Source organism: Pectinophora gossypiella, chromosome 27 (assembly GCF_024362695.1).
Source record: "Pectinophora gossypiella chromosome 27, ilPecGoss1.1, whole genome shotgun sequence".
NCBI lineage: Eukaryota > Metazoa > Arthropoda > Insecta > Lepidoptera > Gelechiidae > Pectinophora > Pectinophora gossypiella.
Genome location: NC_065430.1, coordinates 3,496,195 through 3,712,338, shown reverse-complemented (window position 1 = coordinate 3,712,338; position 216,144 = coordinate 3,496,195). Strand labels below are relative to the sequence as shown.

The 216,144-nt window shown below is 39.9% G+C and overlaps 10 protein-coding genes and 1 long non-coding RNA gene across 20 annotated transcripts; 6 read left to right on the top strand and 5 right to left on the bottom strand.

Moving 5' to 3' along the window:
* Positions 1–16,657: 16,657 nt before the first annotated feature.
* LOC126378965 (protein phosphatase 1 regulatory subunit 3C) lies at positions 16,658–45,614 on the bottom strand. The gene is made up of 4 exons (XM_050027518.1): positions 45,306–45,614; positions 42,907–42,948; positions 35,012–35,100; positions 16,658–22,533 (listed from the first exon to the last, which is right to left on the bottom strand). Exon 4 carries the CDS (start codon positions 22,530–22,532, stop codon positions 21,672–21,674), a length of 861 nt encoding a protein of 286 aa, XP_049883475.1. The 5' UTR covers position 22,533; positions 35,012–35,100; positions 42,907–42,948; positions 45,306–45,614; the 3' UTR covers positions 16,658–21,671.
* Positions 45,615–46,645: 1,031 nt separating this feature from the next.
* Positions 46,646–66,038, top strand: LOC126378737 (serine/arginine repetitive matrix protein 1-like). The gene is made up of 13 exons (XM_050027118.1): positions 46,646–46,745; positions 47,065–47,197; positions 51,304–51,404; positions 52,247–52,367; positions 54,975–55,061; positions 56,672–56,869; positions 57,025–57,151; positions 58,499–58,614; positions 59,232–59,340; positions 59,976–60,214; positions 60,917–61,072; positions 62,831–62,955; positions 65,764–66,038. The coding sequence occupies exons 3-13, from the start codon at positions 51,305–51,307 to the stop codon at positions 66,006–66,008; spliced, it is 1,623 nt and encodes a 540-aa protein (XP_049883075.1). The 5' UTR covers positions 46,646–46,745; positions 47,065–47,197; position 51,304; the 3' UTR covers positions 66,009–66,038.
* An 11,181-nt stretch (positions 66,039–77,219) lies between these two features.
* LOC126378970 (THAP domain-containing protein 1-like) lies at positions 77,220–81,880 on the top strand. Of its 9 annotated transcripts, XM_050027525.1 has the most exons (8): positions 77,220–77,507; positions 77,716–77,914; positions 78,109–78,156; positions 78,669–78,716; positions 79,708–79,755; positions 80,313–80,405; positions 80,507–80,599; positions 80,759–81,880. In XM_050027525.1, the coding sequence occupies exons 1-8, from the start codon at positions 77,431–77,433 to the stop codon at positions 80,978–80,980; spliced, it is 828 nt and encodes a 275-aa protein (XP_049883482.1). In that variant the 5' UTR covers positions 77,220–77,430; the 3' UTR covers positions 80,981–81,880. The 9 variants fall into 9 exon arrangements, with proteins under 9 accessions (XP_049883482.1, XP_049883484.1, XP_049883485.1 ...); XM_050027527.1 differs by lacking the exon at positions 78,109–78,156; XM_050027528.1 differs by lacking the exon at positions 78,669–78,716.
* Positions 81,881–85,374: 3,494 nt separating this feature from the next.
* LOC126378736 (uncharacterized) lies at positions 85,375–110,167 on the top strand. Its single transcript, XM_050027117.1, has 15 exons — positions 85,375–85,597; positions 87,300–87,393; positions 88,603–88,700; positions 89,941–90,004; positions 90,768–90,883; positions 92,102–92,192; positions 98,598–98,634; positions 99,429–99,609; positions 100,970–101,136; positions 103,445–103,665; positions 106,035–106,213; positions 106,820–107,106; positions 108,187–108,387; positions 109,647–109,762; positions 110,086–110,167. The coding sequence occupies exons 1-15, from the start codon at positions 85,384–85,386 to the stop codon at positions 110,165–110,167; spliced, it is 2,148 nt and encodes a 715-aa protein (XP_049883074.1). The 5' UTR covers positions 85,375–85,383.
* A 9,849-nt stretch (positions 110,168–120,016) lies between these two features.
* LOC126378944 (P protein-like) lies at positions 120,017–128,798 on the top strand. Its single transcript, XM_050027493.1, has 8 exons — positions 120,017–120,121; positions 121,251–121,383; positions 122,247–122,410; positions 124,502–124,607; positions 125,612–125,754; positions 125,852–125,959; positions 127,135–127,276; positions 128,550–128,798. The coding sequence occupies exons 1-8, from the start codon at positions 120,020–120,022 to the stop codon at positions 128,711–128,713; spliced, it is 1,062 nt and encodes a 353-aa protein (XP_049883450.1). The 5' UTR covers positions 120,017–120,019; the 3' UTR covers positions 128,714–128,798.
* Positions 128,799–135,796: 6,998 nt separating this feature from the next.
* On the bottom strand, positions 135,797–147,335 carry LOC126378735 (P protein-like). The gene is made up of 8 exons (XM_050027116.1): positions 147,072–147,335; positions 143,113–143,228; positions 141,567–141,714; positions 140,640–140,772; positions 139,934–140,097; positions 137,780–137,885; positions 137,041–137,183; positions 135,797–135,913 (listed from the first exon to the last, which is right to left on the bottom strand). Exons 1-8 carry the CDS (start codon positions 147,333–147,335, stop codon positions 135,797–135,799), a joined length of 1,191 nt encoding a protein of 396 aa, XP_049883073.1.
* Positions 147,336–148,030: 695 nt separating this feature from the next.
* Positions 148,031–159,130, bottom strand: LOC126378734 (uncharacterized). The gene is made up of 8 exons (XM_050027115.1): positions 159,127–159,130; positions 158,161–158,251; positions 156,496–156,532; positions 155,398–155,575; positions 154,061–154,227; positions 152,272–152,435; positions 150,729–150,907; positions 148,031–148,350 (listed from the first exon to the last, which is right to left on the bottom strand). Exons 1-8 carry the CDS (start codon positions 159,128–159,130, stop codon positions 148,031–148,033), a joined length of 1,140 nt encoding a protein of 379 aa, XP_049883072.1.
* A 409-nt stretch (positions 159,131–159,539) lies between these two features.
* Positions 159,540–165,017, bottom strand: LOC126379050 (uncharacterized). The gene is made up of 4 exons (XR_007568229.1): positions 164,719–165,017; positions 162,481–162,614; positions 161,856–161,922; positions 159,540–159,661 (listed from the first exon to the last, which is right to left on the bottom strand). It is a non-coding gene; the product is annotated as an uncharacterized LOC126379050 (long non-coding RNA).
* Positions 165,018–165,505: 488 nt separating this feature from the next.
* Positions 165,506–175,919, top strand: LOC126378966 (phospholipid phosphatase 5-like). 2 transcript variants are annotated; one of them, XM_050027520.1, is made up of 7 exons: positions 165,506–165,673; positions 167,123–167,309; positions 168,489–168,558; positions 169,570–169,698; positions 170,337–170,504; positions 171,509–171,654; positions 174,407–175,919. In XM_050027520.1, the coding sequence occupies exons 1-7, from the start codon at positions 165,597–165,599 to the stop codon at positions 174,458–174,460; spliced, it is 831 nt and encodes a 276-aa protein (XP_049883477.1). In that variant the 5' UTR covers positions 165,506–165,596; the 3' UTR covers positions 174,461–175,919. The 2 variants fall into 2 exon arrangements, with proteins under 2 accessions (XP_049883477.1, XP_049883476.1); XM_050027519.1 differs by having other exon boundaries at positions 171,509–175,919.
* A 6,794-nt stretch (positions 175,920–182,713) lies between these two features.
* On the bottom strand, positions 182,714–186,144 carry LOC126378906 (putative Dol-P-Glc:Glc(2)Man(9)GlcNAc(2)-PP-Dol alpha-1,2-glucosyltransferase). The gene is made up of 2 exons (XM_050027411.1): positions 185,994–186,144; positions 182,714–185,806 (listed from the first exon to the last, which is right to left on the bottom strand). Exon 2 carries the CDS (start codon positions 185,792–185,794, stop codon positions 184,355–184,357), a length of 1,440 nt encoding a protein of 479 aa, XP_049883368.1. The 5' UTR covers positions 185,795–185,806; positions 185,994–186,144; the 3' UTR covers positions 182,714–184,354.
* Positions 186,145–186,732: 588 nt separating this feature from the next.
* LOC126378805 (uncharacterized) lies at positions 186,733–206,960 on the top strand. Its single transcript, XM_050027203.1, has 14 exons — positions 186,733–187,011; positions 187,806–187,965; positions 189,002–190,277; positions 192,004–192,205; positions 192,916–193,034; positions 194,097–194,227; positions 194,837–194,944; positions 196,252–196,369; positions 197,416–197,554; positions 199,272–199,431; positions 200,057–200,159; positions 201,505–201,624; positions 202,764–202,975; positions 204,126–206,960. Exons 1-14 carry the CDS (start codon positions 186,851–186,853, stop codon positions 205,596–205,598), a joined length of 4,482 nt encoding a protein of 1,493 aa, XP_049883160.1. The 5' UTR covers positions 186,733–186,850; the 3' UTR covers positions 205,599–206,960.
* Positions 206,961–216,144: the final 9,184 nt, after the last annotated feature.

The following is a 216,144-nucleotide window of genomic DNA, read 5'->3' as shown; positions in this document are numbered from 1 at the left end:
GTGAATCTATCCGGGTACGCCTGGGTAATATATGTATATAACCCTATTAGATCATAACATTCAAACATAAAAACCGCATGCAAATTCATTCCGTGGTTTTCGAGAAAAGGCTCTATTTGGCCTATTGGAAACTTTCCAACTGGTCAAATCATTTACTTTTTACTAAACGTCAAAACACGAAATTACTAAGAAACTTGTATGAAAAAGCAACGCTTGTATTTTGTCACGTTTTTCTGTGACGTCATAGAAAAACGACAAGATATCGCACTTATGATTAAATTTTTCTTTATTAATTCATAAATAAATATAAAAAAGAGAATTTCATAATTTATCTTTGACCTAAGAAACTACAAAGGACAGTACCCAATATACAAAGTATATTTCCAGGCAGAGTTCTCTAAATAAGAGTGATCCAAATTCAAATGTCAAACAACATGTGCCCACGTAATGGGGATATTTCTTATTATCACGTAGGTTTTGTACAGCGCCATGCTGGGCACCCTCAGGCCTGTTATCTTAAACGTTGTACCGGGTGAGAGCCTTCAGCGCTCCCCATTTGTCCGGCCAAGTAGTTAATGCCATCTGCGGCAAACCTACAATAAGTCACGTCAAAAAAAAAATGTACAGCGCCATCTATATTAGTCCCTCTCAAAAGCTCAGAATTATATCGTTATATCTTTAAAATTGTATCCGTTAATACTTTATTTTCCTTAATTGTTTAAATAAATAATAAAGTAATATTATATATATGTTTTTTTATATTAAATAAATTGAAAAACAAGAAAAACTATACTTAATCTTTATAATAAATTATTAATTATTAATCAAATCTTTTAGATTTGAAAAACAAATAGTGAGATTTTTCATAATTAAATAAAAAATAAATGTTAAAATTTAGAATCTAGTTGTTTAGTGTGTGTTAAATATTATATTACTTATATTGTCACGAGTTGAATTTATATATTACAATAAATATATAAATAAAATTACAATAAATATTATTAATAGACAATTTTATACTTACTGTGAACTACATTCTTATTGTAAAACGCTCTGTGTAACTTTAAATGCCGTTTACGCTTTTTCTATGTTTATTTATATATATATATATATTTACACATAAATGATAAAGCATAATAAATATTTTTTCAATAATTTTATGCGCATTTACAATTGTATTTTTTTTTTTAAATAAAGTCGCGCACACCAAGCTGTATGATCTTTGAATGGTGTTGAGTTCATTCAAAACAAATCTAAAATCTAAGAAGTTAATGTTTTTTAAGTCAGGATCGAAGCAAATGGAATAAGTGTCCGTTAATAAGTGTCCGTTAACCCCTGTTAATCCGGAGGTCGCGGGTTCGAATCCCGGTGGGGACAAATCACAAAAATCACTTTGTGATCCCTAGTTTAGTTAGAATATTATAGACTGATCACCAGATTGTCCAAAAATAAGATGATCCGTGCTTCGGAAGGCACGTTAAGCCTTTAGTCCCGGTTACTACTTACTGATGTAAGTAAGTAGTCGTTACATGAGCCAAGTCAGGGGTCTTTGGCGGCTCAATAGTAACCCTGACACCAGGGTTGATGGGGTTGGTAATTCACCTCACAACCCACACGATAGAAGACCCCAGTGGGAAAGAGGCGGGAGTTCATGTATGTGTCATAGATACTTACACATATAAGTACATAAGATGACGCTTATTTCCTACTGGGGTAGGCAGAGACCGCGGAATTCCATTTACTACGATCCGACCTTACTCCAATCGAGTTATTGTTTTAAGAGCATTTTATGTCTTTATGGTTAAAAACCAAATCTCACCTAGTTATGATTTTAAATCATATTTTAAAGAGGACACGCTTGATAATAAATATAAATAACTTTTATAAAAAATAATCTCATAGCTTTATAAGAAAAATGGTTCAAGAATTCAAACAACAGTGTTGATTCCTGTACACACCATCTAATTTTATTTTAAGTTATACCTGTCATTTTCTTATCCGCCGAAAACGAAAGGGACGGTTAATGGACTGGCATAAAATTTATGGAACGCACGTCAATTTTAAACAAATTTAAAAAACCGTAATTTTTTTATACTGGTCAATAACCGAATTAATGACTTACGTAAATTAGTATCACTTGACACATATATGAAAATCATTAAAATAAGTAAATGGAAAGAAGAAAGTTCAAAATTGCCTTGCAAATGTTAAAGACATTACAGTAGTTGTGGGTAAATTAATTTTTACACAATGGCAATACAGAGTGAGATGACGTCAGCGCGGCTAACCTTGAAATGTTAGCTGTCACTTTTGAGCATACCTGGTTTTAACCATGGTATAAGAAAATCCTAGGTCTACCCCTTCCTCTCTTCCCTTCAATTTTTCCTTCTATAATGTTTGTTATAAATGAATCGTGTCGTATCAGGTGGCCAATCATATTTCCTCTCCGTTTCTCTATAGTCTTCAATATGGTTATCTTTTCTTCAACTCTTTCCAGCACTTTTTCATTTGATCTCCATCCTTCGCCAACACCACATCTCAAACGCTTCCAACCTCTCTCTGTCTCTCTGTGTCATAGTCCACGTTTCACTTCCATAGAGTGCAATGCTCCAAATAACATATAACATTTATGAAACAAATAAAAGAGAAGGTGCAGGTCGTGTCGTATCGGGAGGTGAAGGTTTTGGCGGGAAGAAGAGAGGAATGGCGGTTACTCCACCGACAAGAGCGCAGCTCTTAAATAGACAGAGATAAGAAAATCATGGTATAGAAAGGTTACCGTCGTGTCTTATAGGGAAGTCAAGGAATTGGCCTTTGATAGACTGGAATGGAAAATGCTACACCGACAAGAGCGTGGCTCTTAAATTGATGATGATAAGAAAATCAGGTATGCTCAAAAGTGACAGCTAACATTTCAAGGTTAGCCCAGCTGACGTCATCCCACCCTGCGTTGCCATTTCGAAAAAAAAATAAATTACCCACGACCAATGTTCATATATTTACTTTTGCAGGAAGTTTTGAACTTTTAGTAAAAGATTTACTTACAGTTTTAATGATTTTTAGGGACTTTCCAATCGACGTTCCCCAAACACACGATAGATGGCGTTATTCACTTTTAACGTGATAATTACCTATTTTCTCATTGCTAGGGGTAAATAATTATTCAAAAATGTAATGTAATTTATAAAACATATTGTTGCTTGATATTTGGATCACATTATGTATAGAATGATGTTGCTACCTTTATTGCTTCTCTTTATTTTGATCAGAATAATAATAGTAGGAAGTTGTAATTGTACAGTCATGAGTACTCATGAGCAATATCATGTACCCACTTTAGAACCCTGTCGCACTATCATATTTGACATTTAATGAGACTTACGGTTTAATTTGTCAAAAAAGTTAATGTGACATGGTATCAAAGTGTATGCATATTAATGCTCGTGACCGTACCTTGGTGTAATAAAAAGGCTCATCATTTATACCCAAAAACATATAAGATGCATATCATGGTACTAATTCCTGTAAATACCATCTAATTTTATTTTAAGTTATATCTGTCATTTTCTTATCCGCCGAAAAGGAAAGGGACGGGTAATCGACAAGCATAAAATTTATGGAACACACGTCAATTTTAAGCACAAATCTAAACCAACCGTCTAAAAATTTTACATCCGTTAATAACCCGTCACAGTTAAGTAGACAGCACGTCAAACGGATTGCATACCAGCGACGTACCGTTTGATTCGCCCGGGTTATTCATACATTTACTCATTCTTCCTAAAATTAAGAGCTGTGAATCATCCGTCCCTTTCCTTTTCGACGGATATGAAAATGACAGGTATAACTTAAAATAAAATTAGGCGGTGTCTGCAGGAATCGGGGCCAATATATCATGAAATTAGAAGTTTAAACTAAGAAAAAACTTAACAACGCCTTCTATCGTGTTTTTGGGGAACGCTGATTGAAAGTCCTTCATTAGACCTGTCTAAGTACGTAAGCTAGTGTTGTGACGTTATGAGCATAGTGATGTATCAGTTCATGTTGGGTCGATCGATTCTTATCTAACATTTATATTTTTAATTAAAAAATAAAGTTTCGCGTGTCCGAAACGAGCCATAACAGAGCTTAATTCCTGAAAAATGTAATGAATAATTCCTTTTAGTGGCCTCCTAAGAGATAAGTTAATACTAGATGATGAACGCTATGTATCGGACTATCAACTTAACGCTATATCCATTTCGGGGTAGGCAGAAAACATGAAAAAAATTAAAATAAATAAATAATTTTTTGACCATTTCGACCATTTTATTGAACTGATTTGCTTGTTTTTTTGTCTACATTCTGTTTCTATTGGTAGTTTTTCATCCAATAAAATCTCTTATTATGAAGAAATTTTTACTACACTACATTTGATTTACTGCCGGCTCTCTGCCTACCCCGGAAAGGACGATACATAATGCTCATCTCCAGTTACTTAGCTTTATATTTAACTATAGCAATTAAGTAAAATTAGCAAAATATTTATGTTATAGCTGACTATGGAATAAATCTTTATTTTCTGTGTTGTTCTAAGATTTTTAAATGTGATTAAGTATATACTTATATTTATATTGTATGTTTAGTTGGCAGATGTTTCTATACATATATTATATTTTACATGGAAATACATTTTATTTTAATGTGATTTTTCGAGTTTTATTTAATAACTAATCCCTTCTACAACTAAACTTGACGTCAACGACAACAATGAACCAATGCATCTAGAGAGTAATAATTTAAAATAATAATAGTTAATAAATTAATTATTAATTAAATTATTTATTAATTGTTATTAATAATTTATAATTTAAAATATATAATAAATTTCAGACTACGTTTCTCTAAAATAATATAGGTGGCGCTGTACTGATTTTTCTTCGATTAACCTTTTAATTTTATAGATATATTATGCATCTTTCATCTTTGTTTTTGGATATAAATGATGACCCTTTTTATTACACCAATTACATCTTCCACCCATTATTATTCTGATCAAAATAAAGACAAGCAATATAGATAGCAACATAATTCTATACGTAATGTGATCCAAATATCAAGCAACAGTAATTTTTATATATGCATCTGGCATTAAATTTAGCACTGGAAGAGCGGAGTTTTTCCTGACACAGGCAATTTGTTGCTTAAAAGGAAACTCCAATAAACTAATGTACGACTGAATTTATAAATATACATTTTTGATTTGATTTTTTTATTAAAGTATATTTTTGAATAATTATGTAAGTAAGCGAGAAATGAGAAAATAGGTAATTATCACGTTAAATCTCTGCAACACCATTTATATATTTTTTTTTTTTTGGGAACGTCTCTTGGAAAGTCAATCAATCAACCAACAATACTTTATTGCACAACGACATATACAAAGGACATAAACATACGAATAAAAACATAAGTACAATAGGCGGCCTTATTGCTAAATAGCAATTTCTGCCAGGCAACCTTAGGGTGAAAGAAGTTAATGCATTGGAGCACGGACTGGTGCAATAAACATAATATATAATGACACGAACAAAAATAAAAAGAAATAAAATAAGAAAATAGTACCTAATAATAAAATAATAAATAATATATATATAAAGAAAGTCCTTCTTTGGGATATGTTCGTGCGCTCATGTTATGTTATTAATTAAGCAATTATTATACATATAACAGCCTCCGTGGTCCAGTGGTTGAGCGTTGGGCTCACGATCCGGAGATCCCGGGTTCGAAATCCGGTGGGGACAAATCACAAAAATCACTGTGATCTCTAGTTTGGTTAGGACATTACAGGCTGATCACCTGATTGTCCGAAAGTAAGATGATCCGTGCTTCGGAAGGCACGTGAAGCCGTTAGTCCCGGTTACTACTTACTGATGTAAGTACGTAGTCGTTCCGTGAGTCATGTCAGGGGCCTTTGGCGGCTCAGTAATAACCTTGACCCACACGAAAAGAAGCAAAAGCAATTATTATCAGTTTCATTGAAGCGTTACTAAAATAATATTAAGTATATCGTACGAGAAATTTTATCAATAACGCATTATTATTTATATTTATTGGTTTTTTCACCTAAGATAGACCTCAAGGTCGTAAGAACAAGATAGGCTGCAGTAAAAAAAATATTTTGACGAATTTTATTATCTTTTTGTATTTGCAAACATATTTATGCAAGTAGGTACTTTTATCACAGAATGAAGAATAATACTATGTATAGAACGGTAACTCTTCTTCGCCCCGCACTAATCATACTTGAAGTTTTCGGATAAGTATTTAAAAAAAAATCCGATTAGTATTCGGCGAATACTATTCGCATAAAAAAATATATATTTCTTCTTTAATTTCAAATTTCCGCGCGAAAACGGTACATCTATCGCAAGATAAACTAAGTATTCACTCCTCACCGAGCATTCTGTTAGACTAACGTGATAGGTGGCAATAACTACTTGGCCGGACAAATGGAGAGCGCTGAAGGCTCTCCCGGCACAACGTTTAAGACAACAGGCCTGAGGGTGCCCAGTTGGGCGCGAACCTCGGCTCAGGGCGTCGTCTGAGAGGGAAAATAATTGAAAGAATTAATCGAACCTCGATGGTCGATAGCGATAAGCGCTGATTGAGGGAAATTGTCGACCACGCCGGCGGGTCAGTATCGAGGTCCTCAAGTGTTTGGTGTCGCGAGCTGATTGGCCGCCTCTATGGCTAGAGTATCGGGTCGTCGGGATCGTACATTACGTCCTTTGGGTCGGGTAATACATACATACTCAGTAATAAAAATAAAATACTCACCAACGCCAGCGTGCACGACGGATCCATCCACGTCTCAGCTCTGGACTGCTGTACAGCAACATATTTTCTGAAATAAAGAAAGGAAATAGGTAAACATGGGTGGCCTCCGTCTTCCGAATACATTCCGCTTAGGGACGGTACTGAAAAGTATCGGCGTCCGAAAGACGTAATATACGATCCCGACGACCCTATTACTCTAGCCATAGAGGCAGCCAATCAGCTCGCGACACCAAACACTTCAGGACCCCGATACCGACCCCGCCGGCGTGGTCGACGATTTCCCTCATTCAGCGCTTATCGCTATCGACCCACTAGGGTCGATTAATTCTTTCAAATAGGTATTTATCCTCTCAGACGACGCCCTGAGCCGAGGTTCGCGCCCAACTGGGCACCCTCAGGCCTGTTGTCTTAAACGTTGTATCGGATGAGACCCTTCAGCGCTCCCCATTTGTCCGGCGAAGTAGTTAATGCCATCTGCGGCAAATCTACAATAAGTCACGTCAAAAAAAATAAATGGCGGCCTCCGTGGTCCAGTTGTTTGAGCGTTGGGCTCACAATCCGGAGGCCCCGGGTTCAAATCCCGGTGGGGACACATCAAGAAAATCACTTTGTGATCCCTAGTTTGGTTATAGAACATTACAGGCTGATCACCTGATTGTCCGAAAGTATGATGAACCATGCTTCGGAAGTCACGTTTAGCCGTTGGTCCCAGTTACTACTTACTGATGTAAGTTAGTAGACATGAGCCATGTCAGGGGCCTTTGGCGGCTCAATATTAACCCTGACAACAGGGTTGATGGGATTGGTAGTCCACTTCACAACCCACACGATAGAAGTAAACATGGGTGGCGATTCCAGTACACACCATCTAATTGGGAGGAATTGAGAGTGGAATTATTTGTCGTCTTCTGTATTTCCGAATGCATTTAACCCGGGTGCTTTCAAGGCTAGAGTGAACAGGCACCTTCTGAGCTCGCTCCATCTTACGCCTTGTCAATGCCTTCGGGCTAGTCTGGGGCCAAGAGCAAACCCATCAAAGATAAAAAAATATATTTTAAGTTATACCTATCATTTTTTATCCGCCGAAAAGAAAAGGGACGGGTAATCGACAGACATAAAATTCATGGAACACACGTCAATTTTAGGCAGAAATAAAACCCTCCCAAAATTTTATATTGGCCAATAACCCGACAGAATTGAGATGACAGCTCGCGTCAAACGTGTTACATATCAGCAAGATTCCATTTCGTGATCTGACGTTTAGTAAAAAGTAACTGATTTGACTAATTGGAAACTAGCCTATTCCTGTAGACTCCATCTAATTTTATTTTAAGTTATACCCGTCCTTTTCTTATCCGCCGAAAAGAAAAGGGACAGACGATTGACAACTGTTAATTTTAAAATGAATGAGTGAATGAATAAATAAATAATCCGGGCGAATTAAATAATCCAATCACTCATTCATTCTAAAATTAACATTTATCCGTCCCTTTCCTTGTCGGCGGATAAGAAAATGACGGGTATAACTTAAAATAAAATTAAGTCTGGTAAGGTCTACCGCTGAACCGTGATAGCCCAGTTGGAATAACTTTTGACTCTCATTATGTCGTAGGTTGGAATCCCAGCACGGGCCTTAACCAATGATTATATAATTTGTTTTCGAATTCATCTTTGGATTATAAATTATGATTATAACGTGCTCAGCGATAAGGAAAACAGCGTGAGGAAAATCACATTCACTAGAAATGCGTTTCAGAGGTATGTGACCTAACTTGTATTGGGTTGGTTTTCTTTTCGCGATTTTAATAAAGAAAAATGTAATAATAAGTATGAAGTTTTGTCACTTTTGTCTATGAGGTTGCTTTTTCATACAAATTCCATACTAATTTCGTGTTTTGACGTTTAGTAAAAAGCAACTGATTTGACTGGTTGGAAGCTACGCTATTGATACTGTGAATTGTATATATTTTCCTTATTTTCCAATCTATGTTTAACCTGTCACGTGTAGTTCTTGTTATTTTAAAGCTATCGCAAGACTATTGTAAGCTTAACTGCTTTCAAGATAACCTCATTATCTTAAAATTACTATAAATGTAAAGTAGATTTACCATAATAAGTTTATCGACACGCGTTACGTACACACACCCGACTTGGTTCTCAATCGGGATGGCCCCGGGTTTGAATCCCGGTGGAGACATATCACAAAAACCACTTTGTGATCCCTAGTTTGGTCAAGACATTACAAACTGATCACCCGATTGTCCGACAGTAAAATGATCAATGCTTCGGAAGGCACGTTAAGCCGTTGGTTCCTGTTACTACTTACTGAAGTATGTAGTAGTTATAAGAGTCATGTCAAAGGCCTTAGGCGGCTCAGTAATAATAATGACACCAGGGTTGATGAGGTTGGTAATCCACCTCACAACCCACACGATAAGAAGAAAAATTTATCTTAACTGCAGTGTTCACTGATACAGTTGGCTCGACCATTATAGACGGTACGGCTCACCTATCACGTTGGTCTAACAGAAAGCTAGGTGATATGTAGGTACTTAGTTCATCTTGCGATGGATGTACCTCTGACTACCCCTATTGGGATATAGTCGTGAGCTTATGTAAATGTAATATCTCACCAAAGGGTTAGGCAGAGATGTATACACGATAATTTTGTCCGACCAAGTAGTTTATAAGTCATCAAAAAAAGCCTAAGAAAGGATCTCCCCTCAATCAACCGGAGGGGGTATGGAGCATACTCTACCGCTGCTCCACTGCGGGTTGCTGGAGGTGTTAGGGCTAATAGTCCGGGACCAACGGCATAACATGCCTTCCGAAGCACGGATTTTTTCAGATAATCAGGCCATTTAATCTGCAATGTCCAAGCCAAACAAAGTAGTCATACAAAATAATTTCGCTTTTGTCCCCATTGGGAATCGAACCTGGACCTCCAGATCGTGAGCCCAACGCTCTAACCACTAGACCATGGAGGCTGTTAACAGATACAAATACAATGATGGCTGCGTTTTCAAAGTGACTTACGGTAGATTTGCCGCAAATGTCATTAACTACTTGGCCGGACAAATGGGGAGCGCTGCGAGCTCTTTCCCGGTAATGAGACTGCCCTGACCTGACCTTAGATAAAGAATAAATAACTGTGCTAAATTGAGTGTGGATAATTAAGTATAATAATAAATGAGATAAATACTGGAGCCGATTCAGAGAAATACCTAAATTTATTTTAAGTTTTAAATACCTGTCACTTTTTAGGGTTCCGTGATACCGTTCCGTTATACACAGTTTTCTTAGGAATTACTGTAGATTCAAAACTTCAATGGGGCCCACATATTGTATCACTAGCGGGCAAGCTAAGTTCAGCAGCACATGCCGTCAGAAGGATCCGACAACTCACAGATGTACCCACTGCTAGACTTGTCTACTTCAGCTACTTCCACAGCATAATGTCTTACGGTATTTTGCTGTGGGGTCGAGCCGCTGATGTAGAAACTATTTTCATCATTCAAAAAAGAGCAGTTCGCGCTATTTATAAGCTGCGTTGTCGGGACTCTTTAAGGGAGCTGTTTAAAGAAATAAATATACTGACGGTCGCAAGTCAATATATATATTATGAAAACATTATGTATGTACGTAAAAACTTATCTCTCCTTCCGAGAAACTGTGAAAGGCATACTTACAATACAAGAAATAAACAAAAAATTGCTATTCAAAATTCTAGATTAAGTAAATTAAATTCATCTTTTTTGGGGTTATGTATACGTTTTTACAATAAAATACCAGATAATATTTTAAATTTGTCAGAAAATAAATTTAAAGCTCACGTGAAGCTTACTTTATGTAAAAAAGCTTATTATAAGATTAATGACTACCTAAATGATAAAAATGTCTGGTATTGAATGTGTTCCTCTAGTTATTAAATAACTTGTAATGTATATCCTCATTGGTTTTTAAAAGATGTGTTGCTGTTGCAGTTTCTTGTCATTTCTTCTCCTCAGCCATAACACCTTGCGAAATGACGTAAATTCAAAAATGTTACATTGACCTTCAACAAGTTTATCCATGATAATTACGTTGAATAAATGATTCTGATTTCTGATTTCTGATACTACTACCTAATAGTTAAGTTAGTAGGGATCCAGTCCCATGGGGTATAACGTAGAACCCTCGCCCAGGGATACAGGTGAAGACCTCAACGGTTGCAGAGTCAGAAATGGGAGCCATCGGTACGGCAATGCAGGACGGAAGGGGCAAATCACAGGGACTGTAACCTGGAACCTGACAGAGGGCAGCAGTAACTGTCAGTGCTATGCAGAGGCGGAGGACAGGAGTCTTACGGTTTTGAAATAGACTCTGGGCGCCCACTCGCGTCAGACAGTACTGCGGGGCGGAAGGCAAGAGGGAAACCACTGCCCTATTTTTCCCTAAAAAAGTAGCGTGGAGAATGCTACACCGACAAGAGCGTGGCTCTTAAATTAGTCATGAGTAAAAGAAGATTCGAACCCATGACTACGTCTACTACGTCCTTTGTTTTACTACGTCTTTCGGGCACTGATATCAGAAATCAGAATCATTTATTCAACGTAATTATCATGGATAAACTTGTTGAAGGTCAATGTAACATTTTTGAATTTACGTCATTTCGCAAGGTGTTATGGCTGAGGAGAAGAAATGACAAGAAACTGCAACAGCAACACATCTTTTAAACGAGGGTATACATTACAAGTTATTTAATAACTATAGAATCACATTCAATACTAGACATTTTTATCATTTAGGTAGTCATTAATCTTATAATAAGCTTTTTAACATAAACAAAGCTTCACATGAGCTTTAAATTTATTTTCTGACAAAACTAAAATATTATCTTGTATTTTATTGTAAATAATACATTACCCCAAAAAAGATGAATTTGTTTTACTCAATCTAGAATTTGAATAGCAATTTTATTTTTATTCCTTGTATTGTAAGTATGCCTTTCACAGTTTCCCGGAAGAAGAGATACATTTTTGCGTACATACATAATGTTTTTATAACTATATTGACTTGTCGATATTATTCCGTACCGTCCCTAAATGGGATAATAGACACTCCATATTATAACAGATAACTAATTAAGTATACTGAACATGTACACATCCCGTTCACGTGAAGATTATCTGAGGTTATCGACTAACAAACATACATTATTTGTGTACATCATCGTTTTAACTTAACGGCCTCTGTGGTCCAGTGGTTGAGCGTTGGACTCACGATCATGGCCCCGGGTTCGAATCCCGGTGGGGACATACCACAAAAATCACTTTGTGAGCCCTAGTTTGGTTAGGAAATTACAGGCTGATCACCTGATTGTCCGAAGGTAAGATGATCCGTGCTTTGGAAGGCACGTTAAGCCGTTGGTCCCGGTTATTATTTACATTTATTCATTACACAAGTCGTGTTAGGGGCGTTTGGCGGCTCAATATCAAGATAGCAACCCTGACACCAGGGCTCTTCTTCTTATCGTGTGGGTTGTGAGGTGGAATACCAACCTCATCAACCCTGGTGTCAGTTGCTATTGAACCGCCAAAAACCCCTGACACGACTCATGTGACGACTACGTACTTATATCAGTAAATAGTAACCGGGATCAACGACTTAACGTGCCTTCCGCAGCACGGATCATCTTACTTTCGGTCAACCAGGTGATCAGCCTGTAATGTCCTAACCAAACTAGGGATCACAAAGTGGTGTTTGTGATATGTCCCCACCGGGATTTGAACCCGGGGCCTCCGGATCGTGAGCCCAACGCTCAACCACTGGACCACGGAGGCCGTTACATCAGGGTTGAGGTCGGTTATCGGCCTCACAATGAGAAAAAAAATGGGGGTAGGCACAGGAACATCATCGCGTAATAAAAAAACTACCTACCCAGGTTTCATACAGAAAAAATATAAAAAGCCAAACTGTTTAAAAAAGGAATTTAAATATAGAAGAATCTTACCTTCTTGTATTATGTACGATCTTCATATCCAGCGCTTGCATTCGCCACCTGTAAATTAAAAAAAAAATAAGTATATGCAATACCGTCTTAATTATAAAGGCACACGAGGGCGGCCCATTATGAAAGGGGGCCATTCTCAGGGGAGCCCCATCCTCAGGGGGCCGCTAATTTCTCCTACACATTTATTCTCACTTTACCAGCCCAATACAGGTTAGGTCACATACCTCCGAAAAGCATTTCTCGGGAATGTGGGTTTCCTCACGATGTTTTTACTTCGCCACTGAGCACCTGATAATTATTTATGATCCAAACTTGAATTCGAAAAACGATTTCGAAAATCATAGATTTAGGCCTGTGCTGGATTCGAACCTGCGACCTTACAGTGAGAGTCAAGCGTTCTTCCAACTGAGCTACCACGACTAATGATTAATGACAATATTATTACATACATACATATTTAAGCACATAATTAAGATCACGCCTATTTCCCGTTGGGGTAGGTAGAGACCATGGAATACAACTTACTACGCTTCGGACACACCACTTTCTGAATATTATATTATTTTATTTATTAAGGAAACAAACAGCTTACACAATAGATTCTAAAAGATTTAAACTTATAATTAAACACATTAAGCCAAAGCAGTTTCCACCGAATAGGTAAGTATTAATAGTAGAAAACTGTTAGTATAGTTAGCTGTGTTTACGTAATGGCCTCAAATTCTAGTGTAATAATTCTAGTGTGGTAATTCTAGTGCGGCATCTGAGTAACAATATACCTAATGGACCCTAGTTTGGTTAGGACATTACTGGCTGATCACCAGATTGTCCAAAAGTAAGATGATCCGTGCTTCGGAAGGCACGTTAAGCCGTTGGTCCCGGTTACTGCTTACGGCCTTTGGCGGCTCAATAGTAACACTGACACCAGGGTTGATGGGGTTGGTAATCCACCTCGCAACCCACACGATAGATGGAGAGACTTATGCATAGGTTAACCTACTTTGTATTTTTTACGGTAGAATGATGAACAATATTCCTAATGGGGGTAGTCAAAGGTACATCATCGCAAAAGTATCTACCTACCCGTGTTTCACAGAGAATACATATTAAAAAACTGTTAAAAGGAAATAAATATGTAGAATCTTTCTTACCTTCTTACATTATGTACGATCCTTGTCTCTGCGCTTGCGCTCGCCACCTGTGGCAATAAATAAAAAGAATATAAGTACATGCATCTTTAATCTACGGGCACATGGGGGGCTCGTGCCCCGGGCCATCCTCAGAGGGGGCTATCCTTAACGGATGGGGCCATCCTCAGGGGGATCCCATCCTCAGGGCGGGGAGCATTATCAGGGGGCCCGAAAGGACCTACTCCACTAAGGTGTAATTCACTGTATTTAGGGAAAGGGCCCCAGCATAGTTTAAGACGGCCCTAAGTAAGTCATCATCATCATCAGCCGTACGACGCCCACTGCCTATGCCCTAAGTAAGTATTTGCTCAAAACTAGTTTTCTAATGGGGGTAGTCAGAGAAACATTGTCATATAATGAAATATCTATCTAACTACCCGCTTTTCACAGAGAATAAAAAAACTTTTTTAAAGAAACTGAAATACTTAATGTAGAATCTTACCTTCTTGCAATATGTACGATCCTTGTCTGTAGTGGGCGCCTGTTCTCACTACTTGGCCGGCCACGTGGTCCATTAGGAACGACACAGTCCCAGAAGTTACAAAGTTCAAATCACACTACGCCACTTTTGTTTATAATAATCCATTATTTTCTTCACTCGCGTAAAGTATTTTCAGAGAAATACATTTTGTTTTAGGCAGACCGTCTTGCCTTCACGACCGCCGAAGTTACTGTGAAGAAAATGTAGCGGCTACATCCCCTTTGCTGTTTTTTTTTTTAAACTTATGGCCTGTCAAAATTAAAAAATATATATTTTTTTTAAATTTATGGCTTGTTGCTGTATGGTCCCATCATTCAGTGTTGCCTGTTAATAGACTGTCGATAGTTAAAAAAAAACAATAGCATCGATATAGATAGGCTATCGACGGTTTTAATACTATTGATAGTATAGTATTGTATTGCTTCTGACTGTTGCAAGGACTGTCGATACTATTGCTTCTAACTATTGCAAGGACTGTCGATACTATTGCTGAAGACTATCGCAAGGACTGTCGATACTATTGCTTCTGACTATTGCAAGGACTGTCGATACTATTACTTTTGAATATTGTAAGGACTGTCGATACTATTGTTTCTGACTATTGCAAGGACTATCGATACCTTCGATAGTATTAATAGTTTTTTTTTCTTTTGCCCATTTGTGGGTCAGGCTAAGATCATAAGACCATGCTTAATAGTTTTGAGATATCGATAGTGACTCTAATAACGATAGATCTTGCAATTGTCAGCAGCTTTGTGACGATATTGGTGCTAATTCCTGTAAATACCATCTAATTTTATTTTAAGTTATATCTGTCACTTTCTTATCCGCCGAAAAGGAAAGGGACGGGTAATCGACAAGCATAAAATTTATGGAACACACGTCAATTTTAAGCACAAATCTAAACCAACCGTCTAAAAATTTTACGTCAGTCAATAACCCGACACATTAATTTACTCATTCTTCCTAAAATTAAGAGCTGTGAATCATCCGTCCCTTTCCTTTTCGACGGATATGAAAATGACGGATATAACTTAAAATAAAATTAGGCGGTGTCTGCAGGAATCGGGGCCAATATTGATATAAATGAGTTATCGATAATATAGACGTTTTTCAAGGTCAACTAATAGTTGGGTAACAGTACTGTTAGATACCGCTAGAGGCGCCACAATCGCCGCAGCAAAGATCCTGGTTTGTGATTGGATGGAGCGTATAGGTGCTTTCTCAAGTACTCTGCTATTGGTCGAAACAGACTAGCACCCTAGTCAAATGAGATACTCTTTACGAAACGTCAAAACGAAAATTTTCCATTGAATTTGTATGGAAATACAGTTCTATTCTCTCTTCTCGCTCATTTTAATTCGTAATTCAAATTATAAATATATAAAATGAGATTAATATATTTATTGTGTGAAACTTGTGTTACTTGTGTAACAGGGTGTTACACGGTAACGAATACTGAGGGGGATGATTCGGAGTTAATATCAAGTAGAATTTTCCGAAAGAATTTTGCGAAATGCAACCCCTAAGTTTATATGAAACGCGAACGAAATCGCGAATGACAGCTAGTGCTCGGAAAAGGAAAGAAATCGTGGCCTCAATTCCTGCAGACACCTCCTAATTTTATTTTAAGTTATACCCGTAATTTTCTTATACGCCGAAAAGATAAGGGACGGATGATTGACAACAGACTGTTCATTTTAAAATGAATGTACCCGGACGAATAAAATAGACCTCTCGCTGATATGCAACCCGTTTGACGTGTGCTGTCATCTTAATTCTATCGGGTTATTAGCGAATATAAGAAATTACTTTTTTTAAATTTCTGCCTAAAATTGACATGTGTTCCATAAATGTTATGCCTGTCGATTACCCGTCCCTTTCCTTTTCGGCGGATAAGACAGTGACAGGTATAGCTTAAAATAAAATTGGATGGTGTGGCCGACTCCACAAATTTCATATATTTATTTACTTACAGTCATTTTTATAGCGCAAAATTTTCACTCTTTCGAATATGTCATTCATTTAGAAATATAAAAATTCTAACAGTTCTTCAGTTCGTTCCTTTGGAGAAAAATGTATTTTTATTTCGACGGACCTATTATCCCATAGTGTCCACAGGAATCAGCCCCGTAACTTACTAAAGAAATATTTAAATTAAATTAAAACTCATCATGTTTCTAAATCATAACATTTTTATTGAAATTAATGTTAATTAAATTACATTATACAAATAATCAGTTCTTTCATTTTATACACAAAAATAAAAAGAAAAACATAATGTACAACCCCCATTTAAACTTTAAGAAAATACATTTAATTTACAAAAAATATATGCTCATTCATTATCTATAAATTACTTACATACATCAATCATTTTTCTTATATAAAAAAATGGAATTATAAAAAATCTAGCCGATTGAAAAAATATAATTACAAAAACATAATATTACACAAACATTTTTGTTTTAAACAAAAACGTTGTATATACTTACGTCTTACTTACGATTAAAAAATCAGTAAAATACTTTTTTAATTATTCTAATGACAATTAAAAAAATGTTTACTTGAAAAATATTATTTTATTTCTAGATAGGACATTTATATACTCTTCTATGTCCTTATATCTCTTTTAAGTCGACCTTACATTAAGAAAAAGTTTGGGAATATTTTTTCATTTCTATTTTTAAAACTTATATAATATGGATGGACATAAACATTATAATAATCACCTACATAGGCGTGTGTTCCACTTACATATTTCTACAGTAAATATTAAAAAATATATCAATATCATAACAATTAATTATAAGCAAAAAAGTGAATTCGGGATCATCCGTATTCGACTCCTAACTAATTACATAAATATGGTCATTTCTTCAATATTTCATTGGTGACTAACAAAATTACCTTAAGCTGCCATTATTGTGTACATTTGGCAGATATTCATCACAAAAGTGACATTTATCCCTTTTTAATGGCTAAGCCTGGAATAATATAACGTAGGCATTATTTGGCACTTAACAAAATTTTCATTTAGTATGTAAGTAAGTATTTTTATTACCTAAAAAGTATTTACGAATGACAAAATTTAATTATTATCAAGATTCTAGAAAATATATAATAATATTTATCAAATGAATAAATTCGAGGGGAACATGTATGACTAGAAAAAGGCGAATATAAATTCTGTAATTCGTAAATTACTTTTTCATTATTTAAATTATTTTTTATAAGTATTAATTTAATTTCAATCATTTCGAATAAAATTATTACATTTTCATCTTGCTATTTCATTTTTAATAATTATTTTTAATATAATATTTGTTTTATATTTATAACTATTTAACATCATTTTAGAATTACGATTCCATGTAAGTATATTGATTTTCAATTAAAAAACTTTAATTATAAACTCTTTTACACATAAAAAAATCTAATTATGATTCAAAATAGTATTCAACATTGGCCCAACTAGGCAGTTAAAAATGTAGTCATTATAAATACCCATTTACTCTTTCCATTAAAATTTCCCCATTATTTATATCATCATAAGCATTTACGTACAATCATGAGCAATATCATGTACCCATTTTAGAACCCTGTCGCACTATCATATTTGACATTTAATGAGACTTACAGTTAAATTGGTCAAAAATTTAATGTGACATGGTTTCAAAGTGTATACATATCAGTAGTCGACCGTACAAGTATGTGTCATTGGCTTGTTTTATGACTTTTGTATGGATGTAATGTAATTTGTATGGATACTTGCATCATACACATTCAGGTTTAAAATATAGTCCACGGAAGACCGCAGCTGCGGCGCTACCGTCATTATTATGATTATGGATAAATACTAGAAGCTCCAATGTAGGTTTAAGTGTTCCTAAATTTTGTCAGTTCTCCATACTGTTCAGCTAAGGCGACCCCGCCGACCCCTAAATAACCTAACCCACCATTGAAAAAGACTGCCATAAATAAACCACCTACGTTATCCTCTAGTGTCATATCCACACGATGTTTATCCGAACTAAAAATAAAATAATTGAATAAGTTCCAAGGAATTCCATCGTGCCACACCATTTTCTAAATACATCTTGGCTTTCCTCCATAGATACGTCATTACGACGCAGTTCCAATGACGTATACAGCCATTGTGATGTAAGCGACTGCAGCTAAGGGGGTGGACAAAACACACCTTAAAATCGGACAAATCCTGTGCGTTTAGTGAAGTTATAGTTATGGCTTGTGTAACGTAGACCGCAATGACGTATTTGACATGTTTACGGTTTTTGTTTTTGACGTGACTTATTGTAGATATGCCGCAGATGGCATTAACTACTTGGCCGGACAAATGGGGAGCGCTGAAGGCTCTCACCCGGTACAACGTTTAAGACAACAGGCCTGAGGGTGCCCAGTTGGGCGCGAACCTCGGCTCAGGGCGTCGTCTAGGCGGAAAAATATGTGAAGGAATTAATCGACCCTAGTGGGTCGATAGCGATAAGCGCTGATTGAGGGGATGTTTAATGCTAATGGGGTGGGTAGCACACACTGTATTTTTTGACGTAATATACAGGCTGTTAGTGACATGATAACGAATACTGAGGAGGATGATTCCGAGTTAATTTCAAGTGGATTTTTCCGTCGCAAAATTCATGTTTTTTTTTAGTTTTTTAAATTATTTTCAATTCTATACTTTTGCGTTGGTAAATTCCACTCGATACTAACTCAGAATAATGAGCTGAATCTACCCCCTGAGTAATAGTAACGAATACTGAGGGGATGATTCTGAGTTAATTTCAAGTGGAATTTTCCGTCGCAATTCATTATATTTTTGTTTTTTTAAATTATTTTCAATTCTATACTTTTGCTTTGGTAAACTCCACTTGATACTAACTCAGAATAATGAGCTGAATCATCCCCCTGAGTACTAGTTACGATGTCACTTACACCGGTACAAGTACATACAAGTACAGTCATGAGCAATATCATGTACCCACTTTAGAACCCTGTCGCACTATCATATTTGACATTTAATGAGGCTTGCGGTTTAATTTGTCAAAAATGATAATGTGAAATGGTTTCAAAGTGTATACATATTAGTACTCGTGACCGTACGTATGACACTAACACTAAAACCCTGTATTTTTTACTTTTTTCAACTCATATTTAACCATAAAAGATATAGACAACTGATAAAAAAATATGCACACAATAATTTAAGCATTTATTGATTTGAATATAAAACATATGTTTCTCAATAAATGCGTATTACTGATTAGTTTGCTCAGAAATACAGGGTGTTAGTGACATCGTAACGAAAACTTTGAGGGATGATTCAGCTGATTATTCTGAGTTAATATCAAGTGGAATTTTCCATTGCAAAAGTATAGAATTGAAAATAATTTAAAAAAACTAAAAAAATAACATGAATTTTGCGGCGGAAAATTCCACTTGATATTAACTCAGAATCATGGTCTGAATCATCCCTCTGAGTATTCGTTACGATGTCACTAACACCCAGTATATTATTTATGACAGCCAACACGTTATAGACATTTATTTTGCTAATCTTCACGCCACGTCCTTTACAGGGTGCACTAAACACCTCGTTTTACGCAGACACTACATTGACGTTATCGTACACGTGCATCTGCGTGTGACGTCTGACGCAATACGATTGGAGACTAAAGTAAGACCGAGGGGGTGAGGTAAACCTAGCTCGGCTCTGGTGGGGAGCGGAGAGTTGCCGTTATTCCTTATTCAATGGCGCCGAGAAAATCTCTTGACATTTATAATTCTTATATACGTTTGTATGTTACTAAATTCCTAAACGACTAGACTGATTTTGATGAGTTTTGGGGCTAAGGTTTAGAATTAAAATTGAACCTGGCCGCTAGCGCGATTCGACAGATCCATAGAATCACGCCTGTATCCCCAAAGGGGTCGGCAGAGGTACATAGTATTACATCTACTGCAGCTTTGGCCTTAGCCAATCAGGTTTAGTATTTAATGGCCACGATTCCTGCAGACACCTAATTTTATTTTAAATTATACCTGTCATTTTCTTATTAAAAAGAAAGGGACGATTGATCGACAACTGTTAATTTTAAAATGAAAGAATAACCCGGGTGAATGAAATAGCCATCTCGTTCATATGCAATCCGTTTGACGTGTGCTGTCAACTTAATTGTGTCGGTTTAGTGGCCAATATAAAACTTTGCCTAAATCGAAGCGTGTTCCATAAATTTTATGCTTGTCGATTACCCGTCCCTTTCCTTTTCGGCGGATAAGAAAATGACAGATATAACTTAAAGTAAAATTAGATGGTATTTACAGGAATTAGCACCAATAACCAATTAAAAATAAGAAATATAACATGTTCACACTGGTCAGACGATGGCGTGATAACCAAATACAGAAATCATGACATTGCCAGTCGACCTCATAAAACAAGACAAGCTTTCAACTTTTTAAATGTTTATTTTTGTCTTAAACACCTACACAGCACGATAGTACATTTATGCGCAAACTAATTTTATCTATATTGTGTGCATATTTTTGTTGAAATGTTTATTATAGTTGAGTCGTATTCGTTGATAACAAATGTTCATACACAGATGTGTATGGTCACGAGCATTAATATGTATACACTTTGGTACCATGTCACATTAACTTTTTTGACAAATTGAACTGTAAGTCTCACTAAATGTCAAATATGTTAGTGCGACAGAGTCCTAAAGTAGGTACATTATATTGCTCATGACTGTACCTATAAGACATTTTAATTAGGATATTTCTTTTTAAAATTGTTCTTTCTTGTACTCTGGTCTTACCTGCCTAAAGGTTATGTAACAAAGCTCTTTTCACATAAGTTTTGCGCCTCTTAACCACCGAAACCATTTCTGAGAACAACGCACTACCGTTCATACGACAATGAAAAATTTCCATCTTCATTAATATAAATTAAACTATTTATTTAAATTTATGCAAGAACTTACCATCAGACCAAAAATTTCAAATCAGGTACTAATTCGAGCACAGCATTTAACACCTGGAATCCGGGCGAATCCAATTCAGAGGAATCTTCAAATTCAAATTCAAGAATTTTAAAATTCAAATTCAAGAACTTTCAAATTCAAATTCAAGAATTATCAAATTCAAATTCAAGAATTCCAAATTCCGTTCACCAGTAGGGAGTGTTGCCGTTGAGGTCTGCGCGAGCTGTCCAGGAGTTGCCATACTTTATCCTCGCGCAGGAGACAGCTGGGGCCTTTCTGACTGATGATTTTTCCACCGTGTAGTTGCTCCCGTTGTTGCTATCCCAATGCTCCTCCCCTTTGCATCGGAAGCAGACGCAGAAGTCCAGCCTTCTGGAATGTATTGGGAGCTGGATTCTGAACCCGAATGTATCGTACAGCGACTGACCGTTACTGCCCAAAGGACCTGATTCCACAAACGCGCAGTACGTATCCTCACTTGTACTCCAGCCATCAGAAGACGCTCTGACGAAGACCTCCTTGGAAAAGTCCAAGTTTTTCACTTTAACCGTACCATCTAAAGCACCTTCACTGTGTTTCACTATCACATTCTCCAAGGCAACACATTCCTCTGTTATTCTCCTGCGAAACTCCAAATAATCCGATGCTGGTTGCACGAAACGGCATTCCCAAAGGTCTACCACCGGTTGGGGCGGTGGTTTCCGCTCTAATGGTGGGCTGGCGACGATTTTCAAAGCCCAGTAAGGAGGCACGTGGGACGGTTCAGTCATGAACCTCACTTGCTCCAGCGCGTAGCCTTTGTCGTCAGCGAAGACAACATGCTTCCTTTTCTTATCGTCTCCCTTTATGCAGGATCGAGGGGCGGACTTCAAAGTTAGTTGCACAGGTTTCAATGTAGCCAGACACGGGGCTGAGTATCCTCTGGATGTAAGCTTGGTCGGTCTTCTGATTGTCGGCGTGTGCGTGTAGTCCGACAGGAACCCGGCCGGCGGACTGTGCCCGTAGAACATTGGTTCCGATGACAACATGTCGATCGCAGCACACATTCTGCAACGAAACACACGTGCGTTCACTTCGAGAGCTGGACAAGAACTAAACAGAATTTATCGCTCCGACGCCTTTTATAGACGGCGCAGGCGCCACGCGCTGATATGAATAAATGTAGGGCGACAATGAAGTTTATTTGCGTTTGGATTTTTGTTTAATTGGGACTGCGACGTTCATATTATAGGTCATGGACGGGAGTGCAAATAAATTTTACGATTTTAAGAAATTTTTTTATGGAATTTCGCGAATGTTCTCAAACGGTTTTTATGACATGTGTAAATGTCGTTGTTAATAATGTTATTTTCAGTTTACGAATAAGAAAGTAGCGACCTATTTTTGTTTCAATGAAGGAGGAAAGTTTTTGAAAGTGTTAAATTTATTTTCGTTGAATGAGGAAAATTTGTTTTTAAAAACAGTCATTCATCTTCTTCTTCTATCGTGTGGGTTGTGAGGTGGAGTACCAACCTCATCAACTCTGGTGTCAGGGTTATTATAAAGCCGCCAAAGGCCCCTGACATGGCTCATATAACAACTACTTACTTACATCAGTAAGTAGCAACTGGGACCAACGGCTTAACGTACCTTCCGAAGCACGGAATCATCTTACTTTTTCAGACAATTAGGTGATTCAAGCCTGATAAGTCCCTACCAAACTTAGGACAGTCTCACCATAGCTGTTGACAACGGCTTAACGTACCCTCCGAAGCACGGAATCATCTTACTTTTTTTTTAAATCGGGTGATTTAAGACTAAAAAGTCCTTACCAAAGAAAGGAGAGTCTCACAAAGTGATTTTGACAATGCATTTATAATATAAGTGTGTATAATAAACTCAAACATATCTATATTCAATACATATATTTGTTATATTTTGAATTTTGTTTCTCCAACTAACATAGGATATGTATAGTAGACGACAGGTCGACATGGCAATTCTCTAGTGACGTGACGTTTTCAATATCGATATATTTTTATTATGTATGTAACAAAATGTGAATAAAATAATACCACGTTTTCATTTAAGTTAATATTTATTTATCTGAATCATCTAACGTTAATTTTATTTCTAAAACATTATTCTTAGTTTTCAATAATATGTAAAAAAATAAAATATGTAAAATATGTATATGTAAAATATACTTGCTATATTTATAATTTTGATTGACCATAAATATTTAGATTAGATTTCTTTTAAATCTATTGTTTTTCTTTTGTGTTAATGTTAATTTCTAATTCAATAAATTATGTGAGCGAGATTATAATCGATAAACGCGGTCGATACGGACTCGTGCGACACTAAGACTAAGACGCCGCGGGGACTGTGCGGGTGTGCGGGGCGACCCCGCCTCCGCGGCTCACCTCATGCCCCGATTGCCATGTCGACCTGTCGTCAACAGTAGTTAATTGTTACTAACTAATACGGATTTGAGGAGCTCGGTGGCGCAGCGGTTAGTGCGCTCGGTCTGCGATTGTTGAAGTAAAGCAACTTTCGCAAAGGCCGGTCATAGGATGGGCCGGACAAAAAAAAAGTTTTCATCTCGAGCTCCTCCGTGCTTCGGAAGGAACGTTAAGCCGTTGGTCCCGGCTGCATTAGCAGTCGTTAATAACCACCAATCCGCACTGGGCCCGCGTGGTGGTTTAAGGCCCGATCTCCCTATCCATCCATAGGGTAGGCCCGTGCTCCAGCAGTGGGGACGTTAATGGGCTGATGACGAACTAATACGGACCCATAGTGTGTAATAAATGATTGAATTGAATAGGTAACATAGTTACACTTTGAATCGTATTTTTTACATAAGTAAATATTATATTTCTTCGCCTCATCCGCCTAAAACTACTGCAGCTTCTCAACCTGTACAGCCGAGGAAAAGTAGCTACAAGAACTTCAGCACAGGGCCCTATGCATTCTTAAAAAAAAAAAGTATGGATAGGACTGTCCACAAACAGTCGCGCGCATACCCGCCCTACACAGCACGCTGTAGATCAGTGTATGTGCGCAGGCGCTTCGAGCGTGATCGCCCCGGCTGTCGACTGATTGTTTTTATTTGCGCATGTGTGAGTTAATGGCGTGAATGGCGCGTGGTTGTGTGGTGTGGTATTTTGGCGGCTGGTGGGATTATGTATGGTCAGGGAAATCACGCTATGGGGTAAAAATAGGTATCGCGGCCGTTGGGCTCGCGATTGGAGGTCCCGGGTTCGAATCCGTTTGGTTAGGTCATTACAGGCTGATCACCTGATTGACCGAAAGATGATCCGTGCTTCGGAAGGCGAGTTAAGCTGTTGGTCCCGGTTACTACTTACTGATGAAAGTACGTAGTCGTTACACGAGTCATGTCGGGGACCTTTGGCGGCTCAATAGAAACCTTGACACTAGGGTTGATGAGGTTTGGTAATCCACCTCATTGATTGCGGATAATTTTTTTTTTAATTATTCTCGTTTCTTTACTCCACTAACTAGTAGATTTCAGCTCGCTGCGGGTCTTATCACTTTCAGACCACGTTCTGAGCATGCATGACAAGTGTCATTTTTTTTTATACCGGGTGAGAGGGTTCTTGCAATAATTGAGAGAAGATAGGAATTTGAACTCGCGACTCTTAAGATCATCATCGTTTAAAAAAAGAAGTCACTGTCTGGTTTTCAAAGGCAAATAAAGAGTATTTCTATTAATTTAAATAGTCTAGGCTATGGCATTATGCTGAGGTGGAACCGTTTCGGCATACATTCATAACTGTATTATTTTATGTTAATTATGTTAAAACAATAAGTATGTCGAATAAATATTTTTCTTTCCTTCTTTCTTTCTTCTATCCATTTTTGTCTATCAAGGGCCATTTCTTTCACTTCCTTATAAGACACGACGTTCGCCTTTTCTTTAACCTTCCCCTTCGTCTCTTTCCTCATACATCACACATCACACCAAACATCATAGAAGGGAAGTTATAAGGAACTCTTAAGCTAACCTAACAAATGCCACAAAAAAAAATCAGCAGAAATCAGAATCATTTATTCAACGTAGTTATCATGGATAAACTTGTTGAAGGTCAATGTAACATTTTTGAATTTACGTCATTTCGCAAGGTGTTATGGCTGAGGAGAAGAAATGACAAGAAACTGCAACAGCAACACATCTTTTAAAAACCAATGAGAATATACATTACAAGTTATTTAATAACTAGAGGAACACATTCAATACCAGACATTTTTATCATTTAGGTAGTCATTAAGCTTTTTTTTAATAAGCTTTTTTACATAAAGTAAGCTTCACATGAGCTTTAAATTTATTTTCTGACAAATTTAAAATATTATCTGGTATTTTATTGTAAAAACGTATACATAACCCCAAAAAAGATGAATTTAATTTACTTAATCTAGAATTTTGAATAGCAATTTTATGTTTATTTCTTGTATTGTAAGTATGCCTTTCACAGTTTCTCGGAAGGAGAGATACATTTTTACGTACATACATAATGTTTTCATATATATATTGACTTGCGACCGTCAGTATATTTATTTCTTTAAACATATAAACAATAGGAAAGGTAAAATACTCGTATTACTAATGTGAAAAACCTTAGAACAAAAGGAAAATTATACAGTGGTCTAGCGAAGTTGAAACGTCAAACAAAAGACGTGATGACGCATTTATGCGTTTCATGATTGCTTCTCTTGCTTCCTACACATTCTTCAATCGCTTCATACACGCACGCCGGTTTAGAGTAGATCGCACTGAACCTTTTCTAAGGGCATCTCCAATTTGGTGAATCTACAAAGACCAAAAGTTCAGTTATTGAACCCAGCGAAAACAGTGGGGAAAATATGAACCATTTTTTTTACCGTTGATGGGTTTGCCTTGGCCCCGGACTTTCCCGAAGGTATTGACGAGGCCTAAGATGGTGCCACCAGAAGGTACCTTTTCACTCTGACCTTGAAAGCACCCGGGTTATATGCATTAGTTGTCATAATTAATATAAAATTAAAATTAATCGCTTTAAGCGATAACGTCGCCATTTGCCATGTACTTAGGTAAGAGACTTTTTGTAATTATTTCTTTTTATTTTGGTGCAATAAAGTGTATTTGTATTGTATTAATATACAATATAAAATGTATGTTTTTGTAGGTGTTTTTGGTCTATTACAGAAACGACATGTAACCAGGAGGTCTTAAGTGCAACCAGTTAATTTATTACTTTGCAAGAAACTGATTGGACTTTTGTAGCTTATCGTACGTCCTTCTAGGTCTTCCTCAGCCAGCCCTACCACCAACCTTCGCTTTGTATACCGCTTTCGTAATCCTATTACATTTTTTAAAATTGACTTCTGTCTCACCTGATGGTAAGTGACGATGTGGTCTAGGGGGATCACGCTTACCCAGCAAATGGTGTTAATTCCTGTAAATACCATCTAATTTTATTTTAAGTTATATCTGTCATTTTCTTATCCGCCGAAAAGGAAAGGGACGGGTAATCGACAAGCATAAAATTTATGGAATACACGTCAATTTTAAGCACAAATCTAAACCAAGCGTCTAAAAATTTTACATCCGTCAATAACCCGACACAGTTAAGTAGACAGCACGTCAAACGGATTGCATACCAGGGACGTACCTTTTGATTCGCCCGGGTTATTCATTCATTTACTCATTCTTCCTAAAATTAAGAGCTGTGAATCATCTGTCCCTTTCCTTTTCGACGGATATGAAAATGACGGATATAACTTAAAATAAAATTAGGCGGTGTCTGCAGGAATCGGGGCCAATGCCTATTCATACTTATCTTAACACAGACATCATAATCACCCTAGCGTTTTCACAGGGTACGTAGGTTCAGTTTTTACAGAGGCGACTGCCTGTCTGGCCTTCCAACCCGCGAAGGGAAAACCAACCCAATACAGAATAGGTAACTGGAACCTGACAGAGGGCAGCAGTAACTGTCAGTACTATTCAGAGGCTACTGAGTAGCTGTTGGTCCCGGTTACTACTTACTGATGTAAGTAAGTAGTCGTTACATGAGCCATGTCAGGGGCCTTTGGCGGCTCAATAGCAACCCTGACACCAGGGTTGATAATCCAGCTCACAACCCACACGATAGAAGAAGACTGAAATAGACTACTCTGGGCGCCATCAAACTCGCGTCAGACAGAGTACTGCGGGGTGGAAGGCAAGAGCGAAACCATTGCCCTATTTTTCCCTAAAACAGTAGCATGGAGAATGCTACACCGACAAGAGCGTGGCTCTTAAATCAATGATGATGACATGTTAGGTGACATACCTCCGAAACGCATTTCTCGGGAATGTGGGTTTCTTCACGATGTTTTCCTTCACAGCTGAGCACGTAAACGTGTATTTGAAACTCAACGGTTTAGGCCCGTATTGGGATTCAAACCTGCGACCTCACAGTGAGAGATAGCGTTCTTCCAACTGAGCTATCACGGCTCGGCTATATAGGCTGTTTACACGTTAAAAATAACCTCACCGACCTTACCCAAAGTTGAATCAATGTCAAAATCAAATGAAGGCAGTCCACTTATCTGACATGTTTAAAACTTCGATAATTATTTTATAGGAAACGAAAAATAAGCGTAAATCCAGTTCCGTGTTCACTATCACGCCCATATTCCCTATTGAGTCGGACACAGACACAACACGTACAAACATCTCTACTATTTTCCACAAGGGATTGCGTGGGCTGGCGATGATTATTTTGCATGGGCTGTGAAATGGTTTATTTAAGCCGCCAAAGGCCCCTGACATGGCTAATGTAACGACTAAGTACTTACATCAGTAAGTTACTACTAACGGCGTCCGTGGTCCACTGGATGAGCGCTGGGCTCACGATCCGGAGGTCCCGGGTTCGAATCCCGGTGGGGACATATCACAAAAATCACTTTGTGATCCCTAGTTTGGTTAAGACATTACAGGCCGATCACCTGATTGTACAAAAGTAAGATGATCCATGCTTAGCGCTTATTATCTCTCACGTCTGTCTGGCGTGATATTCACATTCAAATATTATGCCTATCTCTATATCTGATATTGTCTGGTTTATATCTACGTAATCCAAGTGGTAACTGCGTTTTTATCATATTGTCTGGCGGGTAGCGATAAGCATGAACCGCCTTAAATATGCATCTTCTCTCGTGTGGGGTTATGAGGTTAGTGGCCGCTAAACACCCCTCCCGACGACCCGATTACTCTAGCCATAGAGGCAGCCAATCAGCCCGCGACACCAAACACTTCCTGATACTATTAAAAATGAAACCAACGAAAATTGTTTCATAAAATAACTAAAGCTGCTACTTATCACTAAAAGCTATTACACAGTTAATGAGTATATAAATGATAAATTAAAATGAATATTCTTAATAACATTTTATAAATCAAATTATTGTAAACATATAAAACAATACTTCAAATATAAGTGCAATAATATTGTTAAAATATAGTATGATAAATATAAATTATATCACTGACTAATAATTAAGTATGTTCGGGCGGTTCGATAGTAACCCTGACACCAGGGTTGATGGGGTTGGTAATCCACCTCACAACCCACACTATAGAAGAAGAAACTAAAGTCACTATGGTCAGGACTACACACTGACTTGCCTCTCAAAGGGAGCAGCGGTTCGAATCCCTGTACCGGACTTGCTCCATCATCATCAGCCCACTAACGTCCCCACTGCTGGGGCACGGGCCTTCCCTATGGATGGATAGGGAGATCGGGCCTTAAACCATCACGCGGGCCCAGTGCGGATTGATGGTTATTAACGACTGCTAATGCAGCCGGGAAGCACGGAGGAGCTCGAGATAAAAACTTTTTTTTTGTGGTCACCCATCCTATGACCGGCCTTTGCGAAAGTTGCTTAACCTCAACAATCGCAGACCGAGCGCGTTTACCGCTGCGCCACCGAGCTCCGCAACTTGCTCCAATGAGTCACTAATTTATTTTAAGTGCAGTTAGACGGCGATACGGCCTATCATGTTGGTCTAACAAAAAGCTTGGTGTAGGTGGCTCTGACTACCCCAATTAGGACATAGTCGTGAGCAATGTAATGACGCAGCTTCACGCACAAAAATACAGTCTAGTATCTATCTAGTCCTTATCAGTTCGCAATTGTATTAAACATTATCATGGAAAGCTAGGGTTACCATCTCTAAAATTTGGAAAACAGGACAAGACGCGTGAAATCCCGGATTTATTCCGAAAACCGGACATGTCAACAAATCTTTTAAACATATTCAATGTAATAAAAAACAGTTGAAAATGTCATAATTTTTTTAATATTTTTTGGGGTTCAGCTGAAAATCAGCGTTGTGGCACTCCCTCAATGTAGGAGTGTCACAACATCTTGCTGAGCTGACGTCCCTTTTTAGAGATAAGGTTTAAATTCATTGTTGACATTCAGAATTTGCCTTTCAACTGTTTTAAGACAGTAGTTAAACAAAAACTTTACAAAAAAGGTTACTATAAAGTTAGTGATTATTTAGAAGATATGAATGCATGGGATTAACTGTCTGAGAACTGATATTAGGCAGCTAAATTACTCAATTGTATACCAATATTTTATGTTTCGACTTTAAGGCCCTGTGCCGAGGTTTTTGGATTTTAAGGCCCTGTGCCGAGGTTTTTCTTGCAGCTTCTTTTCCCCGGCTATACAGGTTGTGAGAAGCTGCAGTAGTTTTAGGCGGATAAGACGTTCGTTATGTAAAATTGACGATTCAAAGTGTAACTATGTTACCTACTGAATAAAGATATTTTTGAATTTTGTTTTGTTCATTTTTCTATTGTGTGTACCACCTACTTGTTTCTAAAATAAATGTTTCTCTTTCTTTCTTTCTTTAAATCACCTTTTTTATTCATTCATTATTTTAACAAAACAGAATCATATCGAACCTTAACCTTATGGTTGTCTGGAAGAAATCGCTTTAAGCGATAAGGCCGCCATTTGCCATTTAGTTAAAGAGTGTTATTGTAATTATTTCTTTTTATTTTGGTGCATGAAGCGATCGATGAATGTGGAGGAAGCAAGAGAAGTGTGTCAGGATCGAAGCAAATGGAATTCTATAGTCTCTGCTTACCCCGGTGGGAAATTGGCGTGAGTTTATGTATGTATGTATGTATTTTGGTGCAATAAAGTGTATTTGTATTGTATTGTAATCATATTACAATTTGTTACAAATTGTTTTGATCGTGGTATACGTGTCTCGCGGGCGGCCCAATTATTTTTTTTAGTTACTTATATACATACATACATAAACTCACGCCCGTTATCCCTAATGGGGTGGGCAGAGCCACAAGTAATCAAAGACAACTTGCAGCCACTGTTGATACGATGTCGTAAGCTGGATATGATGAACCTTATGGTGATAAGGGATCAGCCTATCGCCCATAACAATAGTCCATCATGTTAGAGGACACAATCCCTCTGTCGGTTGGTTGTCGGTAGTTACTTATATATTTTTTTAAATCCCGGTTTGCAAATGAAACCTTCCCCGGACGCTCCCCGGATGCCTCCTAAACTAGGACAAATCCGGGGAAACCCGGACGGATGGCAACCCTATGCTTTTTGATAGATAACGCTTTAGGAATAATGTCATTGACCTGTTATCTCGCAAACCAAAAATATTCAATGCCAAGGACATAGTGTAGTCACTTAGTAACTCCCAGCTGAGATTAGTAGAAAGGTCACATAACATAAACAGCCTATATACGTCCCACAGCTGGGCACAGGCCTCCCCTCAATCAACCGGAGGGGGTATGGAGCATACTCCACAACGCTGCTCCACTGCGGGTTCTGGCTTCGGAGGCTTTTATTATTGCGTTTTGGGCGCTCTGCCTCAGTGTGGCGCGCTGGATGGAATGGATGGAATTAGCTCGTGTTGTTTTTTGTTATTTTTAGATTATTTGATTTGATAATTATGTTGAATAAATTATCTGATGACCTAATATGTTGAATAAATGTATCTGATGACCTAAAGATGGATGTACAAAATGAAAGAAAATATAATAGTCTTAAGTGCATATCCGCTAGAGAACAGACAGTGACTTGAATGAGGCAAAAACCTAAATGTTCGCGTTTTGAAAGTATTTTACGTCATTTAATACACGCTCCATTGGTGGTGGAGTTGTTAGGTGAAAAAATATAGTAATTATACTTATTAGAGACATGTACAGTCGAATAGATAATCTGTAACAGTTTTAAGAGGTGCCTAAAAGGTGAACGCCAGGACCGCCTATGTATTATTATCTTTATAAAATACAGGATGTTGGTACCAAATGGAATTTTCCGTCATCACTACATAGTATAAAACAAAGTCGCTTTTTCTGTCCCTATATCCTTACGTGCGCTTAAATCTTTAAAACTACGCAACGGATTTTGATGCGGTTTTTTTTTAATAGATAGAGTGATTCAAGAGGAAGGTTTATATGTATAATACCGTCCATTAAATAGGGGAAAAACACTGTTATTTGTGAGGTTTTTAATGTGATGTCGTAAATAATTTTCGCTCGAGCGAATCCGGGGCGGGTCGCTAGTTAATATTAACTCAGAATCATGGTGTGAATCATCCCCCTCAGTATTCGTTACGGTGTCGCTCACACTCTGTATATGCATACATTTTGTACGCTAATTTTCCGGGATCAATCCCGAAGCATAATATGACGAGATCCCATTCGGGATTGACGGGATTGGGCGAATCTCCTTGAGTTATACTTTTTGTTTTGATTAGGCTGATTTCTTAAGAAAACATAATTATTTAGTTAGTAATACTGTTTTCTTTCAAAAAATATTTTGTTTTAGTTAACCTCACTATCACAAACAAGCAGTTTTCAACGCTTTCAGCCATGCTAACTCACATTTTTTATGAACTAGACGAGATCCCGAAAATCTCGGGATCCCGCGGGATTGATATTCCCAATCCCGCCGGGTCTCGAATTTGCGATCTCGAGGCGGGATTGCATCTAATCAACTCTGCCTACCCCTTCTGGGATACAGGCGTGATGCTGTACACTGTTTACCCGTCTGACTGTACATAATTTTTGCATCACCCAGTCAGTTCTGCATGCTCCACAATCGCGTGACTTCAACTTTCAACATAAACATTTAACGATAACAAAAAGTGATTGTACCTCCTTTTTAGTTAATTTCATTAACTTATGTAAAGCAATATGAGTCACTAAAGTCTCTACTTAACGGCCTCCGAACCCTGGTGCCAGGGTTATTACTGAGCCGCCAAAGGCCCCTGACATGGCTCATGTAACGACTACTCACTTACATCAGTAATACCCGGGAGCAACGGCTTAACGTGTCTTACTTTCGGACAATCAGGTGATCAGCCTGTAATGTCTTAACCAAACTAGGGATGACAAAGTGATTTCGACAATGTCCCCATCGGGAATCGAACCCGGACCTCCAGATCGTGAGCCTAACGCTCTAACCACTAGACCACGGAGGCTGTTAGACCACAGAGGCTGTTAAAAATAAATTACCCACGACCAATGGTTTTATATTTACTTTGCAAGGAAATTTTGAACTTTTAGTAAAAGATTTACTTACAGTTTTTATGATTTTTATATATGTGACAAGTAATAGGTAAGACGAGGAGCTCGGTGGCGCAGCGGTAAACGCGCTCGGTCTGCGATTGTTGAAGTTAAGCAACTTTCGTAAAGGCCGGTCATAGGATGGGTGACCACAAAAAAAAAGTTTTCATCTCGAGCTCCTCCGTGCTTCGGAAGGCACGTTAAGCCGTTGGTCCCGGCTGCATTAGCAGTCGTTAATAACCATCAATCCGCACTGGGCCTGCGTGATGGTTTAAGGCCCGATCTCCCTATCCATCTATAGGGAAGGCCCGTGCCCCAGCAGTGGGGACGTTAATGGGCTGATGATGATGAATAGGTAAGAGAGGAAGGGGTATACCTAGGAGAACATTTATGAAACAAATAAAAGAGATTGAGGTTGATTGAGGGGAGGCCTGTGCCCAGCAGTGGGACGTATATAGACAGTTTATGTTATGTTTATGTATAAAAGAGAAGGTGCAGGTCGTGTCGTATCAGGAGGTGAAGGTTTTGACGGGAAGAAGGGAGGAATGGCGATTACTCCACCGACCAAAAGCGCAGCTCTTAAATAAAGAGAGAGATATATAACTTAAAGTAAAATTAGGTGTCTGCAGGAATCGAGGCCAATGATTCACTTATCAAATTCATATTTACATTTACTGCTTTAAGGATGCAACTTTGCAAGTTATTTCTGTTATCAATAAAGTACTCATTGGTGTAAAATTAGAGCGACCGATACGTTGTTTTGACGTTAGATAATGGACACGTGAAGCACGTGATTTTCTAGAAAAGTTTGTTTTTGTTGATCCGAAACTGGCTGCGACTCGGTTTCTGAGTGTGACTGCGAATGTCAACATACAGGGTATAAGCATCGTTGTCAGATAGTGTTGCCGCTCGATAGCGTCCTATCGATAGTTTTCGATCGAACTATCGATAGTTTACCAAAAAACGATAGTATCGATAATTAATATCGATAGTATCGATAGCTCTTTTTTGGCGATACTATTGATAAGCAACGATAGTATCGATAGTTAAAAGGTGAAAAACTATCGATAGTATCGATAGCTTGCGCAATATCGAAGAGCGATACTATCGATAGTATTGATAGTTTTTTTTTTCAACTATCGATACTATCGATAGTATCGATACTATCGTTGCTTATCAATAGTATCGCCAAAAAAGAGCTATCGATACTATCGATGGTATCGATAGGCCTATCGGTTGGGCAGATGATTTTGGCTGTTTACTATCGATAGTAAAACTATCGATTTTTCGGCAACACTATTGCCAGACGTCCCGATTTTGGCGGGACGTACCGATTTTGAAATCAAAATTTAATGTCCCGCACGGGACCGGCTCAGTCCCGCTTTTCAGGAATAACTGGACCGTGCGTGCAACGTACTGAGAAAGCGCGGGCAGATGGCACAGACAAGCGTGGACTGGAAATTTTGATTTTGATTTCAGTTTTTTTTTTTATTCAGAAGACGAATAAGACTCAACTATTTAACAACGAGGTAAATCTGATTAAAAACATCATATTTTTATTAAAATACGTTTTCTATGGATACTTTTACTATCTATTGTCACGTAAACGTAATTTGAACTGAAATTAAAAGATAAATATTCAAAAAGTTTTTATTATATACGTTTTTTTTACTATGTCGCGCTTTCGACGAAAGAATCCCGCTTTTTTCACTCAAAAAGTACCAAAATCCCGATTTGGCAAAAAAAATAAATTCAGGCAACGCTGGGTATTAGTGTCATTGTAAGGAATACTCAGGGGTCTGATTCAGACCATGATTCTGAGTTGATATCAAGTGGAAATTTTCGTCGCAAAATTCATGATTACTTTTGTTATCGTCGACCACGCCGGCGTGATCGGTATCGAGGTTCTGACCTAGTATAAAATACATGAACTTCCTCACCTTAAATGTTGTAGTGTCGATGTGGATATATAAGCCTTGTATTTCTTATCTTCATAGTAAAGTATACTTGTTTATACTATAATGAAGATCTGAAACAAAAAAAAAACAATTATAAAAAAAAGAAAAAAAAAACAGTATATACTAACTAAAAGATACTAACGGCCTCCGTGGTCCAGTGGTTGAGCGTTGGACTCACGATCCGGAGGCCCCGGGTTCGAAACCCGGTGGGGACATATCACAAAAATAACTTTGTGATCCCTACTTTGGTTAGGACATTACAGGCTGATCACCAGATTGTCCGAAAGTAAGATCCGTGCTTGGGAAGGCACGTTAAGCCGTTAGTCCCGGTTACTGCTTACTGACGTAAGTAAGTAGTCGTTACATGAGCTTTGTCAGGGGCCTTTGGCGGCTAAATAATAACCCTGACACCAGATTTGATAGTTGGTAATTCAACTCACAACCCACACTATAAGAAGACTCTTGTTGAGCATTTTTCTGGCCCATAACTACTTCTTTCAATACCTCGTGCGGCTGCCACGTAGGTGTAATCGTCACGTGCATCAAAACGAGGCCTATCCGTCTGTTTGAACGAGGCACTGTTCCCTGTCGGTTGCTTACCCCTAGTTTATCAATGTGGTACATGATATTATATAAGGCGGCGGTGACCTTTTAAGGTCACTGATTTTGAAGGTTTACTTTATAAAATTGGTATAAAAGTAATATTTTTGATTTTGGATAAGTGACCTTGACCTTTAAGGTCAATGACCTCCCAAGGTCATCTAAGTTTACCCGTGGTTTCCCCTCACCCTAATACGCCCACATCCCCCCGGATCCCGAATGTTACCTACATAACGCAATATAACATAACACAACATAACATAACATAAAAAGCCTATCGTAAGTCATGTCAGGGGCCTGTAGCGGCTCAATAGTAAACCTGACACCAGGGCTGGTGAGGCTGATATTCCACCTCGCAACCCACACTATAAGAAGACTCCTATTGAACATTTTGTTGGCCCATAACGTCTTCCAATACCTCGTGCGGCTGCCACGTGGGTGTAATCGTCACGTGCATCAAAACGAGGCCTATCCGTCTGTTTGAACGAGGCACTGTTCCCTGTTCCCTGTCGGTTGTTTACTCTAGTTTATCAATGTGGTACATGACCTTACCTCTTGGCCTGGCTTTTATTCCCTACCTACATAACATAACACAATATAACATAACACAACATAACATAACACTGTAATGTAGGTAGTTTTAAATGGTTTCTTTATTATAATTATTTTGCAGGGTAAATTGTAAACTCTCTATCGTAATGAAGCGCTAGCTGGGAATAGACGTTTTTATCTAGCTCCAGACATATCAAACACAACATAACATAAACAGCCTATCATAAGTCATGTAGCCTTTTGATGAGGTTGGTAATCTATCTCACAACCTACACGATAGAAGAACCTATCTATATACGTCCGACTGCTGGGTACATCATCATCACCAGCCCATTAACGTCCCCACTGCTGGGGCACGGGCCTTCCCTATGGATGGATAGGGAGATCGGGCCTTAAACCACCACGCGGGCCCAGTGCGGATTGGTGGTTATTAACGACTGCTAATGCAGCCGGGACCAACGACTTAACGTGCCTTCCGAAACACGGAGGAGCTCGAGATGAACTTTTTTTTCTGTGGTCACCCATTCTATGACCGGCCTTTGCGAAAGTCGCTTAACTTCAACAATCGCAGCTCCTCAACACAGTTGGCTGGGTACATGCCTCCCCTTAATCGATCGGATGCCGGGGTGCAGAGCATACTCCACCACGCTGTTCTACTGCGGTGGAGCGGGTTGGTGGCAGTGTTTATTTTTACGGACCCGACCAACTTAACGTGCCCTCCGAAGCCCGGAATCATCTTACTTTCGGACAATCAGGTGATCAGCCTGTAATGTCCTAACCAAACTAGGGACCAAGAGTAAGACGTTCCGTGTTTCGGAAGGCACGTTAAGCGGTCGCTCCCGGTTACTACTTACTTAAGTAAGTACGACGTCACATGGGCCATGTTAAGATCTTGCACTACATTTGGATTAAATAAATTAAAACCAAGAAGAGCTTACATGGAACAAATTAAAGACAAGGCGAACGTCGTGTCTTTTAAAGAGGTTAAAGAATTGGCCTTCGATAGACAAGAATGGAGAATGCTACACAGACAAGAGCGTGGCTCTGAAATTGATGATCATGATGTGCCCCGTTTTACACAGACACTACACATTGACGTCATCGTACACGCGCATCTGTGTGTGACATCTGACGCCATACGATTGAAGACTAAACTAAGACCGAGGGGGTGAGGTAAACCTAGCTCAGCCGCCGGTGGGGAGCGGAGAGTCGCCGTTCTATACGTAGTACTTATTCTATGCCAGAATTGTAAAAACACGTGCTCTTATTCAATGCAATTGAGTGCAATGGTTGTATAAAAGAGTTACAAATTAGATTTAACGACTCCCACGTGGAAGCCGTTTATGTGTTGATAGACAGATAGATATAACTCGAAATATAGTAGTAATATTATCATCTCCTTAGGGATTATTAGGGGGGGGGGGGGGGTTTACCTCACTTGAATCGTATGGGCGTCACACGTAGAGGATTCGATCCCGGGATCCCGGTCATATTTTAGTCCCGAAATTTTCGGGATTGAATTTAACGAATCCCGGAATTTTCGGGATTATTTATTTTTCAGATAAGTCAATAAAATGTGCGTGTTACGAATGTGTAAACGTGTGTAAACTATCCGCTTCTCGTCGTGTAAGTATTGACAGATTTTTTTGACACCAGGTAACTCTGACACCAGGGTTGATGGGGTTGGTAATTCACCTCACAACCCTAGATAGAAGAAGATTCTTTATTCTAAGCCTCGACATTGTCGTCTAATGTCTGTTTTACTTTAAACAGTAGCTGTTACATACATACATAATTACAAACTGACCGCAATATGGACTAAGGTTTCATTGTTCCTCCTTCGTTAGATAAGCAAGGTCTGCTGACCACAAATGTCTGGTCTGGCGCTAAGAAAACTCTCTTCATACATATATACATACATAAACACACGCATATTTCCCGCCGGTGGAAACAGACTATGGAATCCCATTTGCTTCGATCCTGACACACTTCTCTTGCTTCCTCAACATTCATCAATCGCTTCATACACGCACGCCGGTTCAGAGTAGATCGTATTTAACCTTTTCTAAGGACATCTCCAATTTGGTCAGGGGCCTTTGGCGGCTCAATAGTAACTCTGACACCAGGGTTGATGGGGTTGGTAATCCACCTTACAACCCACACGATACAAGAAGAAGAACTTTCCTCTTCTGTCCTTAATAACTCTCAATATTTCCCTTACTCCCCTTACTCTTACTAGCACTTCCTCATTAGTAACCCTTTCTGTCCAATTTATTCTTTCCAGCCTCTTCTAACACCACATTTCAAAGGCCTCGAGTCTCTCTCTGTCTTTCTGTGTCAGTGTCCAAATCATACATCATCACTAATTTAAGAGCCACGCTCTTGTCGGTGTAGCATTCTCCATTCTTGTCTATCAAAGGCCAATTCTTCACTTCCTTATAAGACACGACGTTCGCCTTCTCTTTAATCTGTTCCATGTAAGCTCTTCTTGGTCTTCCCCTTCCTCTCTTTCCTTGTAGCTTCCCTTCTATGATGTTTTGAATGAAATCGTCGTGTCTTATTAAGTGTCCAATCATCCTTGTCCTCAATAACTCTTAATATTTGCCTCTTTTCCCTTACTCTTACTAGCACTTCCTCATTAATAACTCTTTCAGTCCAACATATTCTTTCCAGCCTCCTCTAACACCACATTTCAAAGGCCTCGAGTCTCTCTCTGTCTTTCTGTGTTAGTGTCCAAATCACACGTAATCGATAAAAACATAAGTAACACATAAACGTAACTTGCCAAATCAAATAGCTAACGATCTAAATTTAAATCTGTGAGACACGCTACGAGCGCATGGGCGACACGCGTAGCGCATGCGTATACGACGATAAGTGCGAAAGGGGAATGTTCCCAAAGTGGAAATGTACCGTTGTAAAACTGTAACGGCGCAGCGGTAAACGCGCTCGGTCTGCGATTGTTGAAGTAAAGCAACTTTCGCAGAGGCCGGTCATAGGATGGGTGACCACAAAAAAAAAAAAGTTTTCATCTCAAGCTCCTCCGTGCTTCGGAAGGCACGTTAAGCCGTTGGTCCCGGCTGCATTAGCAGTCGTTAATAACCACCAATCCGCATTGGGCCCGCGTGGTGGCTTAAGGCCCGATCTCCCTATCCATCCATAGGGTAGGCCCGTGCCCCAGCAGTGGGGACGTTAATGGGCTGGTGATGGTGATGATGACCGTTGTTAAAACTCTTTAATAACGGCCTCTGTCCTGTGGTTGAGCGTTAGGCTTACGATCCGGAGGTCCCGGGTTCGAATCCCGGTGGGGAAATATCACAAAAAATACTAAATTATTTACCCCCCTCGGTCTTACTTTAGTCTTCAATCGTAAGAGCATCAGATGTCACACACAGATGCGCGTGTACGATAACGTCAATGTGTAGTGTCTGTGTAAAACGAGGGTCATTATGATCATCAATTTAAGAGCCACGCTCTTGTCTGTGCAGCATTCTCCACTCTTGTTTATCAAATGACAATTATTTGACTTCTTTAAAAGACACGACACTCTTCTTGGTTTTAATTTATTTAATCCAAATCGGGTTGCAAGCTCTTAACATGGCCCATGTGACGACTACGTACTTACTTAAGTAGTAACAGGGACCGACTGCCTAACGTGCCTTCCGAAACACGGATCATCTTAAGTCTTGGTCAATCCCTAGTTTGGATAGGACATTACAGGCTGATCACCTGATTGTCCGAAAATAAGAGATAAGTAAGATTTCGCATGTTTTTTTTTTTTTTTTGACGTGACTTATTGGGCGCCATCCCTCTTGCGTCAGACAGAGTACTGCGGGGCGGAAGGCAAGAGGGAAACCACTGCCCTATTTTTCCCTAAAAAAGTAGCATGGAGAATGCTGCACCGACAAGAGCGTGGCTCTTAAATTGATGATGACTACTTATTGTAGATTTGCCGCAGATGGCATTAACTACTTGTCTCTCACCCGGTAGCTGATTCAGTAATCTGCATCTTTAATGTTTATCTTTGACCTTGGAATCATCCATATTGTTTGTTCTTTAATCTTTTGTTATTGTATGTTTATTATTTTTTATTAAAGTAAACTACCCTGGATAAATTAAAATGGAAGTAGTAAGTAATTTAAGTTACAGGCCACATTGTTGTTAATTATAATTAATTAAGGAAACTATAGGTCTAAACTAATTACCATAATGTAATACTTTCATGTAAATGACCGTTTGTTTCTTAATATACATAAATATACATAAATAAATAGCTGAAGGCTCTCACCCGGTAACCTGTTTAGTGCACGGAATGTTCCCAAAGTGGGAAAATTCTCGTGAACGGCGCGACTTACATTTATTCACACGACAGACGTCGCGCGCCGGCGCAGTTACGATTAGTTGTAAGTACTTAGTAGCGCCGTGGAAAAAAACCAAGATTTTTTTTTTATCTGTCTAGGTGGATTCTAATTCGAATAGGGTATTTGACCGGGTCAAAGATAAATTATAAAATGCTAATCTAGTATTTTTTTTTCTATCTTTTCTTCGTGTGGGTTGTGAGGTGGATTACCAACCTCAGCAACTGAGCCGCAAAGGCCCCTGACATGGCTCATGTAACGATTACTCACTTACATCAGTAAGTAGTAACCGGGACCAACGGCTTAACGTGCCTTCGAGCAGGTGCTAACGAGGAGCTCGAGATGAAAACTTTTTTTTTGTGGTCACCCATCCTATGGCCGGCCTTGGCGAAAGTTGCTTAATTAAACGGTATTTTTATGTTTTTCTTTTGCCAATGAACGCACAAGTTGTCCTTTAACAAACCTGTCGGTCAGGTTCCAACACTATGGAGAATTTTGGCATCACGCATCGCTCTCATGATTGCATATTGTGCCTTTTTGAAATGTCGCATTCTGTATGAAAATATAACGAAGCTGCTGCTTTTTTTGACGTGACTTATTGTAGATTTGCCGCATGGCATTAACTACTTGGCCGGACAAATGGGGATGGGGAGCGCTGAAGGCTCTCGGGATCCGAAACTGTCAAAACTTCGAACGTGGGTTTCTTTACGATGTTTTCACAACTGAGCGCGTGCTCACCACTATGTGTCTATCGGCTATACAGGTTGTGAGAAGCTGCAGTAGTTTTAGGCGGATGAGACGTTCGTTATGTAAAAATTGACGATTCAAAGTGTAACTATGTTACCTACTGAATAAAGATATTTTTGAATTTGAATTTGTCTATCACGTGATAAACATTTTTAATCCAAACATGAATTCGAGAACACATTCAAAATCACTGGTTTAGGTCCGTGCTGGGATTGCAATAAAAACATATTATATTTTTGTTCTTCTTTCTTTTTTATCTCGGTTCAATGACCGTAATTGTTTATTTTTTTCATTTTAATTGCTTATTAAATTCAATTACTCGCCGATTGTAATTATTAAAACAATAAGTTACAGATAACAAAATGTGAAAATAGCTTTGGTAGGTACCTAAATGAGAGTAAAAACTAGAAGCTCAAATATAGGCGGCAGTACTGTTGAATATTCCTGAATTCTGTTTTTTTTTTGACGTGACTTATTGTAGATTTGCCGCAGATTGCATTAACTACTTGGCCGGACAAATGGGGAGCGCTGAAGGCTCTCACCCGGTACAACGTTTAAGACAACAGGCCTGAGGGTGCCCAGTTGGGCGCGAACCTCGGCTCAGGGCGTCGTCTGAGAGGAAAAATCACTCGGCACAAGTCGCGGCGTGAACGACGCTGGTATTATGTGGACCCTGTTGGGTGACCCACGAACGTCGTGTTTCATAAAATATATTCGTTAATAGTGTACATAGATTATACAGGGTGTCAGTGATATCGTAACGAAAACTTTGAGGGATGGTTCAGACCATGATTCTGAGTTGGTATCAAGTAGAATGTTCAATCGCAAAAGTATAGACTTGAAAATAAATTAAGAAACTAAAAAAAAAAACACGAATTTTGCGACGGAAAATTCCACTTGATATTAACTCAGATTCATGGCCTGAATCATCCCCCTCTGTATTCGTTACGATTTCACCAACACCCTGTATAATACCTTATGTTATGTTATACTAAATGAATTTATGACTCACAATTTCAACACGTGTTGGTTTCATGATCCATATACTGCGTGTAGATCTATATATTTATAGTATACTATGTGATATGACGTAGTAGAACGTAGAATATGCGCACGAGTTTCATTACTAGTAGTTTCCTAGGTTGGCCAAATTGGAGATGTCCTTAGAAAAGGTTTAGTACGATCTACTCTGAACCGGCGTGCGTGTATGACGCGATTGATGAATGTGGAGGAAGGAAAATAGGCGTGATATTTATGTATGTATGTCTGCAGAACTTAAAAGCCTCTGTGGTTTAAAGGTTAAAGCGTTAAGCTCACAATCTGGCCCAGGTTCCCAGCAGTGGGACCTTTCCTACGGTATGAAAGACGGGAGAGTTATAGGGACTGTGACCTGGAACCTGACAGAGGGCAGCAGTAACTGTCAGTATTATTCATAGGCGGAGGACAGGAGGCCTAGTATGGCTTTGTAATAGACTACTCTGGGCGCCATCCCACTCGCGTCAGACAGAGTACTGCGGGGAAGGCAAGAGGGAAACCACTGCCCTTTTTTTTCTAAAAAGTAGCATGGAGAATGCTACACCGACAAAAGCGTGGCTCTTAAATTAGTGATAAAGCACTTACCTATTAATGACGCTTAGCGCGTACTAGAAGTTGTAAGTAATTCTGCAAAGAAAAAAAAACAGTCAATAACAAAATCGTAGTATCATGGGTTCGCCTTCCCTATGGATGGATAGGGAGATCAGGCCTTAAACCACCACGCGGGCCCAGTGCGGATTGATGGTTATTAACGACTGCTAATGCAGCCGGGACCAACGGCTTAACGTGCCTTCCGAAGCAGGGAGGAGCTCGAAATGAAAACTTTTATTTTGCGGTCGCCCATCCCATGAGCGGCCTTTGCGAAAGTTGCTTGACTTCAACAATCGCAGACCGAGCGAGTTTACCGCTGCGCCACCGAGCTCCTCAAGTAGTATTATATCCGTAGCAAAATGTAATGTTTTTTTTTTGTGTTTTTATTTCCATACTTTTGCGACCGGAAATTCTACTTGATAATAATAATAATAATAATTTATTTATTAAAGACAACACAGATCCATTTATTTGTTAGTACAACAACAAGAGATAAGACATAAGAGATAAGTATCAACTCAGAACCATAGTCTGAATCACCCCTCAGTATTCGTTACGATCGCGATTTGACTAACACGCTGTACGTATATGCTTGTATATAGCTTGACATGCTATAGATATCGTCAACAAACGTGTTGGTAATTGAATACATTTCTATTACTTCTCGTGTTATTGCATCGATCAACCACAGATCATATAATATGATCTGGTATGTGGACAAGTCCAAGGTAAACAAATACATACATAAACTCACGCCCGTCACGCCTAATGGGGTGGGCAGACCCACAAGTACTCAAGACAATTATACGAAGTCCTAGGGTAATTGTTTCTTCTTCTATCGTGTGGGTTATGAGGTGGATTACCAACGCGAAACGTTTAGTGCGGATTGGTGGTAGGAAGGTAAGAATGAAATACCCTATATCCACAACATAAGAATGAAATACCCGCCGACGCGCGACGCCTAGGTAGTTGTCCGTAGATGTTTTTTTTTTTTTTGTTTTGGTTTTCCCCGAAGGGTAAGGCAAAGGGAAGTATGCCCATACAGCCATGTCTGACGTATTTTTTTTCTTGATGATTAATGAAATGATGAAAGGTGATGATGATGAAACCTAAGCCCCCACCCTCGGAGTAGACTCCTACTCCGAACCCCAAACGAATTAACTCAAAAGTCCGCATAAACTTTTGAGTTATGAAGCGGCTTCCCGGCACGAAGCGAAAATAGGCAGATACACTGTGTTTATTGAATACTCCAATATAATAACACTCGCGAATGTCTTCCGACTAACTTAATGCGATCATTAACCACAAAACACCACTTCGTATTAATTATTTAGATTACTCAATGAAGAAAGCAACTGTCCCGTTCCCGTTTCCCGCCGAAAAGCCTGTCCGTAGATGGAAGGGAGTTCAATATATTTTTTTTCATTGGTTTCCCGAAGGGCATGGCAAAGGGAACTATGCCCATACAGCCATGTCATGTATTTTTTTTTCTTGATGATGTATAATGAAATGATGAAGGGTGATGACGATGAATGATGAATCCTAAGCCACCACCCTCGGAGCAGACTCTACTCCGAACCCCAAACGAATTAACTCAAAAGTCCGCATAAACTTTCGAGTTATAAAGCGGCTTGTTGGCACGAAGTGAGAATAGATAGGTAGGTATGTACTCTTTGTTTATTGAATATTCCGATATAATAACACTGTCGCGAATATTTTCCGACTAATTTAATGCGATCATTAACCACAAAACACCACTTCGTATTAATTATTTAGATTATTCAATGAAGAAAGGGTTAGGGTATCGTAAAAGGGGTCCCAACACTTAGAAAAATTTCACTTCAATTTTGTATGAACCATCGAATTTTCGAGTGAAATTACTATGGAAGTTGGTCTTGTAAAATTTTCAAAAGTTGATTCTATATAGGGTCGCAAAAAGGGTCCGAGACTATAATTTTGATCGATTTTGTATGAGCCACGGACATAGCCGATTTTTTTTTGGAAAAGTAGTACTTAGTAGTAGTTTTTTTTTTTTTTATTTTATTATAGGTATGCGGAAGAGGTGGGTTAGGGGGTCTTTTTTTACATTGGTGGTAGGTATAAGATATAGTAGGTACATTGTGACACCCTGATAGGGCACAGCAACTTAAGAATTATGTTCTCGACAACCCACACGAAAGAATAACAGAGGGCGCTGAACCGTTATTTAAAAAGCGGGTAGGTTATTTAAATACCTACCTATTGGTAAGACTTCAGTCCTCTACCTATATGATAGGGATAATCTCGAAAACTACTGGACGAATCTGCTCACGCTTTTTGCTGTTAAGTTCTGCATTTGTCTCGGAAAACTGTAATGGGTCGATTCACTAGTTAATTAAAATCAAAACACATACCTTCAATAACACTTCGGGATTATCTTCAATACTAGAGTTTCTTCTGGTTCAAGGGTTATCGCCACATAAACGCGTGTTTCTTAATTATCTTGCACACAAACAGAACGACCATATCTTAGACACAATATTTATGTTTCTCTTATCTGTTCGTGTTTATTTTATACACGTAGAAACTATGAAGCTGTACGATTATATATATCTTACGTCTAAAGATTATGTGAATGATTAAATGAAGATTATTTTCAATAATATTAACTAAAACTAACGTAAACTTAAAATTAAGTGCCAGTAACACAATCACCCACTTTAAAAAATGTTACTGCACTATTTTTTTTATTCTATGTTGTCAGGGTTGCTAGACTTGTATTTTGGAATACCCCCATTTCATTTAAAAAACGGGTTTAATTCGGTTAGCAATGTGAAGTGATAGATTTAAATTACAATATCTTAAAATAACAATAGCAATATTTTCTGCTAACAAAAAATAATGGTACCGTTATTTTTCACGATACCGATATTTTTAAATGAATGCGACAAATGTTTTAGAACTGGCGAACTTGCGTATTAAGTTAGAGAACTAACAACACGTCGCGATTAGATCATACCGTTTTTTTCGGTACCGAAAATAATTTCTATTTAGTACTTTAAATAAAGGCATCGGACCGGAGCTGTGTTGTTTAAATATCTATGTCTGTTAAATATCTGGCTGAATTGACCATACTTTTCTTTTCGTTCTTCTTTGCTAAACTTCCATAACAAGTTATCTATTTTTCCCCAAAACTACGAAAAATCCTGCAATTTGGCAACCCTAAATGTTGCCATATTTTTTAGATAAATTCAGCGAATTTTTCTTACTTATCTAACAAAAAGATTATAATTACGTATATCTTTTGAGTGACTTTTCTTCTGGTTGTTCTTTTTAAGTTGTTTCTTTCATTTACTTTCCTTGTCGAGAATTTCAAACTGGTAAGCTCCCAGTATTGGACACTTAAAGATATATATTTCGTTTCACTTTTTTGTTTTTTTTACAAAAACAGTAGAAATCTTTTTAAAATGGCAACACAGTAATTCTTTGCGTTTAGTTTCTAATTTGTAGTAGAACTAAAAATAATATAAATTTGTTGATAAAATATTTTATATTATATACAAAAATCATCATATAATTTATTACTTAGTAATGAATTTACATTTTTATGATAAAATGTGTAATTACTACAAAATAACATTGCAAATTTCACAACATAAACATTTTTTGTTTTAATCTAATATGCGAGTTTAACAACATCGAAACGCAAAGTGAAAGGAATAAAAATTGATTGCTTTGCAGCAAAAGAAAATGGCCGACGGTTCGTCGAGAAAGGTGTGTCGCTGTTTTTAGCGAGATTTCACCATCGATTTACCGTGGAACTTCAGTGAAAAAGTTTTGGTGTTATCCTACTGGTTCGTAACTTTGTTTTGTGTTAATTAAGGTGGATTTAGTATGTTTGATGTTCAGCTTTCATCGCTCCGTCGGAGGATGCAGTTACACTGGACAGGCAAGATGAAGACAGGAACAACACAAAGGAATGTCGTCGTGGAAGCCGAAGAGGTGACCCGTGAGAGTCGTGTCTGGCCCGCCCCGTGAGGCCCCGCGTTCGCGTGAGCCCGAAAGCTGCATGTAGGCCTTTCGTGGGCCCTTTCGGTCGCATTATACGCGTGGCACCGCACTGCCTTCGCCCGCGCGCCGCTTTCGTGATGTTAAAAGTCGGTTGTCTTGCAGCGGCGCCGCCGGGATTCGCGTCGCAGTCGTCGCGGCCGGGCTCTGCCCTCGGGCGCCCTCGGGCTTCGCCCCTCGCGTCTCGCGCCGCGTTTGGAGCCCTCGCTCCTTCCGATCCGCTATCGAAGCCCTAGAGGTAAGCTCACGAACAATTTTGTAGGCAGGTGAGTGGCTGCTGGATTGGAATAACTGTAGTCGGCCATTTTGAGAAAGTATAAATAGATTTTAAGTTTAGAATTGGATCATGACTAATTATTGCTAGCTATCACGGGATAATTTTTGTTATAGAAATGTCATTCAGCATAATCATTTAGCATAAGTTGACTTTCGAAATAAACAATATTACTCAGCTTTAATAGAGAACAAATTATTTTCTGTCATTATATGACTCATACACTATGTACAAGGTTTAGAACGAGTGAAACTAATATAAATATTTCTATGATGGATGCCACAATACAAACTTGTATACAGAACAAACAGACAACAAATTTGTTTTTTAACAATACACAAACACTTAACTTGAATATGTGTGTGTGTGTGTGTGTTTGAGTGTGCTGGACTAAAAGAACCTACACTTGCACTTGTTTCTCTAAAAAACAAAAGTTATAGGATTTTTTTATATGATTAGGCATGGGACTACAATCTATACAGCTTTTAGGTCAATTTCATAACAAAAATCCAAGTCAAATTTATTTATTCGATGTAGGTATGTTGTATGCACCTACTTCTCGCCTGCTAGGTATGTTTTATGTCCCATTTTTCCCCAACCGCGTAGTGGACTCATGGAACAAGCTTCCAGAGTCAGTGATCATTGCACCATCAGTGAACTCATTTAAGAATAGACTTGACGAACATTATAAAAAACAAAAACCCAAGTGCAGTATGTACACGCATCAGCTTGTGCTGCTAGTGTACTTCATCATCATCATCATCAGCCGTATGACGCCCACTGCTGGGCATAGGCCTCCCCCAAGTGTACTTAATAAATAATAATAATATAGGGGGTGATCCAATTGACATTAACCGGCAATTTGACAATGTTTATATTTGATAATAACTTGGGATACTACTTGGATTTATTTATTATTTTTGTAGATCTCCATTTCTATTTAAAATAGTCCTCTTCTGATCATCTTACCCTGTAGGGCTCAAATAACTGATTTCCATTCCTCAGTCTTTTGCCACTAGCTTGCTCCCATGACATGAGAGTTTTTAATTCCTGGTCAACCGAGCGTTGCCAGGTCTCTTTGGGCCGCCCTCTTTTGCGTTATCCACGTGCACACCAAGTCAGAGCTCGTCTGGATTGGCCCTGTGTGCGTCAAGCTAGCGACCTCAAAAAAAATGGGCACGAAATAATTATTTGACCATACCAAAAATTAGTACTCTTATTGAAAAAAATAGTACCTGTTGTAAAAAAATTAGTACCATCACGGTTCTGGATTTATAGCCATGTTTTATTGCACTTGCTAGCTTGACGGTGAGCGAAATTTGGCGAGAGTTAACGACAAGGCCTTTCGCTTTGATTTAAACGCCAAATGGGATTTTTGGTATGGTCAAATTATTTTTTCGTGCCCTTTTTTGTTTTGAGGCCACTAGCTTGACGCACACATTGGCCCTAATGTCTACTAGTGCTGAAAATTTACATCAAACACAATTTATTTTACGTCACTTATCCACTCAACGAAACTGCTTATAGTCTAGAGGACTGATTGTAGTTTAAACCAAGAAAAAAAAAACACAATTTATCTATATTATCTTTTCTATTCGCAGCTATGCATTGTAGTGCAAATATGTAATTTATTACTAAATCTTTAATTCCCTCTTGTCATTAATTTTTCTCTCATTTTGGGTGTTTTATGGTTGAAAGAGTCATTAATATCATTGGATTGTATTGTCACAGCTTAATGTAAGTATGTTGTTTCACTTCTGGTATTTTAAGACGTACGTTTGTCTGTCGTTGAGAGTTATAGACGGGATAAACTAACAAGGGTTTTGTGTTCTGTGCAGGGGCTGATATTTGTACCTAAACTTGATAAATTAGATGGATTCCACTCATAGCACCTGCATAAATAGCACTTGTGTAAATAGCACCCTACCTGAGCAAATACTACAAAATCAAAAAAAAAGTTTATAGCACCAAAATAAAAAAAATTATTACAAAAAGAATCTTAATATTTCACCTCATATTCCTTTTCTTATTAGACTCTTTTTATTTTTATTTTTTTAATTATTTTTTATTTCTTTTTGTTTTTTTTTCTTCCTGATAATATTCTTAGCAGGTGCTCAAATTCGAATATTATATTTCGGAAACTAGTGGACTATTTTCTAATATTAGAATGGAATAGAAATTGTTCTTTTTATGACAGAATACCACACACAAAAACGAGACATTATCATCTAAAGTATATATTTTCGAGTGTAACTTAAAGGCAAGCGGTTTAAAATAAGGCCCCCAGATTAAAAAAAAACATTCAAAAATATTTATTATTCAAAATTGTCTTAGAAAGTTAGCGATTTTTGAACGTCAAAAAATTAAATTACATATTATGTAACTAGCTGTAATACTACTACCACATCGGAATCTGTAACGCTGATGGAAAGACGTGGCCAGAAAACCTCCCAGCACAGCACAGGGCCCTAGTCCTACTGTTTCATGTTTTCCTTTCTTTACTTTTTTTTTTTTAAATCCAGTTTGTATTACATAATTTATAGACTTAAATACAATGGTATTCCAGATTTTCTAGAATGTGCTATTTATGTAGGTACTACTTTGTCAGATTGTACCTTTTTTGGAATAAATAAATAAAAAAAAAAAGATGCTCTCAAGATGCTCTGACTGGAATACATCACAAATTAAGCTATAAAAGCATGGAAGCGGCTTAGTAAAACAATTTATTTGTATGATAATAATTCCAGATTACAATAACACTAGGCTAAATGTGTTCTACACCTTTTTTGCCACTACTTGAAGGTCTAGAGAACCTACAAACAATAAAAAATATTTTAAACCCTTATTTTCTTCAGGTTTACTCTGGGTCTGAAGCTATTGACAACTTCCTATTTAAATGTTCTTTTTCAAAAAGTTTTATAAAGGATTATGAAATATATTATAAAATACAGAAACTTAGTAAATACTTTTGTATGGGAATGTATATTTATTTAATCAATAATTTAAAGAAAATACATTATTAGTTTACCTCTTGTCGCACAAATAAAATGAAGCCTCAAAATCTAAATATATAAAAGGAGAAACTGACTGACTGACATATCAACGCACAGCCTAAACGGCTAAACGTAGGCACTTGAAATTTGGAAGGGACGTAGCTTAGGTACCATAGAGGTGCACTAAGAAAGGAATTCCCGGAATTCCCACGGGAACGGGAATTAGCAGGAAAATCCTTTTGTATGAAAAATCTAAACCGCTTAAGTTAGACGCTTGAAATTTGGCATGCTAAGGTACCCACCTTAGTTAACTTAAAGCTTAGTTGCAACAGGATATTGCAAAATTCCCACGGAAACGGGAGTTAGCGGGAAGAATCATTTGTATGAAAAAATCTAAACTGCATAAGTTAGATGCTTGAAATTTGATATGCACTTCCAGACACACAAAGATCTCTCTTTTATAACACGCCACGCGGACGAAGTCGCGGGCAAAAGCAAGTTAATAATAAATGAGAAAAAGACTAATTTATTTACCTTTTACATTGAATCCGCTACACCTACGCCATCTAGGTAACGGATAGGAATTAGACTCAGGGATGTTGCGGATGTATTTTTTCGCATCCGCAGATGAGGATGCGGATGCCGATTTTAAGAGGCTCACATGATGCCCATGCGGATCTGAACAAAAAATCAAATGTTGGTTTAGTAGGGTAAAAATAAACCTAGTCATATTTATCCCTTCTCTCTCTATTTAAGAGCTGCGCTCTTGTCGGTGGAGTAATCGCCATTCCTCTCTTCTTCCCGCCAAAACCTTCACCTCCCGATGCGACACGACCTGCACCTTCTCTTTTTTTGTTTCATAAATGTTATCCTAGGTCTACCCCTTCCTTTCTTCCCTTCAATTTTTCCTTCTATAATGTTTGTTATAAATGAATATCGTGTCGTATCAGTTGGCCAAACATATTTTATCCCTTCATTTAATTATAAATAAATTAGACTAGGTTCCCTACAGCTTTAATGTCTATTGCGTCTGGAAGTGTCTGTTTTACGAGTTTAAGCATAACTTTATGGTTACAGGATGTCTTCCCGTCGTAACGGGTCCGTCTCCAGAGCGGCTGAGGCGGCCTCCAAGAGCCGCCTACACATGGACCGGAACCCTCAACATGCGCGGATAACTGGTACGTACTTATAGCGATAAGCGCTGAATGAGGGAAATCGTCGACCACGCCGGCGGTCGATTAATCCTTTCAAATATTCTTCCTCTCAGACGACGCCCCGAGCCGAGGTCCGCGCCCAACTGGGCACCCTCAGGCCTGTTGTCTTAAACGTTGTACCGGGTGAGAGCCTTCAGCGCTCCCCATTTGTCCGGCCAAGTAGTTCTCATCTGCGGCAAAGCTAAACGCCCAAGAAATTGTGGATGGATTGTGTATAAAAGGATTAATGTCTCTTCTTCTATTGTGTGGATTGGTGTCAGGGTTTTTATTGAGACGCCAAAGGCCCCTGACATGGCTCATGTAACGACTACGTACTTACATCAGTAAGTAGTAACCGGGACCAACATCACGTTACAAGGCACGTTACCAAAGGGGAAGACCAAGAAAAGCTTACATGAAACAGATCAAAGAGGTCTTCTTCTTATCGTGTGGGTTGTGAGGTGGAATAACAGGCTTACAACCCTGCTGTCAGGGTTACTATTGAGCCGCCAAAGGCCCCTGACATGGCTCATGTAACGATTACTCACTTACGTCAGTAATACCCGGGACCAACGGCTTAACGTGCCTTCCGAAGCACGAATCATCATACTTTTGGACAATCAGGTGATCAGCCTGCAATGTCCTAACCAAACTAGGGATCACGAAGTGATTTTCGTGCAATGTCGTATATAGGCTGTTTATGTTATGTTGCTAATATTTGCGGTGTCTTGAAGCCGTATAACAATCGAGCTTCTGCCTTCTATACCAATGCAATCCAAAGATATAACCATTTTTTTTTTAATTATTTTTCGTTTTTCAACCCGCAGACCCATCAAACCCCGCCGGACGACGCAAGGAGATAGACAACGTAATGAAGCGGGCTAGACAGGCGTCCCCAGGCAGCTGGGACCGTAAGCTGCTCGAAGTTGAGGAGAAGGACCCTGGCAGGTGAGAGACCAGTCCAGTCCATAACCTCACGATTATATCCCAATGAAGCTCTTTCCAGGCTGTGTTCCCCAAAAAAAATACAGGGTATTAGTGACATCGTAACGAATACTGAGGGGGGTGATTCAGACCACGATTCTGAGTTAATTATTATTTTGTTTGTCATTTCCATATCCCGGGACTATGGAATCCCGGACTTTTGGAAGGCGTGCGTGGGGCCGAAGCCAACACGTAGAGGCCCCTTAAGACAATTTAATTATTATTAATAGCCCTGGATGTCCCACTGCAGGGCAAAGGCCTCTTCCCTTCTTCCACTCCTCCCTGTCCCCAGCTTGCTCGTGCCACCGTTTCGAAAAGCGGTCTAACTCGTCGCGCCATCTTTTGTGACCTTCCCCTACGTCTGACAGCACTTGCAGGAACCCACTCTGTAGCTTTTTTGGTCCAGAGGTCATCGGGCATTCGGGCAACATGTCCAGCCCAGTCCCATTTCAAGCAGCCTTTTTCGGATCCGATCGATCAATTTAACACCAAGGATGCTGCGTTCCATACCTCTCTGTATAATATCAAGTGGAATTTTCCGTCGAAAAATTCCTGTTTTTAAATTGTTTTGAATTCCATACTTTTGCGATGGAAAATTCCACTTGGTAACTCAGAATCTGAATCATCCCTCTCAGTATTCGGTACGGTGTCACTAACACCCGATATTAGCGGTTTACGGCCATTTGAAACTAAAGTAAGACCGGGCGGGGGTGAGGTTTTCGCCCGGTACCAAGAGAGGCGGAGTTACAGTTCTATCGCCAAACAACCGTATTGTAATCGAACATGGTGTTGGCATCACCAACACGCGCGCGCATGCGCGATACAACAAAAGGCAATGCCAGGAGCGCCGCGCGCGGCCCCCCCGCCCACTTCTGGACCGACTCCGCCGCCGGCGCACGCGCTTGTCAATTAATTCGTCATACTACTTAAGTAATTAATTCGCTGTAACTTTTAAATCATCATCAGCCCATTAACGTCTTCACTGCTGGGGCACGGGCCTTCCCTATATATAATGGCAGACCGAGCGCGTTTACCGCTGCGCCACCGAGCTCCTCATCAGGGGATAAATATAACACTATGTTTTTGCAGTTAAACGCTTCGCAAAATACAACCAAAACAATGTTTGTTTACTCGAATAGTATGGGGGACTGTCAAAATTTAAGAACACTCAACAGTAGCGACACCTTTTGGGAGAAATAGGCAGTTTTTATCCTCATTTGAAAACGAAACGTTTCGGGCAGTGACTGTACAAGCGAAAAGACGCCATCTGTCGGGAGAAATTGTCCCTACGCCTTCCCAGTCGTTTGTGCCCGAACGCGCGAATCTTTTTAAGGGTGTTGGTACTACGGAAGACCTTCCATATTGATATTGAACAGCAAAGGAAATGTACTGAAGACAAGGCAGCATGGTCTTATGATCTTAGCTTACCTGACCCTCAAATGGGCAAAAGGGGAAAAAAAATTAAGGGTGTTGACACTTTAGGTCGGCGACAATAGATGGCGTAAGTGTAGCCATGCCATTCGGTCATCGAAATTAATATTTTTGTCATAGATAAACTAAGCTGAATGAGTTCTACACCTTTGCCACTACTTGAAGGTCTAAAGAAACTACAAACAATAAAAAATATTTTAAATCCTTCCTATTTTCTTCAGGTTTACTCTGGGTCTGAAGTTACAATACAAATACACTTTATTGCACCAAAATAAAAAGAAATAATGCCATAAAGACTCATAAATGAAGAAGTTATTGTCAACTTCCTAAAATGTTATTTTTATTACTTATTATTAATAGCCTCCGTGGTCTAATGTTTAGAGCGTTAGGCTCACGATCTGGAGGTCCGGGTTAAATTCCCGATGGGGACATGGTCGAAATCACTTTGTGAGACTGTCCTTTGTTTGGTATGGACTTTTCAGGCTTGAATCACCTGATTGTCTGAAAAAGTAAGATGATTCCGTGCTTCGGAGGGCACGTTAAGCTATTGGTCCCGGCTATTAGCCGTAAAAACACCTTCACCAACCTGCAGTGGAGCAGCGTGGTGGAGTATGCTCCATATCCCCTCCGGCTGATTGAGGGGAGGCCTGTGCCCAGCAGTGGGACGTATATGGGTGAATCTCAAAATTTCAAGTTTGGTGGCGAAATTTCATATTATTTTTTCGTGAAAAATTGGGTTCCGACATGAAAAAGATCCAAAAGGATCCTCGGTTCCGACATGAAAAAGGAATTTTTCAATTCCCAATTTTCCCAATTTCCCCAATTTTTCACGAAAAAAATAGGCAGTTTATTTATTACTTAGTAACTACATATAAAAAAAGATTTGTAAAAGTTTATTTGTGACAAAAAGAGGATGTAACTGCAGACCCAGAGTAAACCTGAGGAAAATAGGAAGGATTTATATTATTTTTTATTGTTTGTAGGTTCTCTAGACCTTCAAGTAGTGGCAAAAGTGGTGTAGAGCTCATTTAGTTTAGTTTATCTATGACAAAAATAATAATTTCGATCACCGCTACACTAACGCCATCTAGTGTTGCTGAGCGAGAGTTTCAAAGTTGTAAGTTCGAGTGTTCTCAACAGATGGCGTCATACGGGCTATAAACAGATGTATCTGGAGAAATCGCGGTCCCCCTCCCCGCGGCGCTCGCGCACCCCGCGACGATCTAGGTAAGACACCCAAGCGGGGTAGACAGAATTTGTACAATTGAGATCCGACGATAGAATATGCCAATTTGTCCTAAGAGTTGGCTTACTGCATACGACCACGGTTATCATCTATAGAACACTATTCGGAAGAACTTCAGAGAAATATACCTATTGAACAGTGTTGAAATATCTGGAGTCTCATATCCCTGATAATATCGCGGTAAGAACCCGGTTTTATGTGTTTTAATCAGAAATCAGAACCATTTATTCAACGTAATTATCATGGATAAACTTGTTGAAGGTCAATGTAACATTTTTGAATTTACATAAGTTCGCAAGGTGTTATGGCTGAGGAGAAGAAATGACAAGAAACTGCAACAGCAACACATCTTTTAGAAACCAATGGTACACATTACAAGTTATTTTATAACTAGAGGAACACATTCAATACCAGACATTTTTATCGTTTAGGTAATCATTAATCTTATAATAAGCTTTTTTACATAAAGTAAGCTTCACGTGATCTTTAATTTTATTTTCTGACTAATTTAAAATATTATCTGGTATTTTATTGTAAAACCGTATACATAACCCCAAAAAGAACAATTTAATTTATATAATCTAGAATTTTGAATAGCAATTTTATTTTTATTCCTTGTATTGTAAGTTAATTATGGTACTCACCGCGTAAACCTCAAACAATGTTTAGAAAAGTGGTCCAAAGGTGTTCTACCAATTGGGCTACTGTAGCTCCTACTAAAAATAGTCCACTAAATATATAAATAGCCTATATACGTCCCACTGCTGGGCACAGGCCTCCTCTCAATCAACCGGAGAGGGTATGGAGCATACTCCACCACGCTGCTCCAATGCGGGTTGGTGAAGGTGTTTTTACGGCTAATAGCCGGGACCAACGGCTTAACGTGCCCTCCGAAGCACGGAATCTGTCCACTAAATATTGAGTAATAAATACCAAATCGCAGTCGAAAGTATGTTGACAGTAAAAAGTTATGGCTAAATGAAAAAAAAAACGTTTTCAACCTTCATCATGACTAAGAGCCACGCTCTTGTCGGTGTAGCATTCTCCAATCTTGTTTATCAAAGGCCTCCGTGGTCCAGTGGTTGAGCGTTGGGCTCACAATCTGGAGGCCCCGGGTTCGATTCCCGGTGGGGACATATCACAAAAATCACTTTGTGATCCCTAGTTTGGTTAGGACATTACAGGCTGGTCACCTGATTGTCCAAAAGTATGATGATTCGTGCTTCGGAAGGCACGTGAATCCGTTGGTCCCGGTTACTACTTACTGATGTAAGTGAGTAATCGTTACATGAGCCACGTCAGGGGCCTTTGGCGGCTCAATAATAACCCTGACACCAGGGTTGATGAGGTTGGTAATCCACCTCACAACCCACACGATAAGAAGAAGATCTTCTCTTTGATCTGTTCCATGTAAGTTCTTCTTGGTCTTCCCTTTTGTATGGGAATATGTTTTCTCACATTAATAACTGATTCGGGCTCGTTTGATTTGTCTGTTTGCTGATGTTATGTTATATTAAAATTCTAATTCTTACTGATCTACGAGAATCTGCGGGCAAAATTAATTACTTACATTTTTTTTTCTTCATTTCAGAACACCTCTAGCACGTCGTTCGCCGCTAGGTCGCCGCTCGCGTTCACCGCTTGTCCGGCGTTCACGTTCACCAATTGTCCGCCGCTCGCGGACACCGCTCGGCCGGCGGTCGCGGTCTCCCGTGACCCGCCGCTCCAGGTCCCCCGGACGCAGGGAGTCGCGGTCCCCGCGCCGGAGCCCTAGGCGGAGCCCTGTCAGGTGAGAGAATTACATTAACCTGTAGACTGGTGTTGTCCAATAATCGACTGTACATCGATTAAAAATTGATTACTTTCTAAGCTCCTAAATAATGTAAATATCAATATCGATACTATCGATAAATAGTCATTAACACTATACCCGTCGCTGCGCAGGCGCACCCCCCCGCGGCGCGCGCGCCCCCGCTCCCCGCCGCCGCGCCGCGCCGCCAGCCCGCGCGCGCGCCCCCGCGCCCCGCCCCGCGCCGCGCCGCGCCCGCCCTCGCCGCCGCCGCCCCACCGGGTGAGACACATCACGTCTATTTACTACGATCCTAACACACCACTTTCGCTTCTTCCATTCTCATCACATCAAAAACTCAAACACAATCAATAAATGTAATAAATATTATATCTGATCCATCTTGTTCAGGCGGTGAATATGGAGATATGAATCATATTTTCTCCACCTGTCCCTTAAATGACCATTCCAGTTTTATTACCCAATTGCTCCATATCCGAGTTCCACTCCCTACTTCTATTTCTTGTTTACTTCATTTAAATTGTGCTATTGTATATAGAACTATCGCCTTATATATTGATAAAAAACAATATTAAGTTATAAAAATATGTATTTGTAAATAACATGTATATACCTAACTAGAATATCCCAAATTCCAATCCTGTTTCCCTTCATTTTATTACCGTATTTCCTTACTATATCCACGTTTCCCTAACTTTAACTTCTTGTATTTGGCTGAATGCGTAACGAAGCCATTAAAAAAACATGTAACTCAATAAATAAACAACCATACCACGTATAGAATGGCAACTGCCCGAGATAAAATAAACTTTTTTTTTTTTTTTTATTTTTTTTTATTTGCTATTTTAAATATTTCGTGTGTGCGTTGACTTCTGATGTGATGTCATTATAATGTATATATATGTAATCCGTGTCTGTGGTGTCCTAAATAATAAATGTTTCTTTCTTTCTTTAGATAGATTTATGTTGACAGCACACGTCAATGGTTTGCACACCAGCGAGATACCTTTTGGATTCGCCCGGGTTATCCATTCATTGACTCGTTCTTTCTAAAATTAAGAGCTGTCAATCATCCGACGCTTTCTTTTTCGGCGGATAAGAAAATGACAGCTTTATAATAAAATTAAATGGCGTCTGCAGGAATTGGCACCAATACTCTTTTTATTTAAGAGTTGCGCTCTTGTCGGTAGAGTAATCGCCATTACTCCATAGATAGGGCGTGTAGAACGGTGGTTGCCCCAATCGCCTTCCGTTCCGCAGCACACCGACCAATTTCTCAATCGGTGATGTTCTAGCTAGAGCCCTACCAGAATCCATTTCCTCGGCCTCCAACCAGTACTGATACTTTGAAGTAGCGGCGCCTACTCGCTACGTCACAAGTTCGTCATAGAACCTAAGTAGCATTTTATAGGTTAGCCCGTCCCAGTGAGCTACCCACTACGTTCTGCTAATCCTGTCGCTGTTTGGTCGGGGACTGCTTATTTTTATATTCGCAGCTAACCATCATATCTGATGGCCGTTCCACTATCCGCCACCTGTGGACCCCGTAGATGGCCTACAGCTCAGCCTACTACACCTAAACCTATCTAAATAAATAAATTATTCCAGTCTTCCGGTTCGGGGTCGTCAGTGAGCAGCTGTTCAGACGAGTCATGTTCCGTGTGCTCGGCCAAGAACAAGAAGGGCCCGCCGCCGCCGCCCAAAGGAGTTGTCGTTAAACCCAGGTGAGAAAAAAAACGACCTAAAAAATGTATCCGTGCTTCGGAAGGCACGTTGAGCCGTTGAGCGTATTAGGCAGCTGAATTAGTTAATTGTCATCATCATCATCATCATCAGCCGTATGACGCCCACTGCTGGGCATAGGCCTAGTTAATTGTATTTATGTTTATTTATTTTTTTAAAGAACGTCCAGGGCCCTGTGCTGAGGTTTTTCTTGTAGCTTATTCTCCCCGGCTATACAGGTTGTGAGAAGCTGCAGTAGTTTTAGGCGGATGAGACGTTCGTTATGTAAAAATTGACGATTCAAAGTGTAACTATGTTACCTACTGAATAAAGATATTTTTATTAAAGTTATTAATAAAGTTTATTAAAGGAAAGTGTATTTATTATTATTATTATTATTTTTTATATGTACAAGTATTCCCATGCTGCACTATCCCGCTATATAACATATATTCAATATCTCCTATACTTAAAGGTTGCCTGGAAGAGATTGCTACTTAGCAATAAGGCCGCCTATTGTACTAATTCTATTTTTCTTTTGTTTTGTATTTTGGTTTTTCCTGTTTGTGCAATAAAGTATTTGTTATGTTATGTTATGAATGTCGTATGGTGTGCGCAGGGCCGCGTCGGGCTCCCCCGCGCGGGCGCGGCCGCCCGCCCGCGCCGTGCAGCCCACCCGCGAGCTGCTCAAGGCCAGGGACGCCAGCAAGAGGACCCGCGAGGAGAAGGTCAGCTATTTATTTCTTACTATTTTTATTTTTTACTATTTTAAAAAAAGAAAAAGATTCAAAGATTCGAGATTTTTTTTGATTCGAATTCAAAGTTTATTATAGGAATTTATTGTAGAAATAGGTATTGTTTTCATATGTCGCAATAGGCGTGTACCTGTAATGACTATGTGTATTGTATACTTTAGTAAATAAATAAATAAATATTTTATTTTTAAAATTTGTTGTTAAATTGGTAACTACAATTTTATTTTCTTACAATATTAACCCGCCAAATTGTTACGTTTGATGGCGAGACGCGCTTGTCTAATAAACATATTTCTAGTCACCTAAAAAAATAATAATAATGATAATAAAATAGAAAAAAAAATTGCAGTATCTTTTGGTACAGAGTTTATACTGGGTTCGGAGCCACCTTTTAAGCATAGGTATGCTTGTATTAGGTGACTCCGTTCTTCCATAACATTGTTCGTAAATTGTACCTTACACTAATAATAATTGACAGAAAATAGAAACAACAACAAACAATCAAGATAACTTACAATATATAAGGTCCAAGAAACCCATCGCTCAGCTTAGATGCCATTCTGCATAGTTCGAACATAACGTATTGATGTTAATGTGGGATGTGGCAGGTGCTGGAGTGGCAGCGGTCTCAGCTGGCGGTGAGCCGCGCGGCCGCGCCCATCCCCGCGGCGCACATCAAGCGCGAGGGCGAGCGCCGCCCCCCTGCGCCCCCCGTCGGCGCCTCCGCCCCCGCGGGCGCCCGGCGCCGCGCGCCCCCAAGGGGCGTGTCCCCCGCCGCCATCGCCGCCGCGCTGGCCGCCAGCGGCAGCGACTCCGAGAGCGAGGCCAGCGACCACCCGCCGCCCAGGTCAGCCGACACACATACAAGTATACATCATCACCACCAGCCCATTAACGTCCCCACTGCTGGGGCACGGGCCTTCCCTATGGATGGATAGGGAGATCGGACATTAAACCACCACGCGGGCCCAGTGCGGATTGACGGTTATTAACGACTGCTAATGCAGCCGGGACCAACGGCTTAACGTGCCTTCCGAAGCGCGGAGGAGCTCGAGATGAAAACTTTTTTTGTGGTCACCCATCCTATGGCCGGCCTTTGCGAAAGTTGCTTAACTTCAACAATCGCAGACCGAGCGCGTTTAGCGCTGCGCCACCCACCTCCTTAACATGCATACATAAACAGCCTATATACGTCCCACTGTTGGGCACAGGCCTCCCCTCAATCAACAGGAGGGAGTATGGAGCATACACCACGCTGCTCCACTGCGGGTTGGTGGTGTTTTAGCTGGGACCAACGGCTTAAAGTGCCTTCCGAAGCACGGAATCATCTTACTTTTTCGGACAATCAGGTAATTCAAGCCTGAAAAGTCCTTACCAACCAAAGGACAGTATCACAAAGTGATTTCGACAATCTCCCCATCGGAAATCGGACACGGACCTCCAGATCGTGAGCCTAACGCTCTAACCACTAGACCTGGGAGCTGTTTTTTTTTGTATTGTATTGTATTGTATTTTTGTATTGTATTGTGTTTCTGTATTGTATTAAAAGACTCACCCTGTCGGAGCGGTTCGGCAAGATGGCGCAGTGGTCGGCGGCGCGCTCCGCCCGGCTGGAGAATATGCGCATCACGCGGCGGGACTCCGCCCTCCATGTGCACATCTCGTCCGCGGAGCCCGGCGCCGCCGCCCCGCCGCCTGCCAACGAGTGAGTCATTATGTTCCATGATATTATCAAATCAAATAATACTTTGTTTGTTTCCTTTTGTTGGTTGCCTGGAAGAAATTGCTCTAGAGCAATAAGGCCGCCCAAATTGTACTGTATTCATGTGTTATGTCTGATTGTTGAAATTTTAGTTCTGTGCAATAAAGTATATTTGATTTGATTTGATTTATTGCACACAACATACAAAACAAATTTACATAAACGAATGATAGATACAGTACAATCTGGCGGGCTTTTTGCTAAGCAGCAATATTATCCGGATTAACAAAATTCAAAAATATTTATTTTTCAAAATTGGCTTACAAAGTTAGCGCTTTTTGAACGTCAAAAAGTTATATTACATATTATGTAACTGCTGTAAAACTACTACCAAATCGGAATCTGTAACGCTGAGGGAAAGACGTGGCTAGAAAACCTCCCAGCACAGGGCCCTAGTCCTACTGTTTCATGTTTTCCTGTTTTTTTTTTTAAACTGTCTGAGAACTGATATTGGTGCTAAATCCTATAAACACCATCTAATTTTATATTAAGTTATATCTCTCATTTTCTTATCCGCCGAAAAGGAAAGGGACGGGTAATCGACAAGCATAAAATTTATGGAACACACGTCAATTTTAAGCACAAATCTAAACCAACCGTCTAAAAATTTTACACTGGCCAATAACCCGACAGAGTTACGTTGACAGCACACGTCAAACGGTTTGCATACCAGCGAGATACCTTTTCGATTCGCCCGAGTTATTCATTCATTTACTCATTCTTCCTAAAATTAAGAGCTGTCAATCATCCGTCCCTTTCCTTTTCGGTGTAAGAAAATGACAGGTATAACTTAATGTAAAATTAGGAGGTATCTGCAGAAATCGGGGCCATTTGGCAGCTAAATTACTCAATTGCATTAACTATATTTTATGTTTATTTTTAAAGAACGTCTAGGGCCCTGTGCCGAGGTTTATCTTGCAGCTTCTTTTCCCAGGCTATACAGGTTGTGAGAAGCTGCACTAGTTTTAGGCTGATGAGACGTTCGTCGACTGCTGAATACTGAGAGGGATGATTCAGCTCATTATTCTGAGTTAGGAGTTAATATCAAGTGGAATTTTCCATCGCAAAAGTATATACATACATACATACATAAACTCACGCCCGTAATCCCTAGTGGGGTGGGCAGAGCCACAAGTAATCAAAGACAACTTGTAGCCACTGTTGATACGATGTCGTAAGCTGGATATGATGAACCTTATGGTGATAAGGGATCAGCCTATCGCCCATAACATTAGTCCATCATGTTAGAGGACACAATCCCTCTGTCGGTTTTTACGACATGCCCGGGAAGACAAGCAGCTGAACGTTTTCTATGTTTTTTATTTGCTCCCAGAACAGCATAGAAGCAAAAGTATATAAAACCCAGAAAAAACATAAATTTTGCGACCTAATATTCCACTTGATATCAACTCGAAATCATGGTCTGAACCATCCCCCTCAGTGTTCGTTACGGTGTCACTAACACCTATCTCGCGACGATCGGTCCCGCGCTGCCCGCATCCAGCGGCTTCCCGCGACCTTCACCAGATCGTCGGTCCACCTTGTAGCGGGCCTACCCACTGAGCGTCGTCCGACACGTGGTCGCCACTCCAGAACCTTTCCGCCCCATCGGCCATCGGTTCTCCTCGCTATGTGTCCTGCCCACTGCCACTTCAGCATACTATAGCAAGATGTATCTAACATGTATTGTTGTATTCGCAGCGAGTTGGAGGAGGCCCCGGTGGGTAGCTACCCCGAGGAGCTGCTGGCCGTTGCGCCGGCCGGGCTGTCCTGGGACGACGTTCGCGTGCGCTACGATTACTACAAGAAGAGGGGCTACCTCAGAGGTACGTTACACTAACTACATTGCACAAACAAACAACCCACACGCGCAACTGTGTGTGTGGCGTCTGAGGGCTGCCAACAGGGCAAAGATTGTATGGTCAAATCAAATCAAATCAAATATACTTTATTGCACAGAACTAAAATTTCAACAATCAGACATAACACATGAATACAGTACAATTTGGGCGGCCTTATTGCTCTAGAGCAATTTCTTCCAGGCAACCAACAAAAGGAAACAAACATTTACAACTTGGATGCGGGATGGTGCTACAAAAAATAAATAAATAAATACCTAAAAGTAAAACTAAAGTTAATATAATAAATATTCTATACTATACGTACATATATTAATAAATACTCAATTTAATTAATCCATATATACTAAAAATATACCTAACCATAATCTAAAGAAAACTATAAAAATAAAAATATGTATGGTCTGTTCGCCGTTGATGTAAGTTTCACCAACCATACACACACACTTGATTGATGATGAATCTTGATAGAAACACTCACTGATTTCACGATGTATTTAAGACTTTATATTATTAAATATTTTTGAAGAAATTAATCGACTATTCGTATTTTTATTACACAACATAGCATGAATTCCTCCTACATTAACAATATGGCCAAACGTTGATTGTTATATCATAAAACTTTGACGTTTCAACGATATGGTCAACTTAAGTTGGCCATTTCATGAAAAATTACCATTTCATTAAATGGTCGAACACATCATGAAAATCATAATCAAATAAAAAAAATAATGTAGTAAGGTGGGGGTTGAGCGGGCAGAGAAGGGAAACGACAAGTGACGTGGACGAGTTTATTCCGGTACAAACGTACGAATTACAGAGTGCGGAGAGAGGATCGTGTCTACACGTTACGGTCTTTCAACGAAAGTAGGCCCCTCGAAGAAGCGCAACTTCGTATGCCAACCGTATGGAGTAGGCGCGATATAGGTGGCGTTCAAATCTAGTTCCACAGAGGCGGAAGCTAGATCTTGCAGCTATCCCTAATCGGAATACAGAAGCATTGGTTTTCTCAAATACTTATATGTTGGCGGTGACAACATCGTTACCGCGTTCTAATTTTCCCTGTGGCGCCATCTGTTGTCGAATAGTGGAACTAAACTGCCTTCTGTTACAACTCTCCCCCTCTGCCTATGCCGTCGACCCGACAAATAAGGCAGGACTGTGGTTGAGTAATTTCGTTCTGGTTTAGTGAGCAGACTGCTTGCGTACTCAACTGGTTGTTCCTGTTCGCCCTCCCCCTGGATTCTTCTTGGTTTAGGATCTGTTCCACTGCAGTCGCAGCCTTCAAAAGCTGATCAAAGTTTTTAACACTTGACCGCAGGATTTTGTCGCGGATGTTCGTGTTCAGCAAACAGTAAATGATATTGAGCTGTGTATGCTCCGGATGCCCAGGCGCTGGTAGTTGGGAGAAGAGGAAACGCTTCTGTCGCACAAATTCTGCCGTAGAAACTCCAGGTTCTTGCTTCTTCTGCGTAATGTCCATATAAACTAACCATTCCTCTCTTTTAGGTGCAAAGTTGTCACGCAGGAGAGTTTGAAAGTCATCCCAGGTATGGACTTGCTTGTGTACACCTTGCCACCATATTCCAGCTTCTTCCTTAAGGAGCAAAGGCAGCTCTTCCAGGGCAATCGTGTCAGGCATGTTCTCATTGCGCTTGAAAATGTTGACCGCTGTTAAAAGGCCTCGACCAACTCAGGACTCGGACGACCGTCATAAGTACAAGTGCAGTTCGTGAAGGAGCCTCTCGTAGCTGGTGCAGGGGAAGGAGATACCCTATTCAATAATTGGGCAAATTGCTCACTCGTCAACATCACTGGCTTGTCTGACATGTTCGGTTTGTAGATACGACCCGATCGCGTGGAACCCGGTAATTCGATAGTATCTTCGAATTTGTCGTTGTCTTCCTTGTCACTCATTAACCCGTAGTGCCGCGGCGTGAGGTCTGCAGGAGCTGTAGCTTCGTACTGACTGGCCACGAGTTGAGCGCCAATGTAGTAAGGTGCGGGTTGAGCGGGCAGAGAAGGGAAACGACAAAGTGACGTGGACGAGTTTATTCCGGTACAAACGTACGAATTACAGAGTGCGGAGAGAGGATCGTGTCTACACGTTACGGTCTTTCAACGAAAGTAGGCCGCAAGATGAAGCGCAACTTCGTTTGCCAACCGTATGGAGTAGGCGCGATATAGGTGGCGTTCAAATCTAGTTCCACAGAGGCGGAAGCTAGATCTTGCAGCTATCCCTAATCGGAATACAGAAGCATTGGTTTTCTCAAATACTTATATGTTGGCGGTGACAACATCGTTACCGCGTTCTAATTTTCCCTGTGGCGCCATCTGTTGTCGAATAGTGGAACTAAACTGCCTTCTGTTACAATAACTATTATTATTATTTACTATTTCTTTTTTTTTTGATGAAATGATCAATTTTACGTAATTAAAGCACATAATAACGGGTTCTTACCGCGTTTAAATGGGGATATGAGACTCCCGATATTTCGACACTCCAATCTCACCAGTCATCCCGTGATCATGGCACTTGCAACAGTGTCGAAATATCGGGAGTCTCATATCCCTGCTTTAAACGCGGTAAGAACCCGTTATTATGTGTTTTAATTATGATAATAACCGCGTAAATTTAAAACAATGTATGATCAATTTTACGATCTGGCCTCGACATGGATAGCGCGTTCTAATAGACTACTAAAGCCATCCAGTGGCGTGCCTCGCGAACTTTTTTATATAGTTGTTACAAAATCTCTTTTTCTCCCTCAGGCCTGACTCTTAGCGACTACGTGAAGTGGGAGGACTGGTGGTACAAGTACCAGGAGTGGCTGAAGAGGGAACGGGCGTACGAGCGCTGGGCGGAGGGCGAGGTCGGTTCCGTAAGTGGTCCCTCTTGTATCATCATCATCATCAGCCCATATATTCAATATTTTTTGCCATACGCAATCCTCTATCGTGTGGGTTGTGAGGTGGAGTACCAACCTCATCACACCTGGTGTCAGGGTTACTATTGAGCCACCAAATGCCCCTGACATGGCTCATGTAACGACTACTTACTTACATCAGTAATTTGTAACCGGGACCAACGGCTTAACGTGCCCTCTGAAGCACGGATCGTCTTATTTTCGGACAATCTGATGATCAGCCAGTTAATGTCCTAACCAAACTAGGGGACCACAAAGTAATTTTTGTGATATGTCTCCACCGGGAATCGAAGCCGGGACCTGCGGATCGTGAGCCCAACGCTCAACCACTGGACCACAAGAGGGTAAGTACTAATGATACAAGAGGGAGGAGCTCGGTGGCGCAGCGGTAAACGCGCTCGGTCTGCGGTTGTTGAAGTTAAGCAACTTTCGCAACAAAAAAAAGTTTCCATCTCGAGCTCCTCCGTGCTTCGGAGGGCACGTTAAGCCGTTGGTCCCGGCTGCATTAGCAGTCGTTAATAACCACCAATCCGCACTGGGCCCGCGTGGTGGTTTAAGGCCCGATCTCCCTATCCATCCATAGGGAAGGCCCGTGCCCCAGCAGTGGGGACGTTAATGGGATGATGAAACTTAACGAATATTCCTTACTGTCGCAGGTGCGCCGCGAGCGTCGCCGTCGCGGCGGGCGGCACCGGCGCAGCTGAGGGGGCGCCGCCCCCGCTGCCGTCCTCGCCGTGGACCTGGCTGCGGGGGCGCCGCGACTCTAAGTTGTGGCACCTCCATGACTCTACGCCGTGCGCTGTGAGTATAAAGATAACTTCAAATTAGTGTTGCCGAAAAATCGATAGTTTTACTATCGATAGTAAACAGCCAAAATCATCTACCCAATCGATAGGCCTATCGATAGTATCGATAGCTTGCTCAATATCGAAGAGCGATACTATCGATAGTTTTTCATCTTTTAACTATCGATAGTATCGATACTATCGTTGCTTATCAATAGTATCGCCAAAAATGAGCTATCGATACTATAGTATCGATAGTATCGATACTATCGATTAATTATCGATACTATCGTTTTTTGGTAAACTATCGATAGTTCGATCGAAAACTATCGATATGGCGCTATCGATCGGCAACACTACTTCAAATCTCTCATTTTAGTCGTCTACATAATACACTTCTCATCAAAAAAATCGAAACACTTCCGTTTTCATTGTTTCTGTCCGAATTTAACACAAAAAAGAATTCATACGATGAAAAAAAATACATAAATGTATAGCTGGCAGTTTGGCCATTACAGTAATAAGCGAAAATTCTAAATTCAAAATTAGAATTTCATTTGTTTATCTAATAAACGAAATGAATCACTGTTTTGAGACAAATGTGTGTTTAGGGTTGGAGTACATTTAGCGTTTAAAAACTAAAAATTGGCGCCTATCCTTAAACTTTTTGTTTTTTATTTCAATACTGTGACTTTGGGACGTCTGAAAAAAGGTTTTTTTTTCTAAAACGTATGGATACTTCGCCCACAGAAGCCGCCCAAGTTGTGGCATTGCTGGATTCTGGCCTTAGTCAGCGTGTTGTGGCTGCAAGACTGCATCTAAGCCTGTCATCTGTTCATAGAGTCTATAAACGTTATCGGGAGACTGGTTTGTTCACGCGCCGTTCAGGATCTGGCAGGAATCGGGTCACTTCTGAGCGAGATGATCGATTTATTGTAACAACTTCTTTAAGAAATCGACGCCTTAACGCTTTTCAACTGCAGCAGCGGCTTCGTGTTGTACGAAGGGTGGCTGTAAGTGACTCTACAATTAGAAGAAGGTTGAAGGATCGTGGACTGGTACCGCATAAGCCAGCAAATGGGCCGAAATTAACTGCAGACCATCGAAGAGCGCGCCTTAACTTTGCACGTGAGCACCTAAATTGGTCATACCTACAGTGGAGCAAAGTTCTCTTTTCTGATGAGTGTAAAATTATGCTGTATGGTAACGACGGAAGGAACAAGGTCTACAGAAGAGACGGAGAACGCTATGCACAATGCTGCATTGAAGAAAAGGTCAGCTATGGTGGCGGTTCTGTAGGTATGACCAATTTAGGTGCTCACGTGCAAAGTTAAGGCGCGCTCTTCGATGGTCTGCAGTTAATTTCGGCCCATTTGCTGGCTTATGCGGTACCAGTCCACGATCCTTCAACCTTCTTCTAATTGTAGAGTCACTTACAGCCACCCTTCGTACAACACGAAGCCGCTGCTGCAGTTGAAAAGCGTTAAGGCGTCGATTTCTTAAAGAAGTTGTTACAATAAATCGATCATCTCGCTCAGAAGTGACCCGATTCCTGCCAGATCCTGAACGGCGCGTGAACAAACCAGTCTCCCGATAACGTTTATAGACTCTATGAACAGATGACAGGCTTAGATGCAGTCTTGCAGCCACAACACGCTGACTAAGGCCAGAATCCAGCAATGCCACAACTTGGGCGGCTTCTGTGGGCGAAGTATCCATACGTTTTAGAAAAAAAAACCTTTTTTCAGACGTCCCAAAGTCACAGTATTGAAATAAAAAACAAAAAGTTTAAGGATAGGCGCCAATTTTTAGTTTTTAAACGCTAAATGTACTCCAACCCTGAACACACATTTGTCTCAAAACAGTGATTCATTTCGTTTATAAGATAAACAAATGAAATTCTAATTTTGAATTTAGAATTTTCGCTTATTACTGTAATGGCCAAACTGCCAGCTATACATTTATGTATTTTTTTTCATCGTATGAATTCTTTTTTGTGTTAAATTCGGACAGAAACAATGAAAACGGAAGTGTTTCGATTTTTTTGATGAGAAGTGTATAATGACATTTGCACACCAACATTGTTATGGCGAAACATGTATTGTATCCCTCTAATACCCACTTGTCACCTTATTCACCATGTTTGACGCAAATAAAGTTTCTATTCATGGTTTATACTGCAATATTGAAACCAATCTGGCTCTATGGAATCGCCCTATGGTCTACCGCCAGCAAATCCAATATACTAAGTCTGCAGAGGGTTCAGAACAATATCTTGAAGACTATATACGCGGCGCCCTGGTTTATTCGAAACTCGGAGGTACATCAATACCTAGACATGCCAACGATCACAGATGAAATTGAAAAGTGCAACAAAAGGCATAAGGAACGGTTGAGTAACCATCCAAATCCCTTAGCAACTATGCTGTTGGAAGCTAGCAACAGGGTGAAGAGGCTCAAAAGGAAGGATGTTCTTGGGCGCTGAGTACTATGGAAGATGGTGGCATTGGTTGCTTTACTTCTAACTAATCAATTCACACACCAAATCTGATTAAAGTCTTGCGACTGATTGCAGATATTTAAAGGAAAAAAAAATCTATTCTCAGTGATTTAACATTTCAAAAAAATATAGGTGCATATTTCTGTGTCTGCTGGAACCAGTTCCAAAATTAAGACGTGGCCTAAAGGTCTATGTAACCAGGCCAAAAAATTCTAAAAAATAAATAAATGCAAATACACTTGATGCTCACTCTGACACGTTTTAGCTTGACAGTTACTTATGCAGGGTGTTAGTGACATCGTAACGAAAACTTTTTTGGTTGATTCAGACTATGATTCTGAGTTGCCATCAAGTGGTTTTCCGTCGCAAAAGTATGGAACTGAAAATAATTAAAAAAAAAACAAAACAAAAGATATCATAAAATTTCCGACTGAAAATTCCACTTGCTATCAACTCAGAATCATAGTCTGAATCATGCCTCAAAGTTTTCGTTACGATGTCACTAACATCCATACCTACTTGTATCAAGTGGAATTTTAAATCGCAAAGTATACAATTTAAAATTATTATAAAAAAAAAACTAATAAAAAAAAAACATGAATTTTGCGACGGAAAATTAACTCAGAATCATGGCTTGAATCATCCCTCAAAGTTTTCGTTACGATGTCACTTACACACGGTATGTATTTATAAAATTGTTCTTTTGTTCACAGGTACTCCGGCGCAACTCAGAAAATCGGTTGAAAAGTCATTTTACCAGACCTAAGTGATTGTGAAGTGGTTTAGTTGTAGTTTTGTGAATCTCAGAGAAATTGTAGACGGAACTTGCCATGCGCACGCGTTTTGCTTTTCGGAAGTTATCCCGTTTTTCACAGGGTCCGCTTACCTAACCTGATGATTTGACAGGTCCGGGTTTTTACAGAAGCGACTGCCTGTCTGACCTTCCAACCCGCGAAGGGAAAACCAGCCCAATAAAGGTTGGCTGGTGGCAATTAATTGAAAGGAATCGTGGTTTTTTTTTTAACAAAAACCAATACGGCATAATCACGACGTAATTTGACCGTTGTAAAAGGATTAAAGTATGAAGAAAAGTGGCAGATAAAATGTAGTGAAGTTGGTTCTCGTGTATAATTTCTCTCGAGGTTTTTTGCCAATACTTTTTCGGTTATCGAAGCCTTGGCCGTAAGTTTTGTGTTGACTTGTAAAATAACTTTATCAAATTACATAATTTCACTTTACCCAATAGGGTAGTCAAAGGTACATCCATCGCAAGATGAACTAAGTACCCACGCCTCACCGAGCTTTCTTGTTAGACTTGATAGGTGGTGAGCCGTATCGCCGTCTATAATTACTATAGCCCTGTGGAACACCGGCTTGCTTCTCAAACGGGGAGCACCGGTTCGAACCCCGGAATTGCACCAATGAGTTATTAATTCTTAAGCCTAGGTTACACAGTGCGAGCTAACATGCGAGCTGACCGAGTCAGTTATTGAGGTGCAGTTACTACGCACGTGTGACCGCATCATACGAGTTACTGCCATGTGCGAGTGGGACAGTTGCTCGCGTTCGAGTTACTTCAACATTTTTTGTTTTTACTCGCTACTTGCCTCCCCCCACCACACTCGCACGCCCCTCGGTCGTCAACTCGCAAGATTTTGCGAAATGACTTCTTGTTTGGGCGACATGATACAAACGAATTCTACCAGTACACTGGTATAGTAGCTGTCTTCTGCGACGCCAGCAGTTTGCATAGTGTGACCGTGCGAGGCGAGTCGAGCTACTGTCGTACGAGTGTGTGCCTGTGTAGGCACAGTAGCTGTCTATTGTCACATCAGCTGCTCGCACTGTGTAACCTAACCTGAGCAGTTTTCACTAACACAGTTGTCTCGACCTACTGATGTTACAATTTGAAAAGCTTCTGAAAGAGAAAGAACTCTAACTTCTATTTTGTTGTGCCCGAAAGGGTCTACGATGTTAAACTCATATGTAACCTACAAACTTGTATACCATCATAGTATGCAAATAAAGAATATTGAATATATATTGACCACTATATCAGATAACAATTGAATCTATCAACGGTGTTTTTTATCGTAAAACGTTAGTCATACTTAAATGTATTAGAATTAATAAATAGTAAAAAGTATAAAACGAAGACAAAATTAGTGTTCCTGATTCCAGTACGGTCACGAGCATTAATATGTATACACTTTGGTACCATGTCACATTAACTTTTTGACAAATTGAACTGTAAGTCTCACTAAATGTCAAATATGTTAGTGCGACAGAGTCCTAAGATGGGTACATTATCTAACTATAAAATTTTATTTTAAATTTTACCCGTCATTTTCTTATCCGCCGAAAAGGAAAAGGACCGATGATTGATAACTGTTAATTTTGAATGCATAACCCGGGCGAATAAAAAAGGGTATCTCGCTGGTATGCAATTCTGTCGGGTTATTGGCCAATATGAAATTTTGAAGGGTTTAAATTTCTGCATAAAACATGTGATTAAACATTATCCGTCCCTTTCCTTTTTGGCGGATGAGAAAATGACGTGTATTGGTGAATATCAAAATGTGTCAAGTTTGGTGGCGAACTGTCATATAATTTTTTCGTGAAAAATTGGGAATTGAAAAATTCCTTTTTCATGTCGGAACCGAGGATCCTTTTGGATCTTTTTCATGTCGGAACCCAATTTTTCACGAAAAAATAATATGAAATTTCGCCACCAAACTTGAAATTTTGAGATTCACCCGTATAAATAACTTAAGAGGATTAAAAACTGCCTATTTCCCCCCTCAGGTATCGCTGCTGTTGAGTTTTCTTAAATTTCGACAATTCCCCATGCTATTTGAGTAAACAAACATATTGTTTCGGTTATATTTTTACACTATAACCCTTTGCGCAGCGTTTAACTGCAGAATCATAGTGTTATATTTACTCCCTAAAGATCGGAAAGAAGAAAACTTCGGTAAACTTATTTTCAATCAAAACTGCCTGTTTTCCAACTGGCTGCTTTTGTGTTTCGTAACTCATCCTTCAGACGAGATACACTCCACGTTGCTTCACATTTTTCAAGCAATTTAACAAGAATTTTAGCTGGACAGTATGGAGAACTGTCAACATCTAGGAACATCTAGGCTGCCGCCTACATTTGAGCTTGTAGTTTTTATCCTCATTAGGGGCAAGTCACAGGGACTGTAACCTGGAACCTGACTGAGGGCAGCAGCAACTGTCAGTACTATTCAGAGGCGGACAAGAGTCCTAGTACGGCTTTGTAATAGACTACTCTGGGCGCCATCCCACTTGCGTCAGACAGAGTACTGCGGAAGGCAAGAGGGAAACCACTGCCCTATTTTTCCCTAAAAAGTAGCATTAATGCTACACCGACAAGAGCGTGGCTCTTAAATTGATGATGATGATTTGGTGGTGCGTATCAAGCAAGGGCCACTGTCTTCGTTTTGTAAAAAGGCGGTAATAAGTTTATAATATACGTATTCTTAGTAATAAATGTTATTTATAAGACGTGGCGTGCAATTCGAGCCTCTCCCTGCTTCGGAGAGCCAGAAATGTCATTATTTAAGCACGGTGAAAGGTTGAATAGAAACATACCTGTCATCACTTCATTGCACTTTCCTACGCTTCTATCCTTTTCTGTTACTCGGTACCGCCATGTGTTAGAGCGAGAGAGCGACCGCGCGCGGCGGTGTCGAAGAGGCGATAGCGTGCTTACGTGCGTGTAGGCATGCTTATACACTATAGCGTGCTGCCAGATGTTAGCATGCTATAGCGTGCTAGAGCGTTATGCTAACAACATTTCACAGCACACCAAATAAAATTGTTGTTCAAAATTCTAGATTAAGTAAATTAAATTCATCTTTTTTGGGGTTATGTATACGTTTTTACAATAAAATACCAGATAATATTTTAAATTTGTCAGAGAATAAATTTAAAGCTCACGTGAAGCTTACTTTATGTAAAAAAGCTTATTATAAGATTAATGATTACCTAAATGATAAACATGTCTGGTATTAAATGTGTTCCTCTAGTTATTAAATAACTTGTAATGTACCCTCATTGATTTAAAAGATGTGTTGCTGTTGCAGTTTCTTGTCATTTCTTCTCCTCAGCCATAACACCTTGCGAATTGACGTAAATTCAAAATGTTACATTGACCTTCAACAAGTTTATCCATTATAATTATGTTGAATAAATGATTCTGATTCTCTATTATAGCATGCTATTATAACGCTATAACTTGCTAACAACATTTGGCAGCACACTAATCACATCTGCCACGTTATAATATAATACCAACCCTAACTGAAAGCAAGACAAAATAGTCTTGATGTAAAGATAATTCTTAATTAGCTGTTAGATTAATATTTAATTTTGATAGTTAAAAGGTCATTTGAAAATGTAATCATGTAGCGTACAAGATATTATGTGGAAATAAAATTTTATTTATACAAAATGTGAAACTGAGTTTTTTTACCCCCTGACTTGTAAGTGCGAGGGAGACAGATAATCCGCGCGGTCCTCCCTACTCCTTAGCTAACGACCATATAAGACTAAAGTAAGACCCAGGGGGTGAGGTTGGCGCGCTATACGAATTGGTGCGGGACGAAGATTCACTGTTATAACCCTTATGCGGGACTGGACAGATTCTGAATTCGACAGGTTAGTAGTTTGGGCAGATTCTTGGATTCGACAGACTAGCTATACGGTAGAAGTACAGTTATTAAAAAAAACAGTAGTGGAAATTCACGACTATATCCGAATTGGGGTAGTCAGAGTGTACGTCTGTACATCCATCGCAATATGAACTAAGTACCCACTCAACGAGCCAACTAGTCGAATCATGGGGGTTATGACCACATCGAAGCAATTCATCTAAGAAAGCAATATTGCTTTTTGACATTTGTTTGCATTGCGCACTTACTTTCATATATATGCGCAAATGTCAAATTGCAATATTGCTTTCTTAGATGAATTGCTTCGATGTGGCCATTTTAACCCCCCTAGTTACTTTTTTTTTTACTAAACGTCAAAAGACTAAATTACTATGGAGTTTGTATGAAAAAGCAACCTGTGAAGTCAGAAAAACGTGATAAAATGTCGGACTTATTATATTTTTCTATATTAAAATTCATAAATAAGTTAAATAGAAAAAAAGAAAATGTTTTTTGTCAGTTTGGATAGGTATTATAATATACCGGGTGTTAGTGACATCGTAACGAATACTGAAAGGGATGATTCAGACCATGATTCTGAGTTAATATCTAGTGGAATTTTCCGTCGCAAAATTCATGAAATTTTGAGTTTTGTTTTTAATTATTTTCAATTCCATATTGTGCTTTTAGCTGCATAGAACCCAAATTTCAATAAAAAAAACAATAATGACAAATTATCGAAAATTTTCGATGTAATGGAGACAACAGCTGTTCGAACGGGTCAACGGCCACACGCACCGCGCCGCGCGCCCCGCTCCGCACGCCCCGCTCCGCGCGCCCCGCGCCGCACGCCGGCGGCGCGGCGGTGCGCGGCGGCGGCGCGGCGGCGGCGCGGCCTACAAAGTAGGCACTACGAACCGATCCTATTTCTTTCTCTGTCTATCGTAAATTATAAATTTATTTTATTCTTATTCTTAAATGGACGGATAATCAACAGGCATAAAATTTATGGAATACACGTCAATTTTATGCAGAAATCTAAAACAACCGACAGAATTAAGTTACCAGCGAGATACCTTTTTGATTCGACCGGGTTATTCATTCATTTACTCATAGGAATCAGGGCCATTATCTACCTAAAACAGTTGAAACAGTAAATAATTGTATTCTTTGTTGTCATTAGAATAACTAACAACCAACTAACACAACCACCACAGATTAGGTAATTAGTTACCTACTATGTCAACCATCCACCAACTTAGTATGTAAGTACCTACGCAAAACCTCGCTACACAAAAATCGAAAATAAATAAATAAATAAATCTTTTAGATCAATACCCATTATTGTTACAAAGCAAGACCTATCGGTACTATCGCTAGTATCGATCTAAATGTACTATCACTACTTTCGATAGTTTAGACAATTTTCAAGTTCAACAATTGATAATCTACCTATCGATAGTTCGGCAACTCCGCCGCGTAGGCAATGTCGGCATGTTCAAAGAAAAAAATTGTCCGAGTGAAGTGATCTTATTTTTCTTGTTACATGTTGGTACCGTACCGAGGTACTAAGTACTAAGTTATTCGTAGTTTAAAATCTCATTGTTAAATCATCAGTAAAGAACTAATTAAACCTATCCTGTTCTGTGTACAATATTCATGTAACGGCTACGTGCTTACATAAGTACCTAGTAGACGGGAGCAACGACTTAACGTACCTTCCGAAGCACGGATCATTTTACTTTCGGACAATCAGGTGATCAGCCTGTAACGTCCCAACCAAAGGCCTTATAAACAGATTTTTGTGATATGTCCCCACCGGAATACGAACCCGGACCCTCCGCATCCCATCGCTCAACCACTGGACCACATAGGCCAAGAAGGTTCTAAGACATAATTAAAGGATCCTGGGACGCAACACCTCCGAGTTAGGGCTTGTTTGATCTGTCTTGATGGATACTCGGACGTGAATAGCCTCACGGATCAAGGGCAACACGCGCCAATAAAGTAGGCATTACGAACAGATACTAGGTATTTCTTTGAGTTGATAGGTATCAAGTGAAGTTTCCTGTCGCCAAATTCATAAAAAAAATAGATTTTTTTCAGTCCCATATTGTGTTTTAAGCTGCATAGAACGCACATTTAAAACAAACAAATAAAAATTACTACTTAATTATTAAATTTTATCAATGTCATCAATAATAATAATAACGTATCTACAACTTCAGCTATGCGCAGGTGAATAGCCGGCGCACGGGTCAAGGGCAACGCTCGCCAATAAAGTAGGCATACGAACAGATACTATTTCTTTCTCTGTCACTTGCACCATAAACATACTCTCTCTCCCTCTCTAGTCGTCGGCTCGACTCGGCCGCGGCCAGTGCGTCGTCGGCGCCCTTAGTCGGCGCCTTTGATGCTTTGCGCTAACGCCGCCGCCGCGCGCTTCCGCTCAGTCGAATACTAAGCTTGACCCGAATCGCGTGATGTTTTTCGAGGATATTTTTTTCGTGTTTGTGAGTGTTTGTTTCATTCTGTAAATGAGTAGTGTCGACTATGATGAGATCATAGACCATTTACTGCGCAAAAGTATGGAAGATTGTTGATGTTTATTAAAGAGCAAGGTGTTGTGTTTGTGAGTGCGTGTGATACCTACCTACCGCGGAGGAAACGCGATGTTGCATACCTACGTGACGTGACATGTTCTAGGGTACCTACCTAGGTACTTCATCCGAAGGAATAACAATTAAGGTAAGGCAAGAGTAGAGTTTTTATTGTTAATAAGTTAGGAACGTTTTAATAACTGGTAGGTAGGTACCGTGCGTGAAAAATCGTGGCAGTAGGTGTTCTACTTCAACAAACAACATTTTTAAACGTTGAACCACTACTAAGCATCTAAATACAAGAGAATGAAAACTCCTACCTAGATATCAACATCGTATCTCACACGCGTAACGTAGCCGCGCGTAAGTTTAGCGTCTGTGTGGCGCGTTGTTCGACTTACATTGCGGCACAGTAAAAATTGAAAATCTTAATTAAACATTTGCGACAAGAAAAACACCCACCATCGTTTTTAGTACAATAAAATAGGCGTTCCATTTTTTTTTTCGTTACGATGTCACTAACACCCTGTATAAAGTATGTCTATTTCACTAAATTTTATCATACTGCATAGTTTCGTCTAAAATAAGAATTCAGAAACTATTAACCGGCCCGGTTTAGACATACTAACCGGCTCTCTTCTAGCTTACGATACAAACTATGAGTGAGAAAAGGAAAAATGATTCGCTGTTTGCTTCATTCTTTCCGAGGTTGTCACAACATGAAATGTCATTTGGACCTATTGAACTCATTTTTACTCGGCCAAATCAATAATTACATAAAATAGGAAGATTTTACTTATATTTACCGAACTATTTGACACGGTCGCGTGAACATTGTTTACGAGTGTCTTGTGTTCAGATTGTTTTATGTGATAATATAACAATATTTTTTCCAAATAACTGGAAAGAAACTTTATTTAAAATAATTGAGTGCCTAGACTCTGTGACATAATGTCTTGTGCGGTATGGGGCTGCAGCTCACATTCAGGAAGAAAAGAAAATAGCCAACAACTCCTGTCGTTTCATCGGTAAGTTCATTGTAATTTTCTAGTGAAATGTGAACTGCTGAACTAGGTATTTTAGGAAAGTAATATGTTTTGCTGAATAGATTTGTAGCATAAAAGATTTGAGATATCCATTATATTATACGTTTTATCAATGAATACGGAATTGATTTGAGGTTATGTTGATTGTCCATAGTGATGTACTAAAATTATCGATACTTTTAATTTTTAGATTTCCTGTTGACGATAACAAAAAGAAAGAATGGATAATTCGCATTAATAGACGAAATTGGATTCCAAATAAGTACAGCCGTATTTGCTCGAAACATTTTACTGCGGATTCATTCATGTGTGTTCCTAATTCGAAGTGGAGACGTCTTCGAGACGATGCTATCCCTACATTGAACATTATGGATCAAACAGATGAAATGGTAATATGTTACATTTTTACAAAATATTATTGTTGTGAAGGATCATTCAAAAAAGGGTCATTCAAAATAATCTTGATTTTTACATGTTCTTTGGGAAGATTCTGCAATTTTTTTTTCAGTATCCTCTTTTTAGTAGGGATTAACTAGTACTTAACCTATTCTAATTTATGTTGATAAAGTATTAAAATTTTCAGAATCCTGTAACTAAGGAAGAACCTTTTGACGACCAATCACAACCACAGGTACAACATTAGATATTTTAAATGGTTAATATTATAATTTTTCCACCAACGAATATGTTCATGATGTGATAATAGATGGCAAATATACCTACATAATTATGAATAATAAGTTGGTACTACTTCTACAAATTAAATTAGGTTTAAAGAATATTTATTTCTCAACACAAGACATACAATGTCACTCATATGAGAAAAAAGTTATAACAATGAAATGTAGGTGAGTCAAATAATATGACACCTCACAGAGACAGTAGAATATTACATTGAACATTATGGATCAAACAGATGAAATGGTAATTTTTTATGTTACATTTTTAGTTTTTACAAAATATTATTGTTGTGAAGGATCATTCAAAATAGGTCATACAAAAAAGGGTCATTCGAAATAATCTTGATTTTTACATATTCTTTGGGAAGATTCTGCAATTTTTTTTCAGTATCCTCTTTTTAGTAGGGATTAACTAGTACTTAACCTATTCTAATTTATGTTGATAAAGTATTAAAATTTTCAGAATCCTGTAACCAAGGAAGAACCTTTTGACGAGCAATCACAACCACAGGTACAACATTAGATATTTTAAATGGTTAATATTATAGCAGTATGGCGTGTATCCCTTTTACCCTCTGATGTATCCGTCCTTATTTGTCATCGGTTTGGTCGGATACTATAAATTGGAGGTAAGAAGAGACACGGCTTTTGTATTGTACATATACAAGGTGTTCAGAGGGAAAATCCACAATCCAGAGATCCTGTCTACGTTAGGGTTGTTAGTGCCGGTAGACGGTCGCAAAACCAGGCGGCCCCCGCGCATATTCGTGTTGCCCACCGCGCGCACCAACATCGGCAGATACGCTCCAGTAGCGCACGCACTTAGGACCATCAACGATATTTCTCAGCAGTGTACTGACATCGACCTATTTACGTGTTCGTTGACGGAATTCACGAAGTTAGTTATTAAATTCTTTAGTTAGGTACTAATGTTATAATTGCATTACATAGTCGAATTGGGACTGCCTGTAATGTCTATGTAATTTGTGTTAATAAATAAATAAATAAATAAATTATAATTTTTCCACTAACGAATATGTTCATGATGTGATAATAGATGGCAAATATACCTACATAATTATGAATAATAAGTTGGTACTACTTCTACAAATTAAATTAGGTTTAAAGAATATTTTTTCATTTATTTCTCAACACAAGACATACAATGTCACTTATATGAGAAAAAAGTTATAACAATAAAATGTAGGTGAGTCAAATATTATGACACCTCACAGAGACAGTAGAATATTACATTGAACATTATGGATCAAACAGATGAAATGGTAATATTTTATGTTACATTTTTAGTTTTTACAAAATATTATTGTTGTGAAGGATCATTCAAAATAGGTCATTCAAAAAAGGGTCATTCGAAATAATCTTGATTTTTACATATTCTTTGGGAAGATTCTGCAATTTTTTTTCAGTATCCTCTTTTTAGTAGGGATTAACTAGTACTTAACCTATTCTAATTTATGTTGATAAAGTATTAAAATTTTCAGAATCCTGTAACCAAGGAAGAACCTTTTGACGAGCAATCACAACCACAGGTACAACATTAGATATTTTAAATGGTTAATATTATAGCAGTATGGCGTGTATCCCTTTTACCCTCTGATGTATCCGTCCTTATTTGTCATCGGTATGGTCGGATACTATAAATTGGAGGTAAGAAGAGACACGGCTTTTGTGTTGTACATATACAAGGTGTTCAAGTGATGATTAAAATTTGTTTGTAGATATATATTGAGCAAGTTTGGTTTTAAATGCGGTGAGTGAGTCTGCCTTTTTTATGTGTTTAGGTAGGTTATTATACAGCTTTGCTCCGTCAAAAGTAAACATTTTTTTGCCGTAGTTGGTCCGAGTCTTGGGTAGAACAATAAAACTGGCTCGTCGTGTCAAGCGCTTGTGTATTTGTTTTGACTGTATGAATGTTATCGATGTGTGTATGCTTTTGTTTATCACCTTCCGTACGAGAATGCAAGTATGGTAAAAGTATAGTTGTTTTAAAGTCATTAGGGCTGTCTCTTTATATATCTTAGCCGTTAAATAATCCAAAATTTAAGAAATAAAAGGAAGTATATTTTTAATACTTACGTTGTTACAGGATTGTGTGCCAATGAATTCTGAGATAGTACCTAGTACATCTTCCAAGATTAGTTCACCAGAACAATCTCAGCAAACCTCAATCCAAAATCAGGTATTTTCATAGAAGTTTTCCTTACCAACTACTAATATACCAAAACTTTGAGATAATATTCTTAACAATAGGTAACATTTTTAACACTTACGTTGTTTCAGGATTGTGTGCCAATGAATTCTGAGATAGTACCTAGTACATCTTCCCAGATTAGTTCACCAAAGCCATCTCATCAACCCTCAACCCAAAATCAGGTATTTTAATATAAGTTTTCTTAATCAACTATTACATTATATTATATATTATTATCATATTATATTATTAGTTGATTAAGAAATACCACAACGAATATTTGATACACAGTGTGGGCAAGAGATAAGCATTTCATCTATACATTTTTTCTTTTGTTTTAGGAACTCCTGATGCAGGTGTTAGAAAATGAACAATACAAAAGAAAGATCCAAACATTACAGAAGCAACTTGAAAAGAGTAGGAAAGTTTCTAAACGCCGTCTTCGCAGAATCAACACATTAACAAAACGAGTTACTCGATTAAGTAAAAAAAATGAGGATTTATACTCTATATTAGTGGAACACCTAAAAAAAAATAATATTGAAACGGAGTATATAATCTAACCATGCTGGATAAAACAAATGAAAATGATGTGATAAAAAGATATTTGGAAAGGCAAGATGGTGCTAGGGAGAGCAGAGCAGGATCAATATAATAATAAATATTATGGCTATGTGGATAGCGGGCGTAAAAAGACCTGTAGGGCGTCCATCCTTACGATTTAAGGACTCCTGCAAGCGGGACATGAACAGCTTCGGTATTCAGACGGATGGGTGGGAGAAGCGCGCCGAAATGAGACCTGAATGGCGCCATGATATTAACGTCGGGACTTCAAGACATGACGATGACTGGCTGGAAAACCTGAAGCAAAAAAGTCTTCGTCGTGCTTTACCACCTCCTGAGGAGTCGCGTTTTGTGTGCGAACGATGTGGCAAGAAATGCCGCGCTGCTATAGGGCTCTATAGCCATCGGCGGCGCTGCGGGAACCCGTAGACTCACAAGTGCTGCAACAATCATCTACGATAGATGCTGTGGCCAATGATGATGGCTATGTGAACATCGGTTGTGACTTGGACTCGGAATCAGTACCTCTCGCTACACATTAACTTTTATGGTAACTTGCGTTAACGATACTTGGAAAATTCCCGTAGGATATTTTTTAAATAATTAGATAACCGTTGAGCAGAAATCAATACTGGTTATGCAGTGCATCTAGCTTTTACAAGAATGTGGCGTAAAAGTTCTAGCGTTAACATTTGATGGAGCGGCAACCAACGTTGCCATGTGTACCCGTTTAGGATGCGATATGCATACAGATGCTGTATCATTTAAATATGAAAACTTTAATATATATTTGTGGCCAGACCCTTGCCATACTATTAAATTGGTACGAAACACATTGGGGGAAAAAAGAAAATTATAGATGCAGAAAACCAAATAATATCTTGGGACCATATAGAAAGGCTTTTAGAGCTACAGGAAACAGATACTACATCTGAGTTTCGTTGATGAAGATCATGATTATTTATCATCATCTCGGCTTACTGAGTACTCAATAGACGTGGTGAACTATATTGCAGGCTTTGTTGTGAGGAAACCGAGAAAAGTTTTTTTTATGTGTCGATACAGTGGACTTATGATCAACACTTGTAAAAGTCAAAGATAGAGGAGGTTTAATCATACCATCGAAATGAGTAGCGAAGGTTTTAAGAGAACAAATTTTAAATAACGGTAGACAATTCCTGGGTCGTAAGGAAGTAATGATGAAGATGGTCAACTTAGTATTTTCAACATTATGTGAATGTGCAGATATTCAACAATCTTTTTGAACACTGTTTGGAGCAAGATTTTGAAGAAAATCACAGAAATCTTATGATAATATCCATTTTTCAGACATATTTAAATATACGAATACATTACGAAACCAAACAGGCAAATAATACAGAAGAAAAGATATGAAACTTTCTCACAAAAACTATTTTATTTAAGGGTCAGTAATTGATAATAATTTTATTCGCTTTGTAAGACAATTTAGAAAAATAAATATTTTTGATTTTTTTTGTATTTTTGATGTATATAACTATATACTTTATAAGTATAATTAGTTATTCCTTATTCATCGATACTAAAACGTACGTAATGTAATGGATATCTCAAATATTTTATGCTACAAAGCTATTCAGCAAAACATTACTTTTCTAAAAATATTCAGCAGTTCACATTTCACTAGAAAACAGTGTTGCCGACAGTAATTTGCTAAAATCCCCAAACGCATTGTCGAAATTCCCCACGTTTGGGGAAAGAAAAATGATAATTCCCCACATATTCCCCACAGAAATAAAACAACCAAAAATGTAGGTAAAGTTCGGTCTCTGTGAGAATGCATTTCTGACGTATGTCAGATATCACCAGTGTCACATTCACTGTAAAGTTCTTTTTAATATCTATATTTTCTAATTATATTTTTAGTTACGTTGAAGAGCAAATACCATCATTTTTTTATTTTTTACAGAAATTAAAAAATGTATTTTTTCCCGCTAGGTAGAGCTACTTGAAAGCTAAATTCTGCCGGTAGGTCGCGACATATTCCATGTGATTTTTATTTCTGCCACTAGGCGGCGATAATAGATAATACTTAACGTTAAATTCACCGCAAGTTTCCGTCAAATTTTACTCTCCAGATTCTGCTGTAAACTTGACGTCAAAATACGGCAGTAGTTGGACGGCAACTTGACCATTATTCTGACGTCAACTTACGGAATAAAAGGCTATCAGGGAAATCAATCAAGACTAGCAGAAATTTGATGTTAAATATCGCGTATTTGTGTTCATACTTAAAATCCCCGCATTTTCCCCGAATTGAAGCTCTCCCCACACATTCCCCAATCAGCTTTGCTTTCCCCGCAGTTTGGGGAATTCCCCACAGATCGGCAACACTGCTAGAAAATTACAAAAAACTTAGCGATGAAACGACAACAGTTGTTGGCTATTATCTTTCCTTCCTGAATGTGACCTGCAGCCGACTGCAGCTCCAAACCAATATAAACCAGACAATGGCCCCTATTCCTGCAGGCAAAAGGTATCTCGCTGGTATGCAAACCATTTGACGTGTGCTGTCAAGATAATTCTGTCGGGTTATTGGCCAGTGTAAAATTTTTAGACGGTTGTTTTAGATTTGTGCTTAAAATTGACGTGTGTTCCATAAATAATAATAAATAAATAAAAAAAATAATTAGTTAATTTTATTGTATTTTTATTTTGATTTTAATTTAATTTTATTTTTAAGTGTGTAACTAATTAATGTAATATGGACCATCATGTCTAAAATAAATGATTTTTGATTTGATTTGATAAATTTTATGCTTGTCGATTACCCGTCCCTTTCCTTTTCGGCGGATAAGAAAATGACAGATATAACTTGAAATAAAATGAGATGGTGTTTACAGGAATTATCTAGCACCTGTTTTTTTTTTTTTGACGTGACCTATTGTAGATTTGCCGCAGATGGCATTAACTACTTGGCCGGACAAATGGGGAGCGCTGAAGGCTGTCACCCGGTACAACGTTTAAGACAACAGGCCTGCGGGTGCCCAGTTGGGCGCGAACCTCGGCTCGGGGCGTCTATTATTATTTAGCACCAATATAATCCAAAAATGTTTAGATACTTAACTATCAGAGACAGAGACTTCTTTCATCAAGAAGAAGATAATTACATCCTACAAAAAGAAATCTAATCTTGTAAAAAAATTATCGACATTAATTGTAAGTAAATTTAATTTTATCGACATATTACTAAAATGAAAGTCAACACTAGACAATGAAAAACTTGTGACAACCTACGAAATTACGAAACAATTTTTGTATTGCATCTTTGTCTAACATTTCGCCGGTTCCGTAAGATAAAGTAGAGCAGAAATATAGAGTTCTTTTGCTATTTTTAGCCTTCCTTCTATGCTTTAGTTAATAATAATATTGTTCTGAGGAAACTATTCAATTCTTTTCGTTTTGTTTGGTTTTCCCCGAAGGGCAAGGTAAAGGGTACTATGCCCATACAGCCATGTCTTAGGTTTTTTTCTTGATGATTAATGAAATGATGAATGGTGATGACGATGAATGATGAAACCTAAGCCTCCACCCTCTGAGCAGACTCCTATTTCGAACTCCAAACGAATTAACTCAAAAGTCCGCATGAACTTTCGAGTTATTGAAGAGGCTTGTTGGCATGAAGCGAAAATAGATTACACTTTGTTTATTGAATATACCGATATAATAACACCATCGTGAATGTTTTCCGAATAACTTACATAAACAGCCTATATACGTCCCACTGCTGGGCACAGGCCGCCCCTCAATCAACCGGAGGGAGTATGGAGCATACTCCACCACGCTGCTCCAATGCGGGTTGGTGGTGTTTTTACGGCTACCTAATAGCCGGGACCAACGGCTTAACGTGCCCTCCGAAGCGGAATCATCTTACTTTTTCGGACAATCAGGTGATTCAAGCCTGAAAAGTCCTTACCAAACAAAGGACAGTCTCACAAAGTGATTTCGACAATGTCCCCATCGGGAATCGAACCCGGACCTCCAGATCGTGAGCCTAACGCTCTAACCACTAGACCACGGAAGCTGTCCCGAATAACTTAAATGCGATCATTAACCACAAAACACCACTTCGTATTAATTATTTAGATTATTCAATGAAGAAAGCAACTGTCCCGTTCCCATTCCCGCCAAAAAGCCTCCATCATAAATCAACACGGACCTCCGCACCGGAATTCTATACTATGACTGAAAAACTCTTTGGCTGCATTTAAAGCAAAGAGGCAGACATTAAAGCAGGTACAAAATAGTACCTATTCAGAACTCGCAAAGAGAATAAAACGAAACAAAAGACTAACTTTTCACAGAAGCTTCTTTGGGCATTATCTGATGTTTTCTTGTGGTTTTTGGGGTATTTCTTGCCAAAATGCGGCCCTCGCTTCCATTTATCAGGGGATCGGCTACGTTCTCGCTGAATTACGAATCGGATGCAGACAGGAGACGCGCGGTCAGTGCTAAAAGGTCGCGGTCGGTGGATTCGCTTCTCAGACATCAAAAGGGAATTCAATTGAAGGAGAAAAAGTCCTCGATAGACCACACATCGCGTGGGAGTGTCAAGGAAGGCACAGATAATGATAACGGTGAGTACTGGGTAACTGGGGGTAATAAAAGGTCATCATTTTTAATTTACTTTGCAAGGAAATTTTGTACTCTTAGTAAAATATTTACGTACAGTTGTAATGATTTTTATATACCTATGTTACAAATAGGAGTCATTAAATACATTAGTTTACTGTACTGAGGAGCTCGGTGGCGCAGCGGTAAACGCGCTCGGTCTGCGATTGTTGAAGTTAAGCAACATTTGCAAAGGCCGGTCATAGGATGGGTGACCACAAAAAGTTTTCATCTCGAGCTCCTCCGTGCTTCGGAAGGCACGTTAAGCCGTTGGTCCCGGCTATTAGCAGTAGTTAATAACCATCAATCCGCACTGGGCCCGCGTGATGGTTTAAGGCCCGATCTCCCTATCCATCCATAGGGAAGGCCCGTGCCCCAGCAGTGGGGACGTTAATGGGCTGATGATGATGATGATTATAACTTTAGTGCCGTAGTGAGGTATTGTGGATGATGTGATGAGGTAAATAACAGGAGTAGACTGAGATATGAGATTTGTATTTATATAAGTGACTGTCTACTACAATGGTTGGTTAACGACTCTGGCTAAAATATAATTTTATAACAACATATCATGCGCTGATTAATACTTAATACAAAATAGGGAATGGTGCAATGACCGGTTGAAATAAACATAATTATTGTGCAATATTACAAGTGGCACAATGATGATGAAATACATTAGTCAATAATTCTCTTTCAATTAAAATTTACATCCTTGAAATGTTGGAGATACCAATTGAATGGTAACACTTACGACATCAATGGGCTAGCAATGGCGGCTTGTCATATGATTGAGCATACTTGCCGGGTCTGCAAGAAATCCGCGCCGCGCGCGGCGCGAATTATAGAGCGCTTGGACCAATAAACGATTCGAATGCTATCTACGTAAATGGACGTCAAATGGCTATTGGGCGAAGCGCTCAATATAATTCGCGCCGCGCGCGACGCGGTTGTCATGCAGACCCGTCAAGTATGCTCAATCTTATGACAAGCCGCCATTGCTAGCCCATTGATGACGTAAGTGTTACCATTCAATTGGTATCTGTAATATTTCAAGGACGTAAATTTTATTATTGAACATTAAGAGAACTACTGACTAATGTATTTAATTACTTACTACTATTTGTCACATATATAAAAATCCCTCCGGTTGATTGAGAGGAGGCTTGTGCCCAGCAGTGGGACGTATATAGGCTATTTATGTTATGTATGTTATATAAAAATCATTACAACTGTACGTAAACCTTTTACTAAAAGTATAAAATTTCTTTGCAAAGTAAATTAAAAATGATGACCCTTTTTATTAAGTACACCCAGTTACCTACATCTTCCACCCATTATTATTCTGATCAAAATAAAGAGAAGCAATATAGGTAGCAACATCATTGTACCCTATACCTAGATGGTACTTATCTTTTCAAATATCGGTAGGTAACACTAGTATATTCCATAGTCTGCTTACCCCGGTATATAAAAAATAAGTAAAATTTGATATTATTATGCTATTATTATTTGAAGTGTGTCAGGATCGAAGCAAATGGAATTCTATAGTCTCTGCTTACCCCGGTGGGAAATAGGCGTGAGTTTATGTATGTATGTATGTTGATATTATGCGTTTGCGCCGACGGGTCCGTGTTCTTTTTTATTTTTTTTGATCGTATGTTTTAGAACACGAATCGACATCAACTGAGAACGAATCTACGACCGCAGTTTCGGAGTCGGAAATAACTTCTAAACTAGACCTCTCGCAAAAGGAAACTGTGTAAGTAATAGTGTTTAGATCTTACATAATATAAACAGCCTATATACGTTCCACTGCTGGGTACAGGCATGGCGATACCGACCTCGTCGGAGTGGTCGACGGTTTCGAAAATTTGTGCCCGGTTAATAGCAATAGGTTCGCCCCCTATGGCTATTAAACCATAGTATAAGCAATAATACTACGTATAGAACGGCAACTCTCCGCTCCCCACCAGCGGCTGAGCTAGGTTTACCTCACCCCTTCGGCCTTACTTTAGTGTTGAATCGTATGGCGTCAGACGTCACACACACAGATGCGCGTGTACGATAACGTCAATGTGTAGTGTCTGTGTAAAACGAGGTTGTTTGTATGAAGTGTCCTTGGTGTGCTTAAACGTAGTATGGGATGGATTGTATACAGGGTGTTAGTGACATCGTAACGAGAACTTTGAGGGTTGATTCAGACCATGATTCAATACAAATACACTTTTTTGCACCAAAATAAAAATAAATAATTACAAAAAGTCTTAACTAAGTACATGGCAAATGGCGGCCTTATGATTCCGAGTTCATATCAAGTGGAATTTTCCGTCACAAAAGTATGGAACTGAAAATATTAATAAAAAAAAACACTAAAATTTTCATGCTTTCTCCGACAGGAAATTCCACTTGATATTAACTCAGAATGATGAGATGAATCATCCCCTTCAGTATTCGTTACGATGTCACTAACACCCTGTATACTATGCACTTCTGCCTACCCTTCCGGGGATACCGGCGCAATCATCATCATCATCTCCCTAGCGTTATCCTGTCTCAACAGTGTCCGCTTACCTAACCTGAAGATTTGACAGGTCCGGTTTTTTACAGAAGCTACTGCTGACGCCAGAAGCTGTCTGACCTTCCAACCCGCGAAGGAAAACCAGCCTAATACAGGATAAGTCTCGTCCGAAAATGCATTTCTCGGGCATGTGGGTTTCCTCACGATGATTTTCTTCACTGCTGAGCACGTGATAACCATTACGATCCAAACATGACTTCGAAAATGAATTCGACAATCATTGGTTTAGGCCTGTGCTGGGTTGGGACCTGCGAGCTCAAAGTGCATTGGTTTTTGGGCCTGTGCTGGAATGGAACTAGCGACCTCAAGATGAGAGGCAAGCGTTCTACCAACTGGGCTGCCACAGCTTCCGATAATGGCCTAATGTTATGTTTATTTATTTTTGCGCAGGGTCTCGTTATGTCCCGTTGTGCGTATTCAGCGGTATCGCCAAGCCTTGGCCAGGAAATGGACCACCGAAGACCCTTCGCAATCATCCACTGACACTGGTTAGTTTTAAAACATACGGTCACGAGTGCTAATATGTAAACACTTTGAAACCATGTCACATTAACTATTTTGACAAATTAAACCGTAAGTCTCATTAAATGTCAAATGTGATAGTGCGACAGGGTTCTAAAGTGGGTACATGATATGGCTCATGACTGTACATACATAAACCCAAGCTTCTTCTTCTTCTGTGGGTTTTGAGGCAGAGTACCAACCTCATCACCCCTGGTGCCACGGTTACTATTGAGCCGCCAAAGGCCCCTGAAATGGCTCATGTAACGACTACTTACTCACATCAGTAAGTAGTAACCATTACCAACGGCTTAAAGTGCCTTCCGAGGCACGGATCGTCTTACTTTCGGACAATCTGGTGATCAGCCTGTAATGTCCTAACCAAACTAGGGACCATAAAGTGATTTTTGTGATCTTCTTCTTCTTCTATCGTGTGGGTTGTGAGGTGAATTACCAACCTCATCAACCCTGGTGTCAGGGTTACTATTGAGCCGCCAAAGGCCCCTGACATGACTCATGTAACGACTACGTACTTACATCAGTAAGTAGTAACCGGGACCAACGGCTTAACGTGCCTTCCGAAGCACGGATTTTTGTGATATGTCCCCACCGGGAATCGAACTCGGGACCTCCGGATAGTGAGCCCAGCGCTCAACCACTGGACCACGGAGGTAACCCAAGCTTATTCCCACCGGGGTAAGCAGAGACTATGAAATTTCCACTTGATATCAACTCAGAATCATGGTCTGAATCATCCCCCTCAGTATTTGTTACGATGTCACTAACACCCTATCTACTTGTATGACTACTTGTATGTACTTGTACAGGGTGTAAGCGACAACGTAACAAATACTGAGGGGGATGATTCAGCTCATTATTCTGAGTTAATATCTAGTGGAAATTTCCATCGCAAAAATAAAGAATTGAAAAAAAAAAATTGCGACGGAAAATTCCACTTGATATCAACTCAGAATCATGGCCTGAATCATCCCCCTCAGTATTCGTTACGATGCCACTAACACCCTGTATTATGTAGTTAGGCTAAGTACACGTTATAGTAAGTGTTATAGGAACGTTATAGGAACTTCGATTTTGCTAGCCACATTAGAGCCTATCATAACATCGACCTGGAATAGACATTTAAGAGTCGCCTTCGCCGGACACGGCTTGGATGGATGATGATGATGATAGTAAGTGAGTAATTTAATTTGTTTTTTGTTTTTCCAGATGAGAACTTAAAAACAGAAGAGCTTAATAAGAAGACCATCTCTTACGATCCCTGCTCAAATGTGTAAGTATATTCTAGTGTTTAAGGGTGTAACGGCCTCCGTGATTCAGTGGTTGAGCTTTGGGCTCACGATCCGGAGGTCCCGGGTTCGAATCCCGGTGGGGACATATCACAAAATCACGTTGTGATCCCTAGTTTGGTTAGGATATTACAGGTTGATCACCTGATTGTCCAAAAAGTAAGATGATCCGTGCTTCAGAAGGCACGTTAAGCCGTTGGTCCCGGTTAACGACTACATAAGTAAGTAGTTACTTATGTAGTCGTTACATGAGCCATTTGACGGGCCTTTGGCGGCTCAATAATAACCCTGACACCAAGGTTGATGGGGTTGGTAATCCACCTTACAACCCACACGATAGAAGAAGATGAAATTAGAAGGTTTAACGAAGGCAACATTGTACAGAGCAATCTATATTTATTTTGGGGAAGGTAATCCTGCAGGACGGAAGGGGCGCATCACAGGGACTAACCTGGAACCTGACAGAGGGCAGCAGTAACTGTCAGTACTATTTAGAGGCGGAGGACAGGAGTCCTAGTACGGCTTTGAAATAGACTACTCTGGGCGGCATCCCACTCGCGTCAGACTGAGTACTTGCGGAAGGCAAGAGGGAAACCACTGTCCTATTTTCCCTCAAAAAGTAGCATGGAGAATGCTACACCGATAAGAGCGTGGCTCTTGAATTAGTGATGTAGATCCCTGGGAAGTCACTAATTTTGTTTGTCCTAGTTAAAGGCCCTATTCTATGCTGCTCATTTGATTTTACAGCTTTCGTGTTCGTTCGAAATCTTGGGCTGGAGAGTGTCAGTCGGAGGGGCATCCTCTGCGTTCTGGTCGAAGTGAGAACCAAGGTGTATTGCTGTTCTATATGGGCAAGACTCAAGGTTTGATTATTTTTGACGTTGTCGAGCCTGTAGGTTTAAGGGCCTGGGGGGTAAAAATGGCCACATCGAAGCAATTCATCTATAATAGCAATCAAAAAACATCACCATCACTTGATATTAACTCAGAATAATCAGCTGAATCATCCCTCTCAGTATTCGTTACGATGTCACTTACACCCCGTAAGTACATCGTATACGGTAGCCATACAAGTAGGTATGTGTGTTAGTGACACCGTAACGAATACTGAAGGGCATGATTCAAACCATGATTCTGAGTCGATATCAAGTGGAATTTCCGGTTGGAAAAGTCATGAAAATTTTAGTGTTTAAATTATTTTCCGTTCCATACTTTTGTCACGGAAAATTCTACTTGATGTCAACTCAGAATCATGGCCTGAATCAACCCTCAAAGTTTTCGTTACGATGTCACTAACACCCTGTATTTTAGCGTTGTCGAACTGTCGATCAGACACTTCATACAAAACACTTTGTTTTATACAAACACGACACATTGACGTTATCGTACACGCGCATCTGTGTGTGTGACGTCTGACGCCATACGATTGAAGACTAAAGATAGACCGAGGGGGTGAGGTAAACCTAGCTCAGACGCTGGTGGGGAGCGGAGAGTTGCTGTTCGATACGTAGTTTGCTAATTCTATGCTAATACTAGCACGTATTAATAAACGAATCTCAGCTGAGCCTGCCCTCAAGATCATGCTCAAGTCCCTGTTTTTATATAAGAACTGTCACATTGACATGATCTTGAGGGCAGTCTCGAAGATGAGATTAGTTTATTAATACCACCCTTAGTAGTACTACTTAGGTCATCATCATCAGCCCATTAACGTCCCCACTGCTGGGGCACGGGCTTTCCCTATGGATGGATAGGGAGATCGGGCCTTAAACCTGAGGAACTCGGTGGCGCAGCGGTAAACGCGCTCGGTCTGCGATTGTTGAAGTTAAGCAACTTTCGCAAAGGCCACTCATAGGATGGGTGACCACAAAAAAAAAGTTTTCATCTCGAGCTCCTCCGTGCTTCGGAAGGTACGTTAAGCCGTTGGTCCCGGCTGCATTAGCAGTCGTTAATAACCAACAATCCGCACTGGGCCCGCGTGATGGTTTAAGGCCCGACTACTTTGGTACTTACTTATATCGAATTTGCTTTGACAGATTATTATTATTTTAATTTCGTAACACTTATTTTTTTTTATGCAGATCAGCCAGCTGCTGGTGACTATGGCAAGTCAGAGTTACACTCCTGCATCTGTACCCCCTCGCAGCCCCCCAGCCCTATGTGCTCCACTTTGTAAGTTGAAATAAAAAAAAGGTTAAATGTAAATATACAACAACAACTATAGAATAGGGAATAATTGAAAGTCAAACGAACTTGTAAGTGAAGTTCGATGACAATTATGTGAGCAGCTTCATTCGACGCGATTTATTGTTAACATAGTGTAGTTATGCCCCCACGCATCAGCCTTGCACGGATTTTTAGAGATATAGTAGGATTTAAAAAACGATATATGGCAACACTGAGTACTGGTTTTTCCTGTCGTTCGCACATTTTCTTCATTTTGTTTAAAGTAATTTATTTCACATTTATTTACAAACTAGGGTGGGTTTTTCTTCATTTCTTTTAAGTTTGTTAACTAAGTGTGTACATATACTTAATGCTTCCTTTGCTTTAGGGAGGGTGTGTATAAATCGCGTCGAATGAAGCTGCTCACATAATTGTCATCGAACTTCACTTACAAGTTCGTTTGACTTTCAATTATGTTTCGCAGCTTCATTCTTTGCGATTTATTGTTAACATAGTGTAGATGTTCAGAGAAAAATGTGAAATAATCACTCTTCAATACTGGAAAGGTGATAAAATTACTCAAAAAGAAAGGAACTAAGGTAAGTGTTGTTTCATAACTTTTATTTAATAACAAAAATAATTTAACGTTTGACATGCATAATCGTAGTAGATAGTTCTAATTAATGTTTGTTATTGTTACAGGTGCTCTGAAGACAGAATGGAATTTGCGAACTGGTTAGGATCTGGAACAATAGTTCTATCATAAAATTTTGCGAACACTGAAGATGAATTAGACCAACCAGCGGTGCTCCTGATCAAGTCTATGCTTACACCAAGTTTATTAGCAGAAGATGTGGCTGCGTGCCGTGTACTGTGAGCATTAAATACTGAAGTATCTATACCGCTACTACTAAGAACATCTTTAATCCAACGACTGAGTGTTTGTGGTGATAGTTTTGAATATGGTCGTCTAGAACTGATAAATAAATAACTGTGATTTTTACGGAGCGATTGTGTTTTATTTATGTATTCTTCCAAACAACGAGCTGGACAGATTTCTGGACGCGCAGGATAGTAAGGTAAACGTAAAATTGGTTGATAAGAATTAGGTTTCGATGTCTTTATAATATCTGGGATCCTTATAGTAATGTCATTAGGAGATTGTATTTTAATATTGCTCAATTGAATTAGGGAGAATGTCTGTACACGGTGCGCAGTCACTAATGCCAACAAAGTTAACGTCTTTTTTGAAATGGTTTCCAAGCTGAGATCTTCGTTAGGCCACTTTTGTGCTAAATAGTTAAGAACTACATTTGGGTCCCAGGTAACGGCATATCTAGGCTTTGTTGGTCGTAGTTTGAAAACCCCTTTCATAAAGCGTTTTATGCGTTCATCTTCAAGAATATTACCTAAAATTAAAGCCAGAGCTGATTTGCAAGAATTTAGAGTACCATACTTAGCACCTTGATCAAAATTGTGTGTTAAAAAATTTAAAATTTTAGGAACTGACGCTTTAGTGTAATCTAAATTGTTTGTATTACAATATAGTACCCATTGTTTAATACACCCATCGTATTGTTTATAAGTAGAGTTTGACAGTGAGGCTAACATTATTTCTGTGGATCTTATTGACACACCTTTCCTAAGTAAAGCTTGCCTGAAAGCTTCGCGGCAGCCAATCTGAGGGTCTTGTGCAGATTGTGGCTCGTTCTGAAAGGAGATGTTAACAAGTTTATATCTGGGTCAAAAATAATTGATTTAGTAACTATCAGTTTTTGAAATACTGGGTACCACGGTTGAGAAGGCCAGTATGGGACTACTACAATTACTTCAGTCTCGTCGCTGATAACTTTTTGTAACATTTTTGGAATTAGCGCAAATGGTGGGAATGCGTAAAACAACTTATTTTTCCATGGTATTGTAAATGCATCAATGGCGCAGGCCTCTGGATCATTTTTCCATGTCACATAAACTGGACATTTAGCATTGTTTCTGCTCGCGAACAAATCTACATCAGGAATTTGGAATTCTTTTATTATTTCATTAAAAGCATAATCGTTTAATTCCCATTCTATATCATTAAATTTTTTACGTGATAAAGAATCTGCTAATTGGTTATCTTTTGTATTGATGTAGGATGCAAAAATAGTTATTCTGCGATATTCGCACCATTGCCAAATTTCTCTAGAAATTTTATTTAGATGTCGGTACTGAATGCTGCCCATTCTATTTATGCAGGATATCGCTGTGACATTATCGATTCGCAGTAAGATATTACAGTTGCTAAGTTGCTTGGTAAAACATTTTAAACCGAAAAATGCAGCTTTCATTTCCAATTCATTGATATGCCTGAACTTTTCTACATCCTTCCAATATCCAAAGCATTCCCCTTTGTCACAATAAGCACCCCATCCTGTGGAGGAGGCGTCTGAAAATATTTCTAATTGATAAACTTTAGGATATAAGGAAGTAAAACCTTCATCTATGTGGTTTACCCACCATAACATATCATTTTTTAAATAATCTGGTAATTCTACTTTTTGCTCATAGCTGGGATTTTTAAGTAAACAAAAATATTTAAAGTGTTCGAAATCTTTTGTATACAGCCATGAATACTGAACAGCAGGGCAGACTGACACTAAAAGTCCTAATAATCTGGCGAATTCACGAAGTTTACATCTACGCGTATTTATAACAGAGGTCATAGTTTCCTTTATTTTAATTTTCTTTTCTTCAGGAAGTTTTAAAGCCATATTGCTAGAATCAAAAATAAAACCTAAAAACTTGCATTGTATTTTTGGTATAAGACAGCTTTTCTTGAAATTTAGTATAAAGCCTAAATTTTCTAATAATGTTTTAGTGTTATGAATGTTATTTGCACACTCTGTGTATGTTCGCCCTATACAAAAGATGTCGTCAAGGTAGATTACAGAGAGCATATTACGTGACCTTAAAAACTCCATTACAGGCTTTAACAATTTTGTGAATACGTATGGTGCTGTACATAAGCCGAATGGTAAGCAATTAAATTCATACAGTGTGTCATTGTATAGGAAGCGTAAGTACTTGCGATGAAATTTGTGGATAGGAACTAAAAAATATGCGTCCATTAAGTCTATCGATGCCATGTAACATTGTTTTGTAATCAATTTTGACGCGGTCCTATAATCTTCCATTTTAAAATGTACAGTTTTAATGAATTTATTCAAACACTTTAAATTCAGAATAAATCTCTGGTCACCATTCGGTTTAGGTACTAAAAATATGCTAGAAACGAATTCTCCATCTTCATGATGACATTTTGAAATTGCGCCAATGTTTAACAAAGTAGTGATTGATTTAGTAAAATCTCGTCCTTCTTGAATAGACTTAGGAAATGTACTAGGGCTATCATGACGGTATGGAGTCGTGGTAAACGGTAGTTTATACCCTTCTAACCAAGAAAGTATAGTTATGTCGGTTGTGATCTCTTGCCATTCATGTAAATAATATTGTAACCTGCCGGCGTAAGGTACCTGGTGAGAGGTTATCGCTGGTAAGTCCTGCGTGGCGGTGGGGAGCGGTCGGACGGCTTCCGGGTGCGGTTGGTGGCGGGGTGGCGCGGTGGGTGCTGGCGCTGCGTCATCGTCGTCTGACGAGCTGCTCTCGGAAGTTCGCCGGCTGGCTTGTGATTTGTCCTCCGTTGGTGCTGGTAGTTTAAACGGCCCTTTCGTAAGGTGAAATTATTTTTTGTAAATGTATTCTTTTGTTGTATACTTTTAAGGGCATCGCCAGATCGCTGAATGTTTTGAGCTATTTTTAATTTTTCTCCGACGTTATCACCGAATAAGAATTTTCCTCTCTTTGCGTCAATAAGAGTTTCTTTAAGGGCCGTATTTACGGAAGACACTACAAAATTTCTTCGTGTTGCCGTCTCCCTGTAATGGCTATCGCAAATAATACGACACGCATCGCTCAGAGGTTTCAAAAGTTTTTGTTTAGATGTTTCATTGGAAACTACCAATTGAGTCACGGTGGCCAAAGCAGAAAGCGCCGTTGCCAATTGCTTTTGTTTATTCATCAGGGATATATCACGTTTGATAAACACCTCTGATAGGGCTGCCTTTGCTTCAGGATTAAGTTCCGGAGGTAACAATAGGTCACAATTGCTTGGAACGCTGTGCTCCTTCATTATTTGGTCCTTTACTTCCTTCGACAAACCTTTGGCGAGTATTTCTTGCCAACGACTGGCTATGTCTTTATGGATAGGGGGTCCAAGCGAAGTAACATCCTTTGGCGCCTCGCCAAGTAATAGTAAAATCTCTTCATCTAACTCCATCTCTTCCGTACAATTTTCGATTGGCACGGTTGATGGACCTGGCTCTGCTGAAGGATCGCGTTGTGGTGAGGGCTGGCGGCGGCATGGCGAAGTATCACGGTGGATGGGAAACACCGGTGACCGGCTACGAGTGCGTGAGCACGTGGCGGCACGTGACCTAAGTCGTACTCCTGACGAATTATCGTCTTCATCTGCAACAAATGTAGTTGTCAGTAATTTTCAGGTGACGGTTATTGCCCGGTTATAGCAATACACATCGTTATATATTTTAATGACGGTCACTGCCCAATACAGCAGTACACATCAAAACCAACGTGAAGGGTACAACCCGAATTCAGTTGTCCACATCACTTTTAATTGCATTGATATCACTTTTCACAATTAGATAATATAGATTTACTTACAATTTTGTTCATCTTCCGAAGAATAAATTATTCGCCGTCTTTTGGGTTTTTCAGCTGGCTCCTTAGTCTTCTCTTTCCGCTTTCCCATGTTTAAAGATATATTATTATACTTTTTGTAAAAATAATTGCGAACTTTAGGAGTTGTGCGAAGGCTTCAACGTAGAAACACGGAATGAAGAAAATGTGCGAACGACAGGAAAAACCAGTACTCAGTGTTGCCATATATCGTTTTTTAAATCCTACTATATCTCTAAAAATCCGTGCAAGGCTGATGCGTGGGGGCATAACTACACTATGTTAACAATAAATCGCAAAGAATGAAGCTGCGAAACATAATACTACGTAAAGAACGGCAACTCTCCGCTCCCCACCAGCGGCTGAGCTAGGTTTACCTCACCCCCTCGGCCTTACTTTAGTCTTCAATCGTATGGCGTCAGACGTCACACACACAGATGCGCGTGTACGATAACGTCAATGTGTAGTGTCTGTGTGAAACGAGGTGTTTTGTTTCAAGTGTCCGGGGTTTGGTAGTAGGCATAGTATAATAAAACCAAGTATGCTAAATTCTATGAAAAGCCGCCATTGCTATCCGTCTGATGAGTGTTACATGAGTGTTACCATTAAATTGGTATCTCCAACATTCCAAGGACTGAAATGGTATTATTGAAAATTAAGCGAATTACTGACTTTTGTATTTAATTAATATTATTTGTCACATATATAAAAATCATTGGGCAGAGGGCAGGAGGGAAACCACTGCTCTATTTTTCCCTAAAAAAGTGGAGGATGCTACACCGACAAGAGCGTGGCTCTTAAATTAGTGATGATGATGATAAAAATCATTAAAACTGTACGTAAATCTTTTACTAAAAGTTCAAAATCTCCTTGCAAAGTAAATTAAAAACATTGGTCGTGGGTAATTTTTTTTTTACGAAATGGCAATGTGGGGTCGGATGACGTCAGCTGGGCTAACCTTGAAATGTTAGCTGTCACTTTTGAGCTTCTATTTTTGTTCCCTTAGGTCCATAAGGTCCAAATCCCAGAATGTCCATGTCCCAGAAAGACCATATCCCATAATCTTTATTGTACGGTCACGAGCATTAATATGTATAGGTACACTTTGGTACCATGTCACATACATTTTTTGACAAATTGAACTGTAAGTCTCACTAAATGTCAAATATGTTAGTGCGACAGAGTCCTAAAGTGGGTACATTATATTGCTCATGACTGTACCATGGTAGTAAGTAAGCTAGTGAGGTCAGCAGCGTTAGTAGATACTGGCCCCGATTCCTGCAGACACCGCCTAATTTTATTTTAACTTATATCCGTCATTTTCATATCCGTCGAAAAGGAAAGGGACGGATGATTTACAGCTCTTAATTTTAGGAAGAATGAGTAAATGAATGAATAACCCGGGCGAATCAAGAAGGTACGTCGCTGGTATGCAATCCGTTTGACGTGCTGTCTACTTAACTGTGTCGGGTTATTGACTGATGTAAAATTTTTTGACGGTTGGTTTAGATTTGTGCTTAAAATTGACGTGTGTTACATAAATTTTATGCTTGTCGATTACCCGTCCCTTTCCTTTTCGGCGGATAAGAAAATGACAGATATAACTTAAAATAAAATTAGATGGTATTTACAGGAATTAGCACCATTAAGACTTATTTAATGTTATTTTTTCAGAAATGAAGAAGAAGATGATGAAAATCGGATGATATATGTAAGTTTAGCGTTTTGACGTTAAGGCACTGTGGTCCTATGGTTGACTGGCTTGCTTCTCAAACGGGGAACGCCGGTTCTAACCCCGATAGATACTCTGACTTTCTCAATTGGCTACGTGTCAATTTTCGGATAAGTATTTAAAAAAATACAGAGGCTTATTTTAAAATTTTATAAATATTTTATTTTCTGGAAAAAGTTTAAGGAAAATTCCACTTGATATTAATTCAGAATAATGAGCTGAATCGTCCCTTTTAGGGGAGGAGCTCGGTGGCGCAGCGGTAAACGCGCTCGGTCTGCGATTGTTGAAGTTAAGCAACTTTCGCAAAGGCCGGTCATAGGATGGGTGACCACAAAAAAAAAGTTTTCATCCCGAGCTCCTCCGTGCTTCGGAAGGCACGTTAAGCCGTTGGTCCCGGCTGCGTTAGCAGTCGTTAATAACCATCAATCCGCACTGGGCCCGCGTGATGGTTTAAGGCCCGATCTCCCTATCCATCCATAGGGAAGGCCCGTGCCCCAGCAGTGGGGACGTTAATGGGCTGATGATGATGAATGAGCTGAATCATCCCTTTCAGTTACGATGTCACTCACATAGGTATGGGTGGTAGTGACACCCACCCAGCGTTTTTAGTCTCTGCTTACCCCGGTGGGAAATAGGCGTGAGTTTATGTATGTATGTAGAAGTTTGAAATAAGGAAAAACTTAACAACGCCATCTGTCGTGTGTTTGGAGAACGTCGATTGGAAAGTCCCTGATTGGGAATTCGTTGAGAGCTTCTCGTTGTTTGCGTTTCAGCTAAAACGTTTCATGGTTTGGTTGACGTTTGTGATCAAACTAATTCTGTTCACATCGCTGTGGGTCCTGTTGCTGTACTGGTTCCTGATGAGCGCCGGGTTTGTAAATGTGAACGAAGTTGATCCTCGGTCGGATCAGATAGAATGGAATACATACATCGAAAAGTACCAAGATTTTAAATGTAAGTGTGGGGGGTCCTTCGTAAAATATATATATGAGTCCTTTGTTTGGTAAGGACTTTTCAGGCTTGAATCACCTGATTGTCCGAAAAAGTAAGATGATTCCGTGCTTCGGAGGGCACGTTAAGCCGTTGGTCCCGGCTATTAGCCGTAAAAACACCTCCACCAACCCGCAGTGGAGCAGCGTGGTAGAGTATGCTCCATACCCCCTCCGGTTGATTGAGGGGAGGCCTGTGCCCGGCAGTGGGACGTATATAGGCAGTTTATGTATGTACTAGGTTCGAGATAAATTATGAAATTCTGATTACTAAATAAAGACACATCTAAAACTAACAAAAAACATTGTTTTTTTTATTTAGCTTATTTATGAATTTTAATTAAGAAAACCATAATATTAAGTCCGACATTTTATCACATTTTTCTATGACGTTACAGTGTGTTTTTTCATACGATTTCCATAGTAACTTTTCGTTTTGACGTTTAGTAGATACGATCCCGACGACCCGATTACTCTAGCCATAGAGGCAGCCAATCAGCTCGCGACACCAAACACTTCAGGACCCCGATACCGACCCCGCCGGCGTGGTCGACGATTTCCCTCATTCAGCGCTTATCGCTATCGACCCACTAGGGTTGATTAATTCTTTCAAATATTTTTTCAAGGCCAAGTAGTTAATGCCATCTGCGGCAAACCTACAATAAGTCACGTCAAAAAAAAAGACGTTTAGTAGAAAGTAACTGATTTGACTAGTTGGAAACTAGCCTAAGTATTTAAAGCACATAGTAACGGGTTCTTACCGCGTTTAAATGGGGATTTGAGACTCCCGATATTTCGACACTGTTGCAAGTGCCATGATCACGGGATGACTGATGAGTACGTAAGAGTAAGAACCCGGTACTATGTGCTTTAATTATGATAATGGTGCTAATTCCTGTAAATACCATCTAATTTTATTTTAAGTTATATCTGTCATTTTTTTATCCGCCGAAAAGGAAAAGGATGGGTAATCGACAAGCATAAAATTTATGGAACACACGTAAATTTTAAGGACAAATCTAAAACAACCGTCTAAAAATTTTACGTCAGTCAATAACCCGACACCACGTCAAACGGATTGCATACCAGCGACATACCTTTTTGATTCGCCCGGGTTATTTATTCATTTACTCATTCTTTCTAAAATTAAGAGCTGTGAATCATCCGTCCCTTTCCTTTTCGACGGATATGAAAATGACGGATATAACTTAAAATAAAATTAGGCGGTGTCTGCAGGAATCGGGGCCAATAACCGCGTAAACTTAAAACAATGTATAGCCTATTAGTGACTGAAAACTTCTCGTTTGACTGGTTTTTCTTTTTAGTTCTGCCCATAAACAACACTTACGACACTGTTGAGTTGGAAGTGCGGATGCAAGGTCCGTTTGGTGACTCCAATGTGTTTTTCAACTGCCAGTTTGAGAGGTTATATTATCATAAGGATAATTTCAATCGCACAGATGTCAAGAGAGACGACGCAGACGATGTCGAGGTAAGACCGTCATACATAAATTCAAATATATCTTTATTCAGTAGGTAACATAGTTACACTTTGAATCGTCAATATTTACATAACGAACGTCTCATCCGCCTAAAACTACTGCAGCTTAATTAAAACACATAATAACGGGTTCTTACCGCGTTTAAATGGGGATATGAGACTCCCGATATTGCAACAGTGTCGAAATATCGGGAGTCTCATATCCCCATTTAAACTTATGGAATATGAGACATGAGACTCCTATGGGATATGAGACTCCCGATATTTCGACAGTGTTGCAATATCGGGAGTCTCATATCCCCATTTAAACGCGGTAAGAACCCGTTATTATGTGTTTTAATTATGATAATAACCGCGTAAACTTAAAACTACTGCAGCTTCTCACAACCTGTATAGCCGGGGAAAAGAAGCTGCAAGAAAAACCTCCCTATAAATTCACGCCTATTTTCCACTGGGCTCAGCAGAGACTTTTATAGGTTACACTTCGTGAAGCCCAGGTACTTCACGAGTTACTACTTACTGATGTAAGTAGTCGTTATATGAGCCATGTCAGGGGCCTTTGGCGGTTCAATAGTAACTGACACCAGGGTTGATGAGGTTCAGGGCTGCCAGATGAAAAAAAGGCATGATCGTACGTCAACTACAAAAAAAACGTATTCCAAGGAAATTTTGAAATGAAAAGATAGTACAACTTAAAAGTTCAAAGTTTTTATGAAAAATGAGAATAATTCGTTAAGAATCAGAAAAATAATGCAATAAAACTGTTTATTAGACTTATACTAATTTTCTGAGGTTAATTTTCTTTTTTTTTATTCGGAAAACTGCGCTATTCGTCATCTATCGCCTGCATCACTTGCATGTCGTCGGGTTTTATTATTCTTGGAATCAGTATCATGAGTGGCAGTAACGCGGTACTTTTTAATGCAATTACTGGAAACAGCATTGGTAGTTTCAAGACAGTCCAGTTCCGATAGAATGGCGCCATCTAAATCGTATCTTTTTTAATTTCTTCTGCACTTGTGATTAAAAAAATGCCTGCAACGTTGAAAAAAATCAAAGCTGCCGGAGTAACACATTTGTTTTATAACGAAATGTTGCCAGGTACCGAAAAATCGTACATTTTCCGTACGATCGTAGTCTTGCGATCGTACATGAGTAGAAATGCCAAAAAATCGTACGAGTACGATTTAAATCGTACATCTGGCAGCCCTGATGAGGTTGGTACTCCACCTCACAACCCATACGATAGAAGAGAGAGGAGTTAATTCCACCCACTCCATTATATCTACGGACGATTAGACGTCATTTGTGTTGTGATATTCCTCCAATCCGCTCTAAAAGTTTTGCCTCTTCCTTTTTGATGGGAACAGCAAAGGACTGGAACTGTCTGCCGTCGCGTCGTCTGTTTTTCCAACTCGTTATATTATTTTTTAGATGTATAAGATAGATATGTCGTGGCCAGATCATAGAATTGATCATTTCATGATGTGCTCGATCATTTCATGAAATAGAATACCATTCGTTGGCCACATCATGATGTAGTTTGGCCAGATCAATGAACACAAAACGTTTAAAGATATGAGCAACTAAATGCATGATTACTTCATGATATGGCCAAACGTTGGCAATCATATCGTAAAATTAGTAACATTATCTACCGATAATGGTGCTGGTGTCGATTATACTTAAAATTTGATTGATATTATAATCGATGAATCAATGTAATTGTACAATTTTCCATATCGAATAGGTACATAATTTTGATCCTAAGAAATTCTTCGACTATTCGCATTTTTATTACATCACATAGCATGGACACCGCCTACATTAACGATATGGCCAAATGTTGATTGATATATCATTAAACGTTGACATTTCAACGATATGGTCAACTTAATACATTGTTTTAAGTTTACGCGGTTATTATCATAATTAAAACACATAATAACGGGTTCTTACCGCGTTTAAATGGACAGTGTCGAAATATCGGGAGTCTCATATCCCCATTTAAACGCGGTAAGAACCCGTTATTATGTGTTTTAATTATGGTCAACTTAAGTTGGCCATTTCATGAAATATGACCATTTCATGAAATGGTCGACCACATCATGAAATGATCAATTTTACGATGGCCACGACAGATATATAAAATATTGCTTTTTTAAGAAATAGGCAGTTTTTATCCTTAGAGAAGTGTGTCAGGATCGAAGCAAATGGAATTCTAGTCTCTGCTTAGTGAATAGGCGGTGATAAATAGACGTGAGTTTATGTATGTTTATCGTCATTGCTTTGTTTTTAGGTCGACCACAGAATATACGAGGACTCGTATTCCGCCGTTACTAGCACTACAACTAGAAGGACTATGTCGTACACGCACACGACCACATATTGGGGGACGAAGTATTATACTTATTCATTCAAGTTTTTTCTTGTATTTCCACGATTTTTAATCGTTTTATGTTACATTTCTGGTGATTGTCCCTACATACCAATCGTGGTTACAAGAACTATGTGGACAAAGTGAGTAAGTTTAAGATCAGATAGATAAGTTTAAGTCACGAGCATTAATATGTACAGTAGGGCCTCGTTAATCCGGAGAGGCAAAAACAAGACCCTTTTCGGATTATCGAGGCGTCCGGATTATAGTATGCCATATTTAATGTTAATAAAACACATGTTTAACCTTAGTTTCTTCAATCAATTTTTGAATTATGTATAGCATGAAGACAAAATGTACATGCACATGTTCAAAATTCACAATCATGTAAGGAAATCAATGCACATGTTCAAAATTACATACAACCATGTAAGGAAATCAGTAAGTTAAAATAAAATATTAGTTAAATCTTCTTGAAAAAGTCTGTAATACTCTTCTGTTTATAATTTTTGCACTTCATTTCGAAAGCCCGGTCTCTAAGTCGACGGAGAAACATAACTTCGTGGCTATCAAATTTGTTATCTTCGGCCCATTTTAAAGCAGTGTTTAAAGCTCCTACTGCCTCAGAATTACCAACTACCAACAAAAGACTAACGGTGCATTGGCTCACGACAGCCCGCACCTACACCCTCCCCCGCGAATCACATTGCCCGGCCGGATTACAACGATCACCGAACAAGCGGACGTCCGGATTACCGAGGCCCTACTGTATACACTTTGGTACCATGTCACATTAACTTTTTTGATAAATTGAACTGTAAGTCTCAATAAATGTCAAATATGTTAGTGCGACAGAGTCCTAAAGTGGGTACATGATATTGCTCATGACTGTACATGGTATGGTATTGAGGAGCTCGGTGGCGCAGCAGTAAACGCGCTAGGTCTGCGATTGTTGAAGTTGAGCAACTTTCGCAAAGGCCGGTCATAGGATGGGTCACCACAAAAAAAAGTTTTCATCTCGAGCTCATCCGTGCTTCGGAAGGCATGTTAAGCCATTGGTCCCGGCTGCATTAAAAGTCGTTAATAACCATCAATCCGCACTGGGCCCGCGTGGTGGTTTAAGGCCCGATCTCTTTCGAATGTTAGGTTGGTTTGGACACGTAGAGCGGATGAAGGATAATAGAATTGCAAAAGCGGTGTATAAAGCGAAAGTTGATGGTAGGGCTGGCAGAGGAAGACCGAGAAGGACTTACGATGACCAAATTGGAAATGTCCTTGGAAAAGGTTTAATACGATCTACTCTGAACAGGCGTGCGTGTATGAAGCGATTGATGAATGTGGAGGAAGCAAGAGAAGTGTGTCAGGATCGAAGCAAATGGAATTCTATAGTCTCTGCTTACCCCGGTGGGAAATAGGCGTGAGTTTATGTATGTATGTATGTCTACTTACAAAGTGGAGCATGCAGGGCTGGGGGGCTGCTGGGTACAGATGCAGGAGTGTAACTCTGACTTGCCATAGTCGCCAGCAGCTGGCTGATCTGCAAAAAAAAAACCGAAGGGGTGAGGTGAACCCAGTTCAGCCACTGGTGGGGAGCGGAGAGTTGCCCTTATTCTATAGTAGAGCCGCTGCCAAAGAATGCTGATGTCGTGGCCAAATCATAGAACACAAAACGTTTAACGATCATCATCATCATCACCAGCCCATTAACTTCCCCACTGCTGGGGCACGGGCCTTCCCTATGGATGGATAGGAAGATCGGGCCATAAACCATCACGCGGGCCCAGTGCGGATTGATGGTTATTAACGACTGCTAATGCAGCCGGGACCAACGGCTTAACGTGGTTTCCGAAGCACGGTCGAGCTCGAAATGAAAACTTTTTTTTGTGGTCACCCATCCTGTGACCGGCCTTTACGAAAGTTGCTTAACTTCAACAATCGCAGACCGAGCGCGTTTACCGCTGCGCCACCGAGCACCTAAATGCATGATTACTTCATGATATGGCCAAACGTTGGCAATCATATCGTAAAATTAGTAACATTATCTACCGGTAGTGGCGCTGGTGTCGATTATACTTAAAACTTGATTGATATTATAATCGATGAATCAATGTAATTGTACAATTTTCCATATCGAATAGTTACATAATTTTGATCCTAAGAAATTAATCGACTATTCGCATTTTTATTACACCACATAGAATGGACACCTCCTACATTAACGATATGGTCAAACGTTGATTGAAATACCATTAAACGTTGACGTTTCAACGATATGGTCAACTTAAGTTGGCTATAACAGATCATGAAATGATCAATTCTACGATCTGGGCTGCTGGGTACAGACGCAGGAGTGTAATTCTGACTTGCCATAGTCGCCAGCAGCTGGCTGAGCTGCTAAAAAAATAACCGAGGGGGTGAGGTAAACCCAGTTCAGCCACTGGTGGGGAGCGGAGAGTTGCCTATTCTATAGTAGAGCCGCTGCCATAGAATGCTGATACATCATCATTTTCAGGAGCACTAGAACAAGGACCTCGTCGATGACCTGGTGGACTTTCACGACCATAACAGCCAGGCTGACCCGGTACAACCTGTCCCGGCACCCCATGACTTCGTTCACGGTACAGGAGCCATACAACTTCGTGCCCTGGGGCAACGTGCGGATGTATGGATACACCTTCAGCAGCTTCAGAGGTTCGTACCATTTTTTTTCAAGTATACAAGGTGTTAGTGACATCGTAACGAATACTGAGGGGGATGATTCAGACCATGATTCTGAGTTGATATCAAGTGGAATTTTCCGTTCCGAAATTTTTTGTGTTTTTTAACACAGGATTTTTCAGGCTTGAATCACCTGATTGTCCGGAAAAGTAAGATGATTCCGTGCCCTCGCACGTTATGCTGTTGGTCCCGGCTATTGGCCGTAAAAACACCAACCCGCATTGGAGCAGCATGGTGGAGTATGCTCCATACCTCCTCCGGTTGATTGAGGACAGTCTCACAAAGTGATTTCGACAATGTCCCCATCGGGAATCGAACCCGGATCTCCAGATTGTGAGCCTAACGCTCTAACCACTAGACCACGGAGGCTGTTACAAACATTGTAATATTGTGACAAAAATATTGTTCTCACTCCGACCATGCGCATACAAAAGTAAGTGCGCAATGCAAACAAAAATGTCAAATAGCAATATTGCTTTCTTAGATGAATTGCTTCGAATACAAATATACTTAATTGCACACAGCATACAAAACAATTTTTTTTTTTATTTATTTTATATATATATTTTTTTTTTGTAGCTGTGGATGGGAGGTATCACGGCCATAGACATTACGCCAACACCACGGCGGATTCGAACGTAACTGTCACTTATGGAATGCTTTACGCGTTGAACATGACAACGGTGAAGGACTTCATCAACAACACGGCGCTGGACGCGGTCGCCTTCGCCATAGAGATAACCAAGGGCAGAGGGCGCACCTCCACTTCGACGACGCCGGAGCCACCTAACGTGATCTCGCCGGCAGATGGCGTCAAATACAGCCTAATTGTTATCGGCTTGATACTAGCTTTGTTGTTTTTGCAGGTGAGTTTTGTTTTTCATAAACATTTTCTTCTTAAAACACATAATAACGGGTGGTGTTACGCCACATGGCTCATCTGATAACTTGCCCCGCGTGCCCTGATACCTGCACGCGAGAGGGGCTGATGAGTGCCACCGAGGATGCTGTTCGAGTGGCGGAATACTGGGCTGAAGAAATCTGAATGCCGTCGAAACGACAAGAAGAACGGGTTCTTACCGCGTTTGAAATAGGAATATGAGACTCCCGATATTTCGACACAGTTGCATGTGCCATGGTCACGGGATGACTGGTCATCGGGAGTCTTCCCTATTTCAATCGCGGTAAGAACCCGTTATTATGTGTTTTAATTATGATAATAACAGAGTAAACTTAAAACAATTGATTTCTTCTATCGTGTGGATTGTGAGGTGGATTGCCAACCTCATCAACCCTGGGTCAGGGTTATTATCCATCCTTCTTTTTTCGCTTTGAGCTTCTATTTTTGCAAGTTTTAAGTAAGTAAGGTAAATATTGGTACAATAAAAACCCCACAAAACCAATTCCTCGGTTTGTATGTGGGAGTGGAGTTCGCTTAATGTTATTATGTTTTAAGATACTTAGTTAACTTACAGCTAAGAGATCTTTTGCATGAGATGTTTAAATAGAGATTTACTTTTACCACGCGCTAACCCGTGTTGCCAGTTCTCCGTGATTCTGAGGTGATATCAAGTGGAATTATCATGTTTGTCCACATTGTTTTAAGTTTACGCGGTTATTATCATAATTAAAACACATAATAACGGGTTCTTACCGCGTTTAATGGGGATATGAGACTCCCGATATTTCGACACTGTTGCAATTGCAAGTGCCATGATCACGGGATGACTGATGAGATTGGAGTGGAGTAGGTAGATCCGTAATTTTTCTACGGGCAGACATATCTGTCTACCCTCTTTCTTTGCCGCTTGTTTATGTTTTTGGTATCGGAATGTTCGGAACCATCTGAACTCGCACCAAACTCACTACGACAAACCGCACTCACTGTGTCCTCACAAACGCGGTAAGAACCCGTTATTATGTGTTTTAATTATGTTTGTCCACAGACGAGTCGCGTGCTAGCCCTGTTTATAATGGCAGTGGCGTGCATGTCCATAATGGCCTATCTGAAGATCAAACCTGGTGCAGATACAATCGCGACTTGGCTGAACCTGGACTACATATTGGAGCTGTTATATGTAATGACCCTGGTCGCAGCGACGACGGAGACTGGACTGTATGACTTCCTAGCTGTCATCATTTATAATGTAAGTACAGTCTTCTTAACATAACATAACAAATACTTTATTGCACAAACGGAAAAAACAAAATACAAAATAAGAGAGAAATAGAATGAGTACAATAGGCGGCCTTATTGCTAAGTACAGTAGCAATCTCTTCCAGACAACCTTTAAGTATAGGAGATATTGAATATTATGTAATATAGCGGGATAGTGCAGCACGGGAATACTTGTGCGTATAAAATAAATACACTTTCGACTACATAAACTACATAATAATATTACACATAATTATATTTTTTATAATAAATAAATATCACTACTTAAACTACTACATATACTATGGAAGAAAAGGAGTAGATAGATTATGATGATGAAGAGGAAATAGAAGTAAGGAAATGCGCCTTCTTCTTCTTCTATCGTGTGGGTTGTGAGGTGGATTACCAACCTCATCAACCCTGGTGTCAGGGTTATTGTTGAACCGCCAAAGGCCCATGACATGGCTCATGTGACGACTGATATAAATAAAATTCATTAATTATATAACTATGAATGTCAGACTAGGCTGCATGATAGTGATGTCATTGCATACATTATAGTTTAAAATAATAACTAAAATTTATCTATGCACACTGATCTTTTGTCGTTGCTCCTTCCTTCCTTCCGTGGCCGCCATGTAGAACATAAGTTTACCGTATACACTAATATTTTAAATCGTATTTTTATCTAAACAAACATGTGGAAATTGTGACTTCTGATTTTGGATTATGATAATACAAGAAGAGAAGATGACGTGAATTGTTTTATTTCCATCTTCTGCACGCTCGCCCGTTCCCAAGATTCCACTGTGCACATTACACACATCATCTGCTTGAACAACGACTACTTACTTACATCAGTAAGTAGTATCCGGGACCTACGGCTTAACGTGCCTTCTGAAGCACGGATCATCTTACTCAATACTTAGGGACTAGTAGCTGTAAAACTTCTACCACAGATTCCGATATGGTAGTACTCGTAGTTTTACAGCTAGTTACATAATACGTAATTTAATTAATGACGTTCAAAAAGCGCTGACTATGTAAGCCAATTTTGAAAAATAAATATTTTTACATACATACATAAACTCACGCCTATATTCCCACCGGGGTAAGCAGAGACTATAGAATTCACTTCTCTTGCTTCCTCCACATCATCAATCGCTTCATACACGCACGCCGGGTAAATATTTTTTATTTATTTTTTTGAATTTTGCACAAAGACAAAAATAATAAGTTATGTTTCAGATATGCGCAAGATCAATATTTGGCATCACGTTTGTAATGTGCGCACTGTCATTCGTGTTAGCTGCGTTCATGGATTGTGTGGCGGCCATATTATTCCTGACGCCGCTAGCGATAAGGTACTACTATTGGACTATTTTTCCTTCTTACACCTCACACCGGACACTTCATACAAAACACCTCGTTTTACACAGACACTACACATTGCGTTATCGTACACGCGCATCTGTGTGTATGACGTCTGACGCCATACGACTGAAGACGTAAAGTAAGGCCGAGGGGGTGAGGTAAACTAGCTCAGCCGCTGGTGGGGAGCGGAGAGTTGCCGTTCTATACGTAGTAGGTATTTCAGTTATTCGACTACCTACAGAAAAATCACGATTTAAAAATTATGTTTAGGAAATAGACGGGGTCGTATGCCGTGGTAAGCTAACTGTTACAGCGTGATGACGGGCGCCCTAGCAAATAAAGTAGCTATCTCGCCAAATAACTCGGCCGAGCGCTCGGCCGTGCACTCGTCGTAATATTTATACACTCCCGAGTACTCGGCCGAGCGCACTGTCTCCGTCCAATCGGTAGGTGTGATCAAGGCATTAGGACAGATTGGCGTAGGTACGATATTAATTATTTAAGAAAATCTACCCACGAATACAAAAAATCATCTATTTTTCACACACCCCTGACACTTCATACAAACAACCTTGTTTCACACAGACACTACACATTGACAATTTCGTACACGCGCATCTGTCTGTGTGACGTCTGAGGGCTGCCAACTACAATATTTAATTTAACCGGCATGCACTTAGGTACTAATACTTACCTAAAAGGGTTTAATGATGACCAGCCAATATCACAACACCAAATGTTTCGAAGTCTGAACGGGTTTTATAAGTTCACAATATAAATAGGCACTAAACACTAACGAATCAACACTTAGCCTATTGCTAATTATAAGTATTATCATAATATTTTGATAAACCATCACTATGAAAATTTTGTTAGGAGCCACGCGGTCGCGACGGCGCGGGCAGCGCGGTGGCAACTGTCACTACTGTCAATGAGAGAATTTCCAATCGACATTCCCCATCCACACGATAGATGGCGTTGCTCACTTTTAACGTGATAATTACGGTTCTCTATTTTTACTCATAAAATTTAATGTACTTAATAATTTACCATGGCATACTGTTACTTGTCCTATTATTAGTTACGCATATTATTAATTTGTCATAACTTTTTAAGCATAATTTTGAAATTCATAACTACTATAAGCATAATAATTTATGACAATAATGATTATATAAGCATAATTATTATAAGCATAAAAACTATGCTCGGAATAAGAAAAGTTTTGGCACAACTTTGAACATTTCCGAAACTTACTTTTTCCTTGGCTGCATTTGGTTCATGATAATAATAATAATAATATAAAACACTTTATTGCACACAAATACACAAAACATTTACAGGATAAACTTATTCTAAGGTGGGCAAAGGCGGCCTTATCGCTAAGAGCGATCTCTTCCAGACAACCTTCGGCAAAGGATATGGTACATTTGTACAGCTGCAGTGTAGCGCGCAAATACGTAAAATAAAACAATAGACACATTTTATATATACATACACAATCTTATATACTAAATATATATTATACACATACTATAGATATATACATACAATGATACATATAAGTAAAAATAAAATATTAGTTACAGGACGATGATTTAGCCAAGAAAAAATGGTGAAGTTTAGTTTTGAATATAGCTAATGACTTCGAATGCCTGATATCATGATTGTGACTTTTTATATTTTTTGACACTTTTAATGCTGTTGGTCATCATTCAGTATACGTTTCGTGTGTAAGATAAACATGCTGGCGGTACATAAGTAAGTAGTAACCGGGACCAACGGCTTAACGCGCCTTCCGCACGGATCATCGGACAATCAGGTGATCAGCCTGTAATGTCCTAACCGAACTAGAGATCACAAAGTGATGTGATATGTCCCATCGGGATTTGAAGATAAGATAAGATAAGATAATCGTTTATTTGCGAGAATACATGATATAAATTAGATATTAGTAACATAGTCCAGTACAGTATTCGGCTTACAAGCAAGCATGCAAATGTATTTTTTTATATTTAGCGTCTAAGTAATATTATTAATACAATTCATGTCATTATATTACTAACATTAATAAAAGATAAAAATCACAATTACAAAAAAAAAAAAAAAGAAACCGGGACCTCCGGATCGAATTCTGTTTTCAGGATAATTCAGTAGAACAAATAAAACAGATCTAATTCTCTGCATCACTCTTATGTCTCCCAGACAGGGGATCCCGCTGAGTGTAGACACATGATCGTGAGACCAACGCTCAACCACTGGACCTCGGAGGACGTTGTTATGTATTGTATGTTACCAAATAAAGATACATAACTCAGCAACCTCCGTGGTCCAGTGGTTGAGCGTTGGTCTCACGATCCGGAGGTCCCGGGTTCGAATCCCGATGGGAACACATCACATGTTTCCGATCCCAAATGTTATTTTTCTTCCTTTTAGTTTCCCAATCTTTTAAAAGTTGTCATTGGCACAAAGCAGTACCAGTGCCATTAAAAAAAAACAAAGATATATTTAGTACTGCGGGGCGGAAGGCAAGAGGATAAAAAAGATGTTTTTTTTTTATTTGTTCTCTACAATGTACATAAATGGGTTTCACAAAATAATGCACAATTGAAGGGTATGTACGAGTGGAGACTGGCGCCCGAGATAAGCCAGAGCCTGTGTTTCGAGATCACCAGTGCTCCAGATGTACTTCCCGGATATCTTAACATTAGTTACCTATATGTATGCATGTTTAAATCACCACTGCCCTATTTTTCCCTAAAAAAAGTAGCATGGAAAATCCAGCTCTTATTTATAAGTATATTGGCCCCGATTCCTGCAGACACCGCCTAATTTTATTTTAAGTTATATCCGTCATTTTCATATCCGTCGAAAAGGAAAGGGACGGATGATTCACAGCTCTTAATTTTAGGAAGAATGAGTAAATTAATGTGTCGGGTTATTGAAGAAATCCTTGGGTGTCGGGACGGTGAAATTTATTTAATGAAATAAAACAGCAGCGTCTTGTCTTGTGTTGTATTGAGAGAAGGGAAGAACGAAAGCTCCGCGAATGAATGTAATTACAAAAGTGTTTCCATATTTAAAATACAAATCTTAAATATATTTATATGTTTTCAACATAACTCCCAACAAGGCAAAAGATAATGCTTCGATAATGGACTGTAAGTATATAATTAATAGGTAACTGATTCAAATGTGTGCGATAACTTTTGCATTTGTCAGTGCTATGAAGAATAGTTTGAACTATCTATTACAATTACACATTCAACTTATTATTTATAATATTATCTATTTATAGTTTTAGTTTAAGTAGGTTAAGTTTAGAAGATAAGTACTTTTAATTTATCTAGCTTAAGTTTGGAAGGTAAGTACAATTATGTAAGTATGGTTTACTAGTATATAAGTTACTGTAATTTTACAATAAACATAACTACAATTATTTTTTTTGTTTTTCACTTAACCTTTTTAACTTTTATGTTATACAACCACTGAGGTAAGTATTACTGGTAAGTACCTATGTAAGTATCTAGTATTTATTTTTTACATTTATAATTAAGTAAAGTAAATTAAATTTTAAGTTTATGAACTTGTTACATAGGCAGCTAGTAATAGTGAAATCAATTATTTGCTCTTATAGTTATTATTCGATTATTTACTCTTATATATAACTTAGGAATTGTTCCTTTTACAAACGTAAATTGGTAAGTAACCAGTCTTAGTGACATAACTATAATTTAGTTAGGAAAATGAATAGTTTTACAATTCAACTTAATTAAACTTATTAATTAACTTAGCCTAAGTCTCTTGGCATCCTCTCAGGCACAATTAGGTTACCTGAGAAGCATCTAGGCCTACGAGAACTGGACAACCTTATACACAGGTAATAATAATAATAGGTAGTTAGACTGAGCCTGATAACAACTTACTTAAATTGTTAGGTATTTAATTTAAAGGCAATATGCAAACTTTAGTTATAGAAGTTTTGTGATAATTACCATTTGCTTTTTTAACTTCCATGGCTCTTATTTTTCCATCACTACCTGGAAATACCTTTGTGACTCTAGCCATTGGCCACGTCATGGGGGGTGTGTCCAATTCTTTCAGAATGACAAGATCGCCTATCTTTACATTTGGCATGTTATCTTTCCATTTTGGTCTATTCTGTAATACATTTAAATATTGTTTTGACCACTGTCTCCAGAACTGTTGTTTTAGAGCTGTACATTTTTCCCAAAACTTAAAAGTGTTTATATTATTTTGTGAGATATCTTGCTCTGGTAAACAAGTTAAGGGGCTTCCTGTCAAGAAGTGAGCAGGAGTGAGATATGATACATCATCACAGTCTGTAGACATTGGTGTTATAGGTCGAGAATTTAATATGCCTTCTATCTGTACAAGTACAGTGTACAGCTGCTCATAGGTGAGAATGTGACTACCTAATACTCTCTTTAGATGGTATTTAACGCTCTTTACTCCCGCTTCCCATAGTCCACCGAAGACCGGGGAGTAGCTGGGTATAAAATGAAAATTGATTCCCAACTGTGAGGCTGCACTCTGCACCTGTTGCTGATGAGCTACTGAGCTATTAAATTTGTACAATTCTTTTAACTGTGAGTTTGCACATTTGTAAGTACTAGCATTGTCGCAATAGACTTCTGTTGGAACATTCCTTCGTGCTATGAACCTTTTAAAGCTTGCTAAAAATGTGGCGGTAGTAAGATCCGACACTAGTTCTAGGTGTAAGGCTTTTGTTACAAAACACACATAGACAATTATGTAAGCCTTTGTTGTAATGACACTTCGAACACGGGATTGTTTAACAAGAATAGGCCCAGCAAAGTCCATTCCGACCTTTTTAAATGGTCGACTAGTAGTTACCCTGTCCGCAGGGAGTGAACCCATCAGCTGTTTGGCTGTTTCAGCCTTGAAACGAAAGCATGTTGTACATTTATATATTACACTCTTAATTAAGCGTAAAGCATTGACAATCCAATAACGTTGGTTTAAACTAGACAAAATTAATTTTTGACTTGCGTGCAAAAGCTTGTTATGTTCATTTTCAATTATCATACAAGTAATTAGAGATTGCCTAGGTAATATAATTTGATGCATTTGGTTATATGGCAAACCAGAATGTTGCAGTCTACCTCCTACCCGGAGAAGACCGTGAGCATCTATAAACGGGTTAAGCCCTCTTAAAGAAGCTTGTACTTGCATACCGTTTTGCAAAGCATTTAAATCTTTAGAAAAATACTTGAGCTGTTCGTGCTTTATAAGCAGAGATAATGCATTGTTAGTCTCAGCAAAGGAAACAAAGTTTTCTTTAATTTTGGCCGAGTTAGGTTTAGAATTATTACAAAATCTAATGACATATGCAAGTACACGTTTCATTCTGTTAATATCAGAATATTTGTGAATAAAATTATCAAGGAATGACGACCCATTTGAGCTCAGCGATACCGCCGCACAGACCGCCTCGTTCTGTGAACATTTAATTTCAGGAATGTCCTCGGGTAATTGGTAAGTACAATTTTTAAATTTATAATTACAATCTGACATTTCCTTAGGCCCTGACCACCATAAGTGGTGATTTGGTAAGTCGCAGGGACTTGTTCCTCTGCTCAAGCAATCTGCAGGATTTTTATCTGTCTGTATATAGGACCAATTAAAGTTATTAGTACATTCAGTAATTAATTTTGTTCTATTCGCAATATAAGATTTTAATTTGATTGGATCGGTCTTCAACCACGCCAATACGACTTGTGAATCTGTGTAAAGGTGAACTTCATTTACTATCTGTTTCTGACTAATAGTATTGTATACTTTTGAAGCTAACTTGGCAAGTAAAAGCGCAGCGTTTAATTCTAAACGTGGGATGGTTAACTGTTTAGGTGCAATGGGATTTATGCGTGACTTAGAGCATAATAGTGACATTTGAACTTTACCTTGCATGTCAATAGTTCTCACATAAATTGCACAACCATATGCCACATTGGATGCGTCTGAAAATCCTATTAATTGAAATGTTTGATGTTCACTTTTACACATTGTATTCCTTTCAATATGAATACTTGACATGTTAGTTAAGTCATTATAAAGTGATTGCCATTTATTATTTAATTCTGGCGGAGGAATAGAATCCCAGTCTGTTTTGGACAGCCATAGCTTTTGCATAATATGTTTGGCTTGCACAAAGATTGGTCCAATCAGTCCAAGAGGGTCATAAAATTTACTGATAAAACTTAAGATTTCTCTTTTGGTCTTGACAGATTGCTTAGGCGGGGGGGAAAATTTAAAAGTGTCTGAATTGACGTCAAAATTCAACCCTAACGTTTTAACATCTTTTTGCATGTTAATTTCTCCAGAATACCTCTGTTCCTTCGGAATATCCTGTAAAATACTGGAATCGTTGGCTGACCATTTATGCAAGAAGAAACTACCTTTAGATAACAATTGTGAAAGTTGACTTTTTGTTTCTATTATTACATTTAAATCATTATGAGTATACAATATGTCATCAACATATGTTGCATTTAGAATTACTGGGACAGCCAAAGGATATTCATTTTTAAATCTATAAGCTAACTCATTTAAGCACCTTGTTGCTAAAAAAGATGAGTTTTTTAAGCCATAAGTAATAGTGTTTAATTGTAAACATTTTATGGATTCATGGGGGTCATCTCTCCATAATATATTTTGGAGTGACCTCTGACTTTTTTCTATTAAAACATTTCTAAACATACGCCTAATATCGCAAGCGAAAAAATATTTATTTAGTCTGAACAACAATAGAGTGTCGAATAATTCGTTTTGGACCACAGGGCCATTCAACATAATATCATTCAGAGAAATTTTATTTGTTGTTTTCATAGATCCGTCAAATACTGTACGTAAACGAGTACTAACTGCATTTTCACGTATGACAGGGTGATGTGGCATAAAGTATACCGCATCTTTGTTAAAATCGTAACTAGAAATATCGACATAGCTGGCATGGCCAAGGTCTATGTATTCATGAATAAAACTTTGATATTCTTTGAACAAAGCTTCATCTTTATGGAGCCTTTTCTCTAAATTCAAAAATCTGCGCATAGCGAGAACTAGAGAATTCCCTAAAGTATTGTTTACATCGTAAATTGGAATCTTTAAGGGCATTGAGACTTCAAATTTATTGTCAACAAGTTGAACCGTTTCATTAAAATATTCCTCACAATATTTTTGTTCAGACGTGGGGTGTTCAGGATATATTTCTGGTACAGCCTCAGATTTCCAGAACTGAATAACATTAGAATTTGAGTCTGTTTTACATTCTTGACAAAACAAAGAAACAGGGGTACTCTGAAGTTCATGGGGAGACTGTACGGGGACTTTTCCTGCAACCAAATAACCAAACTGCGTGTGAACGAGTCGGGGTGTCGCGGGATCGCTGAGCTCATTGTGCTGGTCCTCAAGCTGGGGCAGCAACGCCTGAAAAAAGATGTCAGCAGCTAATAAAATGTCTATCTCGCTTGTTTTATTGAATGTGTCATCGGCTAGTAATAAATTTTTTGGAATGTTAATAAGTGACAGGTCAAAACTGTTTTGTGGCAAGTTAGTAGTTATTTTGTTCACCACTAGGCAGTTAGTATTAACTTTATAGGGATAAGCACATGAAAATATGTCCACTTGCAAGGAACTTTGTATTTTCTTTCCAGTTTTAGCAATGCCAGAAACCTCTGTGTTTGTAGCTAGTAGATTTCTCCCAATTAGATTAGCTAATTTAGTTGTAATGAAAGATGACTGACTGCCAGAGTCTAATAAAGCCTTGACTATCAATTCCTGCCCATTTTTAGTTAATATTTTTACTTTGGCAGTAGGTAACAAAACTTGGTTGTTGTCATTTAAGCCTGACAGCAACGTTACCCCACCCTCAGTACTAGATGATGATGTTTCATTTCCATCATGCAAGAGCGTGTTGTGATTTTGCTTGCAGTGAGTGCATTTAAAATGAAAGCGACATTTCCCTGTATGGCTGTTTAAGCAGGTTTTGCATAGCTTTTTAGCTTTTATACATTCAACACGTTCTGCAATCGATGCAAGCAAAAACTTGGGGCATGAAAATATTTTGTGATCTGACTTACCACAGTAATAGCACTTAGCTACATGATTATTTGTTACTGCAGCAGTAGCTTGTACTTTCCTAGCGCCGATGACATCATTGTTGCTCGAGTTTTCGAGAGCTAGGGCTCTTGTTTCAAGATATTTTATGAAATCTGTAAAAGTTGGGGATTGAGATGAGTTCCTATCCAAACAGTAAGCTCTATTAGTGACTGGGTCGAGTTTGCGAGATAGAATGCATACAAGTATGCTGTCCCATTTGTCAACGGGTTCATTTAAATTGTTTAGAGCTGCTACATGCTGTTTTGCAACAGAAATTAAATTACGTAACATGGTTACATTTGGCCTGGGTATCGAGGCAAGATCCAATAACTTGGATATATGTTCAAATACAATTTTGTGACTATTATCATATCGATCACGCAGGATTGTCAATGCTTCACTGTAACTTGAGCCTTGTATTGGTAAATTATTAATAAGATCGAAGGCTTCTCCTTTTAGAAAACCACGTAAATACACAAACTTTTGAATGTCAACAATGTTAGAATCGTTATGTACAAGCGCCGTAAACAATTCGATGAAAGGTTTGTATTCTAGGTACTTGCCGTCGAATGGTGGTATTTGGATATCAGGGAGTTTTAACTTGGACGTGACGTTATTAGAACCGCCACTTGGCTTTGCCGCCGCCGCCGTCGTCCCGAATCTTGACTGCAAAGTAGTGCGCAGTAAGTCCATACACACAAAGTAGGCCTCTTCAACAGGAGTGGGATCATGGTCGTCGTTGACCTGAACAGTCAGGTCTATATACTCCTTGAAGATGGACTGGGCATGTTCTTGCTTCGTGCGTAACATTTGTTCGGATGCGGACGCGAGGAATTCCGACGTTAGCGAGTTGCGTAGGCGCGTCATCGTGCCTTTCACATATTTCCGCCTGTTAAATAGCTCGTTGTCGCTTGCCATATTGCTGACTAATTACGTAAACAAGTACTGAATTGTTTAAATTTACTTTTCCTGAAAAAAATATGGTCGCTCGGTATACGAAAACGTGGTAAAAAAATGATGCAATACAATTCCTGTTAAGATTGGGATCGAGATCGATTGTATTGAACGACAACGTTGATTGCTAAAAATCGCTCACTTCACTCCGAACATCGCGTTTTTTGTAGCAATATTAATGTTCCGTAATATGCTATGAGTGAGTGAGATAGCAATTTTATTTGTATTGCGTTGTCCTTTGTCTTCGGCGAGTTTGACGAAATAAAATCGTTACAAATAAACGAACACTATTGAAGTTCTTCTTTGTAAATTCGGTTACACGCAGATGAAGATTGCTTTCTCCGGTTTTGAACACTTCGACGTCGGTGTGTCCTTCCGCCGCGGCAACGATGATTGAGTGAATGAATGAAGTACAATCTTACCGCGTTGCTCAGGAATAATGGCGACTGGAATGGACTCACAAACTTGCCCGACGTAAACTTCTGACGCAAAAATCGTGCTGATCCGTCGCACCGTTTTGGCCGCAAACACCTGTAGATGAGCTGCACACTATGCTCACGTTGCTCGAAGGACCATGAAGAAATCCTTGGGTGTCGGGACGGTGAAATTTATTTAATGAAATAAAACAGCAGCGTCTTGTCTTGTGTTGTATTGAGAGAAGGGAAGAACGAAAGCTCCGCGAATGAATGTAATTACAAAAGTGTTTCCATATTTAAAATACAAATCTTAAATATATTTATATGTTTTCAACAGTTATTGACTGACGTAAAATTTTTAGACGGTTTGTTTAGATTTGTGCTTAAAATTGACGTGTGTTCCATAAATTTTATGCTTGTCGATTACCCGTCCCTTTCCTTTTCGGCGATAAGAAAATGACAGATATAACTTAAAATAAAATTAGATGGTATTTACAGGAATTAGCACCATTGTTAAGATAACATTAGCTATTAAGTTGCCTTTCATACTAACCCCTATGGATGTGTTAATGTCTGAAATAAATATATTTGAATTTGAATTTGAAAATGCTGCACCGACAAGAGCGTGGCTCTTAAATTGATGACGATGAATGATTATTTTTGGATTTGTGAGTATTGTTGTATGCGTGCAGAACAGTGGAGCATGGTCGGATGAACCCGATACCAGTGCTGCTGTCCATGGTGCTCTACTGCAACATGGGGGGTGAGCTGGATACCGAATACAACTACGTGAACTACAACATCATGAAAGGCCCTGAACATTGGCAAGCGACTGAGGAAGTGGGTACATACATAACATGCAGTAAAAATTACACTATTTAATGCATACTGTACGTCACTGTCTCCGTGGTCTAGTGGTTAGAGCGTTAGGCTCACGATCTGGAGGTCCGGGTTCGATTCCCGATGGGGACATTGTCGAAATCACTTTGTGAGACTGTCCTTTGTTTGGTAAGGACTTTTCAGGCTTGAATCACCTGATTGTCCTTAAAAGTAAGATGATTCCGTGCTTCGGAGGCACGTTAAGCCGTTGGTCCCGGCTGTTAGCCGTAAAAACACCTCCACCAACCCGCAGTGGGGCAGCGTGGTGGAGTATGCCCATACCCCCTCCGGTTGATTGAGGGGAGGCCTGTGCCAGCAGTGGGACGTATATAGGCAGTTTATGTACGTCACTGTACTCGAGCAGCTTGTGGGCCAAATATACTCAAAAAGCGTATAATGCTCTGCGTATCCAATACAATAATGCATTCGGGCTCTATTGCGGCTGCCTCGCTACTGCAGCGCATCGGCCATGTCCGCGGAGGCGGGTGTGGATGGTTTTGACGCTGTCTGGCGCAAAAAAACCGCATCCCTGCTGAACAGAATGCGAGTCAGTAGCAATGGAATCCTGACTGCAATTGCTAATAAGTGTGACAGCCCTCTGATATTGGACCTCATAAAGCGTGTCAAATCCCCTCTAGTTATAAGGTACTAACATAAGTTAAGTGAATTGTACTAACAAATAAATGGATCTGTTTTGTCTTTAATAAATAATAAAGCTTTGTATAACACACATAAACAGCCTATATACGTCCCACTGCTGGGCACAGGCCTCCCCTCAATCAGCCGGAGGGAGTATGGAGCATACTCCACCACGCTGCTCCAATGCGGGTTGGTGGAGGTGTTTTTACGGCCTCCGAAGCATGGAATCATCTTACTTTTTCAGACAATCAGGTGGTTCAAGTGTACAAAGTGCTTACCAAACAAAGGACAGTCTCACAAAGTGATTTAGACAATGTCTCCATCGGGAATCGAACCTGGACCTCCAGATCGTGAGCTTGACGCTCTAACCGCTAGAATTGGGCTGTTCCTTGTTATACTCGTATGCGGTACCTGAAAAAGGTATTTTTGATGACAATTTACCTGGTTCCAGGCATTTGCGGATATCAAGTTTCACCAGAAGATGATGCCAGGGGTCATCATAGCAGCAGCAGCCACTGCTGTATACCTCGTCTTCGTCTTCGCGTTGCTGAAACCACATAAATACTCAAACCCAGAGGCTGGAGGTAAGTCCATGGTTTTGGAGGTCTCAGGCGAGTCCTTCTCAAATTTATCGCCTACAGGAGCCCATCGCGACCTCTGGTGTCAGGGTTATTATTGAGCCGCCAAAGGCCCCTGATATGGCTCATGTAACGACTACTTACTTACAAGCGCTGTATCTACGATAGTAATCTGCACATTGGCCTATGTCTGCTAACCATTGCGGCTAAAATTGGCTTCAAAAAGTTTCTTGGTAAATCAATGTTTGCAATGAAAATCTGCACATTGACCTATGTCTGCTAACCATTGCGGCTAAAATTGGCTTCAAAAAGTTTTTTTTCAATTCTGCTCCGCACTACCCAAATCCCCTGGTAGTTGCGGCTTCCGAATACATCCCGCTTAGGGACGGTACTGAAAAGTATCCGTGAAGGACAACATTGGCAACATCCAACAACATATTTTGTTACTTTTTAACCTCTCATATGCCGAGATACCAGACACAATAGATTTTACATTGTGTCTGGTCGAGATCCGCGTTCCGACGTTCGAAAGATTAATGCATAAAATGGCAACACATTTTTCTTTTTCCAACAATTTTTTTTAATTTGTTGGATGTTGCCAACAGATGATAAGATCGGTCATTGACTTCACAAGGAAGAAGATGCCTGGGCTATGGGCTTCGTATAAGTCATCATCGTCATTCGTGTAAAAGCCATGCTCTTGTCGGTGTGGCATTCTCCATTCTTTTTCAAGACCAAGAGGAGCTTACATGGAAAAATCTGTTCCATGTAAGCTCTTCTTGGTCTTCCCCTTCCTCTCTTTCCTTCTATCTCCCCTTCAATGATGCTGTTGCTTGCATGAGGCATAAAACGATAAGTTTTGGTTTCAGAGCTCATCCATCGACAGACACTCCTGCGCATTGCTGCTTCTAGCATCAACAGGAACAGCAGGAACTGGGACTCTATCAGGAATCAGCTGGTGGAGTGGCACCACGAGGTGGACCAGGAGAGGCTGCGCAGGCTGGCTGATGATGGACCGGCGTCCCCTAGACAAGTACTATTATTATTGCGTATGGCAGACAAAAATAAAATATCAAATCAAATCAAATATACTTTATTGCACAAAACTAAAATTTCAGCAATCAGACATAACACATGAATACAGTACAATTTGGGCGGCCTTATCGTTCTAGAGCAATTTCTCCCAGGCAACCACCAAAAGGAAACAAACATTTACAAACAACTTGGAAGCGGGATGGTGCAATAAAAATAAATAAATAAAACCTAAAAGTAAACTAAAGTTAATATAATAAATACTCTATACTATACGTACATACAGGGTGTTAGTGACATCGTAACGAAAACTTTGAGGGATGATTCAGGCCATGATTCTGAGTTGATATCAAGTGGAATTTTCCGTTACAAAAGTATGGAACGGAAAATAATTTAAATAAGCTCTAAAATTTTCATGACTTCTCCGACAGGAAATTCCACTTGATATCGACTCAGAATCATGGTCTGAATCATCCCCTTCAGTATTCGTTACAGTGTCACCTAACACCCATACCTACTTGTATGGCTACTGTATGTACTTGTATGGGGTGTAAGTGACATCGTAACGAATACTGAGAGGGATGATTCAGCTGATTATTCTGAGTTAATATCAAGTGGAATTTTCCATCGCAAAAGTATAGAATTGAAAATAATTTAAAAAAACAAAAAAATAACATGAATTTTGCGACGGAAAATTCCACTTGATATTAACTCAGAATCATGGTCTGAATCATCCCTCTGAGTATTCGTTACGATGTCATAACACCCTGTATATTAATAAATACTCAATATAATCCATATATACTAAAAATATACCTAACCATAATCTGAGAAAACTATAATAATAAACAATAGACTATACACACACATACAAAACAAGTTTTGAAAAAATAAAATACATCATACATAATAGTAATATCCTAAGAATATCCGCATAAGGATTCAAATATCCTGCGTGGATCATAATATCCAACTTAAGCTCCCCTAACCGAGTCACATCTCACATAGTGAACGAGTGCCCTCTGCATCGGTTCCCAGGAGGCATAACAGCTGTTTGTAACCTAAATACCATGCATAGAATAAATTTCATTTCATTTCATAGCCGGGCTGCATTGTGTGACGGATGCAGAGTCAAGTACTATATAGGTGCTAATTCCTGTAAATACCATCTAATTTTATTTTAAGTTATATCTGTCCTTTTCTTATCCGCCGAAAAGGAAAGGGACGGGTAATCGACAAGCATAAAATTTATGGAACACACGTCAATTTTAAGCACAAATCTAAACCAACCGTCTAAAAATTTTACGTCAGTCAATAACCCGACACATTAATTTACTCATTCTTCCTAAAATTAAGAGCTGTGAATCATCCGTCCCTTTCCTTTTCGACGGATACGAAAATGACGGATATAACCTAAAATAAAATTAGGCGGTGTCTGCAGGAATCGGGGCCATAGAGTTACTAAATAATAACCACAAAACACCTCGTTTCACACAGACACTACACATTGACGTTATCGTACACGCGCATCTGTGTGTGTGACGTCTGACGCCATACGATTGAAGACTAAAGTAAGACCGAGGGGGTGAGGTAAACCTAGCTCAGCCGCTGGTGGGGAGCGGAGAGTTGCCGTTTTTAGTATTATTTCTTATTCTGTAGTTTGTTACAATACGGTATTAGGCAGCCAATGTACTAAATTGTTTGTTCAAATTACTAAATTCGCGCCCAACTGGGCACCCTCAGGCCTGTTGTCTTAAACGTTGTACCGGGTGAGAGCCTTCAGCGCTCCCCATTTGTCCAGCCAAGAAGTTAATGCCATCTGCGGCAAATCTACAACAAGCCACGTCAAAAAAAAAAATTACTAAATTGTATAACAATATTTATTTTTTTTAAGTACGTCTAGGGCCCTCTGCCGAGGTTTTTCTTGCAGCTTCTTTTCCCCGGCTATACAGGTTGTGAGCTGCAGTAGTTTTAGGCGGATGAGACGTTCGTTATGTAAAAAATGACGATTTAAAGTGCAACTATGTTACGTACTGAATAATGAATAATTTTTGAATTTATGAGTACTTAGTTAGATTTTGTTTGTCACCAGCGCTTCAACAAGATTACCGATTACACTCTCCTTATGAAGGTCGGGCTTGCCATCGCTATATTCTGCGCGATTTTCTTTGTAAGGCGGTATCGCTTGTTCGGGTTAGGTAAGCACATGTTTACCCTTATATCTTGTATAACAAATAGACACGGCGAAGACAGAGAAAGCGGACAGAGTGAACCTTGCCTATATACGGTCACGAGCATTTATATGTATACACTTTGGTACCATGTCACATTAACTTTTTTGACAAATTGAACTGTAAGTCTCACTAAATGTCAAAATATGTTAGTACGACAGAGTCCTAAAGTAGACTGTACATCTCCCTAGCATTATCCCGTTTTCCACAGGGTCCGCTTACCTAATCTGAAGATTTGACAGGTCCGGTTTTTTACCCTTCCAACCCGCGAAGGGAAAACCAGCCCAATACAGGTTAGGTTAGGTTAAAAGGCATTTCTCGGGAATGTGGGTTTCCTCACGATGTTTTCTTTCACCGCTGAGCGCGTGATAATCATTTATGATCCAAACATGAATTGGAAAACAAATTCGACAATCATTGGTTTAGGTCTGTGCTGGCTTCGAATCTGCGACCTCAAGGTGAGAGGCTAGCGTTCTATCAACTGGGTTACCACGGCTCACTGCTGCTGCTAAAAATAAATAAGTAAATTAAAATTTCACAGCATTAATATTTATAACTGCCTCCGTGGTTACTAGACCACGATCACGATCTCACTACCACGACTAGACTCACGATCTGGAGGTCCGGGTTCGATTCCCGATGGGGACATTGTCACTTTGTGAGACTGTCCTTTGTTTAGTAAGGACTTTTCAGGCTTGAATCACCTAATTGTCTGAAAAAGTAAGATGATTCCGTGCTTCGGAGGGCACGTTAAGCTGTTGGTCCCGGCTATTAGCCGTAAAAACACCTTCACCAACCCGCAGGGGAGCAGCGTGGTGGAGTATGCTCCGTGCCCCCTCCGGTTGATTGAGGGGAGGCCTGTGCCCAGCAGTGGGACGTATATAGGCTGTTTATGATGATGATATTTCAAGGCGACTCGCAATTAGCCGGTTTTTTTATGCTCCAGGTTGCAACCTTTGATTATGTTTCAGGTGGATTGTCAATAGCTTTGATAGTGGTGGCCTGTATGGGATATCTGTTAATACTTTTGAACCCGCCAGACATGAACAGTCTACTTAGGAGATTCCAATGGGTGACAATCATTGGATTGATTTCTATATTTTTCATAGAAAGGGTAAGTTCCTTTTTTTCTTTCCTCGCACGCACACTCATTTACGCACACACACACTTTCACATTCATTCATTCATTCACATTTGTTTTCACATTTCAGTCTCTTGAAACGATGCGCTTGAATAAGAGAATATTTCAATTTCTATGGTCAACGGTCCCCGCGGACAAAGCAGCTGTCCCTTTCACCGTTATGAGGTACCTGCAATGGGTGAGTAGAACACAACATATAGTTTGGCGGCAAGGATGTGCTGCCGCCAAAGGATTTTTTCGGGGTACCGAACAGAGCATAGTACCCCGCTAGCCACAAGTTGGTAGTGTGACTTGGGATCGACGATCCGACGGTGATATGTTGGAAGTTGTATATATGCGTCTTGCTGTGTAAACTTCGATATCGCGTTTCACGACCGCTTGAAGACTGCATTATTGAATGTGGCGCCATCTGTTGCATGTGAGCGGAACTAGGTGGCCAACTAGTTGGGTCCGCTACATATAGCTACATGTACAGTGGTGGCTCTAGCAAAATATTTAGGTGGTGCGAGCCCTCACAGTGGGGCCTGACGCCCTGAGTCGAGGTTCGCGCCTAAAGGTTAGGTTACACAGTGCGAGCAGCTGATGTGATAATAGACAGCTACTTTGCTTTGTGTATTCGTATGACAGTAGCTCGACTAGCCTCGCACGATCACACTATGCAAACTGCTGGCGTCGTAGAAGACAGCTACTATACCAGTGTACTGGTATAATTCGTTTGTATCATGTCGCCCAAACAAGAAACACTGTACCCGGCGTGGGCCCGAGCGTACGAGCTACTGTCATTTCGCAAAATCGTGCGAGTTGACGACCGAGCGGCGTGTGAGTGGTGTGATGGGGGAAGGCAAGTAGCGAGTAAAGTAAAAAATATTAAAGTAAAGCGTAGGTTACACAGTGCGAGCTGACCGAGTCAGTTATGTTAGAGGTGCAGCTACTACGCACGTGTGACCGCATCATACGAGTTACTGTCATGTGCGAGTGGGACAGTTGCTCGCGTTCGAGTTACTTCAACAGTTTTTGTTTTTACTCGCTATTTGCCTTCCCCCACCACAACCACTCGCACGCCGCTCGGTCGTCAACTCGCACGATTTTGCGAAATGAAAAAGTCGATTCCCTCAATCAGCGCTTATCGCTATCGACCCCGGGTCGATTAATTCTTTCAAATATTTTTCCTTTCAGACGACGCCCTGAGCCGAGGTTCGCGCCCAACTGGGCACACTCAGGCCTGTTGTCCGTTGTACCGGGTGAGAGCCTTCAGCGCTCCTCATTTGTCAATGCCATCTGCGGCAAATCTACAATAAGTCACGTCAAAAAAAGCCCAGTTTGACCCAGCTCACAAGCGCTTCTTACTTTCAGAGCTCTTTCGCGTTCAGCGCAATTTTCAACAACTTCGGTGCGGTGACCACGATGCGGAAGGTGGCCGTACGGTTTGGAGACATGTTACCTGATCGACTGACAGACATGGTGTATGCAGTCACCTTCGGTTGTAACGTCGGAGGTGAGTGTGGCATATGGCTAGTTTCCAACTATTCAAATCAGTTACTTTTTACTAAACGTCAAAACACGAAATTACTATGGAATTTGTATGAAAAAGCACACTGTGACGTCATAGAAAACGTGATACAATGTCGCACTTATTATTACGTTTTTCTTGATTAAAATTCATAAATAAATTAAATAGAAAAAGAAAATGTTTTTCGTCAATTTTAAATTTAGTAATCAGAATTTCATAAAATTTATCTTTGACCTAGGAAACCTATTTCTCTCCACTACTTAAATAGTAACGTACAATGACGGCCCGCGTGGTCCTGTGGTTGACCGTTGGGTTAACAACCTGGGCATTTTACACAAAACACCTCGTTTCACACAGACACTACACATTGACGTTATCGTACACGCGCATCTGTGTGTGTGACGTCTGACGCCATACGATTGAAGACTAAAGTAAGACCGAGGGGGTGAGGTAAATCTAGCTCAGCCGCTGGTGGGGAGCGGAGCGTTGCCGTTCTATACGTAGTGTTTATTACTTCTTATTCTATGGCAGTAGTGTGCATGATGTGATCTCATACATATTAAAGAACTGCTATTTTTTGTCGTGACTTATTGTACTTAGATTTGCCACAAATGGCATTAGCTACTTGGCCGGATAAATGGGGAGCGTTGAGGGCTCTCACCCGGTACAAAATTTAAAACAACAGGCCTGAGGGTGCCCAGTTAGGCTGCTTTTCCACCAGAGCTGTGCGAGGTAGCTAAGCGGTGTGCGAGGAAAAAGTCCACCACCATCCACCAATAGAATCACTTCATTTGCCTAGCCTCGCTCAGCTCGGCTCTGGTGGAGAAGGGTTTAGCGAAACGAGGTCGTTCTGCACTATTAAAGACCTGTACCACAGATCATAACCTGTACGAAGCCACTGACAATGCCGTAAGCGTGGCCAATTATTGGTCAGCAAAAATTTAGTTTCGATCGCCATCGACTCGCAAAGAAGAAGATATAAAACAAGCGAGAAATGTGTGCGAAGGATGTGTTGCCAGGAATATGTTGCCAGGTTTGGGACGACTCCGTGCCAGCCAGTCAATAGACGCGCGTACCCCTCGCTCACACATTTCACAGCTTCGCAACGCATTCTCGCACCGCACATGTGCGCATTTTGACAGCTCCGCTAACCTCGGCTCAGGGCGTCATCACAATTTACATACATATGGGTGCCAAGAGTTGCCTTTCTATACGTAGTATTATTCCTTATTCTATGGTGAAGGTATGTCTGTCGCAGGGTCAGCGACTGCCCTGGGCACCGGTGTGGCGATCGCGTGTCTGGCTTCAGCCTCCCAACAAGGATACCACATCAGCGGCTGCAAGTACATGATCTTCATGCTGCCAATAACCCTGATCAACATGATCTGTGTCTACTTCATCTGGGCTGGGGTCATAGGCTAAACCATGATATAAGAAGACCACTAGGCTCTGCACGGCAACCGCGCCGCGCGCGGCGCGAATTATATTGAGCGCTTGGACCAATAGGGGTTTGACGTCCTTCTACGTAGATAGCATTCGTATCGTTTATTGGTCCAAGCGCTCAATATGATCCTCTAGTCTCAGTAGTACGGTTGTTTTGTCCGGCCCCGAACTACTGATACTAAAAAAGTCTCATTAGTACGGTTATGACGTCAAACCGAACTTATGTGACTTTTTTGGTATCAGTAGTCCGGTTAAGGAGGTTATATAAAAATCACAAAAAGTATTAGAAAGCGAAATATTTTTTAAAATAGTAAATAATATTGAACGAAAATAATTTTCTTTGTAAAAAAACATAACATAACTTACTTACTTCTTGTACTTAACTTCAGTACCTCAGTACTACTTCAGTACTCATATTTAATAGTAAAAATCGGAACCAAAATCATTTTCTTTGTGAAAAAATTAGAACCTGTTCTTCTGCCTAACTTCCCTTCTTCATTCATTTCAGCTCTTCTACTCATATTAAGATGCTATATACGATGCAATTTTATGTAAATAAGTTTCTGTCGATATTTGGTTTGTTACAAGACGCAACTTACAATTTTGGATAAAATTTTCCCGGTCAATATCCTTTTTCGCCCTTTTCGACATTACCTTCACTCCAAATTTTTTAATTTGTTCTATGCTAAAATGTGCTAACTCATCATCGTCATTTAACACATGTAAAATTTGCAACATTGTCGGGTGTTTATTCAGGAGGTTATTTCACTGCAGAGTGAGCTTTGCCCGAATGCCGGCTGTTATTTAAAGCCCTTCGGACTCGTGGTCACACCAGGTTTTGCCCACCACTAACCGAACTACAGCTATAGGCTCAACAGTTCGGTTTGACGTCATAACCGTACTAATGAGACTAAAAAGGGCTCAGTAGTACGTGACCGGACAAAACAACCGTACTACTGAGACTAGAGGAATATGATTCGCGTATGCTCAATCCTATGACAAGCCGTCATTGCTAGCCCTTGATGACGTAAGTGTTACCAGTCAATTGGTATCTCCAACATTCCACCTACGTACGCGAATTTTATTAATGAAAATGAAGTGAATTACTGACTAATGTATTTAATTACTTACTATTATTTGTCACATATACAAAAATCATTAAAACTGTACGTAAATCTTTTACTAAATGTACAAAAAATCCATGTAAAGTAAATTAAAAACATTGGACGTGGGTAATTTATTTTTACGAAATGGCAACGTAGAGTTAGGATGACGTTAGCTGGGTTAACCTTGAAATGCTAGCTGTCACTTTTGAGCATACCAGCGGGCTTAGCACCGTTTGTATAAGTTTAAAATAAATAAAAAAATAAAAAAAAGGCGCGCGACTCTTTCTCACCTCGACATACGTCACCCGTCATTCTCTCACAGTACTGCACAGAAAGAGACAGATGATCTCTAACTCGGCGAGAAAGAGTCGCGTGCTTACGGTGCTAAGCCCGCTGATTTCTTATACCTTGGGCTAAACTAGTAGTCCCTCGTTGGATATTAAGATTAAGTTAGATTAAGAATAAAATATAAGGCAGGCAAAGATCTGAGGACCATACAGCCTTGAATTTTGTGATTTAATTTACGCACTGACACTTTTTTAGCTTGACAGTTAGGTATAAGTATACTTAACCTTAAATAGAACCTTTATAAATTGATTTTGATTGCTCATTTCTCTTGCAGTCGTATTTTTTTTACTTATGAATTATTACACAAAGCAACTTGTACTTAATTTTAAGTGAAAATAAAGCAAAATATAAATATTCTAAGCATAATCGTTGTTTGTTATGCCGCTTCCGTAAAAATCCGAAATCCGCATTTTTCCGATGGAATTCGTAGTTTCAATCAATATAAATTCAATGGTCCTCCTTCCCGCCTAAAGCTATACTTGTCATTGTTTCCCGCCAAAAATGGATTACGATTGACAGCTGTTATTTTTTAAAATTGTTTATGAACTGGATAAAAGCCCTTTTAGCCAAATCTTCATAAAATGAATTACACGGGCGAAACAAATGGCCATCTCGTTGGCATGCACACGAGTCTGACGTGTGGTGTCATCGTAATTGTTGGGTTTCATCCGCCAGATGGCGCCACTGTACTATGCCAAAAAGGTTTCAACCTGGAGGTCGGAATGGATTGCGGTGGTGAGGTCTAAGGGTTTTAAAATTGTTTATGGACTGGATTAAAGTCCCTTTAGCCAAATCATCACCCTTGTGGAGGGAACTAATGATTGATGAAAGGTTGACGACTGCTTCGCTGAACACCCAAAGTGTGCTCCTGGTGGTAGAACGAGTAAATTTTGTATGATCCGTAGTGCTCCTTTGGTGGTTTGGTGGAGCACATCTTATGTCGTTATATTTATGGTTCCACTTTACCCCTACAAAAGATGTCCGTATACACAACAGGACCCTTCGTCTGATTCGATCGACAACCAGAGTTTCACTTTCGTAATATTTAGTACCTTCCGAGTAGTGTAAGAAAAATAATAGTACCTTTACAGTTAAACAAAAAACTTGAATTAATTTCCAGCAGGACCCTCCGTGGTTTGAAGGTCTTCGGACCATTGGTGTATATCCCTGTATAGCGGTGCATTAGTACCTTCAGATTATCTTCGTTTTCTTTTAAAACAAATATTAGTTTATAAGAAATAAATCTACAAAATTTTTATACTGCCAGCAGGACCCTTTTTTGTTTTGGTGCTTTCAGTCCAGACATTCATATTTCCTAGCAGCAGTATATTAGTACTTTTCAAAAAAATATCGCTTAATTAAAAAAAAAATGTATTAAAAAGTAATAAGACTGATTCTTTATCAGAGAAAATATTCTAACACTTTTATTTATGTGATGCAACCAATGAAATAAAAAACAGTTTTCATGTTATATTAGGTAGGTACGTAGTTTGATATCGTCAAAAAGGAAAACACAATGAAAATTATAACAAAAAATAAATTATATTTACAAAAATTTACATTAGGAATTATCAATCAAAATTACAATTACCAATCAAAATTACAATTACCAATAGAAATTATCAATCAAACGTTGTTCAGCGTGGGTTAATAAAGATCATAGTAGATCATTGGTTGCATCACATAAATAAAAGTGTTAGAATATTTTCTCTGATAAAGAATCAGTCTTATTACTTTTTAATACATTTTTTTTTTAATTAAGCGATATTTTTTTGAAAAGTACTAATATACTGCTGCTAGGAAATATGAATGTCTGGACTGAAAGCACCAAAACAAAAAAGGGTCCTGCTGGCAGTATAAAAATTTTGTAGATTTATTTCTTATAAACTAATATTTGTTTTAAAAGAAAACGAAGATAATCTGAAGGTACTAATGCACCGCTATACAGGGATATACACCAATGGTCCGAAGACCTTCAAACCACGGAGGGTCCTGCTGGAAATTAATTCAAGTTTTTTGTTTAACTGTAAAGGTACTATTATTTTTCTTACACTACTCGGAAGGTACTAAATATTACGAAAGTGAAACTCTGGTTGTCGATCGAATCAGACGAAGGGTCCTGTTGTGTATACGGACATCTACAAAAGTACTTATTTCATTTTAGTAGTCCCTCCAATGTGTTCATAACTTAAAAGGAGCACGACAGGTAACTCAAAAGTTTCCCTTCTGTACCACTAAAGGGGCACAACAGAGCATTAGAATTTACCCGTTCTACCACCAGGAGTACACTTTGGGTGTTCAGCGGAGCAATCGTCGTAATTTTGAACCCTTTTATCTCATAATGACAAAATGCCAACCACTCAATTGGACTAGAAACGGGAACTGTAGTGATTCATAATGTTTATGTTGTGTATGTACATGGATAAAATAATGAATTCATCGGAAAAAGTATTTAGGCTTCTTGAGAATGACAACTATTGGCACAGTAAAACAACTATTTACTTACAAAGTACTTATATTTTATTTCGCTTAAAATCTATCAATAGTGCTGATTTTAGTACTATCTACTAGTGATCCCTAGTTTGGTTAGGACATCACAGGCTGATCACCTCAATGTCCAAAAGTAGTAAGTCCACGTTAAGACGTCGGTCCCGGCTACTACTTACTGATGTAAGTAAGTAGTCGTTACATGAGTCATGTCAGCCTTTGGCGGCTCAATAGTAACCCTGACACCAGGGTTGATGAGGTTGGTAATCCACCTCACAACCCACACGAGAGACTAGTTCCGATTTGGTCACGTGCCATAAGGTCCTTGGCGATCTCCAGCTGTGATCAGTCTAATCCATGACTATGACCCAGATGAAGTAGACACAGAGCATGTTGATCAGGGTTATTGGCAGCATGAAGATCATGTACTTGCAGCCGCTGACGCGGTAGCCCTGCTGTGAGGCTGAAGCCAGACACGCTATAGCCACGCCGGTGCCCAGGGCTGTCGCTGCACCTACGACACACATATCTCCTTAGACCACACCCCGGACACTTCGTAAAAAAAGTTTTTACGATAAAATACCAGATAATATTTTAAATTTGTCAGAGAATAAATTTAAAGCTCACGTGAAGCTTACTTCATGTAAAAAATCTTATTATAAGATTAATGACTACCTAAATGATAAATGTCTGGTATTGAATGTGGTCCTCTAGTTATTAAATATCTTGTAATGTATACCCTCATTGGTTTTTAAAAGATGTGTTGCTGTTGCAGTTTCTTGTCATTTCTTCTCCTCAGCCATAACACCTTGCGAAATGACGTAAATTCAAAAATGTTACATTGACCTTCAACAAGTTTATCCATGATAATTACGTTGAATAGATGATTCTGATTTCTGATCTCCAGACACTCATCATCTTCCCGCGTGGTGGTTTAAGGCCCGATCTCCCTATCCATCTATAGGGAAGGCCCGTGCCCCAGCAGTGGGGACGTTAATGGGCTGGTGATGATGATGATGATAGTTCAATTTGTCAAAAAAGTTAATGTGACTTGTTGACTTGGAGCTCGGTGGCGCAGCGGGTAACGCGCTCGGTCTGCGATTGTTGAAGTTAAGCAACTTTCGCAAAGGCCGGTCATAGGATGGGTGACCACAAAAAAAGAAAAGTTTTCATCTCGAGCTCCTCCGTGCTTCGGAAGGCACGTAAAGCCGTTGGTCCCGGCTGCATTAGCAGTCGTTAATAACCACCAATCCGCACTGGGCCCGCGTGGTGGTTTAAGGCCCGATCTCCCTATCCATCTATAGGGAAGGCCCGTGCCCCAGCAGTGGGGACGTTAATGGGCTGGTGATGATGATCCTTCCATAGTATTCTCACTTTCCTACATATATGCGGCAAAAAATAAATCACATAAAAAAATAACTTAGATCTTTCTTTAGGGGAATATCAAGAGACATGCCGTCCTTACCTCCGACGTTACAACCGAAAGAGACGGCGTACACATAGTCTGTCACCCGCTCCGGGTATATATCTCCAAACCGCCTGGCCACCAGACGCATGGTGGTTACCGCACCGAAGTTGTTGAAGATTGCGCTGAACAGGAATGATACCTGAAATTAATATGTCTAAGCATAGAATAAGGAATCATCATCATCATCAGCCCATTAACGTCCCCACTGCTGGGGCACGGGCCTTCCCTATGGATGGATAGGGAGATCGGGCCTTAAACCGTCACGCGGGCCCAGTGCTGATTGATGGTTATTAACGACTGCTAATGCAACCGGGACCAAAGGCTTAACGTGCCTTCCGAAGCACAGAGGAGCTCGAGATGAAAACTTCTTTTTTTGTGGTCACCCATCCTATGACCGGCCTTGGCGAAAGTTGCTTAACTTCAACAATCGCAGACCGAGAGCGTTTACCGCTGCGCCACCGAGCTCCTCAAGAATAAGGAATAATACTACGTATATAACGGCAACTCTTCCCCCCTCTGCCCCTCTTATTTTTATATTGGTATATATATATTGTATATAGCGTGTATTTTTATAAACCAATATAGAAAGTATTATAATATGTTTATATATTTATGAAATATATATTATATTATAATTTATTTAAATGTGGTTTGTAGGTTTAGGTTAATATTGGCCCCGATTCCTGGAGACACCGCCTAATTTTATTTTAAGTTATATCCGTCATTTTCATATCCGTCGAAAAGGAAAGGGACGGATGATTCCCAGCTCTTAATTTTAGGAAGAATGAGTAAATGAATGTGTCGGGTTATTGACTGATGTAAAATTTTTAGACGGTTGGTTTAGATTTGTGCTTATAATTGACGTGTGTTCCATAAATTTTATGCTTGTCGATTACCCATCCCTTTCCTTTTCGGCGGATAAGAAAATGACAGATATAACTTAAAATAAAATTAGATGGTATTTACAGGAATTAGCACCATTGTGTCTTATATTAGTATAAGTAATTAAGTAATTTCTAAATAATTTGTACGCGTATGTATGTCTATCTATATAATATTATACGTTGAAAGTCTCTCTTGTCATGTAGGTCAGCTGGAAGAAATCTCTTTGTTTAGAGATAAGCTTGCCTGTACTATCTGTTTTCTTTGTATGTTTCTTGTGTCTGTTTCATTGTGTACAAATAAATAAATAAATAATAATTAAATAAATATACGCTTTTGCCATTATTCATTGCATTCACATTAATTAGTCATTGGCCCCGATTCCTGCAGACACCTAATTTTATTTTAAGTTATATCTGTCATTTTCTTATCCGCCAAAAAGGAAAGGGACGGGTAATCGACAAGCATAAAATTTATGGAACACACGTCAATTTTAAGCACAAACCTAAAACAACCGTTTAAAATTTTACATCGGCCAATAACCCGACAGAATTATGTTGACAGCACACGACAAACGGTTTGCATACCAGCGAGATACCTTTTTGACATAATGAGATCGAAAAGCAACCAGTCTGCCATTACTTTGCATTTTCGAATAATTAGTTATGTACCCGAGTAATGACATAATAGGTAAAAAAATATCACATGAAATCTCGACAGCGCCACCTATATTATTTATGCGAAACGTAGCCTTCACTGTCCCTCATTGTCTCAACTTACCCATTGCAAGTACCTCACGACGTAGAAGGGGGCAGACGTCTTGTCGTCAGGGACCAACCCCAAGAGAAATTGAAATAATCTCTTATTCAAGCGCATTGTCTCAAAGGACTGAAATGAGAAAAAAACAATTTTAAACCCAAAATGCGCGCGAAAAATCGCGCACAAAAAGTATGAAAGTAGAAAATAATATTTAAATAGATACTTAGATAAAAACATTTAGTTTTTTTTTGACGTAACTTATTGTAGATTTGCCGCAGATGGCATTAACTACTTGGCCGGGAAAATGGGGAGCGCTGAAGGCTCTCACCTGGTACAACGTTTAAGACAACAGGCCTGAGGGTGCCCAGTTGGGCGCGAACCTCGGCTCAGGGCGTCGTCTGACAGGAAAAATATTTGAAAGAATTAATCGACCCTAGTGGGTCGATAGCGATAAGCGCTGAATGAGGGAAATCGTCGACCACGCCGGCGGGGTCGGTATCGGGGTCCTGAAGTGTTTGGTGTCGCGAGCTGATTGGCTGCCTCTATGGCTAGAGTAATCGGGTATGTCAAATAGCAATATTGCTTTCTTAGATGGCTTCGATGTGGGCATCTTAACCCCCCAGTATTCTGAGTAGTCATCACTAAAATTGTCCATGAATTTTCCGACAGGAAATTCCACTTGATATCGACTCAGAATCATGGTTTCAATCATCCCCCACAATATTCGTTACGATGTCACTAACACCCATACCTAAGTACTATGGCTACCGTATGTTCTTTGTAGGGGGTGTAAGTGACATCGTAACGAATACTGAGAGGGATGATTCTGGAATTTTCCATCGCAAAAGTATAAATTGATAATACTTAATTTAAACGTTCAGCTGCTTGTCTTCCCGGGCATGTCGTAAAAACCGACAGAGGGATTGCGTGCTCTAACATGATGGACTAATGTTATGGGCGATAGGCTGATCCCTTATCACCATAAGGTTTATCATATCCATCTTAGGACTTCGTATCAACAGTGGCTGCAAGTTGTCTTTGATTACTTGTGGCTCTGCCCGCCCCATTTGGGATTACAGGCTTGAGTTTATGTATGTATGTATGTACTTAATTTAAAAATAATCATGAATTCCACTTGATATTAACTCAGAACCATTGTCTGAATCATCCCCCTCAGAATTCGTTACGATGTCACAAATAAAATATTCCTAAGTCCAAGCACGTAGGCACTAAAACAGAAGACGTCGCATACGTACCCGTTCTATGAAGAATATGCACAGGATAGCCATGATTGTGGTCCACTGGCACCTCCTGAGCAAGCTGTTCAGGTCGTGGGGATTCAGGAGGAGTAACAAGTACCCCGTACAGACCGCGACAAGCATACTAATTGACACCGTACCTGAAACATGTCATTGTCAAGGGCTTCTTCCACAAGCATCTGTCGTTTCATACACCATCATCATCATCACCAGCCCATTAACGTCCCCACTGCTGGGGCACGGGCCTTCCCTATGGATGGATAGGGAGATCGGGCCTTAAACCATCACGCGGGCCCAGTGCGGATTGATGGTTATTAACGACTGCTAATGCAGCCGAGACCAACGGCTTAACGTGCCCTCCGAAGCACGGAAGGAGCTCGTGATGAAAACGTTTTTTTGAAGGTTGCTTAACTTCAACAATCGCAGACCGAGCGGGTTTACCGCTGCGCCACCGAGCTCCTCAAATGTATGTTGATTTGATTAGCTTTGTCTTCTTCTATCGTGTGGGTTGTGAGGTGAAATACCAACCTCATTAATCCTGGTGTCAGGGTTATTATTGAGCCGCCAAAGGCCCCTGACTCGTGTAACGACTACTTACTTACATCAGTAAGTAGTAACCGGGACCAACGGCTTAACGTGCCTTCCGAATCACGGATCATCTTACCTTCGGATTAGGTTGGTAATCCACCTCACAACCCACACGATAGAAGAAGAATATCTGAATGATCGTGCTTACCTAACCCCAATAAGCGATATCTTCTTAGAAGGAATAACGCGCAGAATATACCGAGGACCAGGCCGATCTTCAAGAGTAGAGTCATATCCGAAATCTTGTTGAAGCGCTGGTGACAAAGAAACATACATAAACACACGCCCGATGGCTAATGGGGCAGTAAAGCCTCGTACTCCTGGATTCGCTCGTAAACGCACTAGGTGTTGTGAACCATACATAAACATGTAAGGTCACGAATTATCTGAATTCCGAATCACATTCCAAAACTGAAATGTGTCATAGTTACCTATATGAAATACCCGTTCCGGACTCGTAGTCACACCAGGTTGTCACACCAGTATGACAAACAGGAATTTTTTTCTTGTTTGTCACACCGCTAACAATACAACACCTTTTATCACACCATTGTTAGTGCGGAGAATATCCCTATGATAAAAAATATATCGATATTTGCGCAAATAGATTAATTATGTTTAATAGCGCATTCTTTTTGTTTATTCCTATCTTCTATCACTGGCGACCTAATGGATTTTTCCATAATTACCAGTTTTTTTTATTTGATAATAAGTCATATTATCGCATTAACTACTTGGTCGGACAAATGGGGAGCGCTGAAGGCTCTAACCCGGTACAACATTTAAGACAACAGGCCTGAGGGTGCCCAATTGGGCGCGAATCTCGGCTCAAGGCGTCGTCTGAGAGGAAAAATGTTTGAAAGAATTAATCGACCCTAGCGGGTCGATAGCGATAAGTTTCTGTTAAAAAAGTATAATTTCGTAAATAAAATTAATTTTAATTTATACGCCGATAAACACAGCACTACTTATAATGACAAGTCAGGATAAAAGGTGTTGTATTGTTAGCGGTGTGACAAACAAGAAAAAAATTCCTGTTTGTCATACTGGTGTGACAACCTGGTGTGACCACGAGTCCGGAGGGGAAATACCTATGGGGCAAAATACCCACGAATGAGCAACGTGCCCATAGCTGTATGAATATAGGTTAAAAACTCACGATGTTAGAATATGGGGTGAAACCCCGCGAATGTTTCATAGTTATTTTATATAACTATGACACATTTCAGTTTTGGAATGTGATTCAGAATTCAGATAATTCGTGACTTTACATGTTTATGTATGGCTCACGACACTAGGCGTCTAAGGTCGGATCCAGGTGGGGAGGGCATGGTGGTCGCCACTGCAATTTTATCCAATTCTCTACGGAGATAGGCTGACTGCGACCTGGTGATCCCCTCTGACATAACAGCTCCGCTCTTGTTCCAGCGACAGAAATCAGAATCATTTCCCCTGGTAGTTGCGGCTTCCAAACACATTTTTTTGACGTGACTTATTGTAGATTTGCCGTAGATGGCATTAACTACTTGGCCGGACAAATGGGGAGCGCTGAAGGCTCACCTGAGGGTGCCCAGTTGGGCGCTAACCTCGGCTCAGCGCGTCGTCTGAAATTCTTCCGAATACATCTCCCTTAGGGATGGTACTGAAAAGTATCAGCGTCCGAAGGACGTAATATACGATCCCGACGACCCGATTACTCTAGCCATAGAGGCAGCCAATTAGCTCGCGACACCCTCGATACCCTCAATCAGAGCTTATCGCTATCGACCCGCTAGGGTCGATTAATTCTTTCAAATTTTTTCCTCTCAGATGACGCCCAGTTTGCGCCCGCTATTGTCTTAAACGTTGTACCGGATGAGAGCCTTCAGCGCTCCCCATTTGTCCGGCCAAGTAGTTAATGTCATCTGCGGCAAATCTACAATAAGTCACGTCAAAAAAATATATTCAACGTAATTATCATGGATAAACTTGTGGAAGGTCAATGTAACATTTTTGAATTTACGTCATTTTGCTAGGCGTTATGGCTGAGGAGAAGAAATGACAAGAAACTGCAACAGCAACACATCTTCAAGTGAGATTAAAAAGGCAAAGCCAACAAAGGTTAACATCAAGTGATTTTTTTTTAAGAATTGAAAATAATTTAAAATAACATAAAAAATCATGAATGACATGTCTGGGGCCTTTAGCGGCTCAATAATAACCCTGACACCAGGGTTGATGAGGTTGTTAATCCACCTCACAACCCACACTACGTATAGAAGAAGAAAGGAGAAGTATATTAGTAAGTACATGACAGAAGTACTTTGTTAATTGGTGCAGGTCCATCATCAGCCAGCCTGCGCAGCCTCTCCTGGTCCACCTCGTGGTGCCACTCCACCAGCTGATTCCTGATAGCTTCCCAGCTCTTGCTATTCCTATTTACGCTGGAAGCAGCCATGCGTAGGAGTGTCTGCCGATGCATCAGCACTAAAACCAAAATTATCGGTTCATACGGAAATAAGACGTTGAGCCGTTGGTCCCGGCTATTAGCAGTAAAAAACCACCAACCCGCAGTGGAGCAGCGTGGTAGATGCTCCATAACCCATCCGGTTGATTGAAGGGAGACCTATGCTCAGCAGTGGGACCTATATAGGCTGTTTATGTTATGTTACACCCCGAACACTGCATACAAAACACCTCGTTTTACACAGACACTACACATTGACGGTATCGTACACGCGCATCTGTGTGTGTGACGTCTGATGCCATACGATTGAAGGGGTGAGGTAAACGTAGCTCAGCCGCTGGTCAGGAGCCAAGATTTGCCCTACGCTAAGTTACTCTACCCATAAAGGCTTCTAATCAGCATCAAAAATCACTCCAGGACCCCGATACGGACTCCGCGGGCATGGTCGAAGATTTGCCTCCTTGAGCGCTTATCGCTTTCGACCCACTAGAGTCGATGAATTATCTTGCTTGCAAAGAGACAAGTGAGTTTCTATGCTCTTCTGGACAGATATAATCTTTACTTGTAACTTCTGGGGAATTGTACGCATATGGCCTCAACTTCTTGAACACGAAGAGGATATATAGGGTGGTGGCGGCGGCCGCCACAACGACTCCTGGCATTGTCTTCTGGTGAATTTTGGTGTCTTCAAACGCCTGCAACCAAATATATGGTGTTAGTGACACCGTTAGAGCAAGGGGAAGACCAAGAAGAGCTAAGGATACGTCCTTCCGGGTGTCTTGAGAACTGATAATGGCCCCGATTCCTGCAGACACCGCCTAATTTTATTTTAAGTTATATCCGTCATTTTCATATCCGTCGAAAAGGAAAGGGACGGATGATTCACAGCTCTTAATTTTAGGAAGAATGAGTAAATGAATGAATAACCCGGGCGAATCAAAAGGTACCTCGCTGGTATGCAATCCGTTTGACGTGCTGTCTACTTAACTGTGACGGGTTATTGACGGATGTAAAATTTTTAGACGGTTGGTTTAGATTTGTGCTTAAAATTGACGTGTGTTCCATTAATTTTATGCTTGTCGATTACCCGTCCCTTTCCTTTTCGGCGGATAAGAAAATGACAGATATAACTTAAAATAAAATTAGATGGTATTTACAGGAATTAGCACCATTAGGCAGCTAAATTACTTATAATACTTAATATTTTACAAGTTTTTTCCAAAAGAATGTCTAGGTCCCTGTGCCGACGTTTTCCTTGCAGCTTCTTTTCCTCGGCTATACAGGTTGTGAGAAGCTGCAGTAGTTTTAGGCGGATGAGACGTTCCTTATGTAAAAATTGACGATTCAAAGTGTACCACAGTGTGTGTGTGTGTGTGTGTGTGTGTGTGTTGTGTGTGTGTGTAGTGTGTGTGTGTAGTGTCTATGTTACCTACTGAATAAAGATATTTTTGAATTTGAATTTGTGTCTCTGTTTCCGGGGACTACTTACGGTGTCCGTAGCTTGCCAGCGATCGCGTCCCTTTATAATGTTGTGGTTCACGTAATTGTAGTCTGCATCCAGCACGGCAGCCATGTTGCAATACAGGATCATAGACATTAACACAGGCATCGGGTTCATCTTACCATGCTCCATAGTTCTGTCAGACAAAATGACTAAGTTGTAATTAAACCACATAATGGCCCCGATTCCTGCAGACACCGCCTAATTTTATTTTAAGTTATATCCGTCATTTTCATATCCGTCGAAAAGGAAAGGGACGGATGATTCACAGCTCTTAATTTTAGGAAGAATGAGTAAATGAATGAATAACCCGAGCGAATCAAAAAGGTACGTCCCTGGTATGCAATCCGTTTGACGTACTTTCTACTAACTGTGTCGGGTTATTGACTGATGTAAAATTTTTAGACGGTTGTTTTAGATTTGTGCTTAAAATTGACGTGTGTTCCATAAATTTTATGCTTGTCGATTACCCGTCCCTTTCCTTTTCGGCGGATAAGAAAATGACAGATATAACTTAAAATAAAATTAGATGGTATTTACAGGAATTAGCACCATTAACGTTCTTACCGCGTTTAAATCAGGGATATGAGATTCCCGATATGAAAACAAAATAATGTATGACTTAGTTGGTCTACCAGACGGTTCGGTCTTCTCTCGTGTGGGTTGAGAGGTGGATCACCAACCTCATCAACCCTGGTGTCAGGGTTGCTATTGAGCCGCCAAAGGCCCCTGATATGGCTCATGTAAAGACTGCTTACTTACATCAGGAGGGGTTAAAATGGCCACATCGAAGCAATTCATCTATAAAAACAATATTGCAATTTGACATTTGCGCATATAAAAGTGCGCGATGCAAACAAATGTCAAATAGCAATATTTCTTTCTTAGATGAATTGCTTCGATGTGGCCATTTTAACCCCACAGAAGTAGTAACCGGGACCAACGGCTTAACGTGCCTTCGGAACGGGTCATCTTACTTTCGTACAATCTGGTGAACAGCCTGTCCTAACCAAACTAGGGACCAACAAGTACGTAATTTTTGTGATACTTCCCCACCGGGATTCGAACCCGGGACCTCCGGATTATTAGCCTAACGCTTACCCACTGGACCACGGAGGCCGTTATAGGTCATTATCTACAAGTTTTTCCGTGATAATTACGTTGGAGCCGTGGAAGCCCATTTGGAAGAACGCTTGACTCTCAGTTTGAGGTCGCAGGTTCGAATCCAGCACAGGCCTAAACCAATGATTGTCGAATTTGTTTCCGAATTCATGTTTGGATCATGAACGATTATCACGTGCTCAGCGGTGAAGGAAAACATCTTGAGGAAACCCACATTCCCGAAAAATGCATTTTTCGGAAGTATGTGACCTAATCTGTATTGGGCTGGTTTTCCCTTCGCGGGTTGGAAGGTCAGACAGGCAGTCGCTACTGTAAAAAACCAGACCTATCAAATCTTCAGGTTAGGTAAGCGGACTCTGTGGGAAAACGGAAGAATGGAAGAATATAGTAATACCTAAGAAGCAAATATTACCTTATTGCAAGCGGCGTTACCAACATAATAGCCACCACACAATCCATAATCACAGCTAATACGAATGTGCACACGCATAGTATAGACGTAATGCCAAAAATTGCGCCATTTGTTAACTGAAATTCAAATTAAAAGAAACCTGTAGGGCTTAGCACCGTAACCACGCGACTCTTTCTCGCCGCGACAGAGATCATCTGTCTCTTTCTATGCAGTACTGTGAGAGAGTGACGGGTGACGTATGTCGAGGCGAGAAAGAGTCGCGCGCTTACGGTGCTACGAGGGGAGGTCAAAAAGTTCGCGGAATGGAGGGGTTGGAGGGGGTTGGTTTGCTCGTACAGGTAGCCGCTAGTTGCACACCTCATTAACAGTATATGTACCAAGTTTGAAGCAAATCGGGTCATTAACGTTTGCACTATCGACCAGCAAACAAGTGAATCGGGAAGAACTCAGCGAATATGGAGAAAATTGAACACCGCGCCGTCATTAAGTTCCTCACCAAGCAAGGAAAATCCGCTCAGACGATTTTTCAAGAGCTGTTAGCAGTTTACGCGGACTCTGCCCCTGGTAAAACCATGGTTTACAAGTGGCATAGTCTTTTCAAGCAAGGAAGAGAGTCGATTGAAGATGACCCCCGCTCCGGACGGCCCATTGAGGCCACCACACCGGAAATCATCGAAAAAGTAGAGAAACTTGTATTAGAAGATACCCGCTTGAAGAAGAAGCAGCTTGCAGCAATGGTCGGTGTATCCGAAACAAGTATTTTAAATATCCTACATCAACATCTTGGGATGACTAAGGTCAGCGCAAGATGGGTTCCAAGAATGCTCACGCCACTTCAAAAAAGCGAGCGTGTCGAGTGTTCTCGCCAGTTTTTAGAGCTCTGTGGAGAGAATAAGGAAGAAGTTATGGCCCGGATTGTTACTGGAGATGAAACCTGGGTTCACCACTATGAACCTGAGTCGAAGCAAGAGTCGATGCAGTGGCATTAAATAGGCACACCTCCTCCAAAGAAGTTTAAGGTGTCACAATCGGCCGGAAAGATCATGGCCACTATTTTTTGGGATACAGAAGGTATTTTGCTGATTGATTATAAAGATCGTGGTGTGACTATAACGGGACATTACTACGCTTCTTTACTGGATAGATTGAAAGAGGCTATCAAGGAAAAAAGAAGAGGAAAGCTGTCAAGAGGTGTGCTCCTTTTGCACGACAACGCACCCGTCCACACGTGCCATGTTGCGACGGCTGCCATTCACCGATGCGGGTTCGAAAAATTAAACCACCCGCCTTACAGTCCAGACTTGGCCCCCAGCGATTATTATTTGTTCCCAAAAATGAAAAAGGAACTGCGTGGACGAAAATTTGGCGATGATGAAGAAGTCAAGTCTGCAATTTCGGCCTATTTTGACAGCAAAGAGAAATCTTTTTTTTATGATGGAATAAACAAATTATTTGATAGATCCGGAAAATGTGTTAAGGTTAAGGGAGAATATATTGAAAAGGAAAAATAGTTTCGTGTTTAATTTCGACCCCCTTCCCCCTCATTCCGCGAACTTTTTGACCTCCCCTCGTAAGCCTGCTGGGGGGTTAAAGTGGCCACATAGAAGCAATTCATCTAAGAAAGCAATATTGCAATTTGACATTTGCGCATATAAACTCCGGTCAAGAAAGTTAATGCCATCTGCGGCAAATCTACAATAAGTCACGTCAAAACATACATACATACATAAACTCACGCCCGTAATCCCTAATGGGGTGGGCAGAGCCACAAGTAATCAAAGACAACTTGCAGCCACTGTTGATACGATGTCGTAAGCTGGATATGATGAACCTTATGGTGATAAGGGATCAGCCTATCGCCCATAACATTCATCATCATCATCAGCCCATTAACGTCCCCACTGCTGGGGCACGGGCCTTCCCTATGGATGGATAGGGGGACCCTAAACCATCACGCGGGCCCAGTGCGGATTGATGGTTATTAACGACTGCTAATGCAGCCGGGACCAACGGCATAACATTAGTCCATCATATTAGAGGACACAATCCCTCTGTCGGTTTTTACGACATGCCCGGGAAGACAAGCAGCTGAACGTGTTCTATGTTTTTTATTTGCTCCCAGAACTAGTGCTGCAAAGAACTTTAGGCTTTTAGCCCTTATTTTAAGACTAGACTGTTAAATAAAAAGCTTAGTAGGCTAAAAACCTATAAAGCCATTTAGTACTTGCGGCTAGGCTAGGGTTAAGCCTATTCAAGCCTATTGGTTATAAGCCTAAAGGCCTTAAAAAGGCCTAACCTTGTTTAAGACTAATTTAATAAAATAAGACGCTCAAAAAGCCTATGAAGCTCTTAGACCTTAAGGTTATTTAGGCTATACATACAGTCCCTTTCTCAAGTAAAAAAAAGTAAAAGTGTGGGTGGGTACAACAAACTTTAAAAACATATATACCTACACAAACACTGTGAAAAATTGATTTATTGTTAGATGCACAACTAGCTAACTAACTATGAATATTGAAAATAACTTCTTACTATCAATTAGTGTGGAAATAGTCTAATAATTATAGTAATACGTAACAGCACGTCCCGTCAGCCCCATACAAATTACTTACGCCAGTATTATATAGTACTCTGTGGTAACAGTATAGTAATAGACTATTAGGTATATTAGGTACCTTTTTTGAAATCGGTAAAAAGGCTTTTACTAAAAAATGATAATAAAGACTCCAGTCCCAAAAAGCCTACTACTTTAAAAAAAGCTATAGGCTTTTTAAAAGCCTACTACATTAAAAAGGCTATAGGCTTTTTTAAAGCCTACTACTTTAAAAATGGCTAAAAGTTTTTTAAAATGACGAAGCTTTTAAAGCCCTATTTTACTGGTCTAGTCCCAAAAAGGACTCGGTAGGCTGAAATTTAGGGCTAAAAGCCTAAAGTCCTTTGCAGCACTACCCAGAACAGCATAAAAGCAAAGTCACGTCAAAAAACAAAAAAAAGCTCATATAAAAGTAAGTGCGCAACGCAAACATCTGTCAAATAGCAATATTGCTTTTTTAGATGAATTGCTTCTATGTGGCCATTTTAACCCCCCTGATGTCAAATTAAAATAGGGGACTTTCCATGCTACGTTCCCCAAAAACAATGTAGATGGCGTTGTACAGATTTAACGTGATAATTACCTATTTTCTCATTGCTCGGGTGCATAATTATACGAAAATATAATGTAATGGCAGAGGCATTAAACTATAAGGTCTTCTTCTTATCGTGTGGGTTATTATAATAAACGTGACAAAATGTCGCACTTACACATTGTTTTAAGTTTACGCGGTTGTCATCCCGTGATCATGGCACTTGCAACAGTGTCGAAATATCGGGAGTCTCATATCCCTACTTTAAACGCGGTACCAACCTGTTATTATGAGTTTTAATTATGTCGCACTTATTATTACATTTTCTTTATTTACATTTTTCTTTATTAATATTCATTAAATAAGTTAAATAGAAAAAAGAAACCGTTTTTGTCACTTTTTGATCTGTCTTTATTTAGTAATCAGAATTTCACAATTTATCATTGACCTATGAAACTACCCGATTGATTGGGTCGTGTACTAGGTTCAAGATAAATTGTGAAATTCAGATTATTAAATAAAGACAGATCAAAAAGTGACATAAAATTAATTAATAAATTTTAAACAAGAAAAACGTAATAATAAGCCCGACATTTTGTCACGTTTTTCTATGTCGTCCGTCACAGTGTGCTTTTTCAAACAAATTCCATAGTCATTTCGTGTTTTGACGTTTAGTAAAAAGTTACTGACGTGAAGTGTGTGCTTTGGCGGCTCAATCATAACCCTGACACTAGGGTTGATGAGGCTAGTATCACAACCCACACGATAAGAAGAAGATTTGACTAGTTGGAAACTATCCTATTGGTATTCCAGTGGTTTACCGTGAGTACTTACATCGTAAATTTTGAAAGCCACGAGATCGTAGAAGCCTGTGTCCACAGTGGCAGCAACAACCATCATGACAAACACTAACTCGAACACATAGTCCAGGTTCAGCCAGACCGCAATTACCTCCGGTTCGGGTTTGAGTTGCAAATATGACAGAATTGATACACAGACCGCAGCAATTACGAACAGAGCCAGGATACGATTTGTCTGTGGGCAAACGACCAATGAGGATAAAACCATGTGATGCGCCGTAGTGAGGACTGTTCCCATTGCTAAGACTCTGTAATAGTCACACACACACACACGCACGCACGCACGCACGCACGCCCGCCCGCACGCACGCACGCACGCACGCACGCCCGCACGCCCGCCCGCCCGCACGCACGCACGCACGCACGCACGCACACACGCACACACACCTCTATGACCACAATTTTTTTCGCAACTTTTTTTTTCCTTTGATGGGTTTGCTCTTGGCCCCCGACTTGCTCGAAGGCATTGACGAGGCCTAAGATGGAGCTCACCTAGAAGGTGCCTGTTCCCTCTAGCCTTGAAATCACCCGGGTTATATGCATTTGGAAATACAGAAGACGGCAGAGAATCAAACCCATGAATCACAGGCGAATATATGATTTGAATTTGATATGATGTTGTTGTCTTTTTTTGTGTATCATCATCACCAGCCCATTAACGTCCCCACTGCTGGGGCACGGGTCTTCCCTACGGATGGATTGGGAGATCGGGCCTTAAACCACCACGCGGGCCCAGTGCTGATTTATGGTTATTAACGACTGCTAATGCAGCCGGGACCAACGGCTTAACGTGCCTTCCGAAGTACGGAGGAGCTCGAGATGAAAACTTTTTTTTTGTGGTCACCCATCCTATGACTAACTTCAACAATCGCAGACCGAGCGCGTTTACCGCTGCGCCACCGAGCTCCTCAATAATAATAAACTATTTCTATTCTATTCTATTTGATTTGATTGTTGATCACTTACCTGTAAAAACAACAGCACGAGCAGAAGTCCGACAATGATGAAGCCGTACTTAATCCCGTCAGCCGGTTTGATCACGACCAGCGGCGCCGCCGTCGTCGTGGTCGACGTGCGTCCCATGCCCTTGGTTATCTGAATGGCGAAGGCGACGGTGTCCAGGGCAGAGTTGTTGAGGAAGTCTCCCATATTCGTCATGTTCAACATGTACCTGAACCCGTAGGTGACCGTCACGTTGCTGTCAGCCGTCATATTGCCGTAGTGACGATGCCCGTGCAGCCTGCCACTAACGGCTGTCGACCAAACGTAGGTACATTAACCCTTTCACGGACATATAGCATGAATCCAATAATAGGTGTTGTAAAAAGCTTGATACGGCCTAATGTGGTGAAAAAACGTGAGGACACAGTGAGTGCGGTTTGTCGTAGTGAGTTTGGTGCGAGTTCAGATGGTTCCGAACATTCCGATATCAAAAACATAAACAAGCGGCAAAGAAAGAGGGTAGACAGATATGTCTGCCCGTAGAAAAAAAAATATGGATCTACCTACTCCACTCCAATCTCATCAGTCATCCCGTGATCATGGCACTTGCAACAGTGTCGAAATATCGGGAGTCTCATATCCCCATTTAAACGCGGTAAGAACCCGTTATTATGTGTTTTAATTATAGCATGGGTCACTGATGGTTCATGACCTATTTTTTTAAAGAACGTCTGGTGCCCTGTGCCGAGGTTTTTCTTGCAGCTTCTTTTCCCCGGCTATACAGGTGGTGAGAAGGTGCAGTAGTTTTAGGCGGATGAGACGTTCGTTATGTAAAAATTGACGATTCAAAGTGTAACTATGTTACCTACTGAATAAAGATATTTGTGAATTTTGAATTTGAATTATTATGAACCATCAGTGACCCATATTACCTGTAATATGACACCTTGGGATCGGAACGTTATTAGACGTTCTGTTCATGAAAGTGTTAAAATACTTATCCGAAAACTGTCAAGTAACCAATTAGCCCAAAATTCCATATTAATACTAATTCCAATATTATAATAAAAGTAGTAATAATTTGACTAAAATTACAGTGCATGGGGTACTATGCTACCACGCTTTGCCACAATGGTAGTGTGACTAGGGATCATGTGGAATTTTCCCTTGCAAAGTGAAGAAAAGAATTTAAAAAACAAAACGCAAATTTTGCGACCGAAAATTCCACTTGATATCGAGTCAAAATCATGGTCTGAATCAACCCCCTCAGTATTCGTTACGGTGCCACTAACATCCTGTAAGTATGTGCAATAAAGCTTTTTTGTATTGTATTATTACTGTTTTATATCATAACACAAAATTGTTGTAGTGTTGGTAACCCCAAAATGTACCATTCGCAAAACGACCCTTTCGCAAAATGTACACTTCGCAAAACGTCTCTTTCGCAAAATGTCCACTTAGCAAAACGACCCTTTCGCGAAATGTCCACTTTGCAAAACGGAACTTTCGCAAAATGTCCACTACGCAAAACGGCACTTTCGCAAAATGTCCACTTCGCAAAACGACCCTTTCGCGAAATGACCACTTTGCAAAACGACCCTTTCGCGAAATGACCACTTCGCAAAACGACCCTTCCGCAAAATGTGGTGTGTAAGAGACAATATATGTGGTGCGGTACACACACTGAACAACTGTATGATATAATTTTGTACCTACCTAATTACTTTATAATAATATTTAGTTAGATGTTATAATATTATTGTAATAAGGCACCTAGTGTCGCCTCTTTTATATTGTCGTGCCCTTGCAGGGCGTCACATGTACCTTCTTACTATTGTTAATTCATTGTTATTCTTAATCTGATTTAATTATTGTACTTATTAAGCTGTTCTTCTCCTTTTTTGGTTGGCAAGATGTACGAGCTAACGCACGCACATTCATATTTTTTATTACTTTACAAATTAGAATTCATTGTACTTAATTTAATTTAGCATAGCGTGCACTTTGTCATACGTTATACGTTGCAGTGGGTTCAATTGGTGGAAACAATAAATCAGTGTACGATCAGCACTCGACGGGTTCGGTTTTATTTAGCTCTCTTCGGAGTCACCACCCCTTAGCTAGCTACCCTTTAGCTCTATACTAAACTTCTATCAGCTTAGCTTAACGTTAACGTACCGGCGTTAACAGTCCACCTTAATTTATGTTTGTGACATGCAATAAATGAATATGAATATTAACACGACAAACTTCATCATCATCATCAGCCGTATGACGCCCACTGCTGGGCATAGGCCTCCCCCAAGGATCTCCACGACGATCGGTCCTGCGCTGCCCGCATCCAGCGGCTTCCCGCGACCTTCACCAGATCGTCGGTCCACCTTGTAGCGGGCCTACCCACTGAGCGTCGTCCGACACGTGGTCGCCATTCTAGAACCTTTCCGCCCCATCGGCCATCGGTTCTCCTCGCTATGTGTTCTGCCCACTGCCACTTCAGCTTTGCAATTCTCCGAGCTATGTCGGTGACTTTAGTTCTCCTGCGGATCTCCTCATTTCTGATTCGATCGAGCAGGGAAATACCGAGCATAGCTCTCTCCATTGCCCGTTGAGCGACACCGAGCCTCCTCACGAGACCCATAGTAAGCGGCCACGTCTCACTGCCGTAGGTCATTACAAACAAACTTCAAACCTCTGAAATTCCTGAACGAATATGAGTACACGCGTATATTTCCCCAGGGCACGAAGTTGTATGGCTCTTGTATGGTGAACGTCGTCATGGGATGCCGGGACAGGTTGTACCGGGTCAGCCTGGCTGTTATGGTCGTGAATGTCCACCAGGTCATCGTGTTAGTCCGTGTGGTCGGTAACCTATAAACGGGTAAAAACGGGTCAATAGGCTACTTGATAACCTATTCAAATGAGTTACTTTTTACGAAACGTCAAAACGAAAGTTTTCTTTAGAGTTTGTATGGAAATACTGTCCTGTGACGTCATCAATGAAAGCGGTCAAACTCATTGTTTTAAGTTTACGCGGATAATGGCCCCGATTCCTGCAGACACCGCCTAATTTTATTTTAAGTTATATCCGTTATTTTCATATCCGTCGAAAAGGAAAGGGACAGATGATTCACAGCTCTTCATTTTAGGAAGAATGAGTAAATGAATGAATAACCCGGGCGTATCAAAAAGGTATGTCGCTGGTATGCAATCCGTTTGACGTGCTGTCTACTTAACTGTGTCGGGTTATTAAGTGATGTAAAATTTTTAGACGGTTGTTTTAGATTAGTGCTTTAAATTGACGTGTGTTTCATAAATTTTATGCTTGTCGATTACCCGTCCCTTTCCTTTTCGGTGGATAAGAAAATTACAGATATAACTAAAATAAAATTAGATGGTATTTACAGGAATTAGCACCAATAACAGGTTCTTACCGCGTTTAAAGTAGGGAGTCTCACATCCCTACTTTAAACGCGGTAAGAACCCGTTATTATGTCGTACTCATTGTTACTTAATTCATGAATAAAAATCGAAAATGACTCGAAAAATAAAATGAGATTATATTTTGATCATCATAGACTGGCTTCTATTTTTATATTAGCATTTTATAATTAATCTGTGACCCAGTCAAATACTCAATTGGGTAGATAGATTCGTAGGTCAAAGATATATTATGAAATACTTTCAGCCTAACAGCCTCCGTGGTCTAGTGGTTAGTGGCTCACGATCTGGAGGTCCGGGTTCGATTCCCGATGGGGGCATTGTCGAAATCACTTTGTGAGACTGCCCTTTGTTTGGTAAGGACTTTTCAGGCTTGAATCACCTGATTGTTACACTTTGAATCGTCAATTTTTACATAACGAACGTCTCATCCGCCTAAAACTGCGAGAATCAGGTCGTTTCTTAGTGACCCATGTATGGGTCACGGACGTATGGAGCTAGTCACACGTATGGACTGTCAACGTGTTAAACATAAAACATACATAAACAGCCTATATACGTCCCACTGCTGGGCACAGGCCTCCCCTCAATCAACCAGACAGAGGAGCATACTCCACCACGCTGCTCCAATGCGGGTTGGTGGAGGTGTTTTTACGGCTAATAGCCGGGACCAACGGCTTAACGTGCCCTCCGAAGCACGGTATCATCTTACTTTTTCGGACAATCAGGTGATTCAAGCCTGAAAAGTCCTTACCAAACAGACAGTCTCACAAAGTGTTTTGTGTGTTACTTACATTGATGTCGTATAATAAGTTCTTGTGAAAGAAAAAATGAACCAATGTACTCTCACTACCCAGGTCCACCCCCAAACAAGAGTTGTATGCGTAAACGACATGGTTCTCCTCGTTGTAGTGCTGGTCACCGCAGAGTACGAGTCTTCATATATCCTATGGTCTACCTAAAACAAAAAGGTTCCTCACCGAGGAGCTCGGTGGCGCAGCGTTAGGGTTCAAACTGGATGACAGCGGCAGCGGCGCGGCGGCGGCGGCGGTGCGGGGAGCGGCGCGTTCAAATGCTAAGATTTATATTGAAGTGTTCTCGATGGCAGCGGCGCGGAGGGCGGGGTACGAGCGGTGCCCTCTTTGTTTCCTTTGTTCATTATAGGGACTCAGGTCTTCTTTTGCTCATAATAAATCGTACGAAACAAAAGAACTACAATCGAAAATGCGTTGTCGCCGTTTCGACATCGCGTTCATTTGAGACACAACTCTATACCGCCGCAATACCGCGCGATCTGCCCGCTGGCATCGAGAACGGAACAGCGGCCGCCGCGCCGCTCCACGCGCCGCTATCGCCGCCGCGTCGCTGCCGCTGTCATCCAGTTTGAGTCCTTAAACGCGCTCGGTCTGCGATTGTTGAAGTTAAGCAACTTTCGCAAAGGCCGGTCATAGGATGGGACACCACAAAAAAAAAAGTTGTCATCTCGAGCTCCTCCGTGCTTCGGAAGGCACGCTAAGCCGTTGGTCCCGGCTGCATTAGCAGTCGTTAATAACCACCAATCCGCACTGGGCCCGCGTGGTGGTTTAAGGCCCGATCTCCCTATCCATCCATAGGGAAGGCCCGTGCCCCAGCAGTGGGGACGTTAATGGGCTGATGATGATGACTCACCCGATATAAAATTTAAGCCAACAGGCCTGAGGGTGCCCAGTTGGGAGCGAACCTCGGCCCAGGGCGTCATCTGACAGAATAATATTTGAAAATCTAATCGACCCTTGTGGGGCGATAGCGGTAAGCGCTGAAGTCACCAGATTGTCCGAAAGTAAGATGATCCGTGCTTCGGAAGACTCGTCAAGCCGTTGGTCCCGGTTACTACTTACTGATATAAGTACCTAGTCGTTACATGAGTCATGCATGTCAGAGGCCTTTGTCTGCTCAATAGTAACCCTGGCACCAGAAAGATGAATCATGGCCACATGCGCAAATGTCAAATTGCAATATTGCTTTCTTAGATGAATTGTTTAGATGTGGCCATTTTGACCCCCCTGTAGACTCTGCACGGTAACCGCGACGCGCGCGGCGCGAGTTATATCGAGCCATTCGACCAATAGCCGTTTGACGTCCATCTACGTAGATAGCATTCGTATCGTTTATTGAAAGAAAGAAAGAAAGAAACATTTATTACTTCCGGACACCACAGACACAGACAGACAGGTGCATTACATTTAACACAGGACAGAAACCACACGGAAATCAATAAATACACAGAAAAAAAAACCAAAACAAAACGAAAAACAAACCAAAATCATAAAAACAATAATAATAAAACTAAGTATTCTAAATGCAACGCACTGACGGTCCGATCATCTGCGGTGGAGTCCGGAATAAAAGGACCTCGCTCAGTATTGGTCGAAGCGCTCAATATAATTGGCTAGTTTTCTTATACCATGACTTTAGTATGACGGTCTTTAGTATGGGGTATTAATGTAATGTGTGTATATCTTCATGTTGTAAATGTATATGTGTGTCGTAGATTTTACCTCAATAAACTTTCTTATTATTATATTTTTTTTATTACGGTCTTACCTCGACATCGTCAGCGTCGTCTCTCCTGACATCTGTGCTATTGTACTTGTCCTTGTGATAGTATAACCTCTCAAACTGGCAGTTGAAGAATACATTCGAGTCGGCGAACGGACCTTGCAATTGTATCTCGAACTCCACCGTATCATAAGTATTGTTTATGGGCAGGACTGGAAAAAGAACATTGTCAACTGCGCTCCATGATTCTGAATGAGGGTCTTTCCTGGTGCTCTCTCTTTATTTAAGAGCTGCGCTCTTGTCAGTGGAGTAATCGCCTTCATTACTCCATAGATAGGGCGTGCAGTACGGTGGTGGCCCCTTTCCGAATACATTCCGCTTAGGGACGGTACTGAAAAGTATCGGCGTCCGAAAGACGTAATATACGATCCCGACGACCCTATTACTCTAGCCATAGAGGCAGCCAATCAGCTCGCGACACCAAACACTTCAGGACCCCGATACCGACCCCGCCGGCGTGGTTGACGATTTCCCTCATTCAGCGCTTATCGCTATCGACCCACTAGGGTCGCTTAATTCTTTCAAATATTTTTCCTCTCAGACGACGCCCTGAGCCGAGGTTCGCGCCCAACTGGGCACCCTCAGGCCTGTTGTCTTAAACGTTGTATCGGGTGAGAGCCTTCAGCGCTCCCCATTTGTCCGGCCAAGTAGTTAATGCCATCTGCGGCAAATCTATAATAAGTCACGTCAAAAAAAAAAGGTGGTGGCCCCAATCGCCTTCCGTCCCGAAGTACACCGACCAATTTCTCAATCGGTGAGGTGGATTTCCAACCTCATCTACCCTGGTGTCAGGGTTATTATTGAGCCGCCCAAGGCCCCTGACACGACTCATGTAACGATTACGTACTTACATCAGTAAGTAGTAACCGGGACCAACGGCTTAACGTGCCTTCCTTCACGGATCATCTTTAATATAAAATTTTGGGAGGGCTTTTTAAATTTCTGCGTAAAATTGACGTGTTTTTTCAGAAATTTTATGCCTGTCGATTACCCGTCCCTTTCCATTTCGGCGGATAAGAAAATGACAGGTATAACTTAAAATAAAATTAGATGGTGTGTACCTGGAACCTGACAGAGGGCAGCAGTAACTGTCAGTACTATTCAGAGGCAGAGGACAGAAGTCCTAGTACGGCTTTGACATAGACTACTCTGGGCGCCATCCCACTCGCGTCAGAGCACTGCGGGGCGGAAGGCAAGAGGGAAACCACTGCCCTATTTTTCCCTAAAAAGTAGCATGGAGAATGCTGCACCGACAAGAGCGTGGCTCTTAAATTGATGATGATGATGATATTGGAATCAACACCACTATGTGTGTCACTTACATTTAAACAGCTGCATCTTCTCGATGTAAGTGTTCCACTCGTCCTGCAGGATGATTGGTGGAGGATTCACGTTCACATACCCTCCGCTCATCAGGAACCAGTACATCATCAGCGCCCAGAGGGACGTGAACAGTATCAGCTTGATCGCAAACGTCACCCAGATCATGAAGCGTTTTAGCTGAAAAGGAAAATACTTTTTTTTTATTATAGTTGTTGGAGAGAGATGTGGTGTAAAAGACGATATAGTGACTAAGAATGAGAAGGGAATATTAAGTTGGTTTGGACACGTAGAGCAGATGAAGGATAATAGGATTACGAAAGCAGTATACAAAGCGAGGGTTGATGGTAGGGCTGGCAGAGGATCCGTCCTGTAGTTCCGGGCGTAAGAATAGGGCTACGGTACCCCCTGCCTGTCGTAAGAGGCGACTGAAAGGGGACACTGGGGTTCGTGGGTGGAAAGGGCGGGGGCCCGAACCGCTCATCACACGGTCTCCGGGAGGGATGGCAATGCGACATGGCCTCGCATTGCTGTAAAACTGGGATGGCGTAGTGGTGGGTATCTACCCCGGGATGCGCTTTAATGAAAGCAAGTGCGAGGGGAACACCGGTGCGTTCGACAGAGATCCCGGAGCTCCCTGACATGTACAGCAGAGGGCCATCGGAGGGGTTTTAGTCGGTAAGTGTCCGACATAACCTCATCGCCCTTCGTCACGAAAAAAAAAAGGCTGGCAGAGGAAGACCTAGAAGGACGTACATTGACTAAATTGGAGATGTCCTTAGAAAAGGTTCAGTACGATCTACTCTGAACCGGCGTGCGTCTGTGAAACGATTGATGAATGTGGAGGAAGCAAGAGAAGTGTGTCAGGATCGAAGTAAATGGAATTCCATAGTCTCTGCTTACCCCAGTGGGAAATAGGCGTGAGTTTATATTGACCTTCAACAAGTTTATCCATGATAATTACGTTGAATAAATGATTCTGATTCTGATTTGAACAGTGCTGCCGCCTACATTTGAGCTTGTAGTTTTTATCCATTTAATTTTTTTGAAGAACATAATCTTAGAGATATGTCGTCTTCAGATTATTTTGCTAAACTTACGTAAATCATCACGTTTTCTTCATCTTCTTCATCATTTCTGAAAACAAGATTAAGTAAGCTTACTGTTTGGCATCCCGATACCGACCGTGGTCGACGATTTCCCCCTCATTCAACGCTTATCGCTATCGACCCACTAGGGTCGATTGAATCTTTCAAATATTATCCTCTCAGACTACGCCCCGAACTGGGCACCCTCAGGCCTGTTGTCTTAAATTTTGTACCGGGTGAGAGCCCTCAGCGCTCCCCATTTGTCCGGCCAAGTAGTTAATGCCATTTGCGGCAAATCTACAATAAGTCACATAAAAAACTATTTTGCGGGCGATTGACTTTTATGAGTTTGAATTCAAGTTTGAATTATAGATAATTGATTTCACGTGGTTTTTATTACATGGAACTTAATCCATAGAATAAGGAATAATGTTACGTATAGAATGGCGACACTCCGCTTCCCACCAGCGGCTGAGCTACTGTTGACGACAGGTCGACATGGCAATCGGGGCATGAGGTGAGCCGCGGAGGCGGGGTCGCCCCGCACACCCGCACAGTCCCCGCGGCGTCTTAGTCTTAGTGTCGCACGAGTCCGTATCGACCGCGTTTATCGATTATAATCTCGCTCACATAATTTATTACTATTGTGTTTTAAAAATGGCTACGGTTGCATCTTCGTCGCGTGTTCAAGCAAAAAAACCAATAATTCACTTTCAAGCTCGAGATCTAGCTAGAAAAGTGTTAGAAAATTGTGACATTGAACGGAAAAATAATTGTTACAAAATTTCTGTCAATCGGACGTTAGATGATTCAGATGAATAAATATTAACTTAAATGAAAACGTGGTATTATTTTATTCACATTTTGTTACATACATAATAAAAATATATCGATATTGAAAACGTCACGTCACTAGAGAATTGCCATGTCGACCTGTCGTCTACATTAGGTTTACCTCACCCCCTCGGTGTTACTTTAGTCTTCAATCGTATGGCGTCAGACGTCACACACACAGATGCGCGTGTACGATAACGTCAATGTGTAGTGTCTGTGTGAAACGAGGTGTTTTGTGTGTGTTTATTTTTTTTATGTATATTTGTATGCCTGCACGCAGGCCGAACATATCACAACATTGTGATTTGAATTATATTTTACCACCTTTTTGTATTTTAATGTGTTCTCGCAAATAATTTTAATCTTATATTTATAAATTAAAAATACATAGACAAGTACATTCCATTCAACTACAATTGTAACAACCAACCATATTATTAAAAACAAAATATAAAAAAAGAATAAAAGCTATTAATAAATAAAAAAGTCCTCCAGATCACCACATCGAGGCAAAGTCCCCAGAATACTGGCCACGTTGCCTCTCTGCACCGCCAAACTGACCCTTTGGGCAAAATAACTGCCTGCTCTAGGGTCGGAAGTTGCCTCGATGAGGCGAGCTGAAATCGTCTTTAAAAACTGACGTGCTTCTGGACCCCACAGGCCGAACGTTTCTACAGCAAATAAATTGATATGATTTGAAGTGTTCGGGGTGTGGCATAATATTCTTAAACAGTCTATTAACGCCCCAATGGGCACAGACCAGAGGTATGGAGTAGACTCCACCACGCTGCTCCACGAGGTGTTTTGTCATCACAACCCACACGAAAGAAGATTTGAACTTACAAAGTGGAGCACGTGCGGCTGGCGGGCTGAGAAGGGGTGCAGATGCAGGAGTGCAGCTCTGACTTTCCGTAGTCACCAGAAGATCGAGGATCTGCAAATAAAGAAAAATATTATATACCTATACAGGGTGTTAGTGACATCGTAACGAATAGGCCCTGCGCAGACGACAGACTATCCGTGCAACCTATGCAATTATATGCAGTAACGCACACGACGCGCAAAAAGTCCGGCGCGTTACTGCATATAATTGTATAGGTTATATTTTCACAGACTAAAAAGTGCGTCACGGATAGTCTGTCGTCTGCGCAGGGCCATACTGGGGGGCATGATTCAGACCATGATTTTGATGATCAAGTGGATTTTTCCGTCACAAAAGTAGGTACTGAAAATATTTTTTAATAGGTATGTATGTAGGTAAAGTATAATAGATATGTGTATGTATATATTTATATAGCCTTAGGCATATATTTGTTGCCACAGTCTGTTTTTTTATATAGTTATTATTATTTTATGTAGATATAATTATTTTAATGTATTTCATATTAATACACCTCTTTTTACTCTCCCGCAACTATTCTTATACTACCTCTGGGTTGGCTGGTAGAGATCTCTCTTAGAAATAAGTCCTCCCTTGTAAACGTCCATTTTATGTTTGTGATGTAACTAGTTGTTAAGTGCAATAAAGTATATATAAGTTTGCTGAAACGGGAATTGCATTATTTTATTGTGTTATGCATTTACTGTGTGGCAGTTTGTATTCACTGTTTTCGTTTGTTTTACAATATATATGAGTATGATATATTGTTATTATTTTTTTTGTATAATTTTCGACACAATGTAAAAATTGTTCAGAAATAAATAACACTGTTATGAACAGAACGTCTAATAACGTTCCATTCCAAGGTGTCATATTATAGGTAATATGGGTCATTGATGGTTCATAACCTATTATGAACCATCAGTGACCCATGATATTCCGTGAAAGGGATCAACTTGATACATACATACATATATAAACTCACGCCTATTTCCCACCGGGGTAAGCAGAGACTATAGAATTCCATTTGCTTTGATCCTGACACACTTCTCTTGCTTCCTCCACATTCATCAATCGCTTCATACACGCACGCCGGTCCAGAGTAGATCGTATTAAACCTTTTCTAAGGACATCTCCAATTTGGTCATCGTAAGTCCTTCTCGGTCTTCCTCTGCCAGCCCTACCATCAACTTTCGCTTTATATACCGCTTTTACAATTCTATTATCCTTCATCCGCTCTACGTGTCCAAACCAACCTAACATTCCTTTCTCAATCCTAGTCACTATATCGTCTTTAGTAAACTTGATCTTGAACTATAATATGTGTGAAGGGAAAACTTACTTTGGGGTTTGTCCATGTAGAACAGCAGCACGCCCTGGTTGTCGCTTCTAGTAGACCGTAGTGGCGGGTATATGTAAGACTGAATGTATTCGCCGGCCCATGTGGTCGAGCGTTCGCGAAAACTGCACACCAAAGCAATGAGGCACTTTCTACGTTCACCAAAAACAATACAATACAATACAAATACATTTTATTCCACCAAAAAAATATTTATTTTTCAAAATTGGCTTACAAAGTTAGCGCTTTTTGAACGTCAAACATAATTAAAATTACATATTATGTAACTAGCTGTAAAACTACTACCACATCGGAATCTGTAACGCTGAGGGAAAGACGTGGCCAGAAAACCTCCCAGCACAGGGCCCTAGTCCTATTGTTTCATGTTTTCCTTTCTTTTAATCCAGTTTTTATTACATAATTTATAGACTTAAATACAATGGTACTTATTCCAATTACAGTCGGTGGAAGGAAAGTGAAAAATAAAGAGTTCATGTGACTTTATCACAGAAACAGTGTTTTATGAGCTCCCTGACAGAAGCAGGCCTGTCCACATACGCAGCACCCGATCACGAGTTGACGCGAAAGCCAGCCATCGCTCCCTTCGCACATTTTTGAGGGAAAGGTGCGACCCGACTTCGCATAAAAAGAAATAATTTCAAAAAGTCTCTTAACTAAGTACATGGCAAATGGCGGCGTTATCGCTTTGTTATTCAATACAGATAGGGTTTTACAGCTTTAATTTGATAATAACCTATTTTCTCATTACCCGGATTTTTTTTTCTCGTACATAATTATTACCAAACAAAAAGCTTAAGTATTTTTTTCATAGCATATACTTATATTATATATCAGGGGGTTAGTGACATCGTAATGAAAACTTTGAGGGATGATTCAGGCCACGATTCTGAGTTAATATCAAGTGGAATTGTTTGTGTTGTGGTAAAGATAGCTTCGATAGCTCCAGTGGTGTACGTAAACATAGGTCGCGTGGTTGTTTGAGCGAAAAGGGCGGTTATACAAAAAATATCCTACAGACAAGTAACAGAGGGAAGGTGGGAAAAACTTACGGATGCGCTGCAAAACGGAGATTTATATCCCCGGGGATACCGTTGCTCGACGAGGGCCCTCGGAGATAATGATTCAGATGGCTGCGTGCACTTTTATGATGATAATTGTATTTTGTTTGGTCGGCCGGCACTCTCACGCACGGTTGTTGAAGCAAGAAGAGAATGAATGATTCGGAAATTTGAGTGAGCGTGTTCGATGAATGAATGAGCGCCGCCGGGTGATAGGAAAGGGTAGGAAGCGGGAATTACTGATACTTGAACAGGAATTTTCCGTCGCAAAATTCATGATTTTTTTTTTTTTATTGTTCTCAATTCCATACTTTCGCGGTCACAACTCAGAATAATGAGCTAAAACAGCCCCCTGAGTATTCATTACGATGTCACTTACACCCCGTACAAGTACATACAAGTAGAGATATGGGTATTAGTGACACCGTAACGAATACTGAGGGGGGTGGATTTAGACCATGATTCAGAGTTGATATCAAGTCGAAATTCCTGTCGGAAAATTCATGATTCTTTTGTTTTTAAAATTATTTTCCGTTCCATAGGTACTTTTGCGACGGAAAATTCCACTTGATATCAGAATCATGGCCTGAATCATCCCTCGATAGTTTTCGTTACGATGTCACTAACACCCTGTACTTATATACATTGTTTTAAGTTTACGCGGTTATTATCATAATTAAAACACATAATAACGGGTTCTTACCGCGTTTAAAACAGGGATATGAGACTCCCGATATTTCGACACTGTTGCAAGTGCCATGATCACGGGATGACTGATATATTTACTTATTATTAATCCTGTATATACTTATTATTTTTTATGTTTGTATGCATTTTTTAGTAGCATGGAGAATGCTACACCAACAAGAGCGTGCCTCTTAAATTAATGATGAATTATTATTTTTTAACACATACATACATACATACATAAACTCACGCCCGTAATCCCAAATGGGGTGGGCAGAGCCACAAGTAATCAAAGACAACTTGCAGCCACTGTTGATACGAAGTCCTAAGATGGATATGATGAACCTTATGGTGATAAGGGATCAGCCTATCGCCCATAACATTAGTCCATCATGTTAGAGGACGCAATCCCTCTGTCGGTTATTATTTTTTAAATGCAATTTTTTTTGGTTCCACCAGGTTTCATCAAAAATGAGCGCCCACGTATCCACCCTCTTTCATCTATTCCGTGATGAACCTTTAACAATTTGTATCTTTTTTAGAATTCACTTACACATTTGAGAAATCAGCACCAGTGGGAATGGGTTCTATCTTGTCCTCCTTCACTTCTTCGCGATCATCTGAAAAAGCAATATTTATTTTACTTTACTGGTGACACGGAACAGTGTTGATGACGGCTCCCGAATACATCCCGCTCAGGGACGGTACTGAAAAGTATCGGCGTATACGATCCCGACGACGCGATTACTCTAGCCATAGGGGCAGCCAATCAGCTCGCCACACCAAAACTTCAGATACCCGATACCGACCCAAATTTCCGGAAACGTTCCCAATTAAAAAGGCGCAAAACTTATGTAAAAACTAGCTTTTAACTTTTAGGCAGAAGTAACCGGGACCAACGGTTTAACGTGCCTTCCGAAGCACGGATCATCTTACTTTCGGACAATCTGGTGATCAGCCTGTAATGTTCTAATCAAACTAGGGATCGCAAAGTAATTTTTGTGGTATGTCCTCACCGGGATTCGACCCCGGGACCTCCGGATCGTGAGCCCAACGCTCAACCATTGGACCACAGAGGCCGTCACTACACCAGAGGCTGTGTACGTAGTAATTAACATTTCATAATTTATTTTTATGACTGAGACTACCCTATTATAATTATGAACCTATTATATAACCTGGTTTGGCGGCGATGACGTCAACGTCTACATTTTCCTCATCACTCGATGACGTCGACGTGTCCACGGTGGCCCATCTCCTGGCAAAGGCCCGACGGTATCGCTGGACATGCACAGTGGGGCACAATGATACCCTGAAAAAAGAAAAACATACCATATCCAACGAAAGGACTCAAATGTTTTTTTTTTGTTTTTATAGTACTCACCTCTGCCACACCCCAGACACTTCATACAAAACACCTCGTTTCACGCAGACACCACACATTGACGTTATCGTACACGCGCATCTGTGTGTGTGAATTCTGACGTGATACGAATCAAGCCTAAACTATGTTCGACGGGGGGTAAGGTAAACCAAGCACAGACGTCACGTCAAAAAAAAAATCTCTTTGAAAGGGTCCTTACCAAAGAAAGGACAGTCTCACAAAGTCTTTTGATTCCTACTGTCCCCTTCGGCAATCGAACCCGGACCTCCAGAGTGAGCCCAACGCTCTAACCACTAGACCATGGAGGCTGTTGCGGGTTACGAGTAAAAAAATCGCATAATAGTAACTATGTTACATGAGCGTGGGTAAGTACGTAGTCGTTACATGAGATGGCTCGGCTTCCTTAAAGTAAAATAGTCACTGGTATGAAGGTATTTAGATATATGGACATTCTGGGATTTGGACATATTGGGACATGGACATTCTGGGACATGGTCATTCTGGGACATGGACATTCTGGGATTTGGACTTTTTGGGATATGGACATTCTGGGATATGGATGTTTTGCACCCGCTGGACATTTCGGGATTTGGACCTTATGGGCCTAAAGGCTCGGCTTCTGTGGTCCAGTGGTTGAGCGTTGGGCTCACGATCCGGGGGTCCCGGGTTCGAATCCCGGTGGGGACATACCACAAAAATTACTTTGCGATCCCTAGTTTGATTAGAACATTACAGGCTGATCACCAGATTGTCCGAAAGTATGATGATCCTTCGAAAGGCACGTTAAGCCGTTGGTCCCGGTTACTACTGATGTTAATGAGTAATCGTTACGTGAGCCATGTCAGGGGACTTTGGTGGCTCAGTAACCCTGACACCAGGGTTGATGAGGTTGGTACTCCACCTCACAACCCACACGATAGAAGAAGGACTGTGTTACGTACACATTTTCTTTTTGTACGTGGCGTCGTTTAGGTTGTTTCGTCTTCAAATCTTTCAACGTTGATGCTCGTTCTGTAACAAAAGGACCATCATCATCATCAGCCCATTAAAGAAAGAAAGAAAGAAAGAAAGAAACGTTTATTATAAAGGGACACCACGATGGATAGGGATAGGGAGATCGGGCCTTAAACCATCACGCGGGCCCAGTGCGGATTGATGGTTATTAACGACTGCTAATGCAGCCGGGACCAACGGCTTAACGTGCCTTCCGAAGCACGGAAGAGCTCGAGATGAAAACTTTATTTTTTTTGTGGTCACCCATCCTATGACCGGCCTTTGCGAAAGTTGCTTAACTTCAACAATCGCAGACCGAGCGCGTTAACCGCTGCGCCACCGAACTCCTGATCAAAAGGACCACTGAACGCATAATATACCACCATATATAACATCATCACTGTGTCCCCGAAGAGGGTAGATGTGTGTAATACTACACCCGACAGTTATATTTAAGCATAGAATAAGGCAACTCTCCGCTCCCCACCAGCGGCTGAGCTAGGTTTACCTCACCCCCTCGGTCTTACTTTAGTTTTCAATCGTATGGTGTCAGACATCACACACACAGATGCGCGTGTACGATAACGTCAATGTGTAGTGTCTGTGTGAAACGAGGTTGTTTGTATGAAGTGTCCGGGGTGTGGTTTAAGTCCCAAGTAATAGAGGGCGAACTGTTGCCAATAAGCGGGCACAAATACTGAAAACCAAAGTCGAATTCAATGGTTCTAAAACCAGAATTCCAATCCGATAACGGTTACGTACATTTACGATCTTTTTTCGTTTACGAAATACATACATAAAGTCACGCCTATTTCCCACCGGCATAAGCAGAGACTATAGAATTCCATTTGCTTCGATCCTGACACACTTCTCTTGCTTCCTCTACATTCATCAATCGCTTCATACACGCACGCCGGTTCAGAGTAGATCGTACTAAACCTTTCTAAGGACATTTCCAATTTGGTCAATGCAAGTCCTTTTAGGTCTTCCTCTGCCAGCCCTACCATCTACTAAATAAATGATAAGGTTAAGTACTTACCGCGATGTCGTCTCAGATCTATTTCTTCCTTCACACCTCTCCGCGAAATCGGGAATATCGAAGATTTTTTCTCCAACAATCTTTGTCGATCTCTCAAGAACGAATCCAGCGATATGGACCGTCTCTGAACACACACCGGGTGAATTTTATCCCCATCAGATTCGTAATTCAGCGAGAATGTAGCAGATCTCCTGATTAGCGGCACGGACGGTCGCATTTTGGCAGAAAATATGGAAAATATCACTAGAAAACATTGGAAAACGACAAAAATACGCTCTTCTGTGAAAAAAGACAGTCTTTTGTTTCGTTCTTTTTGTGAATCAAGAATATTTTTTTATTCCACCAACGCGAATGGTTTCATTAATGCAGCCAAAAAGTTTTTTTTTTACGTAATATTCTTTATTATTCAGTGGAATGTGGTGGTAGACAGAGATGTCTACCCCAATAGGAAATAGTCGCGATCTTTTATACCTACCTATGTCAGTGACCTGTCTGGTTGTACGACAGTAAGGCTATAATTGCCATGTTACATTAACTTTTTCCTGAAAAAATATGAAATGTATTAAGGTTCCAACCTAAATGAAGCATTTTTCCACTGACATTTAATACTTAGAATTTTTATAATTACTTACTATTAATGCATTGTGCATTTTTCCATTTTTTCTTTTATAATCCTATCAGCAATTTGATCATGACGTGACGAACAACGAAACGCAATCTTCGTTCGGAAACGCACCACGTCATTATTTGACGTTTGTTATCACAATGTTTTCGTGTCATTCCCGAACGCAACCTCCAACGAAATTGTCAAAATTCTTGGCGAAATATTTTGCGAAAACTATATTTTGTGCATTTTCAAATTAAATTGGGAATCAAAGATGCCATTAATTCGTTCTTTCAGCTTCAATTTGTTCATTGAAATTCTTATCCGCATTGCATTGTTATCCGCTTTTTGGTAAGTCCCAAACATATGTTTTACTTCCAAGTTTTTCGATTATTATCAATGAAATCTTATGAAAAGTGTATAAAGTTTTTCTGAAAAATGTACTTTATATAATCGTTCATTGATTTAAAATGATTATAAGTTGAATTTTATGTGTTAGGTGCAATTTTTTTTTCATATATTTATAGTTAATCATGAGTTAGTAAGACATAAAAATATACATTTATAATTATAATTTATTTCGTAAATTGTCACAAAATATTTATTATTATTAATAATAAGTTATCGCAATTTTTTCAGAATTAACTAAATAATATTTTTTAACTATTTGTAATTTTTTTTTAATTAGGTAAGTAGTAGAGTTGTGCCGAATAGTGATTTGACCGAATAACGAATATTATTCGGTTTGACTATTATCGAATCGAATATTCGGCCGAAGTATCCGGTTTTGTGCTATGTCTATGATATAATAAATCCTAAAAAGTGCATAATTTACTGAAATTCTACTGAAATAGTTATTACTGAAATTCTTCCATGACAAAGGGAAAATAAGTCTATAAATAATTAAATATGAAAACTCGAAAATGAAATTGATACAAAAAAAACAAAGAATATAGATGTAGGTCAAAGCCGAATAATTCGGCCGAATATTCGGTCCGGTAACAGGTGTCACCTAGCCTATTTCACATTTTTCTTTCTTTTTTTTTGACGTGACTTATTATAGATTTGCCGCAGATGGCACTAACTACTTGGCCGGAAAAATGGTGAGCGCTGAAGGCTCTCACCCGGTACAATGTTTAATACAACACCTCATCGACGCCATTGACGGCGCTTAGGCTAGACAGACGGACCGCATTTCAACTGAAATCTAACCGCAAATTGCAGTTCAGGTGCAGTTTGAATGCAGTTGAATTGCAGTTGGCGTGCAGTCGTGCTGCACAGTTGGTTTGCAGTTCTATTGCAGTCGTGTCAACTGCATTCAAACTGCACCTGAACTGCAATTTGCGGTTGGATTGCAGTTGAAATGCGGTCCGTCTGTCTAGAGCCTTAGAGCTTGACGCCAAGCGCAATGAATTGAAAGCCCGACCAATTACCTATACATATTTAAATGGCGTGCTCACATGCACGCTATGTGGGAGGATCTTTTCCAATAAGATTGGCTATATAAGCCAATCTAGCTAGCTAGCTTGGCTAGGCGTGTCGGACGACGCTCAGTGGGTAGGCCCGCTACAAGGTGGACCGAAGATCTGGTGAAGGTCGCGGGAAGCCGCTGGATGCGGGCAGCGCAGGACCGCTCGTCGTGGAGATCCTTGGTGGAGGTCTATGCCCAGCAGATATAAGCCACATGCGAGCACATGAACGTCGGAGTTAAAGCAGTCGCCGCAGCCAAAATCGGTTGGATCACATCATCACCAGTTGAGCCAACAACCTGGCTAATATAAAAAAATGTTAATTTTTCAGCTACATGGAAAGCATGAGTCCGTTCGTAAGAGTGGTGCACCGGTCTGATATGGAGTCGGAGTACAAGTACCCAAGGAGGGAGTCATACGTGCCAGGTGGGGCTCTGTGGGTGATCGTGCTGGCTGTACCCTGCGCCCTGTCCCTGCTGGCGTGGGCTGGCTGTAACGACTGTAATGATGCTTTAGAGGTTGTTCTTTTTACCTTTATAATAATAAAATCAGAAATCAGAATCATTTATTCAACGTAATTATCAGGGATAAACTTGTTGAAGGTCAATATAACATTTTTGAATTTACGTCATTTCGCAAGGTGTTATTGCTGAGGAGAAGAAATGACGAGAAACTGCAACAGCAACACATCTTTTAAAAACTAATTAAGTTATTTAATAAAATTTAATAACGCAACTAAAACAACTTAATAACTAATTGGTACAGTTAGATAGAGGAGCTCGCAGGCGCAGCGGTAAACGCGCTCGGTCTGCGATTGTTGAAGTTAAGCAACTTTCGCAAAGGCCGGTCATAGGATATAGGAAAGTTTTCATCTCGAGCTCCTCCGTACTTCGGAAGGCACGTTAAGCCGTTGGTCCCGGCTACTAGCTGTAAAACATATCCATCCGCAGCGTGGCAGCGCGGTGGAGTATGCTCCATACCCCCTCTGGTTGATTGCCCACACCTGTATGTGTAGAAAAAAATAAACATAATTATGAGTTTTTAACTTATGAGTCACAGGGACTGTAACCTGGAACTTGACAGAGGGCAGCAGTTACTGTCAGTACTATTCAGAGGCGGAGGACAGGAGTCCTATTATGCCTTTGAAATAGACTACTCTGGGCGCCATCCCACTCGCGTCAGACAGAGTACTGCGGGGCGGAAGGCAAGAGGGAAACCACTGCCCTATTTTTCCCTAAAAAAGTAGCATGGAAAAAGCTGCACCGTCAAGAGCGTGGCTCTTAAATTGATGATGATGAACTTATGTTTGTTGGTAAATGTGAAGCGCGGGTAATTTCATCAATTAGTTCATCATGCAATGTGCATAGCCCCTGCCTACCTTCTTCTTCTTCTTCTTCCTAGCGTGAATCCCGCCGTCTTGCGCCGGGGTCCGCTTTCCTACTGTTCTTCCTCCACTTTGCCCTATCCTGGACATCATCTTCGGATAACCCGCAACTCTCCATGTCTTTCTCCACGACACTCAACCATCTCAGCTTAGGTCTTCCTCTACGTCGCTGACCAGTAATATTGAAGTCGAGTGCCACGTTGCCAATGTACTCAGGCGGTCTTCTTTTAACATGCCCATACCAACGCAGCCGGTAGCCCCTGCCTACCCCAATCGGAAATATAGTCACGAGGTTGCTTTTTCTTTTTTTCAGATCCTATTAGCGTGGTCGTTAGCGCTCGGCATAAATGGTGTGGTCACGGATACAGTAAAGTTAATTGCCGGTAAGGAAAATACAGGGTGTTAGTGACGTCGTAACGAAAACTTTGAGTGACGATTCAGGCCATGAGTCAAAAAGAATTATTTTCAATTCTATCCTTTTTTTTTTGACGAAGCTTGTGCGGATTTTATTATGTACGAATTGAATATGCTTTCCCTTATTTATTTTTTTTTTTAATATGAATGTTGGTACTGACGAAGCCTGTGGTGGATTTACATTCTGTTTTTTTATTATTTATTTAAATCTTGTGCTTATTTAAATATATTTGAAAATGTTAATTCTATACTTTTGCGATGGAACATTTATCTTGATGTTGGTGCTAATTCCTGTAAAAACCATCTAATTTTATTTTAAGTTGTATCTGTCATTTTCTTATCCCCCGAAAAGGAAAGGGACGGGTAATCGACAAGCATAAAATTTATGGAACACACGTCAATTTCAAGCACAAATCTAAACCAACCGTCTAAAAATTTTACATCCGTCAATAACCCGACACAGTTAAGTAGACAGCACGTCAAACTTGCATACCAGCGACGTACCCTTTTGATTCGTCCGGGTTATTCATTCATTTACTCATTCTTCCTAAATTTAAGATATCAACTCAGAATCATGGTCTGAATCATCCCCCTGAGTATTCGTTACAGTGTCGCTAACATCCATATCTACTTGTATGGCTACCGGACGTACTTGTACGGGGTGTAAGTGACATCGTAACGAATACTGAGATTCAGCTCATTATTCTGAGTTAATATCAAGATAAATTTTCCATCGCAAAAGTATAGAATTGAAAATAATTTTAAAAAACTAACAAAGAAAGCTAACCTGTACTATCTGTTTTCTTTGTATGTTCCTTGTGTCTGTTTTATAGTGTACCTACAAATAAATAAATAAAAAAACATGAATTTTGCGACGGAAAATTCCACTTGATATCAACTCAGAATCATGGTCTGAATCATCCCCCTGAGTATTCGTTACGATATCATTAACAACCTGCATATATTTTACCCCGGAACAGGTCGGCCGCGTCCGGATTTCTTCTACCGGTGTTACCCGGATGGAATTGAAACGGATGATCTCCAGTGTACAGGCGACCCTGACGACATTATGGAAGGCAGGAAGTCCTTCCCCAGTGGTCATAGCAGTTGTGAGTATTCCTTATTCATTTGAAAGAAAGAAAGAAAAAAGTGTGAGTTTCCCTAAGCACGGATCTCCGTGAGGTAGACCTCACGACCCACTAGGTAAGAAAAAGATGGGATTCTCTTAAAATGCATAAATGTTTTTGTCATAATTTTAATTATCATAATCCTTTTTGCATAACGTTTTTTAGCATAATAGTACTTTCCCATAATAACATCTAGGAATACTGTTTTGTTAGGTATAACTTATTTTTGGACTAATATTTGTTGGTATAAATTTGATTCGCATATAAATAGGTATCCATAATTCTTTTTTAGAATAACAAATAGTGTTTTGTCATAATTTTTACAAGGCATAACATTAGATTAGGGTGCGGCGGGGGTGGCCCTTGGGCCACTCCTAAGCCGCCAGCATGTTTATTTACACACGAAAAGTATACCGAATGATGAACCAACAGCATGAAATAGTGGCAAAAAATATAAAAAGTCACAATCATGAATCAAATGCAGCCAAGGAAAAAGTAAGTTTAGAAAATGTTCAAAGTTGCGTCAAAACGATTCTTATTCGGAGTATAGTTTTTATGCTTATAATAATTATGCTTATATATCATAATTGCCATAAGTGTATACGCACGTTTGTGAGCAGTGTCGTTCTGCTCGCTGGGCGTGGCGTCGGCGTGGTTCTGCGGGCGGCTGGGCGTGCTGTCGCGGCGGCGCGGCAGCGGCGCACGCGTGCTGGCGTGCCTGGCGCCGTTGCTGGGCGCCGCCTGCATCGCGCTGTCCCGCAGCTGCGACTACCACCACCACTGGCAAGGTAGGTTTCTTCTCCTGCCATGTAGTGCGTGGTCAACTGTGAACGAAAACATCGTGAGGAAACCCACATTCCAGAGAAATGCGTTTCGGAGGTATGTGACCTAACCTAACCTGTACTTGGCTGGTTTTTGACTTTCATTATGAGGTCGTAGGTTCGAATCGGGCCCAAAGCATTGATTTTACAATTTGTTTTCGAATTGATGTTTAGATTATAAATGATCATCATGTGCTCAGCGATGAAGGAAAACGTCGTGAGGAAACCCACGTTCCCGAGAAATGCGTTTCGGAGGTATGTCACCTAACCTGTATTGGGCTGGTTTTCCCTCGGGTTGGAAGTTCAGACAGGCAGTCGCTTCTGTAAAACCGGACCTGTCAAATCTTCAGGTTTGGTAAGCGGACCCTGTGAGAAACTCCCATGACATGGCGAGTTTTTAATTCCTAGTCAACCGGTGGAGTATGCTCCATACCCTCTCCGGTTGATTGAGAGGAGGCCTTTGCCCAGCAGTGGGACGTATATAGGCTATTTATGTTATGTTATGTTATGTCAACCGAGCGTCGCCAGGTCTCTTTGGGCCGCCCCCTTTTGCGCGTTTTACACGCGCACTAGTGTGCGCGTGTAAAACGCGCTCACGGAGGTATAAAGGCCACATCGAAGCAATTCATCTAAAAAAGCAATGTTGCAATTCGACATTTACGCATATAAAAGTAAGTGCGCAATGCAATCAAATGTCAAATAGCAATATTGCTTTCTAAGATGAATTGCTTCGATGTGGCCAATTTAACCCCCTAGAGAAGAAAGAAAGAAAAAATATTTATTCGGCATACTTAACACTAATTATCAAAACATACTTAGGTAATTAAATTACTTAATAATTGTTATACTTAATGCCGAAACGGCTTCAGCTCAGCAAATGTCACGGCCTAGGTGTAGCTAGACTATGACGCTGATTTTCAGCTGCAGCCGGTTGGGGAATCAAAAGACAGTATATATGTGTCTCTTTCCAGATATCCTAGTGGGGTCAGTGCTGGGTTACACAGTGGGCGTGTTCTGCTATAGACAGTACTACAACCCTCTAAGCTCGGACCTCGCCGGCGTCCCCTACGTGGTCAGCAACGCCGCCATTGCCAAGTACGTCAACGGAAAGCCAGATGTAAGTCCAGTGAAAGCGGAGAGCAAGGAGGGCGGGGCTGAGCCCCTTCTCTTGCGCAAAGAAGACAAGTGGATATAGGATTAAAAAAACAACCGGAATTCTAGGAAAAAAATGCAGGTCAAAATTACAATTTTGATTATTAAAATTACAGTTGTAATTACTAATTACTAAAGTTAAAATTGCCAGAATTACAGTTGTGATTAACAAAATCGCAACCGTGATTGCCAGTAATTCAATTTTGAAAATCAAAGATGTTATTGCTAGAATTACAGTCGCGATTAACTGAATTACAGAAGTGATTTCCAGATATACCATTGCGATTGCCAAAATTACAATTGTGATTACCAAATATTTAAAAAAATAAAATTACTACAAGTATTTTGACCAGAATCCTATGGGTACACAATTTAGGTTTAATAATAACTCGCATTTTATTAACCTCCAGAAAAGTAAATTAAATAAAATTACAATTGTAATTTATTAAAAATAGGTACAGTGTAATTTATTAGCAAATTGAATTAAATGAGTACTTAGTACTTTAACTTTAAAACAAAATGGAAATATCCTAGAAAATCAACAACCAGTGCAAATATTTTTATTTTATTTATTTAATTTAAAAAAAGAACATGGCGCAGTCTTTAAATAAAATAAAATTAAATTTGTTACCGCATCAATGTCTTAGCTAATATTTTAAATTTTTATTACTAGATTCAATTGCAACTACCGTATAATTATTTATTTATTTTATAACTAAATTCCTTATAAATGTGTTGATGAATCAAAATTTAATTTATGTAATCATAAGTATTATTATAATACCATAATATAATGTGTTCGACCATTTCATGAAATATGACCATATTTCATGAAACAGCCAATTTAATACGGCGCCCGATACGAATTCGTACGGGGCGGAGAGTTACCAATCTAGTGTTATTGTTTACTCTATGGGTGATATTAATAAACTAATCTCAGTTGAGACTGCCCTCAAAACCATCCTCAAATCCCTGTTTTATATGAGAACTGTCACATTGATCCGGCTTAGGGACGGTACTGAAAAGTATAGGCGTCCGAAGGACGTAATATACGATCCCGACGATCTGATTACTCCATAGAGGCGGCCAATCAGCTCGCGACATCAAACACTTCAGAACCCCGATACCGACCCCGCCGGCGTGGTCGACGATTTCCCTCATTCAGCGCTTATCACTATCGACCCACTAGGGTCGATTAATCCTTTCAAATATTCTTCCTCTCAGACGACGCCCTGAGCCGAGGATCGCGCCCAATTAGCACCCTCAGGCCTGTTGTCTTAAACGTTGTACCGGGTGAGAGCCTTCAGCGCTCCCCATTTGTCCGGCCAAGTAGTTAATGCCATCTGCGGCAAATCTACAATAAGTCACGTCAAAAAAAAGAGCAGTCTCGGAGCTGAGGTTGGTTTATTAATACAACCCTACGTTATTATTTATTACACTACTTGATTGCGTAGGTTGTATTTTTTTTACTATAACATTGCAGTGTGATGGAAATGTTACCAGAATTTATAACTAAAAGGGTTTTATTTTTTATTTTAAAAACTTATTTTTATTTTTTTATTATTATGTAATTTATTTATTATAATAAAAAGGTACTGACATAATAATTGAAAAAAAAATTGTTCCTTGTTATATTTTATTTAGTTTATTTGTTAGAGAGCTACTTTTATTATTTTTTACGCCATTTTTAGGGTTCTATAGTCAAGTAGGTATATGCCGAGAAGCAGGCTGATTCTGAATAAAAATATAATTAAAAAAACAGGGGGGTTAAAAAGGTCGAAGCAATTCATCTACAAAACCAATATTGCTATTTGTCATTTGTTTGAATTACGCATTTTTATATCAAAAATAAAAAAAATATATCAAAAGAGTTTTATTGCAATTGTACGGTCCAAAAAATTATTTATAAAAAAAATATTTATTTATTTAAAATGCGCAAATGTCAAATTGCAATACTGCTTTTTCAGATGAATGAGGGGCTTTCCAGTTTTAACGTGATAATTACCTATTTTCTCATTACTCGGATACATAATTATCCCAAAATACAATGGCCCCGATTCCTGCAGACATCTCTTAATTTTACTTTAAGTTATACCTGTCATTTTCTTATCCGCCGAAAAGAAAGGGACGGATGATTGACAGCTCTTAATTTTAGGAAGAATGAGTAAATAAATGAATAACCCGGGCGAATTTTTAGACGGTTGTTTTAGATTTGTGCTTAAAATTGACGTGTGTTCCATAAATTTTATGCTTGTCGATTACCCGTCCCTTTCCTTTTCGGCGGATAAGAAAATGACAGATATAACTTAAAATAAAATTAGATGGTGTTTACAGGAATTAGCACCAATGCATATATAAAAATAATTGTTGCTTGATATTTGGATCATATTACGTATAGAATTATGTTGTTAGCTATGTTGCTTCTCTTTATTTTGACCATAATAATTATGGATGGAAGACGTAATTGTGCCTGGGTGTAATAAAAAGGGTCATCATTTATACCCAAAAATAACGATGAAAGATGCAAAAGTTTAGCGTGAAAAACATCATCCCATTTTTCACAGGGTCCGCTTACCTAAACTGAGGATTTGACAGTTTTTACAGAAGCAACTGCCTGCCTGACCTTCCAATCCGCGAAGGGAAAACCAGCTCAATACAGGGCCTAATATTTAGCGTTAAAAAATAGCGTGAATTTTTAAAATGTTTATTTTTTTCAGGGGTCTAACAAAATATTGAAAAACAAAAATGAAAGGTTGAAACAAAATGTGTGAATAGCCCGCAATGGCTACGGCACCCTGTCACGAGTGTGGTCGGCACACTCTTGACTGCTTTTTTATTTTTATTTATCTAGTAGAAGGTATTTAATATTTTATTTAAGTTTTTTTTATGTTGGATATTATTTTTAAATATTAAAGAGAGTTATATATTTTTTGTGATAAATAAGTAGGTACTTAATAATTTTCATAATAAAATTGTGAAAAACTTTTGTTACCATTAATGCAAGTATAACTCTTGCGCAATAGCACGGTGTGAATGACAGCTGTCAGAAGAGTACATTTTCTTGTTTTGTCTCTTTTGCACTAGCACCCATACAAAAATCTCATTGTTACCTTGTGCTAACTCATAAGTGCGAGGGAGACAGATGGTTCGCACGCGCTCCTTTACTCTTTAGCGGCTTACGGTTTTACACTAAAGTAAGACCCAGAGGGGGTGAGGTAAGCGCTCGATACAAATTGGTGCAGGGCGGGGTTACCGTTCTACGTAGTATTATTTTTTATAGGGATGTGTATCCGGTATAATAATATGAAATTTCGGATACGAATTTAAGAATGATTATTATACCGGATACGGTTACGGATAATAAATTATTTCGGATTATCCGTTAGTTTCGGATAATTTCGGTTACGGATATTAAATTAAATATTTTATTTATAACGACAAGTTATATAATATACAGGGTGTTAGTGACATTGTAACGGAAACTTTGAGGGATGATTCAGGCCATGATTCTGAGTTGATATCAAGTGGAATTTTCCGTCGCAAAACAAAAATTTTCATGAATTTTCCGACAGGTAATTCCACTTAATATCAACTCAGAATCATGGTCCCCCTCAGTATTCGTTACGGTGTCATTAACACCCGTACCTACTTGTATGGCTACCTGTATGTACTGGTACGGGGTGTAAGTGACATCGTAACGTATTCGTAACGTATCGTGTGTACGTTTATATCGGATATCCGATAGTTTCGGTTACGGTTACGGAGCTCCCTAACATCCCTGATTTTTTATTCTATGGCACTAGGTTGTACTCTTTCTGTCCTGCTCATACGCACCATGTTAGAGCGCAAGAACTATAGTTAATATAGTTATGGGCTGTGTAAAAAAATAGTGAAAATATAATGGTGATTTTTTTTATACAAATGCCTTCAGGAATAGAAGTTTGCGAGGACGGAGTTCATTTAATAGTGTAATTATAATTTTATAAAATATTGGTAGCTGCTCATTTTGACAGACATTAAACTATTTTTAATTTAGATTTTAAGGTTTTTTTTTGTTGACATAAATTGCAATAGTGCAATGGACCTTATTGTAAGCTCAGAACTAGGGAATGCAATCCTGACTCGAGATCTCAAATTCGAGATCCCGCGGGATTGGAAATCAATCTCGCGAAATCCCGAAATTTTCGGGTAAGTGACCGCGCGTCACACCCAAATGGGTTTATCCGTGAATTATATTCGGCTTCGTACTCGAGATTAGGGAGAGATAAACACTTGTAGTACCGCGGTAGCGATCGTCATTCTCACACTATTTTGAGGGTATTTTCATTGTTTACAACCTACACATATTTTTTTTTTTTTTTTTGTGAGGTAGTTTGCAAAGCTAACGGGTCCACTATCTTGCGCTCGTCATTCGTGTGTAAGTGTTCTGTCATTCCGCACGCGTTCATAACGACTTTTCAAGGTCAAAAGTTTACTTGTTTTATAGTTGATTTTACTTCGTAAAAATGTATAGAGAAAGTTTACGGACAGTGATTTCGATAAATTACGCAAAAAGTTGCGAAAAATAGAAGAAACAGTACTTCGTAGTAAACATTCAAGACGCCGACGTATTTTATCTAGCTCATCGTCGTCGTCGGATGACCCCCTCGCTGTACAGTCGGAAAGAAATGGTTAGTAAATACATTACTATCTATGTTTAATACTGGAGGAGGTATTGTGAACAGTTTTAGGGACTGTTTCGTACCGTCTATATGGAGTTGCGGATAGCTTTTGGGGCTATCTCTTCACCATTATACCTACTTGGCGTAAGTCTAGTAGTCAATACTCTGTGTTGCGGGTAGTTCGAGGGGCTACCTCTTCACATTAACACTTGATTGTTGCGGGTAGCTTATGGGCTACTTCTTCATAAGTGATAGGTCTATGGAGTTGCGGATAGCTTTTGGGACTATCTCTTCACCATTATACCTATACTTGGCGTAAGTCTAGTAGTCAATACTCTGTGTTGCGGGTAGTTCGAGGGGCTACCTCTTCACATTAACACTTGATTGTTGCGGGTAGCTTATGGGCTACTTCTTCATAAGTGATAGGTCTATGGAGTTGCGGATAGCTTTTGGGACTATCTCTTCACCATTATACCTATACTTGGCGTAAGTCTAGTAATCAATACTCTGTGTTGCGGGTAGTTCGAGGGGCTACCTCTTCACATTAACACTTGTTGTTGCGGGTAGCTTATGGGCTACTTCTTCATAAAGTGATTCACAAAACATGTGGTTAGAATGCCGCCCTACAAGTCAAAAAATATTTAGTGCCTACTAATTGCAGACTGCATACATACACTCTCGGTTTCACCGACGCCGTCGAGTCTGGATCAAGTCATAACTTGTAGTCCTACGCCGAATTCAACAGCATCAAGCTCGCGCAACCACGCAGATGCGTACACCGCCGCCGCGCCGGGCACACCGCTGCTAACCGAGGACGTCGCAGCAACCCCCGTGGCCCCCGCCGGTACTAAGGAGGCTTTGCCGAGCTAACTACGTTATCGCAAGACCCAAGTGAATTAGATGCAGATATTTTAGAAATTCTCGGAGTTGATCCTACCAAATCTGTTAATTATGGCAGGGATATCCAGAAAGACTTTGCTGTTCCTTTTGAACACACGGCGACGAATGGTTTACCTTAAGAAGACAGAAAAGAACTCATGAACAAACAAAAATTCTCTCGGCGAAGCGATTACGCTCCTTTTGTCTTCGATAGAGAAGAATCCGGACCTATTGCGATTATTAATCGACTCTGGGCGTACAATGTGTGATTATCTACACAACGATACAATTACTAGACGTAATTTTATTATCTTTTCAGTAAAGAAAGAAATGAAAAAATCGCTCCAGAATGCCAAAGTTGATAGCTTTCTTTTTGGACAAGATTTATGTGACACACTAAAGTCCGCAAAAGCAATTTATAGATCAGGTGCAGAGTTAAAGGCAACATCTATGCCTAAACCATCTCTCAGCAAACACAATGCACCCAGCACGTCAAAAAACTGGAAGACTTTCAATCCGACGCGGCCTCCGACAGCAGCGACGACGTCACGAACGAGGGAGCCTACGACAAGGAGCGCGCTGGCGTCGGCGATGAGAGGACAGCGCGGGACCTTCTTCAGGCAGTCGAATACTCCGCGGGCCGCGAACAGCCGCCGCTAGGTCTAGCACAGCCGGTAAAATATGCTGGTAGATTAGCTGATTTTTATCATCAATGGCGTCTTATTACCTTGAACCCAGTCATTCTATCATATATACAGGGTTATAAAATACCCTTTTCCCGGCCTGTACATCAAACGTGTCCTGCCTCCACTAGAGCCTGCTCGAGTGAGGAGAAAGTTCACTTTGCGGAGGCTATTAAGGACCTATTATCAATTGGCGCTATTTCCATATGTCAGCCTTGTGATGGGCAGTTTATCTCGAGCACTTTCTTAGTGCCAAAGCCGAATGGTAAAATGAGATTTATTCTCAATTTATAAAAGCTCAATAAATTCATCACAACTAGTCACTTCAAAATTGAAGATTTCCGAACAGCTTTAAAATTTATATTCAAAGTTTATTACATGGCTAAACTTGATCTCAAAGATGCATATTTTTTTATAAAAATTGATCCAGATTTTAAGAAATATTTACGATTTGAATGGGATCAAAAACCTTATGAGTTTAATGTTTTACCTTTCGGGCTGAGCACTGCTCCGTACGTTTTCACAAAATTAATGAAGCCAGTAGCCAAATTACTTCGCTCTGCCGGTTTTATATCCATGGTGTACCTAGACGATTGGTTTTTAGTAACCGAACTTACAAAAATTGTCTTGAAAATGTTCAACAGACTAGGTCACTTTTAACTTCTCTCGGTCTTATAATCAATGAGGAAAAAAGTGTTTCTATACCCAGCAAAACTTGTTTATTTCTCGGTTACAACATCAATTCAGAAGAGCTCCACGTCAGTTTGCCATCCGACAAAATATGTCGTATAAAATCTGAAATAGAAAAATATTTTTCCATAAAACGCGTTCAGCATGCCCTGGTTATATACGAAACTTTTCGAGCGCATCAAATATTTAAAACTATTGCAAGACGACAACTATGATAGTTATATGGACATTTCTGATTCTATATTACCTGACCTTACATGGTGGCATCGGTCAATTTCAAGTTCAGTAAACAGGATCAAACAAGATAGTTATTACGTGGAAATCTTCTCGGATGTCTCAACTACGGGATGGGGAGCCGCCTGCGGTGACGAGAGGGCTAGCGGTATGTGGAGCGAGCAGGAGCGTGCCATGCACATCAATTATTTAGAAATTCTTGCAGCCTTTTTCGGCTTAAAGATATTTGCACAGAACTTGAACAACTGTTAAATTCTATTACGAATAGACAACACGACCGCTATCTCTTACATCAACCGCATGGGCAGTATACAATACCCCCATTTAACGGAGGTAACTAAAAAACTTTGGCAGTGGTGTGAATGTCGAGACATATATATTTACGCATCATATATTCGATCTGTGGATAACACTGAAGCTGATACCGAGTCTCGGCGCATCCACCCCGATATTGAGTGGGAATTGTCGCCTAACACGTTCCAAAAAGTTATAAATTCTTTCGGTGCCCCACAAATAAATTTGTTTGCTACGAGAGTAAACAAAAAGTGCGATGTCTATGTATCCTGGCACCGAGATCCGGATGCTCACGCAATTATTGCATTTACAATTGAGTGGACAAAAATATTTTTTTATGCGTTTCCCCCATTTGCAGTCGTACTTAAAGTATTAAGAAAAATCATATCGGATGAAGCTAAAGGTATTCTCGTAGTACCCATGTGGCCTTCCCAGCCATGGTACCCCATTTTTAGAAAGCTAGTGATCTCTGAGATTTTATATTTTCGACCTGAGGAAAACGCAATTTTATCTCCTCATTGCAGCAATCATCGCAACATGCACACCACAGTTACCCTGGCGACCGCAGTCTTATCCGGTCGGCATGGATAAACAGAAATACAGCACTCGCTGCGCTCGACATAATGCTTGCGGCTCTGTCTGACATTTCCTTCAGACAATATGATGTTTACTTGAGGAAGTGGTATTATTATTGTAAAGAAAACAGTATTGATTTATACGCTGCACCTATATCCGAAATTGTATTTTTTTTGTCAAAATTATATAATGAAGGAGCTCAGTACGGTACGCTGAATACTTGTCGCTCAGCAATATCATTGATTGTAGGTGATCATGTAGGCGAAGATCAAACTGTGAAACGTTTCTTTAAAGGCATATTTCGTTTATGTCCTCCCATGCCGAAATACGATACAACATGGGACACATCGAGCTTCTTCCTTGCGAAGACCTATCCTTGGAACAATTGTCAAAAAAGTTAGCCATCCTTCTCGCATTGGTCACCGCGCACAGGGTCCAAACCTTATCAAAAATCAATATAAATAACATTCTAGTTACAGATACTGGCGTAACTATAAAGATTACTGAACTAATAAAGACCTCAAGGATTGGCTTTCAGCAGCCTTTGTTGATACTTCCCTTTTTTGCAGAAAAACCCGAAATATGCCCGGGAAAAACGTTGCTTTGTTTTTTAAATAAAACAGCGCCACTGCGAAATGCTGTGAATCGCTTGTTTACTAGCGCCAAGCGGCCACACAATGCCGTCTCTAGCCAGACGCTCAGCCGCTGGATCCGCGACATGCTGGCGACCAGCGGCGTGGCGGCGGCCTTCAGCGCGCACAGCACGCGGCACGCCGCTGCGTCGCGCGTGCACCGGCTTGGTGTCAGCCTCGATACCATCCGCCGCACGGCTGGCTGAAGCGGTACTTCTAATTCCTGTTTTCGATTTTATAACCGTCCTTTAAATACAAATCTGACGAATCAGGATGATTCGTTTGCTAAAGCAATTATTTGTAATGATTAATTTTATAACATTCGTGTTACTTAAATAAAACAGCGGTTGAGTCTTGATTCAAACTGTACAAGTTTCTTTTACACTCCTTTTTTTTCTAATATTTCACGATAGTTCTCTAAAGATCTACAAGTGTTTATCTCTCCCTAATCTCGAGTACGAAGCCGAATATAATTGATGATTAAACGAACTTACCTTAAGTGAAGTTCTATCATAATTATATGAAGGCTTCGTACGAAGAGATTAGGGCCCGCCCTTTTTTGTTTTATGGTCAGATAAAACGAACTAAGAAATTAAATCTCATCCCCACCCTGTCATCGTGAAATATTACAGGACTCTAAACTAAATGACGAGCGCAAGATAGTGGACCCGTTAGCTTTGCAAACTACCTCACAAAAAAAAAAAAAAAATATGTGTAGGTTGTAAACAATGAAAATACCCTCAAAATAGTGTGAGAATGACGATCGCTACCGCGGTACTACAAGTGTTTATCTCTCCCTAATCTCTTCGTACGAAGCCTTCATATAATTATGATAGAACTTCACTTAAGGTAAGTTCGTTTAATCATCAATCATATCAAACTATAGATGTACGAGTAAAACAACCGATTTAAAACGTTTTAAACCAAATATTGCCGTTTTAAACCCTAAATAAATCGTTTTAAACCTTTGAAAACTCGCCTACAACAATAAAAGAACTGTTTTAAACTTCATTATGGGCAATTTTTGGTCACTTGACGTCATGTTTCGTATTAAAAGTTTATAGAATATCAATAAAATGTTCTCGAGAACCGATGGCCGCTGGGGCGGAAAGGTTCTAGAATGGCGACCACGTGTCGGACGACGCTCAGTGGGTAGGCCCGCTACAAGGTGGACCGACGATCTGGTGAAGGTGGCGGGAAGCCGCTGGATGCGGGCAGCGCAGGACCGATCGTCGTGGAGATCCTTGGGAGAGGCCTATACCCAGCAGTGGGCGTCGTACGGCTGATGAAATGTACCTATAGAACTAAACACGCTAAGTAAATTATTATCAATAACAGTATACTTATTATAAGTACATTCAAAAATTCTTTACACGATTTATAGGTACTCCGTTATATCACCTCGGTAAAATCAAGAAAATGTATTTATAATTAACAAAAACATAGTCACCAACAGCAGCTGTTTTAAACCGAAATAAATGGTTGATTTCGGTTTTAAACGGATTGGTTTAAATGGTTTTAAACCGGCTTTACATCTATATATCAAACTATTATAGGTAAGCATAACACAAAATAGAAGAAATACGAGTTATAATACACAAGACGACCTTTTGATATACTATCGCGGAGCTCCGTGCGTCGTAAAGTTTGCGGACGAGTGGAGTGCAAAGTTGAAGTATGAAATATTTGCTCAACTTGTATGGCGCGCGTTTCGCGCTCATTTCGCTTTTCCAACCTTTTTTCTTCTACTCCGTGACGCATAATAGGTAATTTAAACATAATTACACGCGATATCACGCTTATCTCTCCATTGGGGTAGGCACAGGAGCAACTTACGCTCCTGACACACCGCTTTCGCTTCCCCCACTAAAAATAATCATAATAAATAATTATTGTAATAATTTATGTAAATGTTAAATATAATTATAAATTATTAAAATATTTGAATGAATAGAATATTATTTTGGAGATGTCCTATATTTATTACTGTCATAAATAAGTTATAAGATAATAATTATTATTTAAAATAAATGGATTTGAAATTTCGTTACTTTTTTTATTTCAATTCAATTTCAATTTCTTTATTGTGCTAGGTATTTAGGTCATTTACATTTGCATTTGTTATTTACATTATTAAATCGTCCTCTAAATACTACCTTTGCAGGCATACACAAGTTTTAAAATACACATTACATGGAACTTAAACTTTACAAATTTATCACAACAAAACACCGACACTGTTAATACCGTATTGTAAATACGTATATATTAAGTTGTGTGTGTAGATGGTATAAGTTCGTTCCTTCGTGTCACAATTCCTGGAAACCACGTGATATCAATTATCTACGTACCAAACATGAAAATGAAATCCAAAATACTTCAAATTAATATTTATTTAGGTATTATACAAAAATATATTTAAAATTACAAAAAAAAGCATCTTTGATTGATTTTTTAAATCGCAAATCGATAATAAAATTAATTCATTAATTAACCACGAATTATCGATTAGAATAGCATACAAAAATAATTATTAAATTGGAATTTTATTCCTTATAATTTGTACATTCATATCATCTTTCATACAAAAATATATAAGGTATAATTTGAGGGACTCAATGAGGGACTTTACAGCCCACATTTCCCAAAAAAAAAAAGATGGCGTTGTTTATTTTTAACGTTATAATTAGTTACCTATTTCCTCATAGCTCAGGTACATAATTATTCAAAAATACAGGGTGTTAGTGACATCGTAACGAATACTCAGGGGTATGATTCAGACCATGATTCTGAGTTAATATCAAGTGGAATTTTCCGTCGCAAAATTCATGTTTTATTTTAGTTTTTTTTTATTATTTTCAATTCTATACTTTTGCGATGGAAAATTACACTTGATATTAACTCAGAATAATCAGCTGAATCATCCCTCTCAGTATTCGTTACGATGTCACATACACCCCATACAATGACATACGGCAGCCGTACAAGTAGGTATGGGTGTTAGTGACACTGTAACGAATACTGAAGGGAATGCTATAGACCATGATTCTGAGTGGATATCAATTGGAATTTTCTGGCAAAAATCCATGAAAATTTTATTGTTTTTTTAAATTATTTTCCGTTCCATACTTTTGCGACGGAAAATTCCACTTAATATCAACTGAGAATCATGGTCTGAATCAACCCTCAAAGTATTTGTTACGATGTCACTAACAAACACCCTGTATAGCATTACGTTGCTACCGTACACGACGTACGACAGCCTCTGTGGTCTAGTGGTTAGAGCGTTAGGCTCACAATCTGGAGGTCCGGGTTCGATTCCCGATGTCGACATTGTCGAAATCACTTTGTGAGACCGTCCTTTGGTAAGGACTTTTCAAAAAGTAAGATGATTCCGTGCTTCAGAGGGCACGTTAAGCCGTTGGTCCCGGCTATTAGCCGTAAAAACACCTCCACCCGCATTTGAGCAGCGTGGTGGAGTATGCTCCATACCCCTCCGGTAGTTTTAGGGGAGGCCTGTGCCCAGCAGTGGGACGTATATAGGCTGTTTATGTAACGTTGCTACCTATATTGCTTCTCATTACCTTGATCAGAATAATGAGTGGAAGATGTTTTGTGTCTGGGTGTAATAACAAGGGTCATCATTTACACCCTTAAACAAAGATAAACAAAGCATTTTATGTCCGTTTGTGAATCAAGGGCTCGAACTAATCCAGCCCGAATGGCCACTGCGACCTAGTCAGATTTATTGTGGCCAATTTTATGTCTGTTACTCTATTAAAAGAAGGGGTTGTATTGAAGGCTAAAAAACAAATGTAACATTGAATAGCGCCATCTGTATTTGTTTTGGGGAAGTAGGCTGGAAAGACCGTTCTCACAAACACGGTAATGCCATAAAGTTGGACATAAAACCTCACCGTTCAAACTTCAACGCTCTTGGGTCCATCAACGGTACAAGCTTTAACATAGCCAAAAGTTCAGTAACCGAACACAAAATATCAACGTAACCATTTTTATCACCATATTAACCTCTGCGGTTCCTCAAAATCATTCCACATGATCTCTTTATTGAAAAACAAGTGGAACGTAGCAATGTTAATGCAAATATACCAAACAAACTCCAACAGAATCATCGACAAAGACGGTCTGGCAAACCGTAATCTCAAAATGATGTATGGTATCAAGAAATATCTTACTTCTATCATTTTCTGGAGACAAAGAGAGACAAACAAACATACAGAATACGGTAACAGGAACGATATACAATTCTGATTTTTCAAATTAGCGTATAAGTTCACTAGCAAGAAAATATAAACCGGTACAGATGCATAAATAGCGAAGTCATATTTCCCAAACCAACGGTTCCAAATATAAAATGTATAATGACGGTTATCTGCCAACAAATAAGGATGAACGATTGTGTTATAATGTACTATAGCTGCAAATAACGCTGTAAGCAAAATAATTTTAACTTTATTAGAGAACATTAGTTTGAAAGTCGATGAAAATTTGTTCAAAACACACGGTAAACCGAATACTCCGTAGAATATTAAGAAGTAAAATATTTGTGGTATATGTATCGTTGCCTGGTGAGCTTGCTTGTCTCCTACAACGATTGAGCCGTTCACATATACAAAGGCAACGAAAGAAATGAGTACTGTTGAATGCATAAATATGATCAACCAATCGTTAAAAGTTAAATAATGGAAAAAGGTGGTGAAGCAAGTCGTTACATGATATTTTAAGGCGATATACACATCTGTTATGCCGTAGTACCGTTTTAACTTAGAATTATCCACATCTTTAGCAATCATTGAATCTTTCCTTAAAGACATATTCGTGAGCTGATTGTTACCGAAAACCCTTGAGCTTTTAATGAAAATATCTAGCACTTTATGGCCTAAGACCATAGCAATCCAGACTATGTTTGTTTGTCTCATTAACACACTTAAATAACCTAAAATTATAATTGGCAGTTTATAGTTATTCGTAAAACATAATCTAGAAAATGCCAAAAGGAACATTAAAGACAAAGTATCTGTGTAATAAACATGAGCGAAGAAGTAAAGAGGAGGTAAGATAGCAAAATTTAGGGCTTGCAACACGGTCTTCAATGGAGAGTTGCCATATACAAATTTTAATATTGACGCAAACAATAAGAAATTGATTGTCGATGCAATTAAGTTGATAAATCTTAAATTATAGGTGTTGCATTCAAAGTAAGATCCCAGGAAGGCTGTGGATATGAGGTACAGCCCTGGTAATGTGGTTATTTTCGGGTCCCAGTAGGTAAAATTTCTGTTGCAAAATGCTAAACCTTGGGGTATGTGAAATAACTCATCTATGACCACATCGATAGCATCATATACGCTGTTGAATAGATATTTCGACGCAATGAAGTATGTCGCGCCTGTGATGACCAGCAAAAGCTTATAAACTGTGGAATTCTGCATCATGGTACCAAAATTCTGTAACAAAATGTAACCTCAAATAATTATGTGTTTTTCTCAGGCAAATCTCAAGTAAATCGCGGTGAGATCGATAGAATTTATTAATTTGTACTCTTATTTCATTCGCAACACAAATTAGAAAGATAGATATTTAATAAAGCTAGATAATTGACGAAAACATTACAAGAATATTAATCTTATTTACCTGGTCCAGTATACGGATATTGCCTTGAATCTTGATTATATATAATATTAAGGTTTAATGTCAACTTTTTATGATGTTTTTGAATAAAAATTTAATGTTTTTGAATTATAAACACGATGAAAAAGCCGCAAACCCCGCTGATAAGAAACGATGGCGGCAATTTTATGACAGTTACGTTTATTTGCACTAACAAAACGTTCGTAACAAAATAATGATACAAAACTGCTTAAATCAATGTTAAAAAATTTTAGATTGAGAGAATTATTTAACTAAATTAAATTTAACAACGAAAGTCTATGCTATTGTTTTTGTAGGTCATACTTCTGTTATTTGTTTCATCTTTTCAAATTGTGAAACAAAACGCATTATTTTAAACGTTTCATTAAACGCAAAACTGTTGATTTTTTTATTATTATTTTACTCCATCAAAAGGAAAAAAATAATTTTCTACGTTTATGACGTTACACAAAGCCAGAGGTAGGTAATAAATGTCTATGAATGTAGTTAAATATTATAGATACATTACATTTCTGAAACAATTCTGAAATAATACGATGCAAGTTTCTTAAAGAAACGGAACGTTATAGTCAGTTCGCTTTTTTGTAGCTTTTTCTACGCCTATGATAGAGCTGCAACAGTTGACCATAGAAAATGTGTAGTGGTGTATCTCTTTCTAAATAATTACCTCAAACTAGTTATAAATTTTGACAGTTCCTTGATTACGAAAATAACGGTCGGTTGCTGTGCTCAGATTCAAAAGAATTAATTTGTTTTCGATAAATATCTCAATTTTGTGTTATAATTTGTGCTGGAAACCTTACAATGAAGTGTGTCTAATTTACTAATTTAACTTAATTATGGATGCGAACGTATTTGTGTCGAAATTGAAAGCGGACGGGTCAAAAAATGACTTGACCAATCTGGATGAAGTTTTTTGTGATTACAAGGAATTATTGACTAAATTGACGGCAAAGGACCGAGGGCCCTTCTCTTTGAATGTACTTTGTGTATTATGCAGGTTCGTATATTTAATTTCACTGAGTTATATGCTGCTGCACGCGACTTCAATGGTGTAGACTTCGTACACACGTCCATTGTTAGAAGGTAGGTACCCTTTCTGTGCCCCTGACGTGTATGCTAAATGTCATGACGCGTGCGTTAGGTGTGATAGCAACGAGCAAACTTACTTGCGCATGTCTGATATTTAATTTTGGATTCTTGCTTTTAAAATAAGCTCTAAGATCCGTGCTTCAGATGGCACGTTAAGCATAACAGCTCAATAGAAACCCTAACACCGATCATTAACCTCACAACCCACTTGAAAAAAAGAAGATTGGTAGTTCCATGTTCTATTTTTGTTTTTCATTGTTTTTTTTTTATAAATAATTATCCTTTGCCTAAGGGCATTACACTAGGGATCGGTACACGAAAGCACCTATGAGGCTGGCATGATCACTCAGGGTGTTCCAAGCCTCTTTAAAAATTAGAATAAAAAAATTAATATTAACGCAATTTACTATTACGGGACTTCCAAGCTATGTTCCTCAAAAAATAAAGATGGCGCTGTACAAAGTTGTCTTCGTTTAACCTTCTATACCCTTTGCTATACCCTCCCGGGTCCATATGTGGTTCTATAATACGTATAACATTCAATAATACGGGGAACAATACGGGTAACAGTTCTATAATACGGGGAACATAGCTTAAAAAGTCCCTCGTTCATTCCTACTAGTCAACAATTAGTCAACATTATTTTCATTAGCTGATTTTTTACGATTCAAGTATCTAAAAATATATGTTGCCATTTTTCAGGAACCTAGAAAAGGCGCCATCTTGGCGGGCCCAGGTCAACTGTAAATCATTGGCAACACTGAGCATTGACTGTGTTAGAGAATGCCGGAGCTTGGATACCGCTGAGCAGGTTAAGACGTTGGCCTGCGTGTATCATATACACAAACATGTTGTGAGACAGGTATAAATGAAACAAAATAATTTCACATACATTTACAAGGAGAAAACTTAGAGTAGACCTTTATCGGTCTTCCAGATAACATGTGATTGTTGATACATTATACACAGTACAGTGACTACAGTATACAGTACAGTACAGACAACATACAGTACAGTACACAGTATAGTAGTAGAGTAGTAGAGTACAGTACTGCAGTATACACTACAGTACAGTAATCATTACACTGTACAGTACAGTGCTACATACAGTACAATACACAGTATAGTAGTACAGTAGTAGAGTACAGTACTACAGTACAGTACTACAGTATACAGTACAGTAATCATTACACTGTACAGTACAGTGCTACATACAGTACAGTACACAGTATAGTAGTACAGTAGTAGAGTACAGTACTGCAGTATACAGTACAGTACAGTAATCATTACACTGTACAGTACAGTGCTACATACAGTACAGTGCACAGTATAGTAGTACAGTAGTAGAGTACAGTACTACAGTATACAGTACAGTAATAATTACACTGTACAGTACAGACTACATACAGTACAGTACACAGTATAGTAGTACAGTAGTAGAGTACAGTACTGCAGTATACACTACAGTACAGTAATCATTACACTGTACAGTACAGTGCTACATACAGTACAGTACACAGTATAGTAGTACAGTAGTAGAGTACAGTACTGCAGTATACACTACAGTACAGTAATCATTACACTGTACAGCACAGTGCTACATACAGTACAATACACAGTATAGTAGTACAGTAGTAGAGAACAGTACTACAGTATACAGTACAGTAATCATTACACTGTACAGTACAGACTACATACAGTACAGTACACAGTATAGTAGTACAGTAGTAGTATACAGTAGTACTGTACTGTACAGTACAGTTAATTTTATTCGTAACTCTGCCCACTCCATTACGGTTGTGATGTGTATGTAAGTTTTGCGAAATATTGTCTCTGGTAAAATATACTCTTAATGCTTGCTACCATTTGCCTATTTGTGACTTCTTCAAATATTACAGAACACACCAACTCCACCGGAACTCATACTCAAACTTTCATACATGCCGTTTGAACCGGACAACCCTTTAACAGACTACTGCAAGACATACTGGAACATCCTCGCTGACCGCATCACTTACATAGAAAAACTTAAAGCGGGCAAACGGGCCATTGGAAAACTTCTACAAAAACTCACCGAAGATGTAGTCAAAGTCATCAAAATGTATGACACTGTGCAGTTTTGTTCGACAATATTAACTTTTCTGGTAAAAAAATTGCATTTCCTCTACAACGATACGTGTTCAACCGAATTGAACCAAGTATTCGGGAAGATTTTTCAAGAGATCTCTCTAAAACCTGACTTGAAACTGTTTAAGAAGTTGCCTGACAAGGAAACTATGGATGTCTACGTGAAATTGAATGACTGTCTTTATGTCATCGCTGAGAACACATCGAGGATAAACTTTAAAGATTCCGTGCTGAACACAGCAATACAAACTGCCATATCTATTGTTGGACACCGGCCCGATATGCTGCATTGCCTTCAAACGGTGTTCCTTAATGGATTCTGTAGCATCTTAACCGAAAACCCAAACACAGCTTATGTGGAAACTATCATTACCAGTTTAATATTAACATGTGAAACGGCAGAAAAACTCGGTTACATTAAAGCAATGAAGACCACATATCCCTATTTAAATCAATTCCTGAGGCTCTATTTAGAGTTCGTGATAACTAACAGTGAAAAAAGAAAATGGCGGACATTTTTCGGGGAAAATCTGCAACAATCTTCATTGAAATTAATGTCGTTTCTTTTGATGAAACTCAAATCTTGTGAACAGATTTTGAAGTGTGATAACTGCCCTGTTAAAAGCGGTTTACATGACGCGTTAAGACTCTCATTCCTTATAAAGAGTTTCATATCAATACCCGTAAAAGAAAACATGGATTTGTCGCAAATTCTGCCGCTCTACCACGCAATAATACTCACACAGTATGACATATTGCAAGACCTATGCAGTTTAGGATGCAGTAATTACGAAAAGTGTTATAGAAAGTTGCAATCAGATGTTCACAACACGTCTATCTTACTAAACAAGTCTCAGAACTTCGAATATTCTGTCAAACTATTTGAAATGTACTTGAAGAATGAAATCATTCATTTCAAAAATGAAAACGACATGAGAAACATTAGCAGAGCTATGTACAACAAAAGTATATGTGAACTGGATTCGAAGCAATTTGAAAGTGCATTGTTGGATGCCTATTTGAGCTTGATATTTGCCTATCCTGAAGGTAAGATTAATTATGCAAAACCTGTTAAAGCTTTTTTGTTTTTACAGCACTCAGCCATGCTTAGGGAAACAAATATGTTGCGGCTTCCGAGTACATTCCGCTTAGGGACGGTATTGAAAAGTATCGGCGTCCGAAGGACGTAATCTACGATCCCGACGACCCGATTATTCTAGCCATAGAGGCAGCCAATCAGTTCGCGACACCAAACACTTCAGGACCCCGATACCGACCCCGCCGGCGTGCTCGACGATTTCCCTCATTCAGCGCTTATCGCTATCGACCCACTAGGGTCGATTAATTCTTTCAAATATTTTTCCTCTCAGACGACGCCCTGAGCCGAGGTTCGCGCCCAACTGGGCACCCTCAGGCCTGTTGTCTTAAACGTTATACCGGGTGAGAGCCTTCAGCGCTCCCCATTTGTCCGGCCAAATAGTTAATGCCATCTGCGGCAAATCTACAATAAGTCACGTCAAAAAAAAAAGGAAACAAACTCATCATCATCATCAATTTAAGAGCCACGCTCTTGTCGGTGTAGCATTTTCCATTCCAGTCTATGAAAGGCCAATTCCTTGACTTCCCTATAAGACACGACGTTAACCTTTTCTTTAATCTGTTCCATGTAAGCTCTTCTTGGTCTTACTCTTCCTGTCCTACCTTCTAGCTTTCCTTCTAAAACAAACAAACTCACAAAGAGAAAATAGGCACTAGCCTATTTGGAAACTATTCCAACTAGTCAAATCAGTTAAACGTCAAAACACGAAATTACTATGGAACTTGTATGAAGAAGCAACCTGTGACGTCATAGAAAAACGTGACAAAATGTCGCACTTATTATTATTTTTTTCTTTATTAATTCATAGGACCCGATTCCTGCAGACACCGCCTAATTTTATTTTAATTTATATCCGTCATTTTCATATCCGTCGAAAAGGAAAGGGACGGATGATTCACAGCTCTTAATTTTAGGAAGAATGAGTAAATGAATGAATAACCCGGACGAATCAAAAAGGTACATCGCTGGTATGCAATCCGTTTGACGTGCTGTCTACTTAACTGTGTCGGGTTATTGACTGATGTAAAATTTTTAGACGGTTGGTTTAGATTTGTCCTTAAAATTGACGTGTGTTCCATAAATTTTATGCTTGTCGATTACCCGTCCCTTTCCTTTTCGGCGGATAAGAAAATGACAGATATAACTTAAAATAAAATAAAATTGGTATTAACAGGAATTAGCACCATAATTAAGTTAAATAGAAAAAAGAAAACGTTTTTTGCCACCTTTAGATCTGTTTATATTTAGTAGATAAGTAATCAGAATTTCATACAACATTTATTTTTAGTTTTTTTAACGGCCTCCGTGGTCCAGTGGTTGAACGTTGGGCTCACGATCCGAAGGTCCCGGGTTCGAATCCCGGTGGGTACATATCACAAAATTCAAAAGGTATTTACTTGGTTATTATTCTGCGGTATTTAGTCTATGATTAACGGTGGCGCCATCTGTAGGGATATTAACTGTGGAGGTAGCACGCGATTGGTGAGTTACATTCCCGCGCAAATATAAAAACTTAAAATGTGACGGAGGCGGGAAGAAAATACTCCCTCCAGGGTTTGGGAAATTGGGACATCCATTCTGATGGTAGACACGAGCAAGGCAAGACACAACAAGAAGAAATCTTAATACGATTCTTATACCTACATCTTCGACTTACCTAATTTTATATTACAGGTTTGGAAACGGAAAAGTACATGAGTTTAGTGATGGATATAAAGGCGAAAGCGTTGAAGACGAAGGAAAAAGATGACCAAACTGACGACAATGGTCAATTTGATGATCTACAATTGATAACGTCATTGGACGTCTGCGCTATTGCGATCGAAGGGAAGAAATATGGGAATCTGAAACCGTTTTTCTGTAATCTGAAGTTTAGGTAAGTTACATCTTTTTTTTTTGACGTGATTTATTGTAGATTTGCCGCAGATGGCATTAACTACTTGGCCGGACAAATGGGGAGCGCTGAAGGCTCTCACCCGCTAAGTTATACCCACAGGTGATTGAAACAAGGGAGTTATGCCTCGGAGACGTCCTGCATAGCCGTACCGATGGCTCCCATCTCCGCCCCTGCAACCGTTGAGGTCTTCACCCGTATCCCCGGGCAAGGGTGCGGTCCGGGGGTTTATTTTAATAACTATTATTATTGTTACATATATTATTATTATTATTTATTTATTTAGTTCGGAAAACAAAGAGTTCCATTGGTGTTAAAAATCATTAAAACTGTAAGTAAATCTTTTACTTAAAGTTCGAAATTTCCTTGAAAACTAAATTAAAAACTTAGGACGTGGGTAATTTATTTTAACGATATGGCAACGCAGGGTAGGGTGACGTCAGCTGCGCTAACCTTGAAATGTTAGCTGTCACTTTTGCATACCTGCCGGGTCTGCATGACAACCGCGCCGCGGCGCGAATTATATTGAGCGCTTGGACCAATGAACGATACGAATGCTATCTACGTAGGACGTGAAACGGCTATTGGTCGAAGTCCTCGATATAATTCGCGCCGCGCGCGATGCGGTTGCCGTGCAGAGCGTACTTGTTTTCTTATACCATGGTGTTATGTATTTTGTATTTTTATTGCAGTGAAATATTGAAACACGAGTTTGAAATGTATGTCAGATTATGGCCATCCATAGTCCCTATAGCGGGTGTTTGGAAAACTCTGTACGACTTGTCGCAACACGATGTCCCGTGGTTGAACGGTACGTATAACCACATATACAGCGTGTTAGAATATACAGGGTGTTAGCGACACCGTAACGAATACTTTGGGGGATGATTCAGACCATGATTCTGAGTCGATATCAAGTGGAATTTCCTGTCGGAAAAGTCATTATTTTTTTGTGGTTTTTATAAATTATTTTCAAAACACCATGACCATGATTCTGAGTTGATATCAAATGGGATTTTCTTTCGCAAAATTCATGTTTTTTTTTTCACTTGTATACACCGTAACGAATACTGAGGGGGATGATTCAGACCGTGATTCTGAGTTGATATCAAGTGGGATTTTCCGTCGCAAAATTCATGAAGACTTTAATGGTTTTAATTATTTTCAGGTTCATAATTTGCTACGGAAAGTTCCACTTGATATTAACTCGGAATCATGGTCTGAATCATCCCTCAGTTTTCATTACAATGTCATTAACATTCAAGCAGCTGGCAGCATTCAAGGTGCTAAAAAAGCACTTGTTAGAGACTTCGTTTCCTCTATTGTTTAGATATTTCTATTTTTAAGGTTTTTTCCATATGGTCTTAGAAACGTAATGTAAATTGTGTTTTCTTTCAATCTGTGGAAGCTTGTTAATGGCTTTTAGATATTAAGTTAGTATGTAACTTTGTAAATTTAGCTGTAAGTTCCCCAAATAAAATAATAAAATAAAATAAACATCCTGTATATGTTATTACAGCCTCCGTGGTCTATTGGTTAGAGCGTTAGGCTCACGATCTGGAGGTCCGGGTTCGATTCCCGATGGGGACATTGTCGAAATCACTTTGTGAGACTGTCCTTTGTTTGGTAAAGACTTTTCAGGCTTGAATCACCTGATTGTCCGAAAAAGTAAGATGATTCCGTGCTTCGGAGGGCACGTTAAGTCGTTGGTCCCGGCTATTAGCCGTAAAAACACCTCCACCAACCCGCAGTGGAGCAGCGTGGTGGAGTATGCTCCATACCCTCTCCGGTTGATTGAGGGGAGGCCTGTGCCCAGCAGTGGGACGTATATAGGCTGTTTATGTTATGTTATGTATGTTATATGTTATTACAGCAAAGGACGAGAATATACGAGGCACTCTATATGAAATAGTTGTACGAACACCATCAGTAGTTAGAACTATACACAGCGATCATTACTCAGAAATTGTCAACGAATTACTGGAAAAAATTCAAGATGAACATGTAAGTAATATGCGTTCGAAGTATTCCGGGTGTAAGTGACATCGTAACGAATAATGAGGGGGATGATTCAGAGCATAATTCTGAGTTGATATCAAGTGGAATTTTCTGTCGGAAAATTCATGATTTTTTTGTGGTTTTTATTATAAATTATTTTCAAAATAATTCCACTTGATATTAACTCAGAGTAATCAGCTGAACCATCCCCCTCAGTATTCGTTACGATGTCACTTACACCCCATACAAATACATACAGGTAGCCATACAAGTAGGTATGGGTGTTAGTGACACCGTAACGAATGCTGAGGGGGATGATTCAGACCATGATTCTGAGTCGATATCAAGTGGAATTTCCTGTCGGAAAATTCATGAAATATTTTGTGTTTTATTTTAATTATTTTCCGTTCCATACTTTTGTGACGGAAAGTTTCACTTGATATTAACTTAGAGTAATGGTCTGTCATGCTCAGTATTTGTTACGATGTTACTAACACCATGTATTTAGATAAAAATAAAAATATGTTCCACTCCCCCTCCGGTTGATTGAGGCGAGGCCTGTGCCCAGCATTGGGACGTTTATATGCTGTTTATGTATGTTAAGTAATTTTGCAGGATACATCGGCTGAATTGAAAGTAGTTCATGCGACATTGTTGTTCCTGAAGGCTGAATTCGACCTGGCCGAGGCGAGCCAGAAGCACGGGTGGAAGGTCACTGAACCGGTGAGCTAATATACAGTACACATACATATACAATACAATACAAATATACTTTATCGCACACAAAATACAAAACAAGTTTTACACGATAGATAATATTTTAAATATGTCAGAAAATAAATTTAAAGCTCTTGTGAAGCTAACTTTATGTAAAAAAGTTTATTATAAGATTAATGACTACCTAAATGATAAAAATGTCTGGTATTGAATGTGTTCCTCTAGTTATTAAATAACTTGAAATGTATATCCTCATTGGATTTCAAAAGATGTGTTGCTGTTGCAGTTTCTTGTCATTTCTTCTCCTCAGCCATAACACCTTGCGAAATGACGTAAATTATAAAATGTTACAGTGACCTTCAACAAGTTTATCCATGATAATTACGTTGAATAAATGATTTTGATTCTGATTAAAAATTGAAATTGCTGTTTAGCAATAAGGCCGCCAGATTGTACTGTATCGTTCGTGTATGTTTTATGTAAAACTTGTTTTGTATGTTGTGTGGTATAAAGTATACAGGGTGTTAGTGGCATCGTAACGAAAACTTTGAGGGATGATTTAGGCCATTATACTGAGTTGATATCATGTGGAATTTTTTGTCGCAAAAGTATGGAACTGAAAATAATTTAAAAAAACACAAGAAAAATCATGAATTTTGCGACGGAAAATTCCACTTGATATTAACTCAGAATCATGGTCTGAACCATTCCCCTCCGTATTCGTTACGGTGTCACTAACACCCATACCTACTTTTATGGCTATCAGTATGTACTTGTACGGGGTGTAAGTGACATCGTAACGAATACTCAGAGGGATGATTCAGACCATTATTCTGAGTTAATATCAAGTGGATTTTTCGATCGCAAAAGTATAGAATTGAAAATAATTTAAAAGAAACTTAAAAAAAAAATCATGAATTTTGCGACGGAAAATTCCACTTGATATTAACTCAGAATCATAAGCCCAGTGCGGATTGATGGTTATTAACGACTGCTAATGCAGCCGGGACCAACGGCTTAACGTGCCTTCCGAAGCACGGAGGAGCTCGAGATGAATTTTTTTTTGTGGTCACCCATCCTTTGACCGGCCTTTGCGAAAGTTGCTCAACTTCAACAATCGCAGACCGAGCGCGTTTACCGCTGCGCCACCGAGCTCCTCAATTGAATTGAACTATCACTAAATGTCAAATATGTTAGTGCGACAGAGTCCTAAAGTGGGTACATTATATTGCTCATGACTGTACCCAATTGTAACACTGCGTGTGGTAGCTAGAGTGGGATGAGGGAGGATGATGATGATGTATGGGTTTCAGAGCTTGGACCCGGATAACCTGCAGCCTATCCGAACACTACCACAAGAGTTTGAAGCAACCAAACGCGCCATACAAGCCGTGGAAATGTGGATGGACATCGCAAACGACATACATACAGGTATTATTTTTTGACGTGACTTGTTGTAGATTTGCCGCAGATGGCATTAACTACTTGGCCGGACAAATGGGGAGCGCTGAAGGCTCTCACCCGGTACAACGTTTAAGACAACAGGCCTGAGGGTGCCCAGTAGGGCGCGAACCTCGGCTCAGGGCGTCGTCTGAGAGGAAGAATATTTGAAAGAATTAATCGACCCTGGTGGGTCGATAGCGATAAGCGATGATTGAGGGAACACATACAGGTATATATCCATACATAGCTCATAACGAGCCGCGGTAGCCCAGTTGGTAGAACGCTTGCCTCTCACTTTGACGTCGCAGGTTCGAATCCAGCACAGACTTAAACCAATGATTGTCAATGAAGAAGAAGAATGATTATCGAATTTGTTTTCAAATTCACGTGCTCAGCGGTGAAGGAAAACGTCGTGAGGAAACCTACATTCCCGAGAAATGCATTTCCCTTCGCGGGTTGGAAGGTCAGACAGGCAGTCGCTTCTGTAAACAACCGGACCTGTCAAATCTTCAGGTTAGATAGTAATCAGGATCAACCTTACTTTCAGGTGATCAGCCTATAATGTCCTAATCAAACTGGGGATCACAAAGTGATTTTTGTGATTGTATACCGGTATTCGAACCCGGGACCTCCGGATCGGGAGCCCAACGCTCAACCACTGGACCACAGAGGCCGTTATCTGTTCTGTGGTGTCCCTTTATCATCATCATCAGCCCATTAACGTCCCCACTGCTGGGGCACGGGCCTTCCCTATGGATGGATAGGGAGATCGGGCCTTAAACCATCCCGCGGGCCCAGTGCGGATTGATGGTTATTAACGACTGCTAATGCAGCCGGGACCAACGGCTTAACGTGCCTTCCGAAGCACGGAGGAGCTCGAGATGAAAACTTTTTTTTGTGGTCCTGTGACCGGCCTTTGCGAAAGTTGCTTAACTTCAACAATCGCAGACCGAGCGCGTTTACCGCTGCGCCACTGAGCTCCTCTATAATAATAGTGTCCCTTTATAATAAACTTTTTTTTTTCTTATTTCCAGTGGCAGTGTCGTTGCTTCTGGAACATTCGCTGAAAGTTGCTCAAGTGTTCGTGCAAGTACTGTTACATCTACACAGAATGTTATTTGGGCTACAGTTGGCGTACGTCTGTTGCGCTGTGGCTCAACATATTGGAGATAGGTAAGTTTTACAACAATAACAGGGTGGCATTGGTCCCGGTTCCTGCAGACACCTCCAAATTTTATTTTAAGTTATACCCGTCATTTTCTTATCCGCCGAAAAGGAAAGGGACGGATGATTGACAACATACATACATACATAAACTCACGCCCGTAATCCCAAATGGGGTGGGCAGAGCCACAAGTAATCAAAGACAACTTGCAGCCACTGTTGATACGATGTCGTAAGCTGGATATGATGAACCTTATGGTGATAAGGGATCAGCCTATCGCCCATAACATTAGTCCATCATGTTAGATGACACAATCCCTCTGTCGGTTTTTACGACATGCCCGGGAAGACAAGCAGCTGAACGTTTTCTATGTTTTTTATTTGCTCCCAGAACAGCATAGAAGCAATTATGTAATACAAACTGGATTAAAAGAAAAGAAAGGAAAACATGAAACAGTAGGACTAGGGCCCTGTGCTGGGAGGTTTTCTGGCCACGTCTTTCCCTCAGCGTTACAGATTCCGATGTGGTAGTAGTTTTTACAGCTAGTTACATAATATGTAATTTAATTATGTTTGACGTTCAAAAAGCGCTAACTTTGTAAGCCAATTTTGAAAAATAAATATTTTTGAATTTTTGAATTTTTTGAATTGGTCCCGATTCCCGCAGACACCTCCAAATTTTATTTTAAGTTATACCCGTCATTTTCTTATCCGCCGAAATGGAAAGCGACGGATGATTGACAACTGTTATTAAATTACATAACATAAAACATAAACTGCCTATATACGTCCTACTGCTGGGCACAGGCCTCCCCTCAATCAACCGGAGGGGGTATGGAGCATACTCCACCACGCTGCTCCACTGCGGGTTGGTGGTGGTGTTTTTACGGCTAATAGCCGGGACCAACGGTTTAACGTGCCCACCGAAGCACAGAATCATCTTAATTTTTCGGACAATCAGGTGATTCAAGCCTGAAAAGTCCTTACCAAACAAAGGACAGTCTCACAAAGTGATTTCTACAATGTCCCCATCGGGAATCGAACCCGGACCTCCAGATCGTGAGCCTAACGCTCTAACCACTAGACCACGGAGGCTGTTAAATTATAAAATGAATTAACAACACGGGCGAATGAAAAAGGCATCTCGCTAGTGCCTGTGCAACCCGTTTGACGTGTGCTGTCAACTTAACACGTTGACAGTCCAGTGACCCATATACGGGTCACGACGGACAGCTCCATACGTCCGTGACCCATACATGGGTTACTAAGGAACGACCAGTTACGCACTAAGGGCGAATGCTCCACTTGTATCAATTCGATTCAATTCAATTCCTTATTCATAATTAATATTTATTGTTCAGAATAGAATATAATAAATATTACATATTTAAAATAGTCAAGTAATATGCGGGACTTACAAGGAAGTCAAAACATTTTGTATGGGGACTGTCAACGTGTTAATCCTGTCGGGTTATTGGCCAATGTACAATTTTTAGTCTTTTAAACTTCCGCCTAAAATTGACGTGTGTCCCATAAATATGCCTGTCGATTACCCGTCCCTTTCCTTTTCGGCGGATAAGAAAATGACGGGTATAACTTGAAATAAAATTAGGAGGTGTCTGCAGGAATCGCGGCCTCGTCGAAGAATACAGAAAGTGGGCGGCCTTATTGCTCGTGCAGCAATTTCTTCCAGGCAACATTTGGACTTGAGTTTTTTTTTTTACAGAGAAACGTACGTAAGGAACGCAAGCGCAATAATATACAACGCAAACAGACATACAGAGGAAGTGGCCATGTTAATAAGTTGTGGGAGTAATTATTGTCAGAAGTTGATGGAAAATGATACTACATTAGAAACCGCTCTAGTTTTCCTTGGCGATTGCGCTGTAAGTATAAACATCACGACCCTAGTACAGAAATCAGAAATCAGAATCATCTATTCAACGTAATTATCATGGATAAACTTGTTGAAGGTCAATGTAACATTTTTGAATTTACGTCGTTTCGCAAGGTGTTATGGCTGAGGAGAAGAAATGACAAGAAACTGCAACAGCAACACATCTTTTAAAAACCAATGAGGGTATTCATTACAAGTTATTTAATAACTAGAGGAACACATTCAATACCAGATAATTGTGACATTTGTAACATGTACCATACAATATGAATAAATATGAATCATCATCATCATCATCAGCCCATTAACGTCCCCACTGCTGGGGCACGGGCCTTCCCTATGGATGGATAGGGAGATCGGGCCTTAAACCACCACGCGGGCCCAGTGCGGATTGGTGGTTATTAACGACCGCTAATGCAACCGGGACCAACGGTTTAACCTGCCTTCCGAAGCACGGAGGAGCTCGAGAAGAAAACTTTTTTTTGTGGTCACCCGCCTTATGACCGGCCTTTGCGAAAGTTGCTTAACTTCAACAATCGCAGACCGAGCGCGTTTACCGCTGCGCCACCGAGCTCCTCAAGTATGTGTATCAATTTGTAATTACTGTTTTTCAGATATATTACAATAAAATTGGATCAACAGGGCTGGCTGCCAAATTAACGCGAGCGCTTCAAGCTAAAATATTGCAGTATACTGAAAGATATCCCGACAAATCATGTGAGTATTACTTCAGGATTCAGGGATTTATTGTTATTTAAATTCGAAATTATACAAAAATAACTACATCTACTAATTTTACCTACATTAATATACATACATAACATAAATAGCCTATATACGTCCCACTGCTGGGCACAGGCCTCCCCTCAATCAACCGGAGAGGGTATGGAGCATACTCCACCACGCTGCTCCAATGCGGGTTGGTGGAGGTGTTTTTACGGCTAATAGCCGGGACCAACGGCTTAACGTGCCGTCCGAAGCACGGAATCATCTTACTTTTTCGGACAATCAGGTGATTCAAGTCTGAAAAGTCCTTACCAAACAAAGGACAGTCTCACAACGTGATTTCGACAATGTCCCCATCGGGAATCGAACCCGGACCTCCAGATCGTGAGCCTAACGCTCTTACGACTAGACCACGGAGGCTGTTACCTACATTAATAACTTTCTTTTTTATTTTAACCTTAAGTATTTACGTAAGTATACATCTTACTTAGATTTGTGTTTAAAATTGACGTGTGTTCCATAAATTTTATGCTTGTCGATTACCCGTCCCTTTCCTTTTCGGCGGATAAGAAAATGACAGGTATAACTTAAAGTAAAATTAGGAGGTGTCTGCCGGAATCGGAGCCAATGTTAACAATGCAATAGTTTGTATAGATGGTGTGATTTGTATACCCCGATACCGACCCGCCGGCGTGGTCGACGATTTCCCTCAATCAGCGCTTATCGCTATCGACCCACTAGGGTCAATTAATTCTTTCAAATATTTTTCCTCTCAGACGGCGCCCTGAGCCGAGGTTCGCGCCCAACTGGGCACCCTCAGACCTGTTGTCTTAAACGTTGTACCAGGTGAGAGACTTCAGCGCTCCCCATTTGTCCGGCCAAGTAGTTAATGCCATCTGCGGCAAATCTACAATAAGTCATGTCCAAAAAAAGGTGTGATTAGTGCCCGGTTAAGAGTTTTGAGTCCCTCGTTCAGCAACAATAGATGGCGTTAGTGTAGCGGTGATCGAAATTATTATTTTTGTCGTAGATAAACTAAACCAAATGAGCTCTACGCCTTTTTGCAACTACAACAAGGTCTAGAGAACCTACAAACAATAACAAATATTATAAATCCTTTCGATTTCTTCAGGTTTCCATTTCCGAGCTTCAATTTCCGAGGTTTTTCTTGCAGCTTCTTTTCCCCGGCTATACAGGTTGTGAGAAGCTGTAGTGGTTTTAGGCGGATGAGACGTTCGTTATGTAAATATTGACGATTCAAAGTGTAACTATGTTACCTACTGAATAAAGATATTTTGAATGTGAATCTTAATAAATTATATCTATGTTATCTCAGTGAATCTAGCGACCGGCCGTCTCCTAGAAGCTCAAGCGGGGTTGTATACACGAAACGGGCCGAGTACGTTATCTGCCGTCTTCGGAGTGCATCGACATTATCTGACTCTTACTAATAATGGTAAGTTTTAAAAATAAAAATAGTTTAATCGAAAGAGATGGCATTCATGGTATTGGAGAGCTTCGTCATTGGAGTCCTTTAAACGGCAAGCCAAGGCGCATTTCCTTACCTCTATTTCCTCTTCATCTTCATAATCTATCTACTCCTTTTCTTCCATAGTATATGTAGTAGTTTAAGTAGTGATATTTATTTATTATAACAATTATAATTATGTGTATTATTATTATGTAGTTTATGTAGTCGAAAGTGTAATTATTTTTATATGTACAAGTATTCCCATGCTGCACTTTCCCTATATTATATAATATTCAATATCTCCTATACTTAAAGGTTGCCTGGAAGAGATTGCTACTTAGCAATAAGGCCGCCTATTGTACTAATTCTATTTCTCTTTTGTTTTGTATTTTGTTTTTTTTCTGTTTGTGCAATAAAGTATTTGTTATGTTATGTTATGAGATGGCATTATGTCTTCTAAAAAAGCTTATTATTATTAGCCCAGTGGTTGAGCGTTCGGTACAGATCACAAAAATCACTTTGTGATCCCCAGTTTGGTTAGGACATTACATGCTGATCACCTGATTGTCCAAAAGTAAGATGATCTTCAGAAGGGACGTTAAGCCCTTGGTCCCGGTTGCTACTTACTGATGTGAGTAAGTAGTCGTTACATGAGCCATGTCAGGGCCTTTTGGCGGCTCAATAGTAACCCTGACACCAGGGTTGATGGGGTTGGTACTCCACCTCTCAATCCACACGATAGAACATACTTAACATAACATAAACTGCCTATATACGTCCCACTGCTGGGCACAGGCCTCCCCTCAATCAACCGCAGGGGGTAAGGAGCATACTCCACCACGCTGCTCCACGGCGGGTTGGTGGAGGTGTTTTTACGGCTAATAGCCGGGACCAACGGCTTAACGTGCCTTCCGAAGCACGGAATCATCTTACTTTTTCGGACAATCAGGTGATTCAAGCCTGAAAAGTCTTTACGAAACAAAGGACAGTCTCACAAAGTGATTTCGACAATGTCCCCATCGGGAATCGAACCCGGACCTCCAGATCTTGAGCCTAACGCTCTAACCACTAGACCACGGAGGCTGCACGATAGAAGAAGTTCGATAAACCTTTCCTTCATCCAGAAACTAAATGGACTACCCGTCGTCTCCGCTCCTCCACGTCTCGTATCTCCACCTCTATCGGTGGAGTGTGTTCGTCCCGTCTCTCTCGCCGCCTGCTACTGCCTCGTCGCGCCCGCGCAGCCGCGGGCGCCGCGTGGCCGGCCGCGGCTGCGCAAGCGCACGGCTGTATGCGCGCCGCCGTCACCGATGTGCATAACCTGCAGGATGCTCAGGTATGTGGAACTGGTATTTGACAAATCTACGGCGCAAGAGTATTGTTATAATGGAGCTGCTATCACCTCTTACGTAGCTGTGCCCTTTCAGGACGTCACATGTACCTATGTTACATCTAACTACTTGTGACTTTGCAATGAATAAATGAATATGATGACTTAAAACACTGTTTCTGTGATAAAGTCACATAAACTCTTTATTTTTCACTTTCCTTCCACCGACTGTAATTGGAATACCATTGTATTTAAGTCTATAAATTATGTAATACACACTGGATTAAAAAAAAAGGACAACATGAAACAGTAGGACTAGGGCCCTGTGCTGGGAGGTTTTCTGGCCACGTCTTTCCCTCAGCGTTACAGATTCCGATGTGGTAGTAGTTTTACAGCTAGTTACATAATATGTAATTTAATTTTTTGACGTTCAAAAAGCGCTAACTTTGTAAGCCAATTTTGAAAAATAAATATTTTTGAAGTTTTTTTTTTAATAAGGTCGATGCGAATGGAATTCCATAGTCTCTGCTTACCCCGATGAGTAATATAGAACTTAGAATACTCTTCCTTTTTTTTAAATAGTAATTTTTGCTTATAATGATTAATATTTTATATTCAGTATTTATGAATCGCATTTTTATTGATGTTAATCTAATAATATTTTATCTAATAGATATTGACATTAGGAAAAAAATCAATACCTAATAGGGAATGTTAAGTTGGTATGGACACGTTGTGCGGATGAAGGATAATAGAATTACGAAAGCGGTATACAGGGTGTTAGTGAAATCGTAACGAATGCTAAGGGGGATGGTTCAGACCATGATTCTGAGTTAATATCAAGTTTCAGACCATGATTCTGAGTTAATATCAAGTAGAAATGTCCGTCGTAAAATTCATGTTTTTTTTTTAAATCATTCCACTTGATATTAACTCAGAATAATGAGCTGAATCAACCCTCTCAGTATTCGTTACGATATCACACCTCGTACAAGTACATACGATGTCACTAACACCCTGTAGATAAGCTGCTTAATTTGTATTGGGTGCTTAAGCTCGCCAACAAACTGTTCTGCAGTTTGGCGAAACATAATTTTTACAACACTGCAGTGTATATTTTTGAATAAATTACTAATAATAACAAATCTCTCCACAGATAAATATCGACAATCGACTCAAATTCATCCTAGGTCTGCCTTCATCCACCGACCAGCCACTCGCTCTTGAAACGACAACGAAATCCCACCTCCTGTCCACCCCCAAACAGGAACTAGAGACGATGTTGGAGAACCTTACCTTCAAAAAAACCCAAACCAGCCCATCTTTGCCTTGTCTATCTATACCTGGGTTTAAAATCCCGGATTTCTTAAAGCATGAAAAGCACTGCTTATGTTATGCGTGTGACAACCCCTTCAGCTTCATCTTAGCTTCTCAAACTTCAGGATTGGAAGCATCGATGTACTTCAGGGCAAAAGAGTTCGAAATAGCTAAGAATTATTTCGAAGGAGCCTTTATGACTCTATCTTTGGCAGAGTCTAAGCTAAAATCCTTCAAAAATGGTAAAAAATTCGAAAAGTTCCTCGTCGATTTCGTTGATAAGGCATTGATTGATCAGTTTAGGGAAGTGGAGCTTGATGTATTGATCGAAGCGGCATTTTTTGAGTTGTCACAAAGCAACTATAAGAATTCAGACGAATATATCGTGAGGATACATGAAAACTTGCAAGAAAATCCAAATGTTAGTCCTTATATGAGAACTGAAGTTCTTAACCTGTTAGCTGCTTCGGCTAAACTAAGAAACACAGTCGACAAAAGACCCATAGACGAGTTAGAAGCAGAATTGGAAAACCTAAAATTGTCTCCGACTAGAACCGCTGAACCGCCAAAAACCCCAGAAACTAAAGCAGAAAAGCCGCCAAAACTCTCCAAAATCAAAGTCAAAGACGAAGAAGTGCCAAATACGAAACGCAGAGTCATAAAACTCAATTTGGACGACACTAATTCTGACGAGAAAGAAACTGTTAAAACTAAACGCGTATCAAAAAGAAACGAATTCAAAATACCTGTTCCTGTTACTAGTAAGCCTGTACTGGAAAGTATAACGCCTATTCCTAGACGTAGAAAACCAGATCTACTCGTAACTCAACCATCTTTAGACCTGCCTGGCTCGTCAATTTTAGACTTCGCTACCCCAAAACCGAAAACTGGAAACCACACGGAGTTCTTTACGCCAATGGATACCCCAGAACAGTTTTTCACCCCAATGTCTACGTTAAAAACTTATACAAAGAGAACTCTACGCCAAGGGATCGTTAAGAATTTGGAAACTGAATTTGCCACACCAAAATCTGAGGCGAAAAAACAGTCAGAAAACACTTTTGACCAACTAAAAACTCAAAAAGTACCAACCAAGGAGACTGAGAAAGAAAATTCTGAAAAGTCCAATTCGGAAATAGCAAAAGTCAAAGCGAAAGTGGAGTCAGGCTCAGTGAAGTCTTTAAAAGATAAAAGGACGCTAAAACGGGCAACCAGCCCTGGCAAACTTGATAAGGTTGACAGAAAACCAACCAGATCCAGCAGGTTGCGTCAACCAGCGAAATTTAATCTCGATGATAATGAAAAGAAATGACAAACTGATAGGTTCTGAGTCCAGTGCACACAATTAAATTTTATTTTTAAGTTATACCTGTCATTTTCTTATCCTCCGAAAAGGAAAGGGACAGATTACCTTGGCTCTTTCTCTCTTCAATTTCGCGCTCTGTCTCTGTTCTTCTTTTATTATGATCAAACTACGTTAAATATGTTATAAAAACAGGGTGTCAGACCTTTATTCTGAGTAGTTATCAAGTGAAAGGAGATCATCGGCTCTCCATACTTTGGCCGGCCCAAATTTTGAAAATATTGATCCTACAGCTTTGGTGCCATAGTAATTAAATGCTCAGACAGATACGTTCAAAGGATATATACCATTATTGTTACTTGGCCGGCACTTTACATTTTGACCAAAAATGTATGAAAAATACAGTTTTTTTAATTCGAATAAAACCGAAGATATTGACCCTACAGCTTTGGTGCCATAGTAATAAATGCTCAGATGGATAAGATCTAACGAAATATAGCAAAATTATTTTTTGGCCGGCACTTTGACTTCTGGGCCGAAATCCGATGATCTCCTTTACCGTCGCAAAAGTACGGAACTGAAAATAAAAATGACACTAAAATTTTCATGAATTTTTCAATAAGAAACATTTTATTATTATTATTATTTATTTTTTTGCACTGTCTATCCCGCTACATTTTTCATTAAATTCATATCCTATACCTAAAGGATGCCTGGAAGAGATTGCTACCTTAGCAATAAGGCCGCCTGTTGTACTACCAATTTAATTATAATACTAATGTATTTTTAATGTGATTCAAGTGCAATAAAGAGTTTTTGTATTTGTAACTTGGTATCAACTCAGAATCATGGTCTGAATCTTCCCCCTCAGTATTCGTTACGGTGTCACTAACACCCATACGCATTTGTATGGCTTTGACCACGGTCGGTACTAAACTGGAACCTGACAGAGGGCAGCAGTAACTGTCAGTACTATTCAGAGGCGCACAGGAGTCCTAGTACGGCTTTGAAATAGACTACTCTGGGCGCCATCGCACTCGCGTCAGAGCACTGCGGGGCAGAAGGCAAGAGGGAAACCACTGCCCTATTTTTCCCTAAAAAGTAGCATGGAGAATGCTACACCGACAAGAGCGTGGCTTTTAAATTAATGATGACGTTAAATAGGTTATAAATAGGGGCTATTTGGATTCACCCACTGTATTTTTCCAAACAAAAGAAATCCTTACAAAATGAAGATCAAAGATATCAAATACTTGAGATAACTTTTGTTTTTTTTTTTTGTTTCAAAGGTTTCCTGGTCTTATTACTTAAGTGTTTGTGGCTGAACTTAATTTTGGCATTAGTAGAAAATAAAATAAAATATATATTTCACCTTTGGTTCTTTTTATTTCCACCTATAACATAAACAGCCTATATACGTCCCACTGCTGGACAGGCCTCCTCTCAATCATCCGGAGGGGGTATGGAGCATACTCCACGTTGCTCCACTGCAGGTTGGTGGAGTTTTACGGCTAATAGCCGGGACCAATGGCTTTTCGAGCCCTCCGAAGCACGGAATCATCTTACTAATTCGGACAATCAGGTGAGTCAAGCGTGCAATGTCCTTACCAAACAAAGAACAGTCTCACAAAGTGATTTCGACAATGTTGCTTCTCTTTATTTTGATGAGAATAAAAATGGGTGGAAGATGTAATTGGGTTGTGCGGTGGAGTAACAACCTTATCAACCCTGGTGTCAGGGTTATTACTGGGACGCCAAATTTACGTCCTTGGAATGTTGGAGATACCAATTTAATGGTAATGCAGTGGTAACATTTACGTCAATGGGCTAGCAATGGCGGCTTGTCATAGGATTGAGCATACCTGCCGGATCTGCATGACAACCGCGCCGCGCGCTTCGCGTATTATACTGGGTGCTTCGACCAATAGCCGTTTGACGTCCATCTACGTAGATAGCATTCGTATCGTTTATTGGTCGAAGCGCTCAATTATAATTCGCGCCGCGCGCGTCGTGGTTGTTATGCAGACCCGGCCGGTCTTATACCATGAGTTACGTCATAAAATTGTTCAATAGAAGATAGATCATTAGTTTAAGTGCTATTATACATTTTCTATGAAGGAAATCATTAGCGTTAATGTTTTTTTACGTGAAAAGCACTTTCCTCAAGTTTTTCAAAGCGACTTTTGTTTTGTCTTAATTCGTTTTCGCTGTGGTGCATATAAGTAAGTGGCATACTTACTTACCTACTAAAGATGCGCTGTTTTTTGGTTTGATATTCGGTAAGTATTCGTTTTAACAGCCTCCGTGGTCTAGTGGTTAGAGCGTTAGGCTCACGATCTGGAGGTCCGGGTTCGATTCCCGATGGGGACATTGTTTCAGGCTTGAATCACCTGATTGTCTGAAAAAGTAAGATGATTCCGTGCTTCGGAGGGCACGTTAAGCCGTTGGTCCCGGCTATTAGCCGTAAAAACACCTCCACCAACCCGCACTGGAGCAGCGTGGTGGAGTATGCTCCATACCCCCTCCGGTTGATTGAGGGGAGGCCTGTGCCCAGCAGTGGGCGTCGTACGGCTGATGATGATTCGGTATTCGGAACGAAATAGTGTTGGCTATCGCTAGGACACTATCGATAGTTAAAAAAAAGACCAATAGTATCGATATATAATAAATAATATCGATGTGGATTACATACAGGGTGTCAGTGTCATCGTAACGAAAACTTTGAGGATTGATTCAGGCCGTGATTCTGAGTGGATATAAAGTGGAATTTTCCGTTGCAAAAGTATGGAACGGAAAATAATAAAAAAATACACAAAAAAAAAGCCTACTTATTGTGTTTATTTTTATTCGTATGTTTATGTCCTATGTATATGTTGTTGTGCTATAAAGTATTATTGATTGATTCTTCTTCTATCGTGTGGGTTATGAGGTGAATTACCTACCAACCCCATCAACCCTGGTGTCAGGGTTATTATCGAACCGCCAAAGGCCACGACTACGTACTTACATCAGTAAGTAAATAGTAACCGGGACCATCGGCTTAACGTGCCTTCCGAAGCACGGATCATCTTACATTTTGGACAATCAGGTGATCAGCATGATTGATTGTTGACAATCATCCGTCCCTTTCTTTTTTAACGGATAAGAAAATGATAGGTATAACTTAAAATAAAATTAGATGGCGTCTGCAGGAATTAACACCACTAACAAAGGGGCCGTTCATTAATCATGACTTTTTTTGGCATTCCCCCCCCCCGTGATACATGGTGAGGTCCAAGACTACCCCCCCCCCCAATCCTATATTACGTGTATTTTTAGTACCTACCAAAATAATTGCACGAAACGCCGGTTTTCGGTTCAGTATCGCGCGTTAAAAAATAACATACATACATAAACTCACGCCCGTAATCCCCAATGGGGTGGGCAGAGCCACAAGTAATCAAAGACAACTTGCAGCCACTGTTGATACGAAGTCCAAAGATGGATATGATGAACCTTATGGTGATAAGGGATCAGCCTATCGCCCATAACATTAGTCCATCATGTTAGAGGACACAATCCCTCTGTCGGTTTTTACGACATGCCCGGGAAGAGAAGCAGCTGAACGTGTTCTATGTTTTTTATATGCTCCCAGAACAGCATAGGAGCATTAAAAAATAAATACTCGTGATTATATTACTACACCCCCCCCCCCCCCCCCCCTTGTAATATTTCGTGATTTTTTCATGGATTAACGGACGGCCCCAAAGTATCACAGGCGAGGAGTGTATATAAATAGACGTGTGCTTACCCCCTCGGGGATATAGGTGTGATGCTGTGTTGTTATTATGAAATATGCGTCCATTTTAAAACAATTTCTCGTTCAATTTTATTCTTATTATTGAACACATCTTTTACACTAACCGCAAACCACATCTTAATATCAAGCGAAGGAAGGCAGGCGAAGCGTATAAACATGCCTATGTTTCCAAATGGGGTGGGCTGTGCTAATTAAGCCAAGTGGGGCATAGTGCAACATGGGGTATGTAAACGACATACGCCTTTTTTTGGCATTAACTACTTGGCCGGACAAATGGCGAGCGCTGAAGGCTCTCACCCGGTACAATATTTAAGACAACAGGCCTGAGGGCGCCCAGTTGGGCGCGAACCTCGGCTCAGGGCGTCGTCTGAGAGGAAAAATATTTGAAAGAATTAATCGACCCTGGCGGATCGATAGCGATAAGCCATGATTGAGGGAAATATCGACCACGCCCATGTCGCGAGCTGATTGACCGCCTCTATGGCTAGAGTAATCGGGTCGTCGGGATCGTATATTACGTCCTTCGAACGCCGATACTTTTCAGTACCGTCCCTAAGCGGGATGTATTCGGAAGCCACAACTACCAGGGGATCCTTTCCAAGTAGCGCTGCATAACTTTTAAATGATAATTATCTATTTTCCCATTACTTACCTATTTGCTCGGGCAAGTAAATTATTTTTTTTATATTAAAAACATAATGCTGCTGATTTCAATACATACCATTTATTTTATGGCTAATAGCCGACACCAACGGCTTAACGAGTTGTCCGAAGTACGGAATCATCATACTTTTTCAGACAATCAGGTGATTCAAGCCTGCAGTGTCCTTACCAAACAAAAGTCTCACAGATTGATCAATCTAAAGTAAGGCCAACCAGACGAGATAAAGAATGTAAACAAAGTTTCAGGGGTTCAAAACATTTTTATTTGATTAAATTATCATAAAGTTCGATTTTTAATCGCTGTCGTCTGTACTAGACAAAGATGATTCGTGGAAGAGTCCGAGTCAGCTATGTATGATAAAACTATCTGTAGTATTATCAATCATGTTGTCAATACTGTGTTTAAATCAACAACTACTCACAATAACAGCAAAAAACAAAAATAAAACTAACAGAAACTGAATTATAAGAACAAAAAACTAAGTAAATACGAAAACGAAAAAATATTTATCACTTCGAATGCAATCCAAACAGAAATGAACTTGTTCATAAAATGGCGGACCAAATGTTGACAGCTGCGGTACTGACTGCTTTCCTGTACCACGTAACGTGAACGACAGCTGTCGTTGACCAACTGATGCCATAACTGCGCGTACGAGTGACAAGGACAGAGATAATAATCTCTGGCTATCGCAATGTAACTCAGTAAGGGTCCGCTTGTTTACATTTTTTATCTGGTCTGGTTGGCCTTTACAATAAGTCACGTCAAAAACAAAAGCTACGTGGAACGTGGCTGGAGAGTCCTTCATTGTACTTTTAGACTAATAAAAGCAGTTTGCTGTCTACCCACTGGCCAGTCAGACTACATAGAGTATAACACAAAATTACTTCAAAAGGACCTATGACGCCTGGGGCTAAAGAATACCCTTTACAACTCTACATGTCTCTTCGTACCTTTATATGTTACTCTAACACGTGACAAGATGACAGAATTATATTATCATAACTGCCCGAAATATGAAGCCTTGGTAACCCAGTTGGTAGAACGCTTGCCTCTCACATTGAGGTCGCAGGTTCGAATCCAATTTGGTATCTGGTAAGGTAAACGCTCCTATTACCGCCAGGTTAAGCTATGCTCTGATTACCTCTCAGAAATTAAGTACTTCTGTATTTGCTAGTGCAGCTTATTTATTTTATTTGTATTGTTATGACTGTCTTCTGCTAAATACATCAAGAATTTTTAATTTTGAGTGAATATTTTGGATAAAAAATAATTTTATGTCCGAAAACTCACTTTCCTCTATTACCGCCACATAAATTGCGGTTTCTTTCTATTACCGCCTTTGCTGCATCGAATACCGCCAACGAGATATCTAACCAACTATTCAGATACAATAAAATACTTTATTTAAAAAAAAAAGTTGTTTTTACCACTGTTAATGTAGTTAATAGATACATAAATTGGGAAGGCACTGTCTCTTAATAATACACCTTCACCCTGGAGCAGACGACGTCGCGAGAGTTGCAGATATCAAAACCCAAGCAGGCACCATAAGAAGGGCCTTCAATCGAATATGCCCTCTTACATGACCGAGGCTCTCACACTTGGCCCCCGGCACAAATGACCCGGCTCATAACACAGATGACTCGCAGACAACATAATCAGAAAGCAGAGAGCTACTTCAGAATGCAGACAGCTAAATCAGAAAGCAGAGAGCTACTTCAGAATGCAGACAGCTACATCAGAAAGCAGAGAGCTACTTCAGAATACTGATAGCCATTTCAGAATACAGATGGCCTTCACACAATGCACATCACGAGGCCTTCACTCTTGGCCCCGGCAGAATGTTGGCAACACCAACACGCGCGCGCATGCGCGATACAAAGGACCAGAGGACAGGAGCGCCGCGCGCGCGGGACCGCCCACTTCTCGACCGACTCCGCCGCCGCCGCACGCGCGCTTGTTTAATTCGTCACATAATTATTTCGCTGTAATCTAAATCTAAAGTAATTCGGTAATAAAAGAGTCGGTCGAGAAGTGGGCGGTCCCGCGCGCGCGGCGCTCCTGTCCTCTGGTGTTGCCAACACTTAAAATACAGGTTCACCTAGTTTGAAAGACAGCGTTCCAACAAAAACTGTAAACGAATTGTTTTCAATAATCATCATCATCAACAGCCGTATGACGCCCACTGCTGGGCATAGGCCTCCCCCAAGGATCTCCACAACGATCGGTCCTGCGCTGCCCGCATCCAGCGGCTTCCCGCCACCTTCACCAGATCGTCGGTCCACCTTGTAGCGGGCCTACTCACTGAGCGTCGTCCGACACGTGGTCGCCACTCCAGAACCTTTCCGCCCCAGCGGCCATCGGTTCTCCTCGCTATGTGTCCTGCCCACTGCCACTTCCGTTTTGCAATTCTCCGAGCTATGTTGGTGACTTTAGTTCTCCTGCGGATCTCCTCATTTCTGATTCGATCAAGCAGGGAAATACCGAGCATAGCTCTCTCCATTGCCCGCTGAGCGACACCGAGCCTCCTCACGAGACCCATAGTATGCGGCCACGTCTCACTGCCGTAGGTCATCACTGGCAACACGCGCTGGTCAAAGACTTTCGTCTTGAGACACTGGTATTTTGGACGAGAAGATGTTCCGCAGCTTCCCGAACGCTGCCCATCCGAGTTGGATCCGACGAGAGATCTCTTTCTCGAAGTTGGACTTACCTAACTGGATTATTTGTCCTAGGTAAATGTACTGGTCTACAACTTCGAGTGTAACGTTCCCAACCTGAACTGGAGTGGGTGCGACATGGTCGTTGGACATAATTTTTGTTTTTGCCATGTTCATGTTCATCGTTGGGTTGCGTTACTGAGATGCTCGAGCATGGTGTTCAGTTCTTCCAGGGTCTCAGCCATTAGGACTATATCATCGGCAAATCGAAGGTGCGTCGGGTACTCACCGTTGATGTTGTTGCCAAATCCTTTCCAGTCCAGAAGCTTAAAAATATCCTCCAATGCAGCAGTGAACAGTTTCGGAGAGATGACATCTCCCTGTCTCACGCCTCGCTGCAGTTGGATCGGATTAGAGCTCTGGTTCTGTACTCGAACTGACATAGTGGCATTTTGGTAGAGGTCCCTTAACTTTTCGATGTACCTATGGTCCACTTGGCACCTCTGAAGAGACTGCAACACCGCTCAGGTCTCGATCGAATCAAAGGCTTTCTCATAGTCCACAAACGCCAAGCAAAGTGGCAGATTATACTCTTCGGTCTTCTGTATAACCTGCCGCAGCGTATGGATGTGGTCTCTGGTAAAACCCTAAAGCCTAAAGCCTTTTCGGAAACCGGCTTGTTCGGGAAGTCGTCAAATCTGCAAGCGAGACGATTCGTAATGACCCTCGAAAACAACTTGTAGACATGGCTCAGAAGCGAGATAGGTCTGTAGTTCTTCAGTAGGGCTTTATCACCTTTCTTGAAGAACAGGACCACCTCGCTTCCGCTCTATGCCCTCTGCGTTTTGCCCTGAAATATGACGGAATTGAAGAGCCTCTGGAGGGCTTTAAGTATTGGCGTTCCGCCCGCTCTCAGAAGTTCTGCTGTGATTCTGTCATCTCCTGCCGCTTTGTTGTTTTTGAGCTGTTTGAGGGCCATCCTAATCTCGTACAGGCTGACGTCCGGGATATCTTCAGTGTAGTGTCGGGTAAGCTTGGCTCGAGGGTCTCGAGCTATGCTTTCGCCTGATGTTTTCGTGGAATATAGCTGTCTATAGAAACTCCCAATCTCCCTTGTAATATCTGTGACGTGTAATTATTATTATCAATAAATGACTATGACTATGACATAAACTACAGAAAAATCTTTTGGTTTCATAGATTTATATACATAATTGGCGTCTGTCTCTGTCCATCCGTCTGTCTCTGTCTATCCGTCTGTCTCTGCCGGTCCGTCTGTCTCTGTCTATCCGTCTGTCTTTGTCCGTCCGTCTGTCCATCCGTCTGTCTCTGTCCGTCCGTCTGTCTCTGTCCGTCCGTCTGTCTCTGTACGTCCGTCTGTCTCTGTCCGTCCGCCTGTCTCTGTCTGTCCTTCTGTATCTGTCTATCCGTCTGTCTCTGTCCGTCCGTCTGTCTCTGCCTGTCCTTCTGTCTCTGTCTGTTCTTCTGTCTCTATCTGTCCGTCCATTTCGGTCTGTCCATCCGTCTGTCTCTATCTGACCGTCCGTTTCGGTCTGTCCGTCCGTCTCTGTCAGTCCGAAGAATAATGCATCACCCTGTCTATAAATCATAAGAGGGAATCTATGGTGGCGGTAATAGAAACATGTATGTAATTTCTGTGTTTCAATTTCCGCCACATAAAAATTAGCCTTAAGAAAACAAATAAATATTCAAAATGAGAGCTACGTATGTAATAACCAGTTTCAAAGCATATTTTAATAAATATCTAAAGTATTTAAATTAGAAATTCATAATTACTTCAACTACTTGTTCATACATTTCTTAAAAAAATACATTAACTTATATGCAGCACAGGATACTTGAATTCCACCAAATGTGTGGCGTTAATAGATTTTAATATAGTTCATGAACCATACTATAAAATAAGATGATAACATTATGAATGATTGGGCATGTTACCTTAAATAATTAAAAAATACAAATATCATACAAATATCGATCGCCGCCATAGGTGGCGGTAATAGTAACCAAACTGCAAATGTATGCTTCTATCACCGCCACATTTTAAAACTCAAATTAATCATTTAAAACTAACACAAATATCAAATATAGCATGCTTTCTCAGTTCTTAAACGTATTAACAAGTAGTTATAATTACTAAAATGAAGAAAAATTATGTTTCATCGGACACAAAACCTTAAGAAAAAATGTTGTATGCTTATGCATTTCAGTAGTGGCTTGTATGGAGCGCGTTGCTTGCGCGGACACTGCACACTTACAGACCAATCACAAATTAAACTGTTGTTGCCCACGCTCAAGGGTATGTTCGTTTCATAGTCAATTAATACATGTATCTTTTGACATTTGAATCAATTTTCTATCTCGGACACAATTCAAAATATCCGCAATTTAAAAAAGGTGGCGGTAAACGATGTCGATTTTTGGGTGGCGTTAATAGGAGCGTTTACCTTATAAGTAATCCAAACTTGAGTTACGACGGTTCAAAAAATCAACGAAACGTTTCGAGAAAAGACAGGTAGCCCTATAGAATAAGGAATATCAGATCCAGGATGTTTTAAGAAAAGTTCAGCTCAAGGGCGAGTACAGGCCTAAACCAATGATTGTCGAATTCATGTTTGGAACATAAATGATTAGCACGTCGTGCTCAGCGGTGAAAGAAAATCCACATTCCCGTGAAATGCATTTTCAAAGATAAGTATTTGACTTAACTGGTATTGGGCTGGTTTTCCCTTCGCGGGTTGGAAGGTCAAACAGGCAGTCGCTTCCGGAAAAAACCGGACCTGTCAAATCTGGTTAGGTAGGCGGACCCTGTGAAAAACAGGATAATGCTAGGGAAATGGTGAACTGCCCGAAATATTACGTAACATAAGCTCACGACTATACAGGGTGTTAGTGACATCGTAATGAAAATTTTGAGGGATAAATGAGCCCATGATTCTGAGTTGATATCAATTTTAGATCTGAAAAAAAAGTTACAAAAAAGAAAATCCACTTGATATCAATTCAGAATCATGGCCAGAATCATCTCCCTCAGTATTCGTTACGATGTCACTAACAACCATACGTACGAGTAAGTATATACGTACTACGAGTACGTATATACGTACTCGTACCTGTACGTACTTGTACGGGGTGTTGGTGACATCGTAACGAATACTGAGGGGGTGGATTCAGCTCATTATTCTGAATTAATATCAAGAAAACATGAATTTTGCGAGAGATAATTCCACTTGATATCAACTCAGAATCATGGTCTGAATCAACCCTCTCAGTATTCGTTACGATGTCACTAACATATATAGGTACGTAGTATTATTCTATGATTAAAGTAACACCGAGGGGACTGAGGTAAACCTAGCTCAGCCGCTGGTGGGGAGCGAAGACTTGCCGTTCTCTCTTTCTCTCTCT

Excerpts from the sequence above, each read along its gene's own strand:
- LOC126378970 (XM_050027525.1), top strand. The coding sequence starts at position 77,431 with ATGTCTTGTGCGGTATGGGGCTGCAGCTCACATTCAGGAAGAAAAGAA. Across the intron at positions 78,157-78,668 it reads ACGACCAATCACAACCACAG|AATCCTGTAACCAAGGAAGA; the intron begins GTACAACATTAG and ends TAAAATTTTCAG. Across the intron at positions 80,600-80,758 it reads AACCCTCAACCCAAAATCAG|GAACTCCTGATGCAGGTGTT; the intron begins GTATTTTAATAT and ends CTTTTGTTTTAG.
- LOC126378944 (XM_050027493.1), top strand. The coding sequence starts at position 120,020 with ATGGTGCTCTACTGCAACATGGGGGGTGAGCTGGATACCGAATACAAC. Across the intron at positions 122,411-124,501 it reads GACCGGCGTCCCCTAGACAA|CGCTTCAACAAGATTACCGA; the intron begins GTACTATTATTA and ends GTTTGTCACCAG. Across the intron at positions 125,755-125,851 it reads CTATATTTTTCATAGAAAGG|TCTCTTGAAACGATGCGCTT; the intron begins GTAAGTTCCTTT and ends TTCACATTTCAG.
- LOC126378965 (XM_050027518.1), bottom strand. The coding sequence starts at position 22,532 with ATGTGTGCTGCGATCGACATGTTGTCATCGGAACCAATGTTCTACGGG.
- LOC126378805 (XM_050027203.1), top strand. The coding sequence starts at position 186,851 with ATGGATGCGAACGTATTTGTGTCGAAATTGAAAGCGGACGGGTCAAAA. Across the intron at positions 192,206-192,915 it reads TTCTGTAATCTGAAGTTTAG|TGAAATATTGAAACACGAGT; the intron begins GTAAGTTACATC and ends TTTTTATTGCAG. Across the intron at positions 200,160-201,504 it reads AAGATATCCCGACAAATCAT|TGAATCTAGCGACCGGCCGT; the intron begins GTGAGTATTACT and ends ATGTTATCTCAG.
- LOC126378966 (XM_050027519.1), top strand. The coding sequence starts at position 165,597 with ATGCCATTAATTCGTTCTTTCAGCTTCAATTTGTTCATTGAAATTCTT. Across the intron at positions 165,674-167,122 it reads GCATTGTTATCCGCTTTTTG|CTACATGGAAAGCATGAGTC; the intron begins GTAAGTCCCAAA and ends TTAATTTTTCAG. Across the intron at positions 170,505-171,508 it reads CTACCACCACCACTGGCAAG|ATATCCTAGTGGGGTCAGTG; the intron begins GTAGGTTTCTTC and ends GTCTCTTTCCAG.
- LOC126378737 (XM_050027118.1), top strand. The coding sequence starts at position 51,305 with ATGTCTTCCCGTCGTAACGGGTCCGTCTCCAGAGCGGCTGAGGCGGCC. Across the intron at positions 55,062-56,671 it reads CGCACCCCGCGACGATCTAG|AACACCTCTAGCACGTCGTT; the intron begins GTAAGACACCCA and ends TCTTCATTTCAG. Across the intron at positions 62,956-65,763 it reads GAAGAGGGGCTACCTCAGAG|GCCTGACTCTTAGCGACTAC; the intron begins GTACGTTACACT and ends TTTCTCCCTCAG.
- LOC126378736 (XM_050027117.1), top strand. The coding sequence starts at position 85,384 with ATGCGGCCCTCGCTTCCATTTATCAGGGGATCGGCTACGTTCTCGCTG. Across the intron at positions 103,666-106,034 it reads ACAAGAACTATGTGGACAAA|GAGCACTAGAACAAGGACCT; the intron begins GTGAGTAAGTTT and ends CATCATTTTCAG. Across the intron at positions 107,107-108,186 it reads TAGCTTTGTTGTTTTTGCAG|ACGAGTCGCGTGCTAGCCCT; the intron begins GTGAGTTTTGTT and ends GTTTGTCCACAG.
- LOC126378734 (XM_050027115.1), bottom strand. Across the intron at positions 154,228-155,397 it reads GAAGATGCAGCTGTTTAAAT|TCCTGCCCATAAACAATACT; the intron begins GTAAGTGACACA and ends TTCTTTTTCCAG. Across the intron at positions 148,351-150,728 it reads TTCGTTCAGGAATTTCAGAG|CCGTTAGTGGCAGGCTGCAC; the intron begins GTTTGAAGTTTG and ends TTTGGTCGACAG.
- LOC126378906 (XM_050027411.1), bottom strand. The coding sequence starts at position 185,794 with ATGATGCAGAATTCCACAGTTTATAAGCTTTTGCTGGTCATCACAGGC.
- LOC126378735 (XM_050027116.1), bottom strand. The coding sequence starts at position 147,335 with ATGGGAACAGTCCTCACTACGGCGCATCACATGGTTTTATCCTCATTG. Across the intron at positions 141,715-143,112 it reads GTAACGCCGCTTGCAATAAG|AACTATGGAGCATGGTAAGA; the intron begins GTAATATTTGCT and ends TTTGTCTGACAG. Across the intron at positions 140,098-140,639 it reads CAATTCCCCAGAAGTTACAA|TGCTGATGCATCGGCAGACA; the intron begins GTAAAGATTATA and ends TTTTGGTTTTAG.